This window comes from Lissotriton helveticus, chromosome 6 (assembly GCF_964261635.1).
Source record: "Lissotriton helveticus chromosome 6, aLisHel1.1, whole genome shotgun sequence".
NCBI classification, from domain to species: Eukaryota; Metazoa; Chordata; class Amphibia; order Caudata; family Salamandridae; genus Lissotriton; species Lissotriton helveticus.
Window position 1 is genome coordinate 57,075,450 of NC_136067.1, and position 288,358 is coordinate 57,363,807.

Sequence of the window (288,358 nt, forward strand, 5' to 3'; positions counted from 1 at the left end):
TATGGGCTGTTACCATCACAGCCCTGCTAATCTTTTCAGTGAAGGGATCTATTTGAGATTGGGCTGAGACTGGCACAGCCCTCCTAACCTGTTCAGGAAGATTTACCATTTTAGAATGGGTTTTTTATTCCACCTCAGCCCAGGCTGAGATTTCCAAATCATTCCCCAGTAGACAATCTACAGGCAAGTTTGCTGACACTGCCACTCTCTTTGGGCCAGTGACACCTCCCCAGCTGAGATTTACCACTGCCATGGGATGATTTTTCTGCACTCCATCAATGTTTGTCACCTGGTATGTGGCACCAGGTAAAAGTTGCCTTGAGGGGACTAGATTGTCAGTCACCATGGTGATGCTAGCCCCTGTGTCTCTATAGGCCTCAACTTTCAGACCATTGATGAGGGGCTCCTGTCTGTATTTGCCCAAAGTGTTGGGACAATCAGTGAAGTTGGCAAACCCCAAGCCATTATCACAGACAAGAGTATCTAAGTTAGGGGACCTGGTTAGGCCAGAGTCCCCAGGAACTCCCAAAGTAAATCCACCCAAATTCTTGGGGGCACTCCCACCACCTGGGGGATTACTCCTAGTAGTAACAGGAGGCTTGGAAGTGTTACTTGGGGGTATGTTTTCCTTATTGTTGTTGGCCCTTGGGCAACTGCTGTCAGTTTTCCAATGGCCTACCTGTTTGCAGGTATAGCAATAAGGTTTCTTCTGGGTATTGGAAGGATTCTGGGACCCACCCCCCCTCAGAGGATTTTTGGGGCCCTGATGTGGTTTGATCTGTAGATTTATTCCAACCCTTCTCTTAAGGCTTGGTTGATTCCTTCTTTTGGTCACCACGTTGGTTCTTAGGCCTAATCCTGGTTCTGACCCATTTGTCTGCCCTCTTACCCAATTCTTGTGGAGAGGACAGATCAGAGTCTACCAGGTGCTGGCGTAATAACTGGTTCTGACAATTATTTAAGACTTGCTCTCTCATAATTAGATTATACAATCCTGTGTAATCATTAACCTTACTTCCCAGTAGCCAGCATTCCAAAGCCTTAGTGGCACAATCAACAAAGTCAGTCCAATCTTGAGCCTGAGTTTTCTGGGTGTCTCTGAACATTAACCTGTACTGTTCAGTTGTTAAGCCAAACCCATCAATCAGTGCAGTTTTCAAGACTTGGTAATCATTAGCATCCTCACCTCTAACAGTGAGGAGCTTATCTCTACCTATAACTTCAAAGGAGAGCCACAATATAGCTGCCCACTGACTCTGGGGTACCTGATGTACTTTGCAGGCTCTCTCCAGAGCAGTTATCCACTTGTGGATATCATCTCCTGTCTTATAGGAGGGCACTATTTTACTCAGGTTTCTGTTATCAAAACTCCTTTCTCTATCCCTAGGGATATTGCTGCCACCAGTGGGGACTACCCCACTCAACTGTTGCTCTCTAGCAAAGGCAAGCTTCTCCTTGGCAAGGGCAAGTTCTTCCCTTTGGATCCTCAGATTAGCCTCCCTCACCTTTGCTTCATGCTCTCTCCTCTGAGGGGAAGTCATTCTCCTCTGAGCAGATGCATGAGAGTGCACAGATCTGTTGGAGTACCTAGAAGGAGATCTATCTCTCCTAACCCCAAAGTTAGGCCTGCTAGTGGATGGCACTGGGGCTCCCCCAGTTCCTTCCCTATGTAGGTCTAAGTTGGCCCTTGTAAGTCTGCTGACTAAAGGTTGCCCATTGTCTGCCTCATTCTCAGATACATCCCCTTCTTCCCTATCTTCATTCTCTGCTTCAGGGAGGTTGGAGTCTGGATCACCAGGTGTACCTTCTAAGGGGGGCATGCTCCCATCTGGATTAGAGGGGCCTGTGTTAGAAGCCCTTCTAGCATCATATGTCTCTAAGAGACCTAACAGAAAAGGAGTTGTAGGGTTAGAACCCTGTTTCAATTTCCTGGAGGTACACAATTGTCTCATCTCCTGGAAACTGAGTGCTGCATATCTGGAAAAGACCTGTGGAGGGTCACTAACCACTAGGGGAGTCTCTGAAGTCTCTCCATGGCTAGACATGCTTTCTAGTGAGGTGCAAGTGATGCAATACCTCGACTATGGGTTTTCCTACTGATCCCTTGCTAAGAGTTGTAGTCAGGGTGTGCTAGGCCCTTTCTACTACAACAGCTGGTTTAGTAGAACTCAGAGTATTTCTAAGCTTGTTATATGTACCTAGAGTACCTTATGTGATCTTTCATATGATATTTCAAGATTATATTTGGTAAAAACAACAGCAAGTTCAAATCCCAACCGCTGCACACCAATGTGAGAAGTTGGCCTGATATATGCTGCTCACTAGTTCTAGTGATCACCTTGTATCAGTTCAAACAACCCTTATGGTGATTGGTTGTAAGTCAACCTTATAGACCAGCTATCCTAATGGTAGCATGGACAAAGCAGTCTTAGGCTAAACTCTTTTGGCATGTGAAGCCAGCTGTTTTACCACATATAACCCCTTGAATACCAGATGAAAGTTCACCACACAGGTTGTTATGAAAATAAACAATATATTTATTAATAACAAACACCTCGGAACTCTTTATGAGGTCAGAGGGCTAAGCACATGACAATCTCTTAGGAAAAATACGATAAGTTGCACAAAATTACAATGGTGCCCTAGGGGCACGGCAAACCATATACTAAGTAAATGGAATGTGAAAATCGATAGAAGGAATGGAGCTGTCCAGAGGCTGTAGGATCGCTGGGACTACGCTATCCTAACTTTAGGTAAGAAATAGGAGGCCCACGGGACGCGTGTACAGAGTGTGAACTCACACGCGAGATGCGTAACAACGTCTATGGACAGTACAGTTCAAGAAAAAGGTAAGTACGGACAATCCTGACTAGTTAGGACTAAAACGACTGTGGAACTGGACATTAGGAGAGTCAATCTACCCTTGAGCACCGAAATGCTCTTGTTACCTCACCCACAGGCTGCGGGTGCATAGGTGCAAAGTCGTGTCGGGTTCCGGCGTTGAAGTCTATGGAGCCTGGAGGAAAAGATGTTGCAGGCGACCAGGAGGAAGATGTCTGGTGTGATCCAAGGGTGGATCAGAGATGCTGAAGACCTGAAAGCAGAGGGGATAATGTTCACAGTCACTAGCCAGTGACTGGAGTGGAACCACGAAGGAACCAGATGTCGTCGTCGCGATCAAGTGAAGAGTGGACGCTTGACTCTGCAGCCACGTGGACCAGGAGGTGTCTTAGACAACCAAGATGGAGACACAAGCTGTCCCACGCAGGCTCTCGCTGTCTGCGGTGTTGGTTCCGGATTCGGCATCAACAGGCCTTGGCAAAGGCAACCCACGCGGTGAGTGGAAAAGGCATCTGGTGCGGACTAGGAGAGTCCGGGGTGCCCCTCTTTTGGAAGGGAACAAGGGCCAGTCTGGAGCAACCAGACCAGCAGTGAAGATTTCAAGGTTCGTCGTCTAGGAGGCCACTAGCCAGCCGGCAAGTGACCAGACAACGCGTCGAGCAGCAAACAAGCAGAAGGGCCCCACGCAGATCTCGTGGAAGCTGGAGGGCTGATCTTCGGTGCAGGGGCTGCTCGGGGCTGGGGCTTCTCAAGCCGCAAAGCACTTGGTCGAGTTTTCCTCGGGAGTCGTGCTGGAAGCGAAGTGCAGGTTCTTTCAAGATGGCCGGTCCCACGTGTCGCGTCGCACCCACGGGTCTCAGCTTTGCTGCAGATGTGAGTTGAGGTCGGAGAGGTCTGGGAATCTGGGTCTCGTTGGGCTCTGAAGTCTGGATCCTCGAGGGAAGATGACAAAGTGAAGCCGCTGGACGCTTGATGGTGCCTGCAGTTGCAGGGTGGACACTCCTTGCCCACAAGGGAGATTCTTCAGTCTTCTGTGGAGCAGAACGTCGAAGTCCAGAGTTTCTTCTTGTAAAGTTGTTCAGGATAATCTTATTTGGAATGGGACCAGCTCCTACCTTTATCCTGCTAAAGGGGGCTGCACTACTGACTAGGTCCCTCCCCTGGGTGGGACCAGGAAGGGGGGTGGTTACACCCCCTATCCTCTGTCCGGTTTCGCGCCCGAGCTGGGGATGGAGTGCCCCAGCAACTGGTTTGAACCGGTGTATGCACAGGGCACCTTGTGTGCCCCAGGCATGTCTCATTCCTTTTCGGCCTCCCTACCTCAATACACAAAATCCTGTCTGGGGTGGTGCTAGCACCTCCCAAGGCAGGAAACCCTTTGTCCAGGCCTCCCTCGCTGGAAGGACTCCCAGCAGCAGGAGGTCAGACTTGTGTCTGTGGTGGCAGCATCCATTTTGTGATGCTGAGGCTTCGTTTAACTTTATCCGGGGTTCACAGTTACATACATGTCGTGCCCCTCTAGAAGGGTGGAATGCTACCCCCATCACCAGAATTGGCGAGGGGGTAGTATTCCAATTCGTATGACACCTTACTCGACATGTTTTGCATTTAGCATTTAACCGCGAGGTTGATAATGCACTTGAGAGTATATGGTATAGCGTTATCATGGAACAGCTATTAGGACTTGGTTCCGCAAGCTGCAGACGGGCTCAGCTCATGCCAGAGCACCATCTCACATAATTCCAAGCACTCTGCCTTCAGGATTGATAAGGCCTGCCATAGAAGTGACTGATAGGAATATATGTGTCCATTTTAGGGTTAGATATAGGTATACTATATCTATAGCAAAGGGTGATTACACCACCTTGCGCCAGCTGTCTTGCAGCCAGTTGTGTCAGTTTTGGATGGCCAGTCAGGGGTGGCATAATACATGCTGCAGCCCCTGGTAGGCCCTGGGTACACCTATGCCCTGGGTACCTAAGGTACACTGTACAGGGACTGATAAGGTGACCCAGTATCCAATTAAGTGGAGAGGTGTGGCTCACTGGTTAGAGGCGGCAGACCTGTAAGCAGAGAACGGCCCGGGACCAGGGTTCAATTCCCGACGCGGCAGGTTCTTGGACCAGGGTCAACGGCTTGATAATTCTCGCCTCAGTGCCTACTCTAACCAGGTAACACACTCAGTAACTCTGGGCATTAAGCTTGCCTCATCTCTACAACGGCCCCCCACAGACGCCGGGGATGCCTGGTTTCACCCTGGAGATACCCAGAAAGGGACCATCTCACAAGGAAAACCAGGACGGGTTCCCCAGCGGTCTACAGCGCCAGGACACTCGGGTAGAGTAACAGGGCGCTTTACAAGTATCCCACATTTACAGGTATGTACCTAAGGTACATGGAGTCCATTTTAACAGAGAGAGCAGGAAGCCTGGGGTCCTGAATAGCAGGATCCCAGGCCAACTAAGTCAAAAACCAGCAAAGCACTAGGCAAAAAGTTGGGGGTAACCATAGTCAGATATCCACCTTCCTACATAGAGCACAAAAAGGCAGCAGTATCACAGCAGGGAGCCAGCCAATGGATCTGGGGGGGCGAGGCTTTGGCGATGGTAGAGGCCAAAGATGGATAAATGTATGGAGAGAGCCTGTGTTGCGTTCCAATGTACCTATCTAGCGCTATTTTAGGGAGACCACCTGCCTTCATCTTCATCACACAACTGGTGCAGGAAGGTTTTGCATATTCAAGGATTGGTCCATAGTGCTCTGTACTCTCAGTCAAACAAGCATATGAAGATCCTGCTATTTCCTGCAGAAGGTCCATTCCTTCAGCCACAGACAGGCTGCCCTAAGTGGTGCTTGTGTGTCACTACACTGACAGGGAGTCAAATGCCCCTAGCAGACAACAAATGTGTCGCGGTGGTCTACCTCCCAGTGACCTAGGGATGTCTTTGGCTGTTGCAACTGAAGTGCTCTTTAGGTGGACTATTGGACTAAAGCACATAACCATTAGTATGACGATGAAGACGAATACTCCTATGCGTGGATCCAAAGTGTGAAGTACACTTTCATCAAGCAGCGGCGGAAGGCAGCAAAGCCGAAGCAACCCAGGGCTGCAGAGGGCTGATCTAAAGCCCTTTTCTGTGTATTTGTTGTTCTCGCATGAGCTTTGCCAAATAGTTAACGGTGGCTCTAGTTTGGACCTAAAATGTGATATTACTAACAGACCTTACAACTGCTGTGGCTGTGCCATCAGACGGATGACCTCCACTAAAATAAGGCTGGTTTTCAGTGCATACGTAAAAGCAGAGCCACTTTCATGGTCCCCAGACAATTATGTGAGCATCACTAGAGAGGGCTTTGGCTCCGCCCTCATTTTGGGAGTCAAGAGTACACATTTTTTTTTCAGAACAAAAAGAGTACACATTTTGATTGGGTAGAAGTTGTTTGTTTATTTACCTAGCTGGCTGAGCTTGAGCTTTCAGGTGGTACACTCATGACATTGTCATGCCGTAAACGTGTCTTAGATAACTAGATAATTTATGGTGTTTTTCTCTGGCAGCAGCCGCACAGATGGGAGGAGGGGCTTGAGGGCACCTGACAATTTAACGTACATAAATACTATTCACCAGTTATTTGCTTTCACACAAATACATATGGTATTTATTTGTAATGCTTAACATTACCAGACAACATACCTTTAAAGCCAGGCCTGATGGCATTGCCAATGCTTGTTATGCAGCTTTGATAATTTCGCATTCCTGGAATGATTATTAATATAGTTTCATTTTGCAGTAAGTGCTCTAATTGCCTTTAATAGAATGTGGGCACTTTAACATGTTGATCAGTACCAGCTCCAGTTACCTGTCAGTGATGAATACCACACGTCTCAAATACAATTTGCGAGCAGTCGTTGGAAAGGGGTTTAAAGAGCCATTTCGAACAGTTTATAACCATATTGTAGATGTATGGATCACCCTCTGCATGCATCATGTTACTAAATGCGAACAGAGTGACATGGAGGAATAACAGCCTCTCATCCACTTTTAATGGGCAATGCAGTTTTTATATCTCTTGGGATCAATTCACGAGCATTGTATTGTATCAATAAACGACTGTTAAAAATAACACCCATTATGTGCTGTAACTCTACCCTGATATCATATCCTGTTATCACATAAATGAAATTACCCTTCCAGGGCCCACACACGGAAGAGAGAGCAGTATTTACTGCACCCAGAGTCTGCAGGTAGCTTGTCTATTGCGGCAGCATGTCACTAACTCCAAGATTACTTCCTGTGTTTCTCGCAAGAAATTCTCACTAAAACGTAATGAAATGCAGCTCAGCAACTAAACTTCCTGCGCTGCGTTGCGCAATAGGGAAAAAGCAGAGCAGCGCCATATCTACTAAGATATCTACCAAGATATCTACTAAGATATCTACTTAGATGTGGCACTGTTTTCCTCTCCACCTGCACAGGTACACACACACCTTCGACAGCCATGTGCCAACGCACACACCCTTGCGCCACATTGCAATGGGGTCCGCAATGTCCAAAGCGTGGGTGTTGAGGTCTCTTCCCACTTTGTATGTGTGCTTTACAGTGCAACACATATGCAAAGCTGGAAAAATAAGCAGAAATGAAAACATTTGTCTTCGTTGCATCGGCCTCAAGGAGACTGTTAACGCGGGATTTCTGGTCTATTTGGTATAGGCCTAGATCCCAACTCAGGTCGACTGAACCGTTGGTACCTGTCATTGAGTAAAAGGCAATCCACTACCAGATTAATCCGTTAATGATTTACACCACTCTAAAGAACCACTTAAGCTTAAAAGGTTTAAAAGTTTATTACAAAGCCAAACTTAACTGGAGATACAAACATCTCAATATAAGGTTCAAAAGATATACGGGTATCAATACAAACATGAATTTTCTAAATGCTCTTAGTCGGCAAAAGAATATTACCAAAACCAATTCAAAAATCATCAAAGTTGCAAGAATAGACACAAGCTGTAGCTTATGAGTCATTTACAGAAAGGAAAGAAATCAGATTAGACTGTCCCTACACTAGACTAAGTGACATCCCCACTTAACAAGATCTTAACCTAAAAAGGTGTCAGCAGTGGTGACTTTCAAAGAAGATCACACACTTCCCTTAGTCTTTGTTCCAAAAACGATGTCTCGCAGTTCCCTATCTGCCTACCCATCCGCTCTCTTAGGTTCCTCAGATCATCTGCCTTAACTCCACCCAGGGGTGCTGTCCCTAATACAAAATCACATTTACAATAGGAACGCCCTTTGGAGACACCCCTTAGAGACGCCCCTCACGTGGTGTTGGTTCTGGTATGTTCCATGCTGGTACTCCTCTGGGCCCATCGTTAGCGTTGACCTTGCTTCCCAGGCTCCTCTCCGGCAAGACGGTACCCCCAGGAAATTCCTGAAGACTCCTCCAGGCCTGTGCCTGGCTCTCTTGAACAAAAGTCTATTCATCACTCTCTTGATTAAAACCTCCTCGCACCTGCAAACAGACACTTATACTGTGGGCCCCAAATTCCGTCCTCCACCATATCTTTAAGTCGTAAACCATTCGAACAGGCTCCACAGTTTGTGCTTAACACGACCTTTCTCTAACGAGCACATGCAGATCAAAAGAAATGACTTTGTCTATTCAGGCCTATCTAGAATTACATGAACGGGCCTGTGCACTCTGTAAAACATTTAATTCTTCTAAACAGCATTCTAACTTATTACACACTATGATTATATGAAACGTTTATAAAACATATTTCAGTTCTAGGATCAATAATACTTTGAATTACAATAACATTGAAATCCACCATCGTGTAAGAGTGTAACAGCATCTTGTACTCTATGTGAACTGCCATGTGGCCTACACATTTCTACGTTTAGCAGCATTACATTTCCCCTACAACAGCCATATAACATGAGATTTCAACATCATTCTAACATATCTACAAACATCTACATTAGCTTTTCACACTTGATATAAGTATTCTATTTTAATAAGACACTATTATATATTTTCACTCTATAGATTCGACACTCTTATATAATGTTTACTAAACTAATACAACGTGCTTGTAAATATGGTGCACTTCTATATTTTTCTTGATTTGCGCTCTCTCAATCCCCCCTTTGATGACTTTCAGTAGTCATCATCATTACAACACCATCCCTGAAGCATGGACTGAATCAAACTGAAGTCGTTTCAGTACCCCCTCGTTTCATCGTCTCTAGGGCCTTTAGACTCCTGTACTGATTATCCTGCATCGCAGTCAATCTTCTCTCTTGCCTTCTCATGGTTCTTTGCAACCTGTTTGACCTATACCATTGGTACAGCCGCACCAATCCCCACAAAGTGATTATACAAATCACTATTATGATGATAGGTTTCAGTATGTACCAAATGATATTCTTTCCTAGGTTGGCAAACCAACCTCCAACTTTACCCATTCCTTGACCTACTTTTTCCCACACTGTTACCTTTGTCAAATCCTCAATTTCATGATGTATTTCAGTAATGTTTCGAATTTACTTTTCTAAAGGTTTTGAATTGTCTGGAATGTAAGTGCAACATTCCTGGACCTTCAAAGCCTTACAGACTCCTCCCTCTTTGGCTAACAGAACATCTAGAGCAAGTCGGTTCTGAAGAACCATTGCCCTTATCGATTGCATCTCTCCCTCCACCAGCATTAATGACCTAGCAGTACTGGCGGACAACCTATCTACAACTGTTGCCAATCTTCTTATCTTGACATCATTTAGTGCTATCCCTAAAATAGGAAACATAGCACCAAATACGTCTCCGACTACCTCCTCAGCGCTTACATCCCTTCTTCCTCTAGCTTGAGTTCCTCCCTCTATAAGTTCCAAATCCTTAGCATGGTATATTTTGGGGAAGACAATTGCCAAATAACATGATCCATACCAATTATCTGGTAATTTCACGTATGCATTTCTTCCACACACAAAATATACATTTGGGATCACCTGCATTTCCTTTAAGAAGTCTTTCGAATAATATTCTAATTGGAAAGCATGTTCACAACTCACCTTTCCAACAAACACATTTTCATAATAGGTTTCACCCCTATGTATACAGAGTTTCCCCTTTTTCTCTCGATCTAAAGCTATTGGACCATTGCTACCCTTTCGTTGATGTGCCCTTTCTTCCTCGGTCCAATCTGTTTTCCATTGACCTGAAGCTTTTAAAATCTTCTGTCTCCTGTATCGATCATCCACCTGCCCTACAAACCTTTTCTCAATTTCTGACACTTTACAAGTCAAATTATTTCTTCGGGCATGTGAAGTATCTAATGTTTTCCAGGGAAGGAAACATTTCTGTAATCTGTCTTCACTCTTGTAATAATCCCATTTATTCAAATGCTTGTAATTTGGAACTTCTGGTAACACTGTATCAAAGTTTGAGAAATAATATTCGAGCCCATCTCGTTCATAAAATATACTAAGCAGCAAACTACATGTGATTCCATAAGTCAATGGAAGATGATGGTATCTGATACCTTCGTCTACAGAGGCTGGCAGTTTCATGCAGACATAACAATTTTTAGCCTCCATAGCATCAACATATTCATATAGCAATTTAGCATATGCATTCGATTTAAAGTTCCCTTGTGATTCATCTACATGTAACCTACGAGTCTCAGCTGCTAGTAAAGCTTTATCTTCCTCTGTATTGTCCCCATTTTTAATAGCAATAGTAGGTTTCTGTGTCGATGTAATCTTTGGTTTTGTTGTTGCTTTCTCTTCGTTTTCATGTCCCACTACATATGATATTGTAACCACTAAAGCTATAAGAAAAATCACTCCCACTAAAAGTGTGCCTATTATACATCTGGCCCTGCGGTTCGGGTTGCCAACCTCCATGCTCTCAAACAGTGTAGTTCCAGTTCTCTTTCTCAGCACAATGTCTCTTTCCTTTGTACAATGTCTCTTTTCGAACCACACCTGGAAGCTGATAATCTTCTCCGCAAGATCAGTCTTTGTTTCTATAGCAACAGACAACCCTAGCCCTTCTCCGTCCACTAAATGGAAGTCCCTAGTTTCTTCTTCTTCCACTTGGCGCTAGGTTATCTCTCAATTTGTTTATTTGCAAAGTCTTTCACACAGTCTTTTTAGCAATCCGAAATTAAACGTGTTCCAGCGACTCTAATCACAGCTTCTAATATTTCCAAACGAAGAAGGACCTCCCCAAGTATTGACCTCCTTGGACAACAAGTCGGGAAATCTATTCTGTTTAAAACCAAGTCTCTTATTCCACTCAGATAAGGAGGATAGGGGATATTGAGTGTGAGCAACCCTTCGACCTCCCCTCCCGGTATCAACAACACTATCTCCAATGTTATGATGGGATCAGTGCTGATCAGGGTCACTTCCCTCACCCTCCCAGTTCCCTGTACACTGGACATCTGCAGCGAGGTAGGTCCACTCAGGAGTAGCGTATCTTCTGCAAGGCACTCGCACCCTCCTCGATCTTCTCGGACCTTCCTGTTCCTGTCCTTGTGTACTTTCGTCCAAATCCGAGTCTTCAGATACAGGGGCAAGAGTTTTCTCTGGAGCTGTCTTCAAGCTTGGCCTCTTTCTTCTTTCACTTGGCCAACTAACTTCTCCACGCCTCTCTCTCCTATATCTTGTCCGCACACTCGGTTCTTGATCACTCTGGGCTTGATCTGGGTCTGAGCCGTATTCACAGCAACTTTCTCCTTCTGTGGCAACTTCAGTTTTACTGCCGTCCTGTCCTTCTTCTTCTTGTTCTGTAGCGCTCCCAACTTCTTCCGACACCCCCACAGCTTGACTGGTCCCCTCTAGTGGTTCTCCCTCCACTGCTGAATTTTCATCTGTGACAGGAGCTGTTTCTTCTAGGGGTGCTGGAACTCTTTGAGTATGGGAAGCGTGAATCCAGTTTGGCAGCCCTCCACACTTCACAGCGGTATTCGTCGTCAGGATCACCTGGTAGGGCCCCTTCCAACGCACGTCTAAGCAGTTCTTCCGGACGTGCTTCTTCAGCAGGATCCAGTCACCTGGACACAAGTCGTGACATAGATCTCTTGAAGATGGAACTTCAGCAGCCTGTACCTGAAGAGACACAGAATGAATGGCGTCAGACAGCCCCTTGCAGTAATCCAGGATTAGGTCATCCGTAATATTCAACAAAGCTGTAGTGGGTACAGACGGAAGTCTCATTGCCCTCCCCATTAAGACTTCGTGTGGAGAGAGACCTGTCCTCCTGTCTGGTGTGCTACGCATACTCATGAGTACCAAGGGCAGAGCATCAGGCCAACTTAAGGACGTCGATGAACATACTTTGGCTATTCGGGACTTCAAAGTGCCATTGATCTGCTCCACGATACCTGAGGCCTCTGGTCGATAGCTACAGTGCAACTTCTGATCAATATTCAATGCAGAGCAAAGCATTTTCACAACTTCACTGTTGAAATGAGTTCCTCGATCTGATTCCAGGGAGTTTGGCACCCCGTAGCGCGGGATCAACTCTCTAAGCAACAACTTTGCTACTGTGAGTGTATCGCACCTGCGTGTAGGGTATTCTTCGACCCATCTGGAAAATATGCATACAACCACCAGAACATACCTGAGATGGTTGCTTTTTGGCATCTCAATGAAATCTAATTGCATTCTGTTGAAAGGCCCCCCAGACCTCCCAATGTGACTCATTGTAACCGGTGTTCTTTTCCCTACGTTCAGTTGCTGACAAGTAACGCATCTCCTACACACTGCTTCTGCTGCAATCCTAAACTTAGGGCAATACCAAGTCTGCCTGAATACCCTCAGCATGGCATCCCTTCCTAAGTTTACTGGACCATGTATATGTCGTGCCATTGGACTCACTAATTCCTCAGGTAACACTGCTCTTCCATCTGCTGAAACCCAGAAATCCATTTCACTTTTCACACATCCTGCTGTTTCCCATGCCTTTTTCTCAGAATCAGGTGCGTTCTCTTGCATGTTTTTTAAGTCCTCCCAAGTATCTACTGTTTCTAACATCATATTTAATTCGGTCTTTTCCTGAGCCCCACCTACTTCCACCTCCGTGAAAGAGTATCCTTGCTCCGCGCAACAGCGGGCAACTTCATCTGCATATCTATTACCTTGTGACACAAAATCTGTATTTTTGTTGTGGGCTACACATTTGACGATTGCAATTGCAGCTGGACCTTGTAATGCTTCTAACAACAGTCGCACAAATTCTCCATTTCGAATAGGCGAACCAGAGGAGGTCATGTAACCTCTCTGAGACCACAACTGCCCAAAATCATGAACTACACCGAAACCATATTGGCTATCCGTATAGATGGTGACTCTAATTTTGTTTCCTGCTATACAGGCACGTGTCAATGCAATGATTTCTGCCACCTGTGCGGAGTGTACTCCTTCCAGGCAAGCGGCTTCCACAACTCCAGTAATGGTGCAAACAGCATAAGCTGCTCTCAACCGACCAGTATCGTCTCTTAAACATGAGCCATCAACAAAGAAAATTTCATCAGGGTCGATCAACGGCTCATCCACGATATCTGGTCTTGGTTTCGTGCATAGTTCAGTCACATCAAGGCAGTCGTGATCTTCACATTCCTCGCCTTCAATATCGTTAGGAAGTGGCATCAATGTAGCAGGATTCAAAACAGAGCACCTCTTAAGGGTCACGTTCTCCGCAGCAAGTTTAACTTGCTCGTAGCGCGTGAGCCTACTGTTGGTCATGTGCTGTGTCTTGGTCCTGGTCATCAACAATTCTACAGAATGCGGTACATACGCCACTAACTGGTGTCCCATTACAATATTTTCACACTGCTCAATGCTGACACCTGTTGCAGCAACGGATTTGAGACATCCGGGCAACGCTGCGGCTACTGGATCTAAGGTAGCCGAAAAGTATGCAACTGGTCTACGGGCATTTCCATGAATTTGCACTAAAACTGACAAAGCACAACCTTCCCTTTCGCAACAGAAAAGTGAAAATGGTTTCTCATAATCTGGCATTCCCAAAGCAGGAGCACGGCACAAGTCTTCTCTCAGCTGGAGGAACGCCATCAAACAATCCTTGTCCCATGGTACCGGATCACTCACCTCCTTGTGCGTCAGTTTTTGTAAAGGTTTTGCTTTCAGTGAAAAGTTAGCTATCCACTGTCGGCAATAACCAACCATTCCTAGGAACATCCTGACTTCTCTCTGTGTCGTAGGCGCATTCATCTTCATTATCGCCTCTATCCTATCTGGTGACACTTTGCGCTTTCCTTTTTCTATCCTGTGACCCAAGTACTGTACTTCTGTCAGACAGTACTGGACAACATGAAACAACTATGTTGTTAATTTTTCGAAGATCTTGCACTATTCTAAATTTCCCACTAGGTTTCTGCAAACCCATAATCGGGGAGTTGCATGGACTTCCCACGATTTCCTTCAGTATTCCCTGTTGAATCATAGAGTCGATTACGGGTTTTATTCCTGCAATCGTCTCCGGGGTCAGTTTATACTGGGGCGTTCTTGGATATTCAGCATTTGATTTAACCATAATCTTCACTGGTTCTACTCCTTTGATCAGTCCTATCTCTTCTCCAGTGAAGTCCCATACCTCTGATGACACCGCCTCTCGTAAATCCCCTGGGAGCTCCTCCACTGTCAGGGTAGGATACAGTTCTATGCATGTTCTCGAATTTACAACTTTGAAGGTAGCGTCATCATCTGTAGTCTGTACCTCTACTCCCTGAGGTGTGCAGTATATGGTGCAGTTCAGTTTGCACAATAAGTCCCTTCCTAACAAACACACAGGACTAGAATCACATACCACAAACTGATGTTCATCCATGTAGTTTCCTATTTTCACTGATACTGGTTCCGTCAAAGGGCTATTCGTTCATTTATTTGCAACTCCTACCACCTGAATCGTTTCCCCCGACATTGGTAGATCTGGAACCACTGCCGATCTCAGAGTGGATCGAGTAGCTCCAGTATCCACCAAGAATGTTGTAGGACACCCTGCCACTTCTGCCTCAACGAACGGTCCTCTTTGATCCACTTCTAGAACTGCCCCGAGGGTACAGTCCTCCTCTCTACTTACACGTCGTCCCGTCAATGGATCAACGTAATAACACTCTTCTTTACCTGTGAACAAAGGCATCTGTCTATAGACCTTTCCTCCTGTCGTAATCTTTGGTGGCTGAGGGAATTGAGCTCGTGGAGCCGAAGTCCCCCCTTTGGCCACATTACTTCTTGACACTGTCACCCTTTGAACTGGAACTTCCTGAACTTCCTCCTCTACTTCTATTTCTCCATTTTCAGGGTTATAGGGACACTCGCGTCTCCAATGTCCCACCTGGTGACACTGATGACACTTTGTCGTTTTCTTCAATGTAGCAAAGTCTATTCTAGGTCTCGGATTTTCCTCGTTATCCTTATTCTGATTGTTTGATTTCCGTCCCATTGTCCCTGTTCCCTGTTGCTCCCTTTCCAGCTGACTGCATCTGCACCATCATCAATTTCTCCTTTAATTTCTTTGCTTTGGACTCTATCTCATCACTGCAGTATCTTGCGTATCTCAGAATCTCATCCAATGGTTTGTTTTGCCAACAAATTAAATGCTGCTGAATCATCAGACAAATATCAGGTCTCAACCCCAAAACAAACTTTGATACAAACTGTCCTATATCCTTGGGGTCCATTACATCTAGTCCACTGTATTGTTTGAATGCTTTCAGCAATCGCTCATAATACTCATGGACTGTCTCCTTTGGATCCTGTCTTGTTCGGTCTATTTTTACCCAGTCTATGTCTTGTGGTGGCACTTTATCCTTCAACCATGTAATCACCCTTTCATATTTTAACATTACACTTTCTGACGGTCCATTTGTACGAGGATCCCTTTCTGGTTCTACAGTTGGCCAATCGACACTAACCTTGCATGCTATCCACAAGTCTCCTGGGACCACAATGTCAAACAAGGTGTTCAAATCAATCCACAATACTTTTGAGATCTTCACAAACCTCTCTACCTGCTTGTACCACTCTACAGGGTTCTCCCTTAACTTCGGAAATGAGTTGGTAAAGGCAGCCAAATCTCCCCTACTCCAGGGTACATGTACATAATTCCCATTCGCTATTTCTCGCAAAGGGAATGCCTCCATCTGCATTAGTCTTCCCTCCGGAGACATCACATTCGCACTCCGCCTAACAGTGCCCTTCTTCGACCACCTCTCTTCCCATTTGTCCAGGTCCCTCCATGCTCTTATTCCCGTGATCAGTTCCCTTATATGTGTTTTTAATCCAGTTGTCCTCCTCTCATCTAAGTCCTGATCCGAATAATGCAACCTGTGGTTACCCTGTAATGCCTTGGTTCTGGACAAATCTACCATATACTTGTCTGCCAGTTCAGACAGTTTCTCATGAGTTGCTCTGGCTTTCCGAGTGATGTCCTTTGCTATAAACAGCAGCTCATCTTGTTCGTACATGTCAATCCTTTCTATCGGCACTGTACCATCTATTATCTCGTCCAGGTCAGATTTTAAACTGGACACGTCGAGTCTTTTGGCTTTTATTACAGCTTTCAATATGCCATCACTAGATAGTCTATTTACATCTCTCCCATCACAGCTCTGAGTCCTACGTCTAGGCTCAGGCGAGTTATGGGGAGTCCTCCCATGCTCCCATCTCTCCAGGTCCCATGCAGTTCCATCCTCTCTGGGTGTATGGTGAAACACTCCTCTATTTCCCATAGTCACATTTTTCTCATTCTGCATGGTTACTCTAGGTGCATGGTAAGACATAATCCTAACAACAAAAGAACCGGGGGTCTATAACGGAGCTTCAAGTACTCCGAGCTGCTGCAAAACTCCTACATAAGTGAGTTAAGCGCTAATAGAGCTACATAAGTCTCTATATCAGAATGTGTGCCAGGACAATTCTGTCGAAGGACCTACTGAGATTGTTGGTAAGACCCGTACAGAGATGTGTTGGATTCCCATCAAATAGGTATGTAGATCAAGTGTTCTCATTTGGTCATCCAAAAATGGGGTGGTATGTCTCTTGATCAATGAGACCCATCCATCGCCCTTACTCAATTGGGTCGCACCATCAATCGCTAAGGTACCCATGAACAAATGATAAAGATGGGATCGAGTGCAGTGCAAAAATCAAAAGATGTGTTAGTTAAAAACAAGGGGTAAAAGGATCAATAGGCGAAAAACTCTAATGTAATTTGTCCTTTCCCTCAAACAAACAAGAACAATGCAGAGGAAGCAGTCTAAACATATAACTGCATTTACAAGGCCAACATGTTTCAGCCGGTAGGGACAAGATCCCATGGCTTTCTTCAGGGCCAGAGTTCTAAGCATTAGCTACTGCATACATAAAGTGAACGTAACGACAATCTGTAAAGGATATACATAAATAGTCCAAAATCGTGTTCCTCTGTACCAAACGGTGTCTCTTACATCTGAATAGTACAGGGAGTGTACCTCACCTCTCCTGGAACCCAGCTCAGGAAAAAGGAGGCCCCGCTCTGTCCGGCGTTGTCTCATCGCAGGACCCGAGCTTGGTGGAAGGCTCTTGTCCCTACCGGCTGAAACATGTTGGCACACATTCTGATATAGAGACTTATGTAGCTCTATTAGCGCTTAACTCACTTATGTAGGAGTTTTGCAGCAGCTCGGAGTACTTGAAGCTCCGTTATAGACCCCCGGTTCTTTTGTTGTTAGGATTACAGTTAGGGGGATACGAACTGGGCAGGTCTTTAAATTTCCCTCAGACCCTTCTTCAATTGTTTGTGTTTTACTGCATGGTAAGACATCCCATTATTTCCCATTTCTTCACCATTTGCCGGTGATCTCTGATCACTCGACACATGGCAAGATCCTTCACTGTTCCCTATGCTCCCATGACTCCAGTGCTGTACATTATCTCCAGGTGCGTGGTGAGTGCATCTAAACCTATCTCTGTATTCTTGGGTCCTTTGGTCTTCCTCACTTTGAATGGGACGAGATGTCTCTCCACACTCCGTACTTCTGCCTCTTTGCTCCTGCCCATTTCCTCTGTCTGTATGACGTGTAACTCCTCTACTCTCCTGACTTTTACCTTCCCACTCCTGACTGCTTTCGCTAGCCCCGCAGTGAGATAATATTCCATTTCCTCGACTTCCCCATTCTGCTTCTGCTCTTGACCTGTTGCTCGGTACTCCTGTGGACCCATCCCATTCCCTCAGGTCCATCGGTCCTCTCTGACCCCCCTGTTCTGTTACGGGATCCACTGCTGACTCCAATGGGGTGTTCCACGTTATCGGTCCCGGCAATTGCCTCCAGGCATTTGTCGTGTTATTCCTTCTCTCCATTTCAACTCTCTCTCTTTCTAGCCATACCTGTTCTTTCTCTCTCCCTTTCTCTGGGTGGTAAACCGACACTACAGGACCTATGGTAACGGGTACTTGAAGAGCATCTGGCAATCCATAAGACTCAACCCTTTCCATTGCTGGCGTCTTCTGCACCACAAACCTTCCGACTACTCTCTGTACAGGACTATGTTGAGGTGTCTGCTCACCTTTGGTAGGTACCCAATCCGCTATAGGGAGTGGCCTGTTCTCTTCTATGTCAACCCTACCTTCTTTTGGGAGCCCCGTACCTTCTGTCTCCCTATTGTCCGGAGGTGGTTTATCTATCAACAACCTATTATGAGGCCGTCCTCCGACTCGCTCTCATCATCCTCTTCCATGGTTCTCTTTCCACCCGTAACCTCTCTCATGGGGTACAACTTATCCAACTCAATCACCTGTACTCTCCACTTCTTGGCTTCTGCATCCCATTTGGCATCTTGCACTGCCCTCACTGATCGCCGTACCCTTTCTTGGAGTCTGTGCTGACTCCTGTCGTGCGCCGCCCTAATCCATGCATTAAGGGCCTCAAACTGTGTTGGTCTAGGCAAAGGTCTCAATGAGGACATGACTGCTTTCAACTGATGTAACACTTCTAATCTAAACGTTCCGTATTTTGGAAATGTCAGTTCCTCATTCCCCTCTGTAATCTTACTCCAAGTTCCAAGCCACAGTATAGTATGCAACCCAACATTCGTTGCCATATAGTGAGCTGGTGTACCCTCCGGCGGTGCCTCTGCCCCGCAATAAGATTCTCTTCTTTTTCTCTTAAAAATCCCTCTCAAACATTTAAAACACTTCATGTTCAAAATCTACGAATTTCTACTTTCTCCGCGTTCGTTTACTTCCTGATGACAATCCACCAATCTCAGCGCGGTTCTCGCTAACTGGCCTATCACTGCGCGGCTCTTTGCTGACGTCACACCAACCGCCCTATCACAGCGCGGCTTCACACCAACCGACCTATCTCAGCGCGGCTCTCACTGGCGTCACTCGTCCCCCTTTCGCAGCAGTTCCCCTCCTTTCTCCGCTCGTCTCCCGGTCATGCATGCGTCCCATTCATACTCTGGAAAATGATTACTTCCGACCAAGCGATCACTTTCCTTGACTGTACGTCCACAGTCTAACTGTAATTGTCACCTTAACTGACGAAATGTCTTTCCGTGTACGTCCAGACAATCGCCTTCTCTGATAGGTTACTTGCACACGGTAACTTTCGACCTGCGTCCGTTACCCACACACTCACTCTTGCATTCCCCCTATCTCGGTCCTGCGGGCGATCAATGGTACCTCATGACCCCCTTTTCTCTGGTCGACAACTACTCTGGGTGTTCGATACACCCGAACCACTTAAGCTCTTCCCCGAACTTAAGATTTTGCCAGGTTGCGCGCGCTCACAACCCTCTCTCATTCACTCTACAGGCATTCAACTCCGCAAGACATTACAATACAGATACAACACAAAACACCGCAATCTGTCCACGCATGACCCTTGTTATACTCACTCTCGTCCGATTCTGCTGCTTTTCTCTCGCGCCGTCAGCACCCTCTTCGGCGGGCCACCTCTCGATCTCTAGGGACCTTGGGGTAAACTTAACCCAGTCTAGATCACCTTCCTCAAGAGGGTAACCATCCTCACTCTGCTACCAACTGTTAACGCGGGATTTCTGGTCTATAGTTATAGGCCTAGATCCCAACTCAGGTCGACTGAACCGTTGGTACCTGTCATTGAGTAAAAGGCAATCCACTACCAGGTTAATCCGTTAATGACTTACACCACTCTAAAGAACCACTTAAGCTTAAAAGGTTTAAAAGTTTATTACAAAGCCAAACTTAACTGGAGATACAAACATCTCAATATAAGGTTCAAAAGATATACGGGTATCAATACAAACATGAATTTTCTAAATGCTCTTAGTCGGCAAAAGAATATTACCAAAACCAATTCAAAAATCATCAAAGTTGCAAGAATAGACACAAGCTGTAGCTTATGAGTCATTTACAGAAAGGAAAGAAATCAGATTAGACTGTCCCTACACTAGACTAAGTGACATCCCTACTTAACAAGATCTTAACCTAAAAAGGTGTCAGCAGTGGTGACTTCCAAAGAAGATCACACACTTCCCTTAGTCTTTGTTCCAAAAACGATGTCTCGCAGTTCCCTATCTGCCTACCCATCCGCTCTCTTAGGTTCCTCAGATCATCTGCCTTAACTCCACACAGGGGTGCTGTCCCTAATACAAAATCACATTTACAATAGGAACGCCCTTTGGAGACACCCCTTAGAGACGCCCCTCACGTGGTGTTGGTTCTGGTATGTTCCATCCTGGTACTCCTCTGGGCCCATCGTTAGCATTGACCTTGCTTCCCAGGCTCCTCTCCGGCAAGACGGTACCCCCAGGAAATTCCTGAAGACTCCTCCAGGCCTGTGCCTGGCTCTCTTGAACAAAAGTCTATTCATCACTCTCTTGATTAAAACCTCCTCGCACCTGCAAACAGACACTTATACTGTGGGCCCCAAATTCCGTCCTCCACCATATCTTTAAGTCGTAAACCATTCGAACAGGCTCCACAGTTTGTGCTTAACACGACCTTTCTCTAACGGGCACATGCAGATCAAAAGCAATGACTTTGTCTATTCAGGCCTATCTAGAATTACATGAACGGGCCTGTGCACTCTGTAAAACATTTAATTCTTCTAAACAGCATTCTAACTTATTACCCACTATGATTATATGAAACGTTTATAAAACATATTTCAGTTCTAGGATCAATAATACTTTCAATTACAATAACATTGAAATCCACCATCGTGTAAGAGTGTAACAGCATCTTGTACTCTATGTGAACTGCCATGTGGCCTACACATTTCTACGTTTAGCAGCATTACATTTCCCCTACAACAGCCACATAACATGAGATTTCAACATCATTCTAACATCTCTACAAACATCTACATTAGCTTTTCACACTTGATATAAGTATTCTATTTTAATAAGACACTATTATATATTTTCACTCTATAGATTCAACACTCTTATATAATGTTTACTAAACTAATACAACGTGCTTGTAAATATGGTGCACTTCTATATTTTTCTTGATTTGCGCTCTCTCAAGACGTAAGATTTTGCTGCAAATTCCTGTCCTCCAAGATTTGTACATAGGGATTTGTGTCAGCCCCAGCGGCGGTTGCCCCGCCTGCAGAGGGGGCAGAAAAAAGAGAAAAATAAAATGGTAATAAAATGGCTTTCTTACCGTTTTATTTTTTCTCTGGCAGCCCACTACACACAATCCTGCCGCTTGTCTCAAACTGGTTAATAGCATGAGAGAAGCTTCCGGACTGGTTAGTTGGTGGGGGCCCGAGCTGGACGACGAGAAGAACACCACCAGGACATGAGGACGTGCTGCAAGCACGGAAAGTGCAGGTTTATTTTACTTTATTTACTGTAAACTGAATTGCTGATATGCATTACATGAACGTTTTAAAATTGAACATTTTACCTTTAAAACATTAATGTAATGCATGTCAATCATTTAGTCAGTGGTTGCCAATGTTATTTTCTCTTAGGTCGGCACTGCACCTTTTCTTATCCCACTACTTTTACTTGATGGCAGCCGCCACTGTCTGTGAGGGATTATGAGGCAGAGAATGCACAGCCTTGCAATTTAACATTCACTTTCACCACTCTGTGATTTTATGCAACGATCTAGCAGGGTGCTTCAGGACCACCACAATCCAAAAAGAGGGTTCTCTTAAGGTTTCTATCAGTGCTCGTTGGCTCCGATCGGGCGGGGGACGGAGGTGGGAGTTAAAAAAAAGAAAAAAACCTACCTGGTTGACGCGTCTCTCATTCGGTGTCCCTTATCGTCTCTCCCAGCCAGAACAGGAAGCAGGAAGTACCATCCTCCTAATAGCCAATCACAATGCTGCAATGTAGCTTTGTGATGGTCTGAGCGCCATGGTTCAGTACTCAGGCAGGCAGTGGGAGCCTGGGCATGTTCTTCACCCTGGAGAACATGCAAAGTGCGCTTGAATGTTTGGACGGCCCGAGACGGCCAGCCACACATTCATGCGCACTTGGAGTGGGCAGACTACTACTCCTCCCCCTGCAGGGAAACATAAACTGATAACATCGAGTTATCATCATTTAGGGCCAGGTGTAGGTAGCCCAATACCGGTCGGTATCGCCGAAATTACCGAATTTCGGCCGTTACCGACCGGTATTTAGGGTTTGAGATGCAGGAGGTAGGTTTAAGGATTCGGTAATTACCGATTCCTTAAGGAATCTGTAAAATACCGATTTCTTATTTTAAGGAATCAGTAATTACCGAATCCAAAAAGCTATGTAGGAGGCACTCAAGTGAGTGCCTTCTTGCATTCAGGATTCGTTATTTACCACCAACTACAAGTTGGTGGTAAATATCGAAAACCTTTAAAAAAGCAATTATGTGCTTTTTAAAAAGTGCCATGTGGCAGACATACATGCGCTTAGGGCATGTATGTGTGCCACATGTGCACACATGCACGATTCAGGGGTGCAACAGGGTGTCAATGTGACACCCTGCCACCCTTGAATATGTGCCCCCTATTACCGATTCGGTATTTACTGAATCGGTAACAGGGAATGGCTTTCCATTCATTCCTATGGGCCTCCAGGCCCATAGGAATGAATGGGAATTACCGAATCGGTAAATACCGATTCTTAAATACCGAATCGTACCGATTTGGTAATATTTACTGAATTGTTTACTACATACCATTTACCGATTCTGAAATACCGAATCGGTAAAAATCGGTATTTTAGAATCGGTAAATGTAGATAACCTACATATGACCCTTAATGTTTCCTTTATTTCACTGCTGCGTCGCAGTGGGGCGATGTGCCTCTGCCTTAGTGGAGGAGCCGCCACTGTTTTTTAATTTAAGACACATTCAAGAAAAGTACCATCTGCTAGGCAATTGGTATGCTCCAAAGGTAGTGTTTGTCATACAAAGACTCCTCCGGAGTTTGGACCCACTATGCGAGTGAGCGACAATCATGACTGTGTCCTGGGAATCTCAGTGTTACATTTATCAGCAAAAGATGATCAGAGGTGTTAAAATAGTAAAGGGAGCAAAAGACTCATTTGCTGAAAGTGAAAACTTCATATAAAAGTAGACAGTTCAAATAATTGTTAGATCTCATAACTATAAGAACACACTTTCATATCAAGAGGTGTTAGGAAAGTAAAAATAATGCAGCTTAACATACAACATTAAAAAAGAAAACAGCTTAAACAAATATATAAACAAGTGAAAACAACAATGTGTCATCGAGTGCCCAGACGAAAGATACAGTCGATTAATATTCCAAGTTAGAACTAAATAAATCTAATGCACATTTACCAGTATTAAACCAACTAGAATGGCAATCCACAAAGATTTCTCTGGGCCAATTATTGCTATTTGACACCTTCCCTAAATAAAGTCTGACCTCTTCCAGTATATGAAATCCTCAGTTTGACTGATAAAGGACCCCGTCACCAATAACCACAAATCTAGCATGAACATCAGATTCAAGTTTGGCCAACAAATATTTTCCTAGACATCTGGCAAAATACTGAAAGTCAATAGCCCATTTTAACCTGTAAATTACATATTATTTGTTACATGTAGCAAACTCTCTGAAACCAACTATTTTACTATTATATGTGTGTGTAATCTAATATTTGTTACCACTATTGGAATAGTCGCCTGCTCGTATAATCATATTGCTAACATGTTATGAATGTTTATATGCAAATGTTAACTTCTTATCTTCACAAGTACCTAGTTCAAATCAAGAGTCAAAATTATCCTGGTCTTCAAAATAGCCCTTTGAATCACATCCATCTTAGACAAAGTTGAGTAGGTAGAAGTGTCTCGTCTCAGTGGTGATGGCGTGTTTCTGAGGTGCCACATCTTAGAGCCACGCTCATTTTGCATGGCACTGCCCTGCCGGCACGAGTATCTCTGCGGTCACCCAGCGGGACATTCCGCATGCAATGTGGAATGCTAAGCGCCTGGCGGGACACAGAGGCATGAAGGATGACAAACATGAGGTTCTTCTTCATCCACATGATATTTTTTGGAAATGCCATTCCGTTGGCAGTGACATAACACAAAACGTGAGGAGGCCACTCTGCAAAGTATACACGTGGAGGACCACATGCTCTGGACCCAGTCAGGAGCTCTCAGCCGCCTCCTGTGCACAGTGCCGGAGGTGGCCCCGCTGGAGCTCGGGCCCCCTCGCCCGCGACATCTGCTGGGGCTATTGTTACGTCACTGTCTGTTGGAAGAATAGAAGTGATTACCCTTTTGTTTATGGCTAGCATATATGGTCACCTCTCCAATGTCTGTCTTCTGTAGTTCCTAGTCCAGGATGGTGTTAGCAATTTGCCTGTGATGTAATTTCCTGCCCAGAGCATGTCTAAGAAGACTTTTGTCTGAGAAGATATTATACTGTAGATATTTCAGCAGTAGATGTTTTTGAGTCTATATGATTGCCGTCCACATCATGCACGTTTTCATGAGCCTGAGTGCATGCCGTCAGCAGTTTATGTAGTTTTATAAAACGCAGAATGTTTATATGACAGAAACAGTCTTCGGTCATATTCAACACCAGATTGCGCTTCTGTTCATTGCCAGTCGAGTAAAGGAGGCAAGGGACACCCTACTCACATGCAACCAGGGTACGTAGTATATAAGCAGAAACACTGGTTCCTGTGGACAAATGTAATCAATAAGCAGTATAGGTACGCACAATGGCAATAGGAAGGGGTAAAGTGGATGTCCGAGAGAGATATAAGACCATATACCACAGGATACTTGTAAATTCAGAAATTTTATATACATAAATAATCACAATTATATTCAAAAAGTGCATGGTGCCCCGGGGAACTTGGAACCTACATAACAATTCGCGACATATTGTGACATAAAGAAATGGTTTCCAAAATAACAAAGTCGACCATCAGACTAGTATAAAATGAACACAGCCTTCTCATATAGTAATAGAGACGGGTGAATGGTTCGCTTTAGGTTTTGTCGACTATGTTTCAACCCCGTTACCAATAGGGGGTCTCTTCAGGACCTAGTAATGCAGGGACATCTGAAAGATGATAATAAAATAAAATAAATCAGTGTTGGGGCCGGAAAACAACCCATAGGCTATAAGGATATGCTAATAGAAGATTGATCTGGTACCTGAGAAAAGGAATTTGCTGTCAGAGTGACAATAGTGCACCACAGGAAGTGAAAGTATTGGAAGGGTACTCACATGGGACCCAGCCGGGCACTAGTGAAAATAAGACACAAGGGGGCTAATGAGGCCTCATTTCAAGCTAACGTTGGTAGATAATGTAAAAGCCATAGAGTGAAGGGACTTACCCCAGTGAGGGGAAGGCTCGCCAGTCTTAGTACTTGCTCGTAATGATTTACTGCATCTGTTTCCATGAACTATATGTCAATCAGTGTGAAAAAATGTCCGCAACAATAGTCAGGAAATTACACGGCAGTCCGTGTGGGTTGAATGTGTTTGTGAAAGAATCTATAAGTATATTAGAACCAGTATCAAAGACCCAAGGGCCAGGAACACAAGGGAAAGACAGTGCAATCAGCTGTTGGAGCCCCTGCGCTCTTACCGTAGTGTTAAGTAAGGATGACTCATAAGAAATGAGGAAACACACCCGCGTGCGTCAGCTACGCGTGGAATGAAGGGAAGTTTCTCTAATAGTAGTTGCCTTGGGCTCACTGGCTTATTTGGTTGTACAGAAAACAATGATGGCCCACTAATAATTTTGGCTATATCTTCATCTGTATATAGTGGACCTTCTCTTTCGGACATCTTACCTCAAGAAAAGGAGATTTGACCCTAAATTTGAATAGGGTTCTGGGGAAATCCTTAGACAGAATAATGTCCTTGCGGTGCAGCCACCACTCTAAGAGTCGTGTAAAGGAGAAAAGGGACACCCTACTCACATGGAACCAGGGTACACAGTATATAAGCAGAAGCAATGGTTCCTGTGGACAAATGTAATCAATAGGCAGTATAGCTACGCACAGTGGCAACAGACTCTGACAGTAGTCTAGGCCCCTGACCTCAGATTGTGACAGCAGATTTGATGTCTGACCTCAGAAGGTGATAGCGGTTTAGACAGATGACCTTAGACTGTAAAAGCGGACCAAAGGTCTGACCACAGACGGTGACAGCGGACCATAGATCTGACCTCAGACTGTGACAGCGAACTAAAGATTTAACCTCAGGTTATGACAGCGGACTAGAGATATGATCTCAGACGGTGACAGCGGATCAAAGATTTGACCTCAGACTGTGACAGCGGCATAGAGATCTGACCTCAGATGGTGAATGCGGACCAAAGATCTAACCTCAGACTGTGACAGCAAACTAGAGATCTGACCTCAGATGCTCACAGTAGTCTAGGGCCCTTACCTCAGATTGTGACAGCAGATTTGATGTCTGACCCCAGATGGTGATAAAGGTTTAGACAGCTGACCTTAGACTGCAACAGCGGACCAAAGATCTGACCTATGACTGTTACAGCGGACCAAAGATTTGACCTCAGACTGTGACAGCAGACTAGAGATCTGACCTCAGACGGTGACAGCGGACGAAAGATCTGACCTCAGGCTGTGAAAGCGGACTAAAGATCTGACCTCAGACGGTATTAGTGGTTTAGACAAGTGACCTCTGACTGTGACAGCAGACCAAAGATCTGCCCTCAGACTGTGAGAGCGGACCAAAGATCTGACCTCAGACGGTCTCAACGGACTAGAGATCTGTTCTCAGGCGGTGACAGCGGACTCAGACGCTGCCAGTAGTCTAGGCCCCTGACCTCAGATTGTGACAGCGGATTTGAAATCTAACCTCAAATGCTGATAGTGGTTTAGACAGCTGACCTTAGACTGTAGCAGTGGACCAAAGATCTGACCTCAGATGGGGTCAGCGGACTAGAGATCTGACCTCAGACAGTGACAGCAGACAAAAGATCTGACCTCAGACTGTGACAGTAGACCAAAGATATAACCTCAGACTATGATAGCGGTCTAGTGATCTGACCTCAGACGGTGACAGCGGACTAGAGATCTGTCTCAGATGGTGACAGTGGACCAAAGATCTGACCTCAGACTGTGACAGCGGTCTAGAGATTTGACCTTAGAATGTGACGTCGGCTTGACAACCTGCAATAAATAAACATATTCAATTGATTTTACATTGCTCGTGAAGATATCCGTTCTTGAAAAGTAAAAACCTACCTAAGCTCTGCACCCCCCATTCCCCTCGTGTTCTTTGGGGTGCCCAAACTTCGACGCTTCTGCATGACCCATTACTGGCGAGTCTGCTCTGAGGCAAAAAGTCACGGCATGTTTACAGGTACAAATAGAATTTGCTCTGAACAAGGGAAACCTCCCCTTCCTCCGGCTGCTTAGCATTTCAGTGCAGAATAACTTAAAATGTATGATTGTCTCTGCTCCACCAAATGCACAACCACAGAGGCCATCACCCCCTCGGGAACAATCTGCGTTGCAGAGCCTAACCGGAAGTATACCGAGTCAGACCCTATCAGGCCATGGACGGCGGGTCTCGGACCAAACCTCGCCGAAGGAAGGTCCAGGTAACAGTTGCCACTGGTTTAGTAAATACCTCCATGTTAAGACCACTTTTTCGTGCATTTTCTAGTGCAACGTTCGGATTGTATCGCAATAACTTTCCTATCGCCTGTTTCACATTTATTTGTTCAGGGTTAGTCCACGTTCGCTGCATCCAGTTTTCCTTACAAGCCACGGGCGCCATTTGAACGTGCCCTAGACCTTTATTTCTTGAAGAGAAGTTTGATATACATCACTTATGCCGTTATTACGTAGTCTGATCCCGTACAAGAGATAATTTATCGAAGATGCAATTTAATCTCACTCTTATCCTTAGTAGAATTAGCTGCAATAGCGTCCTTACAAATTGATTCTGGATTCTTGTGTTTTAGTGCTCCATAATTCTATTACAGCACCGGAGGCTTCAGATCATGCTTTCTCTTTCTTTACTGTAAATAAACAGCAGCCAATAGGAACATTTTTAACATATTGAAAAAAGTACATTCCCAGAATGCTTAGCGTAACCATAATAACAACCATAGAGACTAGCCCTATATATTACTCTTCACACTGGAACACTTCCTCTTACTTTGCTGCTCGTATAGAGTTAAGTGTTCGGAAAAGTTCTTGCAAAAACTTGCCATTGTTAGTTAATGAGCGATATTTGGATGTTTATTAATGCATTATTGTATTATGTATGAAGCAGTCTGTCTTTATCTTTATCGTGTTGCTTCTATAAATTTCAGTGATTTATCAGAACTTGCTTCTGGACAGCGCACCACAGCTGCGCGTAGAGGGCGATCGGAAGGTGGCGGTTGACAGCCTAGCGCGTTCCCCACCGTCCGATTGCCTTTGCTCCTTCCAGATATTTACTGCGCGTCTTTGCAGTGCTCCGTGGTGCCTTCCATGGTACGGGCCCACGTTGTCGTTGAGCCTTATGTCGGGTAGCCCAATTGGGTTCGTTTTGGGCTCGTTTTGGGCTACGCGACACCCAAACTCGTTCCTCCTCACACAGCGCGCATTATTCAAAGCGCGGTTCGGAGCTTGTCTTTGCTACCCTTGATGGCGCCTTGCCTGGGCTGGAGAAATAGGCTGGGCCAAAATTGTGTCATATGCCGATGACACACGGCTGGCCATCTCGCTGTCACGGGCGCCCAATGTTGCGGCATCCAGCTTCAGTGCCTGCATGCAGGAGCTTGCCTCCTGGATGTCTAACAACTGCCTGAAGCTGAATGGTCCCAAAACTGGGGTGCTCGTGGTGGGGGGTGGCCCGTCTGTGTGGTCCTCAGCATGGTGGCCAGCATGCCTAGGCACTGCTCCTGTGCCTTGTCAGCAGGCCAAAAACTTCGGGGTGATGTTTGACTCTGACCTGTCATTCACTCCCCAGATTGGTCGTGTGGTTGGGGTGTGCTTTGGCATCCTCAAGGGCCTGCGGAGATCTTGGACCCGCTCCCCATTGTTGCTAGGCGGACGCTGGTGCACGCCCTTGTAACCTCGCGACTAGATTACGCCAACCTTCTCTAAAGCTGCCTTGGAGGCTCTCCACTGGCTTCCAGTCAGGGAAAGGATCACCTTTAAGGCGCTATGCACGTGTCATCGCATCATTGGGGGAAAGGCGCCCAGACCCTTACTGAGCCTTATCACACCCTACAGACCTAAGCGGACGCTTAGATCCACTGGTACTGGCTTGGTAGCTATCCCCAAAATTAACAAAGCGCGCATGGGGGGTAGATCCTTCAGGCACCTTGCAGCCAAGAGTTGGAACATGCTCCCGCCAGAGCTGCGTCTCAAACCTTCAGAGGTTAGGTTCCGAAGAGCTCTTAAAACCCACCTGTTCCGGTCAATACTTGTGTAGCTGAATCTAGTTTAGGCCTCCTCATTTTCTCTCACCATAGCGCGGGGACACGCCGGTGCGCGTAACCAGGCGCTTTATAAACTTCCATTATTATTATTATCAGAAGCTGTGTGCAGGGTTATGTATACTAAACAATTGGCTCTTGATGCCCCCTGGGCTGGTATAATTGGATTACAGCTTTGCTAGGAGGATGATTATTTTACTACACAGTGTTTAGCACTAGGGTTGCTCCCTCTTGACCGATTCCTTTGGGATCCCATATATATTTAACACTACTGTCTTCCGCTGTGCGTTTGGCCATGGAGGATTGGGCCTACTTCGAGAAGAATGAGTATGGGTACTATGAGGAGGAGTATGGGCCACTCCTAGAAGACAACCTCATCAATGCCCTTGATGTATCGGTGCAAGATTCCGTCACCAAGGCGGTTGAGGTAGCGGTTCCTAAATAAGTGGTTAATAAGGTGCTAGCGGCCGCATTAAAACACATTACGGCGCAATTGGAAAATTTAGCAAAACGCCACGGTATGCTTCAGCAGGATACTGCATGCCATTTCACGTCTTCTGCAGGGGGAAAACCTGTTTCCGCTACAGCACCCAGTTGGCCACATGTGCATGCCCTTCCTAAATTACCGCCGCCTTCTGCCAGGGATCATCCGTACTCAGGATCTTTTACTTCGCTCCTTTCGTCATCCAAGGTGGTTACGGACACCGACACTGGTACGGACACTGACTCCACTGAACTCACTGTGTCTCCTAAGAAAAAGAAGGCTAAGAAGGCTTCAATCCGCCCACAATCCCCTCCCGTTTACCAGGCCAGGAAACCTTTCGATTTTAACCCGCTAGAAATAGTGCTCCCGAGGTCATCCGATTGGGCCCCTCCTCTGGAGGTGGCAGACTATACCCATCAAAATCTGCGCCGCAGTTTTGATAGGGAAGTCAGAAACCGGCTGCGGTTGGAATGCCCTCGCCTAGATGTACCTGACATAGTCACGGAGATGCCAGATATGGATCCCAATATGTTGGCCTTCCTGGAGAAATTTCGAAAGGACCCCAAGAAAGCCTGGCGAGGGTACCAGGATAAATTGTTAGACACCATTGGCCCCTTGTCGAAAATCCTGGAACTGGCTCTTGTAGCCAAAGAATCTGGTGATCCAATCGATGCAGATATTCTTCCTGGGTGGACGCAGTGCGCTATCTTCTTCTTGGGCAACGCAAATTGCGCCATTTCATCGGCGCGTAGAAAGTCCCTCCTAATGCGCATGGACACTAATTTAACGGAGCTAGAATCAGCAGAACTGGGTGCATTGGCGGATGGCTTGCTATTCGGAGAGCAATTTGTAAAGGATGTCTCCAAATACGTGGGGACTTTCACCTCCTTAGACAAGGCCCAAGGAAACATCAAGCGGGTGTTCCACACGGGCCTTTTTGGATAGGGCCGGGCGAGGCAGGGGCCGCTTGCCAGGCCGCCAATACCAGCAAGGCCCTTCCAGAGGTGGTTACAGCCAGGGCCAAGTAGATTATCAGGACCCCACCAGAGGCAGAACGTTTTCCCCCACAAGACGTCTTAGCTGCTGCCGCTGCCATCGAGGTGGTCACAGAGGGAACGCCCAACCTCAGATTACAGCAGGTAAGTACACTGTCTCGGTCTCTATATCCTCTGGGAGGTCGGATTTGCCACTTCCTTCACAACTGGCAGGTTATTACTCAGGACCCATTTTTCCTCCCCATCGCAAGCACTTGCAGCTTCAATGGCGCCTGGAATACTTGGTCCGGCCTTTCGGTCTTTCCTCGGCACCTTGGTGTTTCACCAAGTTATTGAAGCCGGTGATAACACATCTCCGGGAGCAGGGTATATCCTTAATAGTTTACCTCAACGACATTCTGATCATGGCTCCCTCTGCGCACCTGGCGGCTCTCCATCTACAAATACCGATGACATTGTTAAAGAATCTGGAGTTTGTCATAATCAAAATGAAGTCAATCCTACGTCCAACCCAGTCGTTGGAGTTCTTGGGGTTTGTAATCAATACCCAGACAGGCCAGCTTTAGTTGCCCAAGCAAAAGCTGAAGGATTTGAAGAGAGAATTGAGGAGGACTGTAGATACGCAGTTGTTGTCCTTACAAGCAATCGCACGTCTTGTGGGCCTGTTAGCCTCTTCCATACAAGCAATTTTTCCGGGACCCTTACATTATCGATCCCTTCAGCATCTCAAGATCAGACACCTCCAGAAGGATCTCTTATTCGGATCATGGTTCCCCTGACGGACAAAGTCCGGGCAGAGATTCAGTGGTGGTTGACACAGGTGGATGCTTGGAATGGTTGAGCAATCTTCGGATCTCACCCTGAGCTGATCATAGAGTCCGATGCCAGCAGGTCGGGTTGGGGAGCCCGGTGCCGGGAAGTGACCACAGGGGCAGATGGTCTCTCCAGGAGTTGGAATTGCACATTGTCTCGAACTCCTGGTGGGGTCATTTGCGATTCGCACACTCTCTCCCAGGAAGGTTCTATTGAGAATGGACAATTTTTCCGCTGTGTATTATATAAACATGTTGGGGGGAACCAGGTCCCCGATGCTGGTGGAGATCGCCAAGGATTTATGGTATTACTACCTAGCACATCAAATCACAGTGATACCTTCCGGGTCGAGACAATGCAGTAGCCGACTGGCAGTCTCGTCACCTGAAAGATTACAGCGATTGGAAGCTTCACCTGTCCCTGTATCACCTGCTTCAGTCCCTGTGGGGTCCGTTCCACATGGATCTTTTTGCCTCCAGACTGAATCATCAGCTGGAGGCCTTCTTCAGCTGGATGCCAGATCCCCTGGCGAGAGCGACAGATGTGTTCACACTAGACTGGTCTCAGAGTCTCCACTATGCATTTCCTCAGTTTATCTTGATACCCAAATTAGTGAATCAAATATCTTGACAGGAGGAGGAGCTTGTGTTGGTCACCCCAATTTGGAAGTCTCAGCCATAGTTTCCAGTCCTGCTGGAGTTGGCATGCGATTTTCCAATTCATCTCCTGTGTTTTCCATTGATGCTCCAGGGCCCTCAGGGTGAGCTCCATCCGCTAGTCCTGGCAGGGCAGCTATCCCTGATGGCCACGAGGTTTTCCGGCAACAATGGTCGTTGCCAGGAACTTCGGAGCAGGCTTCCAGTTTTATCCAACAAGCCTGGGCTACTTCGACCAGGAAGCGATATGGTTCCGCATAGAAGGACAAGTATTCTGGGTTGGCTGGGTTGATGCTTGGAGAAACACCTGGATCCCGTGAAAGCAGATATCTCTCAAATTGTGAATTTTCTCTCCCAGAAAGCCGCTGATGGTTTATCCTATAGATCAGTGAACAATTTCCATTCAGCCATTTCCGCAGGCCATGCACATCTGGATGGCAGACCCGTGGGTATGCATCCGGTAGTGTGTAAGCTTCTAAATGGAATACGCATAGCGAACCCTCCTTAGGCTAAGTATACCTCTTTATGGGATGTTTCTAAAGTGTTGAATTTGTTTGAAAACTGGCCTAATAATGAATTACTGTCCCGAAAACAATTGTCAGCTAAGTTAGCCATGTTGCTGTGTTTATCTGCATGCCACAGGGTTTCTGATATTAGAGTGCTGGACTTAGAGGGTAGAATATTTTCCCCTGAAGGCGTGCGATTTTTAAATACTGCTCTCACCAAGACTTTTTCCAAATCTATTGATTACAATGCTTTTCCTTTGAATGAAAAACTTTGTGTGGCAAAATGTCTCAAGATGTATGAAGATTGTACACGGTCTCTCAGACCAGCCGATTGTTCAAGGTTATTAATTGCTTTGCAGAAACCTTTCAGGCCCGTTATGTCCCCTACTATTGCCAGGTGGCTTAGATATGTGATGTCAGAAGCGGGTATTGACACTGAGTTATTTGGAGCGCATTCGGTCAGAGGTGCTATGGCCTACAAATCATTTATGCTGGGTACCAGTATACATGATATCATGAAAGCGGCAGATTGGTCTTCCAGTTCTACTTTGAAACAATTTTACTATAAACCTGTGGGTGATGTTGCTTCTATTGTATTGGTTAAGGGTTAAACTAGCATAATCTGAAGCCTCCGGTCCTGTAATAGAATAAAAAATTTGCATTCGCACCATGAATTTTCAATTCTATTAAGGACACAGAGGCGAAGATTATCCCGCCCAAAGTGTATATTATGATTCATAATTGTTGTCTTTACCCCCTCTGGATTACAGGTCTATGTCAGTTATTACGAGTACAAATTTTAGTTTCAGGCGCCGACCAGAAAGGCGAATTGGCCATCGGGGTGGGCCTCTGGGAAGTCATTGTCTACAGCCTTCATGTTCAAGATCCACAGTTCCTGTTCTTTCAGCAATCTTGTGTAATTTGGGTACGTTTCTTGATCTTGTTTGGACTTATTACTGTTCAATTTGGACTCTGTTCACTGGCCTAAGAAAGAGGAAGTGTTCCTGTGTGAAGAGTATATATAGGTCTCTATAGTTGTATTAATGGTTACGCTAAGCATTCTGGGAATGTACTTTTTTCAATATGTTAAAGAAAGAGAAAGCATAATCTTCGCCTTCATGTCCTTAATAGAATTGAAAATTCTTGGCGCGAATGCTAGCAAATTTTTTATTCAGCCCCACAAGCATCTGTGCGAGGGCTCTGCATACCGCTGCTGCCCCGCCCCCAGCCATCCACATGTGTCCCCACACCCGGAAATGAAACACAGGGATGTCCCTGCCTGCTGAACATGTCATAACTCGCATCACATCTGATTCCCATAGAGTCGAACGGAAGAGCCTCCCACCAGCTCCGCGAACCCTTCAACGGTCATCTAAGATGGATCCTTGGAAGCACCATCATGTGTTGGGCCTTTGTTACATTCAGGGTGACTTCTTTACTCTGACATTGATATTCAACGCGATATTCTGTTCGCCTTGTAAAGCACAGCATGGACTCTGTGCTGCACGGAGCCAAGATGAGTGAGTACACTGCGGACACCTATCAGATCCGGAGCTTCTTCAGGGCTCTCTTTACAGGCATTCAGAGGAATGGCATTTGGGAGTTATTTGTCCATGATCACACAATGTGACTGGATGGTTCAACCCTCTACAGAGCTCCAGCTTTCTCATTCTCCAGCACCAGCTGAAAACTGCAAACACCCCCTCTGTGTTATCTGGCCAGTGTCTGTCCAAATGTCGGTATAAAGGTGCAAAACTGTAATATCTCTCATATAGCTCAAGGGAAATATTTACAAGTCCCTTGCGCCGCCTGTGCATCACTTTTAATATGGGAAAAAGAAACGCATAGGCGGCTCAAGGGGCTTGTCAAGAAGCCCGCAAATCTATTTCCATAACTGATCTTTATGGGAAATACGTAAGTCTCCTGAAGCGCAAGGAAAGGAAGTTTGGAGCCCTGGAAAATGATATATAGCAGTTTTGCTGCTCTCTCTAACAGCAACAGGTCTTAGCTTTCTAGTAGCAGTTTAGCACCCCCTTGCTGGGGTACTATGTAAGTAGAGGCTACCCAGGACCAGATTTGCCAACACTTTGCGTCTGGTTTGCAGGGGCGGTTCCTGGGTGCGAGTGTTGGGGCTTTGCCCCACTCATATTTTGGCCTCCTGTGACCCCCGTTTTATGTGCATAAAATTTCAATAAACCTGTTAAACCTCTATCACAAAACATGGCATCTGCAGCGGTGGGTGTGGTTTAATTTTGAACACCACACACTAGCGCAAGCAATCGCAGGGTACCTAGGCCCAAAGTGTGCTTCTCTGGTTAGCCTGCTACCTTTCTCCGGCCAGACAGACATACGTACTAGAGACCTCTCTTCACCTACATATCAGGGACCGGGGGTCGATCAAATGCCCAATCCCAGGTCTCCTAATGAGCGGTGAGTTTCCCTGCTCAAGTCAATCCTGGCCCTGCCCTCATGCTTTGCAAAAGCAAGGGGACAGCGTCTGGATTGGCTGCCAGGCACATTGCTAGATCAGGCCTAGGCCCTAGTGTAGACAGCATGACACAGCGAGGTGGGAGGCACTGCTCATGGTCATGACCAATCACTGTAATGTCTTATTGTGAAGCCATGCAGTGATTGGCCATTTCTGCTGTTGCTGGGTAGGGCTGCTCAGCCAGTGTCTCTCCTCCCTCTTCATAAGCCAAACATTACAAGGGTGCGAGGGAGAGACCGAGTTGACCACGGACGCCTTGTGACTTTTGCTTTGGCCAGAGACAAGTCAAGTTGCTCACATTTTTGTCCTAACTCCGAGCCTTGTTTGACTTTGTCACAAAAGTGCAGATACGATTTATCCCCGACGGCCCTTTATGGAGTGGATTCAACAGTATTTATAATTTATTTACATGTATATGTGTGCTGGTGTTTCTCCTTAAGTAATTCCTGTTTTTCCTCACCCACCTGACTTTGCCAAAAAGCTGTGACAGACTGCTTTCTGAAGGAGGGGCAGTATGGAGGAGTGTGTACTTGAAAGGGAAGGAGACCCCTATCACAAACATCAAAGACTCAGACCCTAAATCACATTTGTGGCCAGATGTAGTTAGCCCTTTACCGGTCGGAAACGGCCGAAAATACAGATTTTCGGCCGTTTCCGACCTGTAAAGGGCTATGGAGATGTAGGGGCTAGAAAAACGTACATTTTCGGTAATTTTACCGAATCGGTAATTTTACCGAATCGGTAAAATTACAGAATCGGTAAATTTACAGATTCTGTAAATTTTACTGATCCGGTAAATTTACCATTCGGTAAAAATACCGAAAATGTATTTTGTGATGTAGGTAGCACTTCTAACAGTGCTACAGGGCCTTTAGAATTCGGTATTTACCATGCAATACAATTGCATGGTAAATTACGAATTCTTGTGTACATGCACATCTGTGCATGTACACCTGTGCCATGTGGCACACAGACATGCCCTGAGGGCATGTCTGTGTGCCACATGGCGCAAACGCCAGTTACAGGGGTGCAACAGGGTGTCAAAGTGACACCCTGTCCCCCTTAGCAATTCGGTATTTTTACCGATTTGGTAAATACCGAATCGGTATTTGCTATTGAATCCTATGGGCTTCAAGGCCCATAGGATTCAATAGCAAATATCGATTCGGTATTTACCGAATTGATAAATACCGAATCTTACCGATTCGGTAAAAAATACTGAATTTTTACCTACATCTCATTTACAGATTCATAAATACCGAATCGGTAAAATTCGGTATTTATGAATCGGTAAATGAGATTTACCTACATCTGGCCCTTGGTGTCTGGAAATGGACTCTAAGAAGGGGAGCTCAAGGCCCACAAAACTGTGAACTGTCAATCAGCCAGTTGGGCTGCATGCTGTAGAGGAGAAGCTCTGCAAGATTTCTGTATGTGATCAATACTAGTGTCTAAGGTTTGCTAGTCGTCCAGCTGGGTAAGGGGACATCACCCTGGAAAATCTAAGACCACCTGCCCATGGAGTCTAGAATACCAGTGTCTGCCTACCTGCCAAGCCCAGTCTGCCCTGTGAAGAAGACTAGAGCATTTGGAGAGTGTGAGGTCCAGGGGGGAATCCTGCTGAGTGGATCCCCGTGGCAAAAAGTGAGGAGATGGCTGCTGTACTGATTGGGTCATCACCTGTGTGCGGATTCAATTCAGTGACCCTGTGCTCCAGAGGGTGATGCCGTAAAGTTAGTCATGGTTGCACCAATCGGGCTGTCACTTGTGCGCAGAGTAAAGTCAGTGTCCTGCTATGCCATAGGGGGCCACTGTGAAGTTGGTATCAATGCTGGGCCGATCGGGCCATAGCCCATGTGCAGAGTGAAGTCGGCAACCCCGAATGCCAGCAGAGGCTGCTGTGAAGGTTCATGGCTGCCATGCCAATCAGGCTGTTGTCCGCATGTGGAGTGAAGTTATGACTCCATATGTCACAGGGGGCAGCTATGATGAGGAAGTTACTGCCATGCTGATTGGGCATTCGCCCATGTGCAGAGTAAGTTCAGTGTCCCAGTTATGCCGGAGAGAGCCACCATGAAGAACAAGGAACGTGGCCAGGTTCTGTTGTCATCAAAAGGAGAGAACACAGTGGTGGTGACCTGTGTGTGCTTGAGTTGCTAATGAGTTTCAGAAATCGAGTGAACGTCCCCTTTGACCTAAAATGAGGATCAGAGGAACATATCTCACTGGAGGAATCATTGTGGATGCCCAGCCTCTGTCCCTGGAGAGCCACTCACCGTCAGCAGCTGTTGCAGCCACTCGCCAAGTCCGAGAGTGAAACGCTTCTGAGGAATCTGGTCCCACAACCCCTGCAGAAGCAGGTAAGACTGATTGCAGGTTGGGAATGCCCCAGGGGAATTTGTTTGGCTACATATTACTTTAGACGCTGGAACACTTTTGACTTTGGAAGAGTCAGAGGGGGTCTCCTGAGACTCAGACTACAAATGGGGCTTAACCTGAATGTTGGCCTTTAGTGAATAGGGATTAACCACTACTGTTAGTAAAAGGGTGTGGGACTCTGAGGCCTGCCTATCGAACACTAGAGCCCTTACCTCAGGGGACTGTGTTTTGTTTGTGTGTGCTGTGTTTCGCTTTGTGCCTGTATATAAATACAGTTTTTTCATAAAAAGTATGTATTTCACTGGGCAATCATGTATTGTTGCTATTGAAGTTATTCTGAGTTGTGAGCCCGCGTTCATACCTCTAGATCTACCTTAAGTCAAGTGCTGCAGTGGTACTTGGCCCAGGTGTTCAGAACCCATAGTCAGTTAGGGCCTGGCACATCCAGGAGCAAAAGGCCTCGAGCACCACAGTTGGGTTCAGTAGCTCCAGCTTACCCCTTGGCCTTCTGAACCGGGTTCTCATATGTCTATTGTTAAATGTTTCCATTATGTGCAGTTGAGAGCATTGTAAGGATCATAATAATGCATCCTGGTAAGAGCCTGCCCCAAAGCTGCCGACTGTCCCAGTAGAGCTAAGCAGCAGCAGCCCGTGGAGGGAGTTTCGGTGGGGCAGAGAGGCGGGGTGGGGGAGGGGCAGGGTGGAGGGTGCTAAAAGCCGGAGTATGGATAATTGAAGGTAAGTAAACAATTTAATAAATAAAATGAATTTCGTAGCGCGCCCTGCATAGCAAAATGTGATGCAGGGTGCGCTACAAAATTCGTTTTATTTATTAAATTGTTTACGTACCTTCAATTTTCCATACTACGGTATTTAAGAAACCCCGCCACGCCTCTCCGCCCCACTGAAACTCCCTCCACGGGCCGTGGCTGGAGCTAAGCTGAGAGCTCCATGAGCATAGAGGGCTACGGCACTTCTCAGAAAGCAACACAGGCCATCGCTGTGAGAGATCGACATTCAGTGCATCTACAGTTAACACCCTCCAGGCATGACTTGACTTGGAGGGGTGTAGCAGATTCTTGCCGCATAATGTGGCCCTCTGAGAGGTCTTGTATCTCTCAACAGTTCCTCCCTCTTCAAATGATCAAATCGGGCTATGCAGTCTCATCTTTGAATACATATTTTTTTATTTTATCTTTATTTATTATTTTTTCAACGAGTACATACAGTGAAGCCAATTACCGAAGTTGTAAAAATGATAATTACATATGTGGTGCAGCAGTTTACCAAAAGAAAAAGAGATGTAACAATAAACAAGAGACATAAAATGAAGTCATAAATGTGAAAAGACATTATATACCACAGAATAGCAATAAGGAACATTTGGCGCCATACAACGGTACAGAGGAGTGACGAATATAACATATGGCAAAAGGACATATGGTTAATCTGTTGTTTCATCAGCCATTAAATCAACCATAGACAACAAATAATCCCACAGTGGCTTCCAAATATCTTTGGGCCTGGATGCGACTGGCTGTAGGGAAGCATACAGTTCAGAATTAGTGTCTCAGAAGAACAAGTCTTTCAGCAAGCCTGCCACCGCGGGGGGGTGCGAGCACCCCAATGAAGAGAAATGTGTTGTTTAGCTAAAAGTAGGACATAGCAATAGCAATAACAGCAAAACTACGTAGTCCAAGTGTCAACTGCTTAACATGCCTCAATAAAGCCATGAGGAGGTCAGCAGATAGTGGTCCTTCCAAAAGGATGCTATTATCCCACAAGTCCATGTCAAGTGAGGGAAGTCTGCATGGTCCGCCTGACATTCCGGGCACTGATGGGATCAAATAGGGTCAAATTTTGCCAGTGTGTTAGGGTAGTGTAGGCTACATGGAGATATTTATAATGTAATATCTTATGTCGGGGGTTGCCTGAAACAAGTTTAGTCTGCATACAACAATAATACCAACAAATTTGGATGGTTCAGCAACCTTATTCTTCGTGAACTTGAAAGTTCAGCACACTTCTTTTGGCATTTCATATACTAAATTCGTATAATTCGATAAATATTCGGAAGATAATTCTTTTGTTCATATTCCTATTTTTACTAATTTCTTTAAAAGCAGTAGCCAACGTGTTTCGTCCTCATGGACTTCTTCAGGGCTACAAAATACATATAAATACAAACACTATATTTAAAATATCTACAATAAATCCAATTACACTAATCCTAAAACATACAGAAAAACTGTTGCCTGCATTAAACACACCCCACATGTGACAAATTCCTAATCTATAACAGTTTATTTATATACACTATTTAACTAAAACAGACTCATTTGACATATTCTATTTGTTTCAAAGTAAACCAAATGCTGAACAAATTTTTTATATTTTGGTTCTTCTTATTTCAAAAAGTGGGATCCTCTTTAATGTTTTTCAACCATTATTTTGATGTATTCACATAGAGACAGCCCCACTTCATTGTAACCAACTAGTTTAGCAAAGTCAGTTTCAATCCTTAATTTGTATTATCAAACCTCTTAATGCAATAATTATTGTGGTGTACTCATCTCTACCTATGTATGAAGCTATTTGGCGACTATTATTTATTAATGTCCACATACCTCTGTTTGCAATTCCTCTCGACGTTAAGTATATGCTGATATATGTATTGTGAGTGGCATCAAATATTTTCTGGAAAACTGCGCTTTTAATCCTATGAGAATTATGAAAGACCATATTTCAGCAGAGAAACTAATAAAATTGAGAGAGATTACATTTAAAATCTGTTCAAAGTCTGTGTACCTTTAGCAATGAACCCTAGCAGACAACTTCTTGCAATGGGTCACTTTATGGTATGATCCAACTTTTTATTAGGAAAGTGGTATTCTTCTGGTTGCACTTGTAAGTTTTCATAAACCCCATTACCAAAACAAATATCACCATCAAATCAGTTCGCACACTTGGAGTAATATAATAGATAAAGTTAGACAGTTCATTTGGCCCAATATAAGATCTTGTGAGCCTGAAATTGCGGACACATCTGTATCAAAAGTGAAAACTATGTTAATAAACATTATTCTACCATTGAGTTGCACATGCATTTTTTGGTGAGAGGTTACAAATTCTTTATATCATGTGGAAATCCAATTCTTGTTCAATTATATATATCCAGACATATATTTTGAATATTTTTTCGGCATCAAGGGGAAAGCATGGTGAAATCAAATTTCGAACTCTATAATGCGTCTAGTTCAAACCCGGGAGGCAACATACACTAAGGTAATTCGTAATTCGATTACCAAGTGAGACTGTTTGCCAATACTATTTATTTGTAAATTTAAAGGTCCAAGACACTCTTGGTGAGAGATACCAATTTATCAAGCATAAGCTCATAATAACAAAATGAGATAATGGAAAGTTTGTTATCTTTTTACTCTTCTTTTTTTCTTTCTTATGTACAGCAGTCACACTATAACATTTTAAGGAAGAATTGACACTTGTTAAGTTCCAACTACATACCAGAATGGAATTACGTCAAGTAAACCCAGAGTTGTATATCACTGAGGTAGCACTTTAAAAAAACTACTGTGCCCAAGCTATGTAAAAGATACGAAAGCAATTAGAGAGACAAGGATTCCAGACAAACCATCTGGGTTCCACACCTTAGGAACTTGTTCCGTATGTCATCTGGGACAAAACAAAATGGTTATGTTTACATATAATACAATGAGAGAGTATACAAAAAATTCTGTTATAAATTGCAATACCACATTGAGCATTTATATAGTTGGTTGTGCCTGTCATAAAATATTTGTTGGGAGCAATACTCGGAGCCAAAAGCTCTGAATACAAAAACATGTCAGGGCTATCAAACATAAAGATGAAAAGTATCTTGTTGCAGTACACATATACCAGGTGCATCCTACCGATACAAGAATTTGGTTTCATGCGATTGAACACATATCCACAAGTGTGAGAGGTGGTAACAGGGAACGGACCCTAAGACAAGCTGAGGCCGGATGGATTTGCCATTTAAGAACAGTATCTGATGGACTCAACACAAATAATGAGTTACAATACTTCCTTTAATTTCACTATTGTCATGGACAGCCCTATATAGAGTGTTTATACGTGCCCTGGTAGGAACTACTGACCAATAGGACTAAGGTGATGGCAAATACTGCATTTGGATGAATGGAACCATATAGACTCTCAAACACTCGGACAAAAAGATATGGATTGGGTACATCAGGAATTACTTGAGAATGATAATTTTAAGAAGTCATCATCATCTTTATGGTAGTCCTCGTTGTAACCCGAATTTCTAAAGAAGTGGTAAGGGCTGCTCATCAACTCCTTTTTGCCGTCCTAGGACATATTGATATATTAGGTGTGCTAGTGATTTAACTATACTTATGGGACTGAATGAAATAGTGCATTTGAATAATGATTTACGGGATTATAAGGTAATTCCCTAATAATTTTTCATAAATGCGCACTGTGCAATTGTGTTGTAATAATGAGCTTATAGCACTCTTCATGAAATATGAACAATTCCTTTTTGTGGCTTGATAAAATGCAATTCAGCATACAAAAATGCTCTGTGATATTAAGAACTGTTTTGATCGCATTAGTGTAAAGATGATACTCATGTAATGTGTTTCTGTCAAATCTTCACATGAAAAGAAAGCAGATGTGTATCGCTCAATTTTGTCAGAATCAACATCATTTATGAACGATCTTTGATAAGTGAATGTAACATTCATTGGGTACTGGATAACACTAAGTGTAACACAAACAATAAACCCATTATGTCATATATAAGGACTGAAATGACTGGTATCCATTTAAAGATGGCTACTTTAAAGCCAATAGAATATGTCAAATGAGACAATTTTAGTTAAATTGTGTGTATAATTAGACTGTATAGAATTGGATTTTGTCACAAGTGGGGTGTGTTTAATGCAGGCAACAGTTTTCTGTATGTCTCAGGATTAGTGTAATTGGATTTATTTGTAAATATTTTAAATATAGTGTTTATATATATATGAATTTTGCAACCCTGAAGAAGTCCATGAGGACAAAACAAAATTAATAAAAAGAATAAGAATATGAACAAAAGAATTATCATCCAAATATTTATTGAAGACTGTTCCATCTAAATTTGTTTATGTTTGGAGTTTTCTCCTGTGGAAGTTGAAAGGGGTTGAACGTCCGGTTCTGTGCACCATTAGAATTGTGTTAAACTGTTTTCAAAATGGTGGTAAGTGCGGTAGCATTTTGTCTAAACCCCTTCTGTATCTGTGTGTTTTAGCAGTAATACCAAATCTTATCCGAAATAGGGATACCCAGGACACGTTCCCACGCAGCCCTGCCTCTTTCCGCCCTGGCAGGCTTTAATTGTAAGAAAGTAAGAGATTATTTAGAGACCAGATGGCTATTATCTGTCGAAGCGATCATTAATGTGAGTGGTGAAAAATCTTTGAGTTCAGTTGGCTAGGCGGGTAGCACAGCCCACAATGTGCTGTGTAGACAATGGATTGTAAATCTGTCCATAGTCAACAATTGTTCTTCCTTAACCATTTCTGGAACTGGGCTTGAGCACACCATCTATAATCAGGTCACCTGCGGACCGCAATTCGTGCGCACGCAGAGTACACTGTACTAGTTGCTCAAGAGTGAGTGGGAGCCAAGGGTTGTTTATGAGTGGGATATGCAGGGAACAAAGAGCATCCTCACCAAGATAGCGCAAAAGTTTGAACCATATCTTCGATACATGCTTGATTGTACACCCTTACATGACCTTCTATTGAGACTTTGGTTGCATATATCAGCTTCTTTCAGAGCTATAAAATATGTAATGATGTAAATATAAGAAATATTTTAACTGTCACAGCTAAAACCTACAGCAGTGGCAATTACGGGGACGATTCACAAATTAGCGGCACACTCAGTCACTGGGCAATGTGATCAGAAATCTAAATAGTCCATATGTTCAGAGTCATCAGTTCAATTGCGGCTCATAACGCTTCAAGACAGCATCATCATCTCTATCCCTCAATAATCACCTCAAATGTATCTGATCTTCAATTATGGCTAAAATCTTTCTTTCTGTGGGACAAACAGTGCAGCGATTCACATCCACAAAATCTGTATTGGGCGCTTGGCTTTCAGAGAGGCAGCAGTGGCGTAACAAATGCCCCCACATCCCCCACAGTGCGGGGGCCTGAGATCCACTGGACCCCCTCAGAGTAGTCCCTGGCCTGAAAAAGTAAGTCTGGAAGGGGTCCCTCCATGAACTTTGCAGGGGGGGCCCTCTTGTTTCATTACATCACTGTGAGGCAGCAGTATAACCTTCCAGATGACATACTTACTGGTTTTACAACAAAAACAAGCATTCAACTGCCAAAAAAAGAAGGGTGACATCACTCTTTGAAAGGGTGCATGGTGCTTACCATCATTGAGCCAAATAATGTTCTTGAAAATAAGTGGGAAAGAAGAAATAATTAAATACTTCTTTAAGGTGTTTTACATGATCCCTTCAGCTGAGACTGAAGAAAAATATTGTCTAACTAGGCTGCTGTAGATGTGTGGTGAGGTCTTAGCAAGATATCCATCATTCACTGGAAGGGAAAAGACCACAGGGTGTGGGGAAAGCTGTTTTGTGTCTGTCACTTTGTCGTAAAGGAGCCTGCCCTTGTCTCTTTGTTAATCCAGAGTGTTAATATAAGTAGCTCTGCCCAAGTGTTCTATTAGATTATCCACCCATTGGATTTGGATAGGCATAGATTCAGATAGGCATAGATAGTTGATTCACTTGTCTGAAGTTAATGCAAAACTACAGGCTCCATTCGACTTGGGCACCAACACAATAGGGGAAGACATTCAATCAATCAATCAATCACTGCATTTATAAAGCGCGCTACATACCCGTGAGGGTGTCATGGCGCTGGGGGGAGAGGGGGCGCTACTGATCGAAGAGCCAGGTCTTGAGGAGTTTTCTGAAGGCCAGCAGGTCCTGAGTCTGTCGTAGGCTGGTGGGGAGAGCGTTCCAGGTCTTGGCGGCAAGGTAGGAGAAGGATCTGCCGCCGGCGGTGGTTTTCTGGATACGAGGAACTGTGGCGAGGGCGAGGTTGGCTGAGCGGAGGTTTTGGGTGGGGGTGTGGAAGCTGAGTCAGTTGTTGAGGTATGTGGGTCCGGTGTTGTGTAGGACTTTGTGTGCGTGGATGAGGAGTTTGAAGGTGATCCTCTTGTTGACGGGGAGCCAGTGCAGGCCTCTCAGGTGGGGTATGATGTGGCTGCGTCAGGGGACGTCGAGGATCAGTCGTGCCGAGGCGTTCTGGATTCGTTGAAGTCGTCTCAGGAGCTTGGTTGTTGTTCCTGAGTAGAGGCTGTTCCTGTAGTCGAGTCTGCTGGTGATGAGGGCCTGGGTGACGGTTTTTCTCGTGTCGGGAGGGATCCACTTGAAGATCCTGCGGAGCATTTGGAGGGTGTTGAAGCAGGTCGCGGAGACAGTGTTGACTTGCCTGGTCATGGAGAGGGTGGAGTTGAGGATGACCCCCAGGTTGCATGCGTGGTCTGTGGGTTCCGGGGCTGTGCCTAGCGATGTGGGGCACCACGAGTCGTCCCAGGCTGATGAGGTGGGTCCGAGGATGAGGACCTCCATCTTGTCTGAGTTCAGCTTCAGTCTGCTGTCCTTCATCCAGTCGGCTACGGCCTTCATTCCTCTATGGAGGTTGGCTTTGGCGGTGTGGGGGTCTTCGGTGAGGGATATGATCAGCTGGGTGTCGTCGGCGTAGGAGATGATGTTGAGGTTATGTTGTCTTCCGACGTGGGCGAGCGGTGCCATGTAGATATTGAACAGCGTCGGGCTGAGGGAGGATCCCTGTGGGACGCCGCAGATGATCTCGGTGGATTTTGAGCGGAAGGGGGAGGCGGAAGCTCTGGGTTCTGCCGGAGAGGAAGGATGAGGTCCAGGCCAGGGCCTTCTCTTGAATTCCGGCGTCATGGAGGCGTGCTGATAGGGTGCGGTGGCAGACGGTGTCAAAGGCTGCTGATAGGTCCAGGAGGATGAGGGCGGCTGTTTCTCCTTTGTCGATCAAGATCCTGATGTCGTCAGTGGCGGCTATGAGGGCGGTCTCTGTGCTGTGGTTGCTGCGAAAGCCGGATTGGGAGGGGTCCAGGATGTTGTTGTCTTCGAGGTAGCAGGTTAGCTGTTTGTTGACAATCTTCTCTGTCACTTTTGCCGGGAACGGGAGCAGGGAGATGGGCCTGAGGTTCTTGAGGTCTAAGATGGCTCTATGATGTCTCACTCAACATACATTGTTTTTCTCTGCCCCAGCATCTCTTTGGGCTTCAGGGAGTCTGTTAGGTCTCACCTTGACTAGAATTCCTTGCTTGGTGTCAACAAAATGATCATTGGTGTTTGTACGCCCTGTCAATGACTAACGGTATGCCAAGACATGGTTACCTTACTTGCGGTGCCACAGGATACCGGTCTATAGTTGCTTCTATCCCCTTCTTGAGAGGGCCTCGGCTGGCAGTTTGGATTAGACTGTTCTCAATAGGAGCAAGATCAGTATTGGTCTGCAAAAGGCAGACCTCAGTCCAGAGTAACACAATGGGTGGAAAACTATGGGTTGGAATGCATACCTCCTATTGCCAACCAATTAGAGTGCTTGAAATATATCCTGCTATATGTCTTCATCTAAAGTACTTTAAGTGATTTATGGGACATGATTTACAATATTTCGCTGTTTCGGCTCAAACACCTGGCCAAAATAATCTCTGTACTGTGTATTGTTGTGTTTTCTCTGACACCTATTAACCTCTTGTTGAAACATTCTGAGCATGATGTAGGACTGTTGATCTTAACTTTTGAGGTAGCAGTATCTGTTGGATGGCTGGTTGATTCATCTGAGGAACAATCTTATATGTTTGTCCTGTATATTTTTTAAAATATGGACTTGCTGTTAGTGGACTTTCTTCTCAGTCAGGAAAAACTTCTCACTCAATGATATAATATAGTAAATCTTCAGTAGTGGTCTGGGGACCCCTGAGGTCCACAACGCCAACTCAGGGGGTCCGCGACTGCTTAGGAAATGAAATAATATTAACAGATAAATAGAGTCTATATAAATAAAGTAGTAAAAGGTAAAGGAATTTTTGGTTGGTAAGGATATTTTTAGAGTTATATATATATATATCTGGAACGGTCGCCTGCTTTTCCTCTCTTGCTCAGAGAAAACCGAGAGTGGACCCGACTTGGTGCGATTAAGTGTTTATTCAGCACTCTACCATTCCGCCATTATATATAAAACCAGAGAAATTCAGCAGTTATAGTTAGCTGAGCTAACTGTAACTCGCACCCCGCAATGCACTGCCTATGACCTCACATATTACATCACTCAGGACATGGTCAGTGACATCACTGATGGCATCACTCATGACATCTCAAATGACAGCACTGATGACATCTGAGTGTTTTAAAAATGTTTATGAGTGTTAAATATATTTTCCAATTTGTGTTGGTGAATCATTGGATGTATGAGTGCCTGTATTGATGATACAGTGGGTGTGTGACTGACTGTATAGGTAAGTGATTAGGTGTCTCAGTGAATGTATGGGTTACTGACTGTGTTGGCTGAATGTCTGTATCAGTCAGTCAGATAGTGTCTAAGTGGCTGTTTGGGTTGATGAGTAGGTATGTGAGTGGCTGTATGGGTAACTGATTAGTTTAAGTACTTATATGGGTAAATGAGTATCTGTGTGGGTGGGTGAGGGTGAGTGTGACTACCTGCATGGATGAGTGAGTAGATGAGTCAGTGGCTGTATGGGTTAGTGAGTGTATAAGTGAAGAGCTGTATAAGTGACTGTGTGTGTGTATGGCTGCGTTGGTTAGTGAATAAATGTTTCAGGGGTATATGGGTGAGTAGCTGGATATGTGAAAGGCAGTATAGCTGAGTGTTGAAGTATATGAGTGACTGTATGTGTGATTTAGGGATTGTGATAGTGCCTGTATGGGTTAATGAGTGCATGTGTGAAGGGCTGTATGGGTGACTGAGTATGTGTTAGCATCTGTATGAATAAGTGAGTGGGTGTGTGTATAACTCGATAGTGAGTAAATGAAGTTGTGATTGACTCTGCTGGTGAGGTAGTAGGTATGTGTGCAGTTCTGTGAGTGACTGACAGTGTGTGAGTGGCTGTATGGGTGTATGGGTTGATATGCCAGTAGCTGTATTAGTGAGTGAGCTGGTGTATGAGTGGCTGTATGGGCAACTGAGTGGATGCGTGTGTAGACCTATGAATCAGTGAGTTTGTGTGCAAGTACTGGAATGAGTGGGTCAACGGTTTTGTGAGATTTGAGAATGTTTGATTAGAAGTTGGCATGGGTCTTTGAAAGGTTATATTGGGGTTTGAGTGGGTGGGTCATAGATTCTGTGGATGATGTCATCAGTGATGTCATTTGAGATGTCACCAGTGATGTCACTGACCATGTAATGAGTGATGCAATATGTGAGGTCATAAGCAGTGCATTGCGGGGGCACGAGTTATAGTTAGCTCAGCTAACTATAACTGCTGAATTTCTCTAGTTTAGCACGAGTGAAATGTCAACCTAACTACAACCTCTCTGTAACCTTTTGTTTTTTTCAGTGAATTCCTAAGGTTTTTTTAATTCTATTTCCTAACTATAACACCCCTGAAATCTTTGTTTTTTTTAGTGAATTTATAAGTTTTTTTAAATGCTAATGCCTAACTATAAAGTCCCTGTAACCTTTAGTTTTTCCAGTGAATTTCTAAGGTTTTTTAAAATTCCATTTCTTAATTGTAATGTCCATTTTTTTTAAGTGAGCCTCAAAGATTTTCGTATTTTCTTTCTATAATTTGGAGATTGTATATTGTATTTATATTATATAGCATTCATTTTTTGACTTGGTATGTGGTTATCAGAAAGTACATTAATAACTGCTTTTATTTGTAACAATTTTTTGAGTTGACACAACATTATCGCATTTACTGTGGAGAATCTGTAATCAGTAAATGTATTTCACATATTGAAAAAAAAACTTAAAGAAATTTTTTAAATAAAGTTTAAGTCTAAATTTAGTAAGATATTGTTTTAACTTTCTTTCTGTGATAAATTTAGGACAAAAACACCTTTACAAAAAAAATAATATATGCACGACTGCCGATGTCTTTGCGGTGCCGTCGGTAGTCACGAAGAGCCAGTGGTTTGTACAAAGTGTAAAACATATATATAGACACATTGTACAGTATATTTAACAGTAGAGCTTTATTAGTGTACTTTTCGAACTCATATTTTTGTAGGGAGTTTCCTGAAAACTTGTCTTCGAAGACTATTTTCCATTTTCGCGGTGATGCCGGGCTTCGCAGTGATATCGGTACCTGCGATCGTTGTGAATATTTCACAAAATGACAAAACAAATGCAGACATTCAATAGCCACCAATACAGTCAACATTTTTAACTGCAAAATGGATTATAACCAGCACACTAAACACATTACTATCTAAATTACTGTATAAAAGCATGTAAAACTTCCTTAATTTCTCTATAATACAGTGCATAACTTTTTCTGTGAAATTTATGACTGCATGCATCACTGTATCTCTCATTCACTGTTAGCGCCGGGACACTTTTTTAGTAGCCGTGCGCTGTACCAATCTAATATAACATAACATAACATATAACATAAGTATTTGAGAGGATCTTTGAGATGGTGCATCAGTCTATCAATACTTCTGTAATTAAATGCGTGACTGCCTCAGTACATCTATAAGTGGGTGCATCAATATCACAATGGGTCTGTGATTGGTTGCGTAAGTCTCTCCCTCAATCTGTGAGTAGGTGCATGAGTGCCTTTGTACATTTATAAGTAAGTATATGACTGTCTGACTAGTCTTGGGAGTGCATACATGAATGTCTAAGTGGATGTATGAGTGGGGGAGTGAGTGGGTGCATGAGTATCTGAATGGATCTGTGAGTGGATGCATGTGTCTCTCAGTGGGTCTATGACTGGCACTATGAGTGTCTGAGTGGTTCTGTCAGTGGGTGCATGGGTCTCTCAGTGCGACTGTGAGCGGGTACATGAGTCTCTGAGTGTATAACTGGCTGGGGCATAAGTCTCTGAGTGGGTCTATGAGCCGCTGTGTGAGTGGCTGTTTAGGTGTGTGAGTGTCTGAGTGTGTCTGTGAGTGGATGTATGAGTGAGTGGATCTGTGAGTGGGTGTATGAGTGTCTCAATGGATCTATGTGTGAGAGCGTAGGTCTCTGAGTCGGTGAGTGAATGGGTGCGTGCATAAGTGGTATGTGACTGGGAGGGTCTGTGAGTGGATGCATGAGCCTTGAGTGGGTGGGTGTATATCTGAGTGAGTGTATATATCTGAGTGAGTTTGTGAGTGGGTGGGTGAGTTTCTGAGTGTATGAGTGACTGACTGAGTCCATAAGTCTCTGAGAGGGCCTGTGACTGAGTGTGGGAGTGACATTATGGGTGTGTGAATGGGTTTATGAGTGTCTCAGTGGATCTGTGAGTAGGTGTATGAGTGTCTCTGTGTGTCTGTGAGGACATACATGAGTGTTTGAGTAGGCCTGTAAGTGGGTGCGTGAGTCTCTGAGTGGGTCTGTACATGGGTGCATGACTCTCTGAGTGAGTCTATAAGTGGGCGCATGAGTATCTGAGTGGGTCTGTGAGTGGGTGCAAGAGTGCCAAGGTGGGTATGAGACTGTACGAATGAGTCTATAACTGAGTATCTAAGTAGGTGCATGAGTCTCTGAGTGGGTCTATACATGGGTGCGTCACTTTCCTATGGAAGAGTCTGTTTCTGTATGAGTGTGAAAGTAGGTATGTGAGTGGCTATGTTGATGAGTAAGTGGCTGTGTGAGTGGCTGAACGGGTGTGTAAGTGGGTATCTGAATGGCTGTATGAGTGAGTGACTGGCTGTGTAAGTGATTGTATGGGTGAGTGAGTGGCTATTTGGTTAAGTGAGTTGGTGTGTGAGTGGCTGTATTGTAATTAAGGCTCCCTGTTTTCCATTTTTACAGATAAATACAGACAGAAAACAATGTGCATTTATTTTAATTGATAAATTCAGAAAATTGTGTTTCTTTTAAGTGACTCTCCGTGCTGCCTTTCATGAATTATAGGTCAGCAGCTGAGCAGATGGACAGCATGAGAAATTAAAAAACAGGATGGAATTTCTTTAAATAACGGTATATGTCATACATTTATGGTATAATGCTCGTACTTACCACTGGATGTGTCGTTATGTAATATTTGGCAGCTTAAATAGCTAAAACACGACAGACATCAAAGTATGAGTGTGTGTCTATCAGTTAAATAGATATGGAAATATACAGTTTTACAAATTCGTTTATACGCAAAACAAAAATAAATATGGATAAACACAGATAAAAAGGCCAAAATATAAATATGGATAAATACAGATGGAAATGACCAAAAAAGAAATACCATAAAACAAGGAGCCCTAATTGTAATGTAAGTGTCTGTGTGAATGGATGTATGGGTGAGTGGAAAGATGTGTGAGTGCTTGTATGGATGAGTGAATGGGTATTTAAATTATTGTGTGGTTGTGTGAGTGAGTGTGTGAGTGCTTGTATGAGTGAGTGAGGCTGTGTTGAGAGTCTGTATGGGTGAGTGAGTGTGTTTGTGACTGGATGTATAGGTCAATAAGTGGGTATGTGAGTAGCTATGTGGGTGAGTGTGTGACTGTGAGTTGCTATATGGGTAAGTGACTGGTTGTATGAGTAGCTTTATGGGTCAGTAAGTGGTTGAGTGGGTGCTTGTATGAGTGAATGATTGGGTGTCTGAGTGGCTGTTTGTATGAGTGAGTGGTTGTGTGAGTACTTTTATGGGTATGTGAATGGGTATTTGAGTGGTTGTGGAGATGTGTGAGTGGGTGTATGAGAGGTTGTATAGAGGTGTGTGAGTACTTCTGTGGATGAAGTCCTCAGTGATGTCATTTGAGATGTCATCAGTGATGTCATCAGCGATGTCACTGATCATAAGCAGTGCAGAGGCGTAAGTTATAGTTAGCTCAGGTAAGTATAACTGCTGAGTTTCACTGGTTTTGTATGAGTCAAATGTGAGTTTAACTATAATGTCTCTTTAACCTTTGTTTTTTTCAGTGAATTTCTAAGGTTTTTTAAATTCTATTTCCTAACTGTAACCTGTTGAGATTTAGTATCTATGAAATGAGCATTGTTCCAGAATGAATACTGCCATGCGTATTTATCCAAGAAGAGGCCACGGTTTTGTGCAACACCTCTACCCAACTGGAGTACTTTCCACTGGCTAATTAGTAAGTGCTGCCCTGTTGGGTAAATATAATGTGCGTCTCCTACACTACAGCTTTGTAAAAAATGCAGAGGAGATTCTCCAGTGACCTTGTGTGTCTCTAACTTTGTGAATGTTGTTGTTGCTCGAGCATCTTCAGCAGATAACTTTACAGGGAGGAACTACAGAGAAAACATACTTGGATGATTTGTACTTTACCGAAGTAAGTGCTTCTTTGTTTGGTGGAGATGCGATTGTATTCCCAGGCAAGGAGAACCAGTCTCCAAAATTGTCAGGAAACGCACTGGGGTGGCCTTTTAGGAAGCTGTCCATCATCCTAAGAAAAGGACGGGAAGACGCTGCATGCCTCTAATGTATATGGTGTGGGGCAAAATGGGTGGGGTTTTTAGGCAAGTCTACATAGTCTAGTTTTTAAAAGTTTAGAACACGATCTCTGGTCTAAGCAGCAGATGACAAGAAAGAACCTCCTCATCACAGACACTACATGAGATATTGCACTCGAGAAAAGCAAGGATGCAAACACCTCCATCACGGATTACAGTACCCTTTTCATGGCAGAAATGCAGAGAAAACACACTTGGATGATTTGTACTTTACAGAAGTAAGTGCTTCATTGTTTTACTATGGGGAGGGAGACTACGAGGCCCCCTCTCCGGGTCTATTTTGGCCCCGGGACCCCATTGCCCGGGACCCTCCATGTTACCTGGATGCTTGGTGGGATCAAGCAAATGCCAACAGCTACCTCCCAAGGGAGGACACCTTGGGAGGTAGCAGGAGGGCCCTGAGGGGTGGTGGTCCCCAGGGCCATCCATTACTCCACCAGGGTCCCCCTCCATTGTAGTATTTAGCCCCGGGGAGATGGTGGTCCTCGGGGTCAGGGGGCCGCTTAGGAACTCCTACATTAATTTATTTCAGCCCCGGGAGGTGGCGGTCCATGTGGCTTTGGGGGGCCACATGGGCCCCCTGCATTAATCGTATATGTTTAGCCTTAGGAAGGTGGCGGTGCAAGGGGTGTGGGCAGGCAGATTTTTAAATGCCCCGGGGAAGTGGTGGTACCCGGGGATGTGTGGTTGGGGCGCGCGGTTCCCCTGCATTTATTTGAGATTTGCCCTGGAGAGGTGGCGGTCTCCAGGGCACAGGGGTTGCCGCGTGGGCACCCCTGTGTAGTGTTCTGCCAGGACACAGTCTAGTTATTTCCAAGTGTAACCCTACACTGAACACCCACCCACCACAGACGTCACTGGGTCAGGTGACGCTGTTAATAAAAGACCCCGAGCGCACGTGCTCGCGGCCAGATCTACTATCACCTAACTGGTGTCTGTGTCACACTCATTTCCATCATGCGGGCCTAGGGCCCCATCGCTACATTGGCGACGAGGCGGTAACGCGATGCCACGCGTGCCACAGCTCAGAGAAAAACAAGGGGGAAGAAGGAGGGGAACGCTGCCCGTGCCAGGAGCACTCCCCCTGCAGCAAGTGACGAGTAGCAGAGGCCCGCGGAGCGTGTGCTGAGCCCCGGGCCGAGAACACGAAGCAGGAGGTGACCGGGAGCTCACCCCGGACCTCCCGTGCCCAGCGAGTGTGCCCCCCCTGCCTGGGGCGAAGAGAGAGCCGTGCGGAGCCCACCCGCACCGGCTGCCACCGAGCCGGACCTGAATACCCCCACGTGAAAGCGGGCCGACCGGAGCCCACCCGCGTTGGCCGCCAGGGACGTGAAGCCCAAGTGGCCCAGTAGCCGAAGGTGAGCCTGGCCGCGACCAAGGGTCCACGAGAGTAGCAAGGACAGCGGAGCCCACCCGCGGCCTGCCTGCAGCGTCTCCAGCCCCCTCCCCCCGCAGCGCAGCATGTGTGGAGCGCAGCTGCCGCTGCGAGGGTGAGAGAGCGTGAAGGAAAAGCCAAGCGGAGCCCACCCGCTATAAATATAAACTGTGCCCCCAAACAGGGCGAGCGGCGCCAGACGTTGTCCCCATGTCAAACCAGGACCAGCGGAGCCCACCCGCAGCCTGCCAGCCTTGTCCCCTGCCGCGCAGCGCGTGTGAAGTGCGGCGGCGGGGTCAATAAACATTAAGTGAGAGCCGCCAGGGCTGCGTATTACTGCGGAGCCCGCCTGTACACACACACACACCCCCCTGCCCGCGCGAGGACTGCGTGAAGCCACAGCGGACAGGAAGGGTAAAGAACAGTGCTAACCCCCCCCCCCCGGCAGCGCGTAAATGAAGGGGCTGCTGCGGGGAGGGGAAGAGTGCACAGAAACATGGAGCAGGCATGCCTCTGCTGCAGCGCCGACCCTCCCCCGCCCCGCGGAGTGTGTGAAGTCGAAGATTTCCGCGGGCGGGGAGAGCAACAAGGGACAACAGCTGAATGCGGCCAGTGCCGCTGAGGCATAGAAAACAGTGGCACCTGTGAAGCACCCCTGCCGTTTGGGGCACAACGCGGAGCTCACCCGCAGTCTAGAAGAGCAGTGCCCCCACCCCATCCACACGCACACAGAGACCTGCTGCCGCAATCAATTGTTTCCCCAGCAAGAGCCCACAAGGAAGGAGGGAAGGAAAACTGGCCTACCTTCCCTGTGCTGCTAGCACCGTGGACAAGTTCGCAGGCGCCTGCCTGCCTGCCCGATAGCCCCAAGACAGCGCGGCCGGCAGAAAGTGGAAGCCGTCAAGCCGAACCCTGCAGCGCTACACTGCCACCTAGTGGCCAGCAAGCCATATCACGCCCACCGGTTAAAGAAGTAGTAGGAAGGCTGCATTCATGTGAAGGACACTGGGGCGCAAAGCGAGGCAGATCCAGACTGCTGAAGTGAAGGACTAATGGACAACACGAACCACAGTAAGACACAGAAAAAGGAACAGTGTTGTCTACAAGCCAACCCTGAAGGAAGGTCAAGGGGACAGGCAGCATAGGAGTGGCACAGCAACGCCACGCAGCAGCAGAAGACTGTAGCACCAAGTGAGTGTAGCAAAAGCAAGGGTCAACGCTAAGGGCAAACTGCAACTCATCGCCCTCCAGCAAAAACAGGGACAAAAGTCAAGTGCAAGAGAACACAAGGAGTGCCCAAAGCATTCAAAGAACAAAGCGAGAAACAAAGGTCAGTACTGCGACACCAGAAACGCAGACACGCTCCAGACAGCGCAAGGAGCACATCACAAGACAGCGCAGGAACGCGCCAGAAGCACGGCACCGTACCACAAAGCGCAAGAACGCACCAGGAGTGCAAGAACTCCACACCCGCCCGACAGAACCGCGCAGCACTGCGCCGGAACGTGCCAGGAGCTCCAGGAATCAAGAGCGCCAGAGTGACGCTGCACAGTGACACGCCAACGCCACGGGACAGCGCACAAAGGTCCCCAAGTAGAGACAGCAACGTCTCGCAGCAACCAGAGCGCCATCATCAGCATGCATGGCGGCATGCACCAGAGATGCACCAGGAGCGGTGACGCAACCCTCCTCCGCGCAGACAACGCCAAAACCCCGTGACGGTGAATAGCGACCACGAAGAAGATAGCACAGCATGACGACTCATGCCGAAGATGAAAGCCGACCACCCAGTCTGGTCGCCAAGGAAAGAAAAGAAGCAACAGAGAAGATCGCGACAAATGGTCCAGTCAAAGAAGAGAAGAACACCATGCCGGAGAGCTATGCCTAGACCAGAGAGAAACAGGTGGAGTGCACGCTACCTGGGGAAGACTGGTCGGGAAGGCCAACTACAGCAAGAGGACCAGACCACGTCGCAAGAAGGAACATGAAAAGGAAGGGCACCATGCCATAAAGAAAAGGAAGGAGGAACAGTAGAGCCAAAGGAACCCGACGTGACAGGAGAGTCACGATGGAATTGACCAAGGAAGGGTATCCTGATTGAAGGCAACAGAAGTGATCAAGTAACAGGAAGATACGACGACAGGTCTAGTCAACAAGCCAGGGGAAGATAGTGTCCTACCACATGGACAAGACCAAGGGGACGACATGTAGAGGGCCCGCTGCATAGAGAAGCCTGGTTAGCATGAGTAAGCAAGAAAGAAGACCGGACCGCGTCGAGGAAGAGAACGAAGAGGAAGAATGGAGTATCACAACATCACTCCACAGAGGAAGAGAGAGAACCACAGCACACAGGAACATCGGTCCTGTCCAAGGAGCATCGCAACAGTCACCGACTGGAACATCGGTGCTGTCCAAGGAACATCGCAACATCCGTGTGGATCCCAGTAATCCCGACAACCTGCACCTGAGGTGACCAACCACTGAAGAACCGTATGGGTGCCCCGTGAACCTGAAGCTTGCCGAAGCAGAGCATATCCGAGCACTAGACAATCCACCCTTGTGGACTACACAAGACTCAACTGTGGCCATGTCCGAAGTTCCGCAGCGACCCGCACAGCCCACGCGATCAAGTGGCAGTCCAGGGGACAAGGGCCTCGGCCGCATGTCCTGTGAGAGAGGAATCCGGATGGGAGAGGTGCAGCAGCGGCAGCTCCACAACAGGCTACTGGAAGCACGAGGGCCCCAGGTGAACACCTGGCACCGAGAAACGGTCTGGTGAAGACACTGAACCCATGTCCTAATGGCAAGACCATCCTGGCGGATGACATCAACACCCCCGAGGGCATCATGAGAGACTTGGCGGTGAGTCAGTTGGCAGTTCCTCAGCGACGCTTTTGCGTGGCTCATGCGAAGCCCCGCACGGTCCACCCGGTCCCATCGTGTCCGGCAAGAGGGTCCTCCCAGCGTCTCTAGTGAGAGAAGAGTCCAAGCAGGAGAGGCCAGTCTTCGAGGCTTCAGTGAGAGTGGAGTCCGGCAAGAAAGGCAAGTCGGAAGTTACTTGGCCGGACGGAGGTGTGAAGGCATCAAGATCAGCTAATCCAAAGAAAGACCTCTCGTGCCATAGTTGTCTCCAACAACCAACAAGCGTTGTCATCCACTGGACTAAGAACACCTGCGAGACCCCTCATGGGTCACTTCCATTTTGCTCCCGATGCTCCAATTGATGAACATTGTATATAAGCGTCAACACAGCAAGACAAGGGTGATCTGAAGTACACCGCTGAGGTGAAGCTCATCTGATTGACTTTGCAGTCCAGAACTTTTGACATCTCCCAGCCAGCCGCCTGAAGAGAATCCGTTGGGGGCTGTACATTTCTGGTATTCTGTTTTTCTTGCAGTTTGGACATTCGCTTTTCCTTTCATTAAACTTTGGGAGGGATGTAGTGTTCTGCCAGGACACAGTCTAGTTATTTCCAAGTGTAACCCTACACTGAACACCCACCCACCACAGACGTCACTGGGTCAGGTGACGCTGTTAATAAAAGACCCCGAGCGCACCTGCTCGCGGCCAGATCTACTATCACCTAACTGGTGTCTGTGTCACACTCATTTCTATCATGCAGGCCTAGGGCCCCATCGTTACACCCTGCACAAATTAAAAGCAATGCCCTGGGGAGGTGGCAGTCCCTGGAGCTTTTATAAGCCTGAGTAGGGAGGGCCTCATGCACCACTCTCCTTAATGTAACTCCTTATGCACCCAGAATCTGGCCCACTCGTGGGCTAAACATTGCTTAAGTTCACTTTTCAATCTTAACATTTTTATAGAGGGAGCTGCAGACCCAGCGCAACTCCCGCACAAAATGAAAAAAAAATGCTTTTTGACCCAAGCAGGGTCCCTGTGGGTCCACCTCAAGAGGCCTAGGGGATCAAGATATTCCTACCTAGGCCCCTTTTCTTGTTTTTAATGATTTTGTGTGGGACTTGGCTGAAGCTGAGTCCCAAGATGACTGCCAACACTTCCTGCTCGAATTGTTGGCAGCCAATAACATTTCACACGGGGACTGTTGGATCCTCGCATGATCTGCGTCCCTCTATATACAAATTAACATTTCGTTAAATATCTTTAAAACTACTGAATGGATTTACTCCAAATAACAAAAATGGTTCTTTCTGAACCAAGACCTGCCTTTCTGCCACATTTGGTGTAATGCAATCCAGTTGTTTAGGCTGTAGTCGTGTCTAAAAATATCTATGGAAATTAACATTAGAAAAAAACTTTCCATGCATAACAAAACTGGTTATAGCGTGAAACAACGTCCTAAGTGGGCGTGGCTAATACTGATGTTGATAGCATCTAGTCCGTTCAGGTAATTCGTAGACATGGAACCTACTCAAGGGTATACGAATTACCTGAATGGACTGCATCTCCCAAGATGCTATTAACATCAGTATTAGCCACGCCCACTTAGGACGTTGTTTCACGCTATCAAATAAATGAAGTGAAATACAGGTGAAAGTTTCTGTGCTTCTGTTTAAAGCCCATGATTACGAGGCGGTAGCCTTGAAAGGCGTCGGGTATCATTGAACATGGAATCAGGGAAGGCAGGCTGCTCAAGGCAATACAGTCCGTAAGGAACAGAGTATCGAGTGTGCCTTCTCAAGCGCAGTGGCGATTGTTTGGAGGTTTACATGCACAGCGGCCAGGGCCGTGGGAGAGGAGCACCATTTTCGGACATGTGAGAAGGCTGTTAAGGGGAACTCTTTCTCTCTGTTCAGCACGTTGCTCTGTGCACAACCAAACCTGCTTCCACTGACACCACCCTACTAAAGGAAATACTAGCGAAATTTTGAAGACATGGAACCTACTCAAGGGAATACGAATTACCTGAACGGACTGCATCTCCCAAGATGCTATCAACATCAGTATTAGCCACGCCCACTTAGGACGTTGTTTCACGCTATCAAATAAATGAAGTGAAATACAGGTGAAAGTTTCTGTGCTTCTGTTTAAACCCATGATTACGAGGCGGTGGCCTGGAAACGCGTCGGGTATCATTGAACATGGAATCAGGGAAGGCAGGCTGCTCAAGGCAATACAGCCCGTAGGGAACAGAGCATCGAGTGTGCCTTCCCAAGGGCAGTGGCGATTGTTTGGAGGTTTACATGCACGGCGGCCAGGGCCGTGGGAGAGGAGCACCATTCTCGGACATGTGAGAAGGCTGTTGAGGGGAACTCTTTCTCTCTGTTCAGCACGTTGCTCTGTGCACAACCCAACCTGCTTCCACTGACACCACCCTACTAAAGGAAATACTAGCGAAATTTTGAAGACATGGAACCTACTCAAGGGAATACGAATTACCTGAACGGACTGCATCTCCCAAGATGCTATCAACATCAGTATTAGCCACGCCCACTTAGGACGTTGTTTCACGCTATCAAATAAATGAAGTGAAATACAGGTGAAAGTTTCTGTGCTTCTGTTTAAAGCCCATGATTACGAGGCGTTGGCCTTGAAACGCGTCGGGTATCATTGAACATGGAATCAGGGAAGGCAGGCTGCTCAAGGCAATACAGTCCGTAAGGAACAGAGCATCGAGTGTGCCTTCTCAAGCGCAGTGGCGATTGTTGGAGGTTTACATGCACGGCGGCCAGGGCCGTGGGAGAGGAGCACCATTCTCGGACATGTGAGAAGGCTGTTGAGGGGAACTCTTTCTCTCTGTTCAGCACGTTTCTCTGTGCACAACCAAACCTGCTTCCACTGACACCACCCTACTAAAGGAAATACTAGCGAAATTTTGAAGACATGGAACCTACTCAAGGGAATACGAATTACCTGAACGGACTGCATCTCCCAAGATGCTATCAACATCAGTATTAGCCACGCCCACTTAGGACGTTGTTTCACGCTATCAAAAAAATGAAGTGAAATACAGGTGAAAGTTTCTGTGCTTCTGTTTAAAGCCCATGATTACGAGGCGGTGGCCTTGAAACGCGTCGGGTATCATTGAACATGGAATCAGGGAAGGCAGGCTGCTCAAGGCAATACAGTCCGTAAGGAACAGAGCATCGAGTGTGCCTTCTCAAGCGCAGTGGCGATTGTTTGGAGGTTTACATGCACGGCGGCCAGGGCCGTGGAAGAGGAGCACCATTCTCGGACATGTGAGAAGGCTGTTGAGGGGAACTCTTTCTCTCTGTTCAACACGTTGCTCTGTGCACAACCAAACCTGCTTCCACTGACACCACCCTACTAAAGGATATACTAGCGAAATTTTGAAGACATGGAACCTACTCAAGGGAATACGAATTACCTGAACGGACTGCATCTCCAAAGATGCTATCAACATCAGTATTAGCCACGCCCACCTAGGACGTTGTTTCACGCTATCAAATAAATGAAGTGAAATACAGGTGAAAGTTTCTGTGCTTCTGTTTAAAGCCCATGATTACGAGGCGGTGGCCTTGAAACGCGTCAGGTATCATTGAACATGGAATCAGGGTAGGCAGGCTGCTCAAGCCAATACAGTCCAGCGCAGTGGCGATTGTTTGTATATATGTATGTATATATGTATCCAACCAAAAGTGCCTTGATGCAAAGATACGCCGACTGCAAGCTCGGTAAAAACCTTTTATTTCGGAACACAGGCCTTCACAGTCCATATTTAAATAAAGTCTAAACGCGTTTCAGAGCTCTCCACAGCTCCTTCTTCAGTGGAACAGGACTTGTAGCGTGCTGACAAACATTTCTCCCAGGCACCATTAACCGCTTGCACACCACCCACCTATTTATCCCAAACGGGATCCTAGGTGAAAAAATTAAACGGCATGCTGGTACCTGCAGTTCAGATCACAGAGTAAAATCTTCCCCAGTGGGTTCAATAACACTGCAAAAATAAGTCCAACAATGTTGCCCCAGTGGGCTGCAGGACTGCACTGGCCCGTCATCATACTCCTTCGCTTCAGTGCCAAACAAGCGCCCCAACGGATGTGGCATATATGTGTATATATGTTCACGAGGAGAGGATGTGGTCTGGCGGCTTAAGTGCCGACTTTGGTGCTGGAAACCAAGGTTCAAGCCTCGGGTTCGCGTCCACATCCTGTGATTCTGAGCAAATCACTAACAGCCTGATTCATCAAGCTGATTTGCGCTCGCAAAGGGCCAGATTCTGAGAATCTGGCCCTTTGCGAGTGCGATTTTTGCATTTGGGATTCATCATCCCAAATGCAAAAATCGCTAATAAAGAATTAGCAAATATGCGAGGATTAGCATTTAAGGAATCTCTATTAGAGATTCCTTAAATGCTATTCATGACACATTTAAAAATTGCGAATTAGCAATTTTGGGCCGCTATTTACCGAGAGGTCAGACCTCTCGGTAAATAGCAAAAACTTAGAAAAATGCTTTTAAAAGCATTTTTCTAAGTTGCATGTTGCACACACACATGTCCCTTGGACATGTGTGTGCGCAACACCTGTTTCAATTAGCATTTCAGGGGTGCTACAGGGTGTCCTTTGGACACCCCTGGCACCCTTAAAATCGCTATCTTATTTGCGAGTAGCAAATTGCTACTCGCAAATAAGGGATACTCCACATTCATTCCTATGGGCCTTTTGGCCCATAGGAATGAATGGGGAGTTATTCCTTATTTGCGAGTAGCAATTTGCTACTCGCAAATAGAGAATATGTAGGAATCGCTATTTATTTAGCAATTCCTACATGAATACCGTTTTGCGAGTCCTCAATAGCGATTCGCTATGAATCGCTTTTAGAGACTCGCAAAACGGTACCTTGATGAATCAGGCTGTAAATCTCCCCGTGCCTGAATGTGTCCTTGTGTAACGTAACCGGTGCTCATGCAAAGCACTCCAATACCTTCATGTCGCGTTCGCACTATATAAATCTGCATTAACATATAAAGAGTTAAAGGCATCTGTGTTGTAAAAAACGTTGTTGTAAAGACATCCGTGGTAATGACACTCTTGTTGTAAAGCTTTTGTTGTAAAAGCATTCGTGTTTCAGACGTTGATGTAAACAATATTTCCCCTCATTTTGATTCATGGGAGCCCCATAATCATAACCTACCCTTACTCCTTAAAATACCCCAACACCCTTAAACACTAACCCATCTTAACCCTATAAATATACCCTGTACCCCAAAACCCAAACCTATCCCTAAACCCTAAAAATACCCATGTACCCAAAAACCCAAACCTAGCCCTGAACCCTATAAATACCCCTGTACCCCAAAACCCTATAAATATACCCTGTACCCCAAAACCCAAACCTATCTCTAAACCCTAAAAATACCCATGTACCCAAAAACCCAAACCTAGCCCTGAACCCTATAAATACCCCTGTACCTCAAAACCCAAACCTAGCCCTGAACCCTAAAAATACCACTGTACCCCAAAACCACCCCTGAACCCTAAAATACCCCTGTACCCCAAAACCCAAACCTAGCCCTGAACCCTTAAAATACCCCTGTACCCAAAAACCCAAACCTACCCCTGAACTCTAAAAATACCCATGTACCCCAAAACCCAAACCTAGCCCTGAACCCTAAAAATAACCCTGTACCCCAAAACCCAAACCTATCCCTGAACCCTAAAACACCCCTGTACCCCAAAACCCAAACCTAGCCCTGAACCCTAAAAATACCTCTGTTCCTCAAAACCCAAACCTAGCCCTGAACCCTTAAAATACCCCTGTACCCCAAAACCCAAAACTACGCCTGAACCCTAAAAATACCCCTATACCCCACATCCCAAACCTAGCCTTGAAACCTAAAAATAACCCTGTACCCCCAAACCTATACCTATCCCTAATCCCTAAACTACCCCTGTACCCCATAACCCAAAACTATATCTGAACCCTTAAAATACCCAAACACCCCAAAACATATACCTCAGTACCCCAAAACATATACCCCTATACCCATACTTACCTTATCCAAACATTAAAAAAAACATGCTTTTACCATTCATGCATTTACAACGAATTTCGTTGTAAATGTATGCGTGGTAAAAGCATATAAAATGTAATGCCATGCGTTATAATAGCATTGCGGAGTCATGGTACTTTCGTAATGAAAGTATGCGGAGTGATGGTATGCGGAAAGAAAGTTGCGGAAGAATGGGTGTTTACCCTCCCCCGGTAAGTACATTGGTGGCACGGCGGCCCACATCTCCAGCAACAAACTCATTTTTTCACCACCCATTTGAAAAATGCACAGGTCTCTCTCATTGATGGCCAGCACCGACATACACTTTTAGAAACACCTCCCGCCACAAGTTCTAGAGTTGCGAACTTTAGAGCTGGGGAGCTACATTCGAATCTCGGCATCAGCTCAACATCCTGTGATTCCAGACAAATCGCTTTGTCTCCCCGTGCCTACCACAAATGAATGTGTTCTTCTGTAATGTAAATTGTGCTCATGCCATGTTGTCGAGTTCGCGCTACATAATATTGCAAGGAAAAATAAAGTAGGGAAACTCGAGTTCACACACTACTGAATGCGCACTCTTAAGTGCATCAGCAGTGGACTGTGAATCGGAGCGTTTCACAGGCCTGTCACAGATAAGAAATGCTATCAAAACGAAATCCTGCAAAACAATATACTACTGGCCGGCAGCAGTTCATACCCGGACAACGTCGGGACGGGCTGCTAGTATATTATATGTGTGTGTGTATATATATATTCACTGAAAAAACCATAGGTTATAGACCATATATAGTTAGGAATTAGCATTTACAAAACCTTGAAAATTCACTGAAAAAACCATAGGTTATAGACCATATATAGTTAGGAATTAGCATTTAAAAAACCTTATTTTACTCACACAAAACCATTGAAATTCCATATATAGTTAGTTGCACTAACTATATATCGCGCACCCGCAATCCACTGCTGATCATGTCACATATTACATCATTCATGACATGGTCAGTGACATCACTGATGACATCACTGATGACATCTCAAATGACATCACTGATGACATCACTGATGACAACATCCAGTGACTGTATGTTTCTGTAAAGTTAAAATATGTCTTACATATTGAAGAATGAGTGGATGTATAAGTGTCTGGATGAAGGATTTAGTAGGTGCGTGACTGACTGTATGAGTGAGTGATTAAATGTGTCTCACCGAATGCATGGGTTAGTGACTAAACTGTCTTAATTTGTGCATCATTATGTCTGTTGTTCTGTAAACTGCTGCATGTGTTGATCATTAGCTATACGAGAGGCTATATGTGTTATTAATTGGTTGCCCAAGTATTTCTATGGGAGATTGAGTTTGTGTGGGGGTGGCTGGAAGGTGTGTGACTCTATGCATAGATGTGTGAGCAGTTTATTCACTAGGTGTATGAGTTCAAGAGTGCATGTGGAAACAGCTACATGGGCAGTTGACTGTGTGCATGAGTGTATTGATGAGTGAATGGATATCTCAATGCTACATGTCATAGTAAGTACATATGTAAAACACAGTACATGTGAGAGTTGGCATATATAAATAACTGTGCATGAGAGCCACTGAATGAGTGAGTGGTTGTATAGATCATTGTGAACTTGTATCAGGGATTGTATAAGAGAGTAAATATGTGTTAGTATATGTTTCAATAAGTAAGGTGTGTTTAACTGTATAGTTGAAGAAATGGAGGTGAGATTGTTTCTTTGCATGACTGACTGGGTGTGTGAGTAACTCCATGGATGAGTGGCAGTGTGTGAGTGTCTGTATACACTGAGTGTATCTAAGGTTATATTAGAGTCTGAAGAGGTTTATCGTATTAGCACAAGAATGATGTCAAATGAGATGTCATCAGTGATGTCATCAGTGATGTCATTTAAGATGTCATCAGTGATGTCATCAGTGATGTCACTGACCATGTCATGAATGATGTAATATGTGACATGATCAGCAGTGGATTGCGGGTGCGCGATATATAGTTAGTGCAACTAACTATATATGGAATTTCAATGGTTTTGTGTGAGTAAAATAAGGTTTTTTAAATGCTAATTCCTAACTATATATGGTCTATAACCTATGGTTTTTTCAGTGAATTTTCAAGGTTTTGTAAATGCTAATTCCTAACTATATATGGTCTATAACCTATGGTTTTTTCAGTGAATTTCAATGGTTTTTTAATAGCAAATATCATAAGCTGTCGAATGTCAAGTACGTGGTAAGTGAAAACATTTTCGTGTTTATGCACACTGATCTGCTTTGAATGGTGCCCCCCCCCCCTCATTTCTATTAGGAGTACTCTCTCTTTGCAGATAGTGAAAGGTAGTTAACGCAGGCGTTTGCCCCCGTTGTAATCCGTCGTGCCTGCTTCTCTCTCCATTTGATTGATTGTTATCCAAGTATTTACTGTTTTAGAATTACTTCTCTTTGGTTCATTCTCTATTTACAAACAAACACAGAGTCGCAATACTCTGTTTAGTCTTTGCAGATAACGAAAAATCGTGTAAAAAAAAAGTAAAGGAATCGAGCAAAATCAGTAGGCCACTAATGGGATCTCTTTTTGACCTCGCTAAAATAGAAACATTAGGAACAACCCCTCATGACAAATACAAAACTAGTGAGATGAACTGAACTCCACACAATGATGGCTGCAAAACAGCTCGGCTCCGCCACCCACCCCGCCCAAAATAACGATAAAGAACGGCTGCCATGATTGGTTGCGGAATGACCACGACGGAGCTACGAAATGGTGCTGCTCTCATGCTAACCCCAGCTTCAGTCTGAAACATCCAGAAACACTGTAGACTACCAATTCGATCAGTTCCGGTAGCGCCCCAATGTAACCCGGTAGAGAAGAACTAGCCCTCCCCTCTTTGACTGATGGTTCTTGTTGCCTGTCCCTTCTGTTGCCATTTAACAGAACTATTTAGCCTGCTGAAAGGGGTTGTGTTCCGACCGCTGGTTGGTGGAGACATTTTGACTATATTCTGTACCTGCGTTGTCGCGTAATGCGTCATATGACGCGCCGCGTTAGCGCATCCGGAAGTCATCCGGGGCGCGCAGCGCGTAACGTAAGCATAACAAGTCATGTGACTTGTTAATAAAACTTTTCATTGGTTCATTTTACTTTTCTTATTGTAATGATGAAAGGCTTGGTCATATGACCTAAAAATTACGCTTTTCATTACTTCCGAACATTATTTTTTCTTAAATATATATTATAATGTTCCAGGCTAATGTACTTTCCCGGAAATTTTACAACTGTCCTGCAAGTAAAATATATTCTTTTTTCGAGAAAAAGAGCGTTTCTTCGTCCCATGACGGAGCCGTTGAGCAAAAGAGGGTCGACCTGCTGTCTTAGTCGCCGATACGCCTGAATATGAGATTCTTATCGATCACTTTATGTTGCAGGAATAGAAAACACAACAGCCCTTGACCATTTATCTTTACTGCGTTCCTTCGTATTATACCTTTTACCCTTCATGTAATTGGTCTGCTTTATTTCACTTGCCTTTTAATGATTCTAAAACAGTCACTATTATTAAAAACTTTACCAATGTATATACTACTACCATGTTTTCTTTTAAAAACCTTTATTGTGAAAATGTCATTATACAAATACGAGCCTATAACCACGTGGGCCTGCCACAGAGCAAACTGTAATCGTATATGATGAATAGACATTTACACTGTAGAGGAACGTAACGGGCGGGCCATTAGGTTGCAAGAACTAAGGTGTCTAACAGTTACGGAATCGGTGGACGTACATTTTATAATTAAAATACGACAGGGCCAGTTACAATAAAATTATCTAGATATACATTTGCGGGCAAGTACCATGGGTGACGTTAATTCGAACTTTCAACAGTACAGTAATCAATAACACATCAGAACTTAATATCAATAGGGATGTCGAAATAGTCAATCAATTCTCGTCCCCGCCCGCCATGTGCTTCAAAACTGCATACGTATCTCGTGATTTCAAGGTTCTGCAACCAGTACACAACAAGGAGTTACGAGTCCCATTTATTCCGGCGCCATTTTGGGCGAGGACGGGCAGGTCCAGGATATAGTCAAAATGTCTCTACCAACCATCGACTATGATGATGTTCATATGCTGTATTTATTAGAGTAACACTCATCTGTCCACATGAAATTAATTTGCCACAATCTAAACATGTCATTTTAATCTTTCCAAAGTTCTTCTAAATATTTGGGACCGTTTCCCTTGCCTCTGAAGCTCTCAGTGCCACTTCTTTGATGAATGTACTAGCAGGTCAGGGGTTCTCCTCCAAATCTCTCTTTTATGCAGCACTATAATTAATTGGTGCCACCTCTCCATATGACGATGCATGGTATAGTTACCACAACTATATTTTTTTTTGGTTCCTCTGGAGAGTTCATCGTGGCAGATGAAGCGTGTAACGTACCGGGCATTTACCTTTTTTTGCATGTACAGGAAAGGAAAAAAAAATCGAGCGTCCGAGTTCTAAGGTGTCCCAGGGCCATTTTAGTGGACCAGGCCCAAATCCAAAGAACAGGCCGCCATTTTGAGAGTCCTCTTGCAGTCGCCTGTCGCTGTAGCATCAAGAGCAGCCGAAACTCAGCTGAATGGCAACTGAAACGGTAAAGGGGCGCCCCACTACAGCAGACGAGCCTCCACCTAGGAAGGCCCATTCACGCCGGCTCCCCCCCCCTTCGGGCACCCCACGCCGTTATTCGGAGCAGTATTGTAGGATGGCCACACCAGTGCGGCAACTTGCTAGACATCACCTCGGTGGTAACCGAATCTCAACGCCTTGTGGTGTCTTCTATTCAAAAAACATTGTTATGCTGCCTTCGACCTATTCGCCGCAAGTGCGCACACAACTCAACTGCATAGCTTGCTAGACACCACCTCGGTGCCATCCGGATCTTGGAATCTCAGCACCTTTTGGTGTCTTCTCTTCAGAAAATATTGTTGCGCTGCCTTTGGCCCCATTCGCACATCAGTCCGCTACTGACGCCATCTCACAGGCTAATGGGGTGCCCCACGCCGACTTTCAGCATTGTAGAATGACCACACCAGTACAGCAACTTGCTAGACATCACCTCGGTGCCATCCGGATCTCGGCGCCCCACTGCAGATGAAGTGCCTCTCAACTATGAAACCACCACGGTGACATCCGGATCTTGGCGCGTTGTGCTGCCTTCGGCCTATTCGCACATCGGTCCGCTACTGACGCCATCTCACAGGCTAATGGGGCGACCCACGCCGAGTTTCAGCATTGTAGGATGACCACACCAGTACAGCAACTTGCTAGACATCACCTCGGTGCCATCCGAATCTTGGCATCTCAACGCCTAGTGGTATCTTCCATACAAAAAATATTGTTACGCTGCCTTTGGCCCCATTCGCACATCAGTCCGCAACTTAGACATCACCTCGGTGCCATCCGGATCTTGGCATCTCAGCGCCTTGTGGTGTCAGTCAGAAAATATTGTTGCGCTGCCTTTGGCCCCATTCGCACATCGGTCCGCTACTGACGCCATCTCACAGGCCAACGGGGCGCCCCACGCCGACTTTCAACATTGTAGGATGGCCACAGAAGTGCGACAACTTACTAGACACCACCTCGGTGCCATCCGGATCTTGGCGCGTTGTGCTGCCTTCGGCCTATTCGCACATCGGTCCGCTACTGACACAAACTCACAGGCCAACGGGGCGCCCCACGCCGACTTTCAGCATTGTAGGATGGCCACACCAGTGCTGCAACTTGCTGGACACCACCTCGGTGCCATCCGGATCTTGGCGCGTTGTATTGCCTTCGGCCTATTCGCACATCGGTCCGCTACTGACGCCGCCTCACGTGCCAACGTATTTTCTACGCATTTTATACCCTATGCCGCATAACAGGTCATGTGACTTGTTTATAAAACTTTTCATTGGTTCATTTTACTTTTGGTTTCCTAATGATGGAAGGCTTGATCATATGACCTAAACACAACACTTTTCATTGGATGAAAACTTTTTTTTTTTTCCCAAACGATGAAAGCCCCACCTTGTTTCTGGATGTTTCAGACTAAACTGGCGTCAGCATGAGAGCACCACCATCTCGTAGCTCCGTCGTGGTCATTCCGCGAGCAATCATGGCAGCCGCTCCCCACCAGAAGCCTGCAGGAGTCGGGGCCCCCAAAACTTTTGATGAATTCTCAAGGCGGAGGGGACGCTTTCGAGAATGGGGTCCAAGACCTAGCAGACAAGCGTCCGATTTCCAAGGTGTCCCAGGGCCATTTCAGTGGACCAGGCCCAAAAAGGAAAGAGCCTGCCGCCATTTTGAGAGTCCTGTGACAGCCGCCTATCGCTGCACCGCAAGAGTGGGCGCAACTCAGCTGAATTGCGGCTTTTGACACAGTGGACCAAAAACGGACGGAATGGCAACTGAAACGGTAAAGGGGCGCCCCACTACAACAGATGACACTCCACCTGGCGAGGCCCGTTCACGCCGCCTCCCCCGGGGCGCCCCACGCCGTTATTCGGAGCAGCATTGTAGGATACCAAAACCAGTGCGGCAACTTACTGGACATCACCTTGGTGCCATCGTTCTGCTGCCTTGGAACTATTCGCACAACAGTTTGCTACTGATGACCCACCCCCCGCGACGCCCCACGCCGTTATTTGCTGGGTGGCAACTTACTAGACATCACTTTCGTGTCATCTAGATTTCGGCGCGTTCTGCTGCCTTGGAACTATTCGCACAACAGTTTGCTACTGATGACCCACCCCCCGCGACGCCCCACGCCGGAAATCTGGACGTTGTGGTGCGTTGGGACTATTCGCACAGCCGACCGCTACTTCGTTGTTTTTCCCTAAAAATGTTTATATGTCATTACTATTTTTGTTTTCTTGTATATATTTATAAATTATTAAAGTTTTATAATCTTACTACTTTGTCGGAGTGCTATATATTTTTAATGTGACACATAATTGTAAAAACTTTCATGTACAAAGAGTCATCCCTGGAATCTTCCGCTTCACGCTCGGTCCCCTCCCCAATCACAATACAGGATGGTTTTCAGATAATAGCAACGCTTCTGCTGTGACGGATCTCATCGAGTGTGGGCCTTGATCTACTATAACTCCTTTGAAGAGGGGTGATTCTTTACAGCTGTGGCCATAAACTACATCTGCAGGGCTAGCTGATAGCCTAGGACCGGCCTGGACAATCGGACACAGAGGAAAAGAAGTGTCAGAGGGTGCGGTAGTGAATAGGGCGAAAGGGAGGTGTCGGGCGGGCACAGGGTGTGATTCTCAGGGAAGAGCAGCGCAGATGGGGGGAGGTTTATTACCCATGCATAAGACAGAGAGCGGGGGTGACCACTGCCTGGGTGAGATGCTTGCGAGGGTGGGGAGCCATGCTAAGGATCGACAGCGTGCACAGAGTGGGTCTGGTCAAGGCATCTAAAATGGCTGCCGTGCACGACAAAAGTGTGGCATTTGAAAAAAGACAAGATGGCGCAGACAATGTTTTTCAACACTTCCTGATTTCCTTCGAATCGAACGTTAACAGACGTTGGGGCATATTACCAAAGTTAAGCGATATTTATCCCTAACGATGCATTGCAAAGATTTTTTTACCGTCAGAAATTATCGCAGATAAACCTTGCTATTATCAAGGTTTATCGCAAATACGATAAAAAACGACCGCAATGCATTAATATCGCTGAAAACTCAGCGATATTCATGCATTACCGAGCTAATGCTCTTAGCCATGTTATCCACCTCCCATTGGATAACATGGCTAAGAACTGCTCAGGGCAGCTGTTACTTTTTGGAGATATTCGCGCTTATCTCGAATATTTCCAAAAGTTGATAATAGGAGATAGCGATGTTAGCGACTGTTTCCAGTCGCTAACATCTTGGCATGCCCACTTTGCATGTCATTAGTGATAAATATCACTCACATGCAAAGTGGGGCCCAAGATGGTCGCTATCTCCTACTAGCCGTCGCTAACTGGTGTTAGCAACAGCTAGGTAATACAGATATAATTTTATCTCCGCGAAGCGGAGCGCTGTTACAGATATATATCTTGTTTTTGAACGTTAATTTCTCAAAATGCACTGAAGCACATATATTGAGACCTAGCAAAGGCACATCGGGCTACCAGTCCCTAATATTTTACCAAGTTTCGTGCAAATCCATTCAGCCGTTCGATTATTATTATTATTTTTTTTTTTTGCCCCGCGGGGCCCTTTTAAAACCTCCACATCAAACCTAGGGGGTCAGCGAGGATCTACTATGCCCCCTTATGGTCATTTGCCCCTTCGCTTTGGCCTCCTCTTGTCTCTCGATCCTACCGAGAGACAAGATGGCGGCCGCTACGTACTGTTTGGAATGTTTACAGACACCGGAGAGCCAATCAGCTTCGCTTCGCAAAGCTCCGTAACGCGAAAAGTACGCGAAGCGGTGCGCTGTTACAGATATATATCTTTTTTTGAACGTTAATTTCTCAAAATCCACTGAAGCACATATATTGAGACCTAGCAAAGGCACATCGGGCTACCAGTCCCTACAATTTTGCCAAGTTTCGTGCAAATCCATTCAGCCGTTCGATTATTATTATTATTATTTTTTTTTGCCCCGCGGGGCCCTTTTAAAACCTCCACATCAAACCTAGGGGGTCAGCGAGGATCTACTATTCCCCCTTATGGTCATTTGCCCCTTCGCTTTGGCCTCCTCTTGTCTCTCGATCCTACCGAGAGACAAGATGGCGGCCGCTACGGACTGTTTGGAATGTTGACAGACGCCGGAGAACCAATCAGCTTCGCTTCACAAAGCTCCGTTGCGCGAAAAGTACGCGTCCTGGAGCGCTGCCCGGTCCGCTGTTACAGATATATATCTTTTTTTAAACGTTAATTTCTCAAAATCCACTGTAGCACATATATTGAGACCTACAAAAGGCACATCGGGCTACCAGTCCCTACAATTTTGCCAAGTTTCGTGCAAATCCATTCAGCCGTTCGGGCTAAAAGTGAGGCCAACCGCCCTATGGAAAACTCAATGTTAAAAACACGTTTTGGGACCCCCCTTTTTTCTCGACCCCCCCTGGACGAACCCCCCCCCAATTTTCAGGGGCTGCTCAGAAACAAAATGTGCCATTTTCCTGAAAATTTCAGCCAATTCCGTCCACAAACGCCAAAGTTATTAGACATAGAATTTTCAAAAAACCCATAGAGAAAAAATCCTAACTATATATACCTACTGGCGACCGCCAGTAGGTAATATATATATATATATATGTATATGTATATGTATATGTATATATATATATTACCTACTGGCGGTCGCCAGTAGGTATATATAGTTAGGATTTTTTCTCTATGGGATTTTTGAAAATTCTATGTCTAATAACTTTGGCGTTTGTGGACGGAATTGGCTAAAATTTTCAGGAATATTGCACATTTTGTTTCTGAGCAGCCCCTGAAAATTTGGGGGGGGGGGGGTTCGTCAAAGTGGGGCCGAGAAAAAAGGGGGTCCCAAAACGTGTTTTTCCCATGCAATTTTCCATAGGGCAGTTGGACTCACTTTTAGCTCGAACGGCTGAATGGATTTGCACGAAACTTGGCAAAATTGTAGATATTGTTTGCCCGATGTGCCTTTGCTAGGTCTCAATATATGTGCTTCAGTGGATTTTGAGAAATTAACGTTCAAAAAAATATATATATCTGTAACAGCGCTCCGGTTAGCGCTCCGGTTCGCGTACCTGACGAAGCTGATTGGCTCTCCGGTGTCTATCAACATTCTAAACAGTCCGGAGCGGCCGCCATCTTGTCTCTCGGTAGGATCGAGAGACAAGAGGAGGCCAAAACTAAGGGGGGAAATGACCATAAGGGGGCATAGTAGATCCTCCCTGACCCCCTAAGTTTGATGTAGAGGCTTTAAAAGGGCCCCGCGGGGCAAAAAAAAAAAAAAATCGTTTTTTTTGCGTGGGGAGCGCCCGGTACGCGCACCGGGAAGCGGTCCGGGGAGCGTACTATGAGGAAAAAAGAATGATAGACTTTTGAAATATTGTATGTTTATTGATTGTTCTTTTTGTTGTTTTTTTTTTTTTTTTTTTATTTAAGTAGCAATATTTATGATTATTAAATATAAATTTATTTTTGTGATTGTTTTTCAAAATTTAATAGAACGTCTAACATTTGACTGTCCGCAATGTCGTCATTTTCAGTGTCCGAAATGTCATTATTTTGAATGAACATAACTTGCAACATTTGAGTGTCTGAAATGTCCTCATTTTGAAGGAGGACATCTACAGATTGTACACATTGTAGTAGTTCATGGTCCCGTGATTTATCCATGAATTCAATGTCATTTGGTTCAATGTTTTCTTGATTGGTCTCAGCAAGGACAATTTCAAATGACACTTTTTGTTCTCCTTCCATTTTGCCTGAAATTTGCATTAAAAATATATATATCAGTAGAGATAGGGCACTGTTGGGATTAATTTTAGATAGGTAGTTTTTAACAGTGAATTTATCTTTGGGCAGTGTATGGTATCAGACTGGAAGTAGAAATTTAAAAAAGTGTATGTGATGAAACCTAAGTAAATTCAAAATTATACAAGACAAGCCTAAATCCATCCATAACTATAACAGAGAAGTCTATCTAAATCTATAACTATTACAGAGGGATAGTATATAACTATCAGAATAAGATTTTCATATTAACTTAAAGTGCACAATATTCTTCAGTTTTCAAAATAACATCTTACCTTTTAAAAACAAGTTTAAGTTGTCAGTGAAAATGCTCTTGCAATGTACTTCAGGAAGTAGTAGTCAAAATGGCTGTGTTTCTCTCTCTTTCTTTATATATATTCAGATACATAACCAATGAAATGTCAGGTAAAAAAAGTAGAAAATGAAAGTAACATTTTCATTGGTTGTCAATTCTAACACTTCAGATGTGTTTTGTGAAGTAATTTACCTCAGGGTATTTAGAGAGGTCTACAGGCTAAATGGCTAAATGGAATTCCAACCAAATTTGTGAAAATGGTAGGGATTGGTATGTAGTATGAGCTAATCTATATTTGGTGAAATTGTCTCCAGTGGTTTTTCTGTAAATTACTTTCCCACCTTTTTTAATTGAGGGCTTCCCGGTGAGCGCCCCGGTACGCGAACCGGCAGCGTTACGGGAGTCCTCCATTTTGTTTTTGGGTAGAATTGAGATACAAGATGGAGGGCAAATAATGTTCAGAATGGGTAGAAGGGGGCACGGTAGACGTATCCTGACCCCCTAGGTTTTCTGAGGGTGGCTGAGGAGGCCCATATGTGCGAAAAAAAAAAAAAAAAATCAAATTTTCGCGCGGTTAGCGTCCGGTGCGCGTACCGGGTAGCGCTCCGGAAAGCGTAAATTGTGAAAATTTGTAAAAAAAAAGTTACATTTAAAATTTGTTTATAGTGATCACAGTTAGGGTAGCTCTGAGAAGAGCTTTTGGGTCTGTGGTAGATTTAGGTACTTATAAGTAGGTACCAATACATAGTTTTAAATTCAGGATGAAAACTCTGTTCCCCTCATCTGAGAAGTGAACTCCATCTCCTCTGTAGATATCTTGCATGTAGGAACGCAAGTTATTGTTGTACATGGAGCCCATTCCATGGTCTCTCATGTAAGCTGAAACAGACTTATTTACATGCTTCCTCGATTTCTCAATTTGTGGACAAAATTGGTTCGACCATCTCCATTTCTGTCTTTGGCATATATTTGAATATACCAAGGCAGTTTGAGGAAAAAGTGCCATCAATTGGTCAAAGGTGTCCTTTAAAAGCATTTTCAGACCTACCCCAGTCAAAGTGCCCAAGTCATTTCCTCCACAGTGCACAATTAACAGGTCAGGTTTTGGCAAATGCAAAAAGGTTTTCACAAATGGTATCAATTGGTGACATCTTAATCCTCTGTGGCCAATCCACTTGATTTCCACATTTTGTAAATTGAGGTTGTGTACATTTCTGTTATCAGCATACCTTTGAGCCCAGTGGATGTAACTATGTCCAACAATCCAGACAGACAACATGGTGAGAGGAGGTTCTGCTGCAGTCAGATGAAGTGTGGGTATGAAATGGCAGTTGAAAAAATAAGAGTTTATAATGAAAAAAACGGTGGAGTTTCTGTGCTAATGATTCAGTAGCAGTGATTGGTGGATTTTCATTGCTGAAAACAGAAAGTTAGGGTGCATGGATGAGTTCTTTGAAAGATGTAATTTGAATGGTCAAGAAAAAATCATTTTATGAAAGATTGCACTGGATACGCAGGTGTACTGAGAGTTCAGAGTTCAATTGAAACATTGTTGTGTGAACTTGTAAACATGACAGGTCTTTCAGGAGGTGGTTGCTATGGAAAAAAGGCAGAGGGGGGAAGGGTGTTGATTTGAAAAAAGTGAGGGAAGAGTTTTGATTGGGTGTCATGAGAGATATGTGTGATGAATTACAGCATTTCTGTGCCATAGTTGGTTGCAGCCTCTGGAGTGCATACCTTTTGCTCTGCTAAAGAAAAATTGGTGTGTGTCTGAGACTGTTTTGAAACTCAAAAAGTATTTGCTAAGGTGAGAAAAGATTCATTTAATTTAGATAGAGAATAGTATGCTTTAGGGAGAAAATGATGAGGAAAGTTGTGTATTTAAAATGTTGCTTTGTGTCAAGTGTTTTACAAATAGATTTTGTTTCTTTGAGTTACATAGCCATGTTAAAAGTGACGCAAAAATGGTGCAATGGCCTTAAAAATACGCTTTCATGTGTGTTAGGGCATTTTAAGTAACTTCCCCATGAATGTGGGTAATTAATTGTTTTATTTGATGTGTTTAAAAACGTTTTTTGAAATCAAGTAGGTTTCTTGATATGTACTGCTAGAGTTTCATAGGTTGCGTGGGGCATATTTACAAGGCCTTTGAGTCCCTTTGATGTTATTTTCCCCATTTTAATTTAAAACATTTACCCGTGGTGCAAGGTCCTTGTAAATACGCCCCCATGTGTGCTTGACAAATTTAGATTTTGTTTCTTTGAGTTACATAGCCATGTTAAAAGTGATGCAAAAATGGTGCTAGGGCCTTAAAAATACGCTTTAATGTGTGTTAGGGCATTTTAAGAAACTTCCCCATGAATGTGGTTGAATAATTAATTTACTTGATGTGTTTAAGAACGTTTCTTGAAGTCATTTAGGTTTTCTTGATATGTACTGCTAGAGTTTCATAGGTTGCTTGGGGCATATTTACAACGCCTTTGAGTCCCTTTGATGTTATTTTCCCCATTTTAATTTAAGTCATTTCCCCGTGGTGCAAGGTCCTTGTAAATACGCCCCCATGTGTGCTTGTCAAATTTAGATTTTGTTTCTTTGAATTACATGGCCATGTTAAAAGTGATGCAAAAATGGTGCAAGGGCCTTAAAAATACGCTTTCATGTGTGTTAGGGCATTTTAAGTCACTTCCCCATGAATGTGGGTAATTAATTGTTTTATTTGATGTGTTTAAAAACGTTTTTTGAAATCAAGTAGGTTTCTTGATATGTACTGCTAGAGTTTCATAGGTTGCGTGGGGCATATTTACAAGGCCTTTGAGTCCCTTTGATGTTATTTTCCCCATTTTAATTTAAAACATTTACCCGTGGTGCAAGGTCCTTGTAAATACGCCCCCATGTGTGCTTGACAAATTTAGATTTTGTTTCTTTGAGTTACATAGCCATGTTAAAAGTGATGCAAAAATGGTGCTAGGGCCTTAAAAATACGCTTTAATGTGTGTTAGGGCATTTTAAGAAACTTCCCCATGAATGTGGTTGAATAATTAATTTACTTGATGTGTTTAAGAACGTTTCTTGAAGTCATTTAGGTTTTCTTGATATGTACTGCTAGAGTTTCATAGGTTGCTTGGGGCATATTTACAACGCCTTTGAGTCCCTTTGATGTTATTTTCCCCATTTTAATTTAAGTCATTTCCCCGTGGTGCAAGGTCCTTGTAAATACGCCCCCATGTGTGCTTGTCAAATTTAGATTTTGTTTCTTTGAATTACATGGCCATGTTAAAAGTGATGCAAAAATGGTGCAAGGGCCTTAAAAATACGCTTTCATGTGTGTTAGGGCATTTTAAGTCACTTCCCCATGAATGTGGTTGAATAATTAATTTATTTGGTGTGTTTAAAAACGTTTCTTGAAATCATTTAGGTTTCTTGATATGTACTGCTAGAGTTTCATAGGCTGCTTGGGGCATATTTACAAGGCCTTTGAGTCCCTTTGATGTTATTTTCCCCATTTTAATTTAAGTCATCTCCCCGTGGTGCAAGGTCCTTGTAAATACGCCCCCATGTGTGCTTGGCTAATTTAAGTACTGACAGGGTGTGCTTCTACATAGGACCTGTGTTGTATTTTCAAATTATGACCAGAAAATCGTTTTTTTTTTAAACGCTTTTCACATTTATGAGAAGGTCATATTGGTGTCTGTTTCTTTAAATAAATATTTCAGTTTCCACTATGAATCTGTGAGAATAATATTCCTTGTTTGCCGGTTTAAAAACACGTTTCTTGAACTCATTAAGGTTTCACAATATGTTCTGCAAGAGTTTCATAGTCATTATGATGATAATGATATACATTTAGAACTGTGTAGGAGGCATGGAGAATCTGAGGCTTCTGTAAGTGTCAAGGGAGGTGAGTAATGTACATTGCTCTGTTGCATACAGTCCTCATCTTCTGCGTACTCTTGGATATGATAGACTACATCTGCACAATGAGATACCTAAGCAAAGGAAACACAGGTGATGTGATTGTGAAATGAGCAAAAAAAATTGCACGTTTTTCAATTACATCACCTGTGTTTCCTAATATTACGAATCACATTGTGCAGATGAGGTTTAGGCCTGTCCAGGGAGACAGAGGACGTCTGGCCTTTGTTCAAGAGTGCAGTGAACATGACTCACTTCATTGGTAGGCCTGCACATGTATTATCTCCTTTGTACTCTTCAACAAGCCTAAATTTCATCTGCATCCCTGAGTAGGCCTCACCTCAAACAAACCTCTGGATAGGCCACACCTTATCGTCATCCTGAATCAATCATTTAAAATGTTAGGGGCAGATTTATGATGGCCGTGAGCCTCTTTTGTGCCGCTCTTGCGTCAGTTTTGTGACGCAGCAGTGATGCAAAAGATGCACCATGTTGCAAGATAGGCCTCACTTCATCTGCAACAGGATACTGTCAGTTTAAACTGTAAACATTTAGGACTCTGTAGGGGGCATGGAGAAGCTGAATCTTCTGTTAGTGTCAAAATTGATGCATACCGTGCTCACCTTCTGCGTACTCTTTGATATGCTAGACTACATCTGCACAATGAGATACCTAAGCAAAGGAAACACACGTGATGTGATTGTGAAATGAGCAAAAGAAATTGCATATTTTTCAATTACATCACCTGTGTTTCCTAACATTACAAATCACATTGTGCAGATGAGGTTTAGGCCTGGTCAGGGACACAGAGGAGGTCTGGCCTTTGTTCAAGAGTGTAGTGGACATGACTCACTTCATTGGTAGGCCTGCACATGTACTATCTCCTCTGTACTGTTTAACAAGCCTAAATTTCATCTGTAAACCTGAGTAGGCCTCACCTCAAACAAACCTCTGGAAAGGCCACACCTTATCGGCATCCTGAATCAATCATTTAAAATGTTAGGGGCAGATTTATGATGGCCATGCAACTCTTTTGCGCCGCTGTGCGTCACTTTTGTGACGCAGCGGCGGCGCAAAACATGTGCTATGTTGCGACATATTTACAACTTGATGCATCTAGGCAGATGTGTCACGCTGTAAAGTCCTGTGCCACATGAAACCTGCGTCAGGTTTCATGTGGGTGTTTTGTTGCAGGGTGGGCAGTCATTTGCATGAAAGCCCTGTAAAACTAACACAATAAAATAAAGAAGATTTCACTGAGTCAGCTTTATGGCATTGCTGAATCAAATCCTTACTCTGTTTGAAACAGGCATAAGGAGTGATGCACCATGCAATGTGTGTCTTGCCCCTGTGCATTGCAGTAGATATGTCGCGCTTATGATGTGATTCCTGCAATGCGCCGCTATTGTGGAACAGATGCGTGACGCATCTGTGCTGTTTTTGTTCAATGGTGCTCCGCATTGTAAATGCGGCACATCATGGGTGGCAGAGCAGTGGCGCACATTAACTGTACAATGAGATACCTAAGCTGAGGAAATACAGGTGATGTGATTGTTAAATGAGCAAAAATATTTGCACGTTTTTCAATTATATCACCTGTGTTTCCTAACATTACGAATCACATTGTGCAGATGAGGTTTAGGCCTGTCCAGGGAGACAGAGGAGGTCAGGCCTTTGTTCAAGAGTGCAGTGGACATGACTCACTTCGTTGGTAGGCTTGCACATGTATTATCTCCTCTGTACTCTTCAACAAGCCTAAATTTAATCTGTAACTCTGAGTAGACCTCACCTCAAACAAATCTCTGGATAGGCCACACCTTATCGGCATCCTGAAACAATCATTTAAAATGTTAGGGGCAGTTTTATGAAGGCCGTGCACCTCTTTTGCGCTGCCGTTGCGTCACTTTTGTGACACAGCAGCAGTGCAAAAGATGCACCATGTTGCAAGATAGGCCTCACTTCATCTGCAACAAGATACTGTTAGTTTAAAATGTATATATTTAGGACTGTGTAGGGGGCATGGAGAAGCAGAGTCTTCTGTAAGTGTCAAAGTTGTTGCATACAGTGGTCACCTTCTGCGTAGTCTTTCATATGCTAGACTACATCTGCACAATGAGATACGTAAGCAAAGGAAACACAAGTGATGTGATTGTGGAATGAGCAAAAAAATTGAACGTTTTCCAATTACATTACCTGTGTTTCCTAACATTATGAATCACATTGTGTAGATGCCTCACTCAGTCTGTATCTGACACTCTTTCCTTCACTTCCTCCGTGTCCTCTCTCCCTCACTCTCTTTTCCTTATTCACCCTTTCCTTATATAGTTTACCTTACTCACTTTCTTTTAGTAACTTTCACAACTTCAATTTAGTTTTCTCTTCTATCCTTCTTTTCTGTCACTGAAAGTATCTTCTTTTTTTTCTCTTAGTAATTTACTCTATTTCAATTTCTTTTTGTCTCTGACTGTCTATCACCGTTTCTTTCTCTTTTTTTCTGCATGTTTATCTCTAACTTTATTTCTTTGTAAAATTGGATGATTGTCAATCTTTTCCCTTGTCTTTTCCAATTTTTAAATACATGTTTTAATATTTTTCAAATTTTTGTTCTTTCTTTCACAGATTGAAAGTATAAAAATAACAAGTGACTAAGTTAATGACAATTATAAGGTAAATGTTTTGTACTCTTTTCGTTACATTTCTATCACATTTAACTTCTATTAGTTCCACTGCTTCATTTCTTTAACCCTCAGTTTCCTGCCTTTGCTACTTCCCTCATTCCTTTCTCTATTACTTACTTACTCTACTCCTTCCACTCCTTTTCTCAGTCCCTCTGTTCTCATAGTTCCTCACTCCTGTTCACTCACTCCGTCTCTATTACTCTCACTGTCTCTGACTGATCACTCTTTCACTACTTGTTCATTATGCTTTCTCCCTGTAGTTCAAGCACACTAAGGGGCATATTATCAACACAGGCGATAAAATTATCGCTGCTTTTATCGGCAGAAAACTGCCGCAAAAGCGGCTTTAGCGGCAGTTTTCTGCCGCAAAAGCGGCTTTAGCGGCAGATTTCTGCCGATAAAAGCAGCGATAATTTTATCGCCTGTGTTTATAATATGCCCCTATGTTATTTACATTTCCTTGCTGTTTCAATCATTCCTTTTCTGTCACTTCTTCTTTTCTGCTTTCTGTTTTTTCTCTCTGTTATTCCACATGTTTTAACCTTAGTCACTATCATACATCTTGTTTTATTCCTATTTACTTTTGCTCACTGTTTTCTTAACACTTTCCCTCAGGATTGTTCTTTTAGTCCGGTTCTATCCCTACCTCTCATTCCACATCCTTTACTATTTTTCTTCTTATTTTGAACATTCGCTCACATTCTCTAAGAAACTCTTGTTTATTATTCTTCTACTCTCCTTTTTTTCTTTCACTTCCTTATCTATTTTGTTTTTCACAATTATACCCTCTTCCATCTTTTCTTCGGTAAATAGATCTATTAAACAGTATCTCTGTGTTACTCCCTCTAGCTGTCTTTCTTTTAACATTACTCTCTGTTTCCTTCCCTTATACTTACTCTTCTTTTTTTTAAAAACATTTTTTTTGGTTCGCTTCCGGTTCGCGTACCGGCGCATGAACCGGGAAGCGAATCAAAAGAAATAGAGGTTGCCAGAGTGCTAAACATTCTAGCAATTTTTTATAAAGGGGAGGTAGTTCTGAAAAGAACTTTTTTTATTATTTTTGTTGTTTTATATTTTTTTTATTATTTTTCTGAACATTTTTTTACTTTTTTTGTATTTTTTGAACGATTTTATATTTTTTTTGTTTTTGGGGGGGGGGAGAAACAAAAATGATTCATTATAAAGGGCTCAACAGGAGCAACAAAAAAAAAAGATAATTTATTTTCTGGGGCGTTTTGGACAATCATGATTGTCGATAGCTCTGTTGATTAGAGTGATGCTACTTTCTCTGTAGCAAATCAATTGGCCGCAATAAACGCAGACTTGTTTGATACTCCCAAACTTCATCTGTATATTTGGGACCGTCTCCCTCGCCTCTGGTCCCGTCACTGCCTCTACATTTGATGTTCTTGCCACAGGAGGGGGGTTATCCTGCAGGTCACGTACTTGTGCAGCACTATAATTATTAGGGTGCCACCTCTGCATATGGCGATGCATGGTGTAATTGCCATAGCTATATATTTTATCTGTCCCTCTGGACAGATCTTTCTTGCAGATAAGGCAAGTTACATAGCGGGCATTCACTTTCTTTTGGCCCTGGGGAAATGAATAAAATTGCCATATGAAATCTTCCTTTATATGGGAAATTCTTGGCTCCTCAGGCAAAAACTGCCTCTCCCCTTGCGTCTCTTCCTCTTCTTCCTCTTCTTCCTCCTCTTGCTGAATGATAATCTGAGGAGGTGGTCCTCTCTTCCTAGGAGGTGGTGGTGGTGGTGGGGGTGCACCAGCTGCAGCTACAAGACTTGCCATTTCTAAGTAATCAAAAAAGGTCTTCCTCTCACACAGTTGAAAGTCAGAGTGAGGAAACAAGGAGGGGTTTTCATCATTTGGGAAAAAAATAGTTCTAAACCAATGAAAAGTGTTATTTTTAGGTCACATGAACTAGCCTTACATCATTAGGAAACCAAAAGTGAAATGAACCAATGAAAAGTTTTGATAACAAGTTACATGACCTGTTACGCTTACGTTACGTGCTGCGCGCCGCGCCCCGGATCGCTTCCGGGGCACTGCGCTTCGCGCCTCGGTTCGCGCTCCGGAGCACTTCCGGGTGCGCTAACGCGGCGCGTCATAAGACGCATTACGCGAGAACGCCATACGTCGCGATTAGGCGACGCGTCACGATGTTGTTTTCTAACGCGGCAGTTGCGCAAACGGAACGTTTACCGGTTCGCAGACCGGGTCGCGGCACCAAATTGAGCTAACGGGAAGCTACCCGGTTCGCGGACCGGGAGCGAAACAAAAAAAATAATTTAAAAAAAAACCATAAAAAAATTCTATTAAAAACATATAAAATATATTTTTCGAATTAAAGAAGAATACATTTTAAAGCTTTTGATATTTGCTAATAAAAAACCATTGAAATTCACTGAAAAAACCATAGGTTATAGACCATATATAGTTAGGAATTAGCATTTACAAAACCTTGAAAATTCACTGAAAAAGACATAGGTTATAGACCATATATAGTTAGGAATTAGCATTTACAAAACCTTATTTTACTCACACAAAACCATTGAAATTCGCATATATAGTTAGTTGTACTAACTATATATCGCGCACCCGCAATCCACTGCTGATCATGTCACATATTACATCATTCATGACATGGTCAGTGACATCACTGATGACATCACTGATGACATCTCAAATGACATCACTGATGACATCTAAAATGACATCACTGATGACATTACTGAGCACATCACTGATGACATCATTCATGTCATAATACGATGAACCTCTTCAGACTCTAATATAACCTTAGATACACTCAGTGTAAACAGACACTCACAGACTGTCACTCATCCATGGAGTTACTCACACACCTAGTCAGTCATGCAAAGAATCAATCACACCTCCATTTCCTCAACTATACAGTTATACACACCTTACTTATTCAAACATATACTAACACATATTTACTCTCTTATACAATCCCTGATACAAGTTCACAATGATCCATACAGCCACTCACACATTCACTTACTCTTATGCACAGTTATTTATATATGTCAACTCTCACATGTACTGTGTTTTACATATGTACTTACTTTGACATGTAGCACTGAGATATCCATTCACTCACCAATACACTCATGCACACAGTCAACCGCCCATACAGCTGTTTCCACATGCACTTTTGAACCCATACATCTAGTGAATCAACTGCTCACACATCTATGCACAGAGTCATACACCTCCCAGCCACCCACACACACTCAGTCTCCCATACAAATACTTGGGCAACCAATCAATAACCCATATAGGTACTCATATAGCAAATGATCAACACATGCAGCAGATTACAGAACAACAGACACAATGATGCACAAATTAAGACAGTTTAGTCACTAACCCATGCACTCAGTGAGACACATTTAATCACTCACTCATACAGTCAGTCATGCACCTACTAAATCCTTCATCCAGACACTTATAAATCCACTCATTCTTTAATTTGTAAGACATATTTTAACTTTACAGAATTATACAGTCACTGGATGTAGTCATCAGTGATGTCATCAGTGATGTCATTTGAGATGTCATCAGTGATGTCACTGACCATGTCATGAATGATGTAATATGTGACATGATCAGCAGTGGATTGCGGGTGCGCGATATATAGTTAGTACAACTAACTATATATGCGAATTTCAATGGTTTTGTGTGAGTAAAATAAGGTTTTGTAAATGCTAATTCCTAACTATGTATGGTCTATAACCTATGGTTTTTTCAGTGAATATATATATATATACATTGCATCCTGACCTGCGGCCCACCCGGTGTATTCAGGAGGGGCTGCAACGTCAGTGGGGGCCTGAGGGAGTCAGAGGACACCTATCCTACACGGGGCCAGACATCACTACAGCAACCATCATTTCTCCCCGAGGACATCAACATTCATTTGTTACTCCCGTGCATTGCCTTCCCATTCAGGTGAACTCTGGGTAATGTAGTCAAGATGTCAAGACTACAGAAGATGTGCACGTTACTAACAGTGGGCTGAGTTCTCCGACCAATAAGAGAACTGGAGGAGACTTGTTAAGGCGGAGATGGAGTAGTGTTTCGTGTGTGGAGGCATCTGACGAGGCGAAGGGTAGTCGAAATGCATAATGCCCAGTGTCCACAATAAAGGCTCCCAACAGGATTCCCCCGTATGGCCTCTTACTTCTCGGCATCGGAGGGGTGTTTTTTGGATGTTTTTTCGTGCTGGCCAGCAGCTTGATAAAGAGGCCCGTTCCGTTTTGATACCGGAGCATTGCTGGCACAGTTGTAGACTTCACCAAGGGATTGGTAGCGCCGGCCCGCCTCGGACTGCAGAAGCAGGGACAGGGCTGTTGCCAGGAGCAGCTCGACACTGTGCGAGGAGCCAGGAATCATTGCATCCCGACTCGCGGCCCGCCCGGTGTATGCAGGAGGGGCTGGAATGTCAGTGGGGCCTTAGGGAGTCAGAGGACACCTATCCTACTTGGGGCCAGACATCACTACAGCAACCATCATTTCTCCCCGAGGACATCAACATTCATTCATTACCCCCGTGCATTGCCTTCCCATTCAGGTGAACTCTGGGTAAGGTAAAATGTAAATGTAAATGTGTCGGACTTGTAAAGCGCACAGCTGCCCGTAAGCGTCCCGGCGCTGGAGACCGCTGGGGAACCCGTCCTGGCTTTCCCTGTCAGATGGTCCCTTCTGGGTATCTCCAAGGTGAAACCAGGCATCCCCGGCGTCGGTGGGGGGCCGTTGTAGAGATGAGGCAAGCTTAAATGCCCAGAGTTGCAGAGTGTGATCCCTGGTCAGAGTAGGCACCGAGGCAAGAATTGTCGAGTCCGCTGACCCTGGTCCACGACCCAAGATGTCAAGACTACAGAAGATGTGCACGTTACTAACAGTGGGCTGAGTTCTCCGACCAATGAGAGAACTAGAGGATACTTTTTAAGGCGGAGATGGAGTAGTGTTTTGTGTGTGGTGGCATCTGACGAGGCGTAGGGTTGCCGAAATGCATAATGCCCAGTGTCCACAATAAAGGCTCCCAACAGGATTCCCCCGTGTGGCGTCTTACTTCTCGGCATCGGAGGGGTGTTTTTTGGATGTTTTTTCATGCTGGCCAGCAGCGTGATAAAGAAGCCCTTTCCGTTTTGAGGCCGGAGCATTGCTGGCACAGTTGTAGACTTCACCAAGGGATTGGTAGCGCGGGCCCGCCTCGGACTGTAGAAGCAGGGACAGGGCTGTTGCCAGGAGAAGCTCAACACTGTGCGAGGAGCCGGGAATCATTGCATCCCGACTCGCGGCCCGCCCGGTGTATGCAGGAGGGGCTGGAACGTCAGTGGGGGCCTGAGGGAGTCAGAGGACACCTATCCTACACGGGGCCAGACATCACTGCAGCAACCTTCATTTCTCCCCGAGGACATCAACATTCATTTGTTACCACCATGCATTGCCTTCCCATTCAGGTGAACTCTAGGTAATGTAGTCAAGATGTCAAGACTACAGAAGGTGTGCACGCTACTAACAGTGGGCTGAGTTCTCAGACCAATGAGAGAACTGGAGGAGACTTTTTAAGGCGGAGATGGAGTAGTGTTTCGTGTGTGGAGGCATCTGACGAGACGAAGGGTCGCCGAAATGCATAAAGCCCAGTGTCCACAATAAAGGCTCCCAACAGGATTCCCCCGTATGGCCTCTTACTTCTCGGCATCGGAGGGGTGTTTTTTGGATGTTTTTTCGTGCTGGCCAGCAGCTTGATAAAGAGGCCCGTTCCGTTTTGATACCGGAGCATTGCTGGCACAGTTGTAGACTTCACCAAGGGATTGGTAGCGCCGGCCCGCCTCGGACTGCAGAAGCAGGGACAGGGCTGTTGCCAGGAGCAGCTCGACACTGTGCGAGGAGCCAGGAATCATTGCATCCCGACTCGCGGCCCGCCCGGTGTATGCAGGAGGGGCTGGAATGTCAGTGGGGCCTTAGGGAGTCAGAGGACACCTATCCTACTTGGGGCCAGACATCACTACAGCAACCATCATTTCTCCCCGAGGACATCAACATTCATTTGTTACCCCCCGTGCATTGCCTTCCCATTCAGATGAACTCTGGGTAATGTAGTCAAGATGTCAAGACTGCAGAAGGTGTGCACGTTACTAACAGTGGGCTGAGTTCTACGACCAATGAGAGAACTGGAGGAGACTTTTTAAGGCGGAGATGGAGTAGTGTTTCGTGTGTGGAGGCATCTGACGAAGCGAAGGGTCGCCGAAATGCATAATGCCGAGTGTCCACAATAAAGGCTCCCAACAGGATTCCCCGTGTAGCCTCTTACTTCTCGGCATCGGAGGGGTGTTTATGGATGTTTTTTCATGCTGGCCAGCAGCTTGATAGAGAGGCCCCGTTCTGTTTTGATGCCGGAGCATTGCTGGCACAGTTGCAGACATCACCAAGGGATTGGTAGCGCCGGCCCGCCTCGGACTGCAGAAGCAGGGACAGGGCTGTTGCCAGGAGCAGCTCGACACTGTGCGAGGAGCCGGGAATCATTGCATCCTGACCTGCGGCCCGCCCGATGTATGCAGGAGGGGCTTGAACGTCAGTGGAAGCCTGAGGGAGTCAGAGGACTCCTATCCTACAGTGGCCAGACATCACTATATCAACCATCATTTCTCCCCGAGGACATCAACATTCATTTGTTACCCCCATGCATTGCCTTCCCATTCAGGTGAACTCTGGGTAATGTAGTCAAGATGTCAAGACTACAGAAGGTGTGCACATTACTAACAGTGGGCTGAGTTCTCCGACCAATGAGAGAACTGGAGGAGACTTTTTAAGGCGGAGTTGGAGTAGTGTTTCGTGTGTGGAGGCATCTGATGATGCAAAGGGTCGCCGAAATGCATAATGCCCAGTGTCCACAATAAAGGCTCCCAACAGGATTCCCCCGTGTGGCCTCTTACTTCTCTGCATCGGAGGGGTGTTTTTGGATATATATTTCCATATATATGTGTGTGTGTATATATATATATATATATATATATATATTTCATATGTTAACACTCAGCATTGAAGGCGCCACACACGGCGTGTTAACTTATTGTCCGCAGGACCCCATGACAAACAACATTGCTGTTCCAGTACAATGCGCCTCATAATCGATATGCATTTAATTAATAAATCCCGCCCAGGTGGGTGGTGTACTGTGTGCATTGTGGTCTCAGTAGTCAAATTACTTTTGAATCTCCAAATGGGTGCCTCTACATTATATCCTTCATTACAACTTACATCCCACAGCGGGTTACTGAGATACTCACATACTTTATGTAGGGAGCACTATTCACCCTGTTCATATACGCATCTTGCAGCACCTAAGGGCCGTAGCAAATGATGACCAATCTTACCCTGTGGCTCGACATATTAATTCATGCCATGCGGTAAAGGCCCAAGACCTCTCCTACTTTGTCATAGACAATGTCCCTAAGAACCCAAGGGAAGGCAACAGGCAAATGGCGTTAAGGAGTCTTGAGTTGAGATATATCATTCTCCTCAACTCCAAAATCCCACAAGGGATGAATGCCGATGAAGCCCTTAATGTCCACTTGTAAATCTTTTTACTGCTTAGTTTCATAGCGCTTTTATCCAGTCCTATGAGCATTCGAGTTTTCTTTATTATTGTGCTAAATTTATGATTTTTTCATATTTACAGCACCCTTCGTTAAATACACACTAAGCTCCCTTAGTAGAGCCACAATTCTACTTTTCCTGTTTTTGCATATCATTAGGACATGTTAACTCATGCTCTCATTCTCTATGCAATATGCATTTATGTTTCGTGACGCACCACACAAACGCAGGAAGACAGCAGGTTTTCCATTATGAATGCGATATGCGCCTAGGGGCCTATGTGCATTTAGGAACAACACTTGGTGCGGTACTAATATGTCAATATGAGACAAATTATCACTTTTCTGTAATTGCCATGTGATCATATGTCACGTATCTTAGTGTGTATAGTCGCGCGCGCAATTTGGGAAAACAATGTGTTTTTATATTGTCCTATGCTACATTTTTTGAGTGCCATGATTTAACTCAAATGTACTGATTTGCGATTTGATTTTAATTTTTCACTTTTGTGTAATTATCTATGTGAACACTAAGTTGCAAGTTAAACTGGAAAGTCATGGAACCCAGCTATAGAATACTTTTCTATGTCTATGGCTGGCTTTCGGTTGCCACGGCAACCAAGGGAGAATGCACTTTTTATGTATATAAATGGTGGAGACTAACAAAGCTTTGAATGCAGTGAACAAGGCGGTTGCACCGCCGAAACGCGTATGACCTTTGTGTTGTGGAATAAACGCCATCTGTGCCAGAGGCTCAAGTAGCGTCAGTCTGAGTTGGGCTCTGGAAGCCCGTAACAGCAATGATAACCCTTTCAGTCAAAGAAAAACTCAGACGCTCCTGTATGCAATTTCAAGATTAAATCAGCTTTCTGACGCATTTCCACCACATGATGTTTCTTTCTGCACAAAAACAATACTGCATGCAACAGAGGCACCTATGCACCATGGTGCAAGGGTCCCTGCATTGGCGTTGGGATGACGTAATGGCGCCAGCACAGAGAGGAAGGACAGGAATTAACTGTTTTGCATAAATACGGTGCATTCCTTCCCTTTCACTTTGGCATAGGGCAACGCAGTAAGCTGCCTTGCTGCACTGCCCTCCGCCAAAATCCCACAAATAAGTCCCACAGTTTAGAAGTCAGTGTAGCGTAGAAATAGAGCATGTGGGCCTGTCACAGCTTTGGTTGGCTTAGTTTCAGGATTGTTGATTAAAGGCAATCCAGTATCTTAGAATAATCAATACATGCATTTTGTTCAGATGGCCATAGGCATACCAACTCAAAGCTGTGGGCTGAGGAGAGGATCTCTGGGTTTCAGTGAATTATTTATGTTATGTTTAGAGTACCCTTCAACTTAGACCTCTGTAGGCCTTCCAGCAGAGGGTCATAAGAAGTCTGCGGGGACACTGGTCTTTGGGAAGCACTTTAGGTTGCCTAGGTAATAGGACAGACAGGGAAGTAGGAGAGAGAATAAAAAAAGAGCAGAAGATGAAGGAAAAGAAGGCAAGAGGTGTACAGGCAAATATTGTTGAAAAGAGAGAAAGAGGGAAGATAAAATTAAGACATCAGAAGAATGAGAGGAGAGGAATAAACAAGAAGGGCAGAGGAAAAGAAAAAAGAGAAAAATCTGAAAAGAAAACAAGTTAAAAACAATCAAGTAAAGGGGAAAAGAAAAATACAATTATAATGAGGGGGGGGTGAAGACTTAAGGATCTCACTTTAGGACCATGACATGGGGCCTGGCACTAGGGGTCATTAATTCGGGCTGCTTTCTTCCTGATACTTCCTCCGCAAAGGAGTTACCAATGTATCATTTAGGGTGGCACAAATTCTCCTTAATATGTGATTTTGGAGACCTGGAGACCTAAAGGCAGGGTTGGTGTCTCTCTTATGATTTTGCCTGGCATCTCACCCTGAAACTTGGCCTATTTTGAGCCGCTCTTAAACCCTTGAGTTCTTGTGTGTCTTGCGTTGTATTTTGCATGCTTACAATATCTGTGTTTAAATGCTACTTTACCTGTAAAGTAGTAACATCATTGTTCTCTAGAATGTGGAATCTCCTAGCAACTGTGTTAAGCTGGAGCATTCCTGATGGAGCTGTTGGCAGAGATGGTCTTCCTTACTCTGCTATTGATGTAGCCAATAAATAACTTTAAATCTCTACTTTGTCTGGAGTTTATTACCACATCTTGTAATCCTGATAGGGCCGGCGAATATTGTTACCCTATTTTGTCATCCCTATGGGGCTAGCAACTACTATTATCGCATCCCATTATCCTGATGTTCCAGCAACTACTACTGTTACCACACTGTGTAATTCAGACAGGGTTAGCAACTCTGAAAACCGCATCTCGTAATCTTGATAGGGCTTGCAACCCCTATAACCACATCTCGTAATCCTGATAGGACTTGCAACCACTATAACCACATCTCGTAATCCTGATAGGACTTGCAACCACTGTAACCACATCTCGTAATCTTGATAGGGCTTGCAACCACTATAACCACATCTCGTAATCCTGATAGGACTTGCAACCACTGTAACCACATCTTGTAATCTTGATAGGGCTTGCAACCACTATAACCACATCTCGTAATCCTGATAGGACTTGCAACCACTGTAACCACATCTCGTAATCTTGATAGGGCTTGCAACCACTATAACCACATCTCGTAACCCTGATAGGACTTGCAACCACTGTAACCACATCTCGTAATCTTGATAGGGCTTGCAACCACTATAACCACATCTCGTAATCCTGATAGGACTTGCAACCACTGTAACCACATCTCGTAATCTTGATAGGGCTTGCAACCACTATAACCACATCTCGTAATCCTGATAGGACTTGCAACTACTGTAACCACATCTCGTAATCTTGATAGGGCTTGCAACCACTATAACCACATCTTGTAATCCTGATAGGACTTGCAACCACTGTAACCACATCTCATAATCTTGATAGGGCTTGCAACCACTATAACCACATCTCGTAATCCTGATAGGACTTGCAGCTACCGTAACCGCATCTAGGAATACTGATAGGGCTTGCAACCACTGTAACCACATCTCGTAATCTTGATAGGGCTTGCAACCACTGTAACCACATCTCGTAATCCTGATAGGACTTGCAACCACTGTAACCACATCTCGTAATCCTGATAGGGCTTGCATTCACTGTAACCACATCTCGTAATATTGATAGGGCTTGCAACCACTGTAACCACATCTCGTAATCCTGATAGGACTTGCAACCACTGTAACCACATCTCGTAATCTTGATAGGGCTTGCAACCACTATAAGCACATCTCGTAATCCTGATAGGACTTGCAACCACTGTAACCACATCTCGTAATCTTGATAGGGCTTGCAACCACTATAACCACATCTCGTAATCCTGATAGGACTTGCAACCACTGTAACCACATCTCGTAATCTTGATAGGGCTTGCAACCACTATAACCACATCTCGTAATCCTGATAGGACTTGCAACCACTGTAACCACATCTCGTAATCTTGATAGGGCTTGCAACCACTATAACCACATCTCGTAATCCTGATAGGACTTGCAACCACTGTAACCACATCTCGTAATCTTGATAGGGCTTGCAACCACTATAACCACATCTCGTAATCCTGATAGGACTTGCAACCACTGTAACCACATCTCGTAATCTTGATAGGGCTTGCAACCACTATAACCACATCTCGTAATCCTGATAGGACTTGCAGCTACCGTAACCGCATCTAGGAATACTGATAGGGCTTGCAACCACTGTAACCACATCTTGTAATCTTGATAGGGCTTGCAACCACTGTAACCACATCTCGTAATCCTGATAGGACTTGCAACCACTGTAACCACATCTCATAATCCTGATAGGGCTTGCAACCACTGTAACCACATCTCGTAATCTTGATAGGGCTTGCAACCACTGTAACCACATCTCGTAATCCTGATAGGACTTGCAACCACTGTAACCACAACTCGTAATCTTGATAGGGCTTGCAACCACTATAACCACATCTCGTAATCCTGATAGGACTTGCAACCACTGTAACCACATCTCGTAATCTTGATAGGGCTTGCAACCACTATAACCACATCTCGTAATCCTGATAGGACTTGCAACGACTGTAACCACATCTCGTAATCTTGATAGGGCTTGCAACCACTATAACCACATCTCGTAATCCTGATAGGACTTGCAGCTACCGTAACCGTATCTAGGAATACTGATAGGGCTTGCAACCACTGTAACCACATCTCGTAATCTTGATAGGGCTTGCAACCACTGTAACCACATCTCGTAATCCTGATAGGACTTGCAACCACTGTAACCACATCTCGTAATCCTGATAGGGCTTGCAACCACTGTAACCACATCTCGTAATCTTGATAGGGCTTGCAACCACTGTAACCACATCTCGTAATCCTGATAGGACTTGCAACCACTGTAACCACATCTCGTAATCTTGATAGGGCTTGCAACCACTATAACCACATCTCGTAATCCTGATAGGACTTGCAACCACTGTAACCACATCTCGTAATCTTGATAGGGCTTGCAACCACTATAACCACATCTCGTAATCCTGATAGGACTTGCAACCACTGTAACCACATCTCGTAATCTTGATAGGGCTTGCAACCACTATAACCACATCTCGTAATCCTGATAGGACTTGCAACCACTGTAACCACATCTCGTAATCTTGATAGGGCTTGCAACCACTATAACCACATCTCGTAATCCTGATAGGACTTGCAACCACTGTAACCGCATCTCGTAATCTTAATAGGGCTTGCAACCACTATAACCACATCTCGTAATCCTGATAGGACTTGCAACCACTGTAACCACATCTCGTAATCTTGATAGGGCTTGCAACCACTATAACCACATCTCGTAATCCTGATAGGACTTGTAGCTACCGTAACCGCATCTAGGAATACTGATAGGGCTTGCAACCACTGTAACCACATCTCGTAATCTTGATAGGGCTTGCAACCACTGTAACTACATCTCGTAATCCTGATAGGACTTGCAACCACTGTAACCACATCTCGTAATCCTGATAGGGCTTGCAACCACTGTAACCACATCTCGTGATCTTGATAGGGCTTGCAACCACTGTAACCACATCTCGTAATCCTGATAGGACTTGCAACCACTGTAACCACATCTCGTAATCTTGATAGGGCTTGCAACCACTATAACCACATCTCGTAATCCTGATAGGACTTGCAACCACTGTAACCACATCTCGTAATCTTGATAGGGCTTGCAACCACTATAACCACATCTCGTAATCCTGATAGGACTTGCAACCACTGTAACCACATCTCGTAATCTTGATAGGGCTTGCAACCACTATAACCACGTCTCGTAATCCTGATAGGACTTGCTACCACTGTAACCACATCTCGTAATCTTGATAGGGCTTGCAACCACTATAACCACATCTCGTAATCCTGATAGGACTTGCAACCACTGTAACCACATCTCGTAATCTTGATAGGGCTTGCAACCACTATAACCACATCTCGTAATCCTGATAGGACTTGCAGCTACCGTAACCGCATCTAGGAATACTGATAGGGCTTGCAACCACTGTAACCACAGCTCATAATCTTGATAGGGCTTGCAACCACTGTAACCACATCTCGTAATCCTGATAGGACTTGCAACCACTGTAACCACATCTCGTAATCCTGATAGGGCTTGCAACCACTGTAACCACATCTCGTAATCCTGATAGGGCTTGCAACCACTGTAACCACATCTCGTAATCCTGATAGGACTTGCAACCACTATAACCACATCTCGTAATCCTGATAGGACTTGCAGCTACCGTAACCGCATCTAGGAATACTGATAGGGCTTGCAACCACTGTAACCACAGCTCGTAATCTTGATAGGGCTTGCAACCACTGTAACCACATCTCGTAATCCTGATAGGACTTGCAACCACTGTAACCACATCTCGTAATCCTGATAGGGCTTGCAACCACTGTAACCACATCTCGTAATCTTGATAGGGCTTGCAACCACTGTAACCACATCTCGTAATCCTGATAGGACTTGCAACCACTGTAACCACATCTCGTAATCTTGATAGGGCTTGCAACCACTATAACCACATCTCGTAATCCTGATAGTACTTGCAACCACTGTAACCACATCTCGTAATCCTGATAGGATTTGCAACCACTGTAACCACATCTCGTAATCTTGATAGGGCTTGTAACCACTGTAACCACATCTCGTAATCCTGATAGGACTTGCAACCACTGTAACCACATCTCGTAATCCTGATATGACTTGCAACCACTGTAACCACATCTCGTAAACTTGATAGGGCTTGCAACCACTGTAACCACATCTCGTAATCCTGATAGGACTTGCAACCACTGTAACCACATCTCGTAATCTTGATAGGGCTTGCAACCACTATAACCACATCTCGTAATCCTGATAGGACTTGCAGCTACCGTAACCGCATCTAGGAATACTGATAGGGCTAGCACCTACTACTGTTACCGTATTATATAATCCCTATAGGGCCAGCAACTACTACTGCATCCTGTGATCCCGATTGGTCAAACAACTACTGTTAGTTACCGTAGTTTATAATCCCAATGGGCTGTGGGTCTACAGGCCCACAGCGCACTTTTGTGGAAAATTCTAGAAATTAGTCATTTGGCAGCCCAAACAAAACTCTGCAGCGCTGTTTATCGCTCAGTGCAAACACGGCGCAAAACATGATAATTATTTACCAAAGCATTTATCTTCCAGGCAGAATACTACGTTTTCCATAATAGTGGATTCTAAACAAGTTAAAATTACCCTTTTGCTTTCAGCTGAGCGACACACGCCTCTAAGGAGTGTTTTTCTCATGCATTTATAATTGTCAAAGAGACATATCTTACCAATTTCCCCAAAGTTCCCATCTCGCGGAGTTCTAAGCAGCCACACGGAACAAGTGTTTCTCATCTGGCTGGGTGTTCTGCTTGGAGTGCCCCGAGACGCGACTTGAGCAGCGTGAATTACTCAGCAGAGCACAATGGAATGGAAAACAGGTTCAGAGCAGAGGCCCCCGCAATGCAAAACATGCCAGCGAGAAAGGGGAAAGGAAATGAGGTGCTTATGCAGGGCAAGACCAAAGTCCCTGAGCCTCAGAACACTTGAACTCCGAAGACCTGCGACAAGGGCTGGGTAATTTGTAGTCTGCCGGATGGAGCACTCTGCTTCATTAATACTCATGTAAAAGCAATCTCTCTTCTTCTATTGGTGTCGACATTCACTGAGTACTGTTCTGATTACTTACTGGTAATCTTCATTACTCCGAGTCAAGCCTTTCTCGTCACACTACTTGGGTATAAGGGGAGTACTCTCCCAGGGGAGAGGCAGTTTGGCTGGCCCCTATGCATAGAATGTTTTTTTTAAAGTTCTTTTTTATTGAAAATTAGCCATGACACATAGGCTATACAGATATATGTGAGATAGCAATAAGATTTACACATGAAGTAGATCTTTGAATCATATTCAGCACAGACGACATTGACAGTTGCAGTTGTACAGAATTAGATCCCACCAATAGGATCCTCCCTAGGTCTCGGGGGTTTACAAATCTCTCCCCTGTGGACATTCCATTGCCACCATATTTGTGTCCATTTGTTCGGGCACCCCCTGGCTTCATAGATGGACTTCTCCGTAACCATACACCAATCCATATCTTTGCCCCAATCAGCCACGTGAGGCGGATTTTGTGCTCTCCACAAAATGGCAATATTCCTTTTAGCAACCATCAGCACCAACGTGACCCATGTTCGTTCCCTGGAGTTCAAGTCAGTAGGGTCCCAAATGTACAACAAGGCCATTTTAATATTATAGTGAATCTGTTGCCCCAACACTTCCACCATCTGGTGCACCACCCCATCCCAGTAACTCTGAATAACTGCGCATTCCCAGAGGGTATGGATAAAGGTTCCCTCCTGACCATACTGTCACACACATCCCCCATCCAATGTGTAACCCATGCTGACCATCAGGTGCCCGACAAGAAGGAACTGTGGAGAAGCTTTAGTTGCACCAGGCGAAGCCTGGAGGAGATGGCCACCTCCCAAGGGGAGGCCACTGCCGCTTGCCACTCCTCATCATCAAGACCAGCCACATCATGGTCCCATTTAGCTCTCAAGCGGGTCAAGGGGTCCGCCATGTTGTTGATGAGTTTTTTGTAGATAAGTGAAATGGCCTTCTCTGGTCGATCACTGTCTAAGATCCTATCTTCGAGCGGGGAGGATTCCGGGAGTTCACTACTTCTGGAAAGCACAGCTAGAAAGGCATGCCTGATTTGGCGGTACCTGAAATATTCCCAGTGGGCTGGGTCATATTCTTGCTGTAACCGGGGAAAAGGAGCCACATCCCTCGACTTCCATAGATCACCCACCTTGGAGATACCTATGAGATCCCATCTATCAAAGCCCTTCGAGCGGATCAATTTGCCTAGCTGCTCGCTGTGCCAGAGTGGCATAGCGTGTGTGAGATTTCCTTCCCATCCCAGACTCCTAGTAACCACCCTCCATACGTGCACCTCGTGTCCGGTCGGGCCAGTCAGGGCAGGTTTCAAAGATCTTACATATAAAGCACCCTCGAAGCTACCACCCGGGAGGAGCCACCTGTTGTTCTGTAAGGCCGGGTCCCCCTGTGGTCCGTACATGCATTGGTTAATGGTTGTAAGTTGCAATGCCCAATAGTATTTTCTAATATCCGGGAGTCCGATGCCTCTGTCAAACCATCCCAACGTGAGTTTATGTGTTGCAATGCGAGGTGGTTTACCCTCCCACAGTAGGTCCCGATCGATGCTGTCGATCTCCCTTAAATACTAGGCTGCGACAGGAAGCGGGGTGTTCTATAACGCATATAAAAGTCTAGGAAGGGACATAATTTTAAATAGGGGCGCGCATCCCAAAAGGGTCAAAGGAAGTGATTTCTAGTGTTGGACGTCGGATCTGAGACGCGCTAGAGGCAGTAGGAGATTGCAATTGTAAAATCTAGATAGGTCTTTAGAGGCCCAGATCCCCAAGTATTTAAAGCCGTTGGCGGCTTCCGGCAATTGGCAACCCCGAGGGAGTGAAGGCCGTTTGCCATAAAGGACATAGAGCACTGATTTAGACCAGTTTATCGAATACCCCGTGAACTACCAAACACGTGAAATATATCCAAAACTACGTTGAGGGACGCCCCTGGGGAGGCCAAGTAAAGTAAAATATCATCTGCATACAGCGAAATGCAGTCCTCCCACCCTGCCGTCCATTTAAGGCCCCGTATGACGGGGTCCTGGCGTACCCATGTCGCCAAGGGCTCTAGGGTCAATGCAAAGAGGAGCGGAGACAATGGGCAACCCTGTCAGGTGCCCCTGCCAAGAACGAAGATGGGATATTTCCTATTGTTAATAATAATAATAATAATAATAATAATAATAATAATAATAATATAACGTAATTTTATAAAGCGCGCAGCTGCCCCAGCAAAGGGGCGTACCGGCGCTAGAGGCAAAAAGCAGAACAAAGGCAGCGGCACAGTCTAGGCAGGAAACAAGAGGGTTTTGATGGCCTTACGGAAGGGGAACAGACCATCTCAATGGCGGACATGGGCAGGGAGGGAATTCCACAGCCTAGCCTCCAAAAGGCAGAAAGACTTCCCCCCGGCTCTGGCCAGCTTCACACGGGGAACCACAGCCAACAACTGCTCCGAGGAGCGAAGTTGACGGTTGGGAACATAAGGAGTCATTAAATTGGATAGAATCTCAGGAGAAGAACATTTTAAAATCTTAAAAGTAAGACAAAGTGCTTTAAATTCAATCCTTTTTTGAACAGGCAACCAATGAAGTTGCCTGATGGCACCTGACACAGAACAGAATCTAGGGAGCCTGAGCAGGACCCGTGCCGCTGCGTTTTGGACTCTCTGCAGGCGGAGAACGTCTGCCTTGTTGGCCCCTAACAAGAGAGAATTTGCATAATCTATGCGAGAGAGAATGGTGGCCTGAACTATCAGTTGGCGAGTGGCAGAATCAAAGAATCCCAAAATGGGCCTAAGGCCACGTAGGAGACCAAAACAAATGCCAGCCACCTTTTTAGTGTGATCCTGAAACCCCAGAGTAGAATCAAGCCAGATCCCCAGGTTTTTTACAACAGGCTTGGGAGTTGGCTCGTTGCCCATAGAAGTAGGCCACCACTGTGAGTTCCAAAGGTCCTTGTTTTTTGCCAACCAGCAATACTTCCGATTTGCTAGCATTTAATTGAAGACGATTCGAGGTCATCCACTCCGAAATTGCCTCGAGTCCAGTACGAAACTGCACCGGACCACAGACTCCGCCATCCGAGAGGGCAACCACCAATTGCGTGTCATCTGCATATGACACTAAGGTCAAGCCGGCTTCACTGACCGCTTGGGCAAGTGGTTGATGATACAGAAGCTGCACCCATTTGATAAATTTGAGCCCAAAACCGAGCTTATGAAGAACTGCAAACAAGTAGGACCGTTCGATGGTATTGAATGCTGAAGCTGCATCTAGGGATTCCACGACAGCATCCTCTCTGATCGTGTCAACCAGGCACAACACTCCATGGAGCATGCGCAAGTTGAGGGAGGTATTACAGGCAGGCATGAATCCCGATTGGTCCGGATGGAGCAGGCGGGCAAGGACCCTGGGCAGGTGAGTGGCAAGAACCTTTGCTAGGATTTTCGCTTCACATTTAAGCAATGAAATGGGCCGATAAGATGAGCACTTATTGGCTGGCTTACCTGATTTATGGATTACGACAATGTTGACAAGGCGTTGGTCCTCGGGAAGGATGCCATTTTTTTACTTTCATTGTACATTTTGGTGAGATAGGGTGCTGTCTTGCTCACCGTGAGCTTGAATAACTCATTGGACAGACCATTATGGCGCGATGCTTTCCCCCATGCAAGTCTGAATGTCCTTTTCAACCAATGCGACTGTAATGTCGAGATCTAGGTCTGAGCACTCTTCCTCGGTGAGCGACGGCATTGAGATATCCTGTAGGAATGAGGACACCTCTTTCTCCGTATGCGATGTGCAGGATGTGTAAAGTGACTGATAGTATTGGCCAAAGGCGTCCTCTATATCTTGTGGTGCAGTGAGGCGAGAGTGTGAGTCTGTTTCAATCTCAACCACTCCTCGCTGAGCCCTATCACTTCGATCCAGCCAGGCCAGTATTTTACCGGCCTTGCCGCTTACATCATAGATTCTGCTGGGCGCTGCCCTATAATGCGTCTTGGTGGCCTCCCTGGCCAGGTCAGAGAACTCCTTGACCTTAATACGGAGCTTCTGATGCACTTCCACCGTATCCTGTGTCTGTAGTGCGTTTTCTAAGTCTAAGATCTCTCCCGCTAAGCGCGTCGCGTCTGCTGCTTTCCCCCTGCCCTGTCCGGCGATCGGGCCCAAGACCACCCCTCGTACAACCACCTTGTAGGCCTCCTAAAGCATAATCAGCGAGTCGACCAATCCCTCATTTTCCTGAACGTAAAGATCAGACTCGCTCAGGACCTTGTCCCTGATGTGGGGAGGTGTGAGGTACCAGGAGTTAATCGGGGCAACACGACCGATTCTGGGCTTGCCCACTTCTAAGCGACACTGAGTGGGTGCGTGATCGGAGATCCCCCTAGGCAGGTGGTGTATGTCTCTAACGACGTGAAGCTGCTAAGCTAGCGTCAATACATAGTCAATGCGGGACATACTGCCATGAGGGCCAGAGAGAAAAGTGTACTGTAGTTCGGTCAGGTGCAAGTTCCTCCACACATCGACTAAGCCCATCGCTCCCAAAAAGCTGTGTATCCGCCTGCGGGAGGGTGGCAGGGCCTTCTGGGGCCATCGGTCAAGGAAGTAAGAGACAATAGAGTTGAAGTTGCCCCCAATCAACAGCCTGCCTTCGGATAAGTTCAGAAGGAGGTCCCCAAGATCTATGAAAGCCTGAGAGTGTAATCCTGGCGGTATGTAAACGGAGAGGAGATTGAGGTTACACCCTCCCAGGTTCCAGAGACAGCCACAAATCTACCCAGGACATCAGTGCGGACCAAGTAAACCGTCGTAGGGTACCACTTCCTGACCAGTATACCCACCCCCGGGAACCAGAGCCAAACGCTGAGTGGGCCACCAGCTGGAAACCCCATTGCGACAGGGCCTCGCATGCATTTCCAAGTAGGTGGGTCTCCTGTAGAACGACATCTGGGGAGTGACGTTTTAAAAATTGAAGAACCACACCTCGCTTGATCTTGTCTCCCAGCCCATTGACAGCGTGGAAGGGTATACTCAGATGTGAGTCCCTTGCTCATTGCACCATCAGGATTCAAGCAAGCCGGGCCGAAGACGGCTGAAATGCCAGAAACCGGTCCCCGGAAGCTTGTTTCCTTCCCAGTGTAAGAATTGGCTTTTGTAGTCTGGTCTGCCCTGTTCCCATGATGCACTGGGCCAGGGACAGACTAATTTGCATACAGCCAGGTTCTGAAACTGGGATGGTGCAATGAGCTAAAAAACGGTGTTGGATCTAGCCCTGATCTCTTGACTGGGTGAGAGTACTCTGCTTAATTCAGAGACTCTCTCCATCACCACCCCTTGTTGTAAATAATAATTTTGTCCACCCTAAGCGTGGAAGGGTATACTCAGATGTGAGTCCCTTGCTCATTGCACCATCAGGATTCAAGCAAGCCGGGCCGAAGACGGCTGAAATGCCAGAAACCGGTCCCCGGAAGCTTGTTTCCTTCCCAGTGTAAGAATTGGCTTTTGTAGTCTGGTCTGCCCTGTTCCCATGATGCACTGGGCCAGGGACAGACTAATTTGCATACAGCCAGGTTCTGAAACTGGGATGGTGCAATGAGCTAAAAAACGGTGTTGGATCTAGCCCTGATCTCTTGACTGGGTGAGAGTACTCTGCTTAATTCAGAGACTCTCTCCATCACCACCCCTTGTTGTAAATAATTTTGTCCACCCTAAGCGTGGAAGGGTATACTCAGATGTGAGTCCCTTGCTCATTGCACCATCAGGATTCAAGCAAGCCGGGCCGAAGACGGCTGAAATGCCAGAAACCGGTCCCCGGAAGCTTGTTTCCTTCCCAGTGTAAGAATTGGCTTTTGTAGTCTGGTCTGCCCTGTTCCCATGATGCACTGGGCCAGGGACAGACTAATTTGCAAACAGCCAGGTTCTGAAACTGGGATGGTGCAATGAGCTAAAAAACGGTGTTGGATCTAGCCCTGATCTCTTGACTGGGTGAGAGTACTCTGCTTAATTCAGAGACTCTCTCCATCACCACCCCTTGTTGTAAATAATTTTGTCCACCCTAAGCGTGGAAGGGTATACTCAGATGTGAGTCCCTTGCTCATTGCACCATCAGGATTCAAGCAAGCCGGGCCGAAGACGACTGAAATGCCAGAAACCGGTCCCCGGAAGCTTGTTTCCTTCCCAGTGTAAGAATTGGCTTCTGTAGTCGGGTCTGCCCTGTTCCCATGATGCACTGGGCCAGGGACAGACTAATTTGCATACAGCCAGGTTCTGAAACTGGGATGGTGCAATGAGCTAAAAAACGGTGTTGGAGCTAGCCCTGATCTCTTGACTGGGTGAGAGTACTCTGCTTAATTCAGAGACTCTCTCCATCACCACCCCTTGTTGTAAATAATTTTGTCCACCCTAAGCGTGGAAGGGTATAATCAGATGTGAGTCCCTTGCTCATTGCACCATCAGGATTCAAGCAAGCCGGGCCGAAGACGGCCGAAATGCCAGAAACCGGTCCCCGGAAGCTTGTTTCCTTCCCAGTGTAAGAATTGGCTTTTGTAGTCTGGTCTGCCCTGTTCCCATGATGCACTGGGCCAGGGACAGACTAATTTGCATACAGCCAGGTTCTGAAACTGGGATGGTGCAATGAGCTAAAAAACGGTGTTGGATCTAGCCCTGATCTCTTGACTGGGTGAGAGTACTCTGCTTAATTCAGAGACTCTCTCCATCACCACCCCTTGTTGTAAATAATTTTGTCCACCCTAAGCGTGGAAGGGTATACTCAGATGTGAGTCCCTTGCTCATTGCACCATCAGGATTCAAGCAAGCCGGGCCGAAGACGGCTGAAATGCCAGAAACCGGTCCCCGGAAGCTTGTTTCCTTCCCAGTGTAAGAATTGGCTTTTGTAGTCTGGTCTGCCCTGTTCCCATGATGCACTGGGCCAGGGACAGACTAATTTGCATACAGCCAGGTTCTGAAACTGGGATGGTGCAATGAGCTAAAAAACGGTGTTGGATCTAGCCCTGATCTCTTGACTGGGTGAGAGTACTCTGCTTAATTCAGAGACTCTCTCCATCACCACCCCTTGTTGTAAATAATTTTGTCCACCCTAAGCGTGGAAGGGTATACTCAGATGTGAGTCCCTTGCTCATTGCACCATCAGGATTCAAGCAAGCCGGGCCGAAGACGGCTGAAATGCCAGAAACCGGTCCCCGGAAACTTGTTTCCTTCCCAGTGTAAGAATTGGCTTTTGTAGTCTGGTCTGCCCTGTTCCCATGATGCACTGGGCCAGGGACAGACTAATTTGCATACAGCCAGGTTCTGAAACTGGGATGGTGCAATGAGCTAAAAAACGGTGTTGGATCTAGCCCTGATCTCTTGACTGGGTGAGAGTACTCTGCTTAATTCAGAGACTCTCTCCATCACCACCCCTTGTTGTAAATAATTTTGTCCACCCTAAGCGTGGAAGGGTATACTCAGATGTGAGTCCCTTGCGCATTGCACCATCAGGATTCAAGCAAGCCGGGCCGAAGACGGCTGAAATGCCAGAAACCGGTCCCCGGAAGCTTGTTTCCTTCCCAGTGTAAGAATTGGCTTTTGTAGTCTGGTCTGCCCTGTTCCCATGATGCACTGGGCCAGGGACAGACTAATTTGCATACAGCCAGGTTCTGAAACTGGGATGGTGCAATGAGCTAAAAAACGGTGTTGTATCTAGCCGTGATCTCTTGACTGGGTGAGAGTACTCTGCTTAATTCAGAGACTCTCTCCATCACCACCCCTTGTTGTAAATAATTTTGTCCACCCTAAGCGTGGAAGGGTATACTCAGATGTGAGTCCCTTGCTCATTGCACCATCAGGATTCAAGCAAGCCGGGCCGAAGACGGCTGAAATGCCAGAAACCGGTCCCCGGAAGCTTGTTTCCTTCCCAGTGTAAGAATTGGCTTTTGTAGTCTGGTCTGCCCTGTTCCCATGATGCACTGGGCCAGGGACAGACTAATTTGCATACAGCCAGGTTCTGAAACTGGGATGGTGCAATGAGCTAAAAAACGGTGTTGGATCTAGCCCTGATCTCTTGACTGGGTGAGAGTACTCTGCTTAATTCAGAGACTCTCTCCATCACCACCCCTTGTTGTAAATAATAATTTTGTCCACCCTAAGCGTGGAAGGGTATACTCAGATGTGAGTCCCTTGCTCATTGCACCATCAGGATTCAAGCAAGCCGGGCCGAAGACGGCTGAAATGCCAGAAACCGGTCCCCGGAAGCTTGTTTCCTTCCCAGTGTAAGAATTGGCTTTTGTAGTCTGGTCTGCCCTGTTCCCATGATGCACTGGGCCAGGGACAGACTAATTTGCATACAGCCAGGTTCTGAAACTGGGATGGTGCAATGAGCTAAAAAACGGTGTTGGATCTAGCCCTGATCTCTTGACTGGGTGAGAGTACTCTGCTTAATGCAGAGACTCTCTCCATCACCACCCCTTGTTGTAAATAATTTTGTCCACCCTAAGCGTGGAAGGGTATACTCAGATGTGAGTCCCTTGCTCATTGCACCATCAGGATTCAAGCAAGCCGGGCCGAAGACGGCTGAAATGCCAGAAACCGGTCCCCGGAAGCTTGTTTCCTTCCCAGTGTAAGAATTGGCTTTTGTAGTCTGGTCTGCCCTGTTCCCATGATGCACTGGGCCAGGGACAGACTAATTTGCATACAGCCAGGTTCTGAAACTGGGATGGTGCAATGAGCTAAAAAACGGTGTTGGAACTAGCCCTGATCTCTTGACTGGGTGAGAGTACTCTGCTTAATTCAGAGACTCTCTCCATCACCACCCCTTGTTGTAAATAACATTGACATTCCACAACAGCAACTTAAGCTCCTGTCTAATTGTTATACCCATCACCCCCTTGTAAGAGTATGCCCAGTGACACAGGAAACCAACCAGGAAGGCCCCCAGAAGAAGACATACTCGTAGATCCGTGGACCTTCAAGGATAGATATACTGAGAGCATGGGGCCCACAACTGTCAATACCTGAAGCACATAGAATATGTCATATCCAAACAGGAAAAAAACAACACCACAAATTAAAACAATGCCCCCACCCCAGCAAGCACCCGGAACACACTAGCCAGAACTCCCCTCCCTGCCTCCCTGCATGGCAATGTCAGAACCTCGCGCCCACCCAAACTTGCAGAGTGCTTATCGACCACCCCTCAAACTTGTGGGTGCGTGTAACTGAGAAATAAGCAACTGGTAATCACACAGTTAAACACTACTCGTTCGGAAGCACCAGTCAACACCAACACATGTTATGACCATCACCATATGGACTAGGAGTCTTGGATCAGGAGCAGTTCAGTCACTGAGAGGGGCCTGACTGCAACCCAGACCCGAGGTCAGTAAAGAGACCCCAGTCCCCAAAACAAATAACATACAGACCAGTCATTAAGACCCTCCAGACGCCACCTCCAGTTCCCCAGGCAGCGAGCCGCCATCGGATCCATCAGTGCCCTTGTCGTTTCCTCACTCCTCTGGCACGTTTACCCTTCTAGCCCACAGTATGCCAGCCGTCAACCAGACCCAGGCCTCCTCTGGCGTTTTCCCATTGGATTCCACCCTCAGCTTGGTCGGAAAGCGCATGGCATATTTCAGATCCTTTTCACGAAGCGCTTACTTGACATCAATGAAGCTTCGGCGCTGTCTCTGTACTTTAAGGGTGAAGTCTGGAAAAAAGGTGATCTTGCTATTCTGGAAGTCTAGTGGGGTAACGATCTGGCCGCTTGAAGGATAATGTCTCTATCCCTGAAGTTAAAGATCCTAGACAGCAAAGGTCTCGGAGGGGCACCAGGTCTTGGTCTGCCACCCGGCACCCTATGTGCCCTTTCCACAGAGGAGAGAACGCTTGGTTTGAGGTAAGTAGTTATCAATTCTTCCACGAACAGGTCTGCAGCCGATCCCTCCGCCCTCTCCAAGACTCCCAGTATGTGGACATTATTGCCTTGAGAGCGTCCCTCATAGTTGTCCAGTTGCGCCTCCAGTTTGTCGGTGTGGGCCCGGAGGTCGTCCATCTTGCGCTGCATGTCATAAGTGTCTACAACCAGGGAGCTCGCTTTAAGTTCCACAACCTTCAATCAGGTATTCATGGAGCGGATATCTGCCCGTATGAAAGAGACCTCAGAGGACACAGAATCAATCCCTGACTCCAACTAGGTGCGGACAGACATGATGGCAGAGAGAATATCCTGCAGTGTAGGTTCCCTCGCCTCACCTTCGGATTGCTGCCGCTCCCTCGCGGCAGCTCCTGCCTCCAGATCCGCACCAGGGGCCTTGTCCCAGGCAAGTTTACTCAGCTTGTCCTGGACCGCTGATTTTGCGCCTTGACCTCCAGCCATGGCCCAACCCTCGCAAACCAAGCGCTACCAGGGGAACAGCGAGGGGATCAGTCCAGTACCCCCTCAGGCACCTCCAAACGTCGGTGATGCTCCCCCGATAGTCTGCGGATCACAATGTGGGCCGGGGAACATCCAGGAACAGACAACGTTGTCAGGCCGTAAAAAGAGAGACCCCCCGGTGTCAAGGTGATGAGTCATTTTGTTGGGCCGCTGGAGAGCACTCAGACCGTGAGTAACAGGCCGCGTTGTAGGCTTGAGGAAGGTGCGGCGGGAGCAGGGCCAAGGCCTGCAATGTCGCCAGTGAGGGCTCTCTGCAGCAGTTCAAGTCTCGGGCCGGTCACGGGGAATCCTGCCTGTGATTCTCGCCACCTCAGGGGGTCTTTTCATATGCACCGCCTCCAAGAATGGCTGTCTCCGTGCCCCCCGGCGGCCGCCAACAAGGGCCTCAACTGACCAAACAGGCCCCCCGCAAGGCCTGGGCAACGTGGGATTACAGGGGAGCGTGCTTCCCAACCTCCTCCGCTCCGAGCTCTATAGGGAGTGAAGGGCCGGCTCATGCTGTCCTAGTGCAGGTGATGGATCTCCTCACCTCAGGGCCCAACCTTGGACTTCGGGGGCCACACCTCCTGGATCAGGTATGCGGGCAGTCCCGGTATCCTGGTATCACCTCCGGATGTATGGGCGCTACTACTGCTCGTCTCCTTCAACACTTGGTGCCCTAGCGAGCACCGTGCCAATCTGCACTGTCAACGCCCCACAAGGCAAGCCCTAAGGCCTGGGGGGTGTGGCTAGCCAGGCAGCGAAATGGCCGCTACCTAAGCGAGCTCCGCCGGCTGAGCCAGTAATCCTGCACTTATCCTGATTATAACAAGACTTCAGGGTCGCAACTCCTGTGATTCATGAACCAGACCCCACACTGCACCCGCGGGCCGAGTTTGGCGGATCGTGGTGCTTATTGTACTGCCCTGATGCGGACGGAGGCGGAGGCCGAGAGAGGCGCATCGCTGTGGCCGGATCTGGGGTGGCCCTCCCTGGACGACTCCTATAATCGAGCCCGGGGCTGTGCGGGCCTGCTGCGCCTGAAGTGGGGTATCGTGGTGGACATTGCAAACCCTGATCATATCGGCGAGGACCCCATGGGGGGGGGCGGCGGCCCTCCGGCTCCGCGCCAGCTTCGCCCGCCCCGGCGGCGCCTGCCCAGGTCTGAGGTATCATGACGGCCTCTGACCCTGCCCGGCGCCATTTTGTGGACTGGCTGTGAGGCGGCCACCGTTGCGATATTCCATCGCGATCCTGCCACGTGAGAAAGGGGGTGACTGCAGGGCGAACGCACTCCCTATCTCCTACATGGACACTGCCCTACTCCTGGTTTCCCACATTACTGCTGCCAGGGGTTTATCCGATAGATCGCCATTTGCTGCCCCGCGTACCCCGGGCGCTCGTGGTGCTCCGGGTGCCTCGTGTGGAGCTACCGGCTAGAGCACGGAGGGTGAGGAGCCTGGTGCCGGGAGCCGCGCGGAAGGGAGCTAACCGACGGGGAGTGGTACCCGGAGCTGTCACCCTTGCAACAAGTTGAGGGCTGAGATACAGACTGCCCTGCATGCTACTGCACCCCCCCATTTTAAGACCTGGCCCTGCGTTTGATCTCCTTCCCGGTCCCACTGCTAGTGTGCTCCATTTGGTGGTCGTGTTGAGGGGCACAACCTGTGGACCTGTGTCGAGTCCTGCACCGGGATACTTGCAGCCTGTGGGGAACTGGCACTGCTGACTCCGTTCTGCAACAAGTGACCCGAGCTGTGAGGTTTGGACAGTATCAGGGGGTGCATGCGATCACTGACCTGCATACCGGTTTCCATTGTGTGGGACTGTGCCTGGTTGGATCCCGATAAGCGCAGGCAGGACCTGACCCTGGGCAATAAAGGGAGTTGGGACTGACGAACCCTGCTTGCACCCTGCGGCGCCCTACATTGTGCTGTGAGTGTTGCATTGGCCCACGAGAGAACCATGGGCAAAACTGACACCCGTCAATCCAAAATCACGTTTGAGAATAAACGCTCTGCAAAACAGGTGGGCCAGGACCAGGAGACTCAGGGGCCTCAAATCATTAATGTTGGAAATGCGCAACAGTCTGCGAAATATAGATGCAAAGTTGGATACCCTGACGTCCCAACTTGACTCCGTTAAAACTCAAGTCGCCACCCATGAAACGCGACTAGACTGCCTAGAGAATCGCACACACCGAGCAGCACGAATTCCAACAGGGAGCCAGAGAACAATTCCTAAGTATTAGAAAAGGTGCTGGAAGTCATACGTACAAAATCAGATGATTTAGAGGCACGTTCCCGACGCAGCAACGTCCGAATCACAGGCATTCCAGAGACGACAGCCATCACGAAGATGGAGGTGTTTGTGACAGATCTCCTGCATGAGCTTTTCGATCCTCACCTATCTCCCGTTTTTGTGGTAGAACACGCTCACAGAGCCCTGGGCCAGAAGCCAACGGTGGGTGGTACGCCTCGACCAATACTGGCTAAACTCCTAAACTATCAGAATAGAGACACAGTGTTAAAGCTGGCAAGAGAAAAGGGACGTATCACGCATAAAGGTAATACCATCTCCTTTTACCCTGACTTCACGCCAACGGTGCAGGCAGCATGACGTGCATTTCTACCGGCCAAGCGTCTGTTGAAGGAGGCTGAAGTTCCGTATGCATTACTCTACCCTGCCAAGTTGAAGGTCTCTCATGATGGCACTGCGCATTTTTTCACAGACGCCAAATCTGCTCTTAAATTTGCCAAACACATATGTGGCCCTAAGGGAAAGGCGTCAGGGGCCGGCGGAACCGGAACTCATGGCCACCTCAGTGACAACGATTGACCCTATTGTATTCCATATGTGGTCCAATATCTGAACTTTGGTGCTTTTTCCAGGTCCTCCATTTGACGCTTGAAAGTATGTTTTACACGATATAACGATGTTGCTAATTCAGTGCTCCGACAGTTGGTCTATCACATTCTTACTGGTACTGCTATTCTAAACTGTATTTTTGTCTAATTTGTTTATTTTGGGACCTTGTTGTCGAGTTTTGTCACAGGCTCAGCCACCCTGTGCGAACAGTGGTGTATGCATGTGCTCCCATGCCTCCGAGGGGTTGTTCCCACTGTTAAATTGTTCCCACGTTTTAAGTGGATCTGGGGGGGGATTTGTCACAACCTAATTGGGGGCTTGGTCTGGGTTGTTGGGCTCGTTCTTGTGTTTGAGCTGTCAGGGCTTTCTTTTTTTACACAAGTATATGGAAGTGATATCTGCATAACGGTGGTGAGCTACCATCATATGAACCGGGCGCACCAATAGGGACTGACTCTAATTTATGTAGGATCCTCACTTGGAACGTACGAGGAATGAATGATTGTCGGAAAGCGCGCCTAATACATACTTATTTGGTGAGACATCACATAGATATGTGCTTTTTACAAGAAACCCGCCTAAATGCCAAGCCATCACCACGCTTGAAACATAATAGATGGTCAGACGTACATTCTGCAATATACTCTAATTATGCGCGTGGGGTAGCCATACTTCTACGTAGGGGCCTTGATTGGAGGGAGTGTGGAGCTGAACTGGATCCCGAAGGTAGATTTGTTATACTTCAAGGTCTTCTAGGCGGGAAACCTGCTATCTTGGTGGCCATCTATGGACCGAATGTTGACTCCCCTGATTTTTTTAATGAGATTTGGGCTAAGACTGCTCTACCATTATTTGGGGTGGGGACTTCAACGTGGTGCTACAGGACGCACTAGATAGGAGAGGGGCGCCTAGGCCATTGCACCCTGCTGCAACTCAGGCCCTTCATGACCTCATGGACGAGGGGAAGCTGATTGACATCTGGCGGCTCCGCCACCCAGATTAGCGGGAGGGGACATGTATTTCCAATTACCATGCTGCCTGGTCCCGGCTAGATTTTTGGCTTGTATCCTCTCATGTAGCTGCCTGGACCGTTGAGGTCAGACACCTTGCTCACTCTCTATCGGATCATGCCCCCTGTTTATTGACTCTTGCCCTCCCTGATCTACCACCTAGGGCGTTCAGCTGGAAACTCCCACAGCATGTCTTATTAGATGAGGCATTTAAGGAAGGCATTCGATCTGATATCACTGACTATTTTGAATTAAATGCTGGTTCGGTTTCCACAGTCGGTACTTTATGGGATGCCTTTAAGGTGGTGATCAGGGGTAAATGTAAACATCTATTATTTTGAAGCATCTTTGAAAAACCTTACTTGAAGTGAAAAATAAAAAATAAAAATTGAAAAGAAGAAGTAGAGCCTGCTTTGCAGAGTTTTCTTTTGAATATGAACTTTGTCTACACAGGACATTTTTGAAAATTTGTTTTTCTAAATATGTGATACTCCTTGGTTCTTGTGTATATGTGTATTGTTGTAGTGGCCTTTGCGGGTGGACCGCTCCAAGTTGAGTATCTAAAGAAGTTTCACTATTGCGAATACTAAAGAGAATCTCTTAAAGTGCAGTATAGTAGGTGACTCTGGCCGCATTGTATAGTAGGGGTAAATGTATATCGAGGCAGGCTGGGATGTGGAAAGCAATCAGAGGCACCTTGGCGGACATAGAAACACAGATTAGAGAACTTGAGAAACGATTTTGCACTGACAGTAGCCTCCAAGTGGCGACGGAATTGAAAGCAAAACTCCTGGATTTTGCAGAGAAGGCACAACGTGAACTGAAGTTTTTAGGCAAATACGCTGAAGCTAGGCACTACGGTGAGGGGGATAGACCGGGACGCACACTGGCCACTATGATCCGTAAATCGGTATCCCCCCCTTACATACACACAATCAATACCCCAGAGGGAGATACCGTGGTGGGTCAGGAGAAGGTCCTTAGCGAATTCCACACTTTTTATTCTCACCTCTACACTGCCACACAGATGGAATGTGCGGACGGTATGCAGGCCTTCCTTGATTCGGTTGCACTCGTGTGGTTCAACGATTCACATCGTAAATACATGAACCTCTCCTTCACAGTTGCAGACATCAAGTCAGTCATAAAAAGTCTTCCCCTTAATAAAGCCCCAGGACCTGAAGGTCTTACAACCGCATTTTATAAGACATACACTGACGAACTGGCTCCACGCCTTCATGCAGTATATGAGCAAGCTCTTGAAACAGAAGTTCTCCCAACATCCATGCGAGAGGCGCTGATTATGGCACTGCTCAAACCAGATAAGAATGAAGCGGAACTAGACTCGTACCGTCCACTGTCGCTCATTAACGTGGACGTTAAAATCTATGCGAAACTACTGCCCAACCGCCTCCAACCACTCCTACCGATGGTGGCCCTCCCGGACCAGTCTGGGTTTATACCTGGTCACTCGACGTCCCACAATCTCAGGACAATATTCTCAGTCTTACACTATTTGCACCCCTCAGTAAAAGCTGCCGCCATTTTTCTAGATGCCACAAAGGCATTAGATTCTCTTTAATGGCCTTATTTGTTCCGCATTCTGACGCGTATGGGATTTAGCCCTTTGTTCATACAGCGCATCAAACTGCTGTACACTGCACCCCTGGCCAGGGTGCGGATTAATGGTTTGATATATGATACATTTCCGATCACACGTGGCACCCGACAAGGATGTCCTTTATCACCACTCCTGTTTGCTATCGCCATAGAGCCCCTTGCTGCCCGCATTCAACAGCACCACACCGCCAGGGGAATAGGATTTAGTTCTCGCAGTTTGCTGATTTCAATGTATGCTGACGATGTTACATTATATATCTTGAATCCCTCCGAGAATCTGGATCCAGTGTTGCGGGAATTTAGCAAATTCTGGGGACTCTCTGGGATCTCAATAAACTGGGAGAAATCAGTCATATTCCCGCTAACTGATGGCACACCGGAGGTTACTTCGGAATACCCATTGCGTTGGGAAGCGGACGAAGTCAAATATTTGTGTGTTTGGTTGTGTCGCAAGCTACAAGATATCTGGTCCATGAACTTTGGAAGGGCCATCACGTGGCTTGAAGGAAAGGTAGCGATATGGTCCAAGCTCCCCCTATCAGTGTCCGGTAAGGTGGCGCTGTCAAAAATGGTTATTCTTAAAAAAAAATGATATCTCTTTGCGAAAATACCGATTCCGCTTACACAGCAATTTTTTAGATGTCTCCGCTCCCATTTACTTTCTCTCATTTGGGCGGGTGGCCAGGCGCGTGTCTCATATGATCTCCTGACTTTTCCGCTGCGTCAGGGAGGACTGGGGGCCCCGGATATGCAACTCTACGCACTATGTGCACAAGCCCAATTCTTGCATTTCTGGATATACCAGAATCCCTATCAACCACATGTTGCGGTGGAGATGGACGCAGTGGCACCTCTGCCATTGACAGTTGCGCTATACAAGAAAGCGCCACGTCCTGGTGTGGATGTGGATACCGCGGACACGCTGAGATGGGCCTGGAGGGCCCTTCAGCGACGGGCACACCTCCCGCTCATGTACGCTACCGCAATCCAACTTCGCCACAATCCAATGTTAGCATGCTTGGAGATGGGTGGTGGAGTTCCTGAACTTGATGGCACCCAATTACTGACATTTGCAGATTTGTTCTCAGATGGTTCATTTCGGGCCCCCCCCACACTGGTGTCGATGGGAATGAGGTCCCTTTTATGGAGAAATTTAAATACCACAGACTCCGATCGGCATGTCAATCTTTTGGGGATGGATTCCCGGAGGCTCCCCCCACACTCCAAGATTTACAGACTTTACTTGCGCGCTTTCATCGCCGAGAAAGTTGGTGACTAGACTATATATGACCATGCAGGACCAGGCCCCAATTGTCACGCCACGATCCCTGGAACTTTGGAATGTTGACTTAGATCCCCCACTAGATGTGGAACAATGGTCTTTTTGTTGCAGACAGCTCTTGGACCTCTCCCCCAATTATAAATTGCGCCTCATTCATTTTAAATTCTTACACAGATATTATAGAATACCCGTTAGCCTGCACCGCATGAGATTGAGGGAGGACGCTAGATGCTGAAGATGCGGTTTTGAGCCGGCTACATTCCTCCATATGGCTTGGAACTGCCCGGAGCTCGAAAAGTTCTGGTCGGATGTGTTTGTTGCAATTAATCAAATAATTGGTAGGAACGACGACATTGTACCACATCTGGGCTTACTGGGCCTGGTTAAGCACACTGTGCCGCAGAGGCGAAAACTGCATGCTCTTCTGCTCTTATATGCCCGTAGACAAGTTGCTATTAAATGGGGTAGACGTAGGGTACCCACGTTCAAGGCATGGCTGGCGGATGTAAGTTATGTTCACACGCAACTGGCAACTTTCTGGGAGTTGGTGCCCGTGACCTCCAGGCCTAGAGATATTTGGGAACCCTTTCTGCAGTGGTCTAGGTCGTGGGCGCAGTCCCCCCAACCTGAAACCTTACAGGAAGACTCTTGAGGATCCCTGGTTTGTCCATATACTGTTTGGTGGGCCATGATTTCCTGTCTCGACGTTCTGAGGCACCTTTTTGACCACATGTTACATTTTATGGTAATGACATTCCCATTTGATGTTCCCGTGTTCCTAATCGTAAAGCTGTGTATATTGTCCCCAATCACCATGTTCTTCTATATTTAAGTCATTGCCCCACCTGTTGCTTGTACACACTTCATCAGTACATATGCATTCACAGTCCAATAACTTGTTGCCAGACCATCCGATGTTATTGTAATTTTTCCCTGACCTGCTCCTCGTCTTGTGTTCTTGAGACGGTTGTATGGAAAATGGATCTGCTTATTACACATTGAATTGGATGCTATGTGTTTGATTGTATGACATGTATTTTTATTCAAATGCCAATAAACAGATTATAAAAAAGAAAAAAAAAAAAAAGCCCTGAGGCCTGCCCAGCGCTGTGGAAAGCAGCGGTGTTTCCTCGGAGCCCGCCAGATGCCACACAGCTCAGCTCCCACCGCGAGACCACCCCGCAGTGTGCTGGCAGTCCCGGCCCCCTCAATAGTGCCACCAGATCACGGCCGTCAGCGTTGGTACACCGGCTCCGGGCGGGGGCTCCCAACGGCAGTACAGGTCACCAGCATATGCGGATTCTGCAGCAGCGCGCGTCGTCGGACCAAGAGCTGGAACCGCACAGTGGAATCAGCGGTTTGATGGCTCAATCAGTCCGCGGCGTATTCCGTTGCTGCAATGTGGACTCGAAACCAATTATGAGTCCGATATGTGGCCGGACTTACTTAGGGGCGGATGTAGTTGATCTGAGCTGCCTTAGGAAGGGGCCATTGCGCTCGGCAGTTGGCCATTCCCCCATGCATAGAATGTTTTAACCCTCTTTGCCGAGGTATAACTTCCTGCTGGCCTAAGGCCATATCTTTCATCTATTCACCAAGGAAGACCCCAGGGAAGCAACCAAAGAGGGAGGAATGACTGTGAAGAGGAAAGTGTGACCCAGAGTAACTAAGATTTGGAATATTACAACAGATCACCTTTTATGCCATAGCCCTTACCCCTGCGGATGTACTGAGCAGTGAGACTGAACACCCAGATATCCCCAGGAGTTACAGCCAGGAGAAAAATCATAATACATGAAAACTCCTTGTCATATAAGGCAACTACGCATGATAGAAAGGACCCTATAAATGCAAAAGCAGCACTCCATAGACTTAATGAAAATGGAGGGCACAGAAGAAAACCAGCAACCAAGGACACAGCCTAAATTAAAACAGAACCAACAAAACAGGACAAAGGTAACCAGTTTGAAGAATCAACTGGACAGGGAATCTGATAAAGGTACCTAACTCTGCAAAAGACACAAGGCTCCATACACAGCAGTCCCATATTACATCAGGTTATGTTACGTGCATTTGTATAACACACGTCTCACCTAGGATGGCATCCTGGTGTTGAGGCAGGAGCTGTATGGGCCGAGCCAGGGCCTGGGCTTGGTGAAGAGCCAGACCTTTCGTTTTTTGCAGACTTCAAGCACTGAGTAAGCGGCTCTGATGTGCAGGGGCAGGTTGTTCCAGGTTTTTGGAGAGAGGTGGGTGAAGGTATGATTGCTGGATCTGCTGTGTGCAAGTAGGAGTCTTGCTGAGCGGAGGTCTCTGGTAGGTTTTAGAAGTTTATGTGGTTGTTCAGGTATGTGAGGGTAATCTTTTATTGGGCATTGTATGTGTATGTGAGGAGTTTAAAGAGCGCTTGTTTATGGGTTGGGAGCCAGTGGAGCTATTTGAGTTGCGTGGTGATGTGAGTGTGGGATGTGAGTTTGATGGAGATCCTTGTCACTGAGTTTTGCATGGTCTGGAGTCTTCGGGTTAGTTGAGCTTTGGTTTTGGCACAGAGTGCATTGCCTTAGTACACCTGGCTGCTGATGATGGCTTAGGTACGGTTCTGTGAGTGTTATTGGCTGGCCATTTGAACATCTTCTTGAGCATCTTGAGTGTGTGGAAGCAGGAGATTGAGACTGCGTTTATTTGATGGTCACAATGAGGTTTTCTTAACTTCTATTCGAGGTTCTTCGGATGGGTTGCTGGGAGGGGTGTGGGTCTGAGTTTTGCAGGCCTCCAGGTGGAGTTCCAGAATGAGGTGCCTTTGCCAAAGATTACTACTTCTGCCTTGTCTGTGTTGAACTTGGGCCAGTTGATTTTCATCCATCTGCCGACTTGGGTCATGCAGGTGTAGGAATTGGGCTGGGTGTTTGGAGTCTTGTTGGAGAGGTAGAGTATGATCTGGGCATCGTCAGTGTAGGATATGATGTTGATTCTGGGGCCACCAGGTCAAGAACCAGAGCTATTGGAAGGGCCGGAGCCACAGGACGACCCAGAGGAACATCTATGATAGGCAGCGAGAAAAAATTATAGAACCCAAAGAAGGAAAGGGGAGACCACCACGGGACAATCAATGTCAAACACTGCACATAGAAACAGACAGGAATCCTATTCATCTTCTAACCATGCACCCATCATCTTTGGTTCTAAACTCAAAGTGCTGAAAGCACATTGAGCCAATGGAGAGTTTTGCCTAGAAAACATGCTCTGCAGCCCCTAGCATTCACTTCTTTAAGTCACAAACCCAAAATGGAAACCAGAATGTCAGAGCCCAAGAAAAATCAGGGACTGTAGAGCAGAGCATACAAAGTGCCTGAGGCACCAAGGCAAGAGGAAGAAAAGTGCTCTCCAAACCTAGCGAAGCCAACTCCCATCCCAACTGCAACTCCTCAAAAGGAGCACGGAGCATCTGGACAACTCTTCAGTGGTGAAAACATCTGACCTTCCAATGTCAAACTAGTAGACAAAGGTAAACCAGCATCCTGAAGGAAGGTATGATGATCCCAGTGACAGCCGGGACAGGTCGGAAGAAGATAAAACACCCCCTTAGCTGAAGCAAACTCAACACACATCAGGGAGGATAGCAGGGCCACTGACACCTGTGTAGTCTGAAACATCAAGTACTGGAAAATTTTGATACCTTGAAACTGTAGCCAAAATATCAAGGACCAAAATATTGAAAGATAAGTGGATATAGGGAAATACAGATTTCATATTCTTAACTCCACATCTACATACCTTAAATATACATCTCCATAGTACATACATATGGAGTTAGATATGGGAAATCAATACATGCCTGACAATACCTTTGTCTTCAATATATCGGCTATGGCATGAAGTTCTAACAATATATCCTACTTGATGTTAAGGATCAAAACCACTGACACCCTGAGCTAGAAGATACAGTCCAATGCAGCCTGGAAAAAATATACAAGAAGGAAGCTACCAAAAGTAGAGAGGCTACCAGGCCCAGGAATACACAGAAGAGCAACCATCATTACCCCACAACAGTAAGGTGTGTACGTGGTGCCAGTTCACCTAAATCCAATGCAAGAATACCTACATGGCTAGAAGGGAACCCCGAGAAGTGGAAGTCTTAGGCACACTGTGGTAAATAAATAAATAATACCTCTATTTTTGACTGGATATACAATAACAGATAGCTCAATAAATAAGAGTCAAGATTCGAGGTAGCTGGAGTTTGCAGGTTTAATACAGCATAAAGGACAGGAACAGGACAACCTGCACGGGAATAGGATGGCAGCGCTGCACGGGGGCAGGATCGGGACAACAGCAGCTAACAGCTAACTTTTAATAACAGTGCACAAGTATATATAGTTAAACAAAATACATGATGTTCAATACAATAGGCGTAGCAGTGGGCAGGGCCTGTAACAGTTGCGAAAGATAAGGCAGAAAGTAGGTGTAACAAGAGGCGTGAACAGGGCGTATACATAGACATGTGATGTAAACGTAACGGAATATGTCATAAATGGGGCGGAAACATGGAGGGGGCTACCTAAGGAGCCGGGACCTCTAACCTAGTGGTGCGCGCAAGCTGGCAATGACGTGTTACTAGGAGGAACTGGGGGCTATGACTTCTGCGCTAGAAGGAGAGACGAAAGTCTGGAGAGTCAGAGCGACATGTACCTAAACACTATCTAGTATCTGATGTTTAGAGAACATGTTGATAGAATCCAAAAGTTATCAGGGCAAAGGCTAACAGACACTAAGACTGGTGCATGCATTATTCTACATGTAGTGTGTGTTGAGGAATATTAAATGACCATAAATACAGTATTTCTCTTTCATGGAGACGTAAAGGCTAGACGATGACTGAAACTATTGATGCGATTCAGTAGCTTAGGAATGCAGGGAAGGAGAGCTGGACTGATAACTAGAATCATAACATATTCTTGGCAGACTGGCAGGCAGAGCCAGGCCGAGCCGGGCACTGTGAGGCAGGAAGTAAGTGAAGGGTCAGGGATACAGGTGGGGGCTGTATCGCTCCTCAGCGAGGGTTCAGGAGACAGGAGCTGAATCTGGTGTTCCGGCCCTTTTGAGGCCTAGAAACGGGGACTTTGCAATGAAATAACGTGCACACTGTGAAACGTGGCAACATAACTTTACATAGGCCTGATGCTCGTAGCTTTAACGAGAACTGAAAACTGGCATACTAGAGATGGACACAACTAAAATTGCGTCTTTAATCGATCATAAGGGAATACATATGCATATTAATCATGCACATATAACATAAGATGGGGAACACGTAGGGACACAGAACATGGCAAAATTTACTTTTCCACATTCCCTCCTTGTCACTACGTTTCCATCAGGAAACATCAATATTCATGATACCATCTATCATTTCATACAGTATCATTTGCTCATCTCGAATTGTCTTGGAACGGAATTTAGGACTAGGACTTGGAATACAGGATGTAGCACAAATGCCGCAAATCGCAGGGCCACATTGTATACAGAGGCAGCAACTGAATATGATCGCTACTGCAATACCTAGAAATGACAATACTTTCCATCCCCAGGCAGAAATTATACTCCAAAACCAACCGGACCATGTCCAGGTGCCTGGATTCTGGTGTAACTGATGGGCAATTTTATGAAGTCTGGTTATAGCTGAATAAACAGACGGCGCGTTATTAGGAATGAAAATGCAGCAACTAGATCCGATGACTCTACATGCTCCTCCTCTATCGGCCAGTATGACGTCAAGAACGAGACGATTTTGGAGCACGACAAATCTCATAGCAGATTGCTCTTCGGTTAAGTTACCTAGGGCAGAGGCAGTCTCATTCACTACTGCTTCAAGAGTTCTTGTTAACCTACGGATTAACTTACTATTCTGGATAGGTCCTATAAAAAAGAAGAATCCTTTATTGAAATCTGTATACTGTTCTAGAGCAGTTTCAGTTTGATCGACAATCGGGGACTCGATCTCCCTTCTATGTCTAATGTGTACTAGATGTGTGTTTCTGTGATAATCAGATGGGGCTAGAAAAACTGGTGGCAGTAGGAAGGCAATGTAACAGGTTCCATCCCAATCGAGGGGCAGACGAACATATGCGGTCTGACCACAAACAAAATAAGAATGACGTGAAGCTTTGAAAATAGATTTCCCACTGTCACTATACTTGACAATAGTAGTACAATCACTATGTCCTACATGTGCGGAACCATTATTTCGGACACATAATTCGCCTTTGACTGGTAGTACTGAAATAGCAGGTAAGTCTGGAGTAGGATCAGACTGAACATTCAGAACCATGAAATTCGAAGAATAATTACCCAAATTATAAACTTCATTTTCTAGATCTAACCCTGTTCTGTGGGGAAGACCTTGCTTGTCTGGAAAACATGTACTATTCAGAAGGGACATATCAGTTGAGGATGACGTTAACGTGGACCACGCTCCACACGAACCATTATGTGAAAACGGATAAGGAAACAGTGGCAGAACTCCCTTCGGTGTCTGGAAAGGGGGGAGTCGACCACACACCCAACAATTAGTGGCATTGCTGGTCTGGTGTGAATAGTGTAACATACGGATAAATGTGTTATTGCGCATAGCAAGACGATAGGATAGCTCGTGAGGAGGCAGATCACTAAACGTATGCTCTACTGTAGCATTAGAAAACATATTGACATGAGAAATTGGAAAACATAAATGAAATGCATAACTTGTACAGGTAATCATTAAACTCAAAAACAATATAAAACTTAGAAAAACGCTACATCGGATAGAGTTTTGACTAACTCTCTCACTATGGGGGTCTATCTCATACATGTCAGAAACCTGTCTAACCGTTTCACCCAGGGGGACTTAGACAATTAAACTGGCTGACTTATTTTACTAGACCGGAGCTTACTTTTATACTCCTGCTGCGGAGTTTTCTCTAACAGGGGAGGCTTTGAATCAAAGTCATTAGCGGGACAGTCCTTGATAAAAGTGTCTGTAGAAGTGTTATTTAAAGTTTTAGGTCCTAGTCCGTGAAATTTCTTGACATGAGACAGATGCACCCAGCCTTTTCTCCCTTCCAACTTCACGGCCGTGCGGGTGGTCAAAAGGACTAACTTCGGCTCCTTCCAGCGAGGCTCCAGCGGACTTGAACGATCGAAATTCCGGATTAAAACCAGGGAGCCAGGAAGGACCTCGTGTGGCTTGACTTCAGTATTGTCGGGAAATGCAGCGGCAACCTGTGAACGACAAGAGTGTAGGGCAGACATCAAGGAAGCTAGGTAATCTGTCAGCATATTACTGGAAACATCTGTAATACTTCGGGTCTAGGTGTACCCCACATATTCGGGGGGCGGCCGAATACGACCTCATAAGGGGACAGACCTGATCTGGAGTGTGCGACCATGCGCATATAGAATAGGGCAACTGGCAGAGCTACTAACCAGTCTACACCTTTCTCTTTGCATACTTTGGCAATACGGATTTTCAAGGTTTGATTATGTCTCTCTACGAGACCGGCTGCTTCTGGATGGCGTACACAATGGAACTTCCACTGGTACCCTAACAAAAGGGAAACGTGCTTCATAAGTTCGGATGAGAATGGCTGGCCGTTATCAGAATACACGACCCTAGGGAGTCCATAGCGGGGGAAGAATTCACGAACCAACTGCTTGGCAGTGGTCGCGGCTGTGTAATCTGGGACTGGATATGCTTCTGTCCACCTGGACAAAGCGCATACAACTACAAGGACATACTTGAAACCTCGACATCGCTCCATCTGAATATAATCCATCTGGAGGACTTCAAAAGGGTGGTCAGGGGGTTGGAATCCACCTTGTTCCACCGGGACACTTTTACCTGGATTGAACTGGCAACATATCATACAAGTACGGACTTTCTGCTTGGCTGCAGCTCGTAAATGCTTGTTAAACCAAATGTTCTGGATACTGTCTATCATGGCTTTTTCTCCTAGGTGTGCAGGACTATGTGCGGTATTAATAATGACTTGAACCATAGAGTCGGGGAGAAACCATGTGGCTTTTCCCTTCGTCACCCATCCCTGATCTGTCTGGACCCCTCCTTGTTCGGACCATTTCTTAATTTCTTCAGGAGTAGCATGTGACTGGATATCTATGACATCTTGAGTAGGGTCCTTAACTGTCATACAAGTAGTCTGTTCTAGAGTGGATGTCGGTGTCTTGTTAACTGGTATGTCTGGTGTCTGTGCTGTAAGCTTGGCTGTTCGATCTGCTAGATCGTTACCTTGAGAAATAATGTCTGTAACTTTCGTATGTGCTTTGCATTTCATGATAGCGATAGATGTCGGTAAATGTATTGCATCTAACAGAGCTTGAATAAGGAAACCATGCTGAATCTTGGTTCCATGAGAAGTCATGAAACCTCTCTCTTGCCAGAGCACTCCAAAGTCGTGTACGACTCCGAATGCGTAGCGTGAATCTGTGTAAATATTAACTTTCAGGTTCTTGACATGTATGCAGGCTTGTGTCAGAGCAACTAGCTCTGCTGCTTGAGCAGACAGGGTGTCAATACGGTGTGTTTCAATAACTTCAGTGTCAGTAGTCACTGCATACGCGGCTACTAGTTCTCCTGTACTTGTTCTCATACATGAACCATCCACATAAAGTGTCAGGTCGGGATCTGGTAATGGAATATCTGTCAGGTCTTGTCTTGGCTTTGTCATGGTGTTAACTACTTCCACACAGTCATGTGTGGCAGGATTTGAAGTAACTGACGGTAACAGTGTAGCAGGATTTAGAATGTTGCAGCGTCTGATTTCTATGTGTGGCTGGAATAGTGTCAGTTCATAACCTGTCAATCGTGCAATAGTCAAGTGCTGAGTCTGTGTTCGGTTTAAAAGAACTTCCACGGAGTGTGGAACTTGTACTGTCAAGGAATGTCCTAATACTATGGAATCACTTTGTCTAATAGCTAGTGCTGTGGCTGCAACTGACTTGAGGCACGCAGGCAGAGCCTGGGCTACTGGATCTAGTGTGCTCGAAAAATAAGCACAGGGCTTATATTGTCCTGCTTGATCTTGTGTGAGAACAGATAATGCTGTACCTTCGCGTTCTGTGACAAAAAGTGTAAAAGGCTTGCTGTAGTTCGGTGTTGCTAGAACAGGAGCTTGACATAAGGCTTTCTTTAATTCATTAAAAGCAAGTGTATGTTCCTGGGTCCAAGGGAGGACAGTCGATACGGCTGCCTCCTGTGTCGTTAACTGTATCAGTGGCTTGGCTAGAAATGCATACTGAGGAATCCATTGTCGGCAATAAGAAGTGAGGCCGATAAAAGCTCGTACCTCCTTCTGGGTCTTGGGCTGAGGAAGACTCGCTATTAACTGGATACGGTCAGGTGTCAACTGCCTACCCCTCTTGGACAGTAAGTGGCCTAAGTAGATCACTTGCTGGACACAGAATTGAAGCTTCGAAGGGGACACCTTGTGCCCCATCTCGGCTAGGAAATACAGGACTGTAAGTGACGCACGCTCGCAGGCACGTTCAGAACGGGCTGTGATCAGTAGATCATCGACATACCGGAGCAGGGCAGTGTCAGTTGGCATGTGAATATTGTCTAGTTGTCTCTTAAGTGCTTGACTGTAAATACTAGGACTTTCTGTGAAACCTTGAGGAGCTCGTGTGAATTTATAGCTCCTTCCATTTAAACAGAATCCGAAAAGAAACTGACTGTCTGGATGAATGGGGACACTGAAAAATGCGTTTTTGAGGTCTATGACTGTGAAAAATGTAGCCTCAGAATCAATGGCTGTCAATAGGGAAGAAATATCTGGGACAACTGGGTACTGGGGAATGATACATTTATTAAGTTCTCGAAGGTCAATCACTAATCGATATACTGGAGGTGCATTTGGATCAGTACGTTTCATGACTGGAATGATAGGAGAATTACATACATTGGAGTCAGTTTCTACAACTACTCCTTGAGCAATGAGCTCGTCAATAATTTTGGATAAGGCTGCTACAGCCTCAGGTGGCAATCTGTACTGTCTGATTCGTGGTAACACTACACCTGGTTTGAGAGTCACACGATGGGGTGTGATTTGCATAAAACCAACATCAGTTGGACCTTGTGCCCATAGATGCTGCGGAACATTCAATAATCTTGGATCAAAATCACGTAATACATAGTGACCCTTAAAGTCACGTAAAAACAAACGTATTCCTTCTGGGGAACAACAAATAACTGCACCTAATTCTTTCAATGTCTTAATGCCTAACAAATTTTCTGGACATGACTTTGTAAGTAATAGATCAGTAGTTCGGGACAATGGACCAACTTCTAGAGTAACTGGTTTGGAAATCTCGTTAACAATTGGCTTTCCTGAAAATCCAAGGGAAACATTTCTAGAGCCTGAGAGCGGAGCCCCTGGAACCTCGTCATGACTAATAGTAGTCCTACTTGCCCCTGTATCAATCAAAAACTTTCTGTCTTTCCCTAATACTTGACTGTGAACATAGGGACCCTCTTGATCTACAGGAATCTCGATGAGAGGCAAGCCTACCTCCCTCTCTAGGCTGTTTCATGAATACGGCTGGTACTCTGGATACTCGGACTGTGCATACTGGTACATCTGCTGTGTAACATGCTGTGTTGCAGCTATAGGCTGCGGTGCTGTAACTGTCTGTTGTGCATTCTGTGGCTGAGAAGTCTGTGAAACTTGTTCTTGTCTAGGCGGACGTGGTCTTTCTTTAGTCTTACCAGTGGCTATGTTGTGTTTCAGAACTGCACACTCGTTTATAAAATGACCTGGCTGTTTACAATAATTGCAGGTCCCTTTAACAGGAACTGCAGGATGACTGGCTTGATTTGGACCCCTCTTCTGACTGTCCTGTGGAACAGATTGTGCAACTAATACTTTCATTTTCGTGTCTTTCATACGTTTCCTTTCGTGTTCTTGCTCTTCTCTGATTCTATTCTGGTGGTACTGGAGCATCTGTAACATCTGTGACGGGGTACTAGCTTGCCATGTACTTTCGACTTTCAAAACTCGATTCTTAACTTGTGGACTTGAATTCTCGACTAGTTTAGTAACAAAAAGATGAGGGTATGACTCGCTACTCGTCTTTAAACCACTGTTTATTATAAAACATTTCTCAAATCTAGAATAAAAATCACTAGTGTCTTCGTCTTGTTTCTGTTTACAGGCTGAGATTGCATCCCAGTCTTCCTTTTTAGTGGCTAATAATCTAGGTAAAACTTGTATTAATAATTCTGGTAATTCTTTACATTTGTCTCCAAGACCGGTACCTGGTACTCGTATCTTATCTTCAGCTTCTAGAGCTGTCCAATCGATCTTTTTCTCTCCCACCTCCCAATCCTTTTCCTTGAGTTTTTCGTATATGCCCGCAGGCAACAGGACTTTTAACATTTTAATAATATCTGGATACGTGTATTCTCCCATACGGAGCATGTCCTTTAATTCTCGGTGGAACCCTGCTGGATCTTTGTCGTGACAGGGAATTAATTTCTTCATCTCTAAGAGTTCCATCTTTGTAATCGGGGTGTAAACAAATACTCGTTGCATTTCACCACCCTGTGTCCTAACTGGGTGTACTTCTCGTAACGGATGCTGTCTGTCTATGTAAAAGGGTTTACTTTCTGGGGGTGAGACATGAACAAAATGTGGGTTCAGAAACGTTCTATATTTATGGCGCTGTTCTAGAATGACACTAATTAAATCGGTACCTAGACCTCTCCATTTATACTGGAGTAACTCGTTCAGAACATCATGTAACGGACCTGGATCGGAATGCTGACCCTCATACAGTGTAATGAGGTGCTGGATCATATACATACCCACCAGTCGCTGCTCGGCTGGGGGCAGTTTCAGAAACATTTGTGCCACTATTTCGTCTGGAAAAGTGGTAGAATCAGTAGTCCATCGGACTGCTGATCGGGCTAGTTCTTGTTCATGCATGGTACTTAATTCACTATAACCGATTCGTGATTTCAGAATGTGATCGGTAGCTTGAAATACTTGTTCTAGAGAGCCTTGTTCTGGTGCTGGTAGATGAAAGACTTTCTTGTGTTTTAGGCGTAAATGTCGGTCGGGAAGTCTAGCTTTACCTACATACGCTATTCTGGCGGTATTCTCGTCGTCTACCTCTTCAGTAGGAGAGTCATTTTCTTTCTCGCTTCCTAGAGCTTCTTTGCGTTGTTCGTGTAACCTTATTATTTCTTTACGTATTTTCTTGTACATACTCTCTATACTATTGAGTGTCTTGTGCTTACCCTCGGCTATATTATCACTCCACTTTGTCAGAATTTTCATTTCGGTCGGATCTTTAGTCGGGGAATCTTGTTCCCTAATTAAACAATTGATCAGAAACTTTAATAGCATGAACTGGATCTCAGATTTTCTGTGAGACATGACTTCACCAATACTTTCTGGATCGTCTCCAGTACGAATGAAACGATACATTCTGTCTAGATCTTCTTTCATATTCGGTAGGGTGACCAAATACTCGGACACCTGCCTTATACGTACGGAATATATAACCATACTATCCTCGCCTGGGACTGGATCATAACAGCATTCAGTAAGAGCTCGCCTGATTTCTGCAATGGACTGATATTTAGGCGTACGCTGTAACGCACGTTCATGTAACTCGACTGGCCCTAGACGTCTACTTGGCGGCGGGGTACCAGGAGGACCTCCTCCCGCGGCCCCTAAGCTGGAATTGTCGACTGATACTCTTCGTGCTGGCAGAGTGACTGATGTGGCGGGAATTTGTACTACGGGCTGGACCGGGGGTACCGTAACAGGTACTGCAACAGGTGCCACGGTGACTGGAGGACCATGAATAACATTATTTACAGGAGCTGGTGGAACAGGATTTGCATATTCTGGGACTGTGTCGTCCAAATAGGACGAGAGAAAAATATCAGCTGCGGTCGGTTTGTGACGTAGCTTGGTCGGAACTAAAGGTGGCGGGAAATTACTGGATGCCTCCGGGGTTGCTTTTGGCAAGCCCTCGGCAAGAAGAGGATACATACCCTTAATAAGGGCATTCCTCTGTCTGTCTGACTGTTCGGTTTTAACTCGTTCACCTATTTCGATTAGTTCCCTTTCTTGGGCTCTTTCTGAGGATTCTCTACTTAATTCTGACTTTCTGATTTCTTTTTCGGTTCTTTTATGAGATTCTTTGCGCCATAACTCGATGGCATCTTTCTGTGACTGTCTGGCTTTCTTTTTCCATAATGCTTCTTCTACTCGCATGATGCACTCGGCATCCCATGTACCCGATACGGGCCATCTATACTTTTCTTCTAACTGTTTGGTGTACTCCACCCACAAATCTAGATACAATATGGCACTTATGCCATGCTTTTGATACATAAAATGACCTGGACTGTCCCTAGGCGGGACAGGAACTGCTTCTTCTAACAGACCTTTTCTAGTTTTTAACTGACGTAACTTGGAAAACAATGGCATGACTGGGCTGGAGTCTAGACACAATACAATACACAATGAACACGATAATTACTGAAGAAACACCACTTTCATACCACGACATTGAAATACATGAATGACATTTAGGATAACAGTTCGGACAAAATACTACCTGGAATACTGAAAACAGAATACATGAATTTCTCGAGAACAGAACGGGCTAGAACAGAAACTAGATGCACTGCTAAAACAGTACGAAACTTACCGGTCTCATAAAGAGACACGTCAGGACCCGCATCCACCTAAGTGGACACTTCGTGTTGGATCTGTGTACCCAAACCCACGGACCAGAGACAATGCAATTGACCCTGTCTAGATACTACCCCAGCAACGGTACTCACCGGGCAGCAAGAACGGAAGGCCTCAGACTGGACTGGACTGCTACGACGACGGACGGACGAACTTCGGACTTCTGTTACGGGTGGGCCTCCGGATACCTCGGACCTTGGACTCTCGGCTTGGGCTCTGGTCGGGACTCGCCGCGTTCCTCCACCGCCTCGTCTGGATGCTGGACCGCAACCTCCGTCTCCTCCGTGGGCCTGAGGGATACTTGAAGCAGAAATATCTGCACGTGCACGGTATGGTTCCGTCACGGCTGCAGAGGATCAGGGGGCTTGCGTGGCTTCACCGGCGCGTGGGGAAAGGGCAGGTCCCTGTTCGGGCGCCAGTATGTGGTAAATAAATAAATAATACCTCTATTTTTGACTGGATATACAATAACAGATAGCTCAATAAATAAGAGTCAAGATTCGAGGTAGCTGGAGTTTGCAGGTTTAATACAGCATAAAGGACAGGAACAGGACAACCTGCACGGGAATAGGATGGCAGCGCTGCACGGGGGCAGGATCGGGACAACAGCAGCTAACAGCTAACTTTTAATAACAGTGCACAAGTATATATAGTTAAACAAAATACATGATGTTCAATACAATAGGCGTAGCAGTGGGCAGGGCCTGTAGCAGTCGCGAAAGATAAGGCAGAAAGTAGGTGTAACAAGAGGCGTGAACAGGGCGTATACATAGACATGTGATGTAAACGTAACGGAATATGTCATAAATGGGGTGGAAACATGGAGGGGGCTACCTAAGGAGCCGGGACCTCTAACCTAGTGGTGCGCGCAAGCTGGCAATGACGTGTTACTAGGAGGAACTGGGGGCTATGACTTCTGCGCTAGAAGGAGAGACGAAAGTCTGGAGAGTCAGAGCGACATGTACCTAAACACTATCTAGTATCTGATGTTTAGAGAACATGTTGATAGAATCCAAAAGTTATCAGGGCAAAGGCTAACAGACACTAAGACTGGTGCATGCATTATTCTACATGTAGTGTGTGTTGAGGAATATTAAATGACCATAAATACAGTATTTCTCTTTCATGGAGACGTAAAGGCTAGACGATGACTGAAACTATTGATGCGATTCAGTAGCTTAGGAATGCAGGGAAGGAGAGCTGGACTGATAACTAGAATCATAACATATTCTTGGCAGACTGGCAGGCAGAGCCAGGCCGAGCCGGGCACTGTGAGGCAGGAAGTAAGTGAAGGGTCAGGGATACAGGTGGGGGCTGTATCGCTCCTCAGCGAGGGTTCAGGAGACAGGAGCTGAATCTGGTGTTCGGGCCCTTTTGAGGCCTAGAAACGGGGACTTTGCAATGAAATAACGTGCTCACTGTGAAACGTGGCAACATAACTTTACATAGGCCTGATGCTCGTAGCTTTAACGAGAACTGAAAACTGGCATACTAGAGATGGACACAACTAAAATTGCGTCTTTAATCGATCATAAGGGAATACATATGCATATTAATCATGCACATATAACATAAGATGGGGAACACGTAGGGACACAGAACATGGCAAAATTTACTTTTCCACAACACCCATGAAGTAACCACAGGTGATGAAGAAGAGGCTGCTAAGCCAAAAAAACAGGAAAAAACTGAACAACCAAGACCCCAGAGCAACCAATGGACTCACAATTCAAGGAATGGTCCAGAGAGGTGAAGCCCACAGAGAGAAGTTGAGATACCAAAAGTAATGTAGGCCAACAGCAAAGCATAAGAAGGCCAAAGGCTGTTGTGAAAAGGAAGCAGAAGCCATGACCAGCAAGACTATGGTCCAACAATGCAAGACAAACAGCAATGGAACAAACCAAAGACATGGATCGACTGTGCCATAAAAATACACCATCCACATGGAACGTCCAAGGCTTTAATGAACAGGTTACAAGTTAATCCCCCCATGGGAGTGAGCATGTGACACCATGAAAGGAACAAAGAAGAAAGCAGACATAATAACTTGGTGACAGCGGGACTTGATCCCAGAACCATCAGACTGAAAACAATTAAACAAGAATCAGCAGATTGGGCACATCTGTTTAGGCACCAGACAAGCAGCATTGGAGACATGCTGAATGGGAGCTGGGTATACGGGCAACCATCTACCCAGACGATCACTACCAACAGGCCTAAAGGAATGCTCCTCTGCACCAGTCCATTTAACCATTGAACGGGGGAGTGGAAATAATGAAAGGGAAGAAACCCACAGAAATCACGGCCAGTCCCAGATACTGTCCACTGAATGGGCCCAACCAGCACCTATGACCAAGCACCAGAAGGCAGCCATGAAGGGAGGCTGTGGTGGAAGAGGATAGAGAAGGTAAAAATGCTTGAAGGACCTTGTGCCGCCGGTGTGTCACTTTTCTTGATGTACGGGTGGCGCAGTGTGGTGCTCCATATTTACAAGGCCACGTAAAGCCACCCTGCAAGGCTTTTCGTGGCATTGTAATTCGGCCCCTTTTCACAAAGCACTTTGCATGAAAGGGGTGTGCCGTGGGTGTTCCCACGCAACACCCATGGATTCTGCCGCATTCCCAGATTTACAACGTTTCATAAACCTGGGAATGCGTCAGAACTCTACGCCTCCTTAGTTGAGGCGTAACTAGGCACAATGAGAAAAAAAATGTATTTTATTTCTCCTTGTTTTTTCTTTTTTCTGTGCGTGCTGTATTCAGCACTCATAGAAAGAGGAAAACACCTCTCATGATTGTTTTTGTGCAGGAAGGTAGCCCTTCCTGCACAAAAACAATCGCCCCTAAAAGTAGGCACTCTTGCACCATGGCCTAAGGGTGTCTGCTTTGGCGCAAGGCGGCAAATTGTGTGCCGGCACAGTGGAGAGCTCAGGGATACATCTTATTGTTGCAAATATGACGCATTCCTGTGTTTTGAAAGTGATGCAGCATGGCTCAGCTAAATGGCTTGCGGTGCCGTGCTGCGTTTCTTTCTTGTAAATAAGGGCCCTAATATTTTATACACATGGGACACAAGTAAGGGCTACAAATGCCTGTTGACCAGTAGAACTCTAAATATAAGTGCCTGTATCATAGCAGAGTCACAATACATGGGAACGTATTAATTTTCTCTTGTTTGATTACCTCAGTTATATAAACCCATTGGCAACACAGAATGCATATGAGGATCAGGAACCCCAGATATATAAAAATGTCAATTATAACTCCTAGAATTCCTTACTTATTATATTCAAATTCTCACCTTCTATATAAGATCAGCCACTCTCTTGGCTATTGTCATAAATCATAATGTGTTTACAGTTATATAATTTCTATGTTAGTATGGACTTTTGTCTTCAAACCCCATTCACGTTCAACCTCTGAGGCTGTATGTGCTACAAAGCAGTCATGGGAGCCTAGACTGAGCATGCCCATCCTCTGATCTTTTGATAAACCAAGCACACTCTTGTTTGGTTTTCTTGCAGGTGGCTTTGTTGATCAATATAGAGCTCCTTCCAGTTTTTCACTGACTGTATGTTGGTGAAAAGCAGAAGGGATTATTTAAAGTTGGTTCGGCAATGATTTGTTAATCTAGTATTGCTTTAAAACAGACCTGGGAACAGTTTCAGTCAAAATCAGTAAAATTACTTCAGAGTACCACAGCCGTTCATACTTTTCCCAAGACAACAGCACCAAATGATACATTTCTAGATTTCTCCCAGGGCTAACAAGATTAGATTCAATGTTTATGACACAATCTCTTCGGTACAGGGGAAGATACGCTGGTGAAACTATCTGCTGGTCCCATCAAAATGAATGTATGACGTTACAACGCATACAATCACAACGCATACCATCACAACACAACTTTTACAACGCAACATCCATTACAACGCATGCTTTTACAACGCATGCCATTACATCCCCGATGCTATTACAATGCATACCATTACATGGTAAGTATAGGTAAGTATTTAATTTTATTAATATTAATTTAATTTTAATATAATTTTAATTTTTTTAAAATTTATTTAAATTGATTATTAATTGTATTTAATATATTTTTATTTTCTATTCTAACTCCAGGGGGGAGTAATAGTAGGGTAAGTGTTGGATAGTGTAGGGGTTTAAATGACTATTCTAACTCCAGGGGGGTGTAATAGTAGGGTAAGTGTTGGATAGTGTAGTGGTTAAATTTACTATTCTAACTCCAGGGGGGTGTAATAGTAGGGTAAGTGTTGGATAGTGTAGGCGTTAAAATTACTATTCTAACTCCAGGGGGGTGTAATAGTAGGCTAAGTTTTGGATATTGTAGGGGTTAAAATTACTAAATTAAAATAATTTATATTTAAAAACATTTTTTTAAAATTATAAATAATTAAAATAATTATTTTAATTATTTAAAATAAAATAAAATGAATATTAATTAATTAAAATACTTATCCATACTAACGTTGTAATGGCATGCATTGTAATAGCATCTGGGATGTAATGGCATGCGTTGTAATAGCATGCATTGTAATGGATGTTGCGTTGTAAAAGTTTCGTTGTAATGGTAGTGCGTTGTAATAGTTGCGTTGTGATGGCTGTTTCCCCATCAAAACACCTCTCAGATTGGGCTGGACATGTTTTTCCCTCTCACCTAGAAGGGATAAGATATCACAGCTATAAAGAACTGCTGTTTAGGGTTTCCAAAGCCCAGTTCCCAAAATGTTGAACATAATGTAGAAGTAGAAATTGTCAGTCCTACTGTGGGCTCAGTAAAAGGGAAAAGGCAAGGGTTTGATCCCAAATGGATGTTCAGAGAATAAAGGCAAAGTATGTCATTAGAAAGCAAAATCTCTACCTTGAATTGGTTGGATTTCTATTTTTTTTGGCAATTGTTCTTTCTAGTATTTTAGGGCAGAAGAACAGCATACACCACTCACTCGTTGTGTGAGCACTCAAAATAGGATTTGGTAACACACGCACGGTACAGCACATGTAATTGGCGATGCATCCCTCATGGTACCAAGAGGATGGATGATGAGCAATAGGAAAGGAAGAGAAAGAACAAAAAGGATGGAAGTTGAAGGAAAACTGCATAGGTCAATTTTCCGAAGGGGCACTGGTAAGACTGTAAAATGTGCTAGATAGGCATTATGTCAGTAGCCCTTCGGGGGTGCAGATCTAGGGATGTCCGCTTCTATACAACCATGTAGGACTTCAACAGGTCCTTCCAGCTCCTACAGTCCATAGTACAGGTGTCCACCCAAGGCCTGTTTCTGTGGGCCGCAGGTTGGCAATGGGATATGAGATGTGTGCCATCCAGGATGTCCTGGAGGTGATGTTCTAATGGGTGTAGGGATTATGCTGAGAATGCGGGCCGCTCAGCAGACGCACACGCTATTCCTTGAATGTATGGATGTTGAAATAGCTGAAGGGGGGCTCCTACATGTCTGCTCATAGTCCACCCAAATTTGTCCGCTAAGGCGTGGGCCTCGCCAAGCTGCCCATTCATACAGCAGATGGGAAAGCATGCCAGATGAGTGTAAACTCGCCAATGGCAATTCCCAGCAAAATGGACCACTGTCTGACGTTTGGGTAATAGAGAAGAGGAAAATGAATCTGCTTTTACCTGCCCGCCATCCAAGTTGTGCATCCTCTTTACTACAGTAGATATTGGCTGCAGGTAAGGATTTCCTGACATCTGTGTACTAGAGCTGAGCTTGCTTTTCTCCTACTACTTCCCCTTTTAGATAGTTTGTCTCCCCATACTGCAGAATAACGAAGTTCTGATCAGGCTGAGGGATCTTTAACAGCAGTGCTCAGATACATCAAGCAAATTAAAAGATACATTGTGTTTTTTTATGTGGGCTTAAAATGTTATATAGAAGCTGAAAAATTTAGTGTATGGGAATCTAAATCACACTGAAAATACTGCTAACCTACAAACTAGAGATATTGCCCCAAGATTGTCATTAGAACCTCAAAGGCATAATAAACTGGTTGTGAAAGTAAAGAATGCTCAGTGAATACATGAATCATGTGCAGGCGTAAGTTATAAAATATTTTTCCTTTAAATATGCACTTTTTTTTATGCTGTACTGACTGATCCTCATCATTTAAACTTTATTCAGTTCATGTTAAACAGACCATAAAAGCATCACATTGATACATGTTAAAATTCTATAAAATCCTCCACTTCACAGTATAACTCTAATTGATAAAAACACATGAAAATGCCAAAGCAACAAAATTGTTCAGACATAGCTGATAAAACACCTGTCATAGTGCATTATGAGTGACAAACTCCAGATCACGGGTAAAATCATGGGACGCTTAGGCTAATTTGTTTCTTTCTCAAATCACTCAATAAGTTTCTAATACAGAGCACTTTGGAAAGGAACATCGCAGCCCTGTAACATACTGTCACATCACTTAAGTCATACAAGTACTTAAAAGCCTCATGATGATGAATAATTCTTTCTTTTAAAAAAGGTGTTTGAGATAAAGTTTCCATGGAATTAAGTAAAACCTACAGAAAAGTGAGATGTGTCGAGTTGACTGCTCCGACCAATTATCACAGGGGCATTTCTGAGTAATGGTTCCCCACCCTGCTTTCCTTGGGAATACGGTTTTCGAATGAAAGATGAGAAGGAGAAAGTGTGTTAAAAGTTACCTAGAATATGTATGGTGTGAACCGACTGATCAATTTATAAAATAGATGCTTTCGAGCATCACCAGAGCGTGGGAAAGATGAAAGGCTACTTATATGCACTGAAATGTCAAAATGTACATTATGTAATGTCTTAAAAAAACATCTATCTTAACTGAATGTTGTAAATGATTAGGTAGCTAGGACAGGTCATACATCATTGAGTCAGAAGACACTGAGGTAAATGGTTTGATTTTGAAAAATAAGTGAATATTAAAAATTCATTGCCTGTTGCAGCTTGATCCAAGTACCAGACGTTTTCAGTTTTGTGTCAGTAGTATGTACAATATAAAATTGCAATGCAAAGCACAATGGGAATCAAACCTTTATTGGAGTCATTCATTGAGAGACCAAATGTCAAATGACTCCAGTAACTTGCCTTAAAACGTATTCCCTAAAAGAAGTAAAGTTGAAAGGAGTTTAAGGTTGACCTATGTGTGAAAAGTGCCTCTGCAATAAGAACAAAAAGTTATGTAATTCACTTTTTAATCTAATACCATCTCCTAAATAACCTACCTCTGTGTAATACTGTAACTCTTATGTAGTTATGTTCAATAAAGGTATTTATCATTTTAGTTTCCAAATGTGTCATTGGTCATATTTTAGTATAAATTAAGTGTCTAAGGGGCACATCATGATGGAGGATTTTCAGCATCCTCCGGGCCGGCGGAAGCCACCGCCAGTCCGGCGGATGCGGAAAATCCTCTGCAGACCCACCAAGGACCCACCGCCACATTAGGATGGCTGGTGGGTCCTGGTTTCAGTCCGCTGCTTTTCCGCCGCGGTTGGCTTAGAACCGCGGCGGAAAAGCTCTAATATGGTGGCGGTGTCTCTCAGACACCGCCAGACATATTAGGATGGCGTAGAAGAGATGCTTTTCCGCGGCGGGTTCAACGCCGTGGAAAAGCATACGGATCTTCACTCTGGGGGCCTGTTGCGGGCCCCCTGGGTGAAGAGAGGTGGGGGGTGCACATGGGGGGTACCATAGGTACCCCCCTGCATTTACATGCAGAAAGCGGCAGGCACCGCGCGATGCCTGCCGCTTTGTGCATGTAAATGCACTGCATGTGTTTTCAACATTGCGGCGGGTGCAGCTTGAAGCCGCACCCGCCGCAATCTTAAATATAGAGGATGTGACAGCCAGGGTGGCGGTCACATCCTAATTGCACAGGAGGGAACGCCGCAGCACATGCAGACGTTCCCTCCTACAGAGGGATCGCGGACGGACGCAAGTCCGTCCGCGATCGTAATGGGCCCCATAATGACAATCTGACGCATTACAAATTTGTGACTATGTAGATACTTAATGTTGTGTGTGTGGGTATATGAACGTTGGTGGGTGAGTTAAGTGTTGTTGTGAGGGTTTGTGATTGTGTGTATGTTGCTGTGTGTTGGAAGCTGTGTATTGTATTTTGTTGGCTGGCTCTGTGGTTGTTAGGGCTTGGATGGCCATATAATGATTTATGCATTGGCATGTGTCTTTGGGTGTCAGCTTGTACAGTAGTGGGTGTGTAGATGTATGTTGGTGGCTGTGGGTCCATTTGATGTTGCTTTGCAAGCAATTCTTTGTTGAAGGTGGCTTTACAAATGTGGTAGTATGGTTGTGCGATGCCATTTTACTGCTATATATTGTACTGGTTGTGAAGATATGGTGATGGTACTGTTTACATTGTTGAGATGGTGGCAATGAGATACTGTTTATGTTGGTAGATGATGGTACATGGATGATTATATGAATGTTAGTGGGTTGTTAAATTATGTCCGAAGTTTATTATGTGTGTATACTATGATATGTATTGTCTTATAGATGTAACATAATGTTTTGCAATATGTATTCTCATTGTTATTATTAGTTGAAGGTGTTTGGTATTTTCTATGTTGGGGTTAGAGTTAAATTGAGTTAGTAACAGGCAATGGCCCAAAACATACTGTGGAGACTTTAAAATTATCGATCAAAAAAGAATTGGTTTTGCGAGGGAGTCACCTGCGTTCGGTGGGCATCTAGGGAAACCTAACAAACCCAGACATTTCTGAAAACTAGACATCCGGTGAATTCCAGGGAGGTGTGGCTTGCATGGATCCCACAACATTTTCTTACTCAAAATCCCCTGCAAACCTCAAATTTAGCAGAACAAAATTATATTTTTCTCACATTTCTCTGTGGTAAAGTTGTGGGATCACCAGGCTGACACAAATTTCCTAATTCCCAGCATTCCCCCAGGTCTCCCGATAAAAATGGTACCTCACTTGTGTCGGTGGCCCAAGTACCCATGGCAGGGAAGGGTCCAAAACAGATTACAGAACTTTCCATCACAGAAATGTGAGGAAAATATGATTTATTTGACAAAGTATGAGGTTTGCAAGGGATTCTGGGTAACATAACCTAGTGAGAGCTACACACGTCACCCCATGCTGGATATCCCTGGTCTAGTTTTTAAAAATTGATAGGTTTGCTTGGTTTCCCTGGGTGCCTGCTGAGCTAGGATCCAAAATTCACAGCTAGGCACATTGCAATTAAAGGGTCAGTTGTCACTGGAAAAATGTGATGTGTCAACGTTGCTTGTTGGGCCGTTTCCTGTCTCAGGCACTAGGCCTACCCACACAAGTGAGGTACCATTTTTATCAGGAGACTTAGGGGAACACAGAATAGTAGAACAAGTGTTATTACCATGGAGATGTGCAAATAACCACTGCTTCTAAACTCTATAGAAGTGTGGCTCAATGGTTAGAGCGGCAGACCCTGATGCAGAGGTCTAGCCCGGGACCTCGGCGGGTCTTGGGCTCAAAATTCCACGGACCTGATAATTCTCGCCTCGGTGCCTATTCCAATCATGGAGTCCCACTCTGCAACTCTGGGCAATAGCTTGCTTAATCTCCACAACGGCCCCCACAACGCTAAGGATGCCTGGCCTCCACCTTGGGGGTGCCCAGGAGTGGACACCTCACAGGGAAAGCCAGGATGGGTTCCACAGCGGTATTCGTACAAGCGCCTTGAGACCCCTGCGGGTGAGTAGTGCGCTATACAAGTATCAATTTACAATTTTATTTTGCAATTTATATTTGGTTCCCATTTTGGAAATATACAGGTTTCCTTGGTTCCTATTTTTCACTCTTTATATTTCACCAAATGAATCGCTATATACCCTGTACACAATCAAAAACCATAGCAAGACGCAGCTCAGTTATTGGCTCTGGGTGCCTCTGGTTCCTGGTGAACCTACAAGTTCTATATATCCCCGCAACCAGAAGAGTCCAACGGACATAACAGTATATTGCGTTAAAAAATCTGCCATACTTAGAAGCAGTTCCAGGTGAAGATGTTGGCAAAATGGATGTTTTATACTCAATTTCAATATTTTTTATTTTAATTGTTAGTTTCTGTAGAAAAACCTTGAAGGATCTACACAAATGCACAATTTTGTCTACTTTTCAGAAAAAGCATAGTTCTCTGGTATCCATTATTGGTTTCATACCCATTTCTCCCTCTGACTGGAAGGAGGTTGAAAGCACAAATAATGTGAAAAATAGTCTATGCCCCAGTAAAATGCCAAAACTGTGCAGAAAATGTTGGTTTTCTGACAAACGTCTGCCGGTTCCTTTCTTCTGCAGCTTTTGTTTCCCATTTTTCCTAAAACAAACAAAAATGTGCTTTATTTTGGCCAATTTCTTGGTTCCCTCCAGGGGAATCCATAAACTCTGGGTTCCTTTAGAATCCTCAAAATGTTGGAAGAAAAGGACGCACATTGGGCTTGGATACCATATGTGGGCAAAATGTTACAGGGGCCTAAGCACAAACTACCCCAAATAGTCCAAAAAAAGGCTTAGCACGGGGAAGGGGAAGGCCTATTAGCGAAGGGGTTAAAGGCCTAATACGAGCTTGGTCGTCCGAGGACCGACAGAATCGTGGTCCGATTGCCCCATTACGACTTGGGTGGTCTGACCTCTGCGGCCAGGGAACCATCGTTCCCTGGCAGTGGCGTGGAGGCCTGGAGGCCATAATATGTGGCGGTCCCACCAAGCATATTATGAGTTACCTCTCTGCCACGGTTTTCATGGCAATGAAATGGGTATGAAAACCGTGTTGGAGACGAAACAAAGGGGCTCCACAGAGCAGCCTGGTGCCTCATGCTATGTGGATGCACACAGGGGGGCAAAACATGTGCCTGCCTGTGCCCATGCACCCCAGTTCCTGCATGTCATGGATTTTACACTCCATGCCATGCAGGGACCTTGTGTAGCGTTCCCATTGCGGTGCCTTCTTCAAAGGCACCACTTCCCTTGAAAGAGGCACCGACACGGGACCTCCATACCACCCGCCCACCAGACCACTTTTAAGTCATAATCTGGCGAGCGGGCGGCAGTGAGTCTCGGAAGTGCGAGTGCACAGCAACGGTGGCCCACCAGCTCCCACGATGCCGAAACTCATAGTCAGGCCCTAACAGAGTGGAATGAAGAGGCCCACAGGAGGATCCAGTCCCAGTCCAGTTGCCAGTGGTCAGCTGGACACTTGCAAGAAAGAGACTCTTGTAGCTGTAGCTTCCACAGAAGGTCAGTCTTGTGATCCTTGGAGTGCACTTCTTTGTCCTGGGTACAAGAGGGATAACTGGTCTAGTTTTATAGGCCCTTCTCAGGTTTGAGATAACAGGGTCAGTTCTATTTTGATCTTCCACAGATCCAGTAGTGTTCTCAAGTGGGTGCCTGGAGATGCCACATCTATGCCTGGCCAAATGTGGAAATTAGCCGTTTTAGGGGCCCACTGGTGCAGGGGTTCACCCTTATCTGTCCACTGGTTCTTAAACCAACAAAGAAGAGATAGGCACGGAAGCTGTAATATAAAATAAATTGATTTATTAACCTCTTATGAGTGGGGCTACATCTATACAACACCCTAGGGCGCTGTATGAGGTAGTCCATAGAATACAGAGGCCATGGGCCTTATATACTCAGTTTACAGCTGAGTAAGCATGGAGACTCAAAGAGGAGGTACAGGCATATACAGCAATAGTTATTGACTAACATGGGCATACAAATATGTCTTGGTCAGCAAAGTGGGAGGGGATACATTTCCGCTTACATCAGTTAAAACAGGCTGACAGTTACACTCTAAGACAGGTTCATTCTAGCAGTTACAGGCCTTTCTGAGCATGTGCAGTGCTCTGGCTCAGTACTGAAAGAGTTGACTATAGTTGATGACTCAAGCAGAATAGAAAAGCAGGCAATAGTGAAGACGGAAGAAGCACATGGCTAATTAAAATGGATGCCACAAACAAAATGGCTTCAGCTTATGCTAACAGTAATTTCTGCGATTTCCACACAAACTTAGGTCAACATGACGCTGGTGATACCCACATCAATGGAGTAGAGGCTGCAGGGGCTGAACCTACCCAATTCTGGTATTTTCATGGTGGCTGAAGTCTTCAGCCACACTTAACTTGGGCTCTGAGGGCTGGAGGTGTCTTTGATGTGGGGAGTGAAATATTATAATCCCAATGTCCTCCCACATCTAACCCCAAAATCCCGCTTAGGCAGTCCCTGTACTCCTAACAAACTCAGAGACAGAAGTTGGGTAGGACAAAAGCGAGCTTTCAGCAAGTAGACAGTGGATACACACAAATGGTTTTAGCATTCTGTGGCCCTCCTTTGAAGTGTACCCCAAATGTCATAGGAAAACCCTCAGCAGACCTGTCAAGCAGTTCTTGACACTCCAGCAGGATCAGGCACATTGAAGTTAACCAGCCTGACTGTGATGGAATCCGGTCTGGCTGGTGGAACAATTGAAGGGTGCAGGCCTGGGTTTCAGCTACACCTGCTTGCGACAGGTAAGGCCTCTTTGAAGATATTTAAGTTCTTGTGCCCAGCCTGCAGGCCGTTCTGTCAAGGACACAACAACACCTCCCCACACCCAAGCCCTTTTGTTCCTATACTGGGAGCAAACTCATACCTCATGCACGCCCATTGAAATGCTAATCACTGGCTTGCAGAAGGGAAACAGCAAAATGCAGATTTAGCTTTCTGGGACTTAAGGCAAGGCAAATGTGACTTTTTAAAAGTTACTTTTCTGTAATATCTGGAAGAAATGTGACGTCACCATTGAACTGAACTTTTATTAACTATTAAAAAAAGTTGTGCATGTTTTCAGCTAGTCACATTCCTGAAATGCAGTATTAGTGTTTAATGCTGCACACCCGGGCTTTCCTATAGAACAGCCAACCCCGCTACAGTGAAGAAAGCTTCGAGGTGCTAGTGACTGTAAGGACATCTTTAAAATTAACCTTTGCATGTCCTACTTTTAATTACTGTGTACTCTGCCTTTATGGGGAGTAGGGCTTACTTAGGGGTGACTAAATACACAAGGGGGAATTAGGCCTGCCAAAAACGGTTATTTTGGCAGATTACATTTACAGTTTATACCTGTACAGCAAGGCTGGTGCTGGCAGGCCTGCAATCATGTTTCCATTCTCATTGCAGTGAGTGGCATACTGATTGCTGCAGTTCACTGGTGACATTTAGCTTCCTGGTTCTGGGTACACTTTGGCCACCACACACCAGGGACGTATAGGTAAGTTTACTATGCCCATCAGGGGTGTGCCAATTTCACCATGTTGAAAAGAGGAAAACAAGCACTTCCGTGGCTAGTAAAAATAGGGCTCAACAAAAAGGCAATAAAATTCGGGGTGACCCAGCAGATAGGGAAAATTTCCAACATCTACATAATAAAATTGACAGTGGTTGCAGTGACAAAAAGTATAATTTTCATTTAACATAGCTTTTTTGTATGTGTTAATTTTGTGCTCTTTAGATTGAGAAGTGGTGGAAGGTTTTCAGTTCAAATTATTTCAGTTTGCATGAGGGTCAAAGCCTTTTTGGTGATGACAATTGTCATTTACTTTATACCCATACACTGGTCATCTTACCCATGCTGCCCACCAGTACCTTCAGTAAGCAGTTGCAGAGAGGTGAAAAAAGGGGCCAGGCCTCCGACCACCTCTCTGCACCGCAGTTCTGTGGTGCTTACTGTAGATACCTGGTGGGCTAGTTGGGGCCCAGGGACCCTCAGGATTCAAGGGGACTTAATTCCCAAACTTAAAAGGTGCCACGGAGCGCGTTTGCACACTTGTCACATCAGGCCTCACCCCATCCCTTCACCACTATGCAAACGCGCCCTCAGGCCCGTTGTAAGTTGGGGGATTAAGACCGCTTGAATCCTGAGGGTCCCTTGGGTCCAACTAGCCCACTAGCGCCACAGAGCTGCGTTGCAGAGAGGTGTGAAAAGGGGCATGGCCTTGGACCACCTACAACACAGCTCTGTGGTCATTACTGGAGCTACCTGGTGGGCTTGTTGGCCCCCAGGGACCCTCTGGATTCAAGGGGAATTAATCCCCCAACTTAAAACCTGCCAGGGGGTGCTTTTGCACAGTGGTGAAGGGAGGGGGCGGGACTGATGTGACATGCGTGTACTTATCCAAAGACTCCACTAAAACCCAAGCACTTATAAATTCACCATGCACTCTCCTTGCAGCACTCTAATCATCCAGTCACTACCCATGTACTCATGCAATGACCCAGTCACTAACACATGCACTGCTGCAATCCATTGAGGACTACCTATGCAGTCCTCCAATCACCCAGCCAGTCCTATGTCCTTATCCAATCACTGCGCCAAAACCCAAGCACTTATAAATTCACTATTCACTCTCCTCGCAGTACTCTAATCATCCAGTTACTACCCATGTAGTCATGCAATGATCCAGGCACTAACACATGCAGTGCTACAATCCTTGTGTACTACCCATGCAGTCCTCTAACCACCTACACACTTATCATTTGCTCCTTCAATTCTCCTGGTAGTACCCATGCAGTCCAACAATCACCCTGTCACTCCCTGTGCAGTTCTCCAGTCACCCAGCCACTACCATGTACTAATCCAAACACTCCGCCAATACCCAAGCACTTATAATTTCACCACACACTCTCCTTGCAGTACTATAATTATCTACTCAGTACCCATGTACTCATGCAATGGCCCAGTCACTAACACATGCACTGCTCCAGTACCTTGAGGACTACCTATGCAGTCCAGTAATCTCCCTAGTGCTATCTATGCAGTCCTCCAATCTCCCAGCCAATCCTATGTGCTTATCCAATCACTGCGCCAAAACCCAAGCACTTATAAAATCACCATGCACTCTCCTTGTAGCACTCTAATCATCCAGTCACTACTCATGCACTCATGCAATGACCCAGGCATGAACTCCTTACAAATACAGAGGAGGTCATGCTAATCACAGGGGTACCCCAACGCATAATGTTCCCTAGTGTATGTAGGTGTTTTCACTGTATTCTTAGTGTCTTTTAGCATAGCACTGGCTCTAGGCCTGGTTAGTCAGAGTCATTTACCACCAGTACCCATCAGCAAAACGTTGGGGGCACAGGAGGACTTTCTGCTCCTCTGTTGGTTCTTTCTGCACATCTCTTCTTCTTCCTGCACTTTTCTTCATCTTTCTGGACTTCTGCTGCCTCTTTCTGCATTTGTCTTGCTTCTTTGTGCGCTTTTCTTCCTCTTTCTTCACATGTCCTACCTTTATTTTATTTTATTTTATTTTAAAGGTTTTATATAGCGCTGGCTGGACCAAAGGGTATTAGAGCGCTTTACAAGGGTCACATGAGTAGATATAAAAATAGCAAAAAAATTCAATGAGGTAGCATACTAATCCAATTAAAACAATAGATAACAGCGCAATTTATATGAGCTGGTTAAAACAAAGTGTGAAAATTTAACAGCAAGTCAAGAGAAGAGAGGTTGTCGTTTAGAAAGGAGGGATAGAAAAGAGGGGGCAGGATGTAAGAATGGTGAGAGGCTGTGAGGGGGGTAAGGAAAAATCAAGTGTATCAGGAAGAGCCTATGAAAGGGATTAGTGAGATAGAGGGAGAGGAAAAGAAGGAAGTGAAAAAGGGGGTGGAGAAAGGGCATCGGGAGATCAGAAGGGGGGATCCTAAACAGTAGGAAACCGGGTTGGAATAAGAACATAGAGAAGGGCTTAAGCACCCCAGAATTTGCCGGAAGGTGTGGTTTGAGGTCTTTTTTGAAGCTGAAGTAGGAGGGGCTGCACCAAAGTTCTTTAGGGAGTGCATTCAAGATGCATTTCCAGAGAAGGAGCGTGATGAGTGGTTTTCTTGTTTAACAGAGGAGGGACAAGAACGAGTGTGTTTGAGCTCCTCAGTGTTCGAGAGCAGCCTGCCTTGATGAGTTTATCTGCGAGGTACAGCGGGGTGTGTTGATGCAGGGCTTTGTGCGTAATGCAGGCGGTATTATAGGTAGATCTGCCTTCAATGGGAAGCCAATTGAGGGCTTTAAGGATAGGGAGGATGTGATCGAACCGTTTGAGGTCGGTAATGAGCCTAGCAGCTAGGTTAAGAACAGATTTGATTGGGGCTAAGTGGACTTTAGGTGTTCCAGATAGAATGTCATTACCATAGTCTATTTTAGACAGTTCCAGTGATTGGACAGCTGATCTAAAGTCATCAGCATAAATGAAGAGTTTTAGTTTCTTGAGGTGATAGAGAGAGTGAAGAGAGCACTTTTGGCTGAATTTTGTTATGTGGGAGATAAGAGAAAGGTTCAGGTCAATGTTAATTCCGAGGGATTTAACTGAATTGGATAAGGTGAGAGACCAGTTGAGAGCTGTAAGGTCCAAGATCAAGGATTGCATAGGGAGCGAGCTGTGTTTAGGGGAGAAAATAATGATTTCAGTGTTTTTTGGGTTGAGTTTGAGGTGGTTGTATTGGAACCAGGATTGAATCTTAGTCAAGGTGTCATTGAGGTGTAGCACGTCAGAGCGGGATTGAATCTTATGATAAAGTAGAGTATCATTGGCGTAGAGGTGATACTTGATTCCCGCATGCTTAAGAATAAGGGTGAGGGGTTCCATAAAGAGGTTGAAAAGAGAGAGAGAGAGAGAGAGAGAGAGAGAGAGAGAGAGAGAATAGAGCCCTGGGGGACGCCAGCGAGACAGGCCCTGGTCTAGAAAAGCAGTCGTGAATTTTAATTTGCTGGGTTCTGTGTTGGAAAAAGCAGGAGAACCATTTGAGAACTGAACCGTTGAAGCCAAAACGATCTTTAACAGTGTTAAGTAAAGTAGAGTGGTTCACGGTATTGAAAGCATGAGAGAGATCAAGGTGAATGAGAAGGGAAGACTCGCCCTTGTGGAGGGAGTGATGGATGTCATCAATTATATTGAGCATGGCCGTTTCCGTACTACAGCCCTTTCTGAAACCTGATTGAAAGAGTCCAACAAATTGAATGTGTCGATGTGTGTGTCTAATTGGCGCAGCGCACATTTTTCAAGGGCTTTAGAGAGAAGAGGAACGTTAGAGATAGGCCGAAGAATATTTAGGTCATTAGGGTCGGCAGCAGGATTTTTGAGGATGGGAGTGATTTGTCCAAGTTGGAGGAAAACAGAGACACATCCCGTGGCAAAGGAGGAGTTGATGATAGAGGTCCATAAAGGGGCAATGATGTATTTTAGATCTGGGACAAGGTTGGCAGGGAGAGGGTCTCTGGAGTGAGAGGATGGCTTAAGTCTGGCAATGATGTTCAGGACTTCGAGATCAGTCACTGGATGGAAGTGATGCCAGGAAGCATTATTTTGTTTTTTAAGTTTGGTGGGGTTGGATTCAGGAAAAGAAATGACTAGAGGCAGAGATGAAGGGTCCTGAGGAAGAGTTAAGAGGGCCGGAGAATTGGAGGAAAAATCTAGTGGGGGTAGAGAGCAGTGTGGAAGGGGAGTTAAGACGAAGGAGTGATCGATTTTGGAGATTTTTTCGAAGAAGTAGTTAGCAATCTCTTCACATCTCTCAATAGTGGCCGTAACCTGGGGGGGGGGGGCGGAGGTGGTTTGGTTTTTAATAATGCTGAATAGTTCCCTGGGTCTATTTTTAGCCCGGTCAAGTTGTGAGTGGAAGAAGATCGCTTTTGTATTGAGGATATGCTTTTTGTAATTGAACCTGGCGGATCTGAGGAGGGCGAGATTTGGAGAGGATGGGGTTTGTTTCCAAATGCGTTCAGTCAACCTAAGAGCACGCCTCTCATTGTTGAGATCCATATGAAACCAGGATTTGGAGGAGGTGCTTTTCTGAAGTTTAAGTTTGGCTGGAGCAATTTGGTCAAGGACAACCGTGATGGATTTATTAAAGTGCTCGGTGAGGTCATTAGCATTTAGGGAAAGAGGAGGAAGCCGAAGCTGCGCTGTGACTTTAGACTCAAGTTCGTCCGGGGGAATAAGATGGAAATTTCTAGTCAATTTCTTCTGTTTGATGATTTTGGGAGGAGGGGGTAGCATCTTGTTAGAGATCGTAAAAAGGATGAGGTGATGGTCAGACCAGTTGATGGGTACGATGGAGGAAAGGGAGGCCAAATCAGTGCTTGTAATGATAGCATCCAGAGTGGCTCCTTTTGTGTGAGTAGGTGAATGGCAGAGTTGTTTCAGGTCATTAATATCAAGTAGATCCGTAAGGAAGTTAACCATAGGATCATCCTTTTTGTTCCAATGGAGGTTAAAGTCACAGAGGAAGAGGTTTTTAGAATTGGAAAGCAAGAATTGAGAAAGAAGGTTGGACAATTCTTCTAGAAAGGGAAGTGAGTCACTAGGGGGGTGGTAGATATTGTGAAGGCGAATTGGCGGGGAACCACGCACTCAGAGTTCCGCTCCGAGGTATTCAAAGGTAGAATGATCGGAGCTCTGCACAAGTGAGAGTTGGAGTTCGTTTTTATAGATTATGGCAAGACCGCCTCCAATTTTGTCAGGTCTATCTTTTCTGACGATGGAGTAGCCAGGGGGAGAGAGCAGGTCAAGAATAGAAGAAGAGTGATCATTGAGCCAAGTTTCAGTTAGAAAGGCGATGTCAATGGTTTCACTAAGGATGGTTTCCGATATTTCAATCGCATGACAAGCAGCAGAGCGACAGTTAACCAGCATGCAGGAAAGGGGTTTAGGATTGAATTTAGGAGGGGGGATAGAATGGATAGTGGTAAGTTGGGGAGGCAGCCTAGGAGAAGCTGGGGACGTTGGCATTCTATTAGTTCCAAAGATCACAGGGATGGATGCGTTGGGAACAGAGGACCTGTAATCAGAGACTTTTGTAGGCATAGTTAGAAATTAGCATTTAAAAAAAAGTTGAAATTTACTGAAAAAAAACATAGGTTTCAGGGACGATATAGTTAGAAATTTTCATTTAAAAACCCTTTGAAATTCCCTGAAAAACCATAGGTTTCAGGGACATTACAGTTAGAAATTAGCATTTAAAAACCTAGGAAATTCACTGAAAAAACCATAGGTTTCAGGAATGTTATAGTTAGTTGGAGATTTCACTCGTACAAAACCATAGAAATTCAGCCGTTATAGTTAGTAGACCTAACTATAACTCGCGCCCCCGCAATGCACTGCTGATGACGTCACATATTACATCACTCATGACATGCTCAGTGACATCACTGATGATATCTCAAATGACATCACTGATGACATCATCCACGTGATTATCTGATGCACCTCCTCATACCCTAATAAAACCTTTCATACACCCACTTTAAAAAACAGACAACCAATATTGAAACCATAGACAGACCAATAGCAGTTAGTACATACCTGCTCAGTGATTCGTACGTCTACACACACATCCACCCACTAACCCATACAGTCACTCATACACACAGTCATTCATCTATACAGCCACTGATATATCCACTTTTACACCAATATAGACACTCACACACTGCCACTCACCCAAAGAGTTACTCATACACCTAGTCAGTCATGCAAAGAAACTATCACACACCTATTTCCTTGCTTATACAGTCATACACACACCACCACACTTATTTATACAGATACTAACACATTCTTACTCTCTTAAACAATCACTCACAGAAACACACACACATCCATACAGATATTCTTGCAATCCCTCACTCTCACATATAGTAATTAATATACTCCAACACTCACATATACGGCGTTAAAAATATGTAGTTACTCACACATGCACCACTGAGACATCCATTCACTCACCAAAACACCCATATACACACTCACCCACCCATATAGCTGTTTCCATATGCTCTCTTGAACCCATACACCCAGTGAAACAACCATTCACATATCTATGCACAGAGTCACACACACCCCCACCCACCCACAAAGAAACTCAGGCACCCATACAGATACTCAGACAACCAATAAATAACCCATATAGACACTCATGTAGCTACTCACGGAGCCATGCAGCCACTTACACACCAACTAACAGGCTAATAAAGACATTCATACAGTTTAGTCACTAACCCATGCATTCAGTAAGACACATTTAATCACTCAATTATGCAGTCAGTCACACACCTACTAAATTATCCATTCAGACACTCATACACTTACTCATACTTCAATACACCTTGGCATATATATATATATATATATATATATATATATATATATATATATATATATTACCTACTGGCGGTCGCCAGTAGGTATATATAGTTAGGATTTTTTCTCTATGGGTTTTTTGAAAATTCTATGTCTAATAACTTTGGCGTTTGTGGACGGAATCGGCTGAAATTTTCAGGAAAATGGCACATTTTGTTTCTGAGCAGCCCTTGAAAATTTGGGGGGGGTTCGTCCAGTGGGGGCCGAGAAAAAAGGGGGGTCCCAAAACGTGTTTTTAACATTGAGTTTTCCATAGGGCGGTTGGCCTCACTTTTAGCCCGAACGGCTGAATGGATTTGCACGAAACTTGGCAAAATTGTAGGGACTGGTAGCCCGATGTGCCTTTTGTAGGTCTCAATATATGTGCTCCAGTGGATTTTGAGAAATTAACGTTTAAAAAAAGATATATATCTGTAACAGCGGACCGGTTAGCGCTCTGGTTCGCGGACTTTTCGCGCAACGGAGCTTTGTGAAGCGAAGCTGATTGGTTCTCCGGCGTCTGTCAACATTCCAAACAGTCCGTAGCGGCCGCCATCTTGTCTCTCGGTAGGATCGAGAGACAAGAGGAGGTCAAAACAAAGGGGGAAATAACTATAAGGGGGCATAGTAGATCCTCGCTGACCCCCTAGGTTTGATGTGGAGGTTTTAAAAGGGCCCCGCGGGGCAAAAAAAAAAAATAATAATAATAATCGAACGGCTGAATGGATTTGCACGAAACTTGGCAAAATTGTAGGGACTGGTAGCCCGATGTGCCTTTGCTAGGTCTCAATATATGTGCTTCAGTGGATTTTGAGAAATTAACGTTCAAAAAAAGATATATATCTGTAACAGCGCACCGCTTCGCGTACTTTTCGCGTTACGGAGCTTTGCGAAGCGAAGCTGATTGGCTCTCCGGTGTCTGTAAACATTCCAAACAGTACGTAGCGGCCGCCATCTTGTCTCTCGGTAGGATCGAGAGACAAGAGGAGGCCAAAGCGAAGGGGCAAATGACCATAAGGGGGAATAGTAGATCCTCGCTGACCCCCTAGGTTTGATGTGGAGGTTTTAAAAGGGCCCCGCGGGGCAAAAAAAAATAATAATAATAATAATCGAACGGCTGAATGGATTTGCACGAAACTTGGTAAAATATTAGGGACTGGTAGCCCGATGTGCCTTTGCTATGTCTCAATATATGTGCTTCAGTGCATTTTGAGAAATTAACGTTCAAAAACAAGATATATATCTGTAACAGCGCTCCGCTTCGCGGAGATAAAATTATATGTGTATTACCTAGCTGTTGCTAACACCAGTTAGCGACGGCTAGTAGGAGATAGCGACCATCTTGGGTCCCACTTTGCATGTGAGTGATATTTATCACTAATGACATGCAAAGTGGGCATGCCAAGATGTTAGCGACTGGAAACAGTCGCTAACATCGCTATCTCCTATTATCAACTTTTGGAAATATTCGAGATAAGCGCGAATATCTCCAAAAAGTAACAGCTGCCCTGAGCAGTTCTTAGCCATGTTATCCAATGGGAGGTGGATAACATGGCTAAGAGCATTAGCTCGGTAATGCATGAATATCGCGGAGTTTTCAGCGACATTAATGCATTGCGCTCGTTTTTTATCGTATTTGCGATAAACCTTGATAATAGCAAGGTTTATCTGCGATAATTTCTGACGGTAAAAAAATCTTTGCAATGCATCGTTAGGGATAAATATCGCTTAACTTTGGTAATATGCCCCAACGTCTGTTAACGTTCGATTCGAAGGAAATCAGGAATTGTTGAAAAACATTGTGTGCGCCATCTTGTCTTTTTTCAAATGCCACACTTTTGTCGTGCACGGCAGCCATTTTAGATGCCTTGACCAGATCCACTCTGTGAACGCTGTCGATCCTTAGCATGGCTCCCCACCCTCGCAAGCATCTCCCCCAGGCAGTGGTCACCCCCGCTCTCTGTTTTATGCATGGGTAATAAACCTCCCCCCATCTGCGCTGTTCTTCCCTGAGAATCACACCCTGTGCCCGCCCGACACCTCCCTTTCGCCCTATTCACTACCGCACCCTCTGACACTCCTTTTCCTCTGTGTCCGATTGTCCAGGCCGGTCCTAGGCTATCAGCTAGCCCTGCAGATGTAGTTTATGGCCACAGCTGTAAAGAATCACCCGTCTTCAAAGGAGTTATAGTAGATCAAGGCCCACACTCGATGAGATCCGTCACAGCAGAAGCGTTGCTATTATCTGAAAACCATTCTGTATTGTGATTGGGGAGGGGACCGAGCGTGAAGCGGAAGATTCCAGGGATGACTCTTTGTACATCAAAGTTTTTACAATTATGTGTCACATTAAAAATATATAGCACTCCGACAAAGTAGTAAGATTATAAAACTTTAATAATTTATAAATATATACAAGAAAACAAAAATAGTAATAACATATAAACATTTTTAGAGAAAAACAACGAAGTAGCGGTCGGCTGTGCGAATAGTCCCAACGCAGCACAACGTCCAGATTTCCGGCGTGGGGCGTCGCGGGGGGTGGGTGATCAGTAGCAAACTGTTGTGCGAATAGTTCCAAGGCAGCAGAACGCGCCGAAATCTAGATGACACAAAAGTGATGTCTAGTAAGTTGCCACCCAGCAAATAACGGCGTGGGGCGTCGCGGGGGGTGGGTCATCAGTAGCAAACTGTTGTGCGAATAGTTCCAAGGCAGCAGAACGATGGCACCAAGGTGATGTCCAGTAAGTTGCCGCACTGGTTTTGGTATCCTACAATGCTGCTCCGAATAACGGCGTGGAGCGCCCCGGGGGAGGCGGCGTGAACGGGCCTCTCCAGGTGGAGTCTCGTCTGTTGTAGTGGGGCGCCCCTTTACCGTTTCAGTTGCCATTCCGTCCGCTTTTGGTCCACTGTGTCAAAATCCGCCATTCAGCTGAGTTGCGCCCACTCTTGCGGTGCAGCGATAGGCGGCTGTCACAGGACTCTCAAAATGGCGGCAGGCTGTTTCCTTTTTGGGCCTGGTCCACTGAAATGGCCCTGGGACACCTTGGAAATCGGACGCTTGTCTGCTAGGTCTTGGACCCCATTCTCGAAAGCGTCCCCTCCGCCTTGAGAATTCATCAAAAGTTTTGGGGGCCCCGACTCCTGCAGGCTTCTGGTGGGGAGCGGCTGCCATGATTGCTCGCGGAATGACCACGACGGAGCTACGAGATGGTGGTGCTCTCATGGTGACGCCAGCTTCAGTCTGAAACATCCAGAAACAAGGTGGGGCTTTCATCGTTTGGGGGAAAAAAAAAGTTTTCATTCAATGAAAAGTGTTGTTTTTAGGTCATATGATCAAGCCTTCCATCATTAGGAAACCAAAAGTAAAATGAACCAATGAAAAGTTTTATAAACAAGTCACATGACCTGTTATGCGGCATAGGGTATAAAATGCGGAGAAAATACGTTGGCACGTGAGGCGGCGTCAGTAGCGGACCGATGTGCGAATAGGCCGAAGGCAATACAACGCGCCAAGATCCGGATGGCATCGAGGTGGTGTCATAGTTGAGAGTTCTGAGCAGCGGTTGTAACACTGTCTGAAGCTTATTTGCAGCTGCTGCAGCTTCACTACGCGCCAAGATCCGGATGGCACCGAGGTGGTGTGTAGGAAGTTGCCGCACTGGTGTGGCCATCCTACAATGCTGAAAGTCGGCGTGGGGCGCCCCGTTGGCCTGTGAGTTTGCGTCAGTAGCGGACCGATGTGCGAATAGGCCGAAGGCAGCACAACGCGCCAAGATCCGGATGGCACCGAGGTGGTGTCTAGTAAGTTGTCGCACTTCTGTGGCCATCCTACAATGTTGAAAGTCGGCGTGGGGCGCCCCGTTGGCCTGTGAGATGGTGTCAGTAGCGGACTGATGTGTGAATGGGGCCAAAGGCAGCGCAACAATATTTTCTACTATATTTCCGGTGTAGAAGAGACCACAAGGCGCTGAGATGCCAAGATCCGGATGGCACCGAGGTGGTGTGTAGCAAGTTGCCGCACTGGTGTGGCCATCCTACAATGCTGAAAGTCGGCGTGGGGCGCCCCGTTGGCCTGTGAGATGGCGTCAGTAGCGGACCGATGTGCGAATAGGCCGAAGGCAGCACAACAATATTTTCTGACTGACACCACAAGGCGCTGAGATGCCAAGATCCGGATGGCACCGAGGTGATGTCTAAGTTGCGGACTGATGTGCGAATGGGGCCAAAGGCAGCGTAACAATATTTTTTGTATGGAAGATACCACTAGGCGTTGAGATGCCAAGATTCGGATGGCACTGAGGTGATGTCTAGCAAGTTGGTGTGGTCATCCTACAATGCTGAAACTCGGCGTGGGTCACCCCATTAGCCTGTGAGATGGCGTCAGTAGCGGACCGATGTGCGAATAGGCCGAAGGCAGCACAACGCGCCAAGATCCGGATGTCACCGTGGTGGTTTCATAGTTGAGAGGCACTTCATCTGCAGTGGGGCGCCGAGATCCGGATGGCACCGAGGTGATGTCTAGCAAGTTGCTGTACTGGTGTGGTCATCCTACAATGCTGAAACTCGGCGTGGGTCGCCCCATTAGCCTGTGAGATGGCGTCAGTAGCGGACCGATGTGCGAATAGGCCGAAGGCAGCACAACGCGCCAAGATCCGGATGTCACCGTGGTGGTTTCATAGTTGAGAGGCACTTCATCTGCAGTGGGGCGCCGAGATCCGGATGGCACCGAGGTGATGTCTAGCAAGTTGCTGTACTGGTGTGGTCATCCTACAATGCTGAAACTCGGCGTGGGTCGCCCCATTAGCCTGTGAGATGGCGTCAGTAGCGGACCGATGTGCGAATAGGCCGAAGGCAGCACAACGCGCCAAGATCCGGATGTCACCGTGGTGGTTTCATAGTTGAGAGGCACTTCATCTGCAGTGGGGCGCCGAGATCCGGATGGCACCGAGGTGATGTCTAGCAAGTTGCTGTACTTGTGTGGTCATCCTACAATGCTGAAACTCGGCGTGGGTCGCCCCATTAGCCTGTGAGATAGCAGTTCTTTGGATTTGGGCCTGGCTCGTCTGCTGTAGTGGGGCGCCCCTTTACCGTTTCAGTTGCCATTCAGCTGAGTTTCGGCTGCTCTTGATGCTACAGCGACAGGCGGCTGCAACAGGACTCTCAAAATGGCGGCCTGTTCTTTGGATTTGGGCCTGGTCCACTAAAATGGCCCTGGGACACCTTAGAACTCGGACGCTCGATTTTTTTTTCCTTTCCTGTACATGCAAAAAAAGGTAAATGCCCGGTACGTTACACGCTTCATCTGCCACGATGAACTCTCTAGAGGAACCGAAAAAAAATATAGTTGTGGTAACTATACCATGCATCGTCATATGGAGAGGTGGCACCAATTAATTATAGTGCTGCATAAAAGAGAGATTTGGAGGAGAACCCCTGACCTGCTAGTACATTCATCAAAGAAGTGGCACTGAGAGCTTCAGAGGCAAGGGAAACGGTCCCAAATATTTAGAAGAACTTTGGAAAGATTAAAATGACATGTTTAGATTGTGGCAAATTTATTTCATGTGGACATCTGAGTGTTACTCTAATAAATACAGCATATGAACATCATCATAGTCGATGGTTGGTAGAGACATTTTGACTATATCCTGGACCTGCCCGTCCTCGCCCAAAATGGCGCCAGAATAAATGGGACTCGTAACTCCTTGTTGTGTACTGGTTGCAGAACCTTGAAATCACGAGATACGTATGCAGTTTTGAAGCACATGGCGGGCGGGGACGAGAATTGATTGAATATTTCGACATCCCTATTGATATTAAGTTCTGATGTGTTATTGATTACTGTACTGTTGAAAGTTCGAATTAACGTCACCCATGGTACTTGCCCGCAAATGTATATCTAGATAATTTTATTGTAACTGGCCCTGTCGTATTTTAATTATAAAATGTACGTCCACCGATTCCGTAACTGTTAGACACCTTAGTTCTTGCAACCTAATGGCCCGCCCGTTACGTTCCTCTACAGTGTAAATGTCTATTCATCATATACGATTACAGTTTGCTCCGTGGCCGGTCCACGTGGTTATAGGCTCGTATTTGTATAATGAAATTTTCACAATAAAGGTTTTTAAAAGAAAACATGGTAGTAGTATATACATTGGTAAAGTTTTTAATAATAGTCACTGTTTTAGAATCATTAAAAGGCAAGTGAAATAAAGCAGACCAATTACATGAAGGGTAAAAGGTATAATACGAAGGAACGCAGTAAAGATAAATGGTCAAGGGCTGTTGTGTTTTCTATTCCTGCAACATAAAGTGATCGATAAGAATCTCATATTCAGGCGTATCGGCGACTAAGACAGCAGGTCGACCCTCTTTTGCTCAACGGCTCCGTCATGGGACGAAGAAACGCTCTTTTTCTCGAAAAAAGAATATATTTTACTTGCAGGACAGTTGTAAAATTTCCGGGAAAGTACATTAGCCTGGAACATTATAACATATATTTAAGAAAAAATAATGTTCGGAAGTAATGAAAAGCGTAATTTTTAGGTCATATGACCAAGCCTTTCATCATTACAATAAGAAAAGTAAAATGAACCAATGAAAAGTTTTATTAACAAGTCACATGACTTGTTATGCTTACGTTACGCGCTGCGCGCCCCGGATGACTTCCGGATGCGCTAACGCGGCGCGTCATATGACGCATTACGCGACAACGCAGGTACAGAATATAGTCAAAATGTCTCCACCAACCAGCGGTCGGAACACAACCCCTTTCAGCAGGCTAAATAGTTCTGTTAAATGACAACAGAAGGGACAGGCAACAAGAACCATCAGTCAAAGAGGGGAGGGCTAGTTCTTCTCTACCGGGTTACATTGGGGCGCTACCGGAACTGATCGAATTGGTAGTCTACAGTGTTTCTGGATGTTTCAGACTGAAGCTGGGGTTAGCATGAGAGCAGCACCATTTCGTAGCTCCGTCGTGGTCATTCCGCAACCAATCATGGCAGCCGTTCTTTATCGTTATTTTGGGCGGGGTGGGTGGCGGAGCAGAGCTGTTTTGCAGCCATCATTGTGTGGAGTTCAGTTCATCTCACTAGTTTTGTATTTGTCATGAGGGGTTGTTCCTAATGTTTCTATTTTAGCGAGGTCAAAAAGAGATCCCATTAGTGGCCTACTGATTTTGCTCGATTCCTTTTCTTTTTTTTTACACGATTTTTCGTTATCTGCAAAGACTAAACAGAGTATTGCGACTCTGTGTTTGTTTGTAAATAGAGAATGAACCAAAGAGAACTAATTCTAAAACAGTAAATACTTGGATAACAATGAATCAAATGGAGAGAGAAGCAGGCACGACGGATTACAATGGGGGCAAAGACCTGCGTTAACTACCTTTCACTGTCTGCAAAGAGAGAGTACTCCTAATAGAAATGAGGGGGGGGGGGCACCATTCAAAGCAGATCAGTGTGCATAAACACGAAAATGTTTTCACTTACCACGTACTTGACATTCGACAGCTTATGATATTTGCTATTAAAAAACCATTGAAATTCACTGAAAAAACCATAGGTTATAGACCATATATAGTTAGGAATTAGCATTTACAAAACCTTGAAAATTCACTGAAAAAACCATAGGTTATAGACCATATATAGTTAGGAATTAGCATTTAAAAAACCTTATTTTACTCACACAAAACCATTGAAATTCCATATATAGTTAGTTGCACTAACTATATATCGCGCACCTGCAATCCACTGCTGATGATGTCACATATTACATCATTCATGACATGGTCAGTGACATCACTGATGACATCACTGATGACATCTCAAATGACATCACTGATGACATCACTGATGACAACATCCAGTGACTGTATGTTTCTGTAAAGTTAAAATGTGTCTTACATATTGAAGAATGAGTGGAAGTATAAGTGTCTGGACAAAGGATTTAGTAGGTGCATGACTGAATGCATGAGTGAGTGATTAAATGTGTCTCACTGAGTGCATGGGTTAGTGACTAAAGTGTCTTAATTTGTGCATCATTATGTCTGTTGTTCTGTAAACTGCTGCATGTTTTGATCAGTAGCTATATGATTAACTATATGGGTTACTGATTGATTGTCCAAGTATTTGTATGGGAGACTGAGTGTGTGTGTGGCTGGCTGGGAGGTGTGTGACTCTGTGCAGATCAATGTGTACTTGTATCAATGATTGTATAACAAGGTAAGTATGTGTTAGTATATGTTTGAAAATGTAAGGTGCTCTATGTTTAACTGTATAGACAAGAAAATGGAAGTGTCATTGATTCTTTACAGGACTGACTAGGTGTGTGAGTAACTCCATGGATGAGTGGCAGACTGTGAGTGTCTGTATAGGTGTATGAGTGCATATGATAGTGTTGTAAAGATGAGTGATTGTATGTATGAATGATAGTATGGGTGAATGAGTGAAGGTGTGTGTAGACGTAGGAATCAGTGAGTGCGTATGTAGTAACTAGTATTGGTGTGTCAATGGTTTCAAAAATTATATTCTGTATTTAACACTGGGTGAAACAGAGGTTATATTAAAATGTGAGGAGATGCATTGTATTGTCACATGAATGATATCATCAGTGATGTGGTCATTGATGTCAAATGAGATGTCATCAGTGATGTCATCAGTGATGTCATTTGAGATGTCATCAGTGATGTCATCAGTGATGTCACTGACCATGTCATGAATGATGTAATATGTGACATCATCAGCAGTGGATTGCAGGTGCGCGATATATAGTTAGTGCAACTAACTATATATGGAATTTCAATGGTTTTGTGTGAGTAAAATAAGGTTTTTTAAATGCTAATTCCTAACTATATATGGTCTATAACCTATGGTTTTTTCAGTGAATATATATATATATATATATATATATATATATCACTGATGACATCATTGAGTGAATATGTGTTTCTGTAAAGTATAAAAATATGTTTTATATATATATATATATCCATACTAATATTATAAAGAGAGAGACAAAACCTTTGAGGCGGATAATCTCAGTAACCACAGCACCAATCACAACACCCAATACAGCGTTGGAAAGGGCAGTTGCAGAAGAAGGACATAGGCTATGCAGACGGCATCCATATACATATAAAAGGTAAAAGAACCGTGCCAGCAAAATAGTCCCTTGTGGGCGTGTCTGCGTTGTGCAGTCGGCGTGGGCTGGGGGCATGACTAACGCTGGGGGCATGTGGTACGGCCATCATATCGTGGGCTGTGGGCATGTGCTGGGGGCGTGACAAATGCTGGGGGTGTGACAAACGCTGGGGGCGTGTGTCCGCCCTTCATGCAATGTGAGTCGTACATACAAGCGCCAATTACGTTGCTGCGCAGCATCAAGGGGCACGCCGGGGGCGTGACACGCTGGGGGGCGTGAGAAATGCTGGGGGCGTGTGCTACGTTCCGCCCTTCATGCCATGTCGGTCGTACATTAATCAGAAGATCGTCTGCTGTGGCCGTGTGCTGGGGGCGTGACAAACGCGTTCAGCTGGAGGCGTGGTAAGTAACGTTACTGCAGCCTCTTTATTTATTTATTTTATTTATTTCATTTCTATAGCGCTACAGCTACCCACCAAAGGGTTTCCCGGCGCTGATGATTCAGTGCATTGAGATATTCAGATTTTTTAGATGTTGAACAGCCAGGTTTTTAAGGCCTTCCTGAATTTCAAGTGATTAGTTTCCTGCCTAAGGGTCAGTGGGAGAGTGTTCCAGAGGGAGGGTCCAAGATATGAAAAGGATCTACCGCCCATTCTCGCCAGCCTGACTTTGGGGATCACAAATTGGTTTGCTGTGGCTGAACGAAGAGTACGGGATGGACGGTAGGGATGTACAAGATGTTGTAAGTACTTGGGTGCCTTGTTAGTTGAAATCCTATGCATAAGACATAAGGATTTAAATTTTACCCGGTTCTCGATTTTCAGCCAATGCAATTCGCGGATATACTTGGTTGTGGGCGTGGAAATGGGAATTTTCCACAGTAATCTTGCGGCAGCATTTTGCACTGTCTGCAATCGTCGGGTTATGGCCTTGTTGGCCCCCAGGTACAGCACATTGGCGTAATCGAGCCTGGAGGTTATCAGAGCATTAATGACCGATTTTTGAGTATTTTTGGGCAGCATCCAACAGATTTTCTTCAACCACTTTAGGATCGCAAAGCAAGTAGCTGATGTCTTAGTAGCTTGCTGGTTGAGACTAAGTGATTCATCAATGATGACACCAAGATTGCGTGCTGATTTGACTGGAACTGGGGGTGTACCCATCACATCATCAGGCCAGTGCTGGGGTCCCCAGAGTTCTTTGTTCTTGCCCATAACAAGTAGCTCTGTTTTCTCGCCATTAAGTTTGAGAAAATTTTTTCTCATCCACTCAGCGATGTTGGTGAGGCCGATTTTTAATGACGAGATGTTGTTGGAGTCCGAAGATGAAAGAGAAAAAATAAGCTGTGAATCATCAGCATACGAGAACATGAGTAGGCCAGAGTCTTCTATCATTTTGGCCAGTGGGCTCATGTAAATATTGAAGAGCAGCGGGCTCAATATAGAGCCCTGCGGCACTCCATGTTTGAGGATCATGGTATCTGAGCATGCTGATTGGGAAAAAACTTGGAAAGTGCGTTGTTCTAATAGGGATTTGATCCAGTTGCAGGCGGCGCCCCTAATACCGATGTCATGGAGAGTTTGCTCAAGTACAGCATGTGACACAGTATCAAATGCTGCACTGAGATCCAGTAACAGCAAGGCAACCGTTTCACCGCGATCTAACAGTAGACGGATGTTCTCAGTTACACCCAGCAGGGTTGTTTCCGTCGAGAATCCTGTGCGGAATCCTGACTGATGAAGAGGTAGTATATCCTGGATGGTAATGAAATCAGTGAGGACTCTGTGAACATGTTTTTCCAATATCTTTGCGAAAGTTGGTAATAATGAGATAGGTCTAAAATTGGATGGCAAGTTGGGATCTGTTCCAGCTTTTTTTAATAACGGGTGAATCATTGCATGTTTCCACTCTTTCGGTACGGTTTCTTCCTGTAATGATTTATTTAGAAGATTGGTGATTGTCTCTAGGGCTCTATTATTTAGTTTTTTCAAGATGGAACAAGGGAGTGGATCGTTTGGTGAACCTGATTTAATGGAATCCAAAAGTTTCCGAACCAGGTCTAAGTTGAGCGGCGGCCATTTATCTAGAATAGCTGGAGGTGTTGCATCATGTGGGAGTATACAGGAGAACAACTCATTTTCCGTAGGGATAATGGAGGCTAAAATATTGGTTTCAAGGCCAGTATTGGTAGAAGGCAGAATCACATTGGACTTGGCGATTTCCTTTGTGGTTTGTTCTATACCCTGATAGATTTTATCAACTTTTTCTACAAAAAAGGCTGCAAGAGTATCACATTGTGATTTGTTTAGATCTGGAGGAGATTGTAAGGTGAGGGAACCAGCTAATTCTCTTACAGTTTTAAAAAGTATTTTAGACTGACATAGGGCTTCGGTGATTTTCGTGCAAACATGTTCAGCTTTGGTTTTAGCACAGAGTCTCTGATAATTAGAGAGTTTATTTTTGTAAGCCAATTTGGCGTCAGGGCAATAGGATTTCCTCCATTGACGTTCTGCAGTTTTACATATACTTTTTTCCTGTTTCAAAGTCTCAGTAAACCACGGAGCAGGGGGGCGGTGGGAGTTTTGTTTTAGTTTGGTTTTAGGTAAAATGGAATCAACGGCTTCTAAGAGCCAAGTTTGGACTGATGTTGAGAACTCTTGTACTGTTGCTTTTTGTACTGCGCGCTGTTACTGAACTCTCTCATTCAACTAAATTACATGCGCCTGCTACCATCAACCAGGGCTGTAGCCGGGCTCAGGAGGTTGATCACTACACCAATTACACGCGACTCCTAACATCAACCAGGGCTGCAGCTGGGCCTTCTCCGTCCTGATTCTAATGAAACAAAAAATGTTGTCTGCCGCGAGATTTTAAAATAAATTGACCTTGCCAAATACACACATTACACACATTCTATTTCATACCCGGACAACGTCAGGACGGGCTGCTAGTATATATATAGTAGACCTAACTATAACTCGAGCCCCCGCAATGCACTGCTGATGACGTCACATATTACATCACTCATGACATGCTCAGTGACATCACTCATGACATCACTCATGACATGCTCAGTGACATCACTGAGCATATATATATATAAAACATATTTTTATACTTTACAGAAACACATATTCACTCAATGATATCATCAGTGATGTCATCAGAGTCACTGAACATGTCATGAGTGATGTAATATGTGACGTCATCAGCAGTGCATTGCGGGGGCTCGAGTTATAGTTAGGTCTACTAACTATAACGCTCATATTTCTATGGTTTTGTACGAGTGAAATCTCCAACTAACTATAATGTCCTTGAAACCTATGGTATTTTCAGTGAATATATATATATATATATATATATATATATATATATATATATATGAATATATATATATATATATATATTCACTGAAAATACCATAGGTTTCCCAATCGTTATAGTTAGGAATTAGCATTTAAAAAACCTATGAAATTCACAGAAAAAAACAGTTATAGTTAGCTGAACATTTTACTCATACAAAACCATTGAAATTCCCACGTTATAGTTAGTTGGACTCACTATAACTCGTGCGCCCGCAATCCACTGCTGATGATGTCACATATTACATCATTCATGACATGGTCAGTGACATCACTGATTACATCACTGATGACATCTCAAATGACATCACTGATGACATCATCCATGTGATAATACGATGCACCTCCTCGAACTCTAATCTAACCTTTGACACACCCAGTGTTAAATACAAACTACCATTTTTTAAATTATTGACACACCAATACCCATAACTACATACGCACTCACTGATTCCTAGCTCTACACACACATCCACTCATTCACCCATACAATCACTCATACATACAGTCACTCATCAATAGAACACTATCATATCCACTCATACACCTATACAGACACTTACATGCTGACACTCATCCACAAAGTTACTCAAACACCTAGTCAGTTATGCAAAGAATCAATCACACTCCCATTTCCGCAACTACAAAGGTATACACACTAAACCTTACTTATTCAAACTTATACTAACACATACTTACTCTCTTTTACATTCACTGATACAAGTACACATTGATCCATATAGTCACTTACGCAAACACAGGCTCTGATGTTTAGTCATTTATATATGCCAACTCTCACATGCACTGTGTTTTACATATGTATTTACTTGGACATGGAGCACTGAGATAGCCATTCACTCACCAACACACCCATACAGACAGTCAACCACCCATACAGCTCTTTCCACATGCACTCTTGAACCCATATACCAAGTGAATCAACTGCTCACACATATATGCACAGTCACACACCTCCCAGCCACCCACACACACACTCACCCTCACATACAAATACTTGGGCAACCAATCAATAACCCATGTAGCCACTCATACAGCAGCTTACACAACAACAGACATACTGATGCACACATTCAGACAGTTTAGTCACTAACCAATGCATTCAGTAAGACACATTTAATCACTCGCTCATACAGTCAGTCATGCACCTACTAAATCCTTCATCCAGACCCTTATACATCCACTCATTCTTCAATATATTAAACACATTTTAACTTTTCAGAAACACACATTCACTGGATGATGTCATCAGTGATGTCATCAGTGATGTCATTTGAGATGTCATCAGTGATGTCATCAGTGATGTCACTGACCATGTCATGAATGATGTAATATGTGACATCATCAGCAGTGGATTGCGGGCGCGCGAGTTATAGTGAGTGCAACTAACTATAACGTGGGAATTTCAATGGTTTTGTATGAGTAAAATGTTCAGCTAACTATAACTGGTGTGAAACCTATGGTTTTTTCAGTGAATTTGAAAGGTTTTTTAAATGCTAATTCCTAACTCTAACGAGCGTGAAACCTATGGTTTTTTCGGTGAATTTCAAAGGTCTTTTAAATGCTAATTCCTAACTATAACGATTGTGAAACCTATCGTTTTTTAGTGAATTTCAAAGGTTTTTTAAAAGCTAATTCCTAACTATAACGTTTGTGAAACCTATGGTTTTTTCAGTGAATTTCATAGTTTTTTTAAAAGCTAATTAATTTGTATATCGACTTTGTAACCTACGATTATTTTTTTTTGTTAGCTGATTTTTACAACAATTAATTATATTTAAAAAAAAAATAATTTGTTAAATGTATATCTTTTTTTAAATATTTTTACCTGGTGCACTCAGCGTGCGCGCACTGGTAAGCTCTCCCGAGAGCGCACCGAGAGCGCTATTTCTGCGTCCGTAAAAAAAAATGTATGAAAAGTAAATAATAATGGAAGACATTTAGTACCATACTTATAAAAGCAGTATTTTTGATTTACGAAATGAACATGATTTTGCATTTCTGTAAAGCTATCAAAACGTCACTCAGGCGCGCCGCGTAAGCGCCCCCGGAAGCGCCTACGTTCGAACCCCGAAGCGCTCCGGTGCGCGCAGCGTAAGCGTGTCAAGTCATGTGACCTTAAAATAACTCTTTTTATTGGTTGCCAACAGTTTTTTTTACAAAGATTGAAATCCCCACCCATTTCCTTCACTTCTTCTTTCACTTTTGTGACTGCAAGACCTGTCTCTTTGCTCTCGGATCTTTGTTGGATTACTATCTTGGATTACCATGGCTGCCAGAGCATCCAGCAGCTAAGATGACACAGAGGGATTTCTTGATGAAGAGGTTCCTCAGCCGAAGATAAAAGAACACTTCATATGGAAGTTTTTTTCCATTCCAAGTGATCAGAAAAATGTAAATGCTCCAAAGGTGGAGTGGAGGATTTGTCACACTGTCCTGTCACGGGGTGACCCCACCAAGAAATATTCATTTGGAAACTCCACTATGATTCGCCATGTCGAGAGAAGGCATCCCCAGAACTTTGCCCGGGAGAGTGTCAGGGCTCTGGCACGAGAGACTCCCAGTGATGGGGCCTCTACTTCAACCTGAGGAGCAACTACATCAGGGAGGGGGCAATCACAAGAGCTGATTCCTAACATTCAGCCTGCTTTTAATAAAGACGTTATTAAATGCAGAGATTGTGTTCAGCTACTTTGCTATGGGGAACAAAGTGTTCTCATGGTTCGAGCATTGGAGAACCATCGCTGCCGTTCCCAGCCCTCATTTTTTATTTTTTTTGCTCATGTTGAGCAGTTTCCCATTCCCTGTTTTTGTTTTTGTTAAATAAAACGGTAAAAAGAGGCAAAAAAAAAAGTTATTTTCAGAACTACCTCCAATTCTCATCAAAGAGCTGTATTCTTAAAAAAATGAAAAAGAGTAAGTGAAGTGGAGTGCATTGAGAGAGGAGAGGAAAATGAGTGAGAAAGCAAAGAAAGGGCCGAGAGGAGAAGGGAAGTGAAGTAGGGGGACTGAAAGAAGGTGAGTGTGGGGAAGGAGAGTGAGGAGAAGGAGAGTGAACATGGGGAATGTGGATACGCGAAAAAAATGTAGTAAAGGAACAGGGGTGTGGAAGTGTAAGAAAAGAGCAGTGATGTTTTGGAAAGAGTGGAGATACAGACTGGATAAAGACAAGTGAGTGTGAGACCAGGTAAGTAAGGCAGTGAAGAAACAGAGAAAGTGAAAGAAAAAATAAGAGTAGAAGACTGAAGGCCTCATTTTTGCACCTGCCTCACAGCAGGCGTAACACTGACGCAGGCCCTTCAACATGGGCCTGGCCCCATGTGAAAGGATGCATTGCTGGGGTTGCGTCACTTTTGTAACACACTCAAGCAATGCATCACTTTTGTGCTTACAGATACGTCAGAAATACTGACGTATCTGTAACTCCTTGCGACATAATGCGTTATACATTAAATATGACGCATGAGTAGAAGACTGAAGTCTCATTTATGAGGCCATGCGTCACTTTTACGCCACCGGTGCGTCACTTTTTGTGACGCACCAGTGGTGTAAAAATTGCACCTTGTTGAGTCATATTTACAAAGTGATACATCTACGTAGATGCGTCACTTTGTAAACCCTTGCGCCACATTATACCTGCGTCAGGTGTAATATATGCAAAGGGGGCATATTGACGCAAGAAAGGGTCGTAGAGGTGACGCAGTGTATTCTATGAGATTTCACTGCGTCAGTTTCAGGACGCCGTTGCGAAAAAAAAATTTGCACCTGCCTTACAGCAGGCGTAAGACTGATGCAGGCCCTTTCACATGGGGCTGGCCCCTTGTGAAAAGATGCATTGCTGGAGTTGCGTTTCTTTTGTAACACACTCCAGCAATGCATCACTTTTGCGCTTACAGATATGTCAGAAATACTGACGTATCTGTAACTCCTTGCGACATAATGCGTCATAAATTAAATATGACGCATGAGTAGAAGACTAAAGGCCTCATTTATGAGGCCATGCGTCACTTTTACGCCACCGGTGCGTCACTTTTTGTTACGCACCAGTGCTGTAAAAAATGCACTTTGTTGAGTCATATTTACAAAGTGACGCATCTAGGTAGATGCGTCACTTTGAAAACCCCTGCGCCACATTATACCTACGTCAGGTGTAATGTATGCAAAAGGGGCGTATTGACGCAAGAAAGGGTCGTAGAAGTGACGCAGTGAAATCTATGAGATTTCACTGCGTCACTTTTAGGACGCCGTTGTGTCAAAATCTTGCGCCTGCCTCACAGCAGGCGTAAGACTGATGCAGGCCCTTTCACATGTGCCTAAAATAACACTATGACTGAAGCTGCATTCACCCATCAGTGTGATGTTAGGCAGATGACCAGAATATCCCATTAAATATACCATGTCTTTAAAAAACATGTACTTCCATATTTTTTGAGACATCAAGTAAGCATATTATTCAAATGAAGCTTGACTCACAATGTCAACTTAAACACATGAGCAGCATATTACATGTAATTTACCATCTCTGCCTCTGCAAGCAGTATATGTGTCTCTCCTCATAATATTTCACTGTCTCTACAGGCCAAAAACAGGCCACCTATACATAAGCATATATATATATATATACCAGACTTTTTACCAGAAAACATTTTCCATACTAAATCGTTTTTAACACAGAGCACAACCCATTTAAATGACCACTACAAAGCAAAGCAGAAACCTAACTCATTTCCAAAATTCATTTCAAATATACACCATACAAAAACACAATATGCTTCTTAAAAACTCAATATAAATATTTATAAAGTAGACTCTCACAATGTTAACATCTCTCACAGCATTTCATATTCTTGTCTGGGTGCATATTTTATTATTCTGCATGCATTTTCGGCTTGCACCAATGTCAAAAAGTGCGCAAGAGTCTTATGAATATGCCCCTCTTTATCTTATATTCCATCTCATTTGATACCATTACTGAAATACTTTATGCATCTCCCCACCATTTCATATGGTTTTCTATCTGGTATTCCTATCCCTCTCCATACATTCACTACTTCCACCCATGCTAAAGGTTGCACAAGGCGCTTAAAAAAAAAGAGCATATTTACAAGACCAATAAAACCATTACACAATTTCTAAACCAGCATTGAATCCAAGCATAAAAAACAATGTATAAAGAAGTCTACCTTATAAACACACAACTATGTCAAAGATTGCGCAGGAAACTTGTAAATATGTCTCTCTTTTTTTGTATATTCTATCTCAATTTATGCCATTTAAAAAAATAAATTTCCAGCAATGCATCCTTTCACATGGGGCAAGCCCTATGTGAAAGGGCCTGCGTCAGTCTTACACCTGCTGTGAGGCAGGTGCAAAATTTTGAAACAACAGCGTCCTAAAAGTGACGCAGCGAAATCTCATAGATTTCACTGCGTCATTTGTACAACCCTTCTTTGCGTCAATACGCCCCCTTTGCATACATTACACCTGACGCACGTATAATGTGGCACAGGGCTTTACAAAGTGACGCATCTACCTAGATGCGTCACTTTGTAAATATAACTCAACAAGGTGCAATTTTTACACCACTGCTGCGTCACAAAAAGTGACGCACCGGCGGCGTAAAAGTGACGCATGGCCTCATAAATGATGCCCTCAAGCGCACCACAGGGAAAAACAGTGTAAAAAATTGTAGTGAAAAAATAATTTCCAGCAATGCATCCTTTCACATGGGGCATGCCCATGACCTTACCTTATGTAATGTGAGAGATGTTAACATTGTGAGAGTCTACCTTAAAAACACACAGCTATGTCAAAGATTGTGCACACAGCTTGTAAATATGCACCCAGACAAGAATATGAAATGCCGTGAGAGATCTTATCATTGTGAGAGTCTACCTTATAAACACACAGCTATGTCAAAGATTGCTTTGTCTGCCTGCATATTTACAAGCTGCGTGCACAATCTTTGACATAGCTGTGTGTTTATAAGGTAGACTCTCACAAGTTTAACATCTCTCACGGCATTTCATATTCTTGTCTGGGTACATATTTTATTAATCTGCATGCATTTTCTACTTCCACCCATGTCTAAAATTGCGCAAAAGTCTTGTAAATATGTTCCTCTTTATCTTATATTACATCTCTTTTGATACCATTACTGAAATACGTTATGCATCTCCCCACCATTTCATATGGTTTTCTATCTGCTATTCCTATCCCTCTCCATACATTCACTCCTTCCACCCCTGCTACAGGTTGCACGATGTGCTTCAAAAACATTAGCATATTTACAACTCCAATGAAACCATTACACAATTTCTAAACCAGCATTGAATCCAAGCATAAAAAACAATTTATAAGGAAGACTACCTTATAAACACACAGCTAACATTATGGAAAAAGGTAAAAATATAATTCCTTAATTCACAGAGACACACACTATGATACTTGTCAAAAATCTTTAAACTCTCTATCTTTTTTAAAAGAATCATTACTCACCTTTAAAAATGGTTTGGAAGATGTCAAACAGTGTCAGTCACAGTCAACAGATATTCTTAAGCAGAATCTCTGAACAATGCTTCCTTCACTGGGAGCCTTTCAATAATGGCACAGATTCTTTCTGATTTCAGAGCCATATTCTTGCACATAGCCAATAAAAATTGTTCCCCCACAAATTCAAAACCAAACTGCACATTTTAATTGGTTGAAGATTTCAAAACTTTGAAACTCACATAACATTCACCCATCCCCCCAGTGCTCATTCACCAAGTAACCATGGTAACTCCCTCTAAAACCAGCACAGAGTTCACAAGTTCATTTTACTATGTTGCAAAAAAAAACATCAAGCCTGCTTGACCTCTCAATCTACTAGCTAATAAAATGCAATGTTTCTTTAAATTACTTTTTCTCAACCATTGAAATGACTTCTTTAAAAAAAAAAAGCATGCGCCCTAATTTTCAGTGGAGATTTTTAACAAAGCTCCAATCATTTCTACTTATTCATCTGCACTGATTCTCAAACACTTTTTTTTCATAATCAAACTGCCATTTCATTTCCACAACTCATCTGATTAGAAGCACATCTACCTTCAAAATGACAAAAGTCTGGTTTGTGGGTCATAGCTATGTCCACTGGGCTCAAAAATACGCAACTAACAGAGGTATTTACAATCTTGATTTACCAAATGTGAACATTGTATGGATTGGACAAAGAGGATTGAGGAGTCACCAATTGATACCATTGGTAAAATCCTTTATGCATTTACCACACCCTGACCTTATAATTGTGCACTGTGGTGGAAATGACTTAGGCACTTTGACTGGGGTAGGTCTGGAAATGCTTTTAAAGGACATCTTTGGGCAATTGATGTCACTTTTTCAAAAACTGCCTTGGTATTTTCTAATATATGCCGAAGGCAAAAATGGAACTGGTCCAACCAATTTTGTCCACAGATTGAGAAAGCAAGGAAACATGTAAATAAATCTGTTTCTGCTTACCTCAGAGACTATGCTATGGGTTCCATTTACCACAACAACTTGCGTTACAACATGCAAGACATCTATAGGAGAGATCGTGTGCATTTTACAGCTGAGGGGAATAGAGTTTTCCTCTTGAATATAAGACTCTGCATTGGTACCTACTTGTAGGTACAAAAACACCCAATGAACACAACAGCTCTTTTCAGAGCTAACTTACCTCTAAACAATCTACATTATTTTTTTTACTCTCTTTTTTTTACACTGTTTTTCCCCGTGGTGCGCTCAGGGTGCGCGTACCGGAGAGTGCACCCAGAAGCACACCCAGAGCTTACCCCGCGAAAATAAAAAAAAATAAAAAACTTTTTTTGCCCTTCAGGGTCCTTCTAGGCCCCCCTCAGAAAACCTAGGGGGTCAGGGTGTGTCTACTCTGCCCCCTTTTAATTATATCCCCCTTTCTTTTTTCACCTCTTTTGTCTCCATTCTACCGAGACACAAGATGGCGGACTCTCCGGACTGTTTAGAATGTTGACAGACACCCGACAGCCAATCAGCTTTCCGCTCACGCACTCCCGTAGCGCGCCGGGTGCGCTCCCCGGTACGCGTACCCGTGAGCGCTCGGAAGGCGCGCCTATAGATATATATGTGATTTTGAAGTTAATTTTCAAAAAAACCACTGGAGCAATTTTCAGCAAATATAGCAAAGGCACATCTGCGTACTAGTCCCTACAATTTTGCCAAGTTTGGCGTAATTCCATTCAGCGGTTCGGGCTGTAGACTTGTCAGACCGTCCTATGGAAATTAACATGGGGAAAACACGTTTTGGGACCGACCTTTTTTCTCAGCCCCCACTTTACGAATCCTCCCGAAACTTCCAGGGAAGGAGCGGAGCGGAGGTGGCCGAAATTTTGGAAAATTTCACACAAATTCCTCAACCGGCGCCAGAGTTATTCCCAATAGAATGTTGCGGATTTCCTATGGTAGCCAATCCTAACTATAACTACCTCCGACCACCAGTAGGTAATATATATGTATATATATATATATATATATATAAATATATCCAGCAATAAGTGTCACCCAAAGACAGGACACGCTCAGACACCTCTGGATGTTTAGTAGTGCTGTTTATTTTCACAAGGCTCTCCTGGCGAATTCGGCCCAGCCGGGCCTTTGTCATGGCAACAGGGTTGTAACAGATGACTTGGTGATATAATATATATAAACATAAATGACAGGTCAAGAAACACCGGTCCCTACATGAGGTCTTAAGCATATCATATCTAATCTCACTCTTGATTTGGGACTCCTCCATTTTTGCTTTTATCTGATCAGGGTTGGGGATATTACCATCCATCCTGGTTTCTTCCTCTACCCATCTGGGTGACAATTCATTGAAAGAATACCTGCCCTTCAACAAAACAAACTTAGCAACGCCTGTGGTGGAATGTGGCGTATTGTGATAGCACCAGACCCTCTCAGCCACTGCATTTTGAACCAACAATCCTGCAGCATTAGCCATTTGTATGATCTCTTTGAATATTCTATTTATCCTGTCAACCATTTCATTGTCTTGTGAGCTGTACAAGGTAGTGGTTAGGGGCTTGACTCTAAACTATTCAAAAGTTCTACCATCCGATGGGAAACACATTGCATGCAGTTGTAGTGATACAAAATGCAGTGATTCCCTCTCTATGAAACAATTCTTTCTAAAAATCTGTCACAGTTTCCATGTTGGGCTCCCTCAAAAATGTGTATGAGAGCCATTTAGAATGGTAATCAACTGCTATTAACCCATATCTCTTCCCTTTGTTCATTCCACCTATGGGCCCAATAAAAACCATCCCCAGCTTTTCCCATGGACATTCTGGGTACTGTACTGGAGATAACTGTATTTTACGGGTGAAAATAGAGTTGTTTGCTTGAGAGCATTGTCCGCAATGTCTGCCTATCCCTATCACCTCCAAATCATTATCCATGCCCGCCCACCAGTATTATAAAGTAACCTTTTTCTCGTACCTGTGACACCTACATGCCCTTTGTGAGCCAATTTTACTAACTTGTTTGGTGAATCAAAATAGACCCCCTCATAACCAGTTAATCCTCCATACTTAGCTACTCCTTAACTTTAAAATGTGGTTTTATTTCACTGGGAATCAACCCTGCATTGGCCAGTCATTACTGATGTATTTTTTAAGCATCAACTGACTGTTATGTTTGCACTCTAGATCCTTCCGTGTTCTGATGCAAAATGACATCCTCTGACATTGTCAAACCATCCACCAATCCCACCACCATTTCTTCTTCTTTGCACACCACCTCACTGTCAGTTGATGCTGGGCACCTTGAAAGAAAATCCGCCCGCAATTATTGCCCCCCCCAATATGTCTAATTTTGAAGTTGAATCCATAGAATTTGGACAGAAGGCAAGTAAGCCTAGAACTAGTGTTGATCAACCCCTTTTCATTCCATAAGTACACCAATAGTTTGTGGTCAATAACTGCCACAAATTCTCTGCCCCACAAATATGTAGTGAAATGATGCACCCCCACACACAGGCCAAAACTTCCCTTTCAATGGTGCTGTAGATTTTTTTGCCTGCATGCAAATGCAATCATATTTTCTTTACCTCCTACTATCTAGCTGAGGACCGCCCCTATTCTCATACTGCTGCCATCCACAGTCACTATAGAGGGTACATCATTCTTGTATGGTTGCAAGGCTGGGGCCTCTATGATCAGGGATTTGAGCATCTCAAATGCTTCCTTTTGTTCCCTTTCTCAAACAAATTGTGCTTCACTCCTCAACACTTTCCTTAGAGGCTCTCTGTAATGCAAAATGTTGCATGAATAGGGTGTAATACTCACATAACCTGAGGAATGATCTCAGCTAGTCCTGGTCAGACGGTGGGGAACATTTATCTATTGCCAATATGAAATCTTGCTTGGGCTCTCTGCCTTGAGCTGAAATTATGTGTCCCAAATACTTCACCTCTTTCATCATAAATGTACACTTTTCCCATTTTACTAACCCTGTGCATAGTTTGCGTAGTAGCGCTATGCATAGCTACGCGAAGTGCACTTCGCACTACGCAAGCTACGCGAACTACGTAGTACACTGTGCAAAATGCTGTTCGCACTGATTGCACAGTGCTGTATACTTGTCCACACTGTGCAATCAGTGCAAACCGCATCTTGAACAGTGCAAGCGGTCGATTTCTGGCGCTCGAGTAGATTTCCACTCGATCGGCAGCTTTCTCAATGCAGACTGCTAGTTTCTCATCGTGAAAATCTCGCTGGGAGGTTTATTTTCCACGCTCGCGATCGGCAACTTGATGTTGCTGATCGCGAACGAGGAAAAAGTCTCGCCAGGATGTCATTTTGCTCGCCCGCGGTAGCCAACTTGACATTGAGGGCCGCGAGCAAGCAAAAAATTACCGCTACGCGTGTTTGCACTGTGCTACGTGCAATTTGCGTAGTGCGAAGTAGCTCAAAGTTCGCAAAGTACGCAAGCATAGCATAGTACTTCGCCCAGGGTTACATTTTACTGTAATAACATGGTTGGTTAGGTGTGTCTGTGTGTGGAGTCAGAGCATATCAGGATATCGTCCTGGAATGCTAATACAACACATTCCTCCCCCAAACAGTTGGTACATTAATTTCTGAAAAATTGACACTGCTGAGGCATGCGTAGAAACTGAAATGCCCCGAACGGTGTATTAAAGGAATCTTTGTTGAACTCAACCTAGTGGTAGACAGCTCTGCGGTCAATGTTGGAAAAGACTCTTGTTTCTCTCAACTGTGCCAACAGTTCTTTAATCTTCTGTAGTGGGAAACAATCCACTTATATGTAATTATTTACAGACCTTAAGTCCACACAGAGTCTGAGGCCTTCAGTTTTTTTCAAAGCCAAAACTATGGGGGAAACCCATTGTGAGGAATCTACAGGTTCGATGAAACCTTCTGAACATAACTTGTACAGATGTTTCTTCAATCTCCCCCTGATGATTAACAGACCATTTTGTACCTTTTCATACAACAGGAATCACATCAGGTTTCAAAATTACCCTGTGCTTGAATCTGTTGACCATCACCAACCTATCCTCAAATATGGCTTTGTGTTTTTCTAACACCTGAGACAAAGTGCGGTCTTCCACTTCCATTTTTCCCACCAAAGAAATAGGTTGCTTGGTACCTGGTCGGAGAACCATTCCAAACTTGCCCTGATCCCTCCATCCTAAAATGTTATATCCCTTCTATGCCACATATATTTTCATGAATATAGATCTGTCCACATATCTGAACTGCTCATGGAAATAACCCATCATTTTGATATCTTGCCCCTGACCGCTATTGTGCGTATGTATGTAAGCAATACATTTATATTTTCACATTTTGTACATATTGCTTGAAAATATGAATCTGCAGTAACTTTCAGTTCTACATACCCAATTTTCACCTCACAGACTGGATCCCCCTCCCCATCTCTGCTAACAGCAACACATCAAGAATAGGCTCAGGAGTTGACAATCAATAGTATGAATTTCTTTCTGAAATCAGATTCAACCGTGTCATTGGCTGGCAGTATCTCATGCAGTGTGTTCATCAACATTACGTTTTGTGAATTCTTGCACACATGTGCAATACCCTGTTTTTCTGCACTTTGAACATGTATTACCCACAGCTGGGCAATTACTGGCATTGGCCATGTGAGATTTAGACCCACACCTAAAACATGTGAAACCTTTTTCTGACTTTTAAGGATCAGCCATTCCCCTGGTGACCACGTGGGTTTGCACACACCTTCATTCACACTCTCACCTGGCACCAGTTTTGATCTACCAAATTCTTTGAATGGTAACACTGAACATTCAATGCCCCAAGCTATTTTGAATGTTTTGGCCAAAGCGGGGTTCCTTCAGCACAGAATCCATTCCTGAGTTCTTTTCTCACAACAGTAGACTACCAATTGGTCTCTTAGGTATTGATTCAAAGGAACCACCTAAGGGCCCACAAATTCGCACGTGGATGCCAAAACCCTCAAATATGCCACAAAGCTCTCAATTGATTCATGCTGAAACTACTTTTGTGTGAATAATCTGTGTCTCTCCACAATGATGCTGATGCTTGAAGTGATTTTTCAACCTCTTTATTGCTGTTTCCTTTGTCACAAAAATTGTAAGTAAAGAGTTGGTAGTTGTGAAAGATCTGCTGTGCCTGATGTGTTGCAATGATATCCACAACATGTTGATATATAACACTGTTTTCAGACAAATGTTACTATTGTGAAAAACTGGTGATTTTTAAATTCGAGCAAAATGAGTCTTGGCATAAATAAATAGTCTAGAACTGTGAAAAGCAATTACAGTAAGTCAATTCAACCATACAGGCAGGCAATGGTTAATTCTCAAAGGACTACAGCATTTGCCATGCCCTCGAGTCTTGGCCTCTTGCTCAGTAGCAGATTGTAGAACATCAATGCGTTTAAGCCACGCCCCTAGGACGCAATCAATTTCCTAGTTATGCATGCTGACAGATCTGTGTAGGAGACCCAAAATCCCTGGTGAGTTCCTATATCTAAAATACTTGTATTGATTTGAGGTTCCTCTTTGAAAACATGCAGAATGTGCTTGCTGCACGGCTGAGCGATCGCCTTGTAGATCTTGCAGAATCGCGTGTAGTGGCTAGTTGAAGGCGCTTGACTTGCGGCTTCAAGCGTCTCCCTTTGGAGGTTGCGTGCTGGAGGGTCATGTGGTGCAGAGCAAATATTTTGTTTTAAAAATCAAAACACAGGGCCTCAAAAGCGCTAAAGAAGTAAAAAATGCCTCACTGAGTTTTAATTATAGTCATGTTGAAAACACAAGCAGGCAACTGTAGGGCAGGGCAGGGGATACAGATATCTTCCAAATCGCTGTGGGCTCTGTACAATTAAGTGCTGGCTTCAAGCATCGCCAATCTCATCCTCGTCACCAATTTATTTCATGTCCTTGAATAGGATCAAGCTGGATAAGAAAGAAGCCAGCTCTATGAGACAAAGAAACCTAGGCAAGGCGGTATTTAACACATTATAGGTATATCAATTCCAGACATACATAAAAGCAACAACATTTACAAAAATAACAGTTTTTTAATGAAAATTATTCTTTTTATTCACTTTTTTCTTCTTTTGTAGTAAAAACATATATCTTGACTTACAAAAATATATCATCATTATTATTTGTAACAGTGACATTACTAAAGTACAGGAGAAAAGAACTACCATAGCCCAAAAAAGTATCAAATAGAAAGCTACTGATACCCTTCCCATTTCTCTAAAACAAGACGAGTAGGACACACAGCATACAGTTGCCCTCGAAGTAACGACTGGGACAGAGTCCTGGTGAAGGCTTTCGCCGAAACACGCGTTGTCTGTACATAAGCCGCCAGTTTTGAGATATCAACATAAAGAAGGAAGACGCTCATATTGGATGTATAACTAAGGGGCAAAAGAAGACTGTTAGCCTCGTATATATTGTGAAATTGAGAAATAATGATACTTGATGAATTCATGAGTATAAATATGGTACTTAGGTTGCTATGAACAAAAACAAATATAGAAATACGACAACTGTTACAAATAATAGATGATGATATATTATTGTAAGTTAAGATATATTTTTTTACTTCAAAAGAAGAAAAAAGTGAATAAAAAGAATAGTTTTCATATAAACAACTGTTATTTTTGTTTATGTTGTTGCTTTTATGTATGTCTGGAATTGATAAACCTATAATGTGTTAAATACTGCCTTGCCTAGGTTTTTTTTTCTCATAGTGCAATTTCCCTGTCCATCCTAGATTCAGGGGTCTCGTTTCTTTACAAATTTAAGAAAGAAGCCAGCAGCAGCGTCTGCTTACAGCCACTCTAGGCTTTGTCATGTCTGGAACACTTCGAGCAAGAAAGGCTCAAGCTCAGAACCCAATGACAACAGTGAAACAACACAGAATGCCATTACACCATGCCAATTATGACTTTACAATATAATTCCACAGAACAAACAGCTCAGACCTAAAATATAACTAAAATATCAAGTTATTACACAATTTACATTATTAATATTCAATTAAATAATTAATAATACATTAATAATGGATTGCTAATTAATCATTACTTAATTAACGTCCCATCCTATATCCCTACAAATCAAGCAGGCTGTCCCAAAATATAACTAAAAAATATAATTATTACACAATTTACAAAATGTGTAATCAAATAATTTATCAAAAATGAATAATCAATTGTCAAATAATTATTACTTAATTTAATTCCCTACCCCTACACACATAGCAGTCAGCACATAAAATATAACAAAAAAATAATTATACAACTTACATCCTTAATAATCAGTTAAATTATTAGTAATAAATGAGTATTTAATCTTTAATTACCTATAAATTACTATTAGGAAATAAATATAAAAAATTATGAATCACTTAAAACTACAAACTATACTTAAAATATTATTAACAAATATATAAACAATAATAACACATATAATTAATATAGGAACAAAAACACATCGAGATCATTAGAAAGCAATATATTTTACAACTGTATTATTGGAAACGATATTACAAACAGCCATATTCTTAATAACAGTCAGGTACATGCATCATTGTTGCCGTTTGGGATTCCTTAATTGCGAAAATTAAGGAATTGCAATTAAGGAATCGCAAGCGACAAAATTCGCAATTTTTTTAGCGATTCCTTATTTTTCCTTAATTGCGATTCACAATTTGCGAATCGCAATTAAGGAATCCCTTCCCATTGATTCCTATGGGCCAAAAGGCCCACAGGAATGAATGGGAAGACAATCTCAATTTGCGATTCGCAATTAGCTAATCGCAAATTGAGATTGCAATTTCAAGGGTGCCGGGGTGTCCAAAGGACACCCTGTTGCACCCCTGAAATCAATCTATGCACATATGTTGTGCACACACATGCCCTAAGGGCATGTGTGTGCACAACATGACAGTTTGAAAAATGCACAAAATTGCATTTTTCAGATTTTTCGCAAATTACCATGAGGTCCAACCTCATGGTAATTTTTTCCTCCTAATTGCGAATTCGCAATTTTTGTAGGTGTCATGCATTGCATTTAAGGAATCGCAAATAGCGATTCCTTAAATGCAATCGCATTTTTAGAAATCGCAAAAAATAGCGATTTCTTGTATTTTTGATTGATGCATCCCAAATAGTGATTTAGGAATCGCAAACGGACGATTTTTGCGATTCGCACCATTTGCGATTCCTAAATCACTTGATGCATGTGGCTGAGTATTACTTACCTTAAAAAAACAATATTCTTGACCACAATATTTCTGCATCATGATAATTTTGTATCACAATATTTTTTTCACCATATTTCTATCTCCTGATATTTACAACTCATTATTTTGTCCAAATAGAGAAGTGTACTATATGTTTTAGAGTGGGAATTACAACTCACCATGTGTCTTAACCACACCTCTATTTGAAGCACTTTACCCCTTTGCCAGTTCAGGGTTACTCTCTGCTTTTCAAAAATCAATAACAGCTTCCTATTCTTCCCATGTTTTTAGGAACACTTATAACATATCTATGCAAAGCAATCATTGAACACATCCCCAGCCTGTATTATTGTGTTACTCTCAGTGTATAAAATAAGCGTTCCCAGAAAGTTAGCATAACTGGACATTCCCATGCCAAGTGAAAGAATCCCGCATCAGAAGCATCGCATCTCTGTATGTTGAGTTGTCTATTAAACCCTGCTTGGCCATACTGGGCCGTGTATAATATGCCCTATGTGGAACTTATAATGCCTTAGTCTATGCCTGCCATTAGCAGACACCTCTTTTATTTCCCAAAAGCACTATGACCACTGTTCGACCGATATTCTATATCTCATCTCCATGGACCACTTATCTCTGGCCTTGGTCCGTCACCCAGCATACATTATATCTGCCATCTCTGTGTTGTAAATTGTGGTAATCAGCTTAGTTGGAGCAGAGTTACATATTAACCATGACAGTAGTGTCCATTCCACTAGTGGCTCTGGGTACGAGGTGCACGGGCTCTATTTTCAAACTCTTGTGGTGATATATACTTAGGGCTTGTTTCACAAAGGTAAACTTACATGTTTGTGTAAGTTTACGATTATTTGCTATTTACTACAGTTTTTTACTAGTAGTATCTTTACAACTGTCAAGTCTACGCACACAAAAAGGTAGATCTGTCCAATCTTTTGATGTCCGAAGACTCCACAGCCATACAGATACTGCTAGTAAAATACTTTTGTAAATAGCAAACAATCGTAAACTGGCTCACATTTCACATCAAAGCATGATTTGTTTATTAGTGGCATTAATTGAGAATATATATCAACTACACCACACATATGTGCCAGTCTGTACCACTTCAATATCGTTCATCTATAGTATGTATTTCACCCTTTGGTTTCAGTTTCTTTCGTTATTACTGTGTTCAGTGGGAGTAGGGTCACCAGTCCTCTTTCAAAATTATAATGCAGGTCCTGTTTAAAATTGTGGAACCAGTGGTATGCAAACTGGGCCTGAGCTACCAAGTAATACACTTTACATTTAGCAAGTACAAACCTCCCCTTCCGAAAGTTCTCCCCACACGTAAGACATATGCGCGATCTTCCAACTTATTGTGAGTTTCTGCCATGCCCATGCTAGTCAAATTATTAGAGAGTGTACTTGATCAAAAAAATTATGGTTTGGTAGACAAAGAATGTGTTGAAAGAGATTGGAACATTTGGGGCAAAACAAGCATATTTATGATAGCTACTCATCCAGGCACAGATAATGGTAATCAATTTAGTACACTCAGGGGACTGACAGGACACTCTTCAGCATTATATATGGTATTCTAAGTTACACCTAACACAACAGGAGAGACTAAAGATAGACCCAAGCATGTTCTCCTATATAAACCTACATATCACACAAAATGCCTGGGTATAAAGCTGACTAATGTCGGAGCTCCCCCATAGGTCTCCAAAGGAGTCCTACATCAGAGTCAAACAAGATATTTAAGGGGTCGCCTCACCCACAACTTCTTGTGGCATGCTTGATCATTGGCAGCCCTCCACGCCAAAGTAGGATAGCGCCAATGCAGTGGACTCAACTGTAAAGGGAATTCTTAGATATTGTATTATACAGAAAAATGCAGGGATCCAGAAGTGGTTTAAAAATATCTAAGAGTATACTGAAAGGTTTCCTTTTATTTAAGGGTACCCTTGATATGATTAAAATAATAAATAGTAATATCTGGTTATATGGTGATGACAATGAGTCACCTAACCATTCATACTACCAACATGTTTCAACCAAAATATATTGGCTGCAGTGGTCAATGATCTTCTTCAGGGCTAAGGAACTCCTTGCCTGACTAGTGTGCAAAATTCATGCAAATAAAGATAAGGCATAAGGCTGTCATTCCCGTCTACTCTTGTTCAACGTGAGCTTTCCGACTTGGGAAAGCCCAATGCTACATGGTCAGGATAGGGGCGCGTCTCCCCAGAAGTCACGCATTTGTCAAAGGATTGGCGCAGACTTGTCCACCTAAGAAACATCCTACTGCTGCATACCATAAACTCCATGAGGAATGTGTGACTACAGGAGAGGCTTCTCCCTATCCGGACCCTGAAGCATTGGGCTTTCCCTAGTTGGGAACCTCATACTGAACGAGAGTAGACAGAATGAAACTCTGCTCGTTTTGATGTTATTTTATGTTTTGATATTTTGCAGCATTGAGGAAATGGGTTAGCATGACATGTGTTAGCTGGATCTGTTGACAGTATAATGTGACACTTGATTCTGATGTTTATGTCTGTAATACATTTTTGGGGGAATGAGAACAATTAAAAAATGTGAGTAAAGATTGAGGAAGAAACAACAGAATTGGAACTATATGGAGAGATAGGACTAGAAATAAGAATTTAACATATGTGTAGATGTTTCTATCTTAAAGGGTGTGCCACAGCATAAGAACAAATTAATGTCTAATTAATATGGAAGATTAAACATGTAAGCTTGATTTTGACAAAACCTTGAGTTTTTAGATTACATTTCAGAAGCACGTCCTGTTTGGAAAAGCATTGGGAATCATTGTGCTTCTAAGCTTTTTTCCAAATGTTGGTTGGTGTCAGGCTGAGGAATATGAGGGGGTATCTAGGTAAAACTACCTGAGATTCAACGCTGGTACGCTCCAACTGCCACACCTACAATGGAGAGAAAAAAAAGACTTCATTTTTAAGGAACTGGAGCCAAGAGGAACAAAAACCAAGGAAGGACTGGGACTGGCTGAGGAAACTGACACAGGAAGAAAGAGGAGTGAAATAGAGGAAGGATTTAAAAATGCTGACTTTAAGAAGGAGGAAAGGGAGCGATCCTGTGCGAGCCACACCACAGCTCAGAAAAAAGAGCATTTTTACAAGGGGCCTTATTCTGTGAGAAAAGGATACAGCAAGAGTCAGTTGAGGGACCCTGGCGTTGGGACGGAAGAGATGAGCCTGCGATACCTGAAGCCTGGGAAACCATCTGGGTACACCCTTTGCCACGCTCCAGGAGGAGTGTGCCTTTCACAGGTGCCTGCCAGTATGCTAAACTGGGCTGGGGAAGGGGGAAAGTAACGGGCAGGCTAGAATCTGGGCGAGGTTACAAATGTTGAAGGAATGATATGGTCCTCATTGACGAGAGGAATTGTTAAAGCCTCTACATAATGAGTGGTACCTGTATGGTTGTAATTATCAAGCTTCACGGGGTGTGGAGGGAGGTTTGGCAATGTAGTCATGCAGTTCTTAGAGGTCCCGAAACCGCCTGTGTACCTACTGAGTACCGCACTCACCTAGCTTTCCGCCAAGTGTTCCAGTACCAGGCTCTGAATAGGCGAGGAGACACTTACCTCACATGTCAAGGTATGAGCATGCTACTAGTGATTGGATACCCATAGATTATAACCGGGGCAGTGATGGTTTTTTCTACCCTGACAAATGTCCTGGACCTGATTTGGCCATCAAAGTAGGGCAGAAAAATGTGGACAAAACTGAGGGTCACAGGACCACTGCATTCCTTGAGTGCTCCTCCTTATAATTACTATTATTATTTTTATTGTGTCCATCCACCATGTAAATAAAGGGATACCTGGGTGTGGATGAGTCATTTTTAGATTTACCCCCCGGCCACCAGAAAATATATCGAAAGAGGTACCTGGAATACCTTCGAGCCCATCCTGGCCTTTAGGAGCCAGGATGAACCCGATAATAAAGCATGTCACTGTTAGAGTGAGGGGCCCATTACGATGTCGGGCGGATTGCCTCCGCCAGGCTGGCGGTAGCCACCGCCGGCCTGGCGGAGGCAATCCGCCCGACACTGTTTCCCAAATCCCCCCCCGCCATATTAGTATGGCGGGGGACCGCGGCGGACGGAAAGACCGTCCGCCGCTTTTCCGCCCCGGTCGCCTTGCGACCACGGCGGAAAGGGCATAATATGGTGGCGGTGTCCAATGGACACCGCCAGCCATATTATGGTGCGTGCAAATAGGTGCCTTTCTGCGGCGGCAATGCCGCCACGGAAAGGCAGGCGGTCTTTGCTTTGGGGGGCCCCTGCGGGCCCCCCTGGTGAAGGCCAAGGTGGGGGTGCACAGGGGCGGTACCTATGGTACCCCCCTTCATTTGCATGTACAAAGCGGCAGGCACCGCGCGGTGCCTGCCGCTTTGTATATGCAAATGCGTAAATGCATTTTTAGCATTGCGGCGGGCAGTGCAGAGTGCACCGCCCGCCACAATGCTAAAAATGAAGGATGTGCCCGCCACTGTGGCGGGCACATCCTAATTCCCCCAACGGGACCCCCGCCCTTATGGCGGGTGGTCCAGAATTCCGATAGGGTGGCAGGCAGAACAAAGTCCGCCTGTCATCCTAATGAGGCCCTAAGTGAGGGTTAGTTATACATAAAAAAGAGAAAGACTCCTGTGTCTGTATTTATCTTTCTTGTATTAGTGTTGGTTTCAAGGTGATGCTGTAAGGGATCAGAATGGAGGTGGTTGCTAGGTTGGAATGTGAAGTTCTGAGAAAGGCAGTTGGATCTGTCTGTCTTGTGGATGGGGTCTCTGCTACTGAGCTTCTTACTAAACCAGTATACACCACTACTACCAACGTGTCTGTTTCATTCTGAAGAAAGGACTTACCTTTTACATTTTGGCGACGAGCGAAGAAAGCGACGATCCCATGTAGCAGAGCAGAGCCCTTAACACTAGTCAACCATTTTTCTGAAGAAAGAGACTATTCCACATCAAATGATTACAGAAACGTGCACGCCTTTTGCAGCTGCTGAAGGTGGAACATTTTTCAGCCCTTGCTGTTCAAGTGGTGAGCCCGCGCTGTTCCTGGCTGTTATGGGATCTGTTACAAGCCGTACATGAGGGCAGAGCGAGTCCAGGTTGGTGAAGGTGGCGCGAGTCCTGGCTGGTACAGCTGCCACACATTATGAGACCAAATTGACCAGTCTTGCGGGTCATGTGTGCGGATTTACTTCACTGGCAACCTCCCTCGTGCTTGTCACGCTTCATACCATTAGTTCCCCTAGTGCACCATGACCTTCTTACGTCATGCGCATGCTACGAACGCTACTTTACGTTCACAACAGCTATTTTGATTGGTCCTGATGCTAATTTTTCTTCTAATGTGCATCGCCTGCATAAGCTGATGCACACACCTATTGTCTTTGGTGTAGAAAGTTATTCGTACACAATTGACATTATTTGGAGGGGAATGTGTGCGTCAGGCTCTCACAGCTGAAAAGTCATTTGTATTACACAGCTGTCTTCATTTGCACCTTGCGATTACGCACTGACGTAATTTGGGGTGAGTGTTAGTCAAGCTCTCTGATGCGCACACTTGAAAAGTAATTTGTATTACTCAACTGACAACAAATGCACCTTGCGAATACGCTGATGCACACAGATATCTCCTGTGAGTGACTAAGGTGTGGATCCAGTTGGGTTCTGTATTCTCATGAAGTACTTTCTGTATATGTTGTAATCTCTGTGTATCATGCAGAAGTTCAGAACATTACTTCACCTCCTTTCTTTCTCTCTTCCCCGGGTGAACATCTCTTCCTCGGCTAAAATGGAAGAACGTTTTTGCACATTATGCTCGTGTATGTGGCCCTTCTCTTAGTGTGGAGAGGAAAACTTCTTTGGTCATGCATTGTTTGGGTTCAGAGGGTCAGGAGGTCTTTGAGCACCTCCCTGATCTTTCGGACAATGATTCTCCTAGTTTGAATTAATATGAGATTTGTATCAGGAAGATGGATTTATATTATCTTCCCAAGGTTAGTACAGTTCTTGAACGGTATAATTTTGGGAGGAGAATGCGAAGGCAGGATGAGTCGGCAGAGCAGTATATCACTGTATTGCGTAAGTTGGCATCAACGTGCAGCTTTGGGGCATCTTTGGAAGAACGCTTGAGGGATCGGTTGATGTTGGCTTGCACTCTTGATAACACTAAAGACAGTTTATGGCAAAAATACAATCCTTCTTTACAGGAAGTTCTTACAATACTGAAAATGCATGAACACTGGAAAACCTGTGTAGATACAACACACAAAGATTTGTCTTGGCTAAAAAATGATGGCGATGATGTCAAAGTGGTCAACGACAAATCTACTAAGAGTGTAACATCAGCATGGTACCTAAGTCTTCCAATACGAGAAGTTTTCAGGGTAAGTTAGAGCATATGCAAATTTTAAAGAATGTCCAGGGTGGAAGGTCATTTGCAGTGTCTGCGGAAAGGAAGGTCATTTTTCCAGATGCTGCAAATCAGGCAAAGAGCTGAAAACGGGACATAAAGCCAAAAGGGTATGGAGTGAGACCACTGATCTTTTGGGTCATTTTTGGGGTACAATTGTTTTCAAGGGAAGAATTATTCCTGCGAGAATATATGTCTAAATAAAGGGAGCCTCACAGATTAGTTGTTTTGACCAACGTGATCTGCATGTGGATCCCACTGAAAACCTTCTGTGTGTTTGAAAGAGATGCCAACTGTCCAGTTGGTGGGGGGAGGAAGTGAGAATTGGATCAGAGAGTTTTCTGAGGTGTTTGATAAGAAATTGGGCTCTCTCAGAAACTATATGCACCACATTAAGCTCAAGTCAAGGATCACGCCGAAGGTGGCAAAGGTTAGAAATGTACCTCTGTTGGTAAAGAAAAGCATGAGGGTGGAGCTGGATAAACTCTTGAAGAATGGGATAATTCAGGAAGGGGAAGCCATGGAGTGGGTCTCTCCAGTCGTTAAGGCTCAGAAAGCCAATGGGGAGGCTAGGTTCTGCATTGATTTTTTTTTAAATATAATTTTTGGATCACTGACAAAATACCGAAGGTCAAAAAATCGACCTACAAAAATATCAAAGCAAAAATATCGATATCAAGAATATCGACATCATATCTACAACATGGTAAGTACAAAAATATCGAAAAAAAATATAATGTCAAAAATATCGTTATTAAAAATATCGTTTTTTTTGTTAAAAAATATGTAAAATAAAGTAAATAATACTTATAAATAAAATTAACATAATAAAACATATTTCATAATGTTTAAAATTAATAAGTAATATATCAAATTTAATGGGACATTAATTAAACATATACATATAATAAATATTATATAAACCTACTTAATAATCAGTTTTAATAATTATTTTAATAACTTGTAAATTATTAAAAAATATAAATTACAAATACATCTATACATATGAAACAATAACATAAATAAAAATTAAATAATTATGTATAACAAATGTAATTTTTTTTATTTACTTTTCAAAATTTTTACATTAATTATATACTACATCAACTAAAATATTACAAAATATGTTATATAGCAGAGGGAGTGCAACAGTAGGAAAAGCGTTGGATAGCGTAGGGTTATAAATTACTATTCCCACTCCAGAGAGTGCAAAAGTAGGGAAAGTGTTGGATAGCGTAGAGGTTAAAATTATTATTCCCACTCCAGAGAGTGCAACAGTTGGGAAAGTGATGGATAGCGTAGAGGTTAAAATTACTATTCCCACTCCAGAGAGTGCAACAGTAGGAAAAGTGTTGGATTGCGTAGGTGTATAAATTGCTATTCCCACTCCAGAGAGTGCAACAGTAGGGAAAGCATTGGAAAGCAGGAGGGTAAAAACTACTATTCCCACTCCAGGGAGTGCAACAATAGGGAAAGCGTTGGATAGCGTAGGGGTTAAAATTACTATTCCCACTCCAGAGAGTGCAACAGTAAGGAAAGCGCTGGATAGCGTAGGGGTAAAAATTACTATTCCAACTCCAGAGAGTGCAACAGTAGGAAAAGTGTTGGATAGCGATGAAGTAAAAAATAACATACTTATAAATAAAATAACTTTTTTTAATTGATTAATTCATTCATTATTAAATAACTCTAAACTATTTACAAATAGCAATAAATAATTAATAAAAAACAACAATAACTTAATTTTCATAACCAAAAAACTATAAATTATAATAATTACCAATTAATTATTACTGTCCAATAAATGAATCATCAATACCCCCCAAAAAATGATAATTATTTAATTACACTTCAATTACTTCAAAAACTATTAACCTATAAACACACAACACACTCCAATATTAAAATAATACACAACATAATTATCAATTAATCAATTAATAAAAATTAATAACCAATTAATAACAATCAATTACCAATTATTAAATAATTAACAATAATATAATTACCAATACCAATTATTTACAATAAATTATTATATTATTCAATTACAATTAAATTACTTCCCACCCTATTCCCCTATAAACCCACAACCCGCTACGGTACCAAAAAATTAAAATTACTTAAAAAACATTATTAACATATAAAAATTGTATACATATATTTTAAAACAACTAGAAAACTTAACAAAACATATATAACACATACATATTAAATACATAATACAATACATAACAATAATATAAATATCGATATTCATCACATCGATATTAGTAAAATCGATATTACTAACTTCGATATTACTTACCTTAGGGTCGATATTCTGTCCATCGATATTCTAAACATCGATATTCTGTCCCTTCGATATTGTGACATCGATATTAGTGTAGGCCCAATTTTTTGTTCCGATATTTAGACTGCTCACCATCATTTTTAGGCTCTGCATTGACTTAAGAGAGCTCAACAAAGCGATGGTGGTTGACCACTCTTCACTTCCCATATTAAAGTGCAATGTTGTGCACTCTTAAGGGTGTGAAGCATTTCTCCTCATTAGATTTGTCTTTGGCCTACCATCAAATCAAGCTTCATCATTTATCTCAGGAACTTTCAGCCTTTATAACGCCATTTGCCACCTTTAAATTCGTGAGGATGCCTTTCGGGTTCTTCACGCCGGCCTCTGTTTCTGAGCATTCTGAAGGGATTTGTAGGTGTCAAAGTCTGTTAGGATGATGTGTTGAATATTGGGGTCAATCTTGAAGTGCATAATGGTAGGTTGAGAACGGTCTTGAGAAAGTTCTTGGAAGCGGGTCTTACTCTTACGGCTGATAATTGTAAATTTAATGTTCAAGAGATTGAGTATTTAGGACAACTGGTGTCTGCATCTGGAATTAGACCCAAGGCTTCACTGATTAGCTCTATTTGTAATCTTCTTCCTCCTAAAAACAAAGAAGAGCTGTTGAAATGTCTGCAGATGGCTGCATTCTATAATTAGTTTATACCTAATTTTGCATAGAAGACCTGTTGCATGAGGGCGCTGCTTAAGAAAGGGAGTGAATTTGTGTGGTACCATGGTTGTGACAAGGAGTTTGTTTGTATTAAGAAGTATTTGAGTGAAGCTCCCAATCTGGGAAGCTTTGATCCTATGAAATTATTTTATGTGATGATGGATGCCAGCTCAAAAGGGTTATTGTTGCAAAAAGTAAATGGTGAAAACAAGATCATTTATTTATCTTTAGACCGTGAGAGGGGCTGAATGTAATTATTTGGTTGTGGAGAAGGAAGCTCTAGGTGGTTTTTTTGGGCAGTGTGCAAGTTGAGGACATTTCTGCGGGGCAAGAGGTTTAAGGTATTAACTGATCATAAGCCGTTACCAAGAAAGGCATTGATTTTGTGTCACATCAGATAAGAAAGTGGATGGTGGCATTGCAGGAGTTTGAGTTTGCGGTTTCTTATTCACCCAGCTCTAGTAACATTTTGGCTGACTGTCTTTCCAGACTGGATGGTAGTGAAACTGATGTGTCAGGTGACTTGTTTGGTGGTGTGGAATTTGAGGAGGGGGTCAATATCTATTTGATCAGTGAAGGTTTAATTCCGAAAGTGAATGGAGAGAGTGTTTGACTAATGATCAGGAGTTGCAGCAGGGGATGGCGAAGGTTCTTGGTTGCTGGGGTGAGAGGAAAGATTGTGAGAATGAACTCCAAGGATATTGGCAGATCATTGAGTAATTAGCTGTTGTTGATGGTCTGCTTAAGAGGACTAGCAAATTGGTTTCTCCTTGTAGTCTGAGGGACAAATGAGTGAGTAATGCACATGCTAGTCACATGGGTATTGCCAAAACAAAAGAAAGAATCAGAGAAGCGTATTGGTGACCCACCGTTGATATACATATTGAGAGAGTGGTTTGAGGTTGTATGGAATGTTCATGCAGTGATAGAATTTTGAAGTGTATGAAGCAACCTATGCAATAAGGGAGCAATAAGGGAGCAAGCTAGTGGTCCATGGTCTGATATTGCGGTGGACATTTTAGGCCCTGGCAGGTCAAAATCTCAGGACTGGTACGTATTAGTGTTGCTTTATATGTTTTCCAGATGGCCTCAGATCAAGGTTGTTAATTCTATTGAATCAGTGGTGGTTATTGAATTCTTGAAGAAACTTTTTGTACGGTAGGATTTTACATTGTCTATTTGTCTTGATTTGATGGTTGGCCAGTTTACATCTAGAGCATTGGAAGAGTTTCTGAGAGAGAGGTATCAAGCATAAGAAGGAGGCGTTGTACCACCCAGAGAGTAATGGTGTGGTGGAAAGGTTTATGAAGGTAATGGAAGAAACATTGCAACAGGCTATTGTGTCTGGAGATAATTGGGAGATAGCTATGAGAAAGAAAGTACCCAAATACAGATTTACACTGCATTCTTCAACCGGTGTAGCTCCGTTTCTTTTGTTCAAAGGCAGGGTTGCTAACACTGAAGTGACTCCCTTGTGGGTCACTGCTAAAAGACGTGTTGTGGATGATAGTATGGGTATTACAGAGGGGTGGGGAGAGAGAGAGAGAGGGTGAAGATGGGAAAAAGGAAAGTGTGATATGGTGATAGGAAGGTGGTGAAAAGGACGGTAGTGTGAATGGTTAATTGAGTCAGGATCAAGTCACCCAGGAGAGATGAGAGGAAGTCCAAATTTAGTCAACCTGTTAAGATTCTTAAGTTGTTTAAGAATGCTGTGAAGACACATGATCACAAGATTCGGAGTTGTCAGTGTTAATCAAATGGGGCTGATGGCTTGAATACACATGTTGAGCAGGTGGAGGTCAGTAGGCTTCTTCGTACAAGAAGGATTCCACTACGATTACAAGACTATAGGGCATATTAACACACCCCTATCGCCACCACAACAATTTTCTCGATGTTGTGGTGGCGATACTGGCTGCGCCTTAACCACAAGGCCGCGTTAAGCCACTTAACGTGGCTAAACACCACCTTCTGAATAAGGCACCCTTACACTCTAAAGTTAGCGTGAAAGGGGCAGGTACTGGGTGTTGTGGTGGGTGTTCCACTGCAGCATCCATTTATTTTAACGCTGCCCCATACTTACAAAGGTGGCATAAATATGGGGCAGCGCCAAAATTAAGACCAGGGAAAACCTGGTCCTACCCATGAGCAACGAGGAGAAATGTTTAATTTCACCTCGTTTTTGCTGTTTCCATGTATGCTGGGTTGTGCAGCACACATAGAAACAGCAATATACCATTGGTTGTGTATGTGCAGGAAGTTGTCCCTTCCTGCACATAAACAATCAGTTAAAAAAAAGACGTTTTGCCACTTCTATGTGTGCTGCATTAAGCAACACACATAGAAGTTTAAAAATGCCATATCAGATTGTTTATGTGCAGGAAGGGAAAACTTCCTGCACATAAACAATCATTACCTTCAAAACAGCCACCACTATGGTGCAAGGGTGCCTGTGTTGGTGCTATGATACAAAAAACAGTGGTTCTAGATCTATACTTTCAAACAATATATATCAAATCTACACTTATTGTTAATAAACAATTTCTTGAGCATGCACAATGTTTAGCTTGCAGTATTAAATACAGTAAATTTAGACTGAAAAAGTGCAAACAACCAAGATATACTTCACCAAGATTTTATTCCATATCATAAGGTGAACAGGATATTGCTTACTGTATCAAGTAAGGAGAAGAAAGGTTACTCCAATGGAACGTGCAAAGAAAAAAAGGGGTGCTCTGGTGTGGGGGAGGTGAAAAGGAATTACAAATAGTGTGATAGGGGACGTTTAAAAACATTTAGATGCTGGACTGATTTACAAATCTCAGTCTTCTCTATCCTGGCCACATAGAGACAATCAAGGTTCCTTTATATCCAATTTACAAATACACAAAATGTATCCTTGTGTGGCACGTTAAGTTTGGGGCTCGTGATCCAGGCTAATTATGTAGCCACCGATGTTTCGACCCGACCTGGGGCTACGAAGGTGATTGGGGACCTCAGCCTTACGGATCTTCCTCAGGACTGTGTGGGGCAACCTTAGTAGGTATGGTGGCCGTGTCACACACCTACAGGGTTAAAGAAGGGGAATCAGGATGTTGCACTAGAATATTTGAAGGTGATTAAGCTATAAAGGATAATAGCTTACCTGCAGGGACTTGCGGGGCGTGGGTTCCTCAATGTTTAGTAAACCATAGTGGGCGTATTCATCTGTGAACAGAAGCGCAAATTAATATTGGGCTCCTCATATAATGTAAAGAATTCCATGGGTGTTGGGGAGGCAGTGCTCTTACCCGTTAATGAAGCAGCATGGTAAATGGAGCGTGGCCCACTTGCTCGATTCCAGTGCAGTAAATGCAGAAGCTGTGGAGAATGTTACAAAAAAGAGAGTTAGGAATGTCCCCTCCTTGTTGGGGGGGTGATGGCTTACTGGCATTCAGGATTGCGGTAAGCATTCAGAGATTCATTACCTTGGAACTGGCACTGAAAAGGCGTCCGCGGCCCGCACAGGTTTGATTGAAACTGACGGGGCTGCCGCGAGGACGTTGCTTTAAAGTCCTGCTAGTGTGATCATCACGCTTGTGGCGGGTGCATTAGCAATGGAAGACAGACTTCCCATACAATGTGTGAGGGGGATATTTACATATGGACAGGGTTGGAGTGACTGAAATGGTCAGAAGTTGCTAGTACTGACCATGGGCAAAAACGATATGATGACATGGATAAAAACATTTGCGAACAATACATCTGTGAGCAAGATTGCTCACCGCACATTATCAGACAATTATTCGGTGTTAATCAATAAAAATCTGATGAGTATATATATATATACAGTGACATGAGTTGCTGAACACATTAATGATGAAATAATATACAAAATGATGTACAGTGGCATAGATCCAGTTGTTGATAGCATGGAGACAGATACCAAGTAGCGAACCATAGTGGGAGGCAAGTTTCATTACTATACTATGGTCCTTGGCCTGTTTACATTGGGTGACATGAAATTGGCGCAAGCGCGCTTGCGGTGTGTTGTCCAACAGAGCCTTCATATCCAGCAATGGAACGTAATCAATATAAAATAAACATACATGGGATATTTATACAGAATGTACAGAATTTCAAAAACATCATGGACAAAAATGCAACATTGTTAGTTAGATAATAGAGATAGATCATTGTCAGCATGTATATTAATTAGCACACATTGAGTGGAAGGTCCATCGGGCACCTTCTGCTGATAGCGCATAGTGGCTGAGCCTGTACTATCATGAGGTGAATGGGCAAGTAGAATAGAAGTTTTAGCCATTATTTAGTACTGCCACCTGTCTACTGATCTACTCGTACTCATTGTGACCCTGTGCTATTGTGTCAAATAAATGTATCCACCTACATTCACGTGTACTCAGTATATTTGTGAAGTCTCCTCCTCTGGGGTTAAGTTTGACCTTCTCTATAACCCACCATTTTAGACTATCAGGAGTATGCCCAAAAGTGCGTGAAGTGGTCAACTAAAGGTGCGGCCTGAACTTGGAATCGTATGCGGCTGCAGTGTTGTAAAATGCGGCATTTAACTCTTTGGGTGGTTTGGCCTATATACATAAACCCACAGGAGCAAGTGATCGCATTGATCACTCCAGCGGTGTTGCAGTTGCTGTGATCCTGCAGTGTGTGTGTTTGATCATTATGGGTGAATTGTGTGACTTCTTGTGTCAAGGCGCAAGCTTTACATTGGCCACATTTACGGTGACCCTTTACGGGTGAGATCCCCCTTAGTGTTGTTTGGCGAGGGGTACATAGAGTAGGTAATAGGGATTTCACTACATGGTCCCTCACATTCTTGCCTTTTTTAAAGCATGTAGGGGTGGTGGCATGTTCCCTAGTTCATCTGAAATCAAATACCAATGCTCATTAATGTGTTGGTGCTAGGCAGCTAAATAAGCAACAGCGCAGCGGGAAACGCAAGGCTTCACCATATTCTTGTAAATACGGTGTAGCCCCGCAATTTAGAAGTGACGGAGCACAGCGTTAAGCTAAGGAAGCTAATGTAGCGCTCTGCCATTTCCCTGTAAATTTGCTGCTTTGTCTATTAAACTGTGGTCGGGATATTCTGTTTTTCATGCTGTCTATTTATTTGTTTTTGTTTCTCCATAATTGTTGGGTTCCAGTACGAAGGAAGTGATTTGGTGTTCTGTACTTATCTTTCTTGTATTCGTGCTTGTTTCTAGATGATGATGTAAGGGATCAGAATGTGGGTGGTTGCTAGGTTGGAATGTTGAGTTCTGAGAAAGGCAGTTGGACCTGGCTGTCTTGTGGATGGGGCCTCTGCTCCTGATGTTCTTAATAAACCAGCATCCATCCCTATTACCAAAGAGTCTGTTTCATTCTGAAGCAAGGACTTACTGTTTACAACTCCCTCATAGCTTGAGTCATTCCAGAAGGTTATCAATCTTGCATGTTTATTTGTTTTGTAAAGAATTCAATGTGTCATGATTCAGTGCATTTGTTAAATGTAAACCAGTCTCTCTTACATTCTAATGTCAGCAGAGGAGGTGGAATGATTCACCAAACAACCAATAGATTGATTGATTTTTAAACTTATATAGCGCGATCTGTCACCCCACGGGTATCCCGGTGCTTCAGACTAATAAACCAGAGTGGAAGCAGGTCACAACAGAAAAAAAGAGAGGGCTTGAGGACTAAACCTTAGGAAAAAGCAAAGTCTTTAGGTTCCTACGAAACTCTAGTAAGGAGCTGGACTGCCTGAGACTCTGGGGTAGTTTGTTCCACAAACAAGCACCAGCCACCCTAAATGCCCTTCCTCCTAACCTAGACCGTTTGAATCTAGGGACCGTCAGTAGACCGGCACTAGAGGAGCGGAGCTGCCTAGTTGGTAAATACCATGAAAACCTTTCCTGCATAGGAACCGGACCTAACTCATGCACTGCTTTGAAAACCAGACAGAGGGATTTAACCCCTTGCATGCTGATGACGTCCCCCAGCCGTCATGCACTACGACGCTCGTGTGCAGAATCTCGGCCGCATGGAAGGGGTTAAACTGAACCCTTTCCATTATGGGCAGCCAATGTAGCTCTCTCAGAGCCAGTGTTGTGGAGCATCCACGTTGCCTGCCAAGGGCCAGTTTAGCTGCTGCAGCCTGGATTCTTTGGAGCCCCTGAAAGATGTATAATGGGGCCCCCAAATACAAAGAGTTACAATAATCCAATCTGCTTCCCACTGTACTGCTTACCACCAGTGATCGCGACTCTTTAGGTAGCAGAGGGAGTATTTTACGTAACATACGTTTTAAGGCAAAACATACACTGGCGGTCTTACTTGCCTGTGATTCCATCTGGAGATCACTATCAATCAACACCCCCAAATTACGTACCTTACTGACCGGAGTTAGTGGTTCCTCCTCTGGAGTAAGCCTGAATTCAGATGGAAATTGTCTAGGCAGCCTACCACCGTTAAATTGTAAAGAATTCCTTCTAAGCCAGTCAGCTGTCCGCCGCCTGCATTGCTGGTACAAGTCCAGAGATAATGCCTGTTCACCTTCTAAAGAAAATGCCAATTGCGTGTCATTGGCATAGTTGACTAGGCATACTCCGGATGACTTTATGATGGGGAGCAGGGGCTGCAGATAAATATTAAAAAGAATAGGACTGATCGCAGAACCCTGCGGCACCCCATGAATGACTGGTGATTTACTAGAAGAGAATGGTGCTAATGATACCACCTGATGTCGTCCTGCTAAATAAGAATGTAACCATTGCAGTGTCCGACCTTTCACTCCTATCTTCTTGAGTCTTTCCATTAGAATGAGATGGTTCACCATGTCGAATGCGGCCGACATATCGAGAAGCACTAGGACAGTGGCATTCCCGTTGTCAGCACGCATACGCGGGTTATCCATCATTGTGACCAAAGCCGTCTCCGTCCCGTGACCAGGGCGAAACCCAAACTGGTCTTTGTCAAGCAAGAAGTTATCCTCCAAAAAACACAACAAGTCCCTACTGACTGTTTTTTCAAAAATTTTCACCGGATAAGGTAGGAGAGAGATAGGTCTAAAGTTTGCCGGTACAGACGGGTCCAAGGAAGGCTTTTTTATCAGTGGGGTCACACCGCCAATTTCCAGTCTTCCGGGACCACTCCTTCTTCTAAGGACTGATTACAGATCTGCCTCAGCCAGGGAAGAGTGTGTCGTCCAGATGACTTCCATATTTTAGAGGGGAATGGGTCAAGCGGGGAACCTGAAGAGACAGTATCCACCAAACTGTCACATGCAGCTTCTGTTAAAAGTTGGAAGTTATCCAGAGATACCAACTGTTGTTGATCTTTGACTCCCAACTGTCCAGGAATAAGTTGTTCAGCCTTATTATTAACATGAAGGATGTTCACTATCTTTGCAATCTTATCCTGAAAGTGTAGAGCGATCTTGTAGCATATTTTTTGTGATGCTGCCACTTTATTATCCATACATGTAGGGGCGGACAGGTCCTTAATAATTTTAATAGCATGAGGTGAGTGAGGATTTAGTCCTCTTTGCAGTGCCCAAGTCCAAAATATAGCAGTTGTGCTGTTTAGCCGGACCTAAAAATGAATACAATATATAAGAATTCTCAAGCGCTGTTATGATCTTATAGATATTTTTGTGCAGATCAGTTTTGCATAAACAAACTGGAACAGGAATGGAGCTCTTTTGCTAATGCTAATGAAGATCTGTTGGTTTCTGAGGAGATGTTAGGCCTTGAGTCATTGGTTTGCATTGTTTCAGGGGCGATGTGAATGTTCAGCTGCACTGAGACAAGCTTCTTAGCACAGAAACACTGTGGGGATAAGAGCCTGGGTCTGCAAGAGGCACAATGATGGATGCTTATTGTACATTTCAGACTTGTGTTCATTATGACATCTGCTGCTGCCAGACTTTCCTGGTTGTTTATTATCTCTAATTGTTATCTTATTCTAAACATTATAAATGTTACAATTTAACGCATCATTGCATCAGTGAATGTGCATCAGTGAATCAGCATGTTTCTGAATCGGGGAGCACCGTTCTAGAATAGACCCCGGACGTCTGAGTGTGGTGAAGATGCGACATATGGGTTAATTGTTTCTTCTTTGTTGCACATCAAGTCCATTTATTTATAGAAACTATCACTAACGTGTGCGCCATCTGAAGATAAGTGAAACACGTTTCTGGCAAATGATCGCCTGGAGGGAGCTGAGAAGTAGTTACTGGTAACTATCCAAATCCAAATCCAAACAAGCTTTATTCGATTTAAAATGTCAAATCATAAAAGCACATAATATTTAAAACATTTGACAACAATCGGACACAGCCCGTCCACAAGACATAATTATGGCTAATAGTCTTAGGTTATTGATTTAAAAATATAGCAAATCTACAATGAAGCTAAAAAGACAATCTTACTTTAAAACAATAAATATTGATAAAAAGGATGTTACATTGTGTTCCGAAATTTAATCACAAGTTTTAAAAAACTAGTAACTGCAAAAATGACATAATCTTCATCTAGTTGTTGGAGCTTGATGAAAGCTGCAGAACATGATCTAATCCCCCAGGATTTAAGAACCGGTAATAAGAAGGCCCTTTGTGGTGCATGGTAAAATTTACAAAACAAAATAACATGCATGTTTGTTTGGTAGGAAATATCGTCACGGGGACAGAGGAGTTTGTCCATTGACCAATTATTGCATAGGGGAAAAGTAGTTAAACGAAAAAAGGTACCTAGCCTAAACCGGGTCAGCAGTGTGCGAGCATACGGACTAGGTTCAACCACAAGATACTTTTGAAGCCCCTCATGAGCAGTAATTTGCTGATATCTAAGGGTGGTATTTTTCCTTTTTTCAAGGTTCCACCTAACACCAACTAAGTGGTCTAAGGCCATCTTTTTCAAGGAACCTCTTGACACCATCTCCAAACTAGCAGGGTTATCGAAGAATTATGGATGTCCTATCTCATTACACATACGTCTAAGATAGGAGAGCCATGGAATGTTAGAGACCCCATCCAGAGATAAACAGTCCTTTATTAGGTCTCTGTTTAAGGCGGTCTCGCTGGTAGCCCAGACCTTGTGCCAAAGGAGTATAGGGGCGATCCTGATGGTATCCAATATATAGGGGAGACCCAGCTCTATGTGTGTCATGTATGTAGAAGACGTTTTAGGGAGGCCCAAAAGATGACAGGTAAAATGATTTTCACCGGTTTGTAGGACCTGAACTTTTTTCCCTCCCCACACACCCGCTCAATATATTGCTACCGGGACACATTTGGCTTTATATATATGAATCAGCTCTTTTGCTGGTTTCCCTCCTAGTTTTGAAGCAAAGTTTCTTAAGGCGCCCATGGAACGCATGAAGGACAGATGCCTGGCATGTATGGCTGCATTCCAAGTTCCCCTCCTATCAAAATGTACCCCATGGTAAGAGAACTTATCCGTGGATTCAATTCTCTTACCATCGAGGTAAATTGGGCACGGCACCCTCTTTGGCCCCTTCCCACAGGACATTGTGTAGGTTTTTTATATATTAATTTTTAGGCCTCTAGCCCTCATAAAACCTGAGAATTTATCCACGGTCTTCTGCAACCCTACTCTGGTGCGCGACATTAATGCCGCGTCATCCGCGTACAACAATATCGGTGTAGGGGTCCTACCAATAGTTGGGTAATCATACTGCGACTCTCTGAGGTGATCTCCGACTGAGTTTATGTATAGGGTGAATAACAGGGGTGCCAAAATGCACCCCTGTCTTACCCCCCTCTTTATAGGAAATTTGTCGGAACACTCCCCCTTCAATCCGTACCTTACCCTAGCACCAGCTCCTCTATAAAGTTCCTTTATAAACAAAATGAGGTGTATGTCAACCCCCAGATCACTCAATGTGTCCCACATAAACTCATGATCTACACAGTCAAAAGCGGAACTTAAGTCAATAAAAGTAATAAAAAGGTTCCCGCTCTTTGCATGAGTGTACTTTGAATTCAGTAGGGCTAGGTTTAAGCATTGTTCAGCAGTCCCCTTGCCAGGTCTAAACCCATACTGGAGATTTGAGATGATGTTATTCTCCTCCCCCCAGGTTTGAATCCTGTTGAGGATAATACGACCTGCCACCTTCATCAAGGCATCCAACAAAGAAATTGGGCGGGAACCACAATAGCATCCACCCAGGAGGGTATAAAGCCACCGTGGTTGGTCTTGTTTAAAACATTCGTTAACATCGGTGCCCAGAGGTCAGGTTCAGCCTTAAAAACATCAATTGGTACCCCATCTGGGCCCGGGGCCTTTCCCGAGGAGCTATCCTTTATCGCTTTAGTGACCTCCTGGCAGCTGAAGGATATAGGTAGTGGAAATGGGCACTGATAATTACTGATCAGAGGGCTAGCTGTCTTGTTGTTATTAGGCTGCTCTCCTTCATGTGAGGTAACTTTTGCATAAAGATGCGTAAAATAGGTCACCCAGGTGTCCCCTGTTATAGCAATGTCTATCATATCGTCCTTTTTGTTTTGAAAATAGGCGCATTTATCACCTTCCAAAAGGCAGTGCTATCTCTTTTATTGGATGCTTCTTTTAAGGCCGACCATGCCTCTTTCTTCAAAGTGGCTTTCCTCTCCTTTATTGTATCTTTGTATGACTTTCTGGCTTGCCTAATTAGCCCCGGGTTTCTTGGTTTAGCATGTAAGAACTTTTTAAGTATTGAAAGTGACTTTGTACACTTAGGGGTCCATTAGGATGGCGGGCGGGCAAGGTAAATAGGAACGCCTGCCTTAAGGGCGGGGGTCCCGACGCCAGCATTAGGATGTGCCCGCCACAGTGGCGGGCACATCCTGCATTCCTAGCATTGTGGCGGGCGGTGCTCTCAGCACTGCCCGCCACAATGCTAGAAATGCATTTCTGCATTTGCATTCACAAAGCTGCAGGCACTGCGCGGTGCCTGCCGCTTTGTTAATGCAAATGAAGGGGGGTACCACAGGTACCCCCCCATGTGCAATACCCCCCCTCCTTCACTCTGGGGCCCCCAGAGTGAAGACCGCATGCCTTTCCGTGGCGGCATGGCCGCCACGGAAAGGCATCACCCTCAGTCCATCATAATATGGCTGGCGGTGTCTGCTTGACACCGCCACCATATTAATCATTTTCTGCCCCGTCCGCAATGCGACCGGGGCGGAGAAGTGGCGGGCGGTGTTTTTGCTCCGCCGTGGTCCCCCCCCGTCATTCTAATGTGGCGGGGGGAATACAGGGAAGGATGGCGGGCGGATTGCCCCCGCCAGGCTGGCGGTGGCTAACGCCAGCCTGGCGGGGCAATCCGCCCGCCATCCTAATGGACCCCTTATTATCAAACCACCCTTGAGCCCTTCTTGCCTTATCCCAGTGTTCTCTTGTTAAGAGTGATTTTATGGCAGCTTGTATCTTTAAAAAAGAGGACAGTACCTTTTCAGGTTCTTCGTCATGTGCCAGACAAATGGAGATATCTACCGGGCAGGTCGCAACAAATTTTTCAAGGAAATCCAGAGGCTCCACCTTATTCCATTTGATAATGTAACCATTTTTAGATGCCAGCCTAATTTCTGTTGGATATAGGGTAGTGGCTCCTATACTACGTGTACGATTTTTGATTTTTAACCTAAATGATATGGGGTAGTGGTCGCTAAGCGGGGAGTCACCCACTACCCAGGATAGGACCAGCCGTGCATGCGCAGCAGAAATTAATGTAAAATCAATTGTAGAATTAAACCCCCTTCCATTAAAAGTCGGCTTGAATGGAATGCTCGGGCCGCATGCCTCATTTATAAAAGACAAATTAAAATAAAAAAGAATATTATTGAGAGCACTACCTAGTTTCATGTGGTTGAAATGGGTGGGACTGTCTTCCCCATGCTCGAAAAGGCCGCACATGCCTGACGAGCCATGATGACAGACCGTACAGTTAAAATCACCCACCCATAGCATAACCTTTTCTCCTGCTGTCTGGTCACCTAGGGTGATTAGGCTCGACAAGAGCTTATTGATTGTAGGCTCCAGGAGTAGAGAAGGCACATTATTATAGAAGTTTACTACGATCATATTTTTTAGATGGCCCCAGGTAAGCAGCAGTATCTGATAGAACTTCGTAAACAAAAACTTATGTACTTTCAAGCCCCCAGACGTAGACACATATGTGCAGAGGCCCCTCTATTTCGACCCTGAATACTAGCCACTGCTGGGGTATGAAAAGTTTGGAAGCCCATAATGTGTCTTTCCTCTATAGACCATGTTTCCTGAAGACAGAAAATACTGTGTTCAGTGACAAGGTCTAACCACTGTTTTTGTGTCACTTTTCTTGCTAGGCCAGCTACATTCCAGGAAAGGAAGGTGGGTGTGTCATCCGTCTGCTTTGGGGAATTGCTCTCTAGGGGCAGGTCTACTCTGTCTCCAGTAGTTAGCGAGGGGGCTGTAATAACATCGGGTTCCAACACAGGGTCAGAAATCGTCGGTATGTTAGTCGTTGGAATAAACCTAATTTCCTTACTAACAGTAATGGCTTCCCTCATGGTAACAACCCTTGACTTATTTAAAGCCTCTCCCTTCCCCCAAGCCGCAAACCTCAATGGCTGGCTTGGGAGCATGGGATGTTGATCTATGGATATTAGTGTTTTATCTGCCTCGATAGGTCCCGGAAGTTAGTCCAGATCGTCCAGACCAGAGAAAACACTATACCGGTTGGACAAGGGGATTGACCAATGAGGAATGTATGAGCCTTGACGTGTCCCAGTTCCCCAGTGAGTAACAGGCCTGTCTTCATATCCACAAACCGGGTGGTTTGATCTCTGATGATTATTATGTGAGGAATAGGAGGTGTAGAAAGGGTATTTGGGTTTGATAGAGAAAGCCGGAGGGCCCCGTGGGTGTATCAATGACTCCGGATACAAATAGGTTAAGGCCCGGGCAGATATCCCACTACCTCCGCACTCTTGATACCAGTCTGCAATGTATGTTACCACCCTACAGTCTCTGAAGTTGATTACAATTATGTCTCCATTGATGTCTTTGGGTCTTGGTCCTACCCATGCAAGTCTTCGCACATGTACAATATCCCCATTCAAGTTACTGGGGAGTGGTCTATTATGCCTGAGCCAATAAATTACTTTATTTTTTAACTCAGTATAACCTTCCCTTTTCCCGTCTTTCAGTTCTGGCACCCCTGTAAGAACTATCACGTAGGGGGAAGCCTCAGGTGGGAGGTCAATATGACTTCCTATCTTTGTTAGTACCTTGTTTTGAGGATAGGTTTCATCCAAATTAGAAGCTCTAGTTGGTATTATTTGGGGTTTAGGTGCTTTACTAGTTGGGTCTCTACCCCTCGACTCCTGTGGTGCTTCAGGTGATTTTTCAATTGACTTAGTGGCGTTCTTTGGGCGGGTTAAATTACCCCATAACTCCTTAATCCCAGAAGCTGCTAACTCAGCCACCATCGTCTTACTAGGTGTTTTGGGGCGGGATGAAATATCCCTCGTGGAGGCAGTCATGTTAGATTTCTCGCCTCCATTTCCGGTGCTCTGCCAGTGGCACGTCAACCTTTTTAAGAGTTTGGTATTTAGTGTTGTTTATTCCACTAGCTTGTTTACCTGTTCACCTAACCTTTTTACCCTTTCAAATAATGGGAGGAGTAATGATCTAACAAGATGTTCTATGTTCTGAGCAGTACATTGTTGTTGCTCCGTACTCCCTTTCTGTATTTCAGGGCAGCTTTTTGTCTCCTGTATGATTAATTTAGAGGGGGGTAAGTCTATCGGGTATTCAGGAGAGGTTTTGTTACGGGGCGGGCTTATAGTTGTTCTCGATACCTTAGTTCTCCTGCCCCGATGCGAAACTCCCCTCCTCTTCCTTTTCTCTGATGCTCATTTCCCCAGCTCCTTTTGAGGGGCTTTAACCTTTTTGCTCACAGGGGTAGGGTTGGGCAGTTTTAGCAGAGAAGGCTCTTCCAACGATAAATCTATTGACGGGTCCAGGTCGACGATGGTGTGGTCCATCCTCAAGATTGACCCTTGGGGTGAGGATTGAGATTTGTCCTGTAGTAAGAGTGGGATGCTAACATCTGCTCCAGCAATGTTCCCTACACTCTGAGTGCTATTTGCAGTAGGTGAAATGGAAAATATTAGAGGGCCCAGGGAAGAACGCCTGTTATGTTGCTGGAACTCTAGAGACAGACGGCTCTCAGCGATGGAGATTTCATGGTCCAAGTTGGACACAGCCTTGGTGAGATAAGCGTCCAGAGTCCCTCTTACACTCACCCCCTCATGCTGCTTCCTCCCTTTGCCAGGTTTAGTAGACATTATATTAGCTATGCCGTGTGTGTCACACCTAACCTCCCTCAATGGCGTCTACCTTCAGGTAGCCGACTATGCTATAGGCAAATGTCCCCTTACTATGTCCTTAGTCCTGGAGGTTCAGGCTGATAGAACCAAGGTGGGTGGTCCGACACGGCCCTGATCGGTCTTGGACGGGCTTAGACGGGCCCACCCTTGGCCCGGGCTTTGCCCGGCGCCGCATGCGCGCGTCCTGCGACGCGGGGAGATGACGTTGTTTTTATGCGCCTCCAGGTGCGGATCGTGCGTTGGCGGCTTATGGCCGCTGAGGCTGATGGGACTAGTAGTCCTCCTCCCGCTCCCGCTCACGGCCCCCCCCCCAACTGCGGCCGCGCTCCGATGTCAGAGAGCTGCGGCGGCAGGGGAAGACCGAGGGCGAGGTCGCCGGCGTGCAAACAACTGGGCAGGCTCACGAAAGGGCAAAGAAGGTGAGAGTGCCAATGGAAAGTACAAAGGGGCTGCCAGAAAGAATCGCCAGGTGCAGGTGCAGATGTGAACCCCCACCTTGCTACTCAATTATAGTCATATGAAAAAATAAAGAATTTCCACAAATCAACCAGCTTGTCCAGCAATAAAGTTTTGTTGCAGTGCGGCAATGTTTTTAGCATAAAAAATAAGGAACATCAAGTTCTGTCCCACTGGACAGGCTTACCAGACACCAGATGTAGAACAGAATCCCTGGCACCTCGGGAGAAATATAACGAAGAGGAAGTCCACAAATATACTCTCTTTGCAAATGCCAGTGATATCACAATTCTGAAAAGGAAACAAAGGAATCTAAAATCCCTCCACGTAATCCACAGGAAAGGTGAAACAGAAGGTCACGCTCAGCCGAGCGGAAGCGAAATATCAGGTAGGCAGGAATTCACCAGAGTAGTAACCCCCAGCCAGTCCTGCTCCGCCCAGCAGGAACACGATACCAGACCCGGAAAAAGCCTTGCCTCCAGGGAAAATTTACCTCAACGTGTCTCAGCTGAGACCACGGGAATCACGGTGGAAATACAGGACACGAATGCAGAGCGGATTGCTCTGCAACCATCTACGCGTCTCAGCCAAGAACGCGAGAAACGCTGTGAAGGACGGAACATGAACTACATTTTAGACATGTTTGCCAGGTTTGTGGGCGCAGGCTACCCCTAAAATCTGAATACCAACAACAAGGATAGCAATGGGTCAAGAAGAGACTATCTGTAAACAATCTATGTATTCCAGGGGTACAACCACGATATCTACTGAAAGTATAACGTAGTAAAATACTTATTCCCATCAGGTTTCCGACCTGTGCCACCCTACATCGTTTGGGATCCTTCACCTTGAAGGAGAGGTAGTTTTACCCACAGTAGATAAGGCAAGATGTAGCTTGATCTGATCAACTGTCTTAAATGTGAGTGTAGTGTACTATGGCATCAGGGAGGTAAAATGATTGACAGTGCAATGTGAAAAGTGAAAGGTGAAAAAGTGTTTAAAATTGGGTAGTGGAAATGGCAAACAGTTTTATTAGGTCCTACCCACTCCCAGAGATTAAAAACAGTGCAAAGTAGTATAAACAAATAATTACTACAGTTGGATTATGGTCGACATGTTTCTGCAGTGACTGCGGAGCCCAATGGTCTCCTACTGCTTCCTCAGGACCTTGATTGATGCTACTGCGTGTAGTGAATACTCTTAAAATAAAGTGAAAACAATATCACCTGCAATTCGCCTGTTGTGATGATCCGGAGTCACCCAGTATCAAGAGGTGAATATGTGAAAAAATACAAAGAACATTACAGATAGTAGCCATACATTTGCAACATGTGTACAGTCTCAATATTGCCAAATAAATATTTGGTCAAAAAGGATCTATAACAGTAACCTTTTAAAAGCCATATTATTATTTAGGCATGAATAAACTTTTTTGTAGTTTTCACTCACCTAATAGTAAGGGAATGCACACCCCACCTCACCTGGCTACAGCTCAGGTAAAACGGAGCACCGCTCTATTTGAAGGAAGCAAGGAGAAAGTAAAGTAAGGGAAGAACTTAAGGTTGTGCTATATCTATTTTCTAAAGTTCGATTAGTTACAATCATATATATATTCTCTAAGTTTTCTGTTAGTCCCTTGATTCAATTGATTGGTCCACTATGTTGATTTACTGATTTCCTCCATATCCATGGGGTGGGTGTATGTATACCTCAAGTAGACTGTGGGTCGCCCCTTGCACATTAGCGCTACCACTTGACGCCTGTACAACCGAGAACAGCAGCGAAATGTGGCAACTGCTCGTACTCAATCAAATAACCTACTCAGATAATGTCCGCATGCTGTATAACAAACTGTACTCATAGAACATGAAGTATGCGGGCTAAATCTTATGAAAACAACAACGGACAACAAAGGCTTTGTCATTTACAAATCGCTAGATATGCGGGCTTTAGTGTTACAGGGAACAATGAAAACTCAGGCTGTGTCCCGTGTTTTCAATCTAAAGTTCAGGAACGGCGCTTACCTGTCCGTCGGTACTCCGGACATCCGTCTAGGCTGTCTTTGGGGAGGTACCCGACAGGACAGGAAGCCGCCATTAGTAACCGCCCCTGCGTCTCTAAACACGTGACGTGCGTCTTTTGACACGTGATCGTGTATTCCAGCGTTAGATGCGCCTGGGATTTGTGGTTTCTAAGACTACCAGTGTGTTTATGTTTCTGCGTTGGACCTCACATATGCGTGAAGGTGAAGTTTTATTTAGCGGAACTGGTAGTCCTGATTAGAAAATAAAACAAAATAAAACGACAAGTCATAATCCACCCTAAGTTGGAGAAAACAAAACTCTCATTTAACATAATGTTATGAAAATACACCACACGCGTGTTGGTCACTTTAAATAAACGTCTCATTCAGCCGGAGAGAGGTGTATGGTTGTCTTTCGTATAGAACTATTAAGCCCCATCCTACAGTTGTTGTAGATGTATAGTAGCCACTGTAATTATTGCTGCTCCGAATTATAAGTTAAGATCTACAAAGACTCAGCAGACAAGAGGTATGTGGCTATGTTCCATATAGAACCATTTAACCCCTTTATGCAGTTGTAGTGGATATAATTATGGCTACTGTAGCAAATGCCGAGATGATGAGATATATAAAAAAGACTAGATGTTATAGTTTTATAAAGACTCAGCATATGATGGTTGAATACACTGTATTGTCTATGTTACAGTGTCAATGGCATATAGACAGATGTCATAGCGACATCCAAGGGATGTCTTCATTCAATCCTGTCTTGTCCGTCCGAAGTCTATAAATCCTTCTCTGTTCTCGTTTAAAGACAAATTTACTGATGTCTTGAGTCTGGGGTGAAACCATTGGTTGTTCCAAGACAGTCCAACGTAGATCTGTTGGTAGATGACGTGCTTGGATAAAATGGTTAGTAAGTCTAGTGGCTTGCCTGCAACATCGTATCGAGCTCTTATGTTCCGATATTCGTAGCTTGACTTTTCTAGTGGTCATCCCCACATATTTCTTGTTACATGGACAGCTGACCAAATAAATCAGATTCATGCTGTTACAATTGGTGAACCTGCGCTGTTGCCAGGGTTGGTCTGTGCCGATGTCAATGGTCACAGACCTAGATGTTTGGGGGCAAGCAGCGCAGTGGCCACATGGATGATGACCTGTCACAGCATTAAATGAAAACAAAAGGGGACTCTCTGATACAGGTACAGTGAATTGAGAAAAGAATGCTCAAAAACTTGAAGTCATGTGATCAATCAATTATATTAAAAAGAAGAAATCCAAAACATTTGGTATCTGAATGATAATCATTCACGAATAACAATCAATGTATCTGGTGACTGTCAAGTACAAAGTGACTTTCTACAACACAAGTTATGTACAATTATATACAATGTCTTCGTTGGCCAGAAACTGTTTTGAACCAAGGAATCCTAGGGTTCTTGTATGGATCCTGGTCACTCTGGGCCTATGGAGTTTGTCGAAGTTTCGACCCTCGTGTGCCCCGGTTGGTGGTCACGGCGGGTCTTTTTCAAGACGGGGGAAAGACAGTCTAGGGGAAAGAAGACTGTGTATCAGAGAGGCTTAGTCATTGTCAGCATTATTAATAGGGTGACTCGAGGGTGGGGTACTCACTTGTTGTTCAGGCTGGAACAATTCAGCCTGAGGCCGGTGTGGCATGAATGCCAAATTACTCTGTGGACCAAGAACACAGTGTTAGCAAACTGTGTTGTGGGTGACTGGGGGGGGGGTGCAGGGGTGAGGGTGGGAGGCAAATGGATAGGAGTGATCAGGTGAGATTAAATCATAAGAACTAATGCACCTCTCGTCCCAGGGGACGCAGTAAAGGACGCGGTGGCATTGGTTAGAGGGAAGGCTCGCCTCTAAGTGAAGTGCTGGTGAATGACCGTGCTGGTTGACCTAATTGTGCCCGAGGCGTGCAAGCCAGGGCGCGGTGGCGTGAGTAATTAATTTGGAGTCGAGTGGACAGGAATGCTAGACTCTATTGCCAAGGGCATGGTTGCATGGCCAGTTAATCAAGAAGAGCTGGTGATTTATCGTGCCGGTTAACCTAGCTTGGCCCGAGTCGTGCAAGCAAGGGTGCGGTAGCGTGAGCCTTTACTTAGGAGTAGGATTTCTGTTGCCTGGGGCAGTGGGAGATGGCATGCCCATTACGTCCGGGGAGTGCTGGTAAATCGAGGGGGTGAGCAAACACCTTAGCGCACGAGTGTGACAAGCAACAGAGAGACAAGCTCCTCGTTGCGTGCGGTCATGGAGTATTCAAAGTGCACGGAGTGCAGCTAGTGACGATTAGCTATTTGCGAGCGGACATGCACTGAGTGTAGCTGTGTACGAGTGCTTGAAAACCCAGGGCGGAGCTGTGGCTAAGAGACGCTTACCTTGTGAGCAGATTCTACAGGGCAAACGGAGGTGCTTCTTTCCTCTCGTGTGTAACGCTGCGGCTGGCAGCGCAAGGCACACAAGCCATAATGAAGGTACGGCTGTAGCGTGCACGTCGGACGCGTTCGTTGCATGACAACGGCGCAGCACCCGTCACTGTATCACGCCGCTTGCGTGAACAGGAAACAGTACCCATGTTGGTGTGGGTTACAAGTGAGTATCGGGGTACGCGGGGGGGGTTGGGGTTGGGGGTCGGATGGCATAAAGGAACTGTCTTATTACACACCCGAGCAATTCAATTACAATATATAACAAATAACAAGGAACATATGTCAGTGCCTAATCTAGCAACTCGATACATATAACATTATTGAACAAGCCCCAATTCATGAAATGTACATCGTTCTGATTTGACTATTTCAAAAAACACAAGCAAATTATTTCAGGAAGAACACAGTCATGATTTTTACGACAGTCTGGATTTAAGGGTAATCCTGTCTATGTTAACTGATGTTCGACCTAGGGGTCGGTCTCGGTTCATGGATGCGAGCCATCGCTGTTGGATCAGTTTGTATACAGTTTGCTCCATCTACTGGAGATGGGTCCATACTGCGCGTACAGAGAGGGTAGTTAACAAAAGTGCTAGAAACCAGCCTATTGCAAATTTATTGATGGCACAGTGAGTCTCATTATTGGATGTAGTATTAAACAAAGAGTTGTCAATAGGATCTGGCCTATACTAGACTCATTTGCTTTGCTACTTCCTCATATTCGTTCAGCCCACATGTTACAGAGTTCAGACAATGAATCCATTTACATTCCTTCATGCTAAGGACTGATGTGAGAGAACCACCTCTTGGGTTAGCATTTATTTTCTCGACAACCCTCCAGCGAATACTTTCTGGACTATGGCCTTTGTCAATAAAATGTTCCACCAAAGGTGCTCCCTGTGTCTTACATCTCACTCTACTCATGTGCTGTAATATCCTCATTTTTACTTTTTGTGTTGTTTGCCCCACGTATGGCATGTCACAGGGGCAAAAGATGATGTAGATGACATTTGAGGTGTTGCAGTTTGTCAGCAGTGGAAGTCTGTAGGTTTTATTTGGACATCATATTCCATGGTAAACTTGCGGGACTAGCATGGGCAGTGTTTTTGCCCCTAGTCTCGCCAACCTGTACGTGCATAGCTTCGAGCAGGAGCATGTGTTCGCAGACACCAACCCCCATCTTGGGTGTCTGCGAACTTGGAAACGCTACATAGACGATATCTTCGTCGTGTGGCGTGGCACAGTAAACCAGCTGAAAGAATTCCACGAATGGCTGAATCAAAGGAATCAGTTCCTCAAGTTTACCATGGAATATGATGTCCATAGACTGGCATTTTTGGATTTGTTAATTTCGAGTACACGACTGGTCTTACTTCTGAATTATATCGTAAGCCAATGGCACGTAATTCCTTACTTAATTACAATAGTTGTCACCCCAACTCACTGCGTGACAACCTGCCCTACGGGCAATTTTTGCGTATTCAAAGAAACTGCTCAACGAAAGCAGCGTTTGAAACACATGCGAAGAGTTTAGCACAAGACTTGGCTGCTAAGGAATATCCCAAAAGGCTAATCCATCCATTGAAAAAGAGAGCCTCTAATAACAACAGAGAGAGCCTTCTGGAAGTATTGCCCCCCAAACCTAAAACTAATCGTATGACTTGTGTTAGTACATTCAGAATGCAGTCCAATCAAATTAAAAAGATCGTGAAGAAACATTGGGGTATTCTTAACACTGGCGAGGATACTCTGCCCCTCCCATTGTTTGCTTTTAAAAGAGGACAGAATTTAAAGGACAAGTTGGTCCATACCAGACCTAAGAGTGACATTCCCAGGGCTGTAGGCACCCTGTGGGACATGCCTGCTGTGACAGGTCATCATCCATGTGGCCACTGCGCTGCTTACCCCCAAACATCTAGGTCTGTGACCATTGACATCGGCACAGACCAACCCTGGCAACAGCGCAGGTTCACCAATTGTAACAGCATGAATCTGATTTATTTGGTCAGCTGTCCATGTAACAAGAAATATGTGGGGATGACCACTAGAAAAGTCAAGCTACGAATATCGGAACATAAGAGCTCGATACGATGTTGCAGGCAAGCCACTAGACTTACTAACCATTTTATCCAAGCACGTCATCTACCAACAGATCTACGTTGGACTGTCTTGGAACAACCAATGGTTTCACCCCAGACTCAAGACATCAGTAAATTTCTCTTTAAACGAGAACAGAGATGGATTTATAGACTTCGGACGGACAAGACAGGATTGAATGAAGACATCCCTTGGATGTCGCTATGACATCTGTCTATATGCCATTGACGCTGTAACATAGACAGTACAGTGTATTCAACCGTCATATGCTGAGTCTTTATAAAACTATAACATCTAGTCTTTTTTATATATCTCATCATCTCGGCATTTGCTACAGTAGCCATAATTATATCCACTACAACTGCATAAAGGGGTTAAATGGTTCTATATGGAACATAGCCACATACCTCTTGTCTGCTGACTCTTTGTAGATCTTAACTTATAATTCGGAGCAGCTATAATTACAGTGGCTACTATACATCTACAACAACTGTAGGATGGGGCTTAATAGTTCTATACGAAAGACAACCATACACCTCTCTTCGGCTGAATGAGACGTTTATTTAAAGTGACCAACACGCGTGTGGTGTATTGTCATAACATTATGTTAAATGAGAGTTTTGTTTTCTCCAATTTAGGGTGGATTATGGCTTGTCATTTTATTTTGTTTTATTTTCTAATCAGGAGTACCAGTTCCGCTAAATAAAACTTCACCTTCACGCATATGTGAGGTCCAACGCAGAAACATAAACACACTGGTAGTCTTAGAAACCACAAATCCCAGGCGCATCTAACGCTGGAATACACGATCACGTGTCAAAAGACGCACGTCACGTGTTTAGAGACGCAGGGGCGGTTACTAATGGCGGCTTCCTGTCCTGTCGGGTACCTCCCCAAAGACAGCCTAGACGGATGTCCGGAGTACCGACGGACAGGTAAGCGCCGTTCCTGAACTTTAGATTGAAAACACGGGACACAGCCTGAGTTTTCATTGTTCCCTGTAACACTAAAGCCCGCATATCTAGCGATTTGTTAACGCGGTTGGTAAATGACGAAGCCTTTGTCGTCCGTTGTTGTTTTCATAAGATTTAGCCCGCATACTTCATGTTCTATGAGCAGAGTTTGTTATACAGCATGCGGACATTATCTGAGTAGGTTATTTGATTGAGTACGAGCAGCTGCCACATTTCGCTGCTGTTCTCGGTTGTACAGGCGTCAAACGGTAGCGCTAATGTGCAAGGGGCGACCCACAGTCTACTTGAGGTATACATACACCCACCCCATGAATATGGAGGGAATCAGAAAATCAACATAGTGGACCAATCAATTGAATCGAGGGACTAACAGAAAACTTAGAGAATATATATATGATTGTAACTAATCGAACTTTAGAAAATAGATATAGCACAACCTTAATTTCTTCCCTTACTTTACTTTCTCCTTGCTTCCTTCAAATAGAGCGGTGCTCCGTTTTACCTGAGCTGTAGCCAGGTGAGGTGGGGTGTGCATTCCCTTACTATTAGGTGAGTGAAAACTACAAAAAAGTTTATTCATGCCTAAATAATAATATGGCTTTTAAAAGGTTACTGTTATAGATCCTTTTCGACCAAATATTTATTTGGCAATATTGAGACTGTACACATGTTACAAATGTATGGCTACTCTCTGTAATGTTCTTTGTATTTTTTCACATATTTGCCTCTTGATACTGGGTGACTCCGGATCATCACAACAGGCGAATCGCAGGTGATATTGTTTTCACTTTATTTTAAGAGTATTCACTACACGCAGTAGCATCAATCAAGGTCCTGAGGAAGCAGTAGGAGACCATTGGGCTCCGCAGTCACTGCAGAAACATGTCGACCATAATCCAACTGTAGTAATTATTTATTTATACTACTTTGCACTGTTTTTAATCTCTGGGAGTGAGGAGGACCTAATAAAACTGTTTGCCATTTCCACTACCCAATTTTAAACACTTTTTCACCTTTCACTTTTCACATTGCACTGTCAATCATTTTACCTCCCTGATGCCATAGTACACTACACTCACATTTAAGACAGTTGATCAGATCAGGCTACATCTTGCCTTATCTACTGTGGGTAAAACTACCTCTCCTTCAAGGTGAAGGATCCCAAATGATGTAGGGTGGCACTGGTCGGAAACCTGATGGGAATAAGTAGCCGAGCGGAAGCGAAATATCAGGTAGGCAGGAATTCACCAGAGTAGTAACCCCCAGCCAGTCCTGCTCCGCCCAGCAGGAACACGATACCAGACCCGGAAAAAGCCTTGCCTCCAGGGAAAATCGACCTCAACGTGTCTCAGCTGAGACCACGGGAATCACGGTGGAAATACAGGACACGAATGCAGAGCGGATTGCTCTGCAACCATCTACGCGTCTCAGCCAAGAACGCGAGAAACGCTGTGAAGGACGGAACATGAACTACATTTTAGACATGTTTGCCAGGTTTGTGGGCGCAGGCTACCCCTAAAATCTGAATACCAACAACAAGGATAGCAATGGGTCAAGAAGAGACTATCTGTAAACAATCTATGTATTCCAGGGGTACAACCACGATATCTACTGAAAGTATAACGTAGTAAAATACTTATTCCCATCAGGTTTCCGACCTGTGCCACCCTACATCGTTTGGGATCCTTCACCTTGAAGGAGAGGTAGTTTTACCCACAGTAGATAAGGCAAGATGTAGCCTGATCTGATCAACGGTCTTAAATGTGAGTGTAGTGTACTATGGCATCAGGGAGGTAAAATGATTGACAGTGCAATGTGAAAAGTGAAAGGTGAAAAAGTGTTTAAAATTGGGTAGTGGAAATGGCAAACAGTTTTATTAGGTCCTACCCACTCCCAGAGATTAAAAACAGTGCAAAGTAGTATAAACAAATAATTACTACAGTTGGATTATGGTCGACATGTTTCTGCAGTGACTGCGGAGCCCAATGGTCTCCTACTGCTTCCTCAGGACCTTGATTGATGCTACTGCGTGTAGTGAATACTCTTAAAATAAAGTGAAAACAATATCACCTGCAATTCGCCTGTTGTGATGATCCGGAGTCACCCAGTATCAAGAGGTGAATATGTGAAAAAATACAAAGAACATTACAGATAGTAGCCATACATTTGCAACATGTGTACAGTCTCAATATTGCCAAATAAATATTTGGTCAAAAAGGATCTATAACAGTAACCTTTTAAAAGCCATATTATTATTTAGGCATGAATAAACTTTTTTGTAGTTTTCACTCACCTAATAGTAAGGGAATGCACACCCCACCTCACCTGGCTACAGCTCAGGTAAAACGGAGCACCGCTCTATTTGAAGGAAGCAAGGAGAAAGTAAAGTAAGGGAAGAACTTAAGGTTGTGCTATATCTATTTTCTAAAGTTCGATTAGTTACAATCATATATATATTCTCTAAGTTTTCTGTTAGTCCCTTGATTCAATTGATTGGTCCACTATGTTGATTTACTGATTTCCTCCATATCCATGGGGTGGGTGTATGTATACCTCAAGTAGACTGTGGGTCGCCCCTTGCACATTAGCGCTACCACTTGACGCCTGTACAACCGAGAACAGCAGCGAAATGTGGCAACTGCTCGTACTCAATCAAATAACCTACTCAGATAATGTCCGCATGCTGTATAACAAACTGTACTCATAGAACATGAAGTATGCGGGCTAAATCTTATGAAAACAACAACGGACAACAAAGGCTTTGTCATTTACAAATCGCTAGATATGCGGGCTTTAGTGTTACAGGGAACAATGAAAACTCAGGCTGTGTCCCGTGTTTTCAATCTAAAGTTCAGGAACGGCGCTTACCTGTCCGTCGGTACTCCGGACATCCGTCTAGGCTGTCTTTGGGGAGGTACCCGACAGGACAGGAAGCCGCCATTAGTAACCGCCCCTGCGTCTCTAAACACGTGACGTGCGTCTTTTGACACGTGATCGTGTATTCCAGCGTTAGATGCGCCTGGGATTTGTGGTTTCTAAGACTACCAGTGTGTTTATGTTTCTGCGTTGGACCTCACATATGCGTGAAGGTGAAGTTTTATTTAGCGGAACTGGTAGTCCTGATTAGAAAATAAAACAAAATAAAACGACAAGTCATAATCCACCCTAAGTTGGAGAAAACAAAACTCTCATTTAACATAATGTTATGAAAATACACCACACGCGTGTTGGTCACTTTAAATAAACGTCTCATTCAGCCGGAGAGAGGTGTATGGTTGTCTTTCGTATAGAACTATTAAGCCCCATCCTACAGTTGTTGTAGATGTATAGTAGCCACTGTAATTATTGCTGCTCCGAATTATAAGTTAAGATCTACAAAGACTCAGCAGACAAGAGGTATGTGGCTATGTTCCATATAGAACCATTTAACCCCTTTATGCAGTTGTAGTGGATATAATTATGGCTACTGTAGCAAATGCCGAGATGATGAGATATATAAAAAAGACTAGATGTTATAGTTTTATAAAGACTCAGCATATGATGGTTGAATACACTGTATTGTCTATGTTACAGTGTCAATGGCATATAGACAGATGTCATAGCGACATCCAAGGGATGTCTTCATTCAATCCTGTCTTGTCCGTCCGAAGTCTATAAATCCTTCTCTGTTCTCGTTTAAAGACAAATTTACTGATGTCTTGAGTCTGGGGTGAAACCATTGGTTGTTCCAAGACAGTCCAACGTAGATCTGTTGGTAGATGACGTGCTTGGATAAAATGGTTAGTAAGTCTAGTGGCTTGCCTGCAACATCGTATCGAGCTCTTATGTTCCGATATTCGTAGCTTGACTTTTCTAGTGGTCATCCCCACATATTTCTTGTTACATGGACAGCTGACCAAATAAATCAGATTCATGCTGTTACAATTGGTGAACCTGCGCTGTTGCCAGGGTTGGTCTGTGCCGATGTCAATGGTCACAGACCTAGATGTTTGGGGGCAAGCAGCGCAGTGGCCACATGGATGATGACCTGTCACAGCATTAAATGAAAACAAAAGGGGACTCTCTGATACAGGTACAGTGAATTGAGAAAAGAATGCTCAAAAACTTGAAGTCATGTGATCAATCAATTATATTAAAAAGAAGAAATCCAAAACATTTGGTATCTGAATGATAATCATTCACGAATAACAATCAATGTATCTGGTGACTGTCAAGTACAAAGTGACTTTCTACAACACAAGTTATGTACAATTATATACAATGTCTTCGTTGGCCAGAAACTGTTTTGAACCAAGGAATCCTAGGGTTCTTGTATGGATCCTGGTCACTCTGGGCCTATGGAGTTTGTCGAAGTTTCGACCCTCGTGTGCCCCGGTTGGTGGTCACGGCGGGTCTTTTTCAAGACGGGGGAAAGACAGTCTAGGGGAAAGAAGACTGTGTATCAGAGAGGCTTAGTCATTGTCAGCATTATTAATAGGGTGACTCGAGGGTGGGGTACTCACTTGTTGTTCAGGCTGGAACAATTCAGCCTGAGGCCGGTGTGGCATGAATGCCAAATTACTCTGTGGACCAAGAACACAGTGTTAGCAAACTGTGTTGTGGGTGACTGGGGGGGGGGGTGCAGGGGTGAGGGTGGGAGGCAAATGGATAGGAGTGATCAGGTGAGATTAAATCATAAGAACTAATGCACCTCTCGTCCCAGGGGACGCAGTAAAGGACGCGGTGGCATTGGTTAGAGGGAAGGCTCGCCTCTAAGTGAAGTGCTGGTGAATGACCGTGCTGGTTGACCTAATTGTGCCCGAGGCGTGCAAGCCAGGGCGCGGTGGCGTGAGTAATTAATTTGGAGTCGAGTGGACAGGAATGCTAGACTCTATTGCCAAGGGCATGGTTGCATGGCCAGTTAATCAAGAAGAGCTGGTGATTTATCGTGCCGGTTAACCTAGCTTGGCCCGAGTCGTGCAAGCAAGGGTGCGGTAGCGTGAGCCTTTACTTAGGAGTAGGATTTCTGTTGCCTGGGGCAGTGGGAGATGGCATGCCCATTACGTCCGGGGAGTGCTGGTAAATCGAGGGGGTGAGCAAACACCTTAGCGCACGAGTGTGACAAGCAACAGAGAGACAAGCTCCTCGTTGCGTGCGGTCATGGAGTATTCAAAGTGCACGGAGTGCAGCTAGTGACGATTAGCTATTTGCGAGCGGACATGCACTGAGTGTAGCTGTGTACGAGTGCTTGAAAACCCAGGGCGGAGCTGTGGCTAAGAGACGCTTACCTTGTGAGCAGATTCTACAGGGCAAACGGAGGTGCTTCTTTCCTCTCGTGTGTAACGCTGCGGCTGGCAGCGCAAGGCACACAAGCCATAATGAAGGTACGGCTGTAGCGTGCACGTCGGACGCGTTCGTTGCATGACAACGGCGCAGCACCCGTCACTGTATCACGCCGCTTGCGTGAACAGGAAACAGTACCCATGTTGGTGTGGGTTACAAGTGAGTATCGGGGTACGCGGGGGGGGTTGGGGTTGGGGGTCGGATGGCATAAAGGAACTGTCTTATTACACACCCGAGCAATTCAATTACAATATATAACAAATAACAAGGAACATATGTCAGTGCCTAATCTAGCAACTCGATACATATAACATTATTGAACAAGCCCCAATTCATGAAATGTACATCGTTCTGATTTGACTATTTCAAAAAACACAAGCAAATTATTTCAGGAAGAACACAGTCATGATTTTTACGACAGTCTGGATTTAAGGGTAATCCTGTCTATGTTAACTGATGTTCGACCTAGGGGTCGGTCTCGGTTCATGGATGCGAGCCATCGCTGTTGGATCAGTTTGTATACAGTTTGCTCCATCTACTGGAGATGGGTCCATACTGCGCGTACAGAGAGGGTAGTTAACAAAAGTGCTAGAAACCAGCCTATTGCAAATTTATTGATGGCACAGTGAGTCTCATTATTGGATGTAGTATTAAACAAAGAGTTGTCAATAGGATCTGGCCTATACTAGACTCATTTGCTTTGCTACTTCCTCATATTCGTTCAGCCCACATGTTACAGAGTTCAGACAATGAATCCATTTACATTCCTTCATGCTAAGGACTGATGTGAGAGAACCACCTCTTGGGTTAGCATTTATTTTCTCGACAACCCTCCAGCGAATACTTTCTGGACTATGGCCTTTGTCAATAAAATGTTCCACCAAAGGTGCTCCCTGTGTCTTACATCTCACTCTACTCATGTGCTGTAATATCCTCATTTTTACTTTTTGTGTTGTTTGCCCCACGTATGGCATGTCACAGGGGCAAAAGATGATGTAGATGACATTTGAGGTGTTGCAGTTTGTCAGCAGTGGAAGTCTGTAGGTTTTATTTGGACATCATATTCCATGGTAAACTTGCGGGACTAGCATGGGCAGTGTTTTTGCCCCTAGTCTCGCCAACCTGTACGTGCATAGCTTCGAGCAGGAGCATGTGTTCGCAGACACCAACCCCCATCTTGGGTGTCTGCGAACTTGGAAACGCTACATAGACGATATCTTCGTCGTGTGGCGTGGCACAGTAAACCAGCTGAAAGAATTCCACGAATGGCTGAATCAAAGGAATCAGTTCCTCAAGTTTACCATGGAATATGATGTCCATAGACTGGCATTTTTGGATTTGTTAATTTCGAGTACACGACTGGTCTTACTTCTGAATTATATCGTAAGCCAATGGCACGTAATTCCTTACTTAATTACAATAGTTGTCACCCCAACTCACTGCGTGACAACCTGCCCTACGGGCAATTTTTGCGTATTCAAAGAAACTGCTCAACGAAAGCAGCGTTTGAAACACATGCGAAGAGTTTAGCACAAGACTTGGCTGCTAAGGAATATCCCAAAAGGCTAATCCATCCATTGAAAAAGAGAGCCTCTAATAACAACAGAGAGAGCCTTCTGGAAGTATTGCCCCCCAAACCTAAAACTAATCGTATGACTTGTGTTAGTACATTCAGAATGCAGTCCAATCAAATTAAAAAGATCGTGAAGAAACATTGGGGTATTCTTAACACTGGCGAGGATACTCTGCCCCTCCCATTGTTTGCTTTTAAAAGAGGACAGAATTTAAAGGACAAGTTGGTCCATACCAGACCTAAGAGTGACATTCCCAGGGCTGTAGGCACCCTGTGGGACATGCCTGCTGTGACAGGTCATCATCCATGTGGCCACTGCGCTGCTTACCCCCAAACATCTAGGTCTGTGACCATTGACATCGGCACAGACCAACCCTGGCAACAGCGCAGGTTCACCAATTGTAACAGCATGAATCTGATTTATTTGGTCAGCTGTCCATGTAACAAGAAATATGTGGGGATGACCACTAGAAAAGTCAAGCTACGAATATCGGAACATAAGAGCTCGATACGATGTTGCAGGCAAGCCACTAGACTTACTAACCATTTTATCCAAGCACGTCATCTACCAACAGATCTACGTTGGACTGTCTTGGAACAACCAATGGTTTCACCCCAGACTCAAGACATCAGTAAATTTCTCTTTAAACGAGAACAGAGATGGATTTATAGACTTCGGACGGACAAGACAGGATTGAATGAAGACATCCCTTGGATGTCGCTATGACATCTGTCTATATGCCATTGACGCTGTAACATAGACAGTACAGTGTATTCAACCGTCATATGCTGAGTCTTTATAAAACTATAACATCTAGTCTTTTTTATATATCTCATCATCTCGGCATTTGCTACAGTAGCCATAATTATATCCACTACAACTGCATAAAGGGGTTAAATGGTTCTATATGGAACATAGCCACATACCTCTTGTCTGCTGACTCTTTGTAGATCTTAACTTATAATTCGGAGCAGCTATAATTACAGTGGCTACTATACATCTACAACAACTGTAGGATGGGGCTTAATAGTTCTATACGAAAGACAACCATACACCTCTCTTCGGCTGAATGAGACGTTTATTTAAAGTGACCAACACGCGTGTGGTGTATTGTCATAACATTATGTTAAATGAGAGTTTTGTTTTCTCCAATTTAGGGTGGATTATGGCTTGTCATTTTATTTTGTTTTATTTTCTAATCAGGAGTACCAGTTCCGCTAAATAAAACTTCACCTTCACGCATATGTGAGGTCCAACGCAGAAACATAAACACACTGGTAGTCTTAGAAACCACAAATCCCAGGCGCATCTAACGCTGGAATACACGATCACGTGTCAAAAGACGCACGTCACGTGTTTAGAGACGCAGGGGCGGTTACTAATGGCGGCTTCCTGTCCTGTCGGGTACCTCCCCAAAGACAGCCTAGACGGATGTCCGGAGTACCGACGGACAGGTAAGCGCCGTTCCTGAACTTTAGATTGAAAACACGGGACACAGCCTGAGTTTTCATTGTTCCCTGTAACACTAAAGCCCGCATATCTAGCGATTTGTTAACGCGGTTGGTAAATGACGAAGCCTTTGTCGTCCGTTGTTGTTTTCATAAGATTTAGCCCGCATACTTCATGTTCTATGAGCAGAGTTTGTTATACAGCATGCGGACATTATCTGAGTAGGTTATTTGATTGAGTACGAGCAGCTGCCACATTTCGCTGCTGTTCTCGGTTGTACAGGCGTCAAACGGTAGCGCTAATGTGCAAGGGGCGACCCACAGTCTACTTGAGGTATACATACACCCACCCCATGAATATGGAGGGAATCAGAAAATCAACATAGTGGACCAATCAATTGAATCGAGGGACTAACAGAAAACTTAGAGAATATATATATGATTGTAACTAATCGAACTTTAGAAAATAGATATAGCACAACCTTAATTTCTTCCCTTACTTTACTTTCTCCTTGCTTCCTTCAAATAGAGCGGTGCTCCGTTTTACCTGAGCTGTAGCCAGGTGAGGTGGGGTGTGCATTCCCTTACTATTAGGTGAGTGAAAACTACAAAAAAGTTTATTCATGCCTAAATAATAATATGGCTTTTAAAAGGTTACTGTTATAGATCCTTTTCGACCAAATATTTATTTGGCAATATTGAGACTGTACACATGTTACAAATGTATGGCTACTCTCTGTAATGTTCTTTGTATTTTTTCACATATTTGCCTCTTGATACTGGGTGACTCCGGATCATCACAACAGGCGAATCGCAGGTGATATTGTTTTCACTTTATTTTAAGAGTATTCACTACACGCAGTAGCATCAATCAAGGTCCTGAGGAAGCAGTAGGAGACCATTGGGCTCCGCAGTCACTGCAGAAACATGTCGACCATAATCCAACTGTAGTAATTATTTATTTATACTACTTTGCACTGTTTTTAATCTCTGGGAGTGAGGAGGACCTAATAAAACTGTTTGCCATTTCCACTACCCAATTTTAAACACTTTTTCACCTTTCACTTTTCACATTGCACTGTCAATCATTTTACCTCCCTGATGCCATAGTACACTACACTCACATTTAAGACAGTTGATCAGATCAGGCTACATCTTGCCTTATCTACTGTGGGTAAAACTACCTCTCCTTCAAGGTGAAGGATCCCAAATGATGTAGGGTGGCACTGGTCGGAAACCTGATGGGAATAAGTAGCCGAGCGGAAGCGAAATATCAGGTAGGCAGGAATTCACCAGAGTAGTAACCCCCAGCCAGTCCTGCTCCGCCCAGCAGGAACACGATACCAGACCCGGAAAAAGCCTTGCCTCCAGGGAAAATCGACCTCAACGTGTCTCAGCTGAGACCACGGGAATCACGGTGGAAATACAGGACACGAATGCAGAGCGGATTGCTCTGCAACCATCTACGCGTCTCAGCCAAGAACGCGAGAAACGCTGTGAAGGACGGAACATGAACTACATTTTAGACATGTTTGCCAGGTTTGTGGGCGCAGGCTACCCCTAAAATCTGAATACCAACAACAAGGATAGCAATGGGTCAAGAAGAGACTATCTGTAAACAATCTATGTATTCCAGGGGTACAACCACGATATCTACTGAAAGTATAACGTAGTAAAATACTTATTCCCATCAGGTTTCCGACCTGTGCCACCCTACATCGTTTGGGATCCTTCACCTTGAAGGAGAGGTAGTTTTACCCACAGTAGATAAGGCAAGATGTAGCCTGATCTGATCAACGGTCTTAAATGTGAGTGTAGTGTACTATGGCATCAGGGAGGTAAAATGATTGACAGTGCAATGTGAAAAGTGAAAGGTGAAAAAGTGTTTAAAATTGGGTAGTGGAAATGGCAAACAGTTTTATTAGGTCCTACCCACTCCCCAGAGATTAAAAACAGTGCAAAGTAGTATAAACAAATAATTACTACAGTTGGATTATGGTCGACATGTTTCTGCAGTGACTGCGGAGCCCAATGGTCTCCTACTGCTTCCTCAGGACCTTGATTGATGCTACTGCGTGTAGTGAATACTCTTAAAATAAAGTGAAAACAATATCACCTGCAATTCGCCTGTTGTGATGATCCGGAGTCACCCAGTATCAAGAGGTGAATATGTGAAAAAATACAAAGAACATTACAGATAGTAGCCATACATTTGCAACATGTGTACAGTCTCAATATTGCCAAATAAATATTTGGTCAAAAAGGATCTATAACAGTAACCTTTTAAAAGCCATATTATTATTTAGGCATGAATAAACTTTTTTGTAGTTTTCACTCACCTAATAGTAAGGGAATGCACACCCCACCTCACCTGGCTACAGCTCAGGTAAAACGGAGCACCGCTCTATTTGAAGGAAGCAAGGAGAAAGTAAAGTAAGGGAAGAACTTAAGGTTGTGCTATATCTATTTTCTAAAGTTCGATTAGTTACAATCATATATATATTCTCTAAGTTTTCTGTTAGTCCCTTGATTCAATTGATTGGTCCACTATGTTGATTTACTGATTTCCTCCATATCCATGGGGTGGGTGTATGTATACCTCAAGTAGACTGTGGGTCGCCCCTTGCACATTAGCGCTACCGCTTGACGCCTGTACAACCGAGAACAGCAGCGAAATGTGGCAACTGCTCGTACTCAATCAAATAACCTACTCAGATAATGTCCGCATGCTGTATAACAAACTGTACTCATAGAACATGAAGTATGCGGGCTAAATCTTATGAAAACAACAACGGACAACAAAGGCTTCGTCATTTACAAATCGCTAGATATGCGGGCTTTAGTGTTACAGGGAACAATGAAAACTCAGGCTGTGTCCTGTGTTTTCAATCTAAAGTTCAGGAACGGCGCTTACCTGTCCGTCGGTACTCCGGACATCCGTCTAGGCTGTCTTTGGGGAGGTACCCGACAGGACAGGAAGCCGCCATTAGTAACCGCCCCTGCGTCTCTAAACACGTGACGTGCGTCTTTTGACACGTGATCGTGTATTCCAGCGTTAGATGCGCCTGGGATTTGTGGTTTCTAAGACTACCAGTGTGTTTATGTTTCTGCGTTGGACCTCACATATGCGTGAAGGTGAAGTTTTATTTAGCGGAACTGGTAGTCCTGATTAGAAAATAAAACAAAATAAAACGACAAGTCATAATCCACCCTAAGTTGGAGAAAACAAAACTCTCATTTAACATAATGTTATGAAAATACACCACACGCGTGTTGGTCACTTTAAATAAACGTCTCATTCAGCCGGAGAGAGGTGTATGGTTGTCTTTCGTATAGAACTATTAAGCCCCATCCTACAGTTGTTGTAGATGTATAGTAGCCACTGTAATTATTGCTGCTCCGAATTATAAGTTAAGATCTACAAAGACTCAGCAGACAAGAGGTATGTGGCTATGTTCCATATAGAACCATTTAACCCCTTTATGCAGTTGTAGTGGATATAATTATGGCTACTGTAGCAAATGCCGAGATGATGAGATATATAAAAAAGACTAGATGTTATAGTTTTATAAAGACTCAGCATATGATGGTTGAATACACTGTATTGTCTATGTTACAGTGTCAATGGCATATAGACAGATGTCATAGCGACATCCAAGGGATGTCTTCATTCAATCCTGTCTTGTCCGTCCGAAGTCTATAAATCCTTCTCTGTTCTCGTTTAAAGACAAATTTACTGATGTCTTGAGTCTGGGGTGAAACCATTGGTTGTTCCAAGACAGTCCAACGTAGATCTGTTGGTAGATGACGTGCTTGGATAAAATGGTTAGTAAGTCTAGTGGCTTGCCTGCAACATCGTATCGAGCTCTTATGTTCCGATATTCGTAGCTTGACTTTTCTAGTGGTCATCCCCACATATTTCTTGTTACATGGACAGCTGACCAAATAAATCAGATTCATGCTGTTACAATTGGTGAACCTGCGCTGTTGCCAGGGTTGGTCTGTGCCGATGTCAATGGTCACAGACCTAGATGTTTGGGGGCAAGCAGCGCAGTGGCCACATGGATGATGACCTGTCACAGCATTAAATGAAAACAAAAGGGGACTCTCTGATACAGGTACAGTGAATTGAGAAAAGAATGCTCAAAAACTTGAAGTCATGTGATCAATCAATTATATTAAAAAGAAGAAATCCAAAACATTTGGTATCTGAATGATAATCATTCACGAATAACAATCAATGTATCTGGTGACTGTCAAGTACAAAGTGACTTTCTACAACACAAGTTATGTACAATTATATACAATGTCTTCATTGGCCAGAAACTGTTTTGAACCAAGGAATCCTAGGGTTCTTGTATGGATCCTGGTCACTCTGGGCCTATGGAGTTTGTCGAAGTTTCGACCCTCGTGTGCCCCGGTTGGTGGTCACGGCGGGTCTTTTTCAAGACGGGGGAAAGACAGTCTAGGGGAAAGAAGACTGTGTATCAGAGAGGCTTAGTCATTGTCAGCATTATTAATAGGGTGACTCGAGGGTGGGGTACTCACTTGTTGTTCAGGCTGGAACAATTCAGCCTGAGGCCGGTGTGGCATGAATGCCAAATTACTCTGTGGACCAAGAACACAGTGTTAGCAAACTGTGTTGTGGGTGACTGGGGGGGGGGGGTGCAGGGGTGAGGGTGGGAGGCAAATGGATAGGAGTGATCAGGTGAGATTAAATCATAAGAACTAATGCACCTCTCGTCCCAGGGGACCCAGTAAAGGACGCGGTGGCATTGGTTAGAGGGAAGGCTCGCCTCTAAGTGAAGTGCTGGTGAATGACCGTGCTGGTTGACCTAATTGTGCCCGAGGCGTGCAAGCCAGGGCGCGGTGGCGTGAGTAATTAATTTGGAGTCGAGTGGACAGGAATGCTAGACTCTATTGCCAAGGGCATGGTTGCATGGCCAGTTAATCAAGAAGAGCTGGTGATTTATCGTGCCGGTTAACCTAGCTTGGCCCGAGTCGTGCAAGCAAGGGTGCGGTAGCGTGAGCCTTTACTTAGGAGTAGGATTTCTGTTGCCTGGGGCAGTGGGAGATGGCATGCCCATTACGTCCGGGGAGTGCTGGTAAATCGAGGGGGTGAGCAAACACCTTAGCGCACGAGTGTGACAAGCAACAGAGAGACAAGCTCCTCGTTGCGTGCGGTCATGGAGTATTCAAAGTGCACGGAGTGCCGCTAGTGACGATTAGCTATTTGCGAGCGGACATGCACTGAGTGTAGCTGTGTACGAGTGCTTGAAAACCCAGGGCGGAGCTGTGGCTAAGAGACGCTTACCTTGTGAGCAGATTCTACAGGGCAAACGGAGGTGCTTCTTTCCTCTCGTGTGTAACGCTGCGGCTGGCAGCGCAAGGCACACAAGCCGTAATGAAGGTACGGCTGTGGCGTGCACGTCGGACGCGTTCGTTGCGTGGCAACGGCGCAGCACCCGTCACTGTATCACGCCGCTTGCGTGAACAGGAAACAGTACCCATGTTGGTGTGGGTTACAAGTGAGTATCGGGGTACGCGGGGGGGGTTGGGGTTGGGGGTCGGATGGCATAAAGGAACTGTCTTATTACACACCCGAGCAATTCAATTACAATATATAACAAATAACAAGGAACATATGTCAGTGCCTAATCTAGCAACTCGATACATATAACATTATTGAACAAGCCCCAATTCATGAAATGTACATCGTTCTGATTTGACTATTTCAAAAAACACAAGCAAATTATTTCAGGAAGAACACAGTCATGATTTTTACGACAGTCTGGATTTAAGGGTAATCCTGTCTATGTTAACTGATGTTCGACCTAGGGGTCGGTCTCGGTTCATGGATGCGAGCCATCGCTGTTGGATCAGTTTGTATACAGTTTGCTCCATCTACTGGAGATGGGTCCATACTGCGCGTACAGAGAGGGTAGTTAACAAAAGTGCTAGAAACCAGCCTATTGCAAATTTATTGATGGCACAGTGAGTCTCATTATTGGATGTAGTATTAAACAAAGAGTTGTCAATAGGATCTGGCCTATACTAGACTCATTTGCTTTGCTACTTCCTCATATTCGTTCAGCCCACATGTTACAGAGTTCAGACAATGAATCCATTTACATTCCTTCATGCTAAGGACTGATGTGAGAGAACCACCTCTTGGGTTAGCATTTATTTTCTCGACAACCCTCCAGCGAATACTTTCTGGACTATGGCCTTTGTCAATAAAATGTTCCACCAAAGGTGCTCCCTGTGTCTTACATCTCACTCTACTCATGTGCTGTAATATCCTCATTTTTACTTTTTGTGTTGTTTGCCCCACGTATGGCATGTCACAGGGGCAAAAGATGATGTAGATGACATTTGAGGTGTTGCAGTTTGTCAGCAGTGGAAGTCTGTAGGTTTTATTTGGACATCATATTCCATGGTAAACTTGCGGGACTAGCATGGGCAGTGTTTTTGCCCCTAGTCTCGCCAACCTGTACGTGCATAGCTTCGAGCAGGAGCATGTGTTCGCAGACACCAACCCCCATCTTGGGTGTCTGCGAACTTGGAAACGCTACATAGACGATATCTTCGTCGTGTGGCGTGGCACAGTAAACCAGCTGAAAGGATTCCACGAATGGCTGAATCAAAGGAATCAGTTCCTCAAGTTTACCATGGAATATGATGTCCATAGACTGGCATTTTTGGATTTGTTAATTTCGAGTACACGACTGGTCTTACTTCTGAATTATATCGTAAGCCAATGGCACGTAATTCCTTACTTAATTACAATAGTTGTCACCCCAACTCACTGCGTGACAACCTGCCCTACGGGCAATTTTTGCGTATTCAAAGAAACTGCTCAACGAAAGCAGCGTTTGAAACACATGCGAAGAGTTTAGCACAAGACTTGGCTGCTAAGGAATATCCCAAAAGGCTAATCCATCCATTGAAAAAGAGAGCCTCTAATAACAACAGAGAGAGCCTTCTGGAAGTATTGCCCCCCAAACCTAAAACTAATCGTATGACTTGTGTTAGTACATTCAGAATGCAGTCCAATCAAATTAAAAAGATCGTGAAGAAACATTGGGGTATTCTTAACACTGGCGAGGATACTCTGCCCCTCCCATTGTTTGCTTTTAAAAGAGGACAGAATTTAAAGGACAAGTTGGTCCATACCAGACCTAAGAGTGACATTCCCAGGGCTGTAGGCACCCTGTGGGACATGCCTGCTGTGACAGGTCATCATCCATGTGGCCACTGCGCTGCTTACCCCCAAACATCTAGGTCTGTGACCATTGACATCGGCACAGACCAACCCTGGCAACAGCGCAGGTTCACCAATTGTAACAGCATGAATCTGATTTATTTGGTCAGCTGTCCATGTAACAAGAAATATGTGGGGATGACCACTAGAAAAGTCAAGCTACGAATATCGGAACATAAGAGCTCGATACGATGTTGCAGGCAAGCCACTAGACTTACTAACCATTTTATCCAAGCACGTCATCTACCAACAGTTCTACGTTGGACTGTCTTGGAACAACCAATGGTTTCACCCCAGACTCAAGACATCAGTAAATTTCTCTTTAAACGAGAACAGAGATGGATTTATAGACTTCGGACGGACAAGACAGGATTGAATGAAGACATCCCTTGGATGTCGCTATGACATCTGTCTATATGCCATTGACGCTGTAACATAGACAGTACAGTGTATTCAACCGTCATATGCTGAGTCTTTATAAAACTATAACATCTAGTCTTTTTTATATATCTCATCATCTCGGCATTTGCTACAGTAGCCATAATTATATCCACTACAACTGCATAAAGGGGTTAAATGGTTCTATATGGAACATAGCCACATACCTCTTGTCTGCTGACTCTTTGTAGATCTTAACTTATAATTCGGAGCAGCTATAATTACAGTGGCTACTATACATCTACAACAACTGTAGGATGGGGCTTAATAGTTCTATACGAAAGACAACCATACACCTCTCTTCGGCTGAATGAGACGTTTATTTAAAGTGACCAACACGCGTGTGGTGTATTGTCATAACATTATGTTAAATGAGAGTTTTGTTTTCTCCAATTTAGGGTGGATTATGGCTTGTCATTTTATTTTGTTTTATTTTCTAATCAGGAGTACCAGTTCCGCTAAATAAAACTTCACCTTCACGCATATGTGAGGTCCAACGCAGAAACATAAACACACTGGTAGTCTTAGAAACCACAAATCCCAGGCGCATCTAACGCTGGAATACACGATCACGTGTCAAAAGACGCACGTCACGTGTTTAGAGACGCAGGGGCGGTTACTAATGGCGGCTTCCTGTCCTGTCGGGTACCTCCCCAAAGACAGCCTAGACGGATGTCCGGAGTACCGACGGACAGGTAAGCGCCGTTCCTGAACTTTAGATTGAAAACACGGGACACAGCCTGAGTTTTCATTGTTCCCTGTAACACTAAAGCCCGCATATCTAGCGATTTGTTAACGCGGTTGGTAAATGACGAAGCCTTTGTCGTCCGTTGTTGTTTTCATAAGATTTAGCCCGCATACTTCATGTTCTATGAGCAGAGTTTGTTATACAGCATGCGGACATTATCTGAGTAGGTTATTTGATTGAGTACGAGCAGCTGCCACATTTCGCTGCTGTTCTCGGTTGTACAGGCGTCAAACGGTAGCGCTAATGTGCAAGGGGCGACCCACAGTCTACTTGAGGTATACATACACCCACCCCATGAATATGGAGGGAATCAGTAAATCAACATAGTGGACCAATCAATTGAATCGAGGGACTAACAGAAAACTTAGAGAATATATATATGATTGTAACTAATCGAACTTTAGAAAATAGATATAGCACAACCTTAATTTCTTCCCTTACTTTACTTTCTCCTTGCTTCCTTCAAATAGAGCGGTGCTCCGTTTTACCTGAGCTGTAGCCAGGTGAGGTGGGGTGTGCATTCCCTTACTATTAGGTGAGTGAAAACTACAAAAAAGTTTATTCATGCCTAAATAATAATATGGCTTTTAAAAGGTTACTGTTATAGATCCTTTTTGACCAAATATTTATTTGGCAATATTGAGACTGTACACATGTTACAAATGTATGGCTACTATCTGTAATGTTCTTTGTATTTTTTCACATATTCGCCTCTTGATACTGGGTGACTCCGGATCATCACAACAGGCGAATCGCAGGTGATATTGTTTTCACTTTATTTTAAGAGTATTCACTACACGCAGTAGCATCAATCAAGGTCCTGAGGAAGCAGTAGGAGACCATTGGGCTCCGCAGTCACTGCAGAAACATGTCGACCATAATCCAACTGTAGTAATTATTTGTTTATACTACTTTGCACTGTTTTTAATCTCTGGGAGTGAGGAGGACCTAATAAAACTGTTTGCCATTTCCACTACCCAATTTTAAACACTTTTTCACCTTTCACTTTTCACATTGCACTGTCAATCATTTTACCTCCCTGATGCCATAGTACACTACACTCACATTTAAGACAGTTGATCAGATCAGGCTACATCTTGCCTTATCTACTGTGGGTAAAACTACCTCTCCTTCAAGGTGAAGGATCCCAAATGATGTAGGGTGGCACTGGTCGGAAACCTGATGGGAATAAGTAGCCGAGCGGAAGCGAAATATCAGGTAGGCAGGAATTCACCAGAGTAGTAACCCCCAGCCAGTCCTGCTCCGCCCAGCAGGAACACGATACCAGACCCGGAAAAAGCCTTGCCTCCAGGGAAAATCGACCTCAACGTGTCTCAGCTGAGACCACGGGAATCACGGTGGAAATACAGGACACGAATGCAGAGCGGATTGCTCTGCAACCATCTACGCGTCTCAGCCAAGAACGCGAGAAACGCTGTGAAGGACGGAACATGAACTACATTTTAGACATGTTTGCCAGGTTTGTGGGCGCAGGCTACCCCTAAAATCTGAATACCAACAACAAGGATAGCAATGGGTCAAGAAGAGACTATCTGTAAACAATCTATGTATTCCAGGGGTACAACCACGATATCTACTGAAAGTATAACGTAGTAAAATACTTATTCCCATCAGGTTTCCGACCTGTGCCACCCTACATCGTTTGGGATCCTTCACCTTGAAGGAGAGGTAGTTTTACCCACAGTAGATAAGGCAAGATGTAGCCTGATCTGATCAACGGTCTTAAATGTGAGTGTAGTGTACTATGGCATCAGGGAGGTAAAATGATTGACAGTGCAATGTGAAAAGTGAAAGGTGAAAAAGTGTTTAAAATTGGGTAGTGGAAATGGCAAACAGTTTTATTAGGTCCTACCCACTCCCAGAGATTAAAAACAGTGCAAAGTAGTATAAACAAATAATTACTACAGTTGGATTATGGTCGACATGTTTCTGCAGTGACTGCGGAGCCCAATGGTCTCCTACTGCTTCCTCAGGACCTTGATTGATGCTACTGCGTGTAGTGAATACTCTTAAAATAAAGTGAAAACAATATCACCTGCAATTCGCCTGTTGTGATGATCCGGAGTCACCCAGTATCAAGAGGTGAATATGTGAAAAAATACAAAGAACATTACAGATAGTAGCCATACATTTGCAACATGTGTACAGTCTCAATATTGCCAAATAAATATTTGGTCAAAAAGGATCTATAACAGTAACCTTTTAAAAGCCATATTATTATTTAGGCATGAATAAACTTTTTTGTAGTTTTCACTCACCTAATAGTAAGGGAATGCACACCCCACCTCACCTGGCTACAGCTCAGGTAAAACGGAGCACCGCTCTATTTGAAGGAAGCAAGGAGAAAGTAAAGTAAGGGAAGAACTTAAGGTTGTGCTATATCTATTTTCTAAAGTTCGATTAGTTACAATCATATATATATTCTCTAAGTTTTCTGTTAGTCCCTTGATTCAATTGATTGGTCCACTATGTTGATTTACTGATTTCCTCCATATCCATGGGGTGGGTGTATGTATACCTCAAGTAGACTGTGGGTCGCCCCTTGCACATTAGCGCTACCGCTTGACGCCTGTACAACCGAGAACAGCAGCGAAATGTGGCAACTGCTCGTACTCAATCAAATAACCTACTCAGATAATGTCCGCATGCTGTATAACAAACTGTACTCATAGAACATGAAGTATGCGGGCTAAATCTTATGAAAACAACAACGGACAACAAAGGCTTCGTCATTTACAAATCGCTAGATATGCGGGCTTTAGTGTTACAGGGAACAATGAAAACTCAGGCTGTGTCCTGTGTTTTCAATCTAAAGTTCAGGAACGGCGCTTACCTGTCCGTCGGTACTCCGGACATCCGTCTAGGCTGTCTTTGGGGAGGTACCCGACAGGACAGGAAGCCGCCATTAGTAACCGCCCCTGCGTCTCTAAACACGTGACGTGCGTCTTTTGACACGTGATCGTGTATTCCAGCGTTAGATGCGCCTGGGATTTGTGGTTTCTAAGACTACCAGTGTGTTTATGTTTCTGCGTTGGACCTCACATATGCGTGAAGGTGAAGTTTTATTTAGCGGAACTGGTAGTCCTGATTAGAAAATAAAACAAAATAAAACGACAAGTCATAATCCACCCTAAGTTGGAGAAAACAAAACTCTCATTTAACATAATGTTATGAAAATACACCACACGCGTGTTGGTCACTTTAAATAAACGTCTCATTCAGCCGGAGAGAGGTGTATGGTTGTCTTTCGTATAGAACTATTAAGCCCCATCCTACAGTTGTTGTAGATGTATAGTAGCCACTGTAATTATTGCTGCTCCGAATTATAAGTTAAGATCTACAAAGACTCAGCAGACAAGAGGTATGTGGCTATGTTCCATATAGAACCATTTAACCCCTTTATGCAGTTGTAGTGGATATAATTATGGCTACTGTAGCAAATGCCGAGATGATGAGATATATAAAAAAGACTAGATGTTATAGTTTTATAAAGACTCAGCATATGATGGTTGAATACACTGTATTGTCTATGTTACAGTGTCAATGGCATATAGACAGATGTCATAGCGACATCCAAGGGATGTCTTCATTCAATCCTGTCTTGTCCGTCCGAAGTCTATAAATCCTTCTCTGTTCTCGTTTAAAGACAAATTTACTGATGTCTTGAGTCTGGGGTGAAACCATTGGTTGTTCCAAGACAGTCCAACGTAGATCTGTTGGTAGATGACGTGCTTGGATAAAATGGTTAGTAAGTCTAGTGGCTTGCCTGCAACATCGTATCGAGCTCTTATGTTCCGATATTCGTAGCTTGACTTTTCTAGTGGTCATCCCCACATATTTCTTGTTACATGGACAGCTGACCAAATAAATCAGATTCATGCTGTTACAATTGGTGAACCTGCGCTGTTGCCAGGGTTGGTCTGTGCCGATGTCAATGGTCACAGACCTAGATGTTTGGGGGCAAGCAGCGCAGTGGCCACATGGATGATGACCTGTCACAGCATTAAATGAAAACAAAAGGGGACTCTCTGATACAGGTACAGTGAATTGAGAAAAGAATGCTCAAAAACTTGAAGTCATGTGATCAATCAATTATATTAAAAAGAAGAAATCCAAAACATTTGGTATCTGAATGATAATCATTCACGAATAACAATCAATGTATCTGGTGACTGTCAAGTACAAAGTGACTTTCTACAACACAAGTTATGTACAATTATATACAATGTCTTCATTGGCCAGAAACTGTTTTGAACCAAGGAATCCTAGGGTTCTTGTATGGATCCTGGTCACTCTGGGCCTATGGAGTTTGTCGAAGTTTTGACCCTCGTGTGCCCCGGTTGGTGGTCACGGCGGGTCTTTTTCAAGACGGGGGAAAGACAGTCTAGGGGAAAGAAGACTGTGTATCAGAGAGGCTTAGTCATTGTCAGCATTATTAATAGGGTGACTCGAGGGTGGGGTACTCACTTGTTGTTCAGGCTGGAACAATTCAGCCTGAGGCCGGTGTGGCATGAATGCCAAATTACTCTGTGGACCAAGAACACAGTGTTAGCAAACTGTGTTGTGGGTGACTGGGGGGGGGGGGTGCAGGGGTGAGGGTGGGAGGCAAATGGATAGGAGTGATCAGGTGAGATTAAATCATAAGAACTAATGCACCTCTCGTCCCAGGGGACGCAGTAAAGGACGCGGTGGCATTGGTTAGAGGGAAGGCTCGCCTCTAAGTGAAGTGCTGGTGAATGACCGTGCTGGTTGACCTAATTGTGCCCGAGGCGTGCAAGCCAGGGCGCGGTGGCGTGAGTAATTAATTTGGAGTCGAGTGGACAGGAATGCTAGACTCTATTGCCAAGGGCATGGTTGCATGGCCAGTTAATCAAGAAGAGCTGGTGATTTATCGTGCCGGTTAACCTAGCTTGGCCCGAGTCGTGCAAGCAAGGGTGCGGTAGCGTGAGCCTTTACTTAGGAGTAGGATTTCTGTTGCCTGGGGCAGTGGGAGATGGCATGCCCATTACGTCCGGGGAGTGCTGGTAAATCGAGGGGGTGAGCAAACACCTTAGCGCACGAGTGTGACAAGCAACAGAGAGACAAGCTCCTCGTTGCGTGCGGTCATGGAGTATTCAAAGTGCACGGAGTGCCGCTAGTGACGATTAGCTATTTGCGAGCGGACATGCACTGAGTGTAGCTGTGTACGAGTGCTTGAAAACCCAGGGCGGAGCTGTGGCTAAGAGACGCTTACCTTGTGAGCAGATTCTACAGGGCAAACGGAGGTGCTTCTTTCCTCTCGTGTGTAACGCTGCGGCTGGCAGCGCAAGGCACACAAGCCGTAATGAAGGTACGGCTGTGGCGTGCACGTCGGACGCGTTCGTTGCGTGGCAACGGCGCAGCACCCGTCACTGTATCACGCCGCTTGCGTGAACAGGAAACAGTACCCATGTTGGTGTGGGTTACAAGTGAGTATCGGGGTACGCGGGGGGGGGTTGGGGTTGGGGGTCGGATGGCATAAAGGAACTGTCTTATTACACACCCGAGCAATTCAATTACAATATATAACAAATAACAAGGAACATATGTCAGTGCCTAATCTAGCAACTCGATACATATAACATTATTGAACAAGCCCCAATTCATGAAATGTACATCGTTCTGATTTGACTATTTCAAAAAACACAAGCAAATTATTTCAGGAAGAACACAGTCATGATTTTTACGACAGTCTGGATTTAAGGGTAATCCTGTCTATGTTAACTGATGTTCGACCTAGGGGTCGGTCTCGGTTCATGGATGCGAGCCATCGCTGTTGGATCAGTTTGTATACAGTTTGCTCCATCTACTGGAGATGGGTCCATACTGCGCGTACAGAGAGGGTAGTTAACAAAAGTGCTAGAAACCAGCCTATTGCAAATTTATTGATGGCACAGTGAGTCTCATTATTGGATGTAGTATTAAACAAAGAGTTGTCAATAGGATCTGGCCTATACTAGACTCATTTGCTTTGCTACTTCCTCATATTCGTTCAGCCCACATGTTACAGAGTTCAGACAATGAATCCATTTACATTCCTTCATGCTAAGGACTGATGTGAGAGAACCACCTCTTGGGTTAGCATTTATTTTCTCGACAACCCTCCAGCGAATACTTTCTGGACTATGGCCTTTGTCAATAAAATGTTCCACCAAAGGTGCTCCCTGTGTCTTACATCTCACTCTACTCATGTGCTGTAATATCCTCATTTTTACTTTTTGTGTTGTTTGCCCCACGTATGGCATGTCACAGGGGCAAAAGATGATGTAGATGACATTTGAGGTGTTGCAGTTTGTCAGCAGTGGAAGTCTGTAGGTTTTATTTGGACATCATATTCCATGGTAAACTTGCGGGACTAGCATGGGCAGTGTTTTTGCCCCTAGTCTCGCCAACCTGTACGTGCATAGCTTCGAGCAGGAGCATGTGTTCGCAGACACCAACCCCCATCTTGGGTGTCTGCGAACTTGGAAACGCTACATAGACGATATCTTCGTCGTGTGGCGTGGCACAGTAAACCAGCTGAAAGGATTCCACGAATGGCTGAATCAAAGGAATCAGTTCCTCAAGTTTACCATGGAATATGATGTCCATAGACTGGCATTTTTGGATTTGTTAATTTCGAGTACACGACTGGTCTTACTTCTGAATTATATCGTAAGCCAATGGCACGTAATTCCTTACTTAATTACAATAGTTGTCACCCCAACTCACTGCGTGACAACCTGCCCTACGGGCAATTTTTGCGTATTCAAAGAAACTGCTCAACGAAAGCAGCGTTTGAAACACATGCGAAGAGTTTAGCACAAGACTTGGCTGCTAAGGAATATCCCAAAAGGCTAATCCATCCATTGAAAAAGAGAGCCTCTAATAACAACAGAGAGAGCCTTCTGGAAGTATTGCCCCCCAAACCTAAAACTAATCGTATGACTTGTGTTAGTACATTCAGAATGCAGTCCAATCAAATTAAAAAGATCGTGAAGAAACATTGGGGTATTCTTAACACTGGCGAGGATACTCTGCCCCTCCCATTGTTTGCTTTTAAAAGAGGACAGAATTTAAAGGACAAGTTGGTCCATACCAGACCTAAGAGTGACATTCCCAGGGCTGTAGGCACCCTGTGGGACATGCCTGCTGTGACAGGTCATCATCCATGTGGCCACTGCGCTGCTTACCCCCAAACATCTAGGTCTGTGACCATTGACATCGGCACAGACCAACCCTGGCAACAGCGCAGGTTCACCAATTGTAACAGCATGAATCTGATTTATTTGGTCAGCTGTCCATGTAACAAGAAATATGTGGGGATGACCACTAGAAAAGTCAAGCTACGAATATCGGAACATAAGAGCTCGATACGATGTTGCAGGCAAGCCACTAGACTTACTAACCATTTTATCCAAGCACGTCATCTACCAACAGTTCTACGTTGGACTGTCTTGGAACAACCAATGGTTTCACCCCAGACTCAAGACATCAGTAAATTTCTCTTTAAACGAGAACAGAGATGGATTTATAGACTTCGGACGGACAAGACAGGATTGAATGAAGACATCCCTTGGATGTCGCTATGACATCTGTCTATATGCCATTGACGCTGTAACATAGACAGTACAGTGTATTCAACCGTCATATGCTGAGTCTTTATAAAACTATAACATCTAGTCTTTTTTATATATCTCATCATCTCGGCATTTGCTACAGTAGCCATAATTATATCCACTACAACTGCATAAAGGGGTTAAATGGTTCTATATGGAACATAGCCACATACCTCTTGTCTGCTGACTCTTTGTAGATCTTAACTTATAATTCGGAGCAGCTATAATTACAGTGGCTACTATACATCTACAACAACTGTAGGATGGGGCTTAATAGTTCTATACGAAAGACAACCATACACCTCTCTTCGGCTGAATGAGACGTTTATTTAAAGTGACCAACACGCGTGTGGTGTATTGTCATAACATTATGTTAAATGAGAGTTTTGTTTTCTCCAATTTAGGGTGGATTATGGCTTGTCATTTTATTTTGTTTTATTTTCTAATCAGGAGTACCAGTTCCGCTAAATAAAACTTCACCTTCACGCATATGTGAGGTCCAACGCAGAAACATAAACACACTGGTAGTCTTAGAAACCACAAATCCCAGGCGCATCTAACGCTGGAATACACGATCACGTGTCAAAAGACGCACGTCACGTGTTTAGAGACGCAGGGGAGGTTACTAATGGCGGCTTCCTGTCCTGTCGGGTACCTCCCCAAAGACAGCCTAGACGGATGTCCGGAGTACCGACGGACAGGTAAGCGCCGTTCCTGAACTTTAGATTGAAAACACGGGACACAGCCTGAGTTTTCATTGTTCCCTGTAACACTAAAGCCCGCATATCTAGCGATTTGTTAACGCGGTTGGTAAATGACGAAGCCTTTGTCGTCCGTTGTTGTTTTCATAAGATTTAGCCCGCATACTTCATGTTCTATGAGCAGAGTTTGTTATACAGCATGCGGACATTATCTGAGTAGGTTATTTGATTGAGTACGAGCAGCTGCCACATTTCGCTGCTGTTCTCGGTTGTACAGGCGTCAAACGGTAGCGCTAATGTGCAAGGGGCGACCCACAGTCTACTTGAGGTATACATACACCCACCCCATGAATATGGAGGGAATCAGTAAATCAACATAGTGGACCAATCAATTGAATCGAGGGACTAACAGAAAACTTAGAGAATATATATATGATTGTAACTAATCGAACTTTAGAAAATAGATATAGCACAACCTTAATTTCTTCCCTTACTTTACTTTCTCCTTGCTTCCTTCAAATAGAGCGGTGCTCCGTTTTACCTGAGCTGTAGCCAGGTGAGGTGGGGTGTGCATTCCCTTACTATTAGGTGAGTGAAAACTACAAAAAAGTTTATTCATGCCTAAATAATAATATGGCTTTTAAAAGGTTACTGTTATAGATCCTTTTTGACCAAATATTTATTTGGCAATATTGAGACTGTACACATGTTACAAATGTATGGCTACTATCTGTAATGTTCTTTGTATTTTTTCACATATTCGCCTCTTGATACTGGGTGACTCCGGATCATCACAACAGGCGAATCGCAGGTGATATTGTTTTCACTTTATTTTAAGAGTATTCACTACACGCAGTAGCATCAATCAAGGTCCTGAGGAAGCAGTAGGAGACCATTGGGCTCCGCAGTCACTGCAGAAACATGTCGACCATAATCCAACTGTAGTAATTATTTGTTTATACTACTTTGCACTGTTTTTAATCTCTGGGAGTGAGGAGGACCTAATAAAACTGTTTGCCATTTCCACTACCCAATTTTAAACACTTTTTCACCTTTCACTTTTCACATTGCACTGTCAATCATTTTACCTCCCTGATGCCATAGTACACTACACTCACATTTAAGACAGTTGATCAGATCAGGCTACATCTTGCCTTATCTACTGTGGGTAAAACTACCTCTCCTTCAAGGTGAAGGATCCCAAATGATGTAGGGTGGCACTGGTCGGAAACCTGATGGGAATAAGTATTTTACTACGTTATACTTTCAGTAGATATCGTGGTTGTACCCCTGGAATGCATAGATTGTTTACAGATAGTCTCTTCTTGACCCATTGCTATCCTTGTTGTTGGTATTCATACTGTTTAGGGACGATAGCAATGATATGTCGGTAAATATTCCCTTAGACCCTCTTGTTATTTTTTCTTGTGTCTGAGCAGCTAAAACTGCGGGTCTTTTAGTTTTCTCACCACTAGTCTATTTTGTTTGGGAAATAGGAAGCTTTGTTTACTTTGGTTGAGGGATTGTGTTGTTGCTATTACAATACGAACTACGATTAATTATGGCCACCAATTTGGGCCTAGCATTCGATGAAAATGAAATTCAGAACATACTGTCCGAAAATCCGAGTATGCTGGACATGATATCTACTACACAAGCCAGCAGTGACGAAGGGTGGGCAAAGGTATTGGTTCTTAAAAAGAACCAAGCGAGAGTGTGTGTACATGGAATAATCATGGCGGAATATTTACGAGGCAACTGTGCCCCTAGTGGCCTCATTGTAAGCAATTTTCCACGTCTATTTCTCGATGATAAGGATTTCTTGAGTGACTGGTCGTTGATAGCGTGGAAGTGCACATGCGATTGGCTAGTGCTTATTATTAAAACCGGCAAGAAAACTGCAGACAGAATTTTAGTGGAAATTCAAGTACTGGAAGGTCAGATCAGAGCCACTATCTCATCCAGTAAGGTATTCTCGAAACATCAAGAAGATGGTAATAAATCGAGTAAAGAATTTAGAGATTCGATCCTTTTTACAAAACTCGAGAAATTCAAAAAAGATCTGGATAAATTTGCAATGGACAAGGTCTATCCATACACTAGTGATGACTTTACACCCACAGTGTATACCAAGAACGGGCAGAAAGGAGGATCCAATTATGGGACCTCAAGTTCTGAGGGTAGTTCAATTGACTCTGATGGTTCCAACACAACCAATACAGTGCAGAAACAGAGAGGAAGAGGAAACAACAGAAGAGGCTGGGGAGGATTCAATCAAGGCTTTGCTTCACCACAATGTCCACCTTGGTGGCAGCCTACCCCATGGGGGCCTCCTCCTTTTCCACCAATGATGAATTCATACGGTCCACCACAATTCTATGGAGACTATAATCAGCAGTCTTTTTTAGGATCGGGCAGGAGAGGCCGGGGCCGACAACGGACACCGCACCAAGGACAGGTCCGGTGGAATCTACCTCCACGGACCATGGACTTAAGGAATGGGAAGAAAATTGTCCAAGACCAAGCGGGGACATCAGCAGGACTAGTTTAGTTATTAACCTAAGTTCCCACCCTCTTACTGATATCCAGGAACAAGTCCTGAATAAAGGGCTAGGCTTCGTTTCCACCAATAGGACAGACCCTTTCCAAGCCCAGATTGAGATGGGCAAATTTTATCGGAAGATTAGACTCCATTACCTGTTTGCTGACAAGCATAAAGGAATACGGACAACCAATGATAATGTAAACACAGGTTTAAAGAGACCCTCCACCTTTAATCCCACCGTGATGGGCCTACCACCAAAAGTACTCACATTTGAGGAGGCAGTAGACCATGATCTGAACGATTTGTTCAGAAATGGACAAAGAACTTTTTATAACCTATCCAAACGTGAACAAGAAGCAATGAAAGATCTGGCTAGCAATCCCCTCATCGTGGTTAAACCTGCAGACAAGGGTGGTGCAGTGGTACTCTTGGATGTAGATACGTATCGAGCTGAGTGTCTACGACAACTGGGTGACACTAGAGCGTATCGTAAACTCACACAGGACCCAACTGAGAGATTAACTACTGAGATTGGGCACATTGTGGAGGAGGCACTCACAGAGGGATGGATTACTATTAAGGAAGGACAATATCTCCGTACATTAAATCCTAGAATACCCTACTTCTATCAATTACCTAAAGTCCACAAGACTCAGCGCCCCCCCCCCCCCGGACGTCCCATAATTTCTGGGATAGGGTCCCTGCTGGAGCCTTTGTCGACCTTTGTCGATTTTTTCTTAAAACCTATTGTCAGGGAAATGCCTACCTTTATAATGGACACCAAATATGTCCTCAGGCTATTGCCTGAAATTGAATTTAATGACCAAACAGACATCTTGGTGTCATTTGACGTTGAGAGCTTGTATACGTCGATACCCCAAACAGAGACTTTAGAGGTTATTGAGGGATTACTATCAACCAGAGAGTTAAACTCAATAACTCCAGTCAGATTGATCATGACACTTGCTACCTTGGCAATGACAGAGAACTACTTCGGCTTTGAGGATTCTCTGTACCTGCAGATTGGCGGGACTAGCATGGGCAGTGTTTTTGCCCCTAGTCTCGCCAACCTGTACGTGCATAGCTTCGAGCAGGAGCATGTGTTCGCAGACACCAACCCCCATCTTGGGTGTCTGCGAACTTGTAAACGCTACATAGACGATATCTTCGTCATGTGGCGTGGCACAGTAAACCAGCTGAAAGAATTCCACGAATGGCTGAATCAAAGGAATCAGTTCCTCAAGTTTACCATGGAATATGATGTCCATAGACTGGCATTTTTGGATTTGTTAATTTCGAGTACACCGACTGGTCTTACTTCTGAATTATATCGTAAGCCAATGGCACGTAATTCCTTACTTAATTACAATAGTTGTCACCCCAAGTCACTGCGTGACAACCTGCCCTACGGGTAATTTTTGCGTATTCAAAGAAACTGCTCAACGAAAGCAGCGTTTGAAACACATGCGAAGAGTTTAGCACAAGACTTGGCTGCTAAGGAATATCCCAAAAGGCTAATCCATCCATCGAAAAAGAGAGCCTCTAATAACAACAGAGAGAGCCTTTTGGAAGTATTGCCCCCCAAACCTAAAACTAATCGTATGACTTGTGTTAGTACCTTCAGCATGCAGTCCAATCAAATTAAAAAGATCGTGAAGAAACATTGGGGTATTCTTAACACTGGCGAGGATACTCTGCCCCTCCCATTGTTTGCTTTTAAAAGAGGACAGAATTTAAAGGACAAGTTGGTCCATACCAGACCTAAGAGTGACATTCCCAGGGCTGTAGGCACCCTGTGGGACATGCCTGCTGTGACAGGTCATCATCCATGTGGCCACTGCGCTCCTTACCCCCAAACATCTAGGTCTGTGACCATTGACATCGGCACAGACCAACCCTGGCAACAGCGCAGGTTCACCAATTGTAACAGCATGAATCTGATTTATTTGGTCAGCTGTCCATGTAACAAGAAATATGTGGGGATGACCACTAGAAAAGTCAAGCTACGAATATCGGAACATAAGAGCTCGATACGATGTTGCAGGCAAGCCACTAGACTTACTAACCATTTTATCCAAGCACGTCATCTACCAACAGATCTACGTTGGACTGTCTTGGAACAACCAATGGTTTCACCCCAGACTCAAGACATCAGTAAATTTCTCTTTAAACGAGAACAGAGATGGATTTATAGACTTCGGACGGACAAGACAGGATTGAATGAAGACATCCCTTGGATGTCGCTATGACATCTGTCTATATGCCATTGACGCTGTAACATAGACAGTACAGTGTATTCAACCGTCATATGCTGAGTCTTTATAAAACTATAACATCTAGTCTTTTTTATATATCTCATCATCTCGGCATTTGCTACAGTAGCCATAATTATATCCACTACAACTGCATAAAGGGGTTAAATGGTTCTATATGGAACATAGCCACATACCTCTTGTCTGCTGAGTCTTTGTAGATCTTAACTTATAATTCGGAGCACCTATAATTACAGTGGCTACTATACATCTACAACAACTGTAGGATGGGGCTTAATAGTTCTATACGAAAGACAACCATACACCTCTCTTCGGCTGAATGAGACGTTTATTTAAAGTGACCAACTTTAAAGTGTGGTGTATTTTCATAACATTATGTTAAATGAGAGTTTTGTTTTCTCCAACTTAGGGTGGATTATGACTTGTCGTTTTATTTTGTTTTATTTTCTAATCAGGAGTACCAGTTCCGCTAAATAAAACTTCACCTTCACGCATATGTGAGGTCCAACGCAGAAACATAAACACACTGGTAGTCTTAGAAACCACAAATCCCAGGCGCATCTAACGCTGGAATACACGATCACGTGTCAAAAGACGCACGTCACGTGTTTAGAGACGCAGGGGCGGTTACTAATGGCGGCTTCCTGTCCTGTCGGGTACCTCCCCAAAGACAGCCTAGACGGATGTCCGGAGTACCGATGGACAGGTAAGCGCCGTTCCTGAACTTTAGATTGAAAACACGGGACACAGCCTGAGTTTTCATTGTTCCCTGTAACACTAAAGCCCGCATATCTAGCGATTTGTTAACGCGGTTAGTAAATGACGAAGCCTTTGTCGTCCGTTGTTGTTTTCATAAGATTTAGCCCGCATACTTCATGTTCTATGAGTACAGTTTGTTATACAGCATGCGGACATTATCTGAGTAGGTTATTTGATTGAGTACGAGCAGTTGCCACATTTCGCTTCTGTTCTCGGTTGTACAGGCGTCAAGTGGTAGCGCTAATGTGCAAGGGGCGACCCACAGTCTACTTGAGGTATACATACACCCACCCCATGGATATGGAGGGAATCAGTAAATCAACATAGTGGACCAAACAATTGAATCGAGGGACTAACAGAAAACTTAGAGAATATATATATGATTGTAACTAATCGAACTTTAGAAAATAGATATAGCACAACCTTAAGTTCTTCCCTTACTTTACTTTCTCCTTGCTTTCTTCAAATAGAGCGGTGCTCCGTTTTACCTGAACTGTAGCCAGGTGAGGTGGGGTGTGCATTCCCTTACTATTAGGTGAGTGAAAACTACAAAAAAGTTTATTCATGCCTAAATAATAATATGGCTTTTAAAAGGTTACTGTTATAGATCCGTTTTGACCAAATATTTATTTGGCAATATTGAGACTGTACACATGTTGCAAATGTATGGCTACTATCTGTAATGTTCTTTGTATTTTTTCACATATTCACCTCTTGATACTGGGTGACTCCGGATCATCACAACAGGCGAATCGCAGGTGATATTGTTTTCACTTTATTTTAAGAGTATTCACTACACGCAGTAGCATTAATCAAGGTCCTGAGGAAGCAGTAGGAGACCATTGGGCTCCGCAGTCACTGCAGAAACATGTCGACCATAATCCAACTGTAGTAATTATTTGTTTATACTACTTTGCACTGTTTTTAATCTCTGGGAGTGGGTAGGACCTAATAAAACTGTTTGCCATTTCCACTACCCAATTTTAAACACTTTTTCACCTTTCACTTTTCACATTGCACTGTCAATCATTTTACCTCCCTGATGCCATAGTACACTACACTCACATTTAAGACAGTTGATCAGATCAGGCTACATCTTGCCTTATCTACTGTGGGTAAAACTACCTCTCCTTCAAGGTGAAGGATCCCAAATGATGTAGGGTGGCACAGGTCGGAAACCTGATGGGAATAAGTATTTTACTACGTTATACTTTCAGTAGATATCGTGGTTGTACCCCTGGAATACATAGATTGTTTACAGATAGTCTCTTCTTGATCCATTGCTATCCTTGTTGTTGGTATTCATACTGTTTAGGGACGATAGCAATGATAGGTCGGTAAATATTCCCTTAGACCCTCTTGTTATTTTTTCTTACCCCTAAAATCTTACATAACAAAAAGCAGTGGTGGCTCACCGAGGGAGTGCTGCGGGGCAGTGGGCCGGGTGGGGGAGGAGCAGGGTGGGGGGAGGGTAGTGGACTTGGACATACGGCGGAACGGAGTAAAGTAAGTAAGTAAATAAATTAAACTATTTACCTTGCGCTCGCTGCATTGCCAACTGTAACACAAGGAGATGATGGATGGAGCTCTGAACTTTGTTTGCCCTAAGTATGCAGGGTATGTCCAGACCTGGACCCCTTGCTCACTTTGCCACTGGATTCAAGCTAGCAACTGTTGCATATGTCCTTCCATAAAAAAATTCAAAAAATAAAAACAAGTAAAAACATATTTTTAGAACTAAACAAATGTCTCCAAAGATAAAGAGCTTCTACTAATATTAATTATATTTCTTCAGCTTTCAGAAATTATAAACTGCATTTAATGTAGAGATAAATGCTAAGAGTAAAGTAAGTTAAACACGTACCTTATGGTGGCTTTATAGTAGAAGGTAGGTTAATAACATACTACTGCAGTGATATCTGATTGTATTTAATAAACATTACACAAAGTCCGTTCATCATTTTCGTTTTAATGTGTTTTCAGACTAAGCTACCATTTCTGTTATACTACTATGTCAATGTTTAGACCATTTATATGATATATTTTTTGATGTATATTTATGATGATGTGAATTTGTTATAGATGTTGGACTGTTTTCCCCATGTTATATTTTTGTTCACAACCGGTAGCACAACCAAGGGATTGATTTCTATGTATTTCATGCCTAGCAAGGTTTATCTTTTGGATTGGGAAAAACACACACATGAAAGAGGAATGACAGTAATCTTGCATCAGGCTTAGACCCTAGGAAGAATGCCCTGCAAGTTTCTAGAATGCCTTAGACCTGCTTTTAAGAAGGGCTTTCGACCTAATGCCCTGTTCTATGGTTGAAATTTTGCAGGGTCGCCTTACTGAGTAACAGTTCCACATACCTAGCCAAATGAGAACCAGCCAGGTCAGCCTAGCAGCCCAGACGGTTGGGTAACAGCTATATCACGCAAGAGAAAGGAACCGGGGTGCCGCTCGAGGCTTGGGGCGCAGCTTGTTTGTTTCTCTACCTGCACAGTGACTCGGGCGTGAGTGAAGAAGCCCTCGGATTTTGCCTCTGATCTGCCGCTGCCAAACGGACTCCACTGCTGGAAAAACCACCGGGCGAGATGCGGGACTGCGAGGACCAGGGGGCCAAGCAACACCTTGACAGGCCGCACCTGGTCCTCTTCCCGCCCCACCGGCACCAAAAGCGCCTCGCGGACCCGTCTTCGCGGGTGCCGCTCGAGGCTTGGGGCGCAGCTTGTTTGTTTCTCTACCTGCACAGTGATTCGGGCGTGAGTGAAGAAGCCCTCGGATTTTGTCCCTGATCTGCCGCTGCCAAACGGACTCCACTGCTGGAAAAACCACCGGGCGAGACGCGGGACTGCGAGGACCAGGGGGCCAAGCAACACCTTGACAGGCCGCACCTGGTCCTCTTCCCGCCCCACCGGCCAACGCCCAATCCTCGGGTAGCATAAGTCTAATCTGCGGCTCCCGCATCGCGGGACGCACGCGGGACGAAGTGCGGGGCTAAGCCCGGGCAAAGGGCGGGCCGTCTGTGGCCGTCTGTGGACGACTGTGGCCGGGCCGGGCCCCGTCCCTTTACTCTATATCCCCCATACTCTCCCCTTCCAAGGCTACTGACATTGGACAATGCCACCGAAGCCCGGAAATGGCGGGAAACAACAACAAAAGGGGAGGAAGGTTAGAGGCACCCTGGATGACTTTCTTTCAAAGCTGTTTCGAATTTGGACCATGAAATATCCGTAGCGGAATCGCGCCTGTCCCTCGAACTTCAAAAAAACAAGCGGTCATCATTAATAGGCACAAATCGTTTGACTTCACCCCCCCTCATACTCAGCCCAGTGAGCACAGGGATACTTCCTTCCATGTATACCAGCATTCCCCTTCTCTTTCAGGAAAATCCCCCAATTCTCACCTCTGTTCCACTGAGAAGTCCCAACATTGACCCAACTTTCTCGGATTCCTTTTTAGACTTTTCCCCATCGGAGCCTTCACTGTTGCAGCTTCCAAATGCAACCCCTATCCCGGCAAATAACACCCCCATGCAAACACCTTGTAGCCAACCTACCTTTATGAAGAGGAAGAGACGGGGAAGTGATCGCCGGGGTGGGCAATATAAAGTAGCCCGTTTGGGCTCTAGCCCACAAACCACTAATTGTAACAGAACATCCCAATCTCGTCGGCCATTACTGAAGTTAAAATCAAACTTGCCACATTCTCAATTTAAATCTAAGATAAAGAAACAATCTCCTGAATCTAAGCTAGCTTTGAGTGACATAGAACTCCTAGTCAGATCCCTACTTCTTCCTATATCAGAAAGGGTAAAAAGAATAGGTGACCAGTTGAACGAACTAACAGTAGAAACTATTTTAAACTCTCAAATTTTAAAGGGCTTGGTAGCTATCAATACGACCACTAAACCCAGTGAACAATCTCTTGTCAATAAAGATGCCATTAAACTCATTCCATCTGGCCCTGACATATTGTAAATATTCCCTGTGCGAACCCAGGGAAAACCGATAAGTTTAACAAACCACCCATACACCCCACTCCTAAAGGACCCAGAGACACAGTTTTCTCTACACGTAACACACCTATAATAACCACTACACACTCAGACCCCAAGGCAATAGACACAGCAACCCATCAATTGAGGGGTCAACCCACAACAACTCATGGATGTCACATAGATCTTCCCCCAGAGGCGGTCCCATATGCCATAATCCTGACAGGTGTTCCAGAGCTCACAGCAGGAAAGAAATAAGGTTAAACTGAACTAAAGAATGAAGCCATCTACTTGCTCAAACAAAATAGGCCCCTGCCCCCCCATATAGATGGAGACATACTGTTTGTTAGAAGATTAGCGTAGGTAGGCTCTAGACCCAAGGACACTGCAGGAGATGTAATTATCATAAATTTTAGAGATGCAGGGTGGTCCCTTACATTGCTGAATGGTACTATCAACTGGGATCCAGCACCATAATTCCCAGAACCTTAACATACTTTTATCCAGAGGCATTAATTGTCCCCCGTGGCCATCGTGGCGTGCCCACTTATCATAAACATAATAACTATCCCTTAGCTCCACCAAAGATGACTTTACGGTCTACCAATTGCCCGGTTTTTGAGAACCTACACGGGAATCCTATGCGCCAGAACTCTCCAACCCATCGAGAGGACAACTCTTTATCCTGGTTAGCCCCCCTGTCAAAACGATATCATGCCCTCATGGATCTAAACGACCAGCATTGACACCAGGGCACTTCTGTGATACAATCTACAGCAACAATGACCGACATCCCGCCAATTGATCTCCAACAAATAGGGCACTTAAATATTTACCTTGGGGTGGGGGAACTCAGGCCTCAATTATTCTTCAAGGGCCTTTACCAACAGAGAACGATCAACTCTGCAAAATTATTGTTGCAGCTGATTCACCTCCGCCTCAGGGTAATACCCCTGGTTCCCCTCCAATAAACATATTGAAATCTGAGGAGTTCATATATAGTTTCCTCTCCTGGAACGTGGCAGGTTTAGCGGACAAAATCGATCAAAAACACTGGCTGGAGGTGGTCACAGGGCACAATGTAATTTGTCTCCAGGAAACCTGGTCCCGGGACGCCCACCACATTAATGGTTATCAAACCTTTCACACCCCAGCCATTCAAAGTTCTCACGGACGTAATAAGGGGGGTCTCTGCACTTTTATATCTGTCACCGGGGGTATTGTAATCAAAAGGTTCATGGAGACCGAATTCTATCAGATATTGTGCCTACAACAGGGCTCTCCACAAAACGTTATTATATTAAATCTTTATAATAATATTCTTTCTGATAGGAGTGAGGCCACCCTGAGCAAACTTCTTTCAACTCTGATTTCCCTACATGACCAGCTGGTAGGTGATAACATTATGCTCTGGGTTGGAGATTTTAATTGTACAATCTGTCCCCACGGTCCATTGGGTTTGTGCGGCCTATCGGGCAATGGGGAAGATTGCCCTACTCACTTTACTCATTCGTCAGTTGGTACCTCATTTAACAATATAATTTTTTATTTTAATTTAATATATATCAATGAGTCCTGTACCCCAAGCATACCATTTTAGCCAACCTTCAATGGAAGGGGCTGTAACACGACAATTGACTTCACCTTAATCTCTGCATCCCACGTAGGGACAGTGGCCACCTGGGAAACGGGTAAGGCTCCCCACTCCGACCATTACCCTATAGTGTTTAGTATTAGAGTTAAAAACCCAACACATAGGACAGTGGCCAACACCGTATATATCCCATAAATTAGTTTAGCCTCAAAAAACGGATACACTATCAAATGGGAAAAAATAGACCCGTCTGGTTTTCTGGCCCAACTCGTAGCTTCTAATTACGAAGATATACTGACCTGTTTAACCCTAGAAGAGACTCCGAATAATGTAATGAAATCCTTCTCTAAAATTTTAACCACAGTCAAATCCCTACTGACAAGAAAATGTCAGAAGGGGATTTTTAAGCCCCAAAGGTGGTTTGACAGCAAGTGCACAAAAGCACTAACCGTCCTTAAAAAGGCATTGCATTCAATTCCCAAAAATTTGGTTCTTATTCGTAGTGCCAGAAAAACTTACAAAAATACCATAAAGTCGAGAAAAGCCACCCTAAAGAATAAGGTATGGGCTGCCCTTAAAGAAGCCTCGAACAATAGAGACCATAGGGCTTTCTGGAGGGTGGTAAACGACCCGTTCCTACAGTCTAATGAAGTAAACTGTATCGATCAGGCAATTACAGCTGTTCAATGGGTACCCCACTTTAAACAACTATACTGCAGACCGACCGGTAACGCTTCATAAAACCCAGCACGATGGAGAAGGTACCCAGAACTCAAATTAAAAAGATGGCTCTACTCCACCTTGTCACTCAGAGGTGGAACGCAGTAAAAGGAAATCAATCTATCCTTAGATACCAGCAAATCACCTCCTACGAAGGGCTACAAAAATACCTAACTCGAGTGATTAGCCCTTATGCTCGTTCATTGCTTACCCGTTTTAGGTTAGGCTTTTTCTTCAGACTTGTTACTTTCCCCCAACGTAACACCTGGACCACGTCTAACCTGGTATGTCCCTGCGATGATTCTTCGTCTGCGTTTTATTCTGCAAGTACTATCAGGCACCACGCAGGGCATACCTACTACCAATCTTAAGGACATGGGGGATTCGAACTTGTAAACGAGCTTTTATAAAATTGCAACAACTGGAGGAAGATAATGTCACTCATGCACTGAACTGCTTTTTAAAACTTGTTGTAAAGTTCCGCACATCAATGAATTGATTATAAATACACTCCATGTACTTTTAATATAGGATAACTATTAACTGCTCTCGATTTGGATATGTGAATTTCTAGTAATGCCTATTTGTTGTAACTGTTTTTTTTTTAATATGTTTGCTTTTATGATTTGTTTTTCTAAATCGAATAAAGCATGATTGAATTGAATTGAATTGAGAAAGGAACCGCAAGAATAGGGCGATGGAGGCAGGAGCTCAGGACCTCGACACTGGCAGGTAATTCCCGGGTGAAGGTGTAACACACTGAAATGATGAGACATGATTGGTTCGGTTGCGACAACATGTAGTGTTGAACTGGTATGTATTAGTGTGCCAATTTGATATTTAGATTGTCATCCTTTTTGATTGTATTCTACTATCATGTTTGGTATGTTACTCAATCTATAAATTACCCTAACAATATTGAGATCTCTTTAATGGCTTGTCTGCAGGTACTGGCTGATGGTGGAATGGTGGAAGTAAGTTAGTAAATCTTCCTTTTTCTGGGACTCCAACATGATATACGAATTCATCATTTTATTGTGTTTTATTATGGGTGGAATACTGTCCCATATTTGGCTACACAGCCTCATGACATTCTTATATTTGGTACTGACATTTTGATGATGGCCCCATGCACTTTGGTCTTCAGGTGACTGACATGTTAACATTTCATAGACTGATCAGATTAATATTTTAAAGAGTGTTGGCATTTGCGCTTCAAATAAGCTCTAGCGTTCTATACAGACTTTATTTCTTTTTGTGTTTCTTGTTTTCTTTTCTTAATAATTTACTGTTGTAATTAGGTTTTTATATGTGATGTTGTCATCATTGTTTTTTGATGTGTAAACTGTTTTGATGTATGTTTATGGATCGATTTTGATTCATTTTGGATACATTTAAATATACGTAATTTGAATTATATAGGTGGTTGTTCCCCTTGTTCTGCTTGTACTGATATTAATTAAATATAGTATTATATGCGTACACGTTAAGTATCCAGGCCACACAATTTTAAATTCTTAGCCTACACATTTCCCAGTTTAGGTCTGACGCCCGCTGGACCGCAGGAAAAAGGGTGACCCAGAGATGCCGGAATCACTGCCCAGTAAAGCATCACCAAACAAGGGAGCATATTTACAAGCCCCTATCCCCACAAGAACATCACTTTTAGTGACGCTCCTGTGGCGATAGGAGCTTCACCTTTTTTACAAGTGGCTTAACGCCGCCTTGTAAATAATACAACCTTTCACGTTATACTTAGCACGAAAAGGGGGGGGCAATGGGTGTTGTGGTGGGCATTCCACTGCAACACCTATTGATTTTGACACTGCCCCCTATTTACAAGGGTGGTGTAAATAGGAGGCAGCATCAAAATGAAGACCAGGGAAAACCTAGTCTTAACATGTCGCAATGAGGAGAAATGCTTTATTTCTCTTCGTTTTTGCTATTTCCATGTGTGGTGCATTGTGCAGCACACATAGAAACAACAAAACATCATGAATGATTGTTTATGTGCAGGAAGGTTATCTTTTCCTGCAAAGAAACAATCATTCATGATGATTTGTTGTTTCTATGTCATAGAGGTTACAAATCACCATTCTGGGTTGTTTCTGTGCAGGAAGGGATACCTTCCTGCACAACGCAGGCACCCTTGCACTATGGTGCAAGGCTGCTTGCGTTAGCACTAGGCAGCTTCATTTAGCACCAGCACAGGGAAAAACACAGGGGAGCACCGTATTTTTATAAATATGGCACATCTCTGTGTTTCTAAAGTGATGGAGTACGTCTTTAGCTATTTTGGAGCTAACTCACGCCCGCCACTTTATTGTAAATATCCCCTTAGTTTTTTTCCTACAAGGCATATTATACATGAATATTGCCAGGTCTTGCAAACCACACCAGGGTGTTTAGACTCGTCATACTCATTGAAGTGCTTTCTACAGTAATCAAGACTGAGGTTGTGGGAGGCACCAGTTACTAGCATTTCCTCCGGCCCTTAAGATTCTGCCTTAATTCCGCGGCAGGTAAACCTATTGGCCTTCACTTACTGAAGTCTACACATGACTTTGATTTAAATATATAATAGTGTGCAAATAAAAAACACTTTCACACCACCAATGACACATTTTTAATCTTACAAGACTGTTCAGCTCCTTGACAATCATGGTGGTCACAGACACTTCAGGTCAATATGTACCCTAAGGACCACACAGTGAGCCACACAACAAAGTAACCAGGGGTCCTTAAGGGTGGGTGCAACTATAGACAGGTACAATAATGCTACTGATGACAAGAATATGCCATACACTGGATTTACCAACCCCTATTATTGATCAAAAGGAATACACCATTGATGAGAAGCCAGCAACACTGTATAGGACACATTTATGTACCCATTCATAGCTCCTGTGAGGTAGCTCCCGTAGATACCACAGAGCCCAGCCAAGTAGGAAAGACAACCCCACATACGTTTCCAGGGTGGAAGCGCCAATAACAAAGATGTATTTTCTCTGCTGAGAATTGACATGACATGGTCAACTGACCCCACTGGACGAAAAACTGTATTCTCAAGTATTAGTTTGTATATACATGTTGGGTGGAGGGTTTGTATATACATGTTGGGTGGAGGGTTTGTATATACATGTTGGGTGGAGGGTTTTTATATACATGTTGGGTGGAGGGTTTTTATATACATGTTGGGTGGAGGGTTTGTATATACATGTTGGGTGGTGGGTTTGTATATACATGTTGGGTGGTGGGTTTGTATATACATGTTGGGTGGTGGGTTTGTATATACTTGCTGGGTTGAGGGTGCCCATTAATTATCTCTATTGACTCCTAATACATAGAAGATGTAACTGTGCAGAACAAAGGACGTTTAACACACAGTACCTCAAAATGCAGATAATGTATGCTACAGCCTACGGCTAATCCCAAATGTTATGTTATGTTGTGTTATGGATTTGTAGAGTGCCACTAATCACCCAATATGTATCCAGGCACTGGAGCAGTTGTGTAGGACATTTGCAAGGTCTTAGTTGAGGGTCCAGGTCTTCAGCTTCCTGTGGAATTCCAGAGGCGAGCAGGAGGCACTGGGGTGTAGCGGGAGGTCGTTCCATGTTTTACCACCCCAGACACCTCAACCAACTCCATCAACGCCTCCCAGGAACTCTGCAACGACCTTTCACATTACTTCAATAACACAATCGAGAAGACCTACAACAAGTTCGAAAAGCAACCAAATCCAGAGTGCACCATTAGCAAACTGCATACCTGTCACTCAGACAGGCACCTGACCAACTGGAGAACACTCATTGAAGAAGACACCACCTCAATCATGAAGAGCATCTACTTGGGGCCCCACAGACCCTTGTATGAGTGGCAAAGCAGGGGAGATAATTATATTCCTCTTTGTGCACAAAATACATGCTCCCCTTAGCTTTCATTTGTTGAAGTGTAGGGGTTCTTTTTTGACCATTCTATGACAAGTTATTAAGTGCAAAAATATTGACCTGCTCACAATATCGTCAAGGTAAGCATGCATAGGGTAGGGTAAATGTACTTTTCTAAGTGCATGTCTACCTACCTGGATGATGTAGTGCAGGTCTATATCCTACAGCTGACATGGTTGTAATTTGAGATTTGAGACTTGATATTGTGATATAGCGCCACCTTTTTGAGGCAGTATGTAGAAAGAGTGTCATTAAGGGTCTTGTGAAATGCATTTGCTCTCATGTTCATTGCGCAAGGCTGGGGAAATCCATGTAAGTCAATGGAGAAAAACTGTTGGTCTAAAGTTACTATGGTTTTGCATTGGGGCAAAGCGACGCAAAATGACACAAAGTGAAGAAAAGTAAAACAAAGTTTTGCATGGTACTTACTATCCAGGACAAAATGGATTTTGTGCTGGAAAGGTGCTGTTTTCTCACTGAAAAAAAACGCTTAGCACTGCTTTTTTCTGCCTAGAGTCACTTTGCTTCAAGTGGGTGGTTCTGGAGTATTACTGGAGCAGATCATCAGAAATAGCCATAGGTTTTCGACATGAAACTCAATTTACTAAGATAGGCAGACTGGACTTTATGTAAAAACATAGGGCCTCATTAACGAGGCCCTATTGGCACTTTTATATCCCCAGAACGTCACTTTTTTTTACATTCCAGTGGCGCAATGTGCCACCGCATATTTATAAGGCCAAGTAAAGCCACTTTACATGGCTTTTCATGGCCTAATAAATATATGCCCTTTTCACGCAGAAAATTGCGTAAAATGTTCACATACATTTGCTAACCCGCCATAGGTGAAAAAGGGCACTCATCAAGTATGCACATCCTATTATGGTGTGCAAATCAATTAAATCTGAAATTCCACAGAAGTTGACCCCATTTTTCTCAAAATGTGGTATGATGCTCCCCACATGTCAAAAATTACGTCCATTGTGCCAGGCAGAGCCAGCATTTTATCATAGGTGCCCCCATATTCCATGGGTTTTCCCTTACATAAAAAAATTATTTAAAATATGCTTGCACCAGAATATTGTGCTTTATGCCATCCATATACCATAGGTGATCCTTATGTTAAAAATTACCTCAGCATGTTAAGGCCACCATGTTGTCGTGGTTGCCACCCTCCGTTATGTCAGGTCGTCCACTTTTATGCCCAGAATTATTTCCATTGTGCCAGTATCAACAGACTCCCACTGGTGTCCAGATGCCAAGGATTACCTCAAGTATGCCAGTATTTTTCCCTGGGTGCCTTATATGCCAAGATTGACCTCTAGAGGGCCAGTACCAGTATTTTACCATTGGTGCCCTTTATGTCAAGAATGACCCCAAGTGTGCCAGTATCAGCATTGTGTTTCAGGGGTCTGCCATGCTAAGAATTGCTGCAAGTATGCCAGCACCCGTATGTTGCTCTAGGTATCTCCATAAGAGAATAGTTGCCTTCTGAGTGCCAAGACCAACAACAAACTCACAAGCATCACATCACATTCTTGCTCACTCATCCATTCACTTATTCACACTCATTCTCTTACTTACAGTCACTCTCATTCATTGTCACTCACACTCTGTTACTCACCCGTACACTCATTCTTATTCATTCTTTCTCACTCACTTGCGTCCACTCCTAAGCTCACTCATTCTCACTCAGGCATTCTTACTTACACTCAGGCCCAGGTTTAGTTTTGCTCAGCGATGGATTTGCATCACTTTTGTGTTAGGGTGAGATTTCATATATAACACATGTAATCCCAACCTAACCCTTTGCTGCTGGGCGTTCCTTGCAACCACTCATGGGTTTTGATGCAAATCCGAATCTACAAATATTGGTAGACAGGAATTTGTGTCAAAATCTTACTTCTTCTCTAGGCAGGCGTAGCGAGGAGAAATGCTTTCATTTCTCCTCGCTTTTCCAACTTGCCATGTGTGCTGCGTTGTACAGAACACGTATAAAGTGGGAAAAGCCTTAAAGCATACTTTTTATCATGGAAGGTGCCCTTCCATTACAAAGTCTATGCCTGAGAGAATGCATACATTCTTTCACTATGGCACAATGGTGAGTGCGTTGGAGCTTGGCTGTTTAAAGTACGCCAGCAATCAGGGAGGAAATAAATGCCCATATTTTGCATTTTTCTCTCTCCCTTCGATGCACTGCAGCGCAGCAACTTTGGTGCAGCGTTGCCTTGAATCAAAGTATGGCAAATCCGGACCTCAATCTCACACAATCTCACTCTCTACCTGTCACTGACCCTCCCTCACAATCATTCACACACACATACCTACACATACAGACACACTGGCCTGCAAACATGCACACAACATACATTTTAAACCATTTTTATGTGCCACAGGTGCCACCAATGCTCCCGTTCCAGCTAAGTGTGCTCCATTTTTAGATTGAGGCTCAATAGTGCTTACGTTGTCTGCAAGAACTGGTGTATCTCTTCTGTGGGCTTTTGACACACCCACCGATTGCCATTGTTTGCTACCTGCGGCATTCAGAAATGCTGGCTTGTTATTGGTGCATTTGTGTAAATGTTCCTCCTTTGTGTGGTAAGCTACCTTCCGGCGATTTCACAAAGAGAACATTTTAGTTGACCATCACGCTGCACAGCGTGTGATGGCCCCTCCTCCTTGCTCTCTATCTTGTTTTAGTTTGTTTTAATGTGCCTGCCTCTGCTCCTGTTTTTGTAAGCCTCCAACTTCCAAGCTCCCAGTGTGGCTTACCCAGACGTTTTCACACACGGGCAAAGTGGGCGGTGGACCAGGGCCCCAGCCTTTCATGGGTCCCCCTCCCGGATGCAGGCACCTCTGTTCTGCAAAGTGTTGCCCGATGACCTTGGATAATTTTTTAACTGGTTTTAAACACCGTTTTCCTTTAATTTAATTTGAATGTGGGTGATGTGTGGGAGTCTATTACAGACATTTTGCAAGGAAATGTTAGTAGCAACATCCATAAAACAAGTTTCTTTTAGATCAAAATAGGACCTCACAAACGAGAAATGGGTCAGAGTCGCAAAGATTATTTGGAGTAATGAGCTGCTGCTGTATATTCTAATATTGATTACAGGTCACTATCCTTGAATATTAGATGTAAACACATTTAGAATTTGGACCAGTGTGCCTGTGCACTTTCAATGAACTGGCCAAAGAGGGAATGAAAGAGCTGAAAGCAGTTAATAGATGATTGCTTGAGTGACATGTATAGGGGATGTCATTGTTTAACGTTGGCCTCCAGTTTATAGTCTGTGTAGAATTGTTGTCTGGGTTGCAAACAGGATTCTTGAAAGTTGCCGATGTATTTGCAACAGAGAGTGTGGCCTAACTAAATCCCTCATTTTAAAATACTCCCTCAGTAAATGTCTTATGATTCTTTTGCAAGTGGGTCCAGTCATGACCAATACATCTTCAATGGCAGTAAGTTAAATTCCTGGATTGCGGCAATGATGTTTAAAAAAGAAAGTATTGGAGAACTGTGTGGATCAATTGTAAGGTCCCTAAAAAGTGAGCTCCATGGTGTGTACTTATTTGCAGTGACAGTTACTGTCACTGACTTCATCAGCCCACACGCCCTCCCCTCCGAGGACTACATTCTACTGGGAGACCTCAACTTCCACCTGGAAAAGAAAAACGACAGCAACACCACCTCCCTTCTGGACAACCTGGCCAACCTCGGACTCGAACAACTTGTCAATACCCCCACCCACTATGCTGGACACACGCTCGACCCAATCTTCACCTCCAGCAAGCACATCTCCTTCAATCACACCACAGCTCTCCACTGGACGGACCACAGCTGCGTTCACTTCAACTACAAAAAGACCACGACCCACAACCCCCCACAACCTATTCCCCGAAGAAACTGGAACAAAATTACCACCGACCAGCTCTTCACATCGCTTCACCAAAACCCTCCTGCCAAATCATCGGACCCAAACCAAGCAGCCACCAACCTCACACAATGGATCACCCACAGCGCTGACGAACTAGCACCCTTGAAAAAGCATCAAATCAAGCAAGGTAGCAAAAAAGCCCCCTGGTTCAACAATGACCTTAAGAAATCCAAGAAGCTCTGTCGTACCCTCGAGAAAGCCTGGAGAAAAAACCCAACCACTAACAACCTGGCCACCTTCAAGAACGCCACCCGTAAACACCACCAACTGATCCGATTCACCAAGAAATCAGCCTTCAAGGATCGCCTTGACAACAACGCCCAAAACAGCAAGGAACTATTCAACATCGTCAAAGAATTTACCAACCCCACCGCCGGCACCAACGACATCACTCCCTCCCAAGACCTCTGCGACTCCCTAGCCTCATTCTTCCATAACAAAATCGCCGACATACATAACAGCTTTGAAAACCAGCCCGGAGACCAGTCCACTCCACCCACCTCCAAACCAAAACCCCCCTCTAACAACTTTTGCGCCTGGAACCCAATCACCACTGAAGACACCATCCGCCTGATGAACTCCATCCACTCGGGATCGCCAACCGACCCATGTCCCCACCACATTTTCAACAAAGCAGACTCCATTATCGCACCCCATCTCCGTGACGTCATCAACTGCTCCTTCAACTCCGCTACCTTCCCAAAAAGCTGGAAACATGCCGAACTCAGCGCCCTTCTGAAGAAACCCACAGCAGACCCCACTGAACTTAAAAACTACTGCCCCATCTCGCTCCTCCCATTCCCTGCCAAAGTCATTGAGAAAGCCGTCAACAGTCAACTCGCCGCCTTCCTCGAATCCAACAAATCCCTCGACCCCTCACAGTCCGGCTTCCGAGCCAAACACAGCACCGAAACCGCCCTCATCGCAGCAACAGACGACATTCGAACTATACTGGACAACGGAGAAACAGCTGCCCTCATCCTAATCGACCTCTCCGCAGCATTCGACACAGTCTGTCATAGCACCCTCATACAACGCCTCAGCAACGTCGGAATACAAGGAAAAGCATTAGACTGGATCATCTCGTTCCTCGCCGGAAGAACCCAGAGAGTCCGCCTCCCCCCTTTTAGATCAGAGGCCACCGTAGTCATCTGCGGCGTACCACAGGGATCATCACTCAGTCCCACCCTCTTCAACATATACATGAGTCCCCTCGCATCCATCGCGCGCCAACACAACCTCAACATCATCTCCTACGCAGACGACACCCAGCTGATCCTCTCCCTCACCAAAGACCCAAACACCGCCAAAACCAACCTACACGAAGGGATGAAAGAAGTAGCCGAGTGGATGAAGAACAGCCGTTTAAAACTGAACTCGGACAAAACGGAAGTCCTCATCTTAGGTTCATCCCCCGCTGCCTGGGACGACTCTTGGTGGCCACCGGCCTTGGGAACCGCACCCATACCTACGGACCACGCACGTAACCTGGGCTTCATCCTGGACTCCTCCCTCTAGATGACCAGACAAGTCAACGCCGTCTCATCATCATGCTTAAACATCCTACGCATGGTCAAAAAAATCTTCCGCTGGATCCCCACCGAAACAAGAAAGACGGTCACCCACGCACTGGTCACAAGCCGACTGGATTACGGAAACACCCTTTACGCCGGAACCACAGCCAAACTACAGAAAAAACTCCAACCCATCCAAAACGCCTCAGCCAGACTCATACTAAACATCCCCCGTCAAGCTCACATTTCCGGACACCTGAGAGACCTCCACTGGCTCCCCGTCAACAAGAAAATAACGTTCCATCTCCTCACCCACGCACACAAGGCCCTCTACGACCTAGAACCCGAATGCCTCAACACGCGACTGTCCTTCTACACCCCCACCCGCCACCTATGATCGTCCAATCAAGCCCTCGCCGCAATTCCGCACATCCATAAATCCACCATGGGGGGAAGATCCTTCTCCTACTTAGCAGCCAAAACCTGGAATTCTCTCTCCACCCACCTCCGCCTTACACAGAACCACCTCTCCTTCAGAAAGCAGCTAAAAACTTGGATATTCGATAAGTAAGGTACCCCTCCTCCCCCAAGCGCCTTGAGACCCTCTGGGTGAGTAGTGCGCTATACAAATTTTTGAACTTAAACTTGAACTTACACAGATAATTGTTTTTTTGTATTGAATTCAAGGTTTTGATTGCGGATAAGTTGAGTTCCAGTCAAACTATTGCTTGTGGAGGAGAACTTTGAAGATTGAATAGTGTTTATATATGTAGTATCTAGTTCTGCCATTTTTTTTTTTTTTTTTACCAAGAGAGGCTGAAGCGTGAAATATGGCTGAAAGACGTTTTACTTCCACAGCCCGAATAGCTGCAGTAATTGCTCTACCGATATATCTGTGTGCAAACTTTTTTATTGATTTGTTTACAAGAGTGACTTTGGGACAGATTTACAACAAACTGACACATCTCTACATTACAGCAGAGATGTGTCAGTCTACTTGCGTAGCACAATAAAACCCAATGCGGTGCACCATGGAGCAAGGATTGACAGATGCGTCACACATCTGTTGGCGCAAAGGTCAACCATTGCTGGAATCGTGTTGCAAGCACAAAACAATTCCAGCAACGGGCCTATACCTATTGTGGTGCGTCACTCCCCGCCTGCTTCAAGCAAGTGTAAGGTTTTGACGAAATGGCATTGTAGAAGTGGCACAGTGAAATCTTGTATATTTCACTGCATCACTTTTACGAGGCTTTCCTGCATGGGAACACCCACCCTGCATCAATTATACCTGACGCAAGTATAATGGGGGCAGGGCTGTACTGCGTGACACATCTCCTTAGACGCGTCACATTGGAAATGTATCACAATGTGGCGCATTCTTTACTCCGCTGCTGCATCACAAACGTGACATAACTGCAGCGCAAAAGTGTTGTAAGGGGCTTGTAAATCTGCCCCATTGTTCTTTAACGTTGCCAAATGCTGGGATGCTGTTAATTGTGAGTCAAGTGCGTGGCCTACATAGTCATATGGATCTACAGATTCAATTGTGTGCGTACCTATAGTCCAGTTGTATTGTTTTGTTGGCGTTCCAAATGACAGTATCATTGTCTTGGTGATATTGCCCATAAGACTTTTTTTTTTTAATGCAGATTTATATAGCGTGAACTCGACCCAAAGGAGAAATTAAGAGCACAGAATCACAGGATGTTGGGCAGTGCTGCTGAGACTTGTACCGAGATCCCCAGTTCTCGGCTCAGTAGCTCTGGCTGCTGCCCCACATCCTCTCCACTCTTGTGTTATATGTCAGGGAGCTCTTTCTTTCAGCTGGACGATGATTGATGAAAACAGCTCTTTATTCATCACGTAGGCAAAACCGATGCATTATCAATGCTTGTTTGATAAGTGTTGGAGGTGGATTTAGAGAAGCTAATGTGCTCATAGTATTTCAGATGTGTATCCCAGGTGGGGAACGAGATGAAGACATCAGTTGCTTATCTATAGGATGATGTTCATTTGCTGCTCAAAGTACAGAATTGTTTCATATTTGTGTGTTTATGGCATTTAGAGCCTGATCCACCTTTTGTCTTGTTGGTCACATTTGATTTGTTTAATTGTCCTCCTGTGAGCTGTTTTCAAGAGTTTTATTTATTTATTTATTTATTTATTTATTTTGCTGTTTTATAACGCGCTCCATTACTCCAGAGTATCCTGGCGCGAAAAAAGATTTATGGAAATCTTGTACTCCGTGTTTCAGGGAAGTTGAAGAGCGTCCTAAACATTTCCTGTAGTTTCTTTTTGCATTTGCTCCTGCTACTGATGGAGCCATGTCATTTCAGTAAAGACCGAGTAAAGACCGATGGTTGAAAACTGCTTTACCCAGGATAATATGCTTCATACCTAAAAACTTATTAGGTCCCAAAGGCAAGACCTATTGCATTGCTAATGTTTGTTTATTACACTAATAGTGCACAATAATATAATATGGATGTATGACGTTACAACGCACACTTTTACAACAACATACCTTTACAACACATTTTTTACAATGCAACATCCATTACAATGCATTCCATTACAACGCATGCCATTACAACGAAATTTTAAAAACTACATTTACAACGCATTCCATTACAATGCATAATACCTTTACAACGCATACCATTACAACGCATAACATTACATTGCATGTTTGGTAAGTATTGGATAGTGTAGGGGTAAAAATTACTATTCTAACTCCAGGGGGTGCAACAGTAGGGTAAGTGTTGGATGGTAATGTTATGCGTTGTAATGACTGAGTTGTATTTGCATGCGTTGTAATGGATGCTGCGTTGTAAAAGTTTCATTGTAATGGTAGTGCGTTGTAAAAGTTGCGTTATAAAGGTTGTTTCCCATATAATATTATTCACCAATAGTTTAATGAAAACGAGTAGAAAATGGGGAATACAGAGCCATCCTGTGTTTTTAAAACTGATTTTGCCATCTCTGAGGGCGTGGTTTGCAAAGGCAGGGTCAGAGGAGGCAATGGGCAAGCCAGGGGCTGCAGCCGCTAGCCCATGCAACCCCTAAACTTTTTTTTTCCCAGATTTATAAGGCGCGAACTTGACCTGAAGGTATTGGAGAGTTTACATGAGCACCAGTTATGTTACACAGGAACACATTTAAATTTTGGGAGGGGACGGGGAGATGACAAAATAAGTGCCAGGGCTCTCAGGAGGCCACTGCAGCTTGCCCCATACATTGATCTGCTATACTGCCAATGATAGTAACACCACAAATACTAACCATCACACTCCTACAAGTATGACTATTTGGCCTATTTTAGGCCCCCAAAAGCTATAGGAATGGCTCGGGTGGAAGGTAATAGTCATTTTTCATCAGGGCACAAGTCTTATCAATCAATCAATCAATCAATCAATCAATCGTAATATTTGTAAAGCGCACTACTCACCCGTGAGGGTCTCAAGGCGCTGGGGGGCGGGGAATGCAGCTACTGCTCGAATAGCCAGGTCTTGAGGAGTTTTCTGAAGGTCAGCAGGTCTTGGGTCTGCCGCAGGTGGGTGGGGAGGGTGTTCCAGGTCTTGGCGGCGAGAGGGGAGAACGATCTGCCGCTGGAGGTCACTCTTCGGATGCAGGGGACTGTGGCGAGGGTGAGGTCGGCGGAGCGGAGCTGGTGGGTGGGGGTGTAGAAGCTGAGTCGTCTGTTGAGGTAAGCTGGTCCGGTGTTGTGGAGTGCCTTGTGTGCGTCGGTGAGGAGCTTAAAGGTTATTCTCTTGTTGACGGGGAGCCAGTCAACAAGAAGTGGGGGACTAATCTAGTTCTTCGGAATGCAAGTTGCATCATGGTGCATGACATCACGGTGCGTAACATCACGGCGTGTGAAATCATGGCATGTGACATCACGGCACGTGACATCACAGGAAGTGGCATCACAAGAAGTGACATTAGATCCTAAGCCCTCACATATGTGTTAAACATGTCTATCATGAGTACATTGGAGCATATTTTGAGTATATTTACAAACCCTCCTGATTTAGGCAGAAGATTCACACTTTTGTAAGCTACACATAAACAGTGTTGTTGCCTTTTGTCAGCATAAACGTCCTCTACCCATAGTGCTGTACAAGAAAAAATAGTGGTACTTTAATTATTTCAACGCCTCCTCAGGTGTAGTAAGCTTTATATAAATGCTATTTATTTTGTGTAAATACAGAAAAAGACCAACGCATCTGACATTCTTACAAACAGGGACTGAACAAAGTGAAAAGCTGCATCTCTTGTGTGGGTGAAGTGCTAACTAGGTGTGAGCCTTTGTTTCCCCACCGCTTCATTTGCATCAGGTGTGTGTCTCCTGACTGCTTCCAGCCAGAAGAAAGGAAAACTGATGACTCCTCAAATTGGGCCTTTGTTGTGGGCCCAGCCAGAGTCTAAAATAAGGAAGCCCGGTCCTGGCCTTCACGTTGTTGTGGATTTAAAGCAGACAGCGTGCAGGCGCTGCAGAAAGCGTCCTGGTGTTTGGAAATTATACTGGGACGAGTTCAGCACATTATTCAGCGGGGTGGGGCCCAACTTCTTGGCAGGGTGGACTGCGTCCAACCTGTGAAAATAGTGGACAGGCGCCCTCCACCCACGTGTACCCCGACTCATGACCTATTTTTAATGCATATAGCATTACAATTGTGGTGGTCATCTCTAAATTACCTAGACTGCGCCACTTTGTGGCAGGCTGTCCCCAGGGGCCGGTGCTCATTGTTTAGTGCCAGTGCCAACTGTAATGTTGGGGGCCCTGGGCCCTCATTGCTAAGAATGACTGACACGGACACAGTCAGGTACTGGTACAACTGGCCTCGAGCACGTGCGCTCGGCCCCTTTTATTAGAGCTGTGTCACCTGACCAGTGACATCAGTGGTGGGTGGGTGTCTAGTGTAGGGCATACAAGAAACACTAGACTGCTGGCTGTAACTCTGGATCAGTACACCAACCACCTGAAACCACCGGCTCAAATTAAGCATTGAGATTAAGTGATTTGCCCAGAATCACACAGGGTGCTGAGCCCACGCCGAGGCTCGAACTTGGTTCCCCAGCTCCACAGTCGGCAGCTCCGGCCTTAAAGCCACATCCTCTCTCCAATAAAGGTGGCTGGGGAGTCAGAACACGTGGAAAGGCCAGGGGAGGGAGTAGGCAGGGAGTGATACACCCAGGATGGGTGTGTTGTTTAATGAAGGATGTTTTTGGTATGTAAGGCAGAGAAGTGAGTTTAAGTCCGCCCGCTGAACTACAAGAGACGTAGCTTCTCCCGCCTTCCACAGAGCATCCTTCAGACCCCTGCATTGTCCGTCTCAAGGTCCGCGCTACGGAAAGCCAGAGGAACAATTCAAACCAAGTGTATGAAGATGTTTTAAAAAAAGCATTCTTTGTTATCTCTAAGTGTGTCAAGCTCAGCAATCAACAAGAACCCCGGGTCAAAGAGTCGTCTTTCTTCCTATAATTTCCTATAAATTCATTCTTTGTGAGGAGAAACACTTTAATCTTCGTGTGGGGGCGAGGGGACTTGATTGCAGCCTTTCCGCGCAGAGAAGCGTCATTAGGCGCACGCGGAGCTTTGATCTTTTATTGTAACAAAGGTGTCCGAAAGGCCCTCGGAATCAGGGCTGCCAGAGTGGCCAGGATGCAGGTATTAGGGATAATTGTGGCCCTTATTTTTAATGGGGCTGTCCCCGAAGCCGGGGTTGTACCGCTGCCTGACTGAAGGTGCAGCCCGAGCCCTATCTAAAAGACTCACACAGCAGCATGCCTTAAGTCCGGGTGTGGGGTAATGGGCCGCAAACCGACCCAGCCAGCGTGAAACGCCCATTGGGCTCAAAGGGCGCACCCCCAACACCCCCCAACGTGTGTGTTAGCCCGGGCTGAGACAGCTTCCAGGGCACACACCCAGCCGGACCCGAGTATTTCACAGGTCTTTAAAAGACCATTTACTTGTTAACGAGGCTTTGTTGCTGGAATAATTAGCTCCCCCCCACCTCCCCCCACCCCCCTGAAATTTTTATCAGCCACCCCCCTTCCCGAAATTTCACTCTAGTTGCGCCTCTGCCTGCAACAGTACCGAGTCCCATTATCTTTTATTTATTTATTTATTTATTTATTTAATTCGATTTATATAGCGTGAACATTAACTGAAGGTGCCAGAGCGCTTTATCCACTACCAGTAGGAAGAACACACATGAGGGGTTAAAACGGATATTAGTCGATAAGAGGTGACTTATCATGTACAATCAGCATATAAACCTCATGTGGGAAAATGATGGTAATGTTTATGGTAATTTCAGAAGTCATACTATGAAACAAAATGAACATTAGAAAAACGCAAAGGACATTAGCTCGCACATTCCACCTTCATTATGTAGATCACACACACACACACACACGCACACACACACGCACACACACACACACACGTGCACACACACACACACGCGCGCACACACACACACACACACACACACACACTGTCCAATAAAATAAAAAAAATGGCTCAACGAAATTAAACTAAATTTGGCTGAAAGTGTGGTGTCGCATTCTAGTGCTGCACTCATGACGTCAGTACCCATGTGACCCCGTGGGGCCTGACGGGATTGCACGTTGCGTCGTGCCAGTGCACAACGAATAATGGAGGAATGTAGACGCACTTGCCCCTCTCTAATAAAAAGGTTACATCGAAACTCAGCAAGGTGTCAGTGCTTTTATCCAGGGCAAAGACACTATAAATTGGCGACGAGCGGAGTCTGACCTGCCGGCCCGGCCGCCACAAAATCCTCAGCTTCCAGCCACACTCCTGGATCGCCGCGCACTGCCGGCGCGGACTACGATAGAGGGGGAGTGATGTCACGCAGCAGCCACATGGCGGAGCATATCAGCCTTTGTCCCCGCAAGCTGTTCACAAGCATCAAGAGCGCGGTAAGATGGTGGCGCTCCCCTGCTGATAGCCAGTCACAGCAGCCAGCAGGCCACACATGTGCCCGCAAAGCAAGGAACTGCCCACCAGGTGGTGCCAGCATACTCTTGCAAGGCATTGCCCAGCAACTCCCATTGCCAGCGGTCACAGCCTGCCACTGGGGCATGTAAGGCACAATCCTCTCCAATGACCCAGGAGGTCTTGCATGCCTGAGCCCACGAAGGGCCATTATGCAAAAACCTTCACCACATTGCCCCCACCAACAGCAGCATCTAGAACAAGCTACTACCATCCACATTGGCCAGCGAGCGTCGTCTCCTGCACTCCTGAAGGCCAAATAGCTGTGTCCACGTCCAGGGAGTTCTCCATCTCGTGGGTGCACCCAACCCATTGCCATGTGGGCCCAGACTTTCTCCCTCACAAACCTGGTGCCATTCCTCCCGAAACCAGGGGAACTGGCAATGAAGTGGGCAGACTGGAAGGGGTACTTCCTAAACTACTTGTCGGCATTGGAGGATGAAGGGGAGGAAGAGTTCTCCAGCAAACGCAGGAAGAAGATTCTACAGCACCACTTGGGACCTGAAGGATTGCGTGTTTATGACAACATGGTGAAGAAACCACGAGCCCTGACCGAGGTGGATGTGTTCCAACATGCGTTGGAGGACTTAGACACCCACTACCAGCCAGTCCTCTGTACGGCCATTGATAGGTACACCTTCTTCCAACGGAAACAGAATGGCATGGAAACAGTGGAGGATTACGTGGCTGCACTGAAAAATTTTGCGATAAACAGCAAATTTGGGCACTTGCACGATGATTTAATAAGGGATCAAATAATAATGCACACGACAAGCACCAACATTCAGGAAAACGGCCTCACTGCTGAACTTGCTAAATGCAAGTTTGGACTGCGCTCAGTGACATACCTAGGACACGAAATAGGAGAAACTGGGATATTTCCCAAATGAGCTAACGTGCCGGCGATCAAATCAGCACCCCAGCCCCTTACCAAAGAAGACAGCAGTTCATTCCTCAGACTGGAAGAGTTCTACAGCAAGTTCGTCCGTAACTTTGCCACGAAAATCTATTCCCTGCGACAACTCTTGAAAGACAAAGCCAGCTTCTGTTGGACGCCTGACTCCAACCAATAATTCAAAGCTATCAAACGGGACATTTGCGAGGCAATATGCCTCCAGGGCTTCGACTGTCGAGCCCCCAGTATCCTGACCACAGACACGAGCAACAAGGGGTTGGGAGCTGTCTTGACGCAACGCTCCACTGACGGCATGGAAACCACGATCGGGTTTGCGTCCCGAGCGCTGGCGCCTAATGAAGAAAAATTCAGCGTGATCGAAAAGGAGATGCTAGCAGTCACCTGGCCCATGAGCAAATTTAGACAATACCTATGGGGCTCCAGATTCAGCCTTCACATGGACCACAAACCACTGATAAAAGTTTTAACCTCCAGCGGTCATGCCACAGCCACCCCGTGCATCGCCAGGATGTGCCTCAAACTCCTTGACTTTGTGTATGATGTGGAATACCTACCGGGCCAAAAGAACAAGGTGGCAGACTTTCTCAGTCGCTCAGCTGCCATGGAGACAGCACCAGCGCCCAGTGAATGGGGCGACTACCAAGTCGCATTCATGGAGGACCACGAGAATAGCATCAGTGCACAAGAATGGACATCTGCTTACGACACCGATCACCCCTTGTTGAAAGTCAAAACCTTTGTCACAACGGGGTGGCCGCAGAAGGGGCAACATAGCTAAAGTGCAGAAAATCTACAAAGAACACTATGACGGGAAACACGGAGTCCGAGAAGTCTCCTTGGCAGCAGGTGACTGGGTCAGGGTGAAGCTGGGCCAACTCAGCAGGAAAGGAGACAGCAAATACAGCAAACCACTACAAGTTCAAGAACTCTATTCGCGTTCTGCCCTCCTGAGTGATTGCAAGATTTGGTCACACTGCCACATGGCAAAATGCAACAAAGTCCTCCGATGGGTCAAGGACGGCACTACGGCAGAAGCCGGTTATGACAGGGAGTTAGAGGAAGCAGTGGACAGCCGCCCGTCAGTGAACTCCGATCGACCCGGCTCGGAAGAGGGGACAGGGGGTTGCCCTGAGCCGAGTACCAGCACAGACAATACTCAGCACAGCACACCCCAGCACACCAAGGAGGCAAGCAACTCAGGCACCGAACAAAGAGAACTGAGCAACACTTGCATCACACCTGAAAGGGCAGACACACACAAAGGACAGGACTCCGGCACTCGCACCCATACAGAAAGGTTAGTGGTACATCCCACTAAGTACAGATAATTTGAAATGTAACCCTATCTAATGGGACACCCTCACTCATCCCCTCCCCTCCCCCCACAGAACTCCTTTCCCCTCCCAGCCACCATCCACAGCCCAGCAGGCAGAACTACCTCTAATGTGTGGACAGTTTTGTTATTTTCATGTTGTTGATATAAAAGGGGGAGATATGTGGTGTCACATTCTAGTGCTGCACTCACGACGTCAGGACCCATGTGACCCCGTGGAGCCTGACGGGATTGCGTTCTGCGTCGCGCCAGTGCACAACGAGTAATGGAGGAATGTAGATGCACTTGACTCTTTCTAATAAAAAGGTTACTTCGAAACTCAGCAAGGTGTCAGTGCTTTTATCCAGGGCAAAGACACTATAGAAAGTTAAAACTTTACGCACAAAGCATACTTTTTGTGATTTGGAGTAAATCTTTTTAACCGTTTTCAAGAAACTGGCATTGAAAGAGGTGCTCAGCCTGGGATTAAAGCGATTAAAATGTCAGGCCTATCTGGTCAGTGGGAGTCTTCCAGTACCGAAATAAATAAATAATAGGGCCGTCTGATTGGATGGGGGAGCTTGTTCTCCCATCAGCCATTTTAGCACCCTGGGACCGGCACAAGTCCTGCACTACTGAGCAATCCGATTGGTTGATAGCACCTCAAAAGAAAGTGTTGCAGCGGCCCTTACAGGACTCCAGTTTCTGTGTCCTAAAATGTATTTGGAAATATGGTATAGGAAGGCAAAGGCAGAACAGCCAGACCCCGAGGCACTTGTGTGGAAGACCAAAATGGACTCCCCGAAGGCCTAAATTAAACAAGCATTGGCATAAATAATAGGTCTCGCCTTTGGGACCATATAAGAGTTTATTTATCTAGCACAATATCCTTGGTGCAACAACATCAAGTGCTGCATGGCTAAACACTTATAAGGTCCCAAATGCGAGACCTATTGGCTATGCCAATGCTTGTTTTGAGTGAGTGGCTCGTGCAGGTATGCCACTGTGATGTAGAGATGCTGCAAGTGCTTTTACTGGAGCCTCTGTGACATTGCGCCTCTTCAAAATGTATCTTGGGTCTGGTGTAATAGTTCTAGCCCCTATTCCAGTTTTCTCGCACCCAATGCATTCTTAAATGTCCCATGTACAGCCAGGGTTGACACTGCTATTACCCCTGCCCTCCAGTGACACTTTACCTGTCACGGGTGGTGGTGGACGTGGTGGTGGTGCTGGACGTGGTGGTGGACGTGGTGGACGTGGTGCTGGTGGATATGGTGGTGGTGGACCTGGTGGTGGTGGAGGACGGGGTGGTGGACGTGGTGATGGTGGAGGATGTGGTGGACGTGGTGGTGGTGGAGGATATGGTGGTGGTGGAAGTGGTGTTGGTGGACGACGTGGTGGTGGTGGACGTGGTGGTGGAAGTGGTGGTGGACGTGTTGGAGGATGTGGTGGACGTGGTGGTGGATGTGGTGGATGTGGTGGTGGACGTGGTGGAAGTGGTGATGGTGGACGTGGTGGTGGTGGACATGGTGGTGGTGGATGTGGTGTAGGACATGGTGGTAGTGGACGTGGTGGTGGACATGGTGGTGGTGGTGGTTTTGGATGTGGTGGTGGTGGTGGACGTGGTGGTGGATGTGGTGGACATGGTGGTGGTGGATGTGGTGGTGGTGGTGGTGGACGTGGGGGTGGTGGACGTGTTGGTGGATGTTGTGGTGGTGGACGTGGTGGTGGTGGACGTGGAGTTGGAAATGGTGGTGGACATGGAGGTGGACGTGGTGGTGGACATGGTGGTGGACGTGGTGGTGGACGTGGTGTTGGACGTGGTGGTGGTGGTGGTGGACGTGGTGGTGGACGAATATTGGGTAGGAGGGTGCTGGCAGAATGCGGATGGAGAGGAGCCTTAGGGCTTGTAAAGATGTATCACAGGTTAGAGACCATCAGCCTGATTCATCAAGGTACCGTTTTGCGAGTCTCTAATAGAGATTCATAAGGAATCGCTATTAGAGACTCGCAAAACGGTATTCATGTGGGAATTGCTAAATAAATAGCGATTCCTACACATTCCTTATTTGCGAGTAGCAAATTGCTACTCGCAAATAAGGAATAACTCCCCATTCATTCCTATGGGCCAAAAGGCCCATAGGAATGAATGGGGAGTATTCCTTATTTGCGAGTAGCAATTTGCTACTCGCAAATAAGATAGCGATTTAAAGGGTGCCAGGGGTGTCCAAAGGACACCCTGTAGCACCCCTTAAATGCAAATTGGAACAGGTGTTGCGCACACACATGTCCAAAGGACATGTGTGTGTGCAACATGCAACTTAGAAAAATGCTTTTAAAACCATTTTTCTAAGTTTTTGCTATTTACCGAGAGGTCTGACCTCTCGGTAAATAGCGGCCCGAAATTGCGAATTAGCAATTTAAAATTGGTTGATGAATTGCATTTAAGGAATCTCTAATAGAGATTCCTTAAATGCAATTCCTCGCACAATAGCGAATTCTGTAATAGCGATTATTGCATTTGGGATGATGAATCCCAAATGCAATAATTGCGCTCGCAAAGGGCCAGATTCTCAGAATCTGGCCCTTTGCGAGCCGATTTTCGTTTCATGAATCAGGCTGCATGGAAAGTAAGAGTGCATTCCTCAAAGGCTTGGGGGATCATCGCCAGTGAGACTGAACGAGGCTTTCAGTCTCCAGGGGCCTTACCCAGAAGCAGAGGGCTGTAAAACGAATGCAGGAATTTGGGAACTGCAAGTGGGATTGCATATGAGTGTATTGGAGTGCCTGCATGGATTGTGATATTTATTCATACTATTATTATACCTATTATCATACTATTATTCATACTATAGCGCTTGATTCTGTACTGCAGTTTCTCAGCACTGTAACTGGTGCTAATATTATCAACTTTAATAGTCCTCAGTATTACAGCCTCGGAACGATAACGGGCTGAGCAGCCTTACTAAGATTTCATCTCATGATCGGCAAATTTCAGTGAGAAGCGTTCAACTCGCTGAGCCATCGTGCCGGCGCGTCGGGCCTCTGTGTTTGAATTGTCTGTGTGTACCAGGGGACAAAGGCAGGCTGGTCCATGAATGGAAATATTCAGTGCGTTCTGGCCTCACTGTGGAATAGCCAATGGAAAATCGAAAAGGTCTCGCTTTTCAATGGCGTGACCCAGTCTTGACTTTGCCATTGCTTTCTGCTGATTCGCATTTGCAAAAAGGAAAAAAAAATGCTTCTATGACAATGCAGAACAGCATTGGTAAAAACAAAAATAAGCCACCGAAGGATGGTAGGCCTGTGCATTTGTCACCAATACAGTTAAAGGCTTGTGTGACATCTTGTGTCAAAACCCACAAGACCCCCAGCATAACCCTCCACATAGCACCCTGCATGACACTCCTGTAGGTAAGTATTCAATCCCTCTGGTTGCTTTGCTTCAAGAAGATGCACAAAAGCAATATAAGAACAACTCAAGCGTGTCACCTGCACTACCTTTATAGTCCACGACCGATCCTCAATGTGCCTCAGAGTCCCATCAGGGGATGACTCAGGGGATGACACTGACACATGCACGCACACACGTGTTTTCATTAGCTTTACTTCAATTGTTCAGCACGGTAGTGTCCTCAAACATTTAAGCATGACCTAATTGTCAGCAGGTTTGTAAAGACATGGAAAACGTTAGATTATCATTTAGTGTGTAAAATCTTTAAGCAGATGAGCCCGAAATAATTATACTTGAATGTATGGCCAACATTGCTGTTGAAAAAGTTTACCCCTTTTGTGCACAGTACTATACCAGCAATAATTATAATTCAGAATTAACTCAGGTTTTTGAAAAAAATACTGCATACTTATGAAATAACCACCTTAACAAGATTAAGGGAACACAAGAGTTTGAGGGCACACTTAATTACTTGATTCACCATTTATGGAGCACAGAGGATTTCTGAGAGTTAAAAGGGGTCATCCACGGAAGAGTAAAAACAACAAAAACAAGTCCGGCAGTGGTGAGGGTGCGCAGTCTGCTCTTTTTGGAAGCACATACTCGTGCTTGTGGCGCGCCCCTGCTCGCTCCTGCAAGGTGGATGCCGCCACAAGCATGAGTATGTGCTTTCACAGAGAGCAGAGCGACGGCAAGAGGTCCTCCTAAGCAGTGCATGCGTGCTGCGTAAGCGAGACCTAAAAAATAAATATTTTTGTGCCATGGGGACTATGGTACTCCTGCAGGACCCAGTATAGCCCTCCCATCCGGTACCACAATAATCCTGAGGGTGCTGCCACTCTTGCTTTACTTCCATAGTACCTGATGAACCGTCCATGCTTTAGCTGTACCATGGAGGTGAGACTTGCCTTGTAGGTACCACAAGACTATCACGCTACCATAAAAAAAATGTAAGTAAAAACATTTTAAAACAAGAGTAGAAAATGTGGGTTGGGCACCCTGGGGATTAGGCCCAAGCCATGCATAGTGGGCGCTTGTCCAGCCATAGCAGTAGTTGGACGCCCACAGGCGGTTGGGTGCAGGACCTGCCTTCCTGCGGTGTCGTGGTTTTCCAAAATTCACAAAATGACACTCATATGCCACATCGAGTAGCAATGCGCAGTGTGCTGCAAACATTTACGGCAAATACGCCAATCGCTATATAACTTTATCAATCAATCAATCAATCAGGGTTTTGTAAAACACGCTACTTACCCGTGAGGGTCTCAAGGCGCTGAAGGGGGGATCCGTTCAACCGAAGAGCCAGGTCTTTAGAGTCTTCCTGAAGGTGTTCAGGGAGGGGGTATGCCTGATGTCTGCCGGGAATGTATTCCATGTTTTGGCCGTGATGTGGGAGAAGGATCTTCCGCCTGCTCTGGCTCTGTGGATGGGCAGGGTTTCTGCCAGTGCGAGGTTGGAAGATCGGAGGTTCCTTTTGGGCACGTGGAAGTTGATTCTGTTGTTGAGGTATTTGGGTCCGGTGTTGTGCAGGCATTTGTAGGCGTGGGTGAGGATTTTGAAGGTGACTCTTTTTTCCACTGAGAGCCAGTCGAGCCTTCGTAGGTATTGGATGATGTGTTCGTGCCTCGGGGGTGCCGAGGACGAGTCTGGCAGCGGTGTTCTGTATCGTCTGGAGTTTGCGAAGTGAGGACTTATTAATGCCGCTGTAGAGTGCGTTTCCATAGTCAAGTCTGCTGGTGATTAGTGCATGGGTAACTGTCTTCCTTGACTCAGGGGGGATCCAGTTGAAGGTCTTGAGGAGTATTCGAAGGGTGTTGATGTAGCTGGCGGTGATGGCGTTGACCTGTCCGTTCATGGTGTGGGATGAGTCGAGTATGATGCCGAGGTTTTTGACGTGGTCCAAGGGGGTCGGTGGGCAAATGCACTGGAGCAACACTAACAACCGAGTGGAAGGGGGTTTTGTTCACAGTGCTTTTGTTTTCTGCACTATTATCTTACCACAAAATGGTTACCAGCATCCAAAGTAGATGCAAGGATGCATTTTGCCCTAAAATACAGCACCAAATGCTAGTTTAGCATTTTTCCTAGTGACACGTATGCTTCAAAGTAGGTTGTGGCTTAAGGCCATAGCCAGTTGCAAAAAAATCTGCCAGTAAAGCTAAAGCTTCTATTTCCAATAGATTATCAAACAGTGGGTATCAGGGCAGAGAATTGGACTACAGTGTCATAGATACATTTGATATAATAAGGATGTTTATAAGGTGTGGATGTTTATTTCCAGAACTTTGGTGAAGATGTTGAGGCTTTTGCTATTCGTTAAATGAAGTAGAATATAGGAAGGTGTCACTCAGAGCTGAATTATCTCACGCTGATGTATGCATGGCTCTAAGGTTATAGGACACTGTGCCCATCTTAAGAATGTGTTTAGTTGTGCTTTATTAAACTAAGAATGGTTGTCCAAATGGGCCTTTGCGAAGTTGTCTTTTCAGTGGCAAATGCATACCTGTCAAACTCGACGTAAAATTGAGTGTCATGTGAAGCTTTAGAGAGGGAAATCCTCCTTTTTGATGGGAATCCAAGGCGTAAAAAAGGGGGTGGACATTCAAGGTCTAATGGGGCATTTTGTTTGTTAAGTGGGTGAACACCAGTAAAAAGAGGGTCTCATCCACCAAAAGTAGGTGACATGACAGTTATCTATCAGTCCAGCATGCTGTCAAAGATTATGTCCATTATCACATTATTGTAGATTGAAAAGTGGTCACAACTGTATCATGTTGAATTTGATGGAGCAAGGTGGAGAGACAACATTTTGTGTACCCCTTGTAAAGTCACACTTCCATAACTATAACATGAACTAATGGAATGATGTGTGGAATTAATCAATCTAGAATAAAATTGCACCTACACAAGTACACGTGTGAATTAACTTTGCTTATGTTGCAATTATAATTAACTAATTATGTGATTCTGTCATGTCCTAAACTAATAAGCAGCTTTTGAAATAACGGAATGCGGCATAAATGTGCTTTTGTTTACGCATTTGTGGCAGAAACCAAAGGATAAGTAAGTATATTATGCCTAAATGTTGCTTATCTGCTAGGTAACTACTAATAGGGAAAACCTTAGTAAGGGGGAGGTAAACAGAAGGGATAGAATTCTAAAATTAACATTCTTTTGTGTTTGTTTCTATGATAGTTCCCATTCTGGCCTGTGAGGCCTTGCAAAAGATGGCTGACTTGTTGAACTGCGAATAGAAAATGAACTGAGCATGCGCAAGCCCAAGTCAGAGTTCAAATGCGAGCTGCTTGTGCCTGGAGTGAATGCAGTTCAAGGATGAGGTGGCCTGGAAGTCTAGATGGCTGCCAAAAAGGATGAGCACAATGGTTCTGAACGTGAGAAATTTTGGTAAAGTTACCAATTGAGAACCGGACTAGGCCGGACGTGGCCCAAAACAATGACCCATTTAAAATCTATCTAGCGGAATGAATGTTGTAATGATTAGTTGATGCCCAAAATGTCCAATTAGAACTCGAATTTATGTTGAAAGCTACTCTTTTAGATAGATAAAGCTAGTGAAAAAGGTATAAAAAGTGCTGATTTTAGTGAGGAAAAAACTCCTACCGTGATGCTGTCCGTATGCTGATTTTTCCTGAGATGTAAGACTTTGAATAATTTTCTTATTTCTTTAGAATGAGATCTGAACTTTAGGTGAGGTTATTAGTTAGGGAAGTTAGGAGATAGGATGAAGTTTGGGAACTATCTGTCTTTTGCTAAAATACTTGCATTTCTGAAATCTAAATAAATGTCTATTTCTGAATTTTCTAAATGAAATTAACTGTTTGAAATAAAATCTTTATTTTCCTTAGATGTCGTTTTTGAATAAAGAAATAAAAAAAAGTGAATAAACTTTAGACATGTTAAATTTGCTTTTTATAAAAATTAGATAAATGGAGAATTAAGCTGGATTTCCTACGCCTAATTTTTTACTAGCAGATCCGTCGACCACAGTGGCGGCGTGTCTAAATAAATGTTTTGTTAATGAAAACCATGGTAAACTCATTTGAAACTGCAGGTGTAAATAGTATAAATATTCAGTTATAGTTTTAGACAACCCGCTATGAAAGAGCGGCTCGCCTTTTGAATTTCACCGATCCATGAAGTAGTGTGTAAGTATTATGTGAGTGACTCGAGGTGTCATGGGCCCCACTGTCGAGTATATGTATGAATTTGTACTTCAGGGAAAGGTGTCATGGTTTTAGAAATTATTTCCGGAGAACCGCTGCATCAGTAATTAGCTTGGTAGCAGAGCATTGGTTGTTATAGAATTAGCTAGGATTATGTATAAAGCGTTATAAAAGGGTTTTTGATGTATAGAGTTATGACCAAAATCTGTTGAGAGTTTGTATTACGTTATATGTAGTCCTGAAAAGGCTTCCGAGTATTGCGTGAAGCTGGTCACTCTGTCTGCAGGCAGAGGAAGTGTGGCAATGAAGTTGCACATTGCATAGTCTGTTTCAAAAAGTAGTATCGTCGTAAACTGCGGTGGTATCGTCGTATATCACAAGTGGTGTTGTCGCACATCACTGGTTTAGGGACTTTCCATATGAAAGGAAAAATGTATAGCGAGGGCAGTCTATAAAATCTTGGCTTTCAAGTACAGGGATCATTGCGTATCCTGATTTAAAACTTACCGCTGGGAGAGTAATAGAGCGTAACCTGAGCTTGAGAGAATGGTAAAGTAGAGGAAGTAGTGCTACTTTATTGGCGAGTGTAAAAATTCTGTGGTAGAGAAGAGGTAAGCGCTGTCTATTGGAAATACAGAATACTTGTGCGATTGAGAAAATTCTATCACTTTGTTTAGCGAAATAGACGAGTTGTTTTGTGTAAGTTACTAACTGATTTAGTTGAATATCTTGTAAATACGGCTTCTTGAAAAATCTTGTAAAGGAGGGTCAGCCGGCGCCGCAGAAGCCGGAGTGCTGATGACGTCAAAAGTGTCGCGCGGGCATTGATCCGCATGACCAAGACAGGGCAAAGAGCTGATTGGTGCATCATGAAAAGCAGCAAAACTATTGGCTAAGCACTAAGGAGATTTATCTTGTTCTAATTGGTACGCTAGTGTGAACCGCGCTGTGATAGGTTGGTGTTACGGAACAGCAACAGGGAAGTACGCGATCTTTTGAAAGACAGGAAATTTACAGAAAAATGGATTACTATTACGAAGAAGAAAAGAAGAAACCTTCATGGTTTAAGAAATTGAAAAATGTGTTTGTGAAGGACAAGGCGATAGTCACAAGAGAGGGAAAATTACTTCCTCCGCCGAAAACGCCTGCTTCCTATATATTGTCAAAATATGGTTACCATACGTGTGTGTGGCTAGAGAATTGGGTAAGGTATACCAGAAATGGTGGTGCGTTAGCTTTCCCAGAAGGAGGATATTTTGATGTGGCAGTTTTGAGAAATTTGAGAGAAAAGATTATGAAACTTGACCCAAGACCTAGACCAACTCAGTTTGAAGCTTTAGTTGAATGGAAAGATGAGATGCATGAATTGGAAAGCGAGAGGTTGAAAGGACATATCAGACCAAGAGGTAGATTTCGTAATTTATGGGGAGAGACACATGAGAGTAGAATGCGTAGATGGAGAAATGCTGACATGTGTGATGGCATGTATCCAGTCAGATTAGTGGATGATTATGAAGGGCGGAAATGCACAGAAAAGAGGAAAAATATAGAAACAGGGAAAGAAGGTTATGGTGAAAGTGAATAAGAGGATGCTGTGTTAGAAGAAATATTAAATAGGAGACTGCCACCATATCAACCAGGTTCTTTATGGACTACACCTAATGCTCCACCCGTAGATGAAGGGATTAATGAAACCCCAAGACAATTTTCTGATTTTCTGAGATGTACCAGAAAGAGTAGAAGTGACTTACTGGTACTCCAAAGCAAATTCATGAGCGAGAAAGAGTAAATAGGGTAGAAAAACGAGTTGAAGAACAAGCAAGTACTGCTGAATATATACGAACTACAAATGCATTGACAGAAAAGATACAAGAACTTACGAAAAATATAGAAGCAGTAACAGTCCCAGTAACGATAGGACCTGTGATTCCAGTGTTTAAAAACCAAAGAATAAAAGAGCCAAGTTTAACAATCCCTTTACAACAGAGTTTGCAAAAAGTGAGAGGAATAATTTATCCAGATTTGTCAGAAATCAGACAAACCAGTAATGTAAATCCGCCTGATTTAACTTTCAACCAGAGTTTATCATATAAATATGCAACCGGAGCAGAATCTGACTCTTCTACACCTGAAAAGATTATAAAAAAAATAGATTTAACACAGACACCTGTAGGACCATCAGATCAGGAATTAAGTGACTGGATTAAAACCCTGAAATTAAAAGAGCATGAACCTAAAGTGCTGGATGTAGTGAGATTAAAAGTTGACATGGAAGAATTAATTATTGGAACAATTGGAACAGACAGATTTAAAACGTACTAAGATGATGAACTCATGTTCATGTGTAAAAGCATAACATGGAAAGCGAAGTCTGTACATGATCAGTTAGAAGGCTTGGCAAATGAATTTGAAATAGAATTTGCAAAGAATAAAACATTGCAGAAATCCTATAGTGGATTTTCCAGAAAAAACATTGAAAATATGAATACTTCCGGAAGGTTAACCCAAATAAAAGAATTAATTGTGCTGTTACGGAGATGGGGAGATGTGAATAAATGGAGAGTAAAATGGGCAAAGAAGAAAGAGGAGGCTATGATAAATCCACATTGGCGTTTCCAGTCAGGGAAAATGAGACAGTCGCAAATGAGTTCCCTATGAGAGAAATACCTGGAGGAGGATATGTACATGTACCATGGAGTAGACAAGATATATTATCATTTACAAATGATTTCCCCAGATTGAGAGAAAAACTAGTAGAATGGTATCGACAGGTGGATAGATTTGTGAAAGTTTCAAAAGTACTATGGGTTGATCTAGATGGATTATTTGACCTAGTTGTGCCAGCAGATTTATGGACCGAATGCAAAATAACTGTGAATTGGCCAAAAGAGGAATATCCTCGAGATAAAGTAACAGGTGCTCCGTCACCTGAAGTGATGAGGAAATATGAATAAGTAATAGTATTTTTGAAAACTAAAATACCACCAAAAGATACAGATTGGGTAAAGATAGACAGAACTACACAGGAACCAAAAGAATCTGTACATGCATTTTATGAAAGATTGTTGTTGGTATTTAAACAATACAGTGGATATGAAGAGTTGAATGAAAAGGATATGAGTCATTTTATATATCGATTTGTGTATGGATTAAGACCAGAAATTGGAGATATGATCAGACATAGTATGATAGGATGGCAGTCAAGTTCTGTAGATGACGTTTTAAGAAAGGCAAAATATTGTAGTGAAGAAATCGATGCCAAACAAAAGAAATTAAAAGAAAAAGCTATGTGGGCACAAGTTAAGGTAGCAGAACACCAAGTGGCACAATTGGAAAATAAAAAAAATGATGCAAGTCATGGAAAATTAAAAGAAAGTTTCAACAAAACAAAATTAGTAGGAAATATAGAAGAGCTTAAGAAAAAGTTCCCTTGTCATAATTGCGGCAGAATATGGCATTGGAGAAAAGAGTGTAAGTATCCACCAAGAGTTAATCCAGAAAATACATCATTGAATCCACAGGTGCATAATGAGGTAATTCAACAGCAACCGCAACAGCAGCAGATAGTTAATCTACAAAGTCAGGTGCCACAACCGCCACTTCCACACAGTGTAAATCATCAGAGATACAGTGCAGAGACAGGATTCAGTGGAGGCGAGCAGGTAAATAGATCGCCCAGAGGGAATGTGAGTCCCCAGTATTGGTTACAAGAAGAAGGTGGGAGTGAGTCAGATGAACGTTTCTGATGGTGCCTGAAAGGGGAAGAAGAGTGTGTGCTTGGAGCCACTCTTGAGGTAGATCAGTCTGGTCCATTTGTGAATGGAAAGGTGAATGATGCAGAAATAACTTTCCTAGTGGACACTGGTGCTACCCGTTCTACTGTTAGGTCAGTGGAAGTCCAAAATCTTCCTCTCTCGGGAGAGAGTATCCAAGTTGTAGGTGTAGCTAATAGGCAGATTAAAACTTCTTTGACACAACCAGTCGAAGTAGAAATTGGAAATTTTAGAGACATGCACAGATTTGTGGTGTGTGATACTAGCCCCGTAAATTTGTTAGGACAAGACATTCTAAGTAAGATGAACTGTGCCATATACTGTTCACCAGATGGCATAGAGTTGCAAACCCCAGATGAAGATAGCCTGTATAAAATGACAATGCTTATGATTGAAGCAGAGCAAAACAAATTGTTCCCTGTGTTTGATCGAGAAAAGATACCTGATGAATTAAAAGAAGTAGTGAAAGAGAAAGTGTGGCATTTCACAGGAGAAGATATTGGATTGATGAAAGATGTAGATCCTGTAAAAGTCTCTGTAAACGAAGGTTAATAAAATAGTTGTCCCATGTTGTCCGATTGTACCAAATCCAGCAGTGATTTTATATCAAATTCCCCATGATGCAGAATGGTACACTGTAATAGATTTGTGTAATGCGTTCTTTACAGTTTCATTGCACCCAGAAAGCCAGCCAATCTTTGCGTTTAGATTCGGAGATCATATCTTAGCATGGTGCCGAATTCCTCAAGGGTATATTGAAAGTCCATCTATCTTTAATCAGTTGCTAAAGAAATCATTAGAAAGTTTGAGCATGCCTGGAGAGCCTGTATTGGTTCAATATATCAATGATCTCCTAGTGGCATCAAAGACAAAAGATGCCACTAGGAGATACTATTGCATTGCTGAATCATTTGGCAGAAGAGGGACATAAAGTGTCTCCATCAAAATTACAATTTTGTCAGAAAGAAGTGCAATACTTAGGTCATAAGATTGCCAAAGGAATCAGACAAGTTACTGCAGAAAGAATTAAAATGATACAAGGAATGCAGCCACCAAAAACTCAAAGACAAGTGAGAATGTTCTTAGGAATGGTAGGTTATTGTAGACAGTGGATTAGTGGATTCTCACTGATTGCAAAGCCATTGCAGAGATTGACCAGAGCAGATATCAGAGACCCTATAGTTTTGACCAAAACTGAAATGGAAGCATTTGAACAGTTAAAAACGAGCTTATGTGAAGCTCTAGCTTTAGGGATGCCTGACTATGAAAAAGAGTTTGAACTGTACTGCAGTGAACGAGAAGGATGTGCATTGTCAGTACTAATTCAGAGAAATGGAAAACTGAGAAAGCCAATAGCGTATTCTCCGCGGTTTTGGACCCTGTTGCAAAAGCATTGCCAGGTTATTTGAAAGCAGTAGCAGCCACAAGTGTCAGTCTAGAACAAAGTGAAGGAATAGTGATGGGATTTCCTGTGAGAGTGTAGGTACCTCACTCTGTGGAGATTCTCCTCACTAGGACAAAAACACAGTACTTGACCAACAATAGGATGACCAAATATGAAAAAGTAATTCTGGGAGCAGAAAATGTGACAATCTCTAGATGTATAAATGTAAACCCTTCCACATTGTTGCCTGATACCATGGAAACAGAAGTGAGAAATGAGGTTGATCACAGATGCTTAGATGTTCTTGAATACTGTTCCAAACCAAGACCAGACATCAGAGATGAACCATTGCCTGAATCCAACTATGTGATGTTTGTTGATGGTTCGTGTCTGAGAAGTGCAGCATATGCCGTTTGTATAGTGGCAGATGTATTGGAAGCTTCTTGTCTGAAAGGAATTCGTTCTGCTCAAATAGCAGAATTGATTGCTTTGATTCGAGCATGTGAACTGGGAAAGGAGATCAAGGTTACCATAGTGACTGATAGTCAGTATGGTTTTGGTGTTGTCCATGGTTATGGACAACTGTGGTCCCAAAGAGGTTATTTGACTTCTGCAGGATCCCCCATACGTAATGCAGAGTTTGTGAGAATGTTGATTGATGCAATTGAACTGCCTGGCAAAATAGCTGTGGTAAAGTGTGCAGCACACAAAAAGGGGGATGACTACATCACCCGAGGTAACAGGTATGTAAGCTCGATTGCCAAATACTGTGCTAAAAATCTTGCATCCATTAATCGGGACAGGGAAAAGGAGCATGTTTCAAGTCCTTAAATGCTAACAACTGTAGCAGAGACTTGGCAGGAAGTGGGGCAAATGCAGGAAGAAGCTGATGAGGAAGAGAAAAATGTCTGGCTAAAAGCAGGATGCAGACAAAGAGAGGAAGATGAAATCTGGGTTTACAAAGATGAAAGAAGAGTAATGCCCGATAGCATGATCTCAAATATGGCTCGAATGTACCATGGTCAAGCTCATATTGGGAGAGATGCCATACTTTGTCTACTTAGACAGACATGGTATAATCCAAGGTTCAGGATGATTGCAGAGAGCTTATGCCAGATGTGCCTTGTATGCCAGCAGTTTAATCCAAACAGGAGAACAATTGTGAGTTTGGGAACCATAGGACGGGAGAGAGGTCCATTTACACGAATGCAATTGGATTTCATTGAGCTTCCGCCATGTAACAGACTTAGATATGTTTTGGTGATCATCTGTTTGTTCTCCCGATGGGTAGAGGCTTTCCTCACAAGGAGGAATGATGGGCTAACTGTTGCAAAGTTGCTTCTACGTGAAATCATCCCTAGCGTCAGTTTTCCAGTGACGATCAAGATTGATCGTGGCCCCCATTTTCAGAATGAACTCATGCAAAGGTATGTGAAGCACTGGACATTCGTCAGAAACTGCATTGTGCTTACAGACCTGAGGCTTCAGGAGTAGTTGAACAGGTAAATGGAACTATTAAAAACAGGATTGCTAAAATGTGCTTGGCAACAGGACTGAAGTGGCCAGATGCCTTGCCACTTGTTTTGATGACCTTAAGAAGCATACCTGACAGAAAAACTGGATTGAGTCCACATTAAATCTTGATGGGAAGGGTGATGAGACAGGCATTTGTACCAGCTGATAAGTTGTTGACAATAAATGAAGACATCATACTGGATTATTGCAAAAACCTATCTAACGTGGTGACTGTGTTCCATCAGGTGGGAACTGAATCAAACACCAAAGAGAAAAGACCAGCTCATGACCTAGTTCCTGGAGACTTGTTGCGTATAAAGGTGCACCGCAGAAGAAAATGTTTGGTGCCTCATTGGCAGAGACCAAGACAAGTCATATTGGTTAGCACCACTGCATTTAAGTGTGCCGGAGTGAAGAGATGGGTACATGCAAGCCATACTATCTGTGTGCCTGAACCTGAAAATCCAAACGAAGAAGGTGAAAGCACAACTGATTCTGACTCTGAAGGTGAACCAGAGAAACTCCCAAATACAGAAGATTGAGAGGAATGTCGATATCTGGAAGTATCAGATGCTAGCTCTGCGTCTGAAGGAGAAGGAGAAATTATTGAAGTACCGAATTCTGAAGATCAATCTGAAGATCAAGAATTGGTAGAGAATAACACCAGTAAGGACACTTAGCAAAGTAAAGATAAAACTGGGGTCTATATAAAACTCTTTAAATAAATAAATCAAGAACATACTGAAGAACAGTCTGAAAGCTCTGGAAGCAGGGACGAAAATCCAGACACTGGAAAAGAAGGAAAAACTCACGATAAGGATGAGATTCCAAGTACCAGCTATGGCGATGTTCCTAACAGAGTGAAAGAACTGTCAAACGAGAAAACTGATTCTGAAAAAGAAAAAGACGTTGTAAAGTTTGTTGTAAATGAAACTGTCGAGGACACTGAAAGTGAAACTGATGACAGTGAAGATGAAACTCCATTAGAAAGAGTTCAAGAAAAAGGGCTTGGAGAGTGGAACATAACACCACGGAGCCTAAGACAAAAAGATTGTGCAAAGGAGATAATTGACCTAAAGGATATGATGGACTGAGATTTAAACTGGTTAATAAAGAAAGAAAGCCAGAGGAACAGGTCAATGAAATAACCAGTCAAAGAGAATCATTGGGAAAGAGAATGAAAGTTGTCCAAAGGCCAAAAAGAGTGAAAAGACCAAATCAGAAGTACAAATCAACTGAATGGACCTATATCATAATACCTCCAATTGAAGAAGTTAATAGCAGTCAAGAGAATCTGAACTGCACAAAGACAAAAGTGAGTAAAGAACTGAAGCACAGAGAAAAGTGGTGATTGATTAAAGAGATAAGGTAAAGATAAAACCTGAAATCCTGTTAGAAGAGAAGGCATTGTAAGTGAAAAGTAAAATAGGTGACATAAGGTCGAAGAAAACTAGTTATAAAATTAAAGTTTGTAGGTGACACAAGGTCGAATAAAACCTGTTAGCAAAACTCGCTGTAAAAAAACAACAAAAATGTCTACTAATGATCATAAAACGAAATGTTCTATTTTTAGAAAATGGTGTAGATCATGTCTAATATGCACTGGATTACTAATATTGATATGGATAATTTTAGCTATTGTCATTCCTTTTCAAGATAACTTAGTGAAGTTAAAACATAATGTGAGTTCAGATGAACAAAATGTTGAATCAAAGTCTAACAAGCAGCATGTATATAGACCAGAAATACATCAGGATAGTTCTATTAGTGATTTAACGAAGAATACATTTCCAAAATTATTGTCTGAGTGTGTCAGGACAATAGATGCTAGTGACTGCTATGTGTGTGTAAAGTTACCTGCATCTGTTTCCGAGGGCGTGACCTATCATCACCTTCCACTTACATATGGAGTCACGTGTAGTGTGATTGCAAGCCTGTTTTATCAAACAGGTAAACTGGTATATCAATATTCTAATTCGGGTGAAGTCTTTGCAAAATTGAAAATTGATAAGGCACTGAATAAGAAAAAGCCTGCTACAGTTATGGGAGAATATTTTTTTGAAATAAAGTAAAAAGTCCACATTTGTAAAGCGCACAATCACCCGTAAGGGTCTCTAGGCGCTGGGGGCCGTCGGGAAGATTAAGCGAGCTATTGCCCAGAGTCACATGGTGCTGGGCTAACCTGCCGCCGGAGCCGGGGATCGAACTGTGGTCCCCAGATTCCAGCGTCAGTCGCCCTGGCCGCGGCGCCACACCTCTCCACAAGATGAATTAAGTCATGACTATGCGTTTAAAAATAATTTGACATGTGAAATGAGAGTGGAAGAGAAAACATTTTTAGATATGGTTGAGGAAAGGCGAATTGCCTATAAACGAAAAGAAAAAGTAAAGCATGAGAAATCCAAATATTGGACATTCAATGATGAGAATATTGATGAAAGAAATGTGAATGTGGCAATAAATATAGACACTCCATTGTTAGGAAAATTCTGTATTAGGAGAGACAACACTATGTATGACAATTATTTTGTGGGAGCAAGTCAATGTAAAGACACTTATAGAATCCAAGGGGGTTGGGGATTTAAAGGGGGAAAAGACCCAGTTTTTCCAGGTGTTTATTTCATTTGTGGGAATAAGGCATATTATAGATTACCTGATCACTGGTACGGGACATGTTATGTGGGTTTGGTCTTTCCTAAAATCTTTCATGTAGATTGAGGTACTAACGGTATCCATGAGATAGGAAAACCTTTGAGTCATAGAAAAAGAGAAAGTGTCATAGAAATAATAGGTGATGTTTTTGGAGCACTGATACCAGCAGTGGGAATATCTTTCAATGCAAATCGAATTCGAAGATTGTCAACGATAGTAGATCGTTTGTCAATGGACAAAGCAGGTGGATTCTTAATGGTAAATACTGAAATGATTGCTATGAGAACTATGGTAATGCAAAATCGTCTTGCTCTTGACATAATATTAGCAAAAGAAGGAGGAGTTTGTGGAATTTTGAAGGTACAGCACTGCTGCACCTACATTCCAGATAAAAGTCAAAACATTGAAAAGTACATTACAATATTACAGAGTTGCATAGAGAAATTTAACCACTGGAGGTTGATGGTATTCTTGAACGACTTGGTAGAAGTTTTACAGCAGTTAAACATTGGTTTCAAGAAATAGGTAGTTCAATTATAGGTAAAATACTAATTCCAGTACCAGTAATAGTATAAGTGATTTTAATGATAAGATTATGTTGCATGTATAGAAAAAGAAGGAATGTTAGAAAGTCATTAAAGAAGATAATTCAAGAAAAACAAGAAAGAGAAAAAGGTGATATAGAAATGGAGGAGTTCCGAGAAAAGATTTTGAAAGAGACCAGAGAAAAGGATACTAAAGTATAAAATACACTAATCTGAAGAATTTGAAACATGTTCTGATACAATTTGCTACATTTTGGGAGATATTTGGTGATAAATCACCAAACGGGGAGTTGATGGAGCAAGGTGGAGAAACAAAACATTTTGTGTACCCCTTGCAAAGTCACACTTCCATAACTATTACATGAACTAATGGAATGATGTGTGGAATTATTCAACCTAGAATAAAATTGCGCCTACACATGTACACGTGGGAATTAACTTTGCTTATGTTGCAATTATAATTAACTAATTATGTTATTCTGTCGTGTCCTAAACTAATAAGCAGCTTTTGAAATAACGGAATGCGGCATATATGTGCTTTTGTTTACGTATTTGTGGCAGATAAGTAAGTATATTATGCCTAAATGTTGCTTATCTGCTAGGTAACTACTAATAGGGAAAACCTTAGTAAGGGGGGAGGTAAACAGAAGGGTTAGAATTCTAAAATTAACGTTTGTTTGTGTTTGTTTCTATGATAGTTCCTATTCTGGCCTGTGAAAGATGGCTGACTTGTTGAACTGTGAATAGAAAATAAACTGAGCATGCGCAAGCCCAAGTCCGAGTTCGAATGCGAGCTGTTTGTGCCTGGAGTGAATGCAGTTCAAGGACGACGTGGCCTGGAAGTCTAGATGGCTGCCAAAAAGGATGAGCACAATAGTTCTGAACGTGAGAAAGTTTGGTAAAGTTACCAACTGAGAACAGGACTGGGCCGGACGTGGCCCAAAACAATGACCCATTTAAAATCTAGCTGACGGAAGCGGAATGAATGTTGTAATGATGAGGTGATGCTCATCCACCCCAAATTGTCCAATAAGAACTCGAATTTATGTTGAAAGTTACTCTTTTAGATAGATAAAGCTAGTAAAAAAAGGTATAAAAAGTGCTGATTTTAGTGAGGAAAAAACTCCTTTTCGATTTCCTACAAAGATGATGTCCGTATGCTGATTTTTCCTGAGATGTAAGACTTTGAATAATTTTCTTATTTCTTTAGAATGAGATCTGAACTTTAGGTGAGGTTATTAGTTAGGGAAGTTAGGAGATAGGATGAAGTTTGGGAACTATCTGTCTTTTGCTAAAATACTTGCATTTCTGAAATCTAAATAAATGTCTATTTCTGAATTTTCTAAATGAAATTAACTGTTTGAAATAAAATCTTTTATTTTCCTTAGATGTCGTTTTTGATTTAAAAAAATAAAGAAAAGTGAATAAACTTTAGACATATTAAATTTGCTTTTAATAAAAATTAGATACATGGAGAATTAATCTGGTCTTGAGTTGTCCTACGCCTAATTTTTTACTAGCAGATCTGTCGACCACAGTGGAGGCGTGTCTAAATAAATGTTTTGTTAATGAAAACCATGGTAACCTCATTTAAAACTGCAGGTGTAAATAGTATAAATATTCAGTTATAGTTTTAGACATCCCGCTATGATACAGCGGCTCTCCTTTGAATTTCACCGATCCATGAAGTAGGGTGTAAGTATTATGTGAGTGACTCGAGGTGGCATGGGCCCCACTGTCGAGTATATGTATGAATTTGTACTTCAGGGAAAGGTGTCATGGTTTTAGAAATTATTTCCGGAGAACCGCTGCATCAAATTACGTCAAGTCCGAGACTTCTATAGAACGCTTAGCAAGCTGTCACAATGACGGTAGTGTGTGTGTGTCTGTGTGTGTGTAAGTGGTGCGTGTGTGTGTCTGTGCATGTGTGTGTTTGTCTGTTGGTATATGTGTGCGTGTGTGTGTGTTATCAGCCTCATGGGTATTGTGTTGGCTTGACTATTAGTACCCTATGGAGAAGGGGGGAGTTGCTGTGCAGCCTTTCATATCTGCACTTCAAAAACGGATACCTCTGTTTGAGTTGGTAATTTGCATTTGTATGGATTTTCATTTTGCCTTATTGATATGGTTAATGAAATTCAACCTGCTGCCATAGTGAAATAAAGAGATTTGGCTTTCTAAACAAGAAAGGGAAGAAGTCAAGAATGTTTCTGGAACATGACCACTTTGAACTGGTGCAGATGAAGCTGGTGGTGAAATGAGAAAAACCCTCTGTCTTTTAGGATCAATCTTGAGGTGGTGTGTCATCAGCCAGGATTGTATTTTGTCCATCGCTGAAACCAATCTGAATGCGCCAGCCAGGGATGATACATTCAAGTATAGCAGAGTGTTTTCCGAGTATTGGTTGTAGAATGTGCCAGAGTCTTTTATGATATCCCCAGTGGTTCGAGATGGAAAGTAAACAAGATGGACACTAGCACACATCCTGGGGGCACACCTTGAGAGACAGCCACAGGGTGTGACAGTGCTTGATCCACCCTAACAAACTGTGAATGTTTATGTTTAGGTATGATTTGGATCAGGCTAACACATTTCCTTGGATCCCTTACAGTCCTTTAGGGTGTGAATGAGGCGTTAGTGGTTGACATTATCGAAAGCTGCAGAGAGGTCGAGGAGAATTAGAAGGCACAAGTCTCCTTTTTCCATAATTCAGAAGCATCATTGGTTATTTTTAGGACAACTATTTCCATGCTCAACAATTTCTCAACCCAGACTGGAGCTCATCCAGCAGATTGATGTCCTCTACAAATTGATTTAGTTTTATGCTTTCACAGCTTTCAAGGATTTTGGCAGGATATGGGAGCATAGAGTCAGGGCGGGAGTTATTAAAGTCTTGTGGTGTGTCAGTTCTCTTTTTAGTAGCAGACGGCCTACTTTTAAGCAGTCTGAAAATAGATAATCCAGCGTGACAACAAGAACAGTAATTTCCTAGCTGGCAGGAATTTTTGTCTGAGTCTTAAAGAATATGAAAAGTATGTTTGTAATTTTCTGGGAAATATACTTATTTGTTTATCCAAATATTAAAAGTCAAAAACAACTAAAGTGAATCAAAATAAAGGAATATGACAAATACATTACCCCAGGAATGCAAAATGGAATGCATTTAGTGTATGAAAGAAGAAATTAATTAAATGAAAAGTGAAAAAATAATGAGTTAAATTTGACATTTTATTTTTTGTAGTAAGGAATTTGCTCCGGCTGTTTCACAATGAATGTGGGTGATACAACTAATAATCAAGTCATACACCTGGACATTTTGTCCTGGTAAAGGCTCAATGAAGAATATGGCAGCCAACACGCCCTGTTGATTTTTTTTTCTATTTCTGTAATCCCATTGCCCGTCCCGCTCCCGCCTCCCAGCTACTCTTCCCTCCCACTTGGCCTCATATGGAGCCCGCGCGGCGCAGGCGAGTGTGACCTGACCCCAGGACACCCCACACGCCGCACGGCTCGCCAGCTGTTGCGCGCCTCTGACCCGGCGCCACAGGCTCGCCCCTGACCTCGGTGCCCCTCGCTGCTGCTCGCTCCCTCTCTCCCCGCTGTTGCCATCATCTTGTGCATCTTGTGACGGTAATCTCTGTGTCTCTGTTTAATTGTTTAGTGCCTCGCTAGTACTGTAGTGCTGCCCTCATTTTGTGCATTTCGTAATTGTATTCTGTTCATTGTCTGTACATTTTACTTTGTGCCAGTTAGTACTGTACCCCTGGTGTGCCCCCTCCGCTTCCCGCTGCTGCTCCCTCGCGGCCCGCCCCCTTTTCTATTTCTGTAATCCCATTGCCAGCCCCGCTCCCGCCTCCCAGCTGCTCCTCCCTCCCACTTGGCCTCATATGGAGCCCGCGCGGCGCAGGCAAGTGTGACCTGACCCCAGGACACCCCCATGCCGCACAGCTCGCCAGCTGTTGCGCGCCTCTGCCCCGGCGCCACAGGCTCGCCCCTGACCTCGGTGCCCCTCGCTGCTGCTCGTTCCCTCTCTACCGGCTGTTTCCATCATCTTGTGCATCTCGTGACGGTAATCTCTGTGTCTCTGTTTAATTGTTTAGTGCCTCGCTAGTACTGTAGTGGTGCCCTCATTTTGTGCATTTCGTAATTGTATTCTGTTCATTGTCTGTACATTTTACTTTGTGCCCGTTAGTACTGTACCCCTGGTGTGCCCCCCCCGCTTCCCGCCGCTGCTCCCTCGCGGCCCCGCCCCCTTTTCTATTTCTGTAATCCCATTGCCCGCCCCGCTCCCGCCTCCCAGCTGCTCCTCCCTCCCACTTGGCCTCATATGGAGCCCGCGCGGCGCAGGCGAGTGTGACCTGACCCCAGGACACCCCCCACGCCGCACGGCTCGCCAGCTGTTGCGCGCCTCTGCCTTGGCGCCACAGGCTCGCCCCTGACCTCGGTGCCCCTCGCTGCTGCTTCCCTCTCTCCCCGCTGTTGCCATCATCTTGTGCATCTCGTGACGGTGATCTCTGTGTCTCTGTTTAATTGTTTAGTGCCTCGCTAGTACTGTAGTGCTGTCCTCATTTTGTGCATTTCGTAATTGTATTCTGTTCATTGTCTGTACATTTTACTTTGTGCCCGTTAGTACTGTACCCCTGGTGTGCCCCCCGCTTCCCGCCGCTGCTCCCTCGCACCCCCCCTTTTCTATTTCTGTAATCCCATTGCCCGCCCCGCTCCCGCCTCCCAGCTGCTCCTCCCTCCCACTTCGCCTCATATGGAGCCCGCGTGTTCGCGCAGCGGGCGCGCCGATTGTGCGCCGAAGGTGCGCCAAAGGCAAGCCCGTCTACGCCCGTCCGTGCCTGGACCGCGCCCAGTGCCAGGAACCCTGGCCCCCGTCGATGCCAGCCCACACGACGGACCTACGACGCCGCCACCCTCAATGCACTCAAACCCGACCGGAATCCCGCCCGCTACCGAGCCACCCCGAAACGCTCCCACGGACCCTTCACCTGCCAAGCCTGCAAGTTCACCTGCCTCCGGACCTGCACCGCACCCGAAAGGCCAGGCACCAGCAACAACCACCTCAAGTGCATCCTGCTCAGCACCCGCTCTGTCCACAGACACGCCGTCGAACTCTGGAACCTCCTCGACACAACTTCACCAGAGGTCGCCTTCCTCACGGAAACCTGGATGAGCGCCTCCTCAGCGCCCGACATCGCCATAGCCATCCTGGACGGATACAAGATCACCCGGAGGGATCGCATCAACCAGACCGGAGGAGGCATCGCCATCGTCCACAGGAACACCATCCGCATCACGACCAACTCCGACGACACCTTCACTGCCGCCGAGCACCACCACTTCCAGATACACACCGACCCCAAGACCACCCTCAGAGGCACCCTCATCTACAGACCCCCGGGACCACGTACACAATTCAGCGAAGCCTTTGCAGACTTCATCAGCCCGCACGCCCTCACCTCCTCTGACTACATCCCCCTAGGGGACCTCAACTTCCACCTGGAGAACAACAAGGACAGCAACACCACCACCCTGCTGGACAACCTCGCCAACTTTGGACTCAAGCAACTGATGAACACCCCCACCCCCTACGCCGGCCACACGATCGACCCCATCTTCTCCTCCAGCAAGCACATCTCCTTCAGCCACTCCACCGGACTTCATTGGACTGATCACAGCTGTGTCCACTTCAGCTTCAGGAGAACCACAACCCACCATCACCCGCAACAAGTTCCCCGCAGGAGCTGGAGCAAGATCACCGTCGACCAGCTCACCACCTCCCTCAGCCAGAACCCTTCCGCCAGCACAACGGACCCCAAGGAAGCAGCCCGCATCTTCACTCAGTGGCTCTCCAACTGCGCCGATGACCTCGCACCACTGAAGAACCCTCCCAGCAGAACCGGCAGCAAGAAAGCCTCGTGGTTCACAGACTAACTCAAAACATCCAAGAAAAACTGCCGCACCCTTGAAAAAGCCTGGCGCCACGACCAGACTACAGAAAACATGACTGCCCTCAAGAACACCACCCGCACACACCACCAGCTGATCCGCACCACCAAAAGGACAACATTCAAAGAACGACTGGACAGCAACACCCACAACAGCAAGGAACTCTTCCGCATCGTCAAAGAGCTCTCCAACCCCAGCGCCGGAAACAACGACATCACTCCCTCGCAAGACCTCTGCGATTCACTCACCTCCTTCTTCCATCGCAAGATCGCCGACATACACAACAGCTTCGGCGCACCAACCTCGCACCCCATTACCAAACCAACGCCCCCCACCACCACCCTCTGCGCCTGGACCCCGGTCAGCACCGAAGACACCTCCCGCACGATGAACACCATCCACTCCGGATCCCCAACCGACCCCTGCCCCCACCACGTCTTCAACAAGGCCGACTCCATCATCGCACCCCAACTCTGGGACATCATCAACATCTCCTTCAATACCGCCACCTTCCCGGAGAGCTGGAAGCATGCCGAGCTCAGCGCCCTCCTGAAGAAACCGACAGCGGACCCCACCGACCTTAAGAACTTCCGCCCCATCTCGCTCCTCCCTTTTCCTGCCAAAGTCATCGAGAAGACCGTCAACAAACAGCTCGCCGCCTTCCTCGAGACGAACGGATCCCTCGACCCCTCACAGTCTGGTTCCCGAGCCAACCACGGCACTGGGACCGCCCTCATCGCAGCTACCGACGACATCAGATCCCTGCTCGACAACGGGGAAACAGCTGCCCTCATCCTCCTGGACCTCTCTGCAGCGTTCGACACTGTCTGCCACCGCACCCTAATACAGCGCCTCAGCAACATCGGAATCCAAGAGAAGGCACTGGAGTGGATCATCTCATTCCTCGCCGGGAGAATCCAGAGAGTCCGCCTCCCCCCGTTCAGATCCGAGGCCACCGAAGTCATCTGCGGCGTACCACAAGGATCCTCACTCAGCCCCACCCTCTTCAACGTCTACATGAGCCCCCTCGCAGCCATCGCATGCCAACACAACCTCAACATTATCTCCTATGCCGACGGCACCCAGCTGATCCTCTCCCTCACCAACGACCCCACCACCGCCAGAGCCAACCTACACGAAGGAATGAAAGACGTCGCCGAGTGGATGAAGAACAGCCGCCTGAAACTGAACTCAGACAAGACGGAAGTCCTCATCCTGGGATCATCCCCCTCCGCCTGGGACGACTCCTGGTGGCCCCCTGCCCTGGGCACCACCCCCAAGCCATCGGACCACGCACGAAACCTGGGCTTCATCCTGGTCTCCTCCCTCTCGATGACCAGACAAGTCAACGCCGTCTCGTCATCCTGCTTCAACACCTTGCGCATGCTCCGTAAGATCTTCTGATGGATCCCCACTGAAACCAGGAAGACGGTCACCCAGGCACTCGTCACCAGCCGACTGGACTACGGGTACACCCTCTACGCGGGAACCACTGCCAAACTACAGAAAAGACTCCAGCGCATACAGAACGCCTCCGCATGACTCATCCTGGACATTCCCCGCCACAACCACATCTCCGTCCACCTGAGAGACCTGCACTGGCTCCCCAGCAGCAAGAGGATCACGTTCAGACTCCTCACCCACGCACACAAGGCTCTCCACGACCTGGGCCCCAAGTACCTCATCAACCGCCTCACTTTCTACACGCCCACCCGCCAGCTGCGATCGACCAGCCTCACCCTCGCCACAGTACCACGCATTCGCAGAACCACCACCGGAGGAAGATCCTTCTCCTACCTGGCGGCCAAGACATGGAACTCCCTCCCCATCTACCTACGGATGACCCACGACCATCTTCCTTTCAGGAAGCAACTCAAGACCTGGCTTTTCGAGCAGTAACGGACCCCTCCCTCCCAGCGCCTTGAGACCCTGCCGGGTGAGTAGCGCGCTATATAAATTGTTTGATTGATTGTTTGAGATATGATAGCTAATCAACATTAGGAATTTTATATGCAATTTTTATTGACTGTGTAGGACATCCTATTAGTTCTTAGGCTATGTGGAGAGGTAAAGTATTCTACCCTTTGTTTAGGTTATAAGGACTAAGTGTAGGGAGACCTTGACTATTTTCTTGTTTCTTTTGTACTTACTGTATAAATTGATATCGTGATTTTTTTAGATATGGGAGTTTTTCTAACATGATTGTATTTTATGACACTGTATTTAGGAGTATTTGTTGTTTTTCTTCAAATGATTAGAGTAATGATGCTAAAAGGGCTTTAGCTACCCCAAGCCATCTCTTCTGGGGTGTGGTTGCAACGGGATGCAGGAGCAGAGCTTGTCATTGAGACAGCTACTGGAAAGAGCCTGAAATTGCGGAAAACATTATTACCCTGACCCAACATGTCCGCCATGGTAACATCTTGTAGGTAATGTGACGTGATGCACAGCAAGTAGC